Genomic DNA, 288,358 nt, shown 5'->3' on the forward strand with positions numbered 1-288,358 from the left:
TTTTAAGAAAACAAGCGCGTCCATGCTCACAGGTGTACACACGGGTGATCACACACACAAACTACACCCTTTTTGGCTCCTACCTCACACTGTCCTGTCGATCTTACGTGCTGCACAATAATGTTTAATATTTAGTATTTACTGTCATATTCCCATATATCATTGTGATGTGGTTTATTGTATTACTCTCGTTTTCTTCTGCTTGTTTTCTTTTTTCTTTCTCAACAGGTGATCCAGGTGATCGATATATGTATTTTTTTTTTTTTTTTTTCTTCTGCTTATTCTGTTGGTTTTTGTTTTTTGCCCTTCTCCCCCGTCCCTCTTCTCAACTGTTTTTCTTCCCCTCTTTCTTTCTCCCTTTTCTTTCCCCCAGTCAAGTCTGTCCCGTATTCAGCAAGTGAAAATAAAATAAAGAATAAAAGGTGAATCAAATGGACCATTACGGCAAAGCTGGGATGGTCAATTTGGTAAAGAAAATCCGTTGGGCATCTTTCTTCGCCTTTAGACAATAATTCTGATGGCAAAAGAACCAAACGGGACAGGCAAAAAAAAAAAAAAAAATAAAAAAAAAATAAAATAAAATAAAGGTCATTTATGAGATGCGAGCTCATTCCTAAGTGTATTTGTAGTTTTATTTTTGTGTTTTATTTACTATTTTCCGTGTAATTAAAAAGGTCTCTACAGTAAAATGGATTTATTAAACAGTTACAGTTTGACATATTGTGAGTTACACTAGTACAGCGGTCCCCAACCTTTTTTGGGCCACGGACCGGTTTACATCCCACAATATTTTCACGGACCGGCCTTTAACCCTTTAAAACCGGTCAGATCTGGCACGCTCCGTTTTGCGTAACTATTTTTAAATCCCGGTAGCTCTGCAACCACGTAAGCTAGCGCAATAATTTTTTTTGCATATGAAACTGGAGGAGTTGTACTTACATCTTCTGCCATCAGCTTGTCCTCGGTCACAGTTTCCTTCCACATATAGCTTTGCAGAAACTGCATAAAAAGCACTTGCAGCAACAAAAACATAATATTCCAGAAACACACTTTGCCGATCCGATCAGCTGTTTGTAACACTTCCTACTTCCATCACCGCGAACTATCGCATGTCCGCCATTACCTGCCCGAAACCGGAAGTGATGTCATTTTGCAGAAATGTAGTTTTTTTTTACCATCAGGGCCTCATGAGCCTATACTGGTGTTTTTAAAAGTTATCTTTGACTTTATGACTTTCTGTGTCGTTTCTGGGATGCTTAGGACTCATATTGCACTGCTGGAAATAGTTTATTTTGATGCATATGCTGCTTTTTTGCAAATTTGCAGTAGAATATTTATTTTTGTTTTTCCTGCAGTATATAAAAATTGGTGTATTTAAAAAAAACAAACTATGAAGACACTCAAAATAAATTTCCTGTGGTGGGAAACTATTTTGTGCAACTTTTTTGCATTTACAGTTTTGAGGGATAAGCCTCTTAAATTTCTCTAACTAGAAATATATGTTGAAAAAGCAAAAACGATTTTACATTTTTTTGTAGTTTATTGCACTTTTTTGCAATGTATGTAATTATTATGCACTTAATGCAGACATATTATTAAAATTGAGGCTTTAATGGTTGTATTGATGTATAGCAACTTGAATTGCTCCCAAAAATGGCTCTACAACATGTAAAAATATAATATAAGCTCTGGCGGACTTGGTTCTATGGTAGGTCTTAAAGGGTTAAGGTGTCACAGCTAAATACAACAAAATAAAACCAGTACCGGTACCAAAAAAAAGAAGATTTATTCATAACACACGGGAAAAGACCCAGGGAAACAGAGTTAACGATAAAAACGATAAAAAAAAATAACGATAAAAACCCTGAAAACCATAAATTTCACACCCGAGCCTCAACTATCGCGGCCCGGTACCAAACGGCATCAAACGGTAGCGGTCCGTTGCCCGGGGGTTGGGGACCGCTGCACTAGTCAACTTACTACATACATTGAGACGAACATTTCTACGACAATAAGATAATTTCTTCAAACCGAACCATGTAGAAAGCATCACACTAGTGGCTGCGTTAGACAACACGTGGTAAAATATTTTGTAGCTATCACTTACAGGACACATTTGAATGGATATCATTTCCTATAGACTGATACTGATGGTGTCATTTTCACCCATCTGTGAGAGATACTTTTAACACTTATGCTGAGTGGACACCTGCCATCCACGGCTGAATCTGCACTCTGGAGCTTAAAATCTTTATCTCTGCCTTTCCTTGTAATATTTAGAAGCTTGGAGCTATTAGTTTACTACTTCTCACCCAGCTAAACCCATAAAGCAAACCAATCAAAAGCCCAGTGCAACACGGAGGCTTAGAGAAATCTATTGGCTTTACTGGGCTATTGATCTCGCCCTCCAGAGCCAGGGTGAGGCTGTGTGTAGCTCAGAGCCTTTACAAGTAAGATAAAGAGATATCTATAACAGTAAAAAATGACAAAGATTTGAATGAGGGCTGTTTACCTCTTTATTAGGGGTAAATTACTTGATTATTATTATCACATGTGGGGTCGTGCAGCTTAGTGTCGGCCTGAAGCCAATTGGATTTTGTCATTTCATTTCTAATGGGAAAATAAACTAAAATGTAACACTTGCACAGGTCATGGATGAGGCAGTCTCAGGCCCTTTGCATGACACGGATGGTCGATGTTTCCGTGTGATAACAGCAAATTGGAAATGTGGGAAGCGTGTAGTGTTCTTATTCACTAGGGCCTCTGCAGCAAATACCCATTTGCACAATATTGTTGGGTGAAGAAAATGGCTGAGCACTCAAGTTAAACTCATTAGCAAGCCCAGCGGGGGCTTTTTTTTCACCAACTACCAAGAAATCCGAGGCTGCTTTCATTATGCATTCTCCCATAATGCTTCCAGTCTCTATTTGGTTGGATAAAGAGCATTTAAGATTTGGAGAGCAGAGACAGAAACGACACTGGCTTCAAGCAACATGCTTTAAGATATTAGTACATATTCTTAAACTGTGCTTCTTGATAACAGGTCAGTCTAGATGGAAACACGTATTAAGCCTCCGCTAGTCCTCCACCTTCCAAATGCGGTTTTTCAAAAATCATTTATTTTTTGCTATAGACCATCTAACAGTATTAGCTTATTACGGCAAGTATGGTGTGAAGTGACTCGTTAGAGCTGTTGTTTTTTCTTCTGATCATAATGATGATACATGAGCTGCAGCAGAGCTGGTGCTCTGTGTCGTGCTGGTGACTGCAGGTGTATGCCTGGATCAAAGTGTAAATGGATCTTGGAGTCAGTTTGACAAATCCTGGCAGGCAGCGCCCACGCATTGCACACACATCCCTGTAAGAACAATGAGGGTGAGAGAAAAGGCAGAAAACCACCCCTTTGTAGGCCGTGATGCTCAGGGGATCGGTCGAGGTCAACACCGCCTGCATCTGGTTTTGGAAGTACTTGTGTTCACTGATCAATATTTATCTGTTTATGATTCTTTGAGAAAGACTGTTCATCCTAGTGGTGTCTGTGATGGCCACAGACACTGTAATCTGATTACTTTTTTCAAGTAACGAGTAAAGTAAGGGATTACTATTGCAAAAACGGTAATTAGATTACCGTTACTTTCCCGTAGGAACGCTGCGTTACTGCGTTACTAAAACCGTGATTTTTTGCGAGAATGTCTCATGACAGTGACGTAAGCGAGTGCGACGTTCGTGACAACAGCTGTGTGCAGATCAACAATGGATCATATATCGAGTGCGGGAGAGTATGAGCGTGCAGCGTTTAAAGCGTGGAAGTACTGACCTTACTTTGAGTTTGATTCCATAAAAAGTGACAAAAACATTAGTGTCCGTTGTGCGCGGGAAGAAAACTTCTTTTTACAGTGAAAAAAACCCCTAAACTTCCAAACATGCACCGAGTAGCTACGACGTAATGGGAAACTCACAGAGAAACTCGCGGATTCTTCCACTGACCGCTGCACACCTGCACCAGGGTAAACCTCCGCCTACCCCACTCCTGCTTTACAGGTGAAAATAGAGCAACAGGACCGCTAGTCTTTGATTTTATTTATTTTCTGCTGTGTTTTACTTGCATCTATTTGAAAGACTGAGTGTAAACACAAAAAATATTTTATTTTATGTGCTGGAATGTGCAGAAAATAGGTTTAAATGTTAAACTAATTTCTTCCAGTCAGTGAACGTTGCAGATAATTAAATTTTTGCTTGATGCATAAAGTTAAAAGATTAAAACTAATAAAACAAGTTTTAAAAAGAGACTTTTCCATTTGATTACATTTTGTATGATGATTATGTAGAAAAAGTAGAATTGGGCTGAAAGATCTATCACTTTATCACCTATTCAGGTTGTAAATCGTGTTTTTAAAAAGTAACTAAGTAATTAATTACTTTTGAAAATAAGTAATCAGTAAAGTAACGTGATTACTTTTTTGGGGAAGTAATCAGTAATTAGTTACTGATTACTTTTTCAAGTAACTTGACCAACACTGGTGGTGTCAGGGTTCCTGGGTCGTTGACCCAGTATTTTCAGTTCATGTTCACTGTTTATCCTCTGTACGTTCCACTTCCTGTTTTGTGTTAGCGTTACTCTGTGTGCATTATGTTCTAGTTCTTATTCTATGCATCGTTAGTTCAATTGTGTTCAGCTGCTCACTCACCTGTCACCCATCAGTCATTGTTCAGCCAGTGTATTTAAGTCCTCAGTTCTCTCCTGGTCGGCGTCGCGTCATTGATGTTGTCACTGCTATCTATGCCCCATGTTTGCCTTCCATGTTCAGATCAGTCAGCCATCTCCTGTTTTCGTCATTTGTCCCTCACAATAAACACCCTGAATCTTCACCGTGAGTCCTGCGTCTGAGTCCTCTTCTCCACATCCACTCAGCAACCCCTGACAGGTGGCCATAGAAAAAAAAATCACATTACATGTAAGATGGCTCCTAAATATTTTTTCGGTGTTTATTATATGTCATGAAAAGGTTTCATGTAGATTGCTCTTTGGTCTAAATGCCAAACTGAAAAAGGTCAGCCTCTGTCGTAATGGTTACACTCGGCACTTGCATATTAACACTCAGACAGCACCAACGAGGCTAAAAACAGGTTACAAGTGCCTTCAAAATACTGAAAACGGTTATTTAAGTGGCTGTAATCAGAAGAGTCGCAGTTGAGTGTAGAAAGTCAGGCACAGTGAGCGTGCATATTTTCACCATTATCATCCTAAAGCTTGTTTTATGACATAATGTCTAATCACTACATAAGCCGATTCTCAGCATATTCTCATTGTCTGCCAAACCATGCTCATGTTTTTGGTTTTTGTTCATTTCATAAACATGGATGTCCAGTTTGGTGTCCTCGAAGTTCTACCTTTGCTCTTGGCATTTTGCTTCTTATATGGTTTTCTGTCCAATAGTAATTGGAAACAGTGTCAGCACTAGGTTTACCATTTGTATTTTTTGTAGGCAGAGGGGCAAACTTGTCATATGACAGTGACATAAATCAGAACTCTCTACACGTTTGCAGCCTGGTTATGTTGAAACTTGGATGACATGTAACCGTCTGGAAGTTGATCATAAGATAAAAATGTAATTGTAACCACCTAACCTTTGACTAAGTCAAGAAACGAGGACCTGTAGTTGTCCACATGAGCCAAATTCAAGGAGGAATGAGAGTGTAGACATGAAGTGTAGAGGGAAGCACTGAATGAAGCACTGATTGTGGCTCAAGAGTTGGGAGTTCGCCTTGTAATTGGAAGGCTGCCGGTTCGAGCCCCGGCTTGGACAGTCTCGGTCGTTGTGTCCTTGGGCAAAACACTTCACCCGTGAAGTGTCCGGCAGCCTCGCCTCTGTCAGTGCGCCCCAGGGTGGCTGTGGCTACATCACCAGTGTGTGAATGGGTGGATGACTGGATATGTAAAGCGCTTTGGGGTCCTTAGGGACTAGTAAAGTGCTATATAAATACAGGCCTTTTTTTTTTTTTTTTAACTATTGTTTCAGTAAATAATCCATAAAGTGCCTTGGCTATGTTTGAGGGAGAATGCTGGATGAAGCAACAGATAAAGTACTAGTTGTTTGTTAGTGCAGAGAAAAAGTAATTCAAATGTTCCTGTTAAAGTACAGTCAGTGAAGTTTTAAAGGATAAAAGCTATGTCCTTATCTGAACCTGACATCACACATGAAAAGTGTTTGGAAGCTTTTAAAAGTGCTTTTGGACTGTTAGAGTCAGGAGATAACTTAAATCTTAAAGAGGCTTGAATGTTGCTTATCAAAAGACATGAGGTTGGGGTTAAGGTTAGAGTTATGAATAAAGCATGTGTCAAGGAGCTACTTAAAGGTGCAGTAAATGCAAACCCACGAACATCCTTGAGCTACTGCATGAAATTCGCATAGAACAGGAATGTGAAACTTTCTAAGCTAAATTGAACCTGTCAAGCTGTTCATGTTAAACTCGGGGGAAAGTAAACTCTCTGAGATATACAGTTTGAAAGTCGAAATCAAAGAAGTAAAATCGATGTTTGCAGCATTCACGTAACAACCTCATTGAAATTTTGAGTTGAAGATTGACAAATTAACAAATGAACTGAAGAAGCGTCTCGGATGAGAAGTGAAACGTCTTCAAAAAACTTCCAACGGCCAATCGCTTTGCTGTCCAAGCTCTTAAGAAAGCAAGAAAAAATGCCTGGATGAACAAGAGCCCTTTGGAACCAGAATGGATGAATCATGCACTAAAACTTTAAGAAAATAAAACACTGTCTCCCTAATGCTCCAGTTCTGGCTTTCACAGACACTAAAAAGCCATACGTCTTGGATGTGGCATAAGTGGCCTTGGCGCTGATTTATATCAGGAACACCCAGAAGGTTTGAGGCATATAGCATTTTCCAACCAGAAACTCAGCGCCTGTGGAAGAAGCTATCCCATTCATCGGAATTCTTGTCCCTCAAAGAGGACAGTTGTTGAAAAAATTCCATGATTATTGATTGTGGAAGCTTTTCACAGCACGAACTGACACCAATCCTCTAAGGCTACGTGGCTTGCGTGTTTTTCCAATCATACGCGCTTTTACTGCATGGGCGCTGTGTTTGGGATCACAGGCTACGTTCACACTGCAGGTCTTGATGCTCAATTCCGATTTTTTGATCAAATCCGATTTTTTTGTCTGCTCGTTCACACTACAAATAAAATGCGACAGCAAACGCGCTCTAGTGTGAACGCTCAAAGCGGCCGCATGCGCAAAAGAAGACGTCACACACAACGTGCTCTGTTTAGACCCAGAGCAACAGTATTGTTTGACTGATGGCCGTTAATATAAAGACTTCAGACTTTACGTTTCCCAATTTTTGCTTTAAGTTATTTTGTTATTTACATAATAATGTAAATAACCTAATAATGATCCTTATTGCTGCTTTAGAGGAGCGCTGCTTCAAAGGATAGTTGCAGATTTCTGTCAGAATCTGCAGATTATACAGTACAAATAAAATGTTCACGTTTCTCCAACGTTGTCTTCTCAGCAGTTTCACTGACATCTACACGGGATGGACAGGAAGCGTTCGCGATGTCTTCTCGGGCGCTTCTCTGGCGCTGATAATTGGCGTCTGTCTTGTGTCGGTGACGTAAAAGACGGATTTAATGCGACTTGACCGTTCACACAGCAGCTTTCTAAAACATCGGATATGTATCAGATTCAGTACCACATACGAAAGTGACCCAGATCGGATTTGAAAATATCAGATTTGCGCCGTTCACACTGTCACACCATGATCAGATATGGGTCGCAGAGGGTCAAAAAAATCAGGTTTGATGCGCTTTCGTCTGCAGTGTGAACGTAGCCTAACATCAGCGCTCACTTTAGTGCTACAGAACATTACCGGCTCTCAGATCTGAACCTTTCAAAACAGTTTAATATAGTTCATTATTTTCTGATTTCAGTATGGTGTTCTATTATTCTTTTTATTACATAGGTACTAGGTTTAGAGTATATTAGTGATTTAGTGTCACATTAGCATTTAAGTATGAGTTACTTTTGCTACTTTTGATACCCACATTTGATAGTTTTAAGTATGGACACTCATCTAAAGTAAATAAGACATAAAACAGCAATGAAAGAATAAATAGTTCTCTCATTTATGTATTCACTATTCATATTTATGTGTTTACTCAATACAGTCAGTTTAATATGGCTCCTTACCTGTTATATACGTGCAAATGGGCTACAGATACATGGATGTCACTTGTCAGGGTAAAGAGGGAATGCAAGAGTGCCAACGTATTATTTCACAGTAAAAAAAAAAAAGGGGGGGGGGGGGGGACTATTGCTGTGGTTGTGCCTGCAGCTTTATGACATAAATGCAAGATGAGGCTTAGCCGCTGCAGCGAATGACTTATTTGACTTTAATTTATTTTATGCATTGAATGGTTTACTCCCAAAGGTCATATTCCGTAGGTTTTTGGCATTATTTACTTTATACAGTCAGTGGATTAATTGGTCATGGTAGGGGTCAGCATAACAGGTTTCAAGAGAATGTTATGTTAACCTCCGTTTACTTTGATGTTGCATCGGTCTGTGCTGTGACATCAAGGTTTGTGATGTTAAAAAGGGTCTGTGTCAAATTCAGTTGGATGAGATATGTTACGATGATTGATATGAAGAGCTGCTGCGCTGATGAAATGGATTCATTGTGGCAACTGAAGATAATGAGCTTTACTCAATCAGCTTGAGAGGGTATCCAACTGCCATTTCAATTGAGATCTTGTTGACTGTTCGGGGCCTATTGGGGACAGACTAGCAGTGCTGCTCTCCAGCTGTAGGCTGTAGACTGTTTAGGAAGGACAGACACTTTTTCTTTTTTTACTTTGCACCGAATTTTTTGCAGACTTAAAAGAACAGAACAAAGTAAGAACAAACAAACCTGTTTTGTGTGCAGTGTTAGTTAACCTGGAAAGTGTACAAAATTTGATAATTTTATATAAAACTTATATTAAATGATTTACTCACAACCAATATAAGTAGATTTAAAGCACAAATTGGAACACATGAATTTATATAAGTTTACATCACTGCTCATTATGATCCTTCCATATGAGACTGTGGTTTGTTTGACATTATGGCGTCAGGTTTTTGTCATGGTTCTTACGATCTGGAGAGGTCATGGTGTGTGTGTTTTTTGTCTTCGCCTCTCCCACCAGGGCGGAACTGGACCTTGATTCCCCGCCTCTGAACCCGCCCTGAACACACACCTGTGGCTCATTCACACTGATCCTGGAAGACTACTTAAGATGGCAAGAGAGGCTGCTTCCTCGCTGGATCGTCACACTATCTAGCGTCAGTGTAGCCTAGCCTAGCCTAGCCTAGCCTAGCCTAGCCTAGCCTAGCCTAGCCTAGCCTAGCCTAGCCTTGCCTTTGGAAGTATTCCTTGTGATCACCTAGAGTTTCCTCCTAACTTGTTTTTCTCTGTGTACAGGCCTTCTAGATTCCCTGCCGTCTGGATTTCTGTGGATGTGTGTGAGTGAGCATGAGCTGGATAAATCTCAGCATAATTTTTTAACGTGAAGTGATTTATGTTGCATTTATGTGGCATTTTAAATCAAACCAAGAGGTGGCAAAAGTACAGACATTCTGGACTTAAGTAGTAGGATACTAGTGTTAAATGCTCCTAAAATACTCCAGTAAAAGTTGAAGTACAGATTCAGTCTTTGCTCAAGTAGAGATTCTGAAATGTATTCAAAGTAAGAAAGTAAAAAGTAGGTTTTTGAAGGATGTTTCTATCAGCTATTTTTGTGCAAAGCTAACTGAACTGTGTGCTATATTAATGCAATAATAAAATAATATCAGTAGATGGTAATAGAACCTCTATTTCAGTCGAAATTTGAATTCTAAAAAATGTATTCAGCTTGAATCAGTAATGCAGAACATGAGCAGAGAAAAAGAAGGAACTCTATTTTCTGTTGTCTAGGTTGTAGATGGTGACCTGCTGCTCTTTGTGGAGTTATACACCTGAATTCAACCTGATGTAACAGATGTTTCATTAATTGCCCTGACTGATTTCCATTCTTGAGACTGACAGTGTGTTTATGCTAGCTTTTTTCTTCACACCCCTCACAGTACAGCAAACTAACCTGTTTATTCTGAATTTACCTGCAGAGTGTTTGCATGCAACCTTTAAATAACACAGGCTACTTCAGTTTTGCATCATGTTTCACAACATTACAAAAAAACACAATGTCACATGTACACAACCATCTAATTTAAAACATGTAAACTTTAAATTTATCAAACACCTTAAAATCTAACCTCTCTTCTTCCTTTGCTGTCCCGTCTTTCTTGTCGCAGGGACCTTTAGCTAGCAAGACACTGTACGACAAACTGCGCACAAACAGTTTGTGTGTTTGCAGATGTTTGTTGAGCTGATAGAAATTTAATGCTCGCTAATATTTTGTAGCACTAGCTAGATGCGGAAGTAATGCAACTCATGACAACCTGTTGTGCCGGGAAGAAAAAACACTTTAACCTGTGACAATGGCACATGATTGTGACCCTTCATCTCTTTTTATGCGTCATTCGTTGGTGATTAATGAATGAATAGGATTGCCTTCCATGTGTTACCGTTCAGGCTCAAATTGGTTTGATGTTTGAAGGTTGACGTGAAATAAAAACCTCCCTCTTGTGCCTTAAATGAGTCTATTTTTAAAATATAAGGAGTAGAAAGTACAGATACTTGTTTAAAAATCTAGGGAGTAAAAGTAGAAAGTTGTCAGAAAAAAACCTACTCAAGTACAGGTACCTGTAAATTTTACTTAAGTACAGTAACAGAGTATTTGTACTTGGTTACTTCCCATCTCTGCCCAAACAACAATATTTTTCTTAACCTACCCACGCGGCAAGTGAAAAAACAGAAACCTCCAATAAGTATGCAAACCGTAGCCACCTGGTTGACTTCTTTTAGCTCGTTTTAGCTTAAAAATGTCTGATATTTAAAAATACATTGTAATATGTGCTGTGCGAGTTTCATGCAGTACAGCTACTTTAAGAGGAGTTCAGCAATCAGGTAAGGGTGTTGATTTCTGTCGGCTGCGTCTTATGGCAGGGATCAATGTGCTTCATGTCTTCTAAGGTCTGCAGTGTGACTGGAATTTGGAAATAAAAATGTTAACACTGTTAATCATTTTTTCCCCATTAAAAAGGGATTTAAAAGCAGTTTATTCAGCAACAATTTGTTAGTAGTACTTATCCAGATTTGATACACAGCAGAGCTTCGGGGGGATTTGTTTTGGTTTTGCATTCTAAATGTTAGAGTCCCAAATTACATTCATGAAAATCAAAATTTTAAACATGCTCCGCTTCATCTCGTTTTAAATTTAACAAATGGTTAAATGAAATCTATTTGTGGCCCCGTGGCAATGTTATTTTAAGCCATTTCATTTAAATAATGTGCAGTTAATACCAACATTTAGGGCACTCGCTTTGGTGTAAAACGCAGTCTGCAGCGATGGTGTGGGTGCACAGGATTAGCAACAAATACAATGCCTATCAAAATGTCCCTGCACCACAGTGTTCTGACACTTTTCTCATAGAAAAGACAGCGCAGAACAGATCTGTCACAAAAGCTGCTCCAAAAAAGAAACTGATGTCCTTGTGTGGGTGGTGCAGCGTCACTCCAAGCCAATACTGTACACAGCGGTACGCTTTAAAATAGCTCGGGGGGAGGCAATACATCTGGTTACTTTGTTTTTCTGATCCACTGTCTGGTGCAAGAAAGGGTTTAAATATTATTAGCCGATGACCTAGCTAGCTGCAGACCTCGAGCACAGCTTTGCAGGAACAAAAGGAACACCCACCATCCCTGACATTTCAATCCCAACGAAAGCACACACTCACATTTATCTGTATCTAGTTAGCATGAAAAATGTGGTTGACCTCACACATTTTTTCTGCTTGAGAGGCTTATATTAAATTGTTCATACTGCCTCAGTTGACAGGAACACAGAAATGGCACAGAACGCAACTGCACCTCACACATTTGACCTGGACTGTGCAGAAAGTGTCAAACAGCTCAGACCCTGGGGATTCTTCAGACATCCACCGAATTATTTCTGATAGTTTTGCTGTTGCGCTTGTGTGTGTGTGTATGTGTCACGTGACCTCGATGTCAAGAGGCGGTGAGAGAGGAACATTTCAGACATAAGGAAATATGTGTTTACGTGAATCTCAACAGTAATCGACACAGAAATGAATGTGTTACTATGAGCTAATGTCAATAAAGGTGCAAATACTCATTTTGTGTCTCTTTTGTTGTTTTATTTGTCATTGTGGTCAGTTTGCATCTGCTACTTAGTATCCCAGAGATACAATAAGACACCATTGATGTATCTTTTGTGAGCTACTATATGATAACTTTTTCAGATATTGAACATCTGTTTGCAGTTTCTCACAATCATTGCTGTCTCTATTCATTTTGCCTCTATCATAATAACAGATTATTCAGTAATTCATGTCCATACACAGAGAGAAATCCTGATGATTCATCAGCTTCTTGTATTTGTGGAGGACAATGGTGGCAAATCACTCCTGGCTACCTTTCTTGTTCCGCCTCTACTTACTCGTGATGTTCTTTTTTTCCTGTGAGGTGTTTTTGCAAGAGAAAATATAATTATTTAGAAATAGTGGTTATCTCTCCGTGATATGTAAATCTCTTGCCAGAATGCTAAATATCAAAATATATCAAGCCTTAACTCTAGAGAAACATTTAAAGGTAATTTAATTCTAACTAAGCCTTTCATGCTGAGATAAATGGCACATTTGTAAAGGGAAAACTATCACAGATTAAACGGCCTGTCTTTTATGTTTGAAAGCTGATTTTTTTTCTTGCTTCCTCTGCTTTTTAAGTATTTTCTTTCTTCATAGTGGTAACAGGAGACAATACCCTCTAAACATCCTGAGCTCTTCCACAAAGGGTAGTGGTGCCTTTTTGCAGTTATCTGTTGTGCGGGGAGCACTGTACATGAAAGGACCCAAATGCAGCCCACAAAAGGCAGGCTGCAAAACAAAAGGCACATTTTAATTCAAAGCTTGTCCCCAAAGTCCAAGTGACAATAACAAGATGCACAAAAAAGGTAGAAAGAAAAAGTACAATAAAAAACAATTAAAGTAAATAAAGTAAATGCACTTGGTTAACAATAAGCAAAAACCCACAGAATCAGTAATGTATGGCAACGGTAACTAGAAGGCATACAAACAGTCATGTCAGTTTCAAAGCTACAGAAAACACAAGGTTGAGACGTGCCTGCACCATGCCACATTAAGAACAACGATCTATTTAAAATAAACTTAAAAAACAGAATCACATTGTCCTTTCCTCAGACTTCTTCTTCTTCTTCTTCAGGATTACGTCAAGCAATCTCATTAAAAAGTCCACTGTCTTCTCTCCTAGACATCTTCAAATCTCCGCTGGTAGGTCATCTGGATCATCTGCCCTTCTACTCTCCATAACGGCTCCTAACTAACTATACTTCCTGATTTGCTAGCTTTCATCCATCTGTTCTCCTCTCTCTCATTTTCTCAATTCACGAGCCCCTCAAAGCATTTCTTCCATTGTCTGAGCAGCACGGCAGGCTCTCTTCAATCTTCAGTACATTTCCATCTCTCTCCTTAATCACTCTAATCCGCCGGACATCCCTTTCAGCTCGATCTCTCTGTTTAGCCAATCAATACAAGTCCATATGTCCTTCTTAAGTGTCCGCCCTCACATGCGGCTCACTATAGGCCTTTTCATTTGCCTCGTTCTTTGCTGGCCTCCCGGCACTTTTGAGTATTTCTTTCTTCCAGACTATCCCACGTTTTCTTTGGTAACGTCTTCCTTTAAATACTTCTGTGTACTTCCTGCGCCTGTCTCAACCCCTCACTAATATTTACCACCTTACTCCAGATTTCATCTTTCTCCTCTATGTGACATCCAACTTGTAGAGCAACGTACAACATTACCCCTTCAACTTCCAGCCTCAAACTTATGATCCTGTCTGGCACTTCCATCATTTCCATCCACCTTCTTTTCAGATTAAACCTATTCCATTTCTCTTCCTATCTACACCAGTGTGGAACAGTTTGAATCATTTCAGTGCTCCTGTCCTTGCTTCCCTTCCACCTGATCGCTTTCACACACAACATATCTGCCTTATTTCTCTTTGTCATATCAACTAGCTCTCTCCTTTTACCAGTCATTTAAATTTAAGATGCCCGTACTCTCACCTCCACATTCGCTGCTTCTGAGGTGCCAACTGATCCCGAATGGAAATCGGCAGTGTTTAGCTGATACTGAGTTCCCAAGAATGGGACAAAGGATGAACAATGTGGACCATCGCTGGCATGGAGGCATCCACAATTTCTTAGTATGTGTACAGTGTTGTGGTTCTTTTTTGGGGGGGGTTTTGTTTTTGTTTTGGTTTGTTTGTTTTTCCATAACTTGTGTATCTGCAAATATACACCTTCTGTATTTTTCATATGAAAGAAACTATACTGTGGTGGGGCTTGCTAATTTCTTGTTTTTGATTTATGTATGTTTTGTTTTGTTTTGCTTTACTTTTGTTTCATATGTTGTTTGTTTAATTTAAGACTAAAAAAAATAATTAAATGAATGAGAGGTAAAACTTGAGGGGGTAGGGACAAATAAGTAAATACTTCTGCCTACTCCTTTTCAAACAAATAATGGAATAATATTTTGTAATGATTGTGAAGGCTCATGTTTGAAATGTTTGAAATAAAAATGAACTGAACTGAACAGTGTAATAAAAGCAGGAAAGAGGATGCAAGTTTCAAAAAAAGGGCCCCACTGCTGATGAATCTTCATGTCATGTTTTAGAAAAGCAGCACAGCGGCTCGCGTTGCTTTATTATGGATGAGCAAATAAATGTGTTTTTCATGTTCTGGTGTAGGGAACCATCGTTATTATCAGCTCACTATGAAGAAGCATTGACAGGATAACAAATAATGGAAATTAAATTAGTGGAAATATTGATATGACTGGATGATTTTAGCCAAATGGTAAATTAACTTTTATGTCTGTGACAAAATAACTGTTATATCATCCTCTTTGTTAAAGCTTGGTTTAGCCGCTCAAGCTTTGAGTGTCAAAAGCAGGCAGATGGACAAAAGCTTATTTGGAGAGATGTTTAGTGAAGACAGTCAAAGCCAATCGGATCTGATCCTCACCCTAGAGGGTAGTTTGAACTTTACCCACTGATCTGCACTTCAGGCAGATGACTTAGCTTGGATTAAAAAAGGTCGCTTGATGTGCTGTATTATTATTTTAATCGCATTTGCAGCCAAATCAGTACAAATTATGGATTGAAATAAACAGAATTCAGGTCACTCTCTTCAATGTCCATCAGGCGAGTGCAGTCTTCCACACAGATTCTTCCTAAGAGCGCTCATGGACACATACCTAAACACGCTCTACCAATCAGTGCTGGCCAGCTCTCTGTTCTTTGCAGATGAATGCAGGGGTGTAAACATCAAGGGCGAGGATGCAGACAGGATTAGCAAACTGGTGAAAAAGACAAGGCTCTGTTGGAGAGCTGAGCCAGTACACCCAGAAGGATGTGAACTGAACTGAACTCCCTCCCAGACAACGTGGGGTGCACGCTCGAGCACCAGGCTCTGCTTTAAATCCACAGATTTTCTTTTTCGTTTCTTACATTTGTGACATTTCAAGTATGTGTGTGTTGCATATCATATCTTTTTTTCACTTCACTGATTTGCTGACACATTCCAAAAAATGCCAAAAACAGTGCAGTTATATGGAGATGCAACCATCTAATCTGGTTTGCTGAATTGTGCCAAACATTTCAAGCAGCAGCTTATTCAGTTTTCTTTGTTCGGATGGGTAAGAACACATCCCTTTGAAAGGTGTTGATGAAAGAACGACAGCGAAACAGCCCCAGAATTAAAGGTTTCTTCCACATGTTGAAGATGCAGTGAGCCTGCAGTGCTGCAACTGGCTGTCACTGGTTAATGTTTATGTTCTGGCTCTTTAAAAATACATGTCACACATGCACTATTCATTTTTTAATTTAATTTAATTTATTTAGGACAGTGCATGTTAATGAACATAAATGTAAAAAAAAAATTACATGAATGTAAACATGCCAGATTATAGCCAAGGGCTAATTTCCATCTGTTGTCCTTAAACATAAAAAAATAGACAATAATTCATAAAAAATCATCATTCATTCATAATAAAAACTCCATCACCAAACTTACACATACACACCATTCTGTTCCCAAATAAAACATTAAAACTATACAACTCATACATGATCACACACTTGATTTGTCCATAACCAGTTTTTAACCTTTGCCTTAAACAAGTTGAATGTCGAGCATCTCTAACGGGTTGAGGACGACTGTTCCACAGATGGCCACCCTGGACAGAAAGGACGTTCTGCCCAAATGCTGTCCGTCTGTGGGGTATAAACAAGTCTCCTCGGATTGTAGCTCGAGTGGTCCTGTCTGAGCTTTCTTTATGCCTAATGAACTGCTTTAGTGGTGGTGGAGCAAGGGAATGTAAAACTTTATATATTAAACACACTCTTTTAAGTTTCACTAAGTTATTGAAGTTCAGTAATTTGTTTTTTTAACACATGACAGTGGTGGTGGGAAGTCGGTTTTTTGTCAAGTACTTTTAAACTTCTTTTATAAATGTTTTCAATAGTTTTAAGTGTTGTTGGACAAGCAAGTGACCAGGACGTCAAACAATAGTCCATATGAGAGATGATCATTGAGTAAAAATAAGTTTTTGCAACATTCATATTTAAATTATTACGTATATGATTAAAATTTCGATTATTAAATTTAAGTACCTGGGACACTTTATTTATGTGACTCTTGAAGGATAATGTTGGGTCTAGAATGACCCCAAGATATTTAAATTCTGGAGATAATTCAAGCTCTACTCCATCCAGGAATATGTTTGACTGCTTCAAGTTTAAGGGGCGTTTTGAAAAATACATACAGACAGTTTTTGAGGTGTTCAACATTAGGCATGAGTCCTCCAGCCAGCTATGCATTAGCTAAAGCAGCTGTAAGATCTTTTTCCACCTGCTGGACACTATTTGCTTGCGTATATATAACTGCATCATCCGCATACATTTGAGCAAATATATTTGGACAGACTTCAGGTAAGTTATTGATAAAAAGAGAGAACAATAAGGGCCCAAGAACAGATCCTTGAGGAACCCCTGTATCACAGTCTAAATATGGAGATTTAACCCCATCCAACACCACACACTGTTTCCTGTGTGAGAAATATGAGGCAAACCACTATATACTTACATGAACTTACAAGCAGTTGTTGTACGGTAATGGTCACTGCAGCTCCACTGAGGAATCACTTTGCACATGATTTGATGCACAATTTATTGAAATACGTGCAAACACACGTGAAAATACAGCATATAAGGGAAAAACACAGCCTGAGCTCTCTTAGGAAAGCTTTCCTGCCATTTTTAAGTGGTCTTCAGGAATAGTTGTCCAGGCTTCTTGAATCTGTGTTCATATTTCCATCAATTCTGACAGGATCCCCAGCATCAATGACTGAAATTAAGTCCCAAACCAGCCTCAACCATGTTTTTTAGAAATGTCTGTAGACATGCAGACTATTGTATTTCTCTGCCAACCTCCTCCTTACATAGCAATGACAATTTGAAATAGAAATTTCAAATTTGGATTCATCACTGCCACTGATTTTCAGTCCAGTTCTTGCCCAGTTTGGCAAACCTTAGCCTTTTCTCCCCATTTCATTTCCATTGAGACCATTTCTGAACAGGCTTCAGCAAACAGTAGTTCTATCAATTAGTCTTTGTTGGATTTTTCCTATTTTTCAAGAGAAGGACTTTCAGGTACTATTACTTCAGATACTCTCTGCTACAGACAGACTTTAGGCCAATCCCTTTCTTTTTCTTGGAGCTGTAGGGTTTTGGCTAATAGCTTTATGGGAATGATCATTGTCTGACAAACTGCGTTATCATTGATTTTGTTTGGGGCTGTTTTTGTAGATTTTCAAAGGAAATTTGAAAAAAACAATCAGTTTTTGGGATAGACTGCTCTGCATACACATGAAAATATATACTTGTGAAAAAAAATTGTAGAATGACACACAGGTCAGGTCAGTGCATCATTTTAATCCTTGTGCTTGACTGTTTTAAAATGAGTCAAAAAGCAGACAACTATTGCATAAAGGGGGTGGGGGTGGGGGGGGGGGTGCACAGTAGAGTAGTGCTTTAATTTCAAGTATAAAGAAATGAGAGGTGGCTTAAGACTGTTGTACAGTACTAAAAATAAATAATTTAGTAAGTTAGATCCAATTCCATTGTTACTTAAGAAAATAAATAAACAATTATAGTATTTCTCAGTAATTAAAGATGTGGTTTTTAATGTTTTCAGTCACATTGCTTTGACTTTTTTCCAACCATTAACTTTTAATAAAAAATACCAGCTCAGTTAAATGTGACCTCTTGTGTTATCACAAACACAAACTTTACATTTTTTCTTTTGCTTCTGCTAAAATTATAACAAGATTTCATTCAACAGAATTATTGGAAAAGTCAGTTTCCTGTCATTCACTGTGAGTCATGAAAGACGTGAACTTTGACGGAGCAGTTAAGAAAACTTCGCACTGTCTTTTTCTAGATTTGTTTTACCTTTTTTTAATGATTGACTGAGTCGGCCTGCTTAAGCGTCCACTCTCCCACGGCCTGTTTAGAGTACAGGATATTAAGGCTACTGATATTTTCTTTTATTCATCTTACATTGCATTAATGGGGCGATCGTGGCTCAAGAGTTGGGAGTTCGTCTTGTAATCGGAAGGTTGCCGGTTCGAGCCCCGGCTTGGACAGTCTCGGTCGTTGTGTCCTTGGGCAAGACACGTCACCCGTTGCCTACTGGTGGTGGTCAGAGGGCCCGGTGGCGCCAGTTTCCGGCAGCCTCGCCTCTGTCAGTGTGCCCCAGGGTGGCTGTGGCTACAATGTAGCTGCCATCACCAGTGTGTGAATGGGTGGATGACTGGATATGTAAAGCGCTTTGGGGTCCTTAGGGACTAGTAAAGCGCTATATAAATACAGGCCATTTACCATTTACCATTAAAAGTCCAGTCTTACCTGCTGTGGATGCAGCAACCCAGCATCCCCTGCAGAATGCACTGTGCATGTATTTAAATCTTTCATTACAAAGTTTCCGTCTGTTTTATAATCATGATTGAAAGGAAACAAAGTAAACCATTACCACATTACTTACCCTACACCGTATTTGGAGGATGCCTGAAAACTAGACAACCTTTATCAAATGAGGGGAATGTGCAACAATAACATTTACTCCAGGAGAAAGCAGGGAATAATTACTCGTGTGTGGCTTGAAATAGACCAGTTGAACAGCGCACAGATTAGAGTGCATCCTCCAGTGCCCATTAATCAAATGCTTTGGAATTAACTTTCAATTGACTTTCTTATCCTTCCGCATAAAATAGATGCCATGGTTGAAAAATGGAGTGAGCAAGCAATCTTTAATTTGAAGACAAAGTTTGTCACGCCAGTCAAAAAAAGGAAAAAGAAATGAAACGATGGAGGAGCTTCAATTTTCATTTGTGTTTCAAAGTAATAAAAGAGGCCCAGAAGTGCTTTTATTTCAATGAGGATTCTCCATAACAATGGAGAGCATATTAATGGGAGACGATTGGTGATCTTTGTATTTTTTGAACATCCATTGTACTCCTTTGTTTCCCCCTTTTAGTCAGTCCTTCTTAGAAAAACAAACTTCTATGTGCTGCATAGATCAATCTTAAACTCTTATGTTTTCATGGTAAAAGGAAGCAAAACCTGCCACTGAAAGGCTTACTGAAAGTCAACAGTTGTGTTAATGGGATTGCTGTCACTAATCAACAGCAAAGTGTTCATGTAATGAATTTAAGTGGTTTTGGCAGATTTTCTTTTAGCACACCTGTAAAATGCTACATTTTCTGCTTTTTTGTAACTATGTTCTCCTTGCTGCTGAACGCTCATAGATGAATTTAAAGCAACAGTTTGACATTTTGGGAAAGGTATTTTTTTTCTTGCTGAGAGTTAAATAAGAGGATTCATATCAGTCTCATTTGTGTATAGGAAATAAAACAGAGTTATCAGTACAGTGCATGGCTACAGCCTGCAGCTTAATAGCTTAGCTTAGCATAAAGCTTTGTGTTAGAATAAAACATGTCTACCTTCTGACTAGCTCAGACTTGACAGTTAGGCACATAACCCCTGCAAAACTGTCCTGCTCACACTATAAAATGGACCAGCTAAATTTATCCAGTAAATCCTTCAGCAAAGTGCAACTTCATCTCAGCTGCATAACAGCAACCTTTGAAAGGTCAGCAGGGATTGATTAATTAACAGCCTTTTATTGTGCAACTTTCCACTATGCCTTCAAAGTCAGACTGGATAATGACATTTGGCAACCAGTTATAGTCAGCCCAGACTGTGTCTACAACTCTCTTTGGACATTTGGTTGGAGAAGATTTCAAATTAATTGAATAATGAATCAAAGACTGAGAGTAAGCATATGTCCAGTTACCGTACCCCCAGTGGCCTGTTAGAAACAGAGACGCAGAACCCAACACAATGAAAACACAATGGCACAGTTTTTAATGTAAGCAGGATACGTTAAGTCAGAAACAAGAATTCAAATCTAAACTTAATTATGAGCCTAAATGTATTTCAAATGAGAGAAAATGTGACGTATTTGGTTCTCATTCACCTGCAGAGTGGTGAGTCGATGATGTCATCGATTTTGTTTCTCTTACTCAGATGTCGCAGAGTCGTGGTTGGTCCGTGCGTGATGACTCACAGGTGTCCGTGGTCTGTGTAGTCCTTCAGTCTTATGTTCAGTTATACACAGTTTTAAAGGATACTTTGTTTGTCTGAAATATACATAATCATATTTTAATATATAAACAACGTGTGTCTGACAGCTAACGAAGGATTTGAAGGAGCAGGTTTGCCACTATGTGGATATCTAAAATATGTTGTCTGAGGAATCTGAACACTCGTGTAACGGGCACAATACAGTATCAGAGTGAACAAGACTCTCTCTCTCATATGGTATTTAAATATCGTCAGATGAATTTTTTTTTTTAAAGATGGGTCACTTTTAAGAATAAGTACTACAGGAGTAATCTTTGAGGAAATATTTTTAGTAGCAGGGAATTTGTCTATATTCTGGGATAGGCTGAAAAATTATACACCGGAGGGTGACTCCTTTCTTGGAGAGTGTTTCATTTCAATAAATTTACATGGTAAATCTGTGTCTGTACTGCAGTATCTTTGTAATGTGTAATGCGTTGTCCCTGATGAATACACTGAGCTTATATAAACTGGTTTCTGCTCAGGGGTTTGAGATCAAATTGTAGCTACAAGTGCTGTAAGGCAGCGGTCCCCAACCTTTTTTGCGCCAAGGACCGGTTTGTGCCCGACAATATTTTCACGGACCGGCCTTTAAGGTGTCGCGGATAAATACAACAAAATAAAACTAGTACCGGTACCGAAAACAAGAAGATTTATTCATAACACACGTGAAAAGACCCAGGAAAACCGAGTTAATGATAAAAAACGATAACAAAATAACGGTAAAAACCCTGAAAACCATACATTTCACACCCGAGTCTCACTCTCGCGGCCCGGCACCAAATGACTCACGGACCGGTACCGGTCCGTGGCCCGGGGGTTGGGGACCGCTGCTGTAAGACGCCTAAAAAGTAGGCAAAAGTTTGCCACAGCTGGGCAAAGGAATGTAGGCAGACCATAAGACTTAGCATATATGCTAATCCTGTTATTCAACCTCTTTTGAAAGCACAGTCAATATACACAGAAATTTCCTTCTTAAAGTCATTAGTAGGCTTTGACTTTAAAACCTACTGCAGAGACACTAATTATGCTGGAATTGCATTTTCTAAAACTCCATAATGACAATCAAGGGAGCAGCAAACAACTGTCTTTTCTTTTCTTTTCTTTTCTATTCTAATGAGCACAACCAGCCAAGATACCATATAATACAGACCAATTCAGTCCTGGTTCTTTCTTCTCCTTTTCCCTTCTATCATGAGTGAATGAGTGTTACAAGGAGAAGTCACCATGCTGAAACCATCATTCCAGGTGGTTGTTCCTATTTTTTTGTTGTTATTTATTTATTGCAAAATTTGTATACTCAGCATGTCACCAGGGCAGGACTGTTACGTTTTTCTTAATAAAATAATTTTTATATTTGGTCTGGCACATGTTATCAATACAATAAGTGCTTTGAATTCAAACTTTAATCATATTTATTCTTGATTAAATCTATCTGGACTACAGCCTTACAGCAGCGCCAGTGCTCGAGTCATGGTAACGTTGCAACAATGTTACAATTAAAGGCTTGCTGCTCACTGAAGCAGCAAGCCTTTAATTATAAATTAGAAAAGCACAATATGACAGCCAAGTCAAGACAATATTTTTCTATGCTTCTGAAAAAAGAACACTTAAGCAGACAAGCTGTGTTGTTTGATTAAATGAGTTTTCTTTTACTGATTGAAGAGCCACGAAACATAGCAGTCCTCTACACTTGGAGTCAAAGAAAGGGCACATAGCTTGACAACAGTGTTAAATAATCACCAATCTCCTCTTGAGTAAACGATTCTTAGCTTCAAATGGCAAATAATTAGCACAACAAAAAGGCGCGGCTTGGTTTTACAAAAACGCTGTGCAGGTTTACAATTTGTTGTTTTTTTTAAATTTGTAGTATGCAACATGAGAAGGACGCGAGCTGTAAGCTCTCTTTATCCAGGCTGGATGATGCCTGCTTGATGGATCACCATCCTGCTTCACTAGCTCACTGTTGGCCATCATGGATCACTATCTGGATGCACTTTCATTATGGCTACTGTCATGGACCACTATCTTGTTATGCTGCAAAAACATCAGTGACAAATCAAAACCACAAGCACATGAAATTAGCTTGAGCGTGTGCTGGGATGTTGTAGCGAGCGTGATATTTACCTGGTACGGTGCCAAGAACACCGAACGAATGGTTCTTAGAAAATTAGGCGCATCATTTCACCCTCGGCTCCGTTTCACATCACATCTCGATCGGCCTCTGGTGGGAAAGCTGTCTTATTTCTATCTTGTTTCTCTCGTCCCACCCTCTAATCAGCCATTAGGGATTGTGTGTGTCAGCGTGTGTGCATGTGCACAGGGATTGTGAATGAAGAGCAGTGCAAAAAGGAGCGATGACCCACAGTCCTCTGCACTCGCTTCGACCTCAACCGCTGCAGTCCCCCGTGGCTTCCCCTCCCTCCACGCACGCACACACCTCAGCCGCTGCACGGCTCAACATTCATTCGCCGCCACCACCCCTCCCCTCTCCTCCTCTCTCCACCACCCGCATGCCCTCTTCGCTGGAAGAGCCACATAATTATTTTCTCTGGGAGACATACTGCTCGCGCTCGCCTCTATCTTTAATTACAATCAAGCAAAAGAGATTGTTAACAGGAGGGACCAGGCGTGCTGCTTTGATGGTGTCTGCTGCTGACCCCTCTGCTTTTTTTCCCAGACAAATGGCAGAGCGCTTACATGTCAACACCACCCTGAACACCCAGCATCATATTCCTTGACAGCGCGGAGGTGTAAAGCATGGTGTCTTTGTGTGAAGCAGATTGTAAAAATTTGGATGCAAATCTGTTGGTTCTTTTTTTTTTCTGGGGTTGTGATGTTAGTTTAACAAAGGCCAGCATGTTGTTCTGCTATAAACCTAAATTCCAGTTTGGCCATCCGCATGTTTTGATCCCCGCTGCCAGTGAAGACTTTGTTCCTTTGGAGGAAACCCAAGCGGTGGGGATTTGACTGTGTGCAAGGAGAGTGTGGGCATCGCTTAGCTTGTACTGTAGGTTATGAAGCATGTCTTCACATAATGCGTTCACGCAACACAAAGTTGCATTACAGTAAGATTGCAGGGGAACTATGGAAGCTAAAATATATTTAACTTAAATAGATTTGTGTTTGCTGGACCATACGTGCAGGTTTGCACCAGGATGCATTTAGGCTTGTTTGCGCGCACGTGTTTGTGACTGATTAGCGGCTAGATCTGTGATTGCTGCTGTGAGCCTGTGATTAGAGTGTTGGCTGAGATGTTGGCTGCTGATTCTTTTGGCCACAAACGGACAAGAAGCCAGACTGAATCAGCGATTGCAGTCTGCCACCTTCCAGAGACGGTTTTCTGTCTAACTCTAAGCTCAGTGTAGCCCTGCTCTGTAAATAAAGCATCCGAAATGAAAGCTGATACAACGTCTTTTCTCATCCGTAGCTATTATGTCACTCGCTTTGTGAACAATGGATGCTAATATCCTGGTATTAGACTGTGATACAATTTATTCTTCTGTGTGTTTTTGTTTAATTATAGGCTAGAACAACAAAACTAATGAAAGTCTGTAGAGTAAAGCTGGAAAATATGCTGTTGTTGTTTCAAATATGAGCCTGATGCACATAAATGTTCTTTCACAAGACGATTGATTTGATGCACTTGTCACTCTGTATGCTAAATATATAGCCATCCAAAAATATTGTATTTTTATCTATCTGCACACAGCTGTGGTGAAAAGCTTGCATAGACTCATCGTGTTCATGGATGTCATGGTAATTTTCAGCTTTTAATGATTTCTTTGAACTGTTTGTTTCCAGAGTGAAATGATTGTACGGTATATATCTTCAAGGGCACGAGGTTGAATGTATTTTGCCTCTCATCCACACAGGGTCAGAGGTATACATACACCCCCACTAATATTTCATTAAATGCTCCTCAACCAGATATTTTGGTAGCCTTCAAAACGTTTTGACTTCTGGCTGAACGTTCGACCGCTCTTCTTGGCAGAATTAATGGAGTTCATTTAAATTGGTTGATTCACTGTTTTATACATAGTCGGGGCTTTGGAAAGGCCAGAACCTTCACCTTAATTCTAAGCAAGAGTCTATCATTTATCTGTCTCTCAGTCTATCCGTCTGTCTATTTGTGTGAATTAGTCCATCTCTGTGTGTTTGCACAGAGGAGGCTGATTTGTATTCATTCATTTTGTCAAGTAGAGCAAGTTTATTTTTCTCCCTGTTTTCACTTTTGGAACTGAGTCGAACTAAACTTCAGCATGAATAAGGACATGATATTATTCTACAGCAGTATTAAACTAAAACCTCGAGGTCCGTAGAGCAAATTTATAATTCATGTTTTAATTCAGGGTTTTGTCTTTTGGGCAACATGGTGGTTAGCACTGTTGCCTCACAGCTGGAAGGTCCCGAGTTCGATTGCACCACCTGGGCGGGCGTTTCTGTGTGGAGTTTTCATGGGTTCTCTTTTGCTGTGTCCCAATTCAGGGTCTGCACGCTTGAAGTACGCGCACTATGCGTACTACATACGGCGCGTACTATAAGTACGAGAAGTGAGGAAGTGAGAGGCTTGTGAAATGGGACGGTCTAGCCTTCGTCGCGCTGTTCAGGTTGCCTAGCAACCATGATACTAACCGCGAGAAACGCGAGATTGCGTGACATAAATGAAGGAGAAAAAATGTTTTGTTGGTCATTCATTTTTGTCATGACATCACTTTGATTAGCTGAGTATCTGTGGCTGAGACCACAGGACTGTAAAACATGATTGTTGGGCTTCATTTCTGTACTGAACAGTCATTACAAGAGTAGTGAGTAAATAACAATTAGCTCTTGTTGTTCTAAAGTCATCTCACTGTGGTAATGTAAATATAATATGGCCAATATTATAGTATTGTCAGATTATTATGATATATATATATATATATATATATATATATATATATATATATATATATATATATATGGGGCTTAAAGTAAAAACATCACTAATGTCACATAACTTTGCCGACATGTGGCCAACAGCAATGTTTTAATGTTCTTCATTATTAAACATTCGCACATGAATAAGTGACGTCATATTCAGTACTGACTTTTGACAGTTCACTTTTCGGCCGCTCCCTTCTGCCGTATTTTGCGGCAAAATTATCCACACCCACCACCGCGCTATGAATTGTGGGATATATGGGACCACGAAGCGTGCACCGGACCACGCTTGATATTTGGGGAAATCGACGGCGCTGTCACTACCCGATCCGTACCGGAAACCCGATCGGTACCCCGCATGCGCAAATCTTACGTCACTTCCTCTCTTTGCCAACATTGCGACATTCAATATATTTGAATGATACGGTTAGCGCCCAGTTAGCTCCTAGCATTTCTCAGCAGCTCTGCCTCCTTTCCGACTACCGGGACATTTAAACAATGGATAATCCGTATACAAACAAATTCATGCTTTTCTCCTGAACAGAGGATTGAATAACAGCGCCGTAAAATAAGAAGAATGGCGCCTAATTACAGAGTTAATAATACAGACTTTGTAATATGTCACGTGAAGATTCAGCAGCCAGATGAAGTGTTTACTGACAACTGACAGTGATAGCGGACATCATCATCACTATTCCAACAATCCTCTCCACACAGACAAGCATAAACACACTCGATTATCACTAAATCAAATTAAACACACGTTTGTAATGACGCTAATTCAGTTTACAATGGGGTTCATTTGCTCAGTCAGCAGGTGGCAGTATCCTCGTACACTGGGGAGTAAACTGCTATTAAACGAACAGAAGAAGAAGAAAACCCCTGCACATGCACTTGCGCGGTACGGATCGGGTAGACCCGATTTGTACGGTCCGACTTTGCACATGCGCAGTAACTATCCGTAACTATCTTTTTATTTTTCGTTTTTGTCTACATTGTACTGAAATGCTTCATTATTGCAAACATTTTAAGATATACTTATTATTCTTAACATCTTAACAGATACTCTGACCCATAACTATCGTAAAACGCTACGACCGGAAGTAGACATCTTTCGCGCATGCGGGGTACTGATCGGGTTTCCGGTACGGATCGGGTAGTGACAGGCACATTTGGAGTATGCATTTCAAGTACACTTCGAATTGGGACAGCCGTCGTCGCGTGGCGGTGACGTAATCGCACTTAAAATGCGTACTTCAAGCGTGCAGACCCTGAATTGGGACACAGCATTTGTGTACTCTGACTTCCTCCCACAGTCCAAAGACATGCAGTTATTAGGGTTAGGTTAACTGGTAATTCCAAATTGTCCATAGGTGTGGGTGGGTGTCTGTCTCTGAGTGTTAGCCCTGTGACAGCTGGGATAGACTACAGCCCCCTGTGACCCTGACGAGGAAGGATCAAATCAAAATTTATTTATATAGCACATATTAAAACAACAGTGTTGACCATAGTGCTTCACAGTCAGTAAAAGCATGAGACAGTTAAAATAAACAATAAAAGAGGACAACAAACAATAGGTAACAACACAACAAGCTGGACCAGCCAACTAGACAGAATCAAAAGCCAAAGTAAAAAAAATAAGTTTTAAGACGTGATTTAAAAGACTGGATCGACTCGGCAGTACGAATATGAGCAGGGAGGTTATTCCAGAGTCCAGGTGCCACGGATGCAAAGGCCCGGTCACCTCTCGACTTCATTCGAGACCTAGGTTGTGCTAGGAGCCTGCGATTGGACGATCTAAGTGCTCTGTTGGGATTGTATAAGTGGAGTAGTTCAGAGAGCTAGGTGGGCGCTAAATTATTCAGAATATTAAAAGTGAACAAAAGAATTTTAAAATCTATACGATATTTAACAGGGAGCCAATGTAATTTGGCTAAAATTGGAGTTATGTGGTTTTGTTTTCTATAAAAACAACATCATTTTCTACTTTTGCTCCACATTTTCCACCATTCAATTCATCAAAAACAAAAAATATATATGTTGGATTTAAAACATATACAAAAATTCTAGGAAATGAGATAATTTCTTCTGACTCAGCATCAACGGGATAGAAGGGCCGTGAGATCTAACCAAAGATGCAACAGAGTCGTTTATAAGTGATTTAGATCTACCTGAAATCTGTCTGAACTGGCTCTGAATCCTAAATTGCATTTATGTATTGTATTGCTTCACTGTGTTCCTTTGCTTACTATGAAACTTTTGATTGGCTTTGTTGGTCTATTTGAAATCACACAACATCATTATGAATAGGTTCTAGCCTTGAATGACTTGTAAAAAAAATTATCCCTCTGAAGTCATCAAAAGATGGATCTCGTGTGTTTGTCTGTGTCTCTGTGTATATGGATCAAATTTCTCATTTCTGCAATGTTTTGTAAATCCATCAACAGTCGTTTTTCTCACTAAGAAATTCTCCCGTCTCGCCCAAAAAACTGAAAACATAAACTGGAGGAATGCTCGCAGGCCGTGGAATATCAATCGGTCTCCAAATAAGTCGGAGGTGTCAGCAGAGTAATGGATTTTGTTTGAGAACGAGTCCATAGCTGCTGTACACAGGGATTTAAAACAATAATCTTTCCGGCATAATGACTGGGTAATATGGATAGCCCATTTATCTTTGATTAGTTTTTTTGATGTAGGGATAAATTCCCATGACTCCCTGTTTCATTATTCTTTCTAATTACCTGCACCGATTCGCCCATCAAGCATCGGTACACTGGCGCGATGTAATTGCTTCTGCCATAAATCAAGAAACATTTGGGGGCGTCTCCAGAGTATCTGCTCCATTAATACAAAAACATTGAGAAGCCAAGCTTATGCTCATATTGATACATCTAATCATTAGTTTTGACATTTGGATATGCACGATCTCCAGCTGAGCGTCTTAGCAGTCTTATACTGATAATTGCTGCTTCTGTTTTACCCAAAAGCATGCGTGCAGAGGCGACATCTGCTTCTTTCTTTATGTTATTCACAGGGTCAAGATTTGCCACGTCTCCACTTGGAAAAAAAAGGCACTTTTTGCATTTGCAATTGGGATGCCGCTGAATGACGCATTATGGTAAAGCCATAGCTGGCTGCCAAGGTCAAGGAGCACATTGTGTCTTAATGAGGCCCCGGGCTCTGATAAACATTCGGCTGGCAGCCCCCAGTGTTGCCTCGTGTCTGTTGTACAAAAAAACACGTAAAAACCTGCCTCGAGCTGAACATCACATATTCCAGTCCGCAGGGTTATCATTCTAATTTAGTTAAGGCATTAGGCAAATCAACAGCTCCCGTAGCACCACAGTAGGGAGAGGCTGCTGGAGGTGGAATGTGAATGAGCTAAGTTAAGGCAGACAGAACTGGGGCTTAGCTGTTAGCCTCAGGGTCAAAGTGATAATGTATGAACTTAGCTCCAGCAGGCCAGCAGACAGCACTACATTAGTGACCAACGAGTGTCTCAGAGTGGGCGCTTTACTCCGAAAGTGACACGGCAAGTTTGCACACCAGCCAGTCAGGGACAAATGTGGATTACTTGCCGTGCCATAAAATTACTCATGTTCATGTATCAGATTTGTTACTTTTAATGCCTTTGCACAGTGGTTGATTTGTTTGTGCCTTTGCCAAAACATTATGCATATGAACCACTGCGAATAGGAAATGAAAACAGATTTTCTTTTCTCTTAGGGAAGCACATTTACATTTTTAGGGAGAAAGTTTTGAATTAAATTAGCCTTAACAGTTTACTTTTTAAAATGCTGCATATTTTATTTTGTGCTCAGCGCTCGCTAATTCTGACTAGCCATTTTGAGCTTGTATTACACTGAATGCAAACTACTTTACATGTAAAGAAATCCAGAAAAGGTTTGTGGTTCATTGAATTCTGTCAAGAATCCGTTTTGCATACTGTTAGAATGGCAGCAACACATTAGCACCCTGAAAACTGACAAGAAGTAACTGTGATGTTTGCCTCTGCCGCGGACATGTGTGATGTGTTGACTTCCAGCTGTCCTTGCTTTGTAGCATCTTGTCTGAACACATTCTCTTTGCCTGGCCTCTTGTGAACCAAACACAGAGGAGCAGCTTCAACTGACAAGAATGCCTAATGTACTAAAGTCGCTGGAGTGTAGCAAACTAAATGGCCCCCAACAAAGCACTTACTGCCTTGTGTTTTACAGTAGTTGCTATCTTCTTTTCAGCAAAAATATATCTGGGCTTAACCTTGCCTCAGTTCACTGCAAGATTACTGTAGTGCAGTGTGTTTTCCTTTGCTTTTTAAAGCTGCTCTGGTTAGCGTTTTTGTATAAACAGCAGCTCAAGTGAAAGGTGTGAGTCATGCTGATAGACACACAGGAAATTACTGCTCTTTAAACTGTTTTAGCATCATTACTTAGGTGGCCTTCTTTTCTCCTACCTGATTTCCGGATGCATGAGCTATCTTTGTTTTTTTTAGGAAGACAACCCAAAATAGTGTACACCAAGTTCACAAACAAAGTTGCAACTGGAAATGTAGCTGCTGAAGTGCCGGGTATTTTCTAAGACCACAATAGACCTGAAAGAGCCATAAACATGGTCACCTACAGCAGCGGTCCTCAACCCCCGGGCCTCGAACCGGTACCGGTCCGTGAGTCGTTTGGTACCGGGCCGCGAGAGTTGAGGCTCAGGTGTGAAATGTATCGTTTTCAGGGTTTTTATCAGTTTTCAGCGTTATTTTGTTATCGTTTTTATCGTTAACTCAGTTTTCCTGGGTCTTTTCATGTGTGTTAACAATACTTGTTCTAAATAAGTCATTTTAATACATATCTACACGTGTAAACATGTAACTGCTTGCTGATTAGGTTGTGTAATTATGATTCAAGCAAAAGCAAGAACAAACCCCAAACCTCTTTTAAGTTAACACTCTTGTCTTGTTTGTATCCTTACACTTTATCCAGCACCTTTGCTTGTTGTAGCAAATGTCCACTGTGGGCAAAGGGCTCTAGTTTTGACAGGTAGACAAGTAAACTAGTTAGCTAGCATATAGGGTGGCTGTAGCTCAGGTGGCAGAGCGGATCAGCCACTAACCAGAAGGTCGGTGGTTCAATCCCAGGCTGCTCCAGTCTGCATGCCAAATATCCTTGGGCAAGATACTAACCCCATGTTGCTCTCCGATGCATCCATCGGAGTGTGAATGTGTATGAATGTTAGATATTTAGCACTTGAGGTTAGAAGTGCTTGTGTGAATGGGTGTGATTGGGTGAATGAATTAGCTGTATAAAGCGCTTTGAGTGCTCGGACAGAGTAGAAAAGCGCTATATAAGAACCAGTCCATTTACCATTTACCATATATTTAAACTGAACATAAAACGTTCTGATGATATTTTCAGTGCCATAAATGTCTTATAAAAACACATAAATATTTAATTCCCTTTTAGTGATGATAAAATATTCTTTAAAAGCACGTGTTTATATTACCAGCAGACTGAAAGTATATCGATAAGCAGATTAAGTAGCACGTTTGAAATCAGTTTCTGTTTTTACACGATAGTTAACACCTCATGAGCCCCGTGAACGCAGATCACACGAACACAAAGCAGCAGATATTTATGGCTTTCTTAACAGCGCTACTAAACTCACACGCTTTTGTCTAGCTCGTGCTCGCCCTCTGAATATGTTCGAGTGGCTTATGCGGAGACACTGAGTGGGATGACTGTGGTGCAGCTTGCAGTGACCCAGGTTAATATGGTTAAAACACTCGAGTGCCAGTGTCTGCAGTTACAGAGGCATGCAGGGTGCTGAATGCTGAAAACAAGTCGTTCGGGGAGCTGATATACAGCGCCGTAGCTGCTGTATAAGCAGCTGTGCTTAGGCCTGAGGTGTCTGTAACAATGATTTCCCCAAAGACTCTTTCTGCAAACTATGAATCAAAGCAGCACCTTGTGTGCACCTTATTATACATTCTATACAATGAAAATCCTTTTAAATGTCCTTGTTATGCAGACCTGGGAGCTGTAATGCAATAGAAAGTATGCATCACCATCACCATCATCATCATCATCTTCAGTATCATGACCACACAGGGAACAGTATGAGCCCTGCCTAAGCTTTGTTATTCTACCCTCTTAAAAAGAAAAACTTTTTTGGAAAGCAGGAGCTTTGTGGAACAAATGAACCTCTCATTTGAGCCTAGACTTATATGACAAGGTCTCGTTCTTTGAAAACACTAAAAATAAAAACCCTCAAACATGCTCTCAGAAAATCAGAACTGATTCCCTCTTGAAGACACGCACCATCAAGAAATGCGTATAAGTGTAAAATAACTCACAAGCTCACGTTCGTACCAAATGTCCTCCGACAAAGAAATGTGCAGACTATAGAGGCTTTAGCTACCCTGGCACTATCTCGGTGTATTGAAGCAGCAAACAAACTGAAGAGCACAGATCTGAGATCCTCTGGTGGGTGTGAAGTGGAATCAAAGTACTTCGGGCAGCAACTACCGTGTCTGGGTTTGCCTAATCAAGTAAAAGTACACAGAGAGCCCGAAGCTCTTTGTACGTGATTTACTGGAGCTATAATTCATTTGGAATTGGAGACGAGGAGCTGGCAATGGCAGGTTACAGTATGGAGTAGGAGTAATTTGAACTGAGTAATGATTAGAATCTGGATGGCTCTATAAAACAGATGTCCTTCGATATCTGTGGGTTTAGTGTGGAGTTTTAGTGACCGGTGTGTGGTTTCGCTTGATTGTTTTTTCTTTTTTTGGTTGGCAAGACCTCAAATTCTCTCCTGAGAGTGGATTTGTATTATAATAAACAAATGTTACATGCTAATTCAAATATATACATATTTATTCTGTTTAGCTTGGCGTTAAAGCTGTAGTCAAGCATGTGATTTGTGAAATGATCCTTACAGCCTACTTCTGAAGCAGAGCGTGTATGTATAGGAGTGCATGCATGCAACCTGAAACACGTGCGAATTGGTTAACCTTGTGATTAACATAGAAAAGCCATTTAACACATCTTCACACGGATTTCCACAGCTCACCTGTACAGGGGGTGGGGTGGTGTAGATTGCTCTACCAAGTGGAAGTACACGCTGCTTCCACGGTCGCGCTATTTATTTTACACAACACTGCTTGTGAATATTCATGATTGTGTGCCTCTAAACGTCAGGACGCAGCGGTGGCTCTTCCTCCCTGACAGAGCGGGGAGGCTGAGAGAGGAGCGACAGCATGCCAGAGCCCGGCTGCATCGCTCCCATCGACATCGAGCGTCGTTTGACTGCATTTGAGGGCAAATCTGCTCTCAACTCATCCCACGGTGCAGCGCCAAGGGAGGCGGCGATGGTCTGACGGGACGCAAACACAGAAAGAGACTCGGAGGCAGAGAGAGAGAGATGAAAAGGGAGAGGGGAGAAAGAGAAACGCCGCTTTGTTTTTGAAACGCGCGCATACACACGCGCGCATATATATATTTATTTATTTGTTGGACATAAGCGCGTTTGGATTCATATTTGCAGAGCGGGACGGATCGGGTGAGCACAACGCCTTTGAGGAAGGAGATGCCACAGAGCGGCGAGAGCTGTGTGACGCTTCAAAACCACGGCTCTTCTTGCGCGATGGACGAGACATATTGATGCTAAGGAACTGGCGAATTACCACGTTGCGGAGGAGAGATGTTTTGCAACTGCCGGGGGCTGCTCGGGAGGATGAATGCCTCCCGTGGCGTCATTTCTCGCTTGTAATATGTAGGTGAAGCGAGTGCAGCTGTTTGTCGACTAGTGAAGCTCATAAAAGCATCGCTCACTGGTTGGAGCCGAGCTCCGGGGACGCTACTAACATTTCCCACCTTGTAAGTTCTATGTGACCGGTGCGGTGTCCCACTACGGAGCTGTCCGTGGTGCTGAACGGATCCGCCAGCCCTTCGGGTCTCCACGAGTTGACCTTCTCTCCAGCGAGCACAGACATCACCCCGCCGCAAGGCACACTGTAAGGTGACAAAGGAGGCCACCACTCATGAGCTTTTGCCGGGCTTGACTGAGTCAGCCAGACAAGATTCTCCTTTCATGGCTGTGGCACGCAAAATCAAAACTTTGCTGACCGTCAACATCTTAGTGTTTGTGGGGATTATACTGTTCTCGGTGTACTGCAGGATCCAGGACCGATCCGAGGAGCTCATCCAGATAGGGCGTATTTCTGACCAGAGGCTGCGAGCCAGGAATGGCAAAGTTTCCAACTTGGTGGACAGGCAGTCAATTCTCCAGAGGCTGGAGAGGCTGGAGGATGTGGTCTACAACCAGTTAAACGGTAGGAAACTGCTTGAAGTCTTAGTTGTTAAATCCGTGATCTATGAAAGCAAACATTTTATATTTAGCATTTAGTCCTTGTCAGCCAATTTATCGGGTAATAAGATGCGCTCAGGTGAGTTTGACCTGGGCCATGACTCATGCATTTTATGTATTTATTTATTTATTGTCAGTCTAGCCTCATTTCTTTGGTAAAAGCGCGTCACTGTCACGTAAATGAATGGCTATAGTATCAGACTTGCGCATTAATAGGCTAATTATGCATTGTATACTTTTTGCATGTGCTTAAGCACAAATGAAATCGGTGTTGATGTACCTCCATGTGCTGTCACTGACCTCAACTTGTAAACTTCACACGAATTTCTAATAATTATCGAGGTCGGTGCAGAATCGCACTTGGAGAAAGTCTGTACGCCAGCAGCATTGCTGCCATTTCACTGGAAGCATCGCTGGTGAGATATGCAAGGTTTAACTGGCAGTCTGCGTTTTGAAGGAGAGTCTGATGTACTACCTCTGTGACACAATGACAGACTTTTACAGGATTTCATTACACGGGCTGTGGGTCAGATCTGGTCTTTTTGGCCACAGCAGAAATCCTGTTAAATCAGGTTACGTCTTACTCTGCCTTACTGTTTTATTTAACACATCTATGTGTTTTAAGCAGGAGAAGGTCGTGGTGAGTGAGTGGGCTTCAAAAGATTCATGAAATGAATGAGGCATGACTACATCAGCCTCTATGTTTATGTGTACTTCATACATGCACACTTTCTACCAGTACTTTTTATTCTTATGAGCATCATTTTTCTTAAGGGAATTTCTTCAATTCTGATTCAAATGTTAAATAGAAGCTAATGGGCTTTTTGGTCAAAGGTTAAGCAACCACACGTATATCCAGTGTCTTTTGCATTCCTGTAAGCGACTCTGCACCAAAAATATCTTTGAGTACTAAATTTTTTTTTTTTTTTGCAATGAAAGAAACAGATTTCTTGAATTAAATGCTTTTTTTTGTTCCAGAGTGCTCACTCGCATAATAAGGGATAAGTGGGATCACAACTAATATGTTCTCACATCCTGTGATTACCACGGGAGTGCTTTTCCACCGTGCATCATGAACCGTACCAGATGCATCTGCGTGAAGTGGTTGACTTGATGATGACTCAGTGACTGCTAAACTTCAGCCTTTTGAAGAGCGCATCCAGTTTTGTATTCACAGTTATTTGGGCAACCTTTTCTCTCACTAGTACAGGAGGGATCTGTTTTTGATCCAGTGATGCCTCGTCTACAAAGGCTCTTGTTTTCAAGCCGAATAATGAGAAGGCTGCATGGTAGACTGTTACACTGAGTTACTGATTTGCTTCTTGACACTATAGCTAAGGCTTAATGATAGAGAGCAAAGATTTCATCATAACCTTTTAATAGTCAGCCTCCTGAAAGCCGTTTAACCCAGAAACTTTACAATAAAGACATAAACAATTCGAAGAAAGTAAGCATGTCTGTTTTGCCACTGAAGTTGCATCATTTTATCTTAACTCTAGATTAAGAAGACAAGGTGGGGCACTGCATTTGACTGTTTCCTTTAAGACCCTCACCAATGAATATTATTTTTTAACATTGTTTAGTAATTTGGAACAGGTTTTATCCTATATTATCAACATGTGATTAACTGCCTGATAATTACCTGTGTGTTGATTCTATTTAAGCTAAGTGTGAGTATTGCTGTCATTTGCGGTCCTGCTACTTTCTCTCTGCTCCGCAGTCTCTTTTGCTTCTGTGTGCGACTTGAACAGCAAAACAGGGACACCAAGTTTTGTTTTTGTAAATTTTAATAGGTAGAGCCCAGACATTGCTTCAGGCACTTTGAATTTTCAGATGCACTCATATGATTTCGTTTATCCTCTCTTAGCACCATGCTGTGTTCAGGAACATCCTGATGTACAAGTGAAGCAACGTGCATAAGTGTGTTGTCCTCCCCCTTCCCCTCTCCTGCTTAACATGCAAACATTTTAAGTGGTACAGGGCTTTCTAGCGGATGCTGTGGCAGGAGTGTGAGGTGGGAATTAATTTGCATATTCATAGATCTCTGCATACAAAATGAGGTAATGATGTGGAATTACATCGAGACCGTTTCGAGGCATAAAGAGGTTATTTTCGTAGAAAAAAAATCTAAATATATATTTTTAATGATTAGAGATGAGTTTTCAGGTATTTCACGAATGCAAAGGGACTTGTCGAGTTAGATGGTGAACGAGGACCCCAGACGGAAGCAGCAATCAAAATGAAACCAACCTTTTATTGGAGGCAAAACAGCAGAAAGAAATAAACTCCATGAACCAACATAGGAAGAATTAGGGGTTACTCTAATAACTAGGAATCTGGCACAACCAGGGGTGTTCTTGGTGACTGTGGTCCCAACTTCACATCGTCATTGAGCTCCTCCTGTGTAGTCTTGTGCTAATCCAACACCTTGTAGTCCATTCCAGCCTTGTGCAACCCTACAGTCTTGTCCCTGATGTCCTTTTACAGCTCTTTGGTCTCAGCCATGGTGGTAGAGAAGTTGGAATGAAAGAAATTTGTTCTATGGACAAGTGTGCTTTATATATATAAGGAGCTGAGATCATGAGACTCTGTATTGATTGATTCATTGTAATCTCTGTGCCACAGGGACACACAGCCAATCCATGGGAACCAGAATTCAGGATGGTTTGTAAGGGATCAAATACTTAAATTACTCACTGACATTAAAATTTGCATTGTGTTGTTTTATGCATTTTTGGTTGATGTTCGCTCTCTCTCCATTAATATGATTAATATGAAATGAGAGACTGTCAAGGTCTCTGTAAAAGTGTGCAAACTTACAAAATCAGCAGGGGATCAAATAATTATTTCCCGCATTGAAGACAGGATGAAAGCGAGACAGTCAATTCAGCAGAGTATCACTGCTACTGGGCATGAGCACACAGTGTCTGCACAGATCTTGTTGACTGTGGGACTCAAGGTCAAACAATATCATCATCATCATCATCAACTTTATTTATAAAGCACTTTAAAACAACCACAGCTGACACAAAGTGCTGTACATTGGAACTGTAAAATAAAATTACATGAGATATAAGTAAAAACCAAATAAAAGAAGAGTGAAATCATTAAATAACTACTTCAATTAAAAGAGAAACTAAGTCTCGCTGAGGTTAAAAGCCAAGGAATAAAAGTGGGTTTTGAGACGTGATTTAAAAGTGGACAGTGAAGGGGCCTCTCTAACGTGCACGGGCAAATTATTCCATAATTTTGGAGCCACAATAGAGAAGGCCCTGTCCCCTCTGAGCTTCCTCCTGGATCTCGGTACCTCCAGGAGCAGCTGGTCAACTGACCTGAGAGACCGACAGGGTATGTGTTGATGAAGAAGCTCAGAGAGGTAAGGCGGGGCAAGACTGTGAAGGCATTTAAAAACAAACATAAGAATTTTAAAATTAACTCTAAAAGACACAGGCAGCCAGTGCAGAGAGGCCAGCACGGGGGTTATATGCTCTCTTTTTCGAGTTCCTGTTAGGAGTCGTGCAGCCGCATTTTGAACCAGCTGCAGACGTGAGAGCAATGACTGACTGACCCCCACGTAAAGTGAGTTACAGTCGTCAAGGCGGGAAGAAATAAAAGCATGGATCACTGTTTCAAGATGCTGCCTCGAAAGAAAAGATTTTACTCTTGCCAGTCGCCTTAAATGATAAAAACTGGACTTCACCACTGCTCTGATTTGGTTGTCCAATTTAAAATCACTGTCCAACTTAAAACCAAGGTCAGTAACAACAGGTTTAAAATAGACTTCCAGGGATCCTAAAACAACAGAGGAGGACTCACAGGGACCACTGGGTCCAAACACCAACACTTCTGTTTTCTTTTCATTAAAATTTAAAAAGTTTAGAGCCAACCAAGCTTTAATTTCATCTAGACATGTCAAGAGAGGTTTTATGGAGATGCCATCCTTGTGTTTTAGTGGCAAATAAATTTGGCAGTCATCGGCATAACAATGAAATGAGATCCCATGCCTTCTAAGGATAGAACCCAGAGGCAATAGATACAGTGAAAAGAGCAGTGGCCCTAAAATTGAGCCCTGTGGGACGCCGCATGACAGAGGAGCAGAAGACGATTCGTAACCGAGAAGGCTGACCGAGAAAGTTCTATTTGACAAATAAGACCTAAACCAATTAAGTGCAATAGGCTTTTATATCTTTATATGTTCTAAAGACGAGCTGCCGTCCCAGCTGAAAAAGTGCGACATGTACGTTGTCTCATTCCATGCGTGCGATGCATATTTGAGTCTTTGAATGCCGACGATCTCCTGGAAGGCGTGTTTCCTCTAATGCTAGGCATGCGCTGTCAAAAGAGTCACATCAATTTCATAAAATATTCTCAGACCTGATTTGTCTTTGCTGTTGCACTGCTGAGTCCAAGTATCTGGGGCACAATTTGCAGGTTTTTCACAAGTGTGCTGAAGAGGGGAACAAACCACAAAGTGCAGAGCTGGCACAGTTCCCTGCCTGCCAGGTATCATACAGAATATGACAGAACAAAAGCGTTTTTTTGACCTTGGAGTGAGATTCTTTGATTAACAATGACACCGGGTGTCAGGCTGTTACACTGAATTTCAAATGGAGCTTCACATGACAAGTTGCTGAATTCAACTGCAAAAGTGCAGCTGTACGGAGTGACAAATGCAGATGTATTACTTGTAAATAATCTCTATGCGGTCCAAATCATAAACATCAATCCGTTTCCGTATAGTCATTTGTCTTAAGCAGAAGCAGGAGCGCACAGTGGATGGATGCTGACTGTCACAGGCCTTGCGTGATTTTTCACAAACTGTTTTCTGTGGCCACTGGGGATAAATATGGTGAGAGGACTCAACGCGCCAATAACTATTATCATGTCCAGCAGCGATATGAAGTAATCGCCCATTCCTCCTGTTGTTTATTGCCTACCTATGGCATGCCATGGGATATGCAGTACAGTCCAATTAGATTTGAAGGACATAAAAGAGCCAGAGAATTCTTATTTCACGGTTGCCTGAAGAACGAGCACTAGACTCCCAACAAGAAAACAACGGTCAAGCTTTTCCAGCAGCCCATCCTGTGCAGAAATGAGTAACATGAGGGTTATCAGCAGCATTGCTCTGCTGTGGATGCCACCAGCTTCGAGCAATCAGATGAGAGGTTTTAAGCTTGTTAACAAGCTTATGAAGTAGTGTTTTCGACTTAAGTACAACATTAGCACCGGTAAATACTTCTTTGCAGGTACTTAGCTGCTGAAGCCCTCTAAGTCTTACTTAACACTGTTAAAATGTTTTGTTTGGGGTCTTTTGGTCAATATTGAGCTGGAAATCTTTTACTTTAGAGTTAGACATCCATCATGAAGTCCTAATTTTCAGTTATCGTAGGGAGGGGGGAAAAAGTGCATGATTGCAGGATTAATTCACCCAGTGGAAAAGTTGACTGTGACTTTGGGATTTGGGAAAGAAACATTGATTGATTGATATTCTATGTCCGTTTTTGCACAGCTGGAACAACTGCAAAAACAAACTAATTTGAATGATGTACTGTTCCCATTCACATGCTACATCATTTTGGCATTTATGAGATGTAGTGCACAGTGTTGTAGGACTGTCAGCGTGAGTATTCTGAGAAAACTGTGTGTCGAAAGCTAAATACAGCTCAACTTCAAGTAATATGTTCTGAGTTTTAAACTATTACGTCCACTCTTCTTTACGGCATTGCTTCAGTTCATCGAGGTTTGAGGCTCTCAAGGTCCCACCACAGCTTTTCAATCAGGTTGAGGTCTGGACTTTGACTGGGCCATTGCAGCAGCTTGATTATTTTCTCTTTCAGCTGTTCTGCTGTAGATTTCCTGCTGTGCTTGGGATCACTGTTTACACTACAATCATTAGAATACTTTGATATACACTGAAACTCACGGTCAACTCAATCACTGTAAGGTGTCCAGGTTCTGTGACTGCAAAAACGCCCGAGATCTTATTGAGTTCTGAAAAGATATCGTAAATCTGATCTCATTTGCAGTTGAAGATGTCAACAGTTTTTTTTTAAAAATGTCTCTTCCTTTGCTTTTTGAAGGTAGAGGAAGACGCAGCGCTGGTGAAACATTAGCTTATTTCAACAACTGAATTAATCAGTGAACTTAAAAGTAATACATTTTATTTAAAAGCGCCTTTCAAGACACTCAAGGACTCTTAACAATAGAGTAAAAACACATAATAGAACAAAGACAGAACGGAGAACAATAAAAACAAGATAAAATAAACAACCGATAAGTTCACAGTGAATATGCAAACGTGAAAAGATTTTTAGTCGGGATTTAAACTGGGGGAGAGGACCGATGTTTCTAATATCCAGGGGTAGGGAATTACACAGCCTGGGAGCAGAGCAGCTGAAAGCTCTGCTTCCCATAGTGCTGAGGCAGAAAGAAGTGCAGCAAGTTGAATAGAAGAAGAAGATCAAGTGAGCGGGCAGAAGAGGTAGTTCTAAAGGTCAGAAAGGTAAGGAGGAGCAAGGTTATAAAGGGGCTTGAAAGTGAACAGAAGAAGCTTGAATACTATTCGGAATTTCACAGGGAGCCAGTGAAGTTCCTGAAGGATAGGGGCGATGTGCTAGTAGGAGGGGGTTCTGGTAATAATGCAGGCAGCGGAGTTTTGAACCAGTCGAAGCTTATGGAGGCACTTTTTGTGGAGACCGTGTAAGAGAGAATTACATTAGTCAATGCAGGAAGTAATGTGGCTATGAACTAGAATGGACGCAGACTGGATGGAAAGAGAAGGATGTAATCGGTTAATGTTGCATAGGTGGAAATAGGCAGAACAGGTGAGATCATTGATGTGAGATTTATAGGATAGTGAGCTGTCAAGGATGACACCAAGGCTCTTAACCAGAGGTAAAGGGAAAACTGTGGAGTTCTCAATAGTGAGAGTGAAATGATTTGCCATCAGCAAGCTGGATTTGATGCCGATGAGAATTTCAGTTTTGTACTGATTGAGCTTAAGAAAATTAGAACTGAACCAGAATTTTAATTCGCATAAGCATTGTGCAAGAGAAGGTCAAGGTCAAGTGGCTTTATTTTCATCCCAACCATGTGCAGTGGTACAGTACACAGTGAAACAACGTTCCTCCAAGAACATGGTGCTACATATGACATATAACAGACAATTGACACAAGAATACATAAAGTGCAATGTGCAAAATTGCAAAAAAAATTGCAAAAATTGCAAACAAAACAAAACAAAACAAAAGAAGGAGTGCAGCACCAGACAGAACAGAACAGACACGAGACGATGCAGACTCAGCAGTGCAATAGAAATTTGCAAAAGACTGAGTGCTGTGCAAAAAGTAACTTGGTGCATGAAGGTGTTCCTGTATGTATGTGTGAGATTGTTCAGATAAGTGCTTGCTAGTGACATGTATGATGTGTATGAATGTATGCAGTGGGAGAAGAAGGTGGGAGGGAGGAGTCCGGCCTGGAGGAGAGATATAGTTGAGTGTCATCGGCAAAACAATGAAAGTGAAGATCAAGTTTAAGGAAAATGGTACCAAGAAGAAGAAAATTTATTATGAAGGGAAGAGGGCCTAAGACTGAACCTTGGGGTACACCAGAAGTTACAAGGAATGAACAAGAGTGGAAGGAGATATGATTGGAATCAGGCTAGGTGTGTGTCAGACATGCCACGAGAGGAAAGTCTGTTTAGAAGGATGGAGTGAGAGATAGATCCAAAAGGACGAGAATGTTGAGAAGATCAAAGTCAAGTTAGTGACTTTAAGTAAAGTGTTTCCGTACTGTGACATGAGCGGCTTTTGGTCATATTTGGTATCAAGTAAAACAAACTACAAGTGCTTCTATTTTGCAAAACAAACACACAGCTTCAGCTATTACATTCAAACATACTTGAATGTGGCTGTAGCTCAGGTGGTAGAGCAGGTCATCTACTGATCGGGAGGTTGGTGATTCGATTCCTGGCTTCCCCTAGTCTGCATGCCAAATATCCTTGGGCAAGATGCTAACCCCAAATTGCTCTCCGATGCATCCATCGAAGTATGAATGTCAGTTAGAAAGCACCTAAGAAAAATGTGCTTGGGTGAATGCACAAGTTTGAGTGCTCAGAAGAGTAGAAAAACGCTATATAAGAACCAGTCCGTTTACCACTTGTGTTTTTACATAAACCCGTACAGAGCGGTTCAGTGTGGGGAGATTTCCAGAGCTCGACAATAGAGCTGCTTGGATAACTATTGTTCCGAGAGGGGCTAGAGTCAGTCAGCAATTGCAAGATTAAGCTATTTAAAAATAGGCTTATACAACACATCAATATTTATATATTTGGCTATTTTCATTCTGATTGTCTTACTTGGATTGGACACCAATGAAAGTACCTGAAAGCCATTTGATTCGCTGCCTCTCTTCTTTTATCACCTTAGAGCGGAACCGCTCTAAAAATAAACTTCTTAAAAAAACAGAGGTTGGTGTTAGAGAGCCCGTGCACTGCTATTGTGTCTACTCCTTTTCTCCGACCATCACTGGAAGCATCATTGTCTAAGCTCAGCTGTTGTCCCACAACTTACAGGCACACCGAGGCGCTTGTCATCAGCCATGCGTGTCACTTCCTGTCTTTCCCCACTGCGTAGGAGCTGATGGGCTGGCAGCCTCGCGGGTCCAGCTGTAGCACCAGATATGCTTCTTATCTATATGCCCAATTATAGGGAAAAATCTAACGCTGTTTATAGGCCGAGCCAGCTCAAACAAAAGACTTGATGAGGATGGAGAAACAGCCCTCTCACTCCCCTCCACGCTGGCATGCGCTTGGCACTCAAACTCAATTTTAATGATACGTATCACGGCGCGCGTATACGTTGTGCAGCGTGTAATGGTGGCGGCTGCAGGGACATCACATCTCTGCGTGATGAATCCTGATGAAATGAATTATATTATAATAATGATATGTAGATGAGGCGCTGGTTGACAACACAGTTTCAGAAACAGATAACAATCAATTCTGCTCAGCCTTGAGGAATCACGATAACGAATTCAGCGGCTCACCTGACAATCAGCAGGCAGCCGCAGACAATAATGTCAATTTCAGACGGAGCGAGCATCCCTCTTATTTATACTGCTGGCTTCGAGTCATGCAGTGATTATATTACCAACATTTAATGATGATATCCAGTGACTGAAGGGCACAGGCCAGTTTGCCAGGCTGGATAACTGATCATGTAAATTTTCTTCATGATTTCTTGATGCAGAGCAGCTCCTCCATCCTACGGAAAGGAGCTCCTCGTGACTGGGTCCCGTCTCAGAGTTGTAACATTCCGACACACTTCAAAGACTTTTTGCTATTTTTCCATCAACGACTTTGTTCTTGTTCTCGCCTCATTTCATTGCACACTTTTAACCCGACCAACACGGCAGTAAACACGAAACTTTCAATGATTTATTTTATGCTTTATATCTGCAGTACATGAGCTATTGTCAGTGCTTTTGCATGTTTAGAGATAACTTAGTGGTCTAATTGGTATCAATTTCCAAATCTGAGTTCTCATCCTCTTAAGATGCCTGGCTCCCAGATTTAAACCAGTGCTTCTCCCGGCTCTCAATGTTTCATAGATTTGTTTTGGCCTTTGAAGACTTTAAATCTCTTTAGAATGAGTTATTTTCCTCCTCTTCAAGAGACCGCTGAAATCCTCCACCTCCCCTCAGCATCAATATTTAGAACTCTGCTGCATCACTTTGGACACACTTAAAACCACTCGTGCTCTTAAATCATTTATTAAAAACGGGGTCATCTTTGAATTTGAGATTCTTTCTTGTAAAGGCCACGTCAGAATCATCCTGAAGGTTGTTAGATAATTTATAACTGCCGTGGCTCTTACTGTATCATGTCAGATGGTTTTGGACAAACCATCGAGGGTTGAGAGGAAAGAGCTCAGAGACGGATACAAGCTGGGACACAACGAGACTGAAACCGGTGCGCGTCGTCGCAGATGAGCCACGTTGTGCTGATCCTTTGGATGGGAGTGAGGCCTGAGAGGGAGAAGCAGATGCTGGGCTGTAATTGCCTCAAAGTAAAGTTGTGGAAGTGCAACGGCGCTGCTTGAAGGGCTACTAGCACTTCAGAAACAGTGAATGGGAGAGAAGCTCATGGAAAATGTGAAATAAAATTTTTTATGCTGCAATATTAGTTTTCATTCCCAAGAGTTTCACGTTGTGTTGTGAGCTTTTAGTCACTGTCATTTTTTCCTTTTTTTGACCAGAATACAAGAGCCTACTAGCTGGATGCTTTTATACAAAGTACCCCGCAGGATCATGTGTACATACATTTTTAACTTGTGTAGCTGCTGTGGCAGGAGAGCTTTTAGTCGTCACAATGTTGGTACCATGCTCTACCCACGGACAAACAGTCTAGGTATTTCTTTCAGATAAGCTTTCTATCTGAAAGCGGTCCGTTTTTGGAAAGAAAATTTGCCGTGCAATAGAAGTATGTGGCTTTTGCCCTTTATAAATGCATGCATATTCAAGTGATTACTTCCAAACCAATTTCACACGAATAGACACCAAACTCTAGAAAATCTGATGAATGAATCAAATACAGTGAAAGCTGTTTTATTATATGAAGTCATCTCTGGAGCAACATCAAAACAGCAGCTAAATTTGAAAAGAAAATCTTCAATAAACATATTAAAGCTTGTCGCGGTACAGTTTACATGTCAGCAATCCAACCTTTTGCTGAAACAGACAGACAGACAGCGGATCAGACTTTAAGGTCTCATCCCATAAAGGAACCTTCAATCAGACCGAGGCAGCTGTAGACAGGAAGGAAGCAAAAAATAACGCGGTGACCAGAAAACAAAGCCGGCAGGAGTCGTCCTGCTTCCAAGACACACACAGAGACAGAGAGGCCCTCCAGACTTGAGACTCTGGCTCTGGAGGCTATCTGTGTTATTGTGTGACACAGGCAGCTATGACAGATGGCTTGTCCGTGACGTGAACCCCACCCATACTTGTCAAAATGCCACCATGTTGGCTGGTGTCGGGCATGCTAAATCCCTCTCGTGGGAGAAGCCGGTTTCCAACCATTCAGCTCCAATTACAAATCTTCAGGCGCACCCGAGGATTTGAGGCCATCCAAATATGGTGATTACTCCTCAGTTCCTGGAGGGGGTGAAGCTGAGAGCTGAGCTCTTCATCGGTATGCGCTGTTTGCTTACTGTCTGTGTGTCCATCTGTTGATATGGAGAACAGACGCAGCTCGATTATTCTGTGGAGGCCACAGTGGAAGCTTGGCTCGCATAACAATTATCTGACATTATCCCACAGTTTCATGGAATTTTAAATAGTCGAACAATAGTGAAGGCTGGCACGGACGCACGACAACATGTCCTTATAACAGTTTCTTTGTGGTTTAGACACTGCACAGAAATTATTTTTGGAGGGTGGGTGATGTTAATGGGAGTTTTGCAATGCGGGTATTTTAATTTTCCCATGGCAAAGACTTATATTGTATTTCTCCCCAGAAAAACACTGAATATAAAAATCGCTATTTTACAAACATGGAGATTGCTTGCACCATAAAAATTGCAGTGTTTGTAAGCCTATAAATAAGGACAACAATTATGTCCTCATAGAGCTGGGCGATATAAGATTTTTTCATATCACGATATGTTTTTTTCATTTCAGGTGATAACGATATATATCACGATATATATCATGATATATATCGTGATATATATCATGATATATATCACGATATATATCACAATATATATCATGATATATATCACAATATATATCATGATATATATCACAATATATATCATGATATATATCATGATATATATCGTGATATATATCATGATATATATCATGATATATATCACGAAATAAGCCAAATAACTATATTTGTAAGATTTAAATGTGCCGTTGCTCACAAGTAAAATGTGAAATAATCAGCAGCTTGTTTTGATTTAAATATTTATTTCCCATAATAAGTTCAACAGGGTAGATGTACTTAAGGAACATGAGACTTTTTCAGATAAATAAAGGCAAATATTGCAAACTACACAAAAGGCAGCCGCTAAAGCGGCTTTCAAAATAGAACAAACAAAACAGACTAAATTGTCAATTCCACTTAGAAATAAAATATTAATTCTAAAAATAAATCTTAGTTTGTTTTACAGAAGAACAGACAAAATTGACTAACTTTTGTCAATATCAAATAAACTGAGAACTAAAAGGAAATTCTCAATCTCTCCTTGTTGTATAGCTTAGCTTTTCAAACAGTTTTAACAGTTACTTTAGTCTGACAAAAGCCGAATGACGAATTAGCGCTTCCAGTCAGAGACTGAGCATGCACCGCTTTATTGGATTTCCAGAGTTTTTACAGTGCGCGCTACTCTGTTTTTGTCAGACTTGAAATAGCCGAAATACCTTCACACTACAGAACTTCTGTGGCTCTTCCGTTCGACAATCTCTCCGTCATTGGAACCATCATCTGTTTTCTCTTCGGTAACCTTCGCTCACGCTCTCGGTTAATTTTTCTCTAGTCGGCACACTCATTTCCTCTATTACCCGGGCAGCACGGTGGCTGGCTGCTTCCCAAACAAATACACATGTGCGGCACTTGTGCTGTACGTAACAAGTCACGTGACGCTGCGGCTGTGATTGGTTCGGCTCTGCGCTACTTAATTTGGATTGGCTGTTCTTCTTTTTTTTAAGAGGACAAGAGAGGTGAGGCCTATCGCAATAGTTTAATTTTCCTATCGAGAAAAAGTTATTTCGCAATACATATCGTTATCATTCTATCACCCAGCTCTATGTCCTCATATTAAGATTTTATTTCCCTGTGATGTCATCAAAGCATTACTATGTGCAATTAAACGTACAGTGCAGAGATCTACGACCTGATGACAGATTTTCAGCAGAGCCAAAATGCTTCTAGTAATGGCTAAAGTGGAAATATAGCTGGCTCAGGGCAGCTGCTTGTGACCCAGGAGGGTTTGGATTTTCAAAAGTCAGAAACTCGGTCCCCACCTCAGTATTTTACAGTACCGTGGAGGTCTGAACATGCACTTTTCCCCCCCCCCCCTCGGCCGAGATGTCACTTTTGACACCGCACAGCATTTTTCTCCATCCCTTTCTGAAAACGTCAGTGTCACAGCACCAAAGCGACGGCTCGTTAAACACAGTCACGAGTCATTTTAATAAGAGCAGAAGGGTGGTTTGAGTCCGGCGCTGAATTTAGCTGTGTTAGACCGAAGGAGCATACTGTAACGCGATTGAGGCTGAGCGAGAATGGGCTCCCATTCACTGCTAAGCACGCAGCCAGGCAATCTGGCCACTCTTTGGGCTCTTTGTGAGATAAAAGGACCTGCATGGAACAAGCGCTGTTTGAATAACCACTCCACGGTCGTGGTGCTGCTGCACACATGCTCCCAGAATGCTTCTATAATTAGCTGAATAGAGCCATTAGGTGTTCAGTGCAACATCTGCTGTGGCCTTGTTGAATCAAAGGTTTCTGAAAGAATCAGTCGTTTTAAATCTACGAGAACAAACTAAGACTTCGAGACAGAGAAGTTGTGTGTGATCAAATCAGAATATTGTTTATACAAATTGATTGTGTTTTGCATCTATGCTACCACCAGCTGTTCAGCTGATTCACACATAGTGAAGACCCATATATAAAATCATGCATACAGTCATTTGACACATGCTAGCAAAGCCGCGAGCTCTAAGCAAATTAAAAATAGTACAATGAGAACAAATGTGATGTGTTTGCAGCAGTCCACACACATTCAACATCGGAGATTAACCTCATCTTTAGACCGGATGCAATGTCAGGCTGAAGATGGAAACTGAGCTTGACAACAACTCCACGGTGATCACACCAGATTTGAATTTGTTCCAGGTTGTTTTTCGCCGATATTTCAGTAGGATTGCAAGATTTTTTTTTCTTCCCGTGAAGGTTTTGCTTCGGTTATTTCTCATATCATTTCAGATAACTGGTATCAACCTCAGACAGAGTTATTAATTAGTCTGCCATCTTTGTGATCTTAATTAAAAGGAAACCCTCTTCTCATGCAATATGGGGAGGAAGAGAAATGCTTCTGAAGTCTGAAAACCGCAGACTGGTGCAAGGGTTTGCAAGAAGCGTGAAAACCATTGATAGTTTATAATAACTGAAAAGAAATCCCAGAACTCTAAGATGTGAGGGATTTAAAGACACACGAATTTGGTCAAATTAACACTATTGAAAGTCCTGTTGTTTTAAAAAGCTGAGAAACAAGAATCGGAAAGTGATTTGCCGACTGCGTTCCTCACTGAAGGTCCCGATGAAGGATCCTCCAAAGTCTGATCCATCTCTGTTGTTTATGATGTGGTGCTGATGTTTTTAAAGTGCATCCTGCATATTTATCTGGAGCATATTGTGTTTTGGATGTTGTTAAAAAAGCACCCACGCAATAATTAGATCCAGGGAGAGTTATTCACAAAATTCTCTGTAGTAGTAATTTTAGGTTTTTATTTATTTATTTAGTTGTCTGTCAAACACTGAATCGAGAGCTTTGTAACAATAAAAGGAGGAACATTTTAATCTGAATGTACAAACAAAAAGACAACGCACATCTAGCTTTGTAATACGGAGCTTTGAGTTGATGACATCAAAGTGATATGCATTAATAAAATGGTACAAAACGCATGTGCAGCCCAGGTAAAACTATAATCATTATCCTTCTCAGTGTGGGTTTCAGAGAGTTTTTCCTTTCATACTTGATTAACCACTGACAGTTTCATGCCTGCTGTTCCATATGTGACCTAAAGTTGTGTATAAATTCTGTCTGGTGTCTGTTGTAGAGTTGGCCGTTCTGCCACGGTGTCTCTCAGCTTCTTTGCTCTTCCCTGTGACGTCTGTGTCGGTGTTTTGCAGCTTCTTCATTGACAGACACTGTAATGGTACCCTATGGATGAACCCCGCTGGGTCTCAGAGCTGCTGTGCACCGGTTTCTTCACACTGCTAGGCGATGTCAATCACCTGCCCCCCTCTTCTCACCTGTCTATGTCTGCTCTGTGTCTGTATATGTGTGTTGGAATTCATGGCTACATCTGTATAATTGTCTGTCGCATGTGTTATTTTCTCGGCAGGTTTAGCAAAGCCCATGGGGCTGGTAGAAGGGCCCGGAGGCCTCGGCCAGGGGGGAGCTGCTGCCACTCTGGGAGAAGATAGCCGCGATGCCGAGAGGAAGTACGAGGAGTATGGCTACAATGCTCAGCTCAGTGATCGTATCTCCCTGGACAGGAGCATCCCAGACTACAGGCCTAAGAAGTATGTCTGCCTGTGTTTCTGCTCATTTTATGTCATGTACATTCTTCTTCCAGCTACAGCTCTACACCTGTTTCTTTCCCCCTGTGGCGGGCTCTGTAGCCTTCAAAAAAAGACTTGTTTGAGGTTTGGTTGGCTTTATTTTTTTACTGCATGAAATGTAAGGCAGAACTTACATTACCATTGAGTGCACTGTGCATTTTTCCTCGTCCACTTCTTTCATTTATTTATTTATGTTTTGCTTATCCTCTGTGACATTTACTGTGCAAAGTTGAAACAGACCGTCATGCAACTCGTATAAGAATTGATAAACTGCACAAATATAGCCCGAGGCTGAGGATTAGTGGACTTTGCAAGAGCTTCTTGCAGGTTCAGGTGAGGTCAAAAGTGCAGGGAACAGTCATGTCTTTGTGATACTTTCTTAAAATCAGAAAGTCACATGTGGATGTGTTCTTACTTTTACATATTTTCTTTTTCATGCATGCAGCAGTAAAATAAATAGCGACCATATGAGTTGACTCAGCTTCTGGGTGCAGGCCTCCACTGTTTTAGATGTTTTTGAATAGACAGCTTTGTGTCAGCGGTATTTATGTGTAGCATGTCTTTAAGCTAAGGGTTTAAAAGCTCACAGTGTACACTACAGCCTCCAGGCTCACGCTGTCCCGAACATCAAAAATTTAAACACCTCAGAAAGAAACAGTCTTAGGCTAAGTTGTAGCATTTCCACATATTAAATACTGACCCCCTGGATCTTCACCTTAGCTGATGTTTTTCCTGTTTTGTGTCTTTTTTTCCTGCCATAAAATGGTATTGGTCTGTGCTGTTCAGGGACCAGTGTTGGGGAGTAACGGAATACATGTACCGCCGTTACGTATTTAAGATACAAAATATGAGTAACTGTATTCCGTTACAGTTACCGTTTAAAAAGGTGGTATTTAGAATACAGTTACTTTGTTGAAATAAATGGATTACACGGTGGTACTTCCCTGTTTCATATTGTCGCGGGTCAGGACTGTTTCGGTTTTGTTTGACAGCTACGTTCTGTTGTTCCAGGCGGCAGCGTTACGGTTGCCATGGTTACAGGGTGACGCTCTCTCTCTCTCTCTCTCTGTGTTTCCTGGGTGAGAGAGGCCTTTTTGTTGTTGTTGTGCTAAGCTAATAGGCAGAATGCTACCAGTATAGCTCTAAAGAATGTAGCATCATAGGCAGTGTAGTCCGTGCTGCAGGGAGAATGGACTGCCATACACGTTATGTGTCTGTGAGCAAGGGAGGGAGAAAAAGGAAAAGTACGAGCTGTCATCGAGCAGAAACGGGAGCTGGAAGCATGTAAATATAATAATAACCACTGCAGCCAAGAAGAGAGCCTGACGAGCCCAGTTGTAAGTAAGCTATTAAGACTCGACTGTACACCGTGTTCGTGTTTTCCTCCAAAAACAATAAGTTCTGTTGGAGCAGCCTTTCAACGCCTCTCTCTGTCTCTGCTAGCAAAGTGACCCAGACAACATAGTAAAGCTAGTTTTCAGCTACGAGCCGACACAGAACCCACCGTATTAGCCAGAGGTCCCTTTACTACGGTTTGGACTTTTATATTGACTTTTATATATAGTCATGCAATAGACTGGCAAACTGTCCAGGGTGTACCACACCTCTCAAGCACCTCTGAAGCAGAAGAGAATGGATGGATGCAATGAGTCTGTGAAGCTAGCAATGAAGTAACAGATATATCAACTAGCCAAACTTAGCTAAGCCTCTATAGCGCGCTGTTATATAGTTTTAGCTCTTTTTTTTTTTTTTAGCTCGATAGATGTAGCAGTGCTGTACATTTTTCTTTTTTTTTTTGGTTTTCTGACGTTATATAATCTTTGATGTCAGTTAGCTAGCTGACGTAACATCTAACGAACTCGAGCCACCAAATCGTCTTGTTAGTGTATGCTTGGACATTATGCTTTGTTGTTACACCTGGAAAAAATGGCACATTGATCATTTCACTGGAGTCAAAAAAAATTTGGACCATTTTTAACCTTCAGTAGTTTCTCGGTGATTGTAAATGACCTCATTAATATTTTGTAAAGTGTTTTGTAAAGTTATGAGTGACTATTATATTGTTGGAGCGGATGCTTTTATTTTGAAAGTCACAGAGCGACAAGGTGCCGTAAATTAAGTGGCGTAAACCATATAGCAAAAGCGCGAGTTTTAATGCAGAGAGAAGGTGTGCTCTGTGGTTAATGGACGGGAATGGGAAAAAGAACGGCTATTAAGGTGCAACACTGAGTTGAAAGCAGTTTCTTAGCACCTGGTTGATGAGGGAACAAGGTTTGAAACAAAGTTTGTCCTGTAGATATGTATTTTGTTGTTTTACGGAGCATGTAGCTGCTGACCGCTACTAAGCATAAAGGCTAAGTTTTCACCCACTAGAGGGTGCTAATGTACCTCGTCATGTTTAGTCAGCGATGCAACGATTTCCCTGTTATATGCAATAATTTACAAGTTTTAGTGTTATTTGTTATGTAAGGTAAAGATAATTAATTTGTGATTAATGAATAAGTCAAAAGGTTAAAGGTAACACACTGTTTGATTTACTAATAGTCTTTTATTCTGTATGTTGTAGCTCTTACGGTGTGTTCACATACACGGCTGTTTAATAAAAGGATTGTGAACCATCAGTTTGATAGACCATCTTTTCAACCGGGGATGCTACAGTGATTGCTTAATATTAGGAATTGAAGGAGGTTTTGGAAAGAAACTAGCTAATCACGTCAAGATAAAAAGCCAATTCCACTGCCAGCATGCACGTATAAGCTTAAGGTGAGACGCAGCATGTTCCCTCAAAGTGTACTATTACGTATTGTCAGGACTTCTTCCACAAGACACTGGACCCTCTGCACTTAGTACCTGCTGTAGGCGAGTTGATGAGGTGCCATGTAGGCCAGAAACTGTCTCATGCCAGTTTTCATATTAAATAGAAAACTGCGAATGTCACTCTTGTAAATTTAATGGCAACCAGCGGGAGAAATTCCTGTGGTTTATATCATTAATTTTGCACTGACTGCACTGAATGTTCTATTAGCACATGGCATGTAGTAAACTTGCCCCAAATTTAAATGAGGAGCCTCATAATCCAGCTACTTTTGTTTCCTAATAATATATAATAGAATTTTGCAAAAAAGTACATTTCTACTGTATTTATGGGAAGTGACATGAAAGCACATTGCTAGACATGCCTAATATGACAGGAAGTGCAATGAGATGAAAGCAACATTTGAGCTGTTTTAATGTTAAAATTTTATTTGCTTTGCAAAAGAAACCCAGTAGACACCCAACAAAGAGCCTTAATTTCCCTTTTTTTGATGTTATATTTTATATTTAGAAAGTGAATTATAGTTGTGAAACAGTAGGAGGTGGAGGAGATGGCTTGGGTTTTGGGGAATAATCGGGGCTGTCAGTGGTGTTGATATCAGACAATGTCAAAGAACAATGGTGACAGAAACACAGAGAGGAAATTTGACAGCCCAGAGAGGATTTTAGTGTAGATAGCTCATGATTTCATCCATGCTGCTTTGTTTTAAGTTCTTTTTCACGCCCAGAAAAATTAGACGAGAGTGGAGTGGGAAGGAGGAGATTTATTATTAATTAATAAAGTTAGCTAGGACAGCCTCTGGAATAGAGAGGTTTTATGAAAGGTTGTTTTATAAATTAAAAGGGTTGGCTGGTTGTTGGAGGCTGCAAGATAAAAAAAAAAAAAAGTGTGTGTGTGTGTGTGTGGATGGTTTGGTTTCCAGTTTCAAATGATGCTGCCTTTATTAGTGTTAGTATTCAATTCAATTCAATTTTATTTATATAGCGCCAAATCACAACAAAAGTCGCCTCAAGGCGCTTCATAGATACAGAGAAAAACCCAACAATCATATGACCCCCTATTCAGATGCTTATTGGTGTTTGGATTTTGTGCTACTTCCATCATGGACCAGATTCTGACAGCTTGTCTTCATCCGCTTTCCTCTTTCTCTACCTGTGTTTATGTGTCCATATATTAATGCATGTATTTTCACAATTCTTCACCCTCATATACCCATATACACAAAGACATTCCCATACTACACGATGTCAAACTAGATAAAGCTTTTGTCATTTTTATTATTTTAGAAACTGCATGAAAATCAATGCAGTGGGAAGTGAATGCAGTTTTTTTTTCCTTTTCTGTTTATGTCAGTGAAGTCTCACTTTAGAGAACAATAGAAACATCGAAGCGGTGCTCTGAGCATGTGAAAGAATTGTTTGGAGGGATAAAATATTGCGTGTGCAATCAACACAACACTGCAACAGCCAGCACTGTTGTGGCACTAGTGATTGTGGACTTCTTTGCTGCCTTCACACGTTGTCTTTCTAGTGTTTTTGTCCAGACGTTTTCAGCTTTTTTAAGCCTTTGAGGAGATTTCTGCCTCGGACTACACAGCTGCACTGCTTTAGAGCAGGGGCCTTGTTCTAGTCCCCCTTTTAAAGTGGTGTGACACCAAAGCTAATCTAGAACTGGATGTATGACTAAGACTTCAGTTGCTGTAATGTGTACTAAGGCTACGTTCACTCTGCAGGTCTTGATGCTAAATTCCGATTTTTTGATCAAATCCGATTTTTTTGTCTGCTTGTTCACACTACAAATAAAATGCGACAGCAAACGCGCTCTAGTGTGAACGCTCAAAGCAGCCGCATGTGCAAAAGAAGACATCACACACAACACGCACTATTTAGACCCAGAGCAACAGTATTGTTTGACTGATGACCTTAATATAAAGACTTCGGACTTTACGTTTCCCAATTTTTGCTTTAAGTTATTTTGTTATTTACATAATAATGTAAATAACCTAATAATGATCCTTATTGCTGTTTTAGAGGAGCGCTGCTTCAAAGGATAGTTGCAGATTTCTGTCAGAATCTGCAGATTATACAGTACAAATAAAATGTTCACGTTTCTCCAACGTTGTCTTCCCAACAGTTTCACTGGATGGCCAGGAAGCGTTCGCGATGTCTTCTCCGGCGCTGATAATTGGCGTCTGTCTCGTGTCAGTGACGTAAAAGACGGATTTAATGCGACATGACCATCAAACAGCAGCTTTCTGAAACATCAGATATGTATCGGATTCAGAACCACATACAAAAGTGACCCAAATCGGATTTGAAAATATCGGATTTGTGCCGTTCACACTGTCACACCATGATCGGATATGGGTCGCATAGGGTCAAAAAAATCGGATTTGATGCGCTTTCGCCTGCAGTGTGAACGTAGCCTAAGATCTAATGAACTTACATAAGCAGTGACCTGGAGAACACTGTATACATCAATCCGCAAATCAGAAAGTAGTGCTTTTGTCCTACTTATTGTTTCTCTGCAGCGTGATTACAGTTAATGAAAACTTATTAACACCTAGCAACTGTCTCGTGTTAATATTATGATAAAAGACGTTTTGCCTCATGTTTCTACCTGGTAATTGTTACTCGTTGTTGAAGGTTTGGATTGAGTTATTTCAACATGTGAACAATATACAAGTACATTTATAAAAGAAAATAAGAAAGAAAAAAAAATACTATACAAATTACATACAAAAAAAACCGTTCTGATTAATTTACATGTTGAAAGGGAAGAAGTAAACACTTATTTAATCCCACCCCTTTGCCATAAATTATCAGTTAATATTTAGTCAACTTCCTTACTGATATAATTTGTAATAAAAATAGTGAACAGATTTCTGATATACTATATACTATAATATCACATCATGAGTTTTTTTTTGTTTGTTTGTTTTAATTGAGACATTCACTTAATTTAAATATTTTCCTTTTCTTTATACGTTGAGAAGATCATATTTTTATAACAGTTTTATGTTTGGACGTTGCTTTAATTCCATATTCAGACTGTTCCATAGTTTCACTCCATGAACAGACTATCCCATTGAGTTGCAGTTTAATAATGCAATAATTATGATAATGAATAATGCTGAATCTTTTTTTTTTTTTACTGCGTTTGCAGCTCCTGAGCTTGTTTTAGGATCAGAGGACAAACCTATGAAGCAGTAAAGTTCGGCGAGCTTTGGGTTTTTTTTGTGACAGAAATTACATTTTCAGCAAAACTGTCTAAACGCTGACACACATATCACTTCTTTTGACTTTATTAGTAACACGACATATGGTTAGTGTCAGTCACCTGTCACAACCAATAGACGCATGCCTTGACTCATACCAGTGGTAGACTATATAGCTCAAATGTTAGGAAATACTGTACGGGAATAATATTCATGTGTCTGTTTCATTTCTGTTTGGTTATAGATTCAAAAGCAATATACATTAGGTTGATTAAAATACAGCAAAAAATACAGGATTTTCACTTTTATAGATGCAATAAATAAGTTTCAAGGGTCTCCTGTCTTAAAGTACAACACATTGTAACCTCATCTTTGTATCCTCCCTACACGGACTCTGTGGTTGTGTAACCACTTCACCTTCTTTTTGCTGACCAAACTTTATAAAAGCATGAAGCTCTTCATCTTAGTTAATTTGTAGTCTGTGTAGCTTATTGAGCGACAGTTATATTGATTGACATTATAATGATGATCTGCAGTTTACTGAAAGAGATAACACAGAGACCGCTTCCTCGAGGTCTTTCTAGTTCTAACCTCTACTACACCCATCGTCTGATCTATTATCTCTGTGATTCTCAAATCCCCTTTCAAATGTTCTATCCATCCATTCGCTTCCGCTTCTCCTTTTCAGGGTTTCAACACACAGGGACAGACAACCATTCGCACTCACATTTACTCGCACATTCACACCTAGTGACAATTTGGATTATCCAATTAACCTATCCCCACAAGCTGCATGTCTTTGGACGGTGGGAGGAAGCCGGAGTACCCGGAGGGAACCCACGCAAACACGGGGAGAACATGCAAACTCCACACAGAAAGACCCCGGCCTGATGGTGGAATTGAACTCAGGACCTTCTTGCTGTGCGGCAACAGTGCTAACCACCGTGCCCCATGATCAAATGATCTATTGTTATGGAAAATTATACATTTTTACACTGAGAAATTATCAAATTAAAATGTAAAACTAAATCCACATTGGACCACAGCTTGTACTGTAGTGTGTGCAGTGCAGCTTTGCTGACACATTTTCTCCAACATAATATTGCTGAAGGAACCGCTTGCTTCTTGTCTTTTTCCCTCCCACGTCCACTTGGTGGAATATTTTGTTTCACTCGTTCTTCTCGATTAAACTTGCTCACTAACAAAGCACAATTCTTATACAGCAATAGAGAGGTGTTGATTAAGCCTATGAAGTTGAACAGATCTGTTTGTCATAGTGAGAAAGTTTGTAAGTTTGTCTGTTTCAGACAGTTTAGCGATCGCTGCATCAGTAAAGTATTGGAAGGTTTAGGTGTAAAAACCTATTAAAGAAAGGACCACTGGCCTCCTGCTTTACGTGGCTGCACCAGCCTCGTACGGAGTTACATATTTCTGATTTCTAATTCAGATTCAGTAATTATATCCTGCCGGCAAAAGGTGACTGCCGCAGTACCGAAGTGAGGTTAAATGCAGGAACCAGGCACCTCCTGTCTAATGGGCTTTTAATTGAGCAGAAGCCATTGAGCAGAGAGGACTTTGATGACTGCAGGGAAGCAAAGTCCATCACCATAACCAAAAGAATCGACACGTTTCCAAGCCGTCTCTTTTTAAACCCGCCTGTCGACAGCAAAACCAATTCATAATAATACGGCAGCGTTTGTGTCTCTCACAAAAACCTGTAATCCCCGCTCGCCACCTGCTAGTCTGTATTTTTCTCTCTGCCCTTCTTTCTGCGAGTGACATTCTTAACTGAAATACCAAAGGACTTAAGTAGGCTCTATTTTATGTGACTTTGTACCTGCCATTCGCTGTCCTTGGGAGGCTTAAGTATAACAGCTCATTGGGCTGTGGAGAACAAAGCGATAAAGGCAGACAAGCTGGAGAGATTACTGATGCCCAGAAAACAAACAAACAAATATATAAATATATATATATATATACCCTCCTGTTATACGTGAGGATTTTTATTCAATTACTCCGAATCTCACCTCTATCTTTACTGTCACTTTGCTGATTTGATTTCTGCTTTGTCGAAATAGCCGTTAAAACTAAAACCGTATCGAAGCGTAACGCGTGCCCTTCTTCCCCGAGGACCCCACATCTTGCGTTTGCCCGCCTGTGGGAGGGCGATAACCAGCAAGGGAGGCTGCAGAAACAGGCTTACCTCATCTCCTAAGCGTCTGATACTGCAGAATGGGATCATAAGGTCTCCGCGGTGCAGAAGCTCCTGCTGCAAATTGATGCTCTTTCCAGTGTTACAGTTTATCGCCCGGATGGCGGGCGGGGGTCGGCGTGAGTGGAGTGTTGGTGGGGGGGGGGCAGAAAAATGACAAAGCAAACTATTATCTTTCAGGGAGGAGTGTTCGCAGATTGGAAAGTTGCTTTGGTGTTGCCTGCAATGCGCGGGTTGTGGGAGGTTAATGTGAAATTACACAGCAAATAAGAGCGGCCAGCGGGGAGAAAGTCAGACGGAGTGGCCGGGGCTGCAGGCTGCTGGAGAAGGAGAAAAGGGGGAGGTGTGATAGGAATACATCTTAATCTGGCACTCTGTTTCTGTCAAAGCTTGTTCCGGGTCAAATTATGAGAGCTGGCCAGTGAGCTCAGTCCCATTACTAACAGATGAGTCGATCGCTCATCCTGTTACGGCTTTACAAGGCTTCCCCGCTACTCTAGACAGGTACAAATTTAAGGTTGAGCGATGCCCTAAATTGGATCCAGTAACTAGGGCAATGGAACTACAATATCACTTTACGATGTCGACACTGAAATCCACTCTCGCGCCACGTCTCAACTCGAAGCAGCCATGCTGCCCGTGACATTTTCAAGATTACTCTGGTAATGTTCATTAAACGCAATCTCAGCACTGCATATATGACTGGCAGGGGCGAAATATGCATTACTTTGTTTTGCAAATTTGTCATGCTTTAATTGTGTCTCTGCAAAGGAGAGCTGCGGCGCAAAAGAAGCCTCCTCGAGCTCACTGCCAGATTTGTTCTTGTATTTATAGACCTGGCAGGGCAGACTGAGAGAGGCAATAGAGAAAGCTGCGAGAGGGAACAAAGGAGTTTCTGAGCACAAATGCACACGGAAGGGCTGCGATGATACAGTGGAGGGGTTATCAATCGAAACGTTCGTGCATTTACTCGTAAACAAAACACAAGAATCGAGCTTAAAGCATGAAAATGCACAGAGCGCTTCATCATAAACACTCTGTGGCTTGGTCGTCCTTTTAGGAGCTCTGCCGTTAAATGCATGTAGCTGTGGAAATGGGTGTGGTCGATAACAGAGCGTGACGTCAAGAGAAGCAAACATGAACAGCTAGAAGCTTCAGCTGGTTATAATTCCTGTGAATAAAAAGAAATCAGTATTGAAATACTACAGTTGCTTCTCAAATAAATCCAGATTTAAAAAGAGAAATCCAACATCATGCCGGCCAATTAATTTTGTTTTTGTTCTTCGTTTTCACTGGTTGTTTGGTTTCGTTTTTATCACTAAAAACGACTCTGTTATGTTTAGGAAAAGTCGTTTCTAAATGCTTCTTCCCAACAATAATCCTGCACAAATTGCACTCAACAGTATCCTGTCCATTTATACGTCACGCCCAGCAGCATCCCATCTTTATGCATATCTCTGTTTTTGACATAAGGCTAGTCTTATTCTATGTTTGTCCCTTATTTCTTTCTTATTTCTACACGTAGGTCTCTTTTGTGCAGCCAAAACAGCCGTGACACATGAGGGAATTGACTGGGACCTCATGGGGTATCCTGTTGTGTCTGTCACTGGGAAATTGACAGTGAATAGGGCTTGTTCCAGCGCATTCAGTGAAAGCATGATTGGACTGGGATCTGGGGAGTTTGGGGAGGCTGGGTCAAAACCCTTGAGCTTTCTGTTGTGTTCAAGGAACAGAGCTAAAGCGCGGTGATGGTGCCGCTGTCCAGGGGTACCATCGCTGTGGATGGGTAGGTGTCACATGAATGATGAGTTTGCCAGCTGGACATTCTAGCAAGATAGTTAACATTCATAAAACGAATGTTTTTTAATGCCGTGGCTGAACAGTTTATGAGATAGCACATGTGATATTTTGCATTTAGACCTCAGACTTCAGTTCAAACTTGCAGTTTAAAGTTCAGAGGCATTAAAAAGTTTAACTTTTTCCAAAATTTATATGCGCTATACTAAGATGTGATACGGAGAGCATGCAACAGATATGCAAAGTAAAAATGCAAAGTGGATGAAGGTAAATAGAAGACGACCTTTCAGAAATGCTTTTTTATTTATTTTAGAGAGATATGGAAAGCATTTACTATATAACTTCACAAGTAAATAAGATGCCATCTGCTGTGCCATCCCACATATTTGCTACTTCTTCCTTTGCCAGTTCTCATTGTTAAAAGGTGAGAAATTTCTTCACTCTCGTGCAAACACGCACACAAACACACAGACGCTCAGTGGCTGTGCAGTGAGCACCAGGAGTCTTCCACTGGGTGGAACAAGGATGTAACTATAGCACCATGCCGGGCTCCATCTGCTATGTGGCCATCCCTCTGTGGCCTGACCCCACGGATGCTGCTGAGTCAAAGTGACATTCTGGTTCACAGGGGTATTAGAAAGCCGAGCCCCAGCAGAGAGGCAGCTCACAGCAAGAGTGGACGAGCAGCAAACACACCTTTTTTTTCTTCACCTTTTTTTACTTTTTTAACTAGAGCCAATAGAAAATTGTTATTTCCTTTTCAGTAAGTTATATTTGGATCTAGTGGGAAGAGCAGGCCGTAACCAGCTTACAGATAAGACAGGTAAACAACTTAAATAGTGCACCCTAGATGAGGTCTAATTGGATGCATAAGCTGAGCCATCGGCTGACAGTGTTGGTCAAGTTACTTGAAAAAAGTAATCAGTAACTAATTACTTCCCCCAAAAAGTAATCCTGTTACTTTACCGATTAGTTATTTTCAAAAGTAATTAATTACTTAGTTACTTTTTAAAAACACATTTACAACCTGAATAGGTGATAAAGCAATAGATCTTTTAGCCCAATTCTACTTTTTCTGCATAATCATCATACAAAATGTAATCAAATGGAAAAGTCTCTTTTTAAAACTTGTTTTATTAGTTTTAATCTTTTAACTTTATGCATCAAGCAAAAATTTAATTATATGCGACATTCTCTGACTTGAAGAAATTAGTTTAATATTTAAACCTATTTTCTGCACATTCCAGCACATAAAATATATTTTTTTTGTGTGTGTTTACGCTCACTCTTTCAAATAGATGCAAGTGAAACACAGCAGAAAATAAATAAAGTCAAAGACTAGCGGTCCTGTTGCTCTATTTTCACCTGTAAAGCAGGAGTGAGGTAGGCGGAGGTTTACCCTGGTGCAGGTGTGCAGCGGTCAGTGGATGAATCCGCCAGTTTCTCTGTGAGTTTCCCATTACGTCGTAGCTACTCGGTGCTTGCTCAGAAGTTTAGGGGTTTTTTTCGCTGTAAAAAGAAGTTTTCTTCCCACGCACAACGGACACTAATGTTTTTGTCACTTTTTATGGAATCAAACTCAAAGTAAGGTCAGTACTTCCACGCTTTAAATACTGCACGCTCATACTCTCTCCGCACTCGATATATGATCCATTGTTGATCTGCACACAGCTGTTGTCATGAACGTCGCACTCGCTTACGTCACTGTCATGAGACATTCTCGCAAAAAAATCACTGTTTTAGTAACGCAGTAACGCAGCGTTCCTACGGGAAAGTAACGGTAATCTAATTACCGTTTTTGCAATAGTAATCCCTTACTTTACTCATTACTTGAAGAAAGTAATCAGATTACAGTAATGCTCCCAGATCGGCCGATCTGGGAGGTCGCAGCATTTGTGGCCTGTCATAATATGTCTGACTACATGACTATAGAGATAACTGAAAATATCACTGCTCTCATTACTGTTTTTACGACTAAGGATGACGTCAGCAGCGTTGGCGCCTCTCCGTCTTCGTATTTAGCAAAACACTTTAAAGGATTTACTGAAGCTAAATGGGAATCATAGTTTTGTTTACCCTGTAGTTCATTTCTATCAATATTCAGACGCAGAACAGTACTACAAGTGTTTCCTGCTCTTGTAAATAATTCAGCCACAGCAGTTATAATAGCCACCTCATTATCCCCGCATAATGAATTAGGGACGTGGAAACATGGGGAAATAAAAGCAGATGTGAGTGAAATGTGTTTGTCAGGCATTGAATTCTGAGCCTAATTTGGGCCGTGTGGGGGGGTGGCAATCGCAAGATGCTGACTGTGTGCATTCACAGTTGCCATAGGAATCAGTTAAGTGCTTCTGTCCAGTTAACACTGTTATTTCTCACTACAAACTCGCAGTGCATCTTTCAGAGAATACTGTATTTTTCCGGAGATGACAGGGACGTTTGCCAGACTTGAAAACAACTATTATTAGCCGAGGAGAGTCTCAGCATCGTGACAGAATGTGTGAACTTAGAACAAGTGATGCTAGCGCACAGATCATTTTAATAATTGGGTCAGACTCGGTAGCGGCACGATGTAGGACTCTAATCACAGATGTACAAAAGGGGTTGCTGTTGAGTCTGTGTGAGGAGGAGGCAGAAAGTTGGGAATGGATAGGGAGGGCTCCGCAGTTATGAAGGATGAAAGGAGGCTGAATGGGAGAGGGAGGAGGACGCCGAACATATCAGCAGCCTTTCTACTGCAGGAACCATGAGCAGACACCCTGATTGGCCCTGGAAGCCTTTTTCTGTGCAGTATAAGATCGCTCTGACTCACTCAGTGATGTAATCATTTTGTGACAGGTGCAACCCTGCGTTCATTTTATGTTATTTCTTTTTTCTCCACCTCTGTGGCAGATGGTATTATGTTTGAATGAGCAGCAGTCTGTTTTTCTTTATCTTAGTTCCAATAGGTAGCGTTCCCCCCCCCCCCCCTTTTTTTTTTTTCAAACTGGCACGTTCCAAGTCAAAGCAATCAACATTGAGTTTTCAGGGACTCTCAGAAGTACTCACTCCAGAATAGGGATGGGTACCGGTGTACCCATCTACCAAACGGTAGTAACCAGACCGAAAAGCAGCGCACATTTCGGTGCTTTATTTCGGTGCTTTTTTTTCCTGAGCTGTGATACACTTTAGATTCTAGCCAATCATTTTACGTTTCCGAGGATAGTAGGCGGGGCCAGGTGCGTACGTTCTTTTAGAGCAGAGCTACAGATTAAAATGCCCAAGACGAAGCGGTCAAAAGTCTGGCTGTACTTCACAGCAAAAGATGCAAACTCAGCAGCCTGCAACAAGTGCTTTAAGCTGATACTGTGACACTGTCAAAGGAGGTAACACCTCAAATCCGATGAAACACCTGGCGACATAGCGGTTTTTTTTAAAGCCGAGAAATGCGCCGTATTTGATAGCTTGCTGCGAGACCTCACACCGAGCACATCTACTGCGCGTGTGGTGCCTGTTAACGGACCCGGAGCCCTGCTAGTGTAGCAGAAATGATGACGGATATTGATGGCAGCAGCAGCCGTTCTTCTCTGCGTGAGTAGCTTAATGTTGTTCGTGTGTAATTTACGTTGAGTAGGCTAACCACGTTATTACATTAATGCATGTAAGGTGAACTAGCAAACATCTTCATAGTTACATGCGGCTGTCTTCTTGTTTGATGGCAGATACTCCCTTCACCCTGGCCAAAAAGGCTAAAATGACCAAAGAAAAAGTGGGAAACAGTTAAACATGAGAGGTTTTTGGACAAAGTTTGTGTTTTTTCCATTGTTTAAGCACTGCTTCCAGCCAAGAGTGATACCATATATGCCCCATAGCTGCAGAAAAGGCTAACATTGTTATCTTTTTACAAAAAAACAGCTGAACATGAGAGGTTTTTGGACCAATTTTGTGTTCTCCATTCTTTAAGCACCGGTTTGAGCACCGTTTAAGCACCGGCACCGTTTCAAAAGTACCGGTTTGGCACCGGTATCGGATAAAACCTAAACGATACCCATCCCTACTCCAGATTAGGTCCTTTTATTTTCCCTGAAAACGGCCGTCAAAGACTTTGTTAAATTGTCTAATCGTTGTTTCGCTCAGTATTTGTAGCATTTGTTTTGTGTATGTTGTTTTTGAATCTGATTTGGTCTTACATTTGAGAACACAGAATAGCATTCTTTATTATTGAGTCTTTATTATTCATGTATTTGGCTTCTTCACATTCAGCGCGCACTCTCCCATTACGCACAACGGAGATAAAACGCAGGCAGTTTGACTTTTGGCTGCCTGCTTCTACTAGGATGTGTTGACTTCATCGTATCATTGGCACTGAAAGGTTACTATAACAACAAACTTGACCCTCCATGTTACCAAAGTCATACTTACAGTTTCTGGTAGGCTGGCTGTGCTGTGTGTTTTTCCATGTGGTCTCTTTGTTATCTTTAGTTTCTTTTCTTTTGCAGATGAAAACTGGGTCATTTGTAAATTAAAATATTTATTATTCCTCTGCCTTTGAGATAAATAGTTGTGCATCGCAGAGAAATATAAGAGTGTTTGCACTATGAAAATTCCTCTTTTACAGAGCATTTTACTCACTCAAGGGAAAAACTTCTTTTTAAAATCCAACCAGCAGAAGCAAACAATGAGCCCGATGTTCACACATTCAACTCACGAACATCTCTGATATGAACATTTTAGCCTTTGATATGGTTGTAACTCATGACATTGTCTCTATGCTACTTTGTCCTTGCTTACCTGAACACCTAAATGCACCAGAGCCATTATTAATACCACGAGTTACTCCTGTGATTTCCCTGCTACAACATTTCAAAGTGTCAGCTTCAGCCTTCCTGAGATGGCGCCACAATTTTCAAACTTAGCAAACCTTTCCTTGCTGTAGACTCACATTAACATACATGTACTGTTCCAAAAAATAGTAATGTCAAAGTATCTTACTGTATATTTTACAGTTTTGTACTGTCTTACTAGAATATCATTACATTTACATAGGTAGACTGTGATTTTACATGTCAAAGGTAAAATAACATAACATCACTGTAAATATAGTAAAACACAATTTACTTGTTTTTTAAATATATTTTTTTGTACATATGCATATTTAGATTGTAAAAATACATTCAGAAATGTATTATAACTTCACAAATATTTGTCTGTTATGTGAGAGAATGATCTGTTAAATTCAAATGTAATACTATGGAAAAATATATAAAATGATCGAAAATTAATGAGAATAATCAATAATTAAAGGAGTATTTGAATTATAATTGTGCTGAAAATTACATGTCATCTATGTCTGATTCAATAATTCAGAGGTAACAAGTGAAAATATAATTAATAGGAATAAAAACAAAAAAAACCCCATATAAAACATTGCACGCTGTGCTAATTATATATTTCAAAAAATAAATGTAGAGGCAGGAATTGCAATTAATATAAATCTCAAAGTATTCACAACATTCCTGAACAGAAATAGGCCTCTGCACCTGGGGTGAGGGTGTGGCCATGAAAACAATGTGACATGCCATTGGATGTTGGGACACATAATAACATGACGCTAAGCATCGGTCAATGAATGTGAACTAACAACCACAAGGTCGCGGGTATGGCTGCGCTGTAGGAAAAACATCCTAATATAAAAGTATTTTACTGCATTTTAGTTTTGTTCTGTTCTTCTATAATATCATTAAAGTTACGTAAATAGACTGTGAATAAATGACGACCTCGGAAAAATGAGGAAATATGAGAACCGTCTGGACTCAATCTACACATGTTCACTCTTTTCCTTCAAATCGCTTCGAAACACGCTATTTAACGTCATTAAAGTCCTGGTTAAGATCAGGAATAAGGTTATGGTTAGGCCTAGGGATCATTGTTTGATCACGTTAAAATGTTCCTAATTTAATGTCTAAAATCACTTGAAAAGGCAGAATCCCATGTAAAATGAGCGCAACAAACTCTATTTTCATTACTGAAAATGACTGTATTTTCATGAGAAAGTTATTTTCTGTTATTTTACGGTCGTATTTTGGCGCCCCAGCTGCCGGAATATTACTGTTTTTTTAGGATTTGTTTTTTTCCCTATTTATAGCTAATTTCATTGTTTAATCACATTAACACGTTCCTAATTTAATGTTTAAAATCACTTGAAAAGGCAGAATACCATGTAAAATTAGCGCAACAAACTGTATTGTCATTACTGGAAATAACTGTATTTTTATGAGGAAGTTATTTTCTGATATTTTACGATAGTATTTTGGCGCCCCAGCTGCCAGAATATTACCGTTTTTTAAGATTTTTTTTTTTTAACAGTGTGTATAAAACTCACAATCTACCTTGCAGCAAGCAACCACTTCTTGAATATACTCTTTGTCTTCTCTGATATATTCATATTAATCCTTTGAAGGAAAAATCCAATTAATAAAGTCAGCGTAGGTTTAATATCGGTGAATAATCTTTGCGTTTCTTTTATCAGGTGTAAGCAGATGACGTACCCAGAGGACCTTCCTCAGATCTCAGTAGTCTTCATCTTTGTGAACGAGGCTCTGTCAGTGATCCTGCGCTCCGTCCACAGTGTGGTCAATCACACACCGGCACACCTGCTGAAGGAGATCATCTTGGTAGATGACAACAGTGACAGTGGTAAGGCCTTTCACGGTTTTATTAATATAATATCTTATATTAGTTTTAATTCTCTTAGAGAAATACCAGTATAGTTGTTTTTCTGTTGAGGTCAGTCTTTGTTCTTTAACATTAACTGACGGCTTTAATTTAAATCTAGCCAGTTACAGTATTTCCTTATTGCAACATGTTTTTGTTTTTTGTATCAGGATCCATCTCTAAGTTTATTCTCGGACAGGGAATTTAAAAAACAATCTTATGGTTTGCTTATTCAGTTGAGACAGCCACTTTATTTATCTCTGGCTGTCTTCTCTCGTGGAGCAGCTTTTAAATTCATGTCTGAATTGTTGGTCTGTTTATGCTACGGTATATTTTAGTATTTTCTTATGTGTTCCTGTTCCACACTTTCCTGAGTTTTTTATGTCTGTTTGGGTTCGTGAGTAACGGTTGAGGTGATGGCGAACCCCTGAGGGTAAACACTTGAGCACCAGGTTTTAAAATAGCATAAAAAAAGGGGGGGGAGCAGGATGGATTTGTCTCATCTACACTGCCGTGTACTACTGTCTCCATGGCGATGTGGGCAAATCCTTCAGTGGTCTCCACTCCTCGGCGCCCACAGCAGCTGACGATGCTTAGCTTCATCTCCCCAAAGCTTTCCTGTTTGGAGAGCGAGTCACAATGAACTAGATTCCAGACCACGCTTGGCCCTTCCTCACTTGGCACTGAGTAGCAAGCCTGCCTCCCTCAGGCTGGCAGAAGAAAAGGACGCATAAATAACATACTAAAAGAAGGCAAACCAGGAGTCACCACTGGCACATTTCCATTCCCCACTAAGCCTCTAACTGCCGACCATTAAAAAGGGAGGCTTTAAAAGTCAGCGAACAGAGAGAATGGAGTCTGACCTCATGTCTCATTATATTGGCTTGACTGTAGTAGTAAACAAAACCTCTCCAGTGACTTCGTCAGTGGATTATTTTCAAACGAGGAACAGTTGTTATTATTTAGTAGTACCAACGCTGGGGCTAATTGGGTTGGCATGTGTTCTGCAGTCATTTCCCTTTGAAATAAACTTGGCTTCCTGTCTTTTTTATTCTTTCCTGCTTTTTAGACTATGTATCTCGCCTTCATAGTGTTCACCTATGTTTCCTACTAGCTGCTCAGTCACACTACAGTAAAGATAGGACAGCAACCTCCATCCAGCTAGTATTGGTGGCTGCCCCGTGATTCAATTGACTATTTTTGCATTTAGCAAGTGATTGCAAGTAATTACGATAACCAACTGGGTGCCCAGTGTATGCACATGCAAAGTCCTCAACCTCTGGGCGACTAATAGGGGTGGATTTAAAAAATCGATTTCCCAATTTGACTCGATTTTAGTTTGAACGAAGCGATTGTGATTCATCAAATCCTGAATCGATTTTGAAATCTAAATGTGTTTTGCCAGAAATGCCAGAATCTCAGCTTCAAGCTCACAAAACTGTTTTATCAACTGCCAAACAGCGAAAACAGCAACTGATTGAAGAGCAGGTAAACGCAGGTAAACGCATGCCGCAAAAAGATATAAACACAAAGGGCAACCCGACGACACGTACACGCTGTCGGTGCTGAAGGACGATCTCACAGATTCTGAAGCTGCAGGTTTCGTTACTCTCCAATCCAAATTCATCAAAGACAAGAAAGTCTCATTTTAAAATGATGCCAAATTGCAAAACGCTCAGCTGTGTCTCTCATTAAACCTCTGTAACTTTGCTCTGCTTCACTTCAGCAGCATCAGGTAACGTTCATATGTTGATTCGTGGTTTTCCTCAGTTTTTGTTCTACTGCAGAATATTTTTAAGGCGGTTATCTGCCATAGAAAGCCAGGCCAGAAAAATCTTCATGTTTTCTGTTTTTTATCTTCAGTTACTTTGACACAAATGCACCTGCTGTGATGCTCAAACCTATGGTGAAGTCTCACGAGTGTCAGCTTTGTTTTTATATATACATATAAAATATGGATATTTAAGGATAAATGATCACAATGAGAATATTTTTGACTGAGTCAAAAAGGAAACGATTGAATCGAATCAGTTATAGAAATCAGTGACGATACCCAGCTTGGTAACCCCTTTTAATTGCAAAGGGATTGTGCAGGTCGCCTGCACATAATTGCAGTCCAATTTATAGAGGAAGAGCGATTGCCAGAAAATTTCAGTAAATCCAAGTCAGCTGTGCCAAGCTTCTATGTGTTTCTTTGCAGTAGGGGACTCAGCTCTGCTGGCTGTATTCTGGTCATTTTCTCATGCATCTTAGGTTTTCCAGCACAGATCTTTTCCTGATTTATTCTAGCTTATCACTACATTATTATAAACAGCTGCAAGTAGTTGCCAACTTGACTACATTCAATTGCAAACTGATGGCCCTGGTAGCAGGTTGAAGTGCCAAAGTTGTTCTGAACACTGCGAGTGTTGGTGAACGGTCACGGACCTGGTCAACATCTTCAAAGCAGCCATTTCAAAGGCATCTGGTCATGTCACAGTCTCCACTCGCTGTTTTGTCTAGTGCGATTGTTTCTGGTCCAGTACCTGCCTGTGTTAGCTGTTCTCATTCAAAGAGTGTAGGACAAATTAATGCAGCCAGTCAGTCAGCAACAAATACATAATTAGGTTGCATTTCTAAGTACACGGCTACGTGTAGAACTCTAAAAAATCTAATTTTGAAGCAATTACTTAAAGAAAAAGGAAAAAAGAGGGAATCAATTATGTGTTTGTGAAGTAATAAAATCTGGGTTTACAATGTTTTTATCCATTCATAATCATTCATTTTGACTGATAAAAGCATTGCATGGATTCAACATTACATTTCCCTTCAGTCCTGCAGTTTTACCAGTATTCAACTCACTCTTTTGATTTTATCTTCATCTTTATTCTTTTTTGGTCCATGTGCATGGTTCAGCAAAAAAGTAACGAATTCTGGCTCAAACATAAAGTAGCAAAACATAAAGCCGCCATTCTTTTCCAGGTTATTTCACCCCAGAATCGTGGCCACTGCAGGAATGGAAGCTTGTCAAAACCGTCACAATAAAGTTGTCTCTGCTGAAAATGGACAAATGAAAACTGCTGTAAAAGAGGTTAACGTTAGTCTGCAGACATCACACTACATGACTAACAGCATGTGACTGCACTGTGCTTTAATTGACCACTTGCCTCATTCATCTGTAATGAAAGGTCAGTTTCAGGTCATTATCGCATCCGTCAGCTTCTCTTAGTGCGTGTTTACCAACACTGATGATCATTTGTGCAGATGTGTGAGCGGTGTCTTGGGAGTTGCGGTGCTGTGACATTAGAAAATTAACATGCGGACTGGACTGTTTGACCTTTAGCGGCTGCCTCTTACTGTCCCTGCTCGTTTAAGTAAAACTCAGTGAAATGAACTGAGGCGCAGCCACTCCTGGAGCAATGAATCACACACAGGAAACATGTTTGCCAGCCACGGCGACACATTTTCTTCACTGTGACATTTGTTTGATAACAGGTAGCACTGCTTCTAGTGTGCTGTACTAAATGTGCCCTTCCCCATTGATTGCTGTGGCTGTGTGTGTCAGTCAGGATGACTCCAGTTCATAGCTGTTCATAATGCTAGCAGCAAGGAAAGACTCAATGAGGCCTACAGTATTAAATTCCAGCAGATACCATCATAAATTGATAACTTAATGATTCATATAATGAAAACACGATATAAACTGAAAGCCATGTTGATTACAGCTTGTAATATACATTTCAAGTCAATACTGAATTGCTTTAAACGTTGCATACATTAAATCAGATTTATGCTTCAGAACAGACGCCATGCTCGTTAGCAAAGAGCAAGAAATTCCTCTCACGGACGATTAATTAGGCAAAGAAAACGCACTGAATACACAATTATATATATATTTCTTTTTGTTTGAATGGAACTAAGTCCTCGTTTGCAGAAATAATTAAGGAACAAGAGTTTTCTTTGGTTAAATTTGCAGCAGGAAGCAGAAATCTAGAAAAATAGATACACAGCCTTCCTCCTGCAGCTTTTCTTTCACTGCTCTAAGCTCCTCCCACCAGCAAAGGCGTGAAACAAATATACGAATAAGAAGTTCGCACAATGCAGAACTCCATTTCTTTATTAACTGCATCTAGTAGTCTCAGAAAAAGGGGTTGGCGATATATCGGATTTACTCGATGTATCGCAGGTTTTTCCAAGTATGATGGTTCAAATGGTTTTATTGTAACCGTCGAGTGTAAATTGCCATGCGTGTTGTATTCTGTTGAAACTATTGCTGCAAAAGGTAGCAAATTTATTCCACCAGCTGAAAAGTCATCCATTACAAAGTTATCACTGTTTTAAACTCTGCATATCAACGTCTCGACGTTTTGTCACGTCCCAGGGCGTTCCTGAGGAACGCGAAAGGAGACCTTCGGCGTTCTTATGGTACGCAGCGGGTTATGGGCGAAATCCAGTGCAATGAGGCTCCCGCGGTAATAGACGTTCCAGCTAGGGGTGGGTTTTTATAATCGATTTATCGATTAAAATCGATTCTGGCTTGGATAACGTAAAATCGATTCATTAAAATCCTGAATCGATTTTTTAATATAAATTTATTTTGCCCGAAATGCCAGAATCTCTGGTGAAATCTCAACAACCACCAAACAGCTAAGACAGTAAATGAGAGCAGGAACACGGATTCTGCACAAACTACGCTTCACATAAACATCGTCATGAATTCACTCTGACTTTTACTGTTTTGCTTCGACCACGATGCACAGCTCTCTCTCTCTCTCTCTCTCTCTCTGTACTGTTTTCTTCATTATTCGCTTGTTTGTTACGCACAAGTCTACCGTTGTTTACAGCGCTGTCGGCCAACGTTTTTTTTCCCTGTTTTATATACTTCTGAAAATAAAACCTAATTTCTGTCGTTCAATATTGAACAAATTTAAACTTTTTAAAATTATGCAAAATGCAAAACGCTTATCTGTGTCTCTAATAAAACCGCTGTAACTTCAGAGGTAACGTTCATGTGTTGATTAATGGTTTTCTTTCGTTTTTGATCTACTGCAGAATATTTGTATAAAATCCAGGCCAGGAAAATCTCCTTCATGTTTTTCTGTGTTTTATCTTCAGCTACTTTGACACAAAGGCCTCTGCTGTGATGCTCACACCTTTGATAAAGTCTTGCGTGTGTCAGCTTCCTTTTTATAGATACAAAAATATGTAAATGCACTGATCTGAATTATAATATTTCTGACTGTCAAAATTTCCCAGATTCAAATCGGAGTGAATCGAATCGAATCGAATTAAATCGAATCGTGGATCGAATCGATTCTGGACCTTGTGAATCTGAATTGAATCGATTCTAGAAATCAGTGACGATACCCGGCCCTAACCATAACCTTTTTCCTGAGCTTAACCAGGACTTTAATGATGTTAAATAGCGTGTTTCTAAGCGATTTGAAGAAAAAGAGCGAACATGTGTAGATTGAGTCCATACGGTTCTCATATTTCCTCATTTTTCCGAGGTCGTCATTTAGTAACGTGGTGGGTAGCCGAAAACGTAATATGTTGACGATTTGTCACCTAGCGTAAAATGTTACGCTTTGGGAGTGAGAACGCGTTGCCATTTGAGGTCACTACATTTTTTTGTCTTATAATTCTTATATGTTACAATCAAAAAAAGAGCACCTTTGTAATTTCACTTGTTTTATTTTGTCTCGTGATTATTGCTTGATGTCCTTTATTGTTGCTATTTGTTTGTTAAAACCACAGATAGAGATTTACTGTGACAACGCTGCCGTTTGTGAAAACATCTGTGTGCAGCTGATGGTTACATTTCTTTTTAATTCATTCTGATTTTTTGTATTCAAAGTAGAAAACAAATATGGAATGGTCAATTTGGATGAGTATACCAGTGCAATTTTAGGCACTATATGCTTCAAAATAACATTTGTTTTTGAATGTTATTTAAACACATCATGATATTCATCGTGTGTCGTCATGTAGCCAAAAAATATTGTGATTTTAGAGTGTCCTCATGCTACCCTGCCCTACTCAGAATAAATAAGTCGCTCTAACTGTCATGATCCGTAGTTCAGCACACAAGCTGGACCCAGAAGCAGAGACAACACGCACAGGACTACGAAAAATAAACTTTATTTCAACTAAAGGTGTCCCGGAAGGGTCAAAGGAAAACACGTGAGAAACTAGAAAAACCAAGGGAGTTACGCAGGAACGCCGTAATTGGGACTGTGGGAGGAGTCAAAGCGGGGCCGTGGGAGCCGGAGGGAGGGGTGAGGGTCCGCGGGGGAGCTCCAGGAAAGAGGTGATCCAAACTCCAGACGGGCAGATGGCTCAAAAACACGCCGAGCTGTTACCGCTGTGAGACGACTAACAGACTGGCGTGGAGCAGCTGGCTGGGCTGGATCAAATAGTCCACCTGATAATCGCCTGAGATGGGATGCAGGTGTGGAGTTAACAGCCACACCCGTGGGCGTGGGCATCCCATCAGCTCCTTGGACACCGGGCCGCGGACCATGACACTAACTTAGTTATCTTAAATAAGCGCCACCAAGTTTCCATAATTTTTTAAAGTTCTGGGAACATAAAAGATTAAATGAAACTGTCCTATATAACACATGGTGGTGAAGGTGTGCATGGATTTTTTTTCCTGTTTTAAAAATAAGTCATACGCCTGACTTCAGTCTCACCCAAGTGTTAGACGTGATCTTGTGTGAGTCTTTGAGACGTCTGTGTCATCAGCTTCATTTTTCTTTTCCTGACAAAAACAGGAAGAAATTGCTCAATAAAAATAATGATTCCAACTAAAACTCACATATGCAAATTGATGTTTATTTATTTATTTTTTCATAGAAGGTTCAAGAAACAATTCAAAAAATGTAAATGTTCTTTGTTTCATGGTTCAGGCGTTACAGGTTTAACCTGGGATTGCAATCGTGCTCTCTCAGGGGAAACTCATCGCACCACCACGTCTTACTTCCTGTGTTAACCTTTTTACCCTTTTAGTCTGGACTGATAAAACTGGCTAGGCTTTCTAAATCCAGATAACAGAGCCTAGAGTAGCCACAGGACTCTAGTTCCCTCTGATTTCACTTCCAATATATTGAAAGATTAGCGTAGACTTTTTTCCCCTAACGATGTCAAAAAGCATTTTGCCTGCCACAACTTTTACAGCTTTCAGTCATTGCTTGCAGCAAACAAGCTGTACAGTATCTCCAGCAATTCATCTGTCGGTTATTCAGAGAAAATCAAGCAAGATGTTGAGCGATAAGAATTTTAAATGAAGCAGATGCACAGACATTAAGATCAGGTACGTTAGAAGAGGAAAAGATCAAACACCAACTACTTTACTGTCATGCTGTTCCCAATAAATGCGCGAGAGGTGGGTGACCTCAATATTGCTGACATGCCGCGGCACGAATCATTTCTGCAACTCTGAAGTCTGTTGACAAAAACGTTTTCCACTTGCAGCGACGAACCGTACTGTACTCTGACGCGGCGCTTCAGCTGGAAGCTTTCGTGTCAGGATGACAAGCACATGATTCCTTTTTTTAATATTTAATCCATCAACACATTGTGGTGAGCCAGTTTACCCATTAGGTAACTTTACTATTCTGCTCATGATTGATGAAAGCGATCGATATCTGGCCTGTTCGGGGATCGGTGTCGGAGACAAGTCAATAAATCCAGAGTTAAAAGAATGTGGCCTGTGGTTTGTGTTGCACAAGTTAAATCTCTTTCCTCTGAAGGTGATCGTTTTACTTCGCCAGACAAAAACATAATTAAGAGGTGGTCTGAGGCTGGTCTTATTGGAGGAGAAAATCCTGGGGGTTAATTTTAATAGACTGCCAGTTAGACGTCTCTTTGGACAGCAGGAAGGAGCGAATGTTCAGGCTTTAAAAAGAATGTTCAGTAACACTTCATCATGCACCCTTAACACAGCACTCTATAATCTCCCATGACTTCCAGGGATTCGTGGTGTTCCTTGCACAGTAGAGTATGTATTCATTTAAATTCACAGTATGATGGATAGTCATCCTCTGCCATGTTGCATTGCCAGTACTTTAAAATGTATTCCCAGCTCCATAACTCTCTTCCGATGGATGCATTCCAGCGTTTTATTTGCGAGGATCAGAGAGAGTCCCATAACTTTTCTTCTTTCCAGCAAAGCCTAGTAATTATTACACCCTAATAGCTTTTATTGTATTGTAGCTGCAGGGTAGACTGATGATGAAGGAGCCTCACTGCACAGGTCCGAAACCTGCTATGGGTGCAATCAGAAGCTGCTGAGGTGCTTTACAATGCAGCTTCTAACGGTGACTGGTTTAAATTCAATAAGATGAACCCTACAAACCTTATAGTTCATGAATTATTGTACGTGATGTTATTATTAAATTCCCACAACGTTTTCATCTGTATCCATCCCTTTGTGATCCTTTAAAGAGCTGGATAAAAAGTAGAGTCCAAGTCCAGCTTTTGCAGGATGAAATGCTTCCTACCGTTTGGGACACATTAAAGGGGCATCAACACAGAAAGTGACTAGCAGCGATCAGAGACCACAGAAAGTCAATGTCAACATTCAACCTTCAAGAGATGACAGGCACAGTAACTGCTGGTTACATGGAGTGGGTGTATCCCAAGTTAAACCTAAATCTAGGCAGTGGTTAGGGACCAACTGCTACAAAGTGATGCATAGCAAACACATTCCCTCTTCTGCGGGTGCTCCTCAATCGTTACCTTCCATCCATCCATTTGTTCAGAGTTATTCAGAGTTCAGCTTCTATAGGGTGAGAGACGAGTACACCGTGGACGGATCGCCAGCGTGTCGCAGTGCTGAGAGACAGACAGACATTTGCACTCACAGTGCCAGTTTAGAATCATCAATTAACCTAACCTCACTAACTGCGTGTCTTTGGACTGAGGGAGGAAGCCAGAGTACCTGGAAAGAACAGACGCAGGAAGAACATGACATGCAAACTACACCCAGAAAGGCCCTGATGCTGGATTAGGACCTTTTCACCTACCTACACCACCATGGTGCACATCATTACCGATTTATAAAGGGGGAAAAAGAGTCATAAAATCACTGAGTTGTCTCTTGACTTTTAATTTGACTGATTTGAAAATGTCAAACAGTAGAAGCTGAGTTTGATTCAAATTAATCGACATCATCTCAACCTGTCAGGATGAATGTTCTAAGTCAGCGGTCTCCAACCTTTTTTGCGCCACGGACCGGTTTATGCCCGACAATATTTTCATGGACCGGCCTTTAAGGTGTCGCGGATAAATACAACAAAATAAAACTAGTACTGGTACCGAAGATTTATTCATAACACACGTGAAAAGACCAATGAAAACCGAGTAAACGATAAAAACGATAACAAAATAACGCTGAAAACCGATAAAAACCCTGAAAACGATACATTTCACTGAGCCTCAACTCTCGCGGCCCGGTACCAAACGACTCACGGACCGGTACCGGTCCGAGGCCCGGGGGTTGGGGACCGCTGTGTCATCAGCTGAGGAGGTACTCAAATACTTTACTGCTGTAAATGACCCACAGCAGACCTGACAGTTCAATGCTTTTCAGCATACTTGCTTTATTTTTTTATTTTATTTTATTTTATTTTTTTGCCTGTCCCGTTTGGCTCTTTTGCATCAGAATTATTGTCTAAAGGCGAAGAAAGATGCCCAACGGATTTACTTTACCAAATTGACCATCCCAGCCTTGCCGTAATGGTCCATTTGATTCACCTTTTATTGTTTATTCTATTTTAACTTGCTGAATACGGGACAGACTTGACTGGGGGAAAGAAAAGGGAGAAAGAAAGAGGGAAAGAAAAACAGCTGAGAAGAGGGACGGGTAGAGAAGGGCAAAAAACAAAAACCAACAGAATAAGCAGAAAAAAAAATACATATATCGATCACCTGGATCACCTGTTGAGAAAGAAAAAAGAAAACAAGCAGAAGAAAACGAGAGTAATACAATAAACAACATCACGATGATATATGGGAATATGACAGTATTCCCAAAAAGGGTGTCGTTTGTGTGTGTGAGCACCCGTGTGTACACCTGTGAGCATGGACGCGCTTGTTTTTAAAAGGTTCCTTCATGTAATGATCTGCTAGAGGGTGTGGGGGGGCCACAGCCCCGTCCACCAGGGCATGAAGCAGGTATGGAGGAGATCAAAACTCCAGACATCCAGAGGCCCCCAGAGCACAAGAGACCAACAGAGGGGCAGCCGCGCCACTGTCCCAGAAAGAGCTGAGGAGAGCCCCAGATGAGGGGTCACTCAGCAGCCGCGGAGCAGAAGCCAGGGGGGGTTGCAGTGACGTGCCCGTGAGCTCCGCCGGCAGCCAGCTGCGCCTGAGTGACCGAGCCCCAGGCCAAGAGGCCGAGGGCACCCCACCCCCGAAGTGGCCCGAGCAAGCCCCAGGCTCCAGGCCCCGATAAGTAGCCACCAAGGAGTGAGCCGGTGTGTACCTGGGCGTCCATCCCCGGACACAAAGAACCACCAACGCACCGATGTCTGAGGGCGAGTGGTGGGGGGGAGTTCGGCCTCCAAACCTTAGAGGGCCCGAGATGTCCCCAGAGAGGTGGCGTCTGATACCCAACCTGACATATAGACACAGACATACAGGCGCACACAGATACAAACATCTATTCCCACCCTCATGCTCTCATATGCACTTACTCCACACTCACCCAACGTGGAGACAGACATAAAGAGACGCTGTGCACACAATCACACTCCCCAAGCGTACTCTACGAACCGGGTCTAGGTACCCTTGCCCCTGGAGGGAGGAACTGCACCCAGACCCAGGTGGTGTTACCCTTTTCCCTGCGGTGGGGAGAAGCAGACCGCCCCGTTAATAAAGCATACTTGCTTTATTAACTTGGATGCTGTACACAGCGGCTGCAGCTTTGCAGCTTAGCCGCACACATCACCATCTCTAACAACCACAGACAGACAGCACAGCTTTTTATGCCGGAGAGGTGGGTTTGCAGATGCCGTGCAGGTGCGTCCATCTCTCAGACCACGCCCTGCCACAACTACAAACACAGAACAGATGTGTCATCACAGTCACAAATATTAAAAAGTAATTATTTTACAGAAAATGCTTCAGATGACTGCTCTGTAGTAGCTGTAGTGGCAAAAGTACCACGGTGTCAAAATAAGAGCAAGGCAAAGCTGCAATATAAGTACAAACTACTAGTGTGCCTTCAAAGTTTGTTACCATGGCACTGTGAGCAATTAGAAATATATTTTACTGCTATTGTTAATCATAATCATCATTACCATTGCATTAATAATACAATCTGCAGTATTGATGTTGTATTCAGATGTTTAAACATATTGGTACCCAATTAGCCTTTATTACAGGTGCAGTTATAACCACTCTAAACTGTTGAGTTGAATCTATAATCTTAAATGCTTTTGAATACTTGTTATAATCTTAAATGTGTATGTGCTGGCCTTCTGTCTGGTGGAAAAGGTTACAAGTTGAAACTGAGTGCAGTTCATGCTGACACAAACACACAGTAGACTTTATCTCTTTTATAGGTGAGAGGTTAATCATGTTTGCTTGTAACTCTAAAATTGTCTCTGCAAAAAGAGGAACAGTTTGGTTTTCCAGACGGGAAGTGAAAGTCAGAATGTTGACAGGAAGCATCTGCTGTGGAGACGGAGACAATGTTATTTTTAAACTGTCTTAAGTCATTGTGGTTTTGAAACCTATGTATGAACTGTATCTGAATGACGTTTAAGGGCGTCAGTAAATTTTAGCCCTGAAAGGTATAAAACACCTGCTTATGCTCTGTAAGTCGGCGATCGGCGCTGTCTGCGTACAGCGGGCGGTCTTCCCACGCGTGTCATTAAAATCATCGTTTGACTCCACCCGGCCGGATCAGTGTTGTTATTATGGAAGTTGATTACCTCCTCTACCCCTCCTCAATATTGAACCTTAACAGCACCCATGTTAAATACATTTACAGTCTAATTGCTTACTTACCTGATGTAGTGTTCACATGGACTCCAACACCATCTATCATCAACACAATCTAGCTTAGACAATTTTGCAAATTGCCTAATTAGGAAAGTTGTATCTAATGCATCTGTATCTGTCTACAAAATAAAAGAATACCCTTTTTTATTTCTTTAGCTAGGACCCGTGGCGAATATGAGGGGCATCTATTAAATCTCCAAAATGAGATACTTTTGACTGGGTTCCTCTAGGACCTCAACATACTGGTACTTTTAAAAAGCAATATGTAAAATAGAACTAGAAACGAATGATATGAAGTCATTAGGAACTAAATGACAAAATCATGGAAATTAAAATGATGGAAAAAAGCCTCAGGGGTGTGCAGGTACTGCAGTCAGTGGGATTACAGGTTAATTTAGTGTTAAATGCTCGTGCTTTTTTCCGTCTCTTCGAGGGCCAGTAGGATACCAGCAAATTCACCCTCTCTCCCTGCAGCAGTCACCGCTGTATGTTAGGACCTTCAGCTAGAAAAAGACTCCTGACAATCCTTCACTATGTCTCCTCAATGACACACGGGGGATTAGACAGCCATTTTTTTTATACTTTCACCGGCTGATTTATGTTGCGAGCTGAAGTCAGAAGCTAGGTGTGGATGCTGTTCAGAGCCGATGTGCCACACGCTTTCTTATTAATCTCTCCCTCAGAAAGTGGAGCGCTCAGCAGTAACCCGGAGGAGAAGCTCAAACAGCCATCTATCCTCCGACGAAACACAGACGGCAATTTGCACAACTGGCTGTTTACCCATCAAACTTTGTTTCCAGTGATGACAGCCAGCCTCATCCCTGAGAGCAGAGCAGAGACAATATTGTAATCCAGTTGGAATAAAGACTTGCGACGAGGAATGCCTTAGGACTACAGTAACTTGTATAGAAATCGTTAACTTGGTCTCATGTGACTAGAATAGAAATACACAACATTAACATAGGGAATTACTTATAAATCTATACAGAATATTAAAGGAAAAGCTCATGTTTTCCAGCAGTTTCTAATTAAATGAAACAATTACTGGAAAATTTAAGTATTCTTGTGTTTGATATGCTCCCCTTTTGTTTGAATGGAAGCATGTTTTTAGTATGCTCAGAATCAGTGTTCTGCTTCATTATGAATCCTTATTCAACAACAACAACAACTTTATTTATAAAGCACTTTAAAACAACCACAGCTGACACAAAGTGCTGTACATTGGAACTGTAAAATAAAATTACATGAGATATAAGTAAAAACCAAATAAAAGAAGAGTGAAATCATTAATTAAATAACTACTTCAATTAAAAGAGAAACTAAGTCTCGCTGAGGTTAAAAGCCAAGGAATAAAAGTGGGTTTTAAGACGTGATTTAAAAGTGAACAGTGAAGGGGCCTCTCTAACGTGCACGGGCAAATTATTCCATAATTTTGGAGCCACAATAGAGAAGGCCCCGTCCCCGCTGAGCTTCCTCCTGGATCTCGGTACCTCCAGGAGCAGCTGGTCAGCTGACCTGAGAGACCGACGGGGTATGTGTTGATGAAGAAGCTCAGACTGTGAAGGCATTTAAAAACAAACATAAGAATTTTAAAATTAACTCTAAAAGACACAGGCAGCCAGTGCAGAGAGGCCAGCACGGGGGTTATATGCTCTCTTTTTCGAGTTCCTGTTAGGAGTCGTGCAGCCCCATTTTGAACCAGCTGCAGACGTGAGAGCAATGACTGACTGACCCCCACGTAAAGTGAGTTACAGTCGTCAAGGTGGGAAGAAATAAAAGCATGGATCACTGTTTCAAGGTGCTGCCTCGAAAGAAAAGATTTTACTCTTGCCAGTCGCCTTAAATGATAGAAACTGGACTTCACCACTGCTCTGATTTGGTTGTCCAATTTAAAATCACTGTCCAATTTAAAACCAAGGTCATATTATTCACAAAGCTGCAAAGCAGAGGGTTTTACTGTTCTTCCTCTTTCTTGTGTTTAGTCCTCTCAGACCACTATCAGACATTTTACTTTTGACTTTCTGGATTCTTCCTGTATTTGGTTTGCAAATTCTGTATCAATGATCAAAGCTTGATGTATTGATCTTCTAATGGCGTACCCACTTTTGGTCTGTCTTATTACGCTTTGGATTCCACTGATCGAGTTTCTATCAGACTAAATGTTTTAGATTGCTGTGCTCTGTCTGCTTTGAAACCTTCAGTGTATCCGTGGTTTGATGCTGAGAAAGCCTGCAATGCTTTTAAGTAAGCAATATTCTGCTGGTATCCCCTTTATTGCAAGTCAGCAATGGCTGCAAGTTGGTTGTCTTGAATAAGCCTCTAACGAGTACATCAAATCCACCGTTGTCCTCTAAAAGATGCTTTAATGGAAGCAATACGACTGAAGAAAACTGAGCTTTTTTTTCAAGTTTCAAACTTCATTTCAAGTTCTGAATGATTCAACTCAGTTTAGTTTTATTCATATAAATATCATTTATCTGATAACACAAAGATAGCACAAGACAGCTGTAGTTATAGCAGACGTTATCATATGAAAGTGCTGAGACTCTGTGTAAAATGTAGGTGAAAAAACAGAAAGCAATGATTTGCTAATCTCACAAACACATATTTTATTCACAGTAGAACACAGAACACACTCATGAAAAAATAATTATTGGCTTGTTTTGAATTTGATCGCAGAAACACATTTAAAAGAGTTGGGACAGGAGCAGCAAAAGGCTGGAGAAGCAAATGCTCCTAAAGACGAGAGTTTCTAAGAAGAAAATAAAAAAATAATATTCTTCAAAATAAAAATTGTAAAAATTACGGAGCCCCGCAGGGGACATGGGAGAAAAAACAAAATTAAGACGGACTTTTGCGAGATCTCGCAAAACAAACTCGAGATCTCGCAAAAATTTTAGCCCCATTCTTCGGAGGCCGCCAGCTCGAAGCCGACCGGGAGGTCGAGGCATGATGTGCCGGGAAAGCGGCGTTCCTCCCGGCTGTAGTAGGTCTCAACCTCCCGTTAGCTTCGAGCTAGTGGGTGTCAGATCTGACGTTTACACAACTACATTCACGCCTCAAAATATCTTAAAAGTGTATTTTGTGACCCAGAAAAAGTAATATTACAACTAAGTAGCTGCCGTGAGATTTTGGCGAGATCTCGCAAAAGTTTTGCAAGATCCCGAGTTTGTTTTGCGAGATCTCGCAAAAGTTTTATGAGATCCCGAGTTTGTTTTGCGAGCTCTCGCAAAAGTTTTGCGAGATCCCGAGTTTGTTTTGCGAGATCCCGAGTTTGTTTTGCGAGATCCCGAGATTGTTTTGCGAGATCTCGCAAAACAAACTCTTGATCTCGCAAAAGTTTTAGCCGCATTCTTCGGAGGCCGCCAGCTCAAAGCTGACCGGGAGGTCGAGGCACGATGTGCCGGGAAAGCGGCGTTCCTCCCGGCTGTAGTAGGTCTCGACCTCCCGTTAGCTTTGAGCTAGTGGGTGTCAGATCTCCGAAAACGTCGGAGCTCTTTTGCAAATATGTGATGTCTTGTAAACCGAGCAGGTATCTGACGTTTACACAACTACATTCACGCCTCAAAATATCTTAAAAGTGTATTTTGTGACCCAGAAAGAGTAATATTACAACTAAGTAGCTGCCGCGAGATTTTGGCGAGATCTCGCAAAAGTTTTGCGAGATCCCGAGTTTGTTTTGCGAGATCCCGAGTTTGTTTTGCGACATCTCGCAAAAGTTTTGCAAGATCCCGAGTTTGTTTTGCGAGATCCCGAGTTTGTTTTGCGAGATCCCGAGTTTGTTTTGCGAGATCTCGCGGCTACATTCACGCCTCAAAATATCTTAAAAGTGTATTTTGTGACCCAGAAAGAGTAATATTACAACTAAGTAGCTGCCGCAAGATTTTGGCGAGATCTCGCAAAAGTTTTGCGAGATCCCGAGTTTGTTTTGCGAGATCCCAAGTTTGTTTTGCGACATCTCGCAAAAGTTTTGCAAGATCCCGAGTTTGTTTTGCGAGATCCCAAGTTAGTTTTGCGAGATCCCGAGTTTGTTTTGCGAGATCTCGCAAAAGTTTTGCAAGATCCCGAGTTTGTTTTGCGACATCTCGCGGCTACATTCACGCCTCAAAATATCTTAAAAGTGTATTTTGTGACCCAGAAAGAGTAATATTACAACTAAGTAGCTGCCGCAAGATTTTGGCGAGATCTCGCAAAACTTTTGCGAGATCCTGAGTTTGTTTTGCGAGATCCCAAGTTTGTTTTGCGACATCTCGCAAAAGTTTTGCAAGATCCCGAGTTTGTTTTGCGAGATCTTGCAAAAGTTTTGCGAGATCCCGAGTTTGTTTTGCGAGATCCCAAGTTAGTTTTGCGAGATCTCGCAAAAGTTTTGCGAGATCCCGAGTTTGTTTTGCGAGATCCCGAGTTTGTTTTGCGACATCTCGCAAAACTTTTGCAAGATCCCGAGTTTGTTTTGCGAGATCCCGAGTTTGTTTTGCGAGGTCCCGAGTTTGTTTTGCGACATCTCGCAAAAGTTTTGCAAGATCCCGAGTTTGTTTTGCGACATCTCGCGGCTACATTCACGCCTCAAAATATCTTAAAAGTGTATTTTGTGACCCAGAAAGAGTAATATTACAACTAAGTAGCTGCCGCCATTGTTGGAATTCAACTTTTGCGAGATCTCGCAAAAGTCCGTCTTAATTATTTTTTTCTCCCATGTCCCCTGCGGGGCTCCGTAAAAAATTTTGAGTATCTCATTATCTACAGTTTATAATATCATCAAGAGATTACGATCATCTGGAGTAATCTCTGCGTTCAAGAGACATTAAAAACAGGCGTGATTTTGTTGAGGAAATCAGTGCAGCGGCTCAGGAACACGGTTGGTTAAAGCCCTGCATGCAAAGAAGAAGTCGCATGCTTTTGAAAAACATGCACAAATCATCTAAACTAAAGAGCAGAGAGGCCATCCAGCTTGATCCCAGCAGTCATTTCAGAAGCGTCCTTCATCAGATGTGCATTAATGCCTATGGAATTGGCAGCTTGCACATCTAGAAAAGCATCTAGACGTGCTGTGTAGCATTTTTTAAGAAAAGGACTTCATATTTCAGTAAGACAGTGGTGCACGACCACATACTGCTGCACAGTGCAGATTTAGCAAGCACATGGCTTCGCACCAAAAGAATCTGAGTGCTTAACTTTCCCGCCTGCGGTCAGATCCTTTCACCAGCTTAAAACATTCCTCATCTAAAAGTCCAGCAGCTGCTCCCCTCAGTTCCCAGACACTTGCAGACTGTTGCTGAAAGATGAGAGCGGTAAACACAGTCAGCATAGTTCAGTCGTAACTTTTGTTAGCCGTGTTGCTTCCATCAAATTCAAAATGAGTTTAGATTTTTTCTTAAAATTGTACCTTTGCTCGGTTTAAAGACTTGATCTGTTTTCTGAGTTCTACTTTGAATAAAATATGTGTTGATGAAATTTGCAGTTCATTGCATTTTGGCTTTATTTCCCTTTTACACAGGGTCCCAACAGAGAATCGGACATTGTGGAGTTAGCTGTAAGAAAGCTGATGTATTTCACAGCCAGTACACACTGATGTGAAAATGCTTCAGTTTAACTTGGAGAGTGCAGGAAACTAAAACTGACAGCTGGATATTTGACTTGGTGACAAACCGCTTGCTGCACAAGTCGACATATTTAGTGTCAGGATCCCAGATGTTTCCCTCTTCTTCTTGTTGATGCCTCGGGTCTTATTTCTCATATGCTCAGCCTTTCAGCTCACACAGACTTTGTTCTGGGTACCTTAGTCCCATTTGTAGTACATCATACCACACTGGAGGTGTGAAGGAGGTATATAATCATCTTTTTCAGATTTTTTTTGGTCTCCTAGCAGAAGTAACTGACCAGGAGGCAACAAGACCACATGTAAAGTCACCAGAATCAGTTGTCTTTACCTGTGGGATGGGCAGGACTCTGTTAGGCTCTGTCTCTCTGTTTGACTGAGCTGGCAAACCTCAGTCACTGATAAGCACACATTCATGAATCACTGAATAAAGCTTCAAACTCAGAGTAGATGAGGTGTGCGTTTGATGAGAGCTGGGTTGGCTAAGAAAGTAATGCTGCTGATTGCTCTTGCTGATAAGTACTTAGTAAAGACAAGTAATGGCTTTTTAGTGAGTAATACGAATAACTGATTGCATTTGGCGATCACTATTTCTCTTTAGGTGTAATCTAAAAGTTAAACACTCTGAAAGGGGAAAGAAGGGATTTTCTGAGCTAAAAATCACTGACTACAGCGACCTTGTTAATGTTTTCCTGTTGTCATGTGGGTGTCTTTTAAAGGAAGGCTCTCTCTAATCTCTTCCAGTGGAGCTGAAATTCAACTTGGATCAGTATGTGAACAAACGCTACCCAGGCCTCGTGAAGATTGTGAGAAACAGCAAGCGGGAGGGTCTGATCCGGGCCCGTATACACGGCTGGAACGCGGCCACGGCTCCCGTCGTCGGCTTCTTTGACGCTCACGTCGAGTTCAACACCGGCTGGTAAGGTCACGTTTAACTTGAAAAGGTCTAAGCCGTTTCTCTGTCCTCTCTCACCTTTGCCTTTGCGCTTTGCTTTTTATGTTTTTTAGAACAGAGGGATGTCATGTAAATTTATTATCACTCAATTATGCAGCCTGGTCTGATCTAAGCGTTCCGATAAAACTCCAGGCGAGACAGCGTTTTTCAGGACAGTGGCGCTTATTATGCAGAAGGGTTTCTAGCTGGTAATCCTTTTCCTTTTTGCATTTCCTTTTTTAAATTGTAAGAATCACTTTTGTTTAGAGCTGGGAAAAAAGACAGCCCGGCTAATATGGCATTACCTGTCGAGCAAATACACACTTACGACAAGTGAGAGCCAGTCAACCACTGTGAAATGTGAGAGCGAGTGTAATTAAAGAGGTAGCTCAAATGTTGTGCATTTCAAAATTATTTTACTTGAGGGCTCTGGGCTCATTTTGCGATATGAAATTACTTCTGGGGGTCTCAGTCCAATGTCTGCCTGCTGCTTAAGTTTAACGGCAAACAAGTAACTCAAAAAGATGTAATTGGCACCTAATTTGAGCCTGTCATGCCGTCAGTGTCGGATGAAGCTTTGTTCCCTGGAAGCTGCCTGAGAGTCAAGAAAGGGACAAGGAAGAAGATGAGGACTGAGTCTACAGCATCTCTGAATGCTTTTCGATCTTTACAGCTAAATAGATGCAAGAAATGTAAACACATCCAAACGTGCTATTCAGATTTGTGACAGCTGTCTTCTTAGTCATAAACTGGTCAAAAGAAAAACACATGAAATTATGCACATGTCTCTACAATCAGCAGAACTGTTGATCAAACCTCCCAAAATTTGCCAAATAAGTCAAGTCTTGCTTATAATTATGACATTCAGATATTTCCAGTGTAGTCAATGCTTCTACGATTAGGACAATAAATGTAAGCAATATATAATCAAGTAAATACTTCACGTCTTCTCTCCAGACTTCACTGTTCACTTTAAAATAAGATGAAAACTGATATTATAATAGACATAACTGATGACAGTCACAGCCTGAACTCTTGTAGACAATCTTTCTTGTAATTTCTTTAAACAGGCTTCATTCAAAGTTCTTCCTTGGATGCTGGCTTTTGTTTCATTCTCTGTCAAGATGATCCAAAATTGCTTCAGTAATGTTGTGGTTCGGGCTCTGGGGAGGTCAATCCATGGCTGATGTTGCGTGTTTTTCCAATCATACGCGCTTTTACTGCATTGGCGCTGTGTTTGGGATCACAGGCTACGTTCACACTGCAGGTCTTGATGCTCAATTCCGATTTTTTGATCAAATCTGATTTTTTTGTCTGCTCGTTCACACTACAAATAAAATGCGACAGCAAACGCGCTCTAGTGTGAACGCTCAAAGCGCGAAAGACGACGTCACACACAACGCGCTCTGTTTATACCCAGACCAACAGTATTGTTTGACTGATGGCCCTTAATATAAAGACTTCGGACTTTACGTTTCCCAATTTTTGCTTTAAGTTATTTTGTTATTTAAATAATAATGTAAATAACCTAATAATGATCCTTATTGCTGTTTTAGAGGAGCGCTGCTTCAAAGGATAGTTGCAGATTTCTGTCAGAATCTGCAGATTATACAGTGCAAATAAAATGTTCACGTTTCTCCAACGTTGTCTTCCCAACAGTTTCACTGACATCTACACGGGATGGTCAGGAAGCGTTCGCGATGTCTTCTCCGGCGCTGATAATCGGCGTCTGTCTTGTGTCGGTGACGTAAAAGACGGATTTAATGCGACTTGACCGTTCACACAGCAGTCGCTTTCTAAAACATCGGATATGTATCGGATTCAGAACCACATACGAAAGTGACCCAGATCGGATTTGAAAATATCGGATTTGTGCCGTTCACACTGTCACACCATGATCGGATATGGGTCGCAGAGGGTCAAAAAAATCGGATTCAATGCGCTTTCGTCTGCAGTGTGAATGTAGCCTTAGTCGCACTGACAAATGAAGCTGTTTCCAGTCAGATCTTTTCCAGATGGTACTGCATGATGGATCAAAATCTACATTCGCAATTCAGTTTGGAAAAGTAATGTGTGTTTGTGACAGGCTGCTGTAACAAAGTGTCCAAAGTTACAATTGAATTTGTTTCTTTTTGGGGGGGTTTTGCTGTTGTTATGGCCCATTTGTCTCACTTGCCACAGATGCTCCAGATCATCTTTGCGTTCATCCAGTCGGCTATGCAGCATATTGTTTCTACGTCATTCTGGTTTAAACAGCATTTTAAAACTCGTCTTTCTTTATGTGATGATTTTGATGATCATTTAACAATCATTATTTATTCCTTGGGCTCATTTACTACTACAGTTTGTGATTCTGTGGTAAGCTTTACTTATGAATTTGCTTTTAAGGATTTTCCGAAAATGAAGCAACTACAATGATTATTTTAGGACAAATATAAACTCCAATATTAACTTTCTATTATATACCAGTAAAGTAAACTTTTATAATAAAAGACGTGGGAACTCTGCGTGTTTATTCTGTAAACTGGCATAATGTAATCAGAATGTTCTGTTTTGCTTCATTAAGATGAAATTAAAGCAGCAAAGGTCAGAGTGGGCCTGACCTATAAACATCCCACCACAACATTAGTCAGCAATCAAAGGGACCTTTACCAAGAGATGACTTGATAAGCCGCGGTTATTGAAGCTTGACGGGCCATTTATGGCCCATATGGGAACTACAGGCCCAGAAGTGTCACGACCCGGGCAAGAAACAGCACTCACAAAGGAAGTTGCATCAATGCCTAGGTGCATATCTGATGATAACTGACACCCCAGTGGTTCCCTCATCTGCTTCCCCATCTGTTCTTGCTCAGAAGTAGACTTGCCTGTCATTGATGCAACACACCCCACTCACCTCCGCGTAGGCTTCCTCCTCTCTTCCACATGCCAAAGCTACCTCAGCATATTTCGTTCACCGTGCGACGCTCTCTTCTTTCTGCTCCACACACCTTCACCGATGTATCACCTCCGTCTTCCTTTGACAACCTGCAGCTGTAGATTTGTTAGTTTTGTTTTATTTTGCAGCTCCGGTTTTTGCTTTTTGCATGAAGTGTTATTTACAGAAGTCAGTGGAAAGTAGAGCAGAATGCCTGTGATTTTTTCTTTTTTTTTTGTAGTAGTCGCCGGATAAAGGAATATAGCAACTGAAGAGATGACAGCCAACTTCTACAAGCTTGCTCACGCCGCTTAGATTTCTTTGTGTATGAGAGAGTGTGTGCATTTATTATCTACTGTATGCCTGCAAACATCACGCACTCTCTTACTCAGATTCACTGGCGGTATCTACACTTTCTATTTGTTCAAACGGAAGAGAAGCCGTTTATCATAATGTGATTATTCACTGTGACACATACAGTGATAAGTGAGATGGATGTTTCCTCTAGATGTTGTGGTGAATATCCCTCAATGACCTTGTACACAGTGCCTATGCATACTGAGCCAGAGACAATGCTGCCAGCTCTTACTGGCATCGCTGTGATTCATTGGCGTGGTGTTCCCCGGAGGTGCTGTACATTTGCAGCTGAAATGTATTGCTGCTTCGCATAACTTATTATTGGGTTTAAGCAAACAGAATTGTATCATGCTGTATCACGCACTTAGTCATTTCCCATTCCCTCACAGCATGTTAGTTTATGACTGTGGTTCTCAAACATGGGGGGCATTAAGCAACTGCAGGGGTGGGAGTGGGGGGGGGGGGGGGGTGACCAGGAGACAAATATGAGGTGAATAAGCATGATTTATGGGGATTAACCCTTTAAAGCTGGTGGGAGCAGGCACGCTCTGTTTTGCGTAACTATTTTTAAATCCCGGTAGCTCTGCAACCAGGTAAGCTAGCAATCATTTATTTTGCATATGAAACCGGAGGAGTTGTACTTACATCTGATGCCATCAGCTTGTCCTCGGTCACAGTTTCCTTCCACATATAGTTTTGCAAAAACTGCATAAAAAGCGCTTGCAGCAATAAAAACATAATATTCCAGAAACACGCTTTGCCGATCCGATCAGCTGTTCATAACACTTCCTACGTCCATCAGCGCGAACTATCGCATATCCTCCTTGTCCTGCCCGAAACCGGAAGTGACGTCATTTTCGCGGAAATGTAGTGTTTTACCATCAAGGCCTCATGAGCCTATACTGGTGTTTTTAAAAGTTATGTTTGACTTTATGACTTTCTGTGTGGTTTCTGGGATGCTTAGGACTCATATTGCACTGCTGGAAATAGTTTATTTTGATGCATATGCTGCTTTTTTGCAAATTTGCATTATAATATTTATTTTAGTTTTTCCTGCAGTATATAAAAATTGGTGTATTTCAAAAATAAAACTATGAAGACACTCAAAATAAATTTCCTGTGGTGGGAAACTATTTTGTGCAACTTTTTTGTATTTACAGTTTTGAGGGATAAGCATCTTAAATTTCTCTAACTAGAAATATATGTTAAAAAACAAAAACAATTTTACATTTTTTTGTAGTTTATTGCACTTTTTTGCAATGTATGTAATTACTATGCACTTAATGCAGACATATTATTAAAATTTGGGCTATAATGGTTGTATTGATGTATATCAACTTGAAATGCTCCCAAAAATGGCTCCACAGCATGTAAAAATAAAATATAAGCTCTGGCAGACTTGGTTCTATGGTAGGTCTTAAAGGGTTAAAAACAAACTAGAGTTCACTACAATTCACATTCGAGGCTTTTTTATTACTTACTTCCACCGCGAGTGCTCGTGACTGATAGAAATTATGTGGTGTCAGCTGCTTTTTTGTAAAAGGAAGATTGTAAAAAAAAAAAAAAAAAAAAAGTTGGTGAAGCACTTGTTTTTCAGGAGTTAATAAGGAAACGTTTTGCACCACAAGAGCGATGGAGTCTGATTTCTGTGGCTTTGCGCCGCTTTAATATGAGGATATGAAATCGTTGTTGTGGTTGATGCGGCTTTGCACCGGCTTAATGCTCGCAGTCTATCTTCTCCTGTAGCTTCTAACCATCCATCCTTTGGGCAGCCGTTGTCCATTGTGCTCCGAAGACGACCAATTTCCTTCTGCGCGCTATGTAAATAAACAGGATTGATAGCGGTAAAGAGGCGCATGTTGTAATTAGAACCTACTGTATGCCATACTTCAACCAAACAGCTGCAGAGGGGAGGAAATTGATATTTATTTGGTTTTGAAGTCTCTTGCACAGTTGCAATCTCAGGTTATTAACGATTAGCGATTAACAACGTAGCAGCAGCTCCCCGTAAGTGTGCGCTGGAGATAAGGCTGTCGATGCAGGGAGGTTGTAATGAAATGCTTCAGAAAGCAACACTTTGATGAATGTTGAATGTTCTGCTGCACTGTGACCTGGTGAGTGTTTGTAAGGAAGAGACAAACTGGTGGAAATCAGAAAGCTAAGGAGTGGATTAAACAATCCTCTTGTAATTTTTAATTATGTATTTTTTGCCACATGTATATTTGATATTGGCTCCTTTGGTAATCTCACAGAACTCCTTCTGCTTATTGTTATGCCATGCAGGTGCAGTGGTATTATATTAAATTCAATGGTACATAAATTCCAGAGGTCTTGAAGGCTGGGGAAATATTTTTTTAGATAAAGTAAATCATGTTTTTGCTCTCGCTCACAGCGTCTGGCAGCGGCTCAGTGTTTATATCTGTCTGGAGATGAGAAAGGAGGCTGCAGCCTTACTGAGTGCTTCACAGAGCACAGGCCAGGCAAAGCTCCAAAACGCACTGAAAAGACAGGGCTTTATGCTGCCTTTACGTTTGTATCATATCAACCACGTCCTCGGCAAATGCATTTAGAAGTGGTGAGGAATCTAACATTGCGCCTTGATCCTTTTCCAGTTCATGCCTCTGCATCCCCGCTATCTACTTCAAAAAAGCCTCGACCCTGTAATGAATTTAAATTCTGCATGGCTACCTTTCCCTTCTTTGAATCCGGCATCTTTTTTATTGGAAGCAGGAGACTGGCCCAGTATTAATATCTACTCTACATATGCATGTCTGAGCTGCTCTGTAAAACAGCCAGGCGAAAGGACTGTGGACGGCTGCACATTTAAAGATTAATGCGCTTAAAGATGGCCAGAGGCACTGCAGGCTTAGATTCTTTATCCTATATAACACAGCAAACACAAATTAGCAGTGTCGGGTCTAAATTGTACCATACTGCAATGTCAGTTTGACTGGTTTTAAAATGTTGTGATGAAATACAATTTTTTAAAATCCCAACAATGTGCAATAATTTAATTGGCAGTTGCATTGGCGAGGCCCATATTGGGTTCACAACCTGCTATTAATCATATTTTAACTATAGTGAGAAACCTGATCATAAAAGTGCAGTTATGAAAATTCATGTTTGAAGAACTTTGAAAGATTTCACTCAAAGCAGATTTGAAGACATCAGTGCTAATAGATCTTTTTTTCTGCTAGGGGTCTGTTAGGGTCATTTTTTTTAAAGTTACTGAATTTAAAAAAGCGTCTTCTATAGGGCAGCTCACACGGTCTGCAGCATTGAGTTTAATGCAGAATTAAAGAAGATCTTATTTTAGGCACTTAGGGCCCCGCTGCTCTTAGGGTGCAGTTAGATCCCATTATCTGATAACTCTCTGCCTGAGTATCATTCCCTATTTGAGATCCATTAATATAAAATTTTTAAATAAAAAATGCAGCCTTGAAAGGAGGACTGCGGGGCTTTTACGTCAATTCTGGGCAAAGGTAGGACAGATAATGAGACATCCTGTGATGCTGCTGTTAAATCAAGTAGATATGAATAGATTGTGTTTCCTTGATTTTTTTTTAATATCTGAAATGCATGCACAGCCTGGTGTGAACCTCCACAAAAGTGCAGACTGCACTGAAAGACAAGTAGTCAAAGAGTTCATTAATCAAGAGGACTTCTGCTTTGAATATAAGAAATGGCATTGTGGAGCCAGCGGTGATGGATGTTGTCAGCATTTATTTGCTGTACTGGATGAGTCATTACTGGTAGAAGGGAAAATCTCATTGCTATTTGCAACTTAGCATGATTAGGACCGATGTGGATGAATAACGGCCTCAATGTAAGGAACACGAGATAGCAGATAAAGAAAGAAGGATGACACAGCCTCGTCTGTCAAAAGCGGATGCGTCCTCATTTCCACACTGTCTCTTATCTTATCGCTCTCGTGTGTTCCAGCAGTAAAGAAGGTGTAGGCTGGGTTAGGGTGTTGTGGGAGCTCAAGGACAGAAGGAGATGAATGGAAAAGGTTGGAATGACAGGGAGATCTGCCCAAGGTAAGGAAGTGCTCAGAGCAACACTTTTGCTGAGCATGTCAAGCAAAGCACGTCGTGCATTCTGCTACAGTAAAAATGTCTTCAAAGTAAAAGCAGAGCCTTTGTTTCACTACATAGTCAAGCACTGTACGGCACATCTGAGCCTTCAAAAAGATTGTTCTGACGCAGGTTAAATGTGTGAGTTGGAGACTGAATTGTTGGATTGAACACCCGTCCTAACCCTTTAAATGGCTTGGTAAAATCAAATGATTTAAATGAAAAATCAATGCAAATTTCACTTAACATGAGGGTTGTTGCCTGTCAGATATGTTTTATTCTTGTAATACTTTAAAGAAGAAGAGGTAGAAACATACAGTGGCTCACAAAAGTATTTGGCCACCTTGAACTTTCCCACATTTTGTCCCATTACAGCCACAAACATGAATCAGTTTTGAATGGAATGCATGTAAATGAGAGCAAAATGTAGGAATGCGTAAATGAAAATGCATGTATGTTAGAGTGAAAATGTGTAAATATGTACATTCAAATACATGTATAAGAGAGCACAATATTGCAATGTGTGTGTTAAATATGTGTAAACATGAGAATAAAAATTTCTAAATATAAAAATTAAAATTAAACTATGTGAGAGTGAAAGTATATGTATGTGAAAGAAGAATATATGTATGTGAGAGTGAAAGAATGAATTTTGACTTGTACGGTGTATCTTGTGCAATATTAACAAGCTTTTATGACTGAGCCTACAAGGCACCACACATAATTAGTGAAATTAGTGATTGCCATTTTTCATATAGATGCTTTGCCCAGCTGTGCATATATATATATGCATATATTAGGGGTGCAACGATACTCGTATGGATATTGAACCGTTCGATACAGTGCTTTTGGTTCGGTAGGCATATGTAACGAACAATACAAATTTTTTAATTTATTTTATCAACTTTTCTTCTGACGATGCTGTCTGTGTTGAGCGCTCAGTGGATCTGCGTTCGACTACTCCACCTAGGCTGCACTGTCGAGCCCAGATCCAGTGTTGCCAACTTAGCGACTTTGTCGCTATATTTAGCGAGTTTTCAGACCCCCTAGCGACTTTTTTTCCAAGAAAAGTCGCTAAAAAAAAAAAAGACGTGAAAGCGCATATCGCTTTTACTCTCAACAAGCAGCGGGTGCTGTAACGCAGTCAGTTCTTCTTTTACTCTTATGCTGTTTTGTGGATCAGGTTTAAAACTACTTATAAACACACACACACACAAAGTAACTCCACCAGAGTGCCTATTTCGGGTCACTTTTGCCGGTCCAAGCCCGGATTAAGGAGCAGGGTTGGAATTGTGACATTAAAAAAAACAATAATTGCTAAAAGAAATTTAATTTGTAGTTCTAAATAAACTCTAAATGCATTTAGGACGTTTTTTGCTCACTTTATGTCTCGTCCACGATGTTATTTCTCTCTCCAGCAGCATAGGTTACAATTACGTTAGCATGACCAATTATGCAAATTAGGTGATGACGTCATTTAGCGACTTCTAGCGACTTTTAGGACAGCCAATAGCGATTTTCCATACTGAGGAGTTGGCAACACTGCCCAGATCCACTGAGCGCAGCACAAGCTAGCAAGACAGAAGCTAAGCTCGTTGCAACATGGCAAACTGAACCTCCCCCACCCTCATTCAGATCTGGCCTTTGGAACTATTTTGGTTTTCATGTGACGTATGACCCTGAAGGTAAGCGCGTCATGGACTAAAGTAAAACAGTATGTCGGATGTGTCACGCAATGCTCAATTACATTGGTGGGAACTAGTGTGTTAGCGCAGTTAGCTCGTTAACGTGTTGGCCGTCCAGCCCCACTCACAGGGCGATCCGTGGTAGCTCCTTAACGGAGATTTGCCGTGTTATGGCGTTAACGTCATTTCAGATTAACGCTGACAGCACTAGTGGGAACACAACGAATATGACTGCACATTTACTCCGACATCATCCTAGTGCAAAGACAAGTGGAAGCAGACAAAAACAACAAGCACGCATGCTACAAACTTTACCCGAGTCATTTAGACAGCAGTTAGCACATGATTCTTCTTATGGGGACCTGATATGTTTAATATGCTGCTGAGAATATAGCCCAGAAGAAGCGTATAGTATAGCTTTTATTTTGGAAAGAGACATTTCTCTGTAATAAACTCTCTTTTCCAAAGATGAGTGATTTCTCGATCAGATAGATTTATTATTTCATCCCTTTGTTGTTTCAGCAACATTAAATTTAAAAACTGTACTTTTTAGTTAAAATATATATTTATAATTTTAATAAATGACAAATTAAAAAAGCATGAACATTTCTTTGTATCGAAAAAATATCGAACCGTGACACCAAAGTATTGAACCGAACCGTGAATTTTGTGTATCGTTGCACCCCTAATAAATAAATAAATAAATAAAAAAAAAAATATATATATATATATATATATATATATATATATATATATATATATATATATATATATATATATATATATATATATGAGCACCTTATTTTTGTGAGTTAATGAAAAATTACAGCGTAAAAAAGATCATCTCCCCTGTGCAATGTTAGTGCTAGAGGACTGATCCGACTTAAAATAAAACTGGAACTGGAACAAAGGCTTGGGAAGCTTAAGTTTGAAATCTATAGGGTTAATTTTGTGAAGGGACAAACATTTGACTCAAACTACCATTATTTTGCCATAACAGGTAGTGTTGGTGCCTAAGTGAAGAAATTACATTAAATACAACTGAATTAAAAGACTGACACCACGTCTGTTAATATGAAGTTTCCTTAGGTTTATATTATCATAAAATATATTTGTATAAAATAAAATGAAGACAAAAAATAAATGAAAGAGCTTTCTTTGTTCTGTACCACCATTTCTAAAGCTAAATAATATGTTATTATTTTGTTTGACTTACCCACATCCATCAGTAAAGTCACAAATTAAATGAGGGAGCTCATGTTTCTCTAACAGTTAATATAATTTGGGAGTAAGTACAGATAAGACTGTGTGTTCCAAAGCATCCATTTTCTTAAGCACTTGGATCGCGGGGGTGTTGAGATTATTCCTGCTGTCATAGGTTCAAAAGATGGGCTAGACTGGGCCGGTCAATCGCAGGGCTTTCAAGTTATTAAAGGATTATTTTCTCACCCAAAACAGTTCAGTTCGTCTCACTCCCCTCTGTAGTTTCTGTCCTTTACCTTCATGTGATAAGAAGTCATTTTGTTTTTGGAAGATGAATGAGTTCCACTTTTTGAAGAGGGCGAGAGAGGAAGTAGGACACGAGTCAGGGCCAAGAAACTGACAGTTAGAAAACTGGAGAGTGTGTGTGTGTGTGTTGTTTTTTTTTTTTTTTTAAAGAAATGCATTTATCAAGTAATGATTGCAGCCAGTTTTTGTTTTCTTTCTTTCTCTTTTTTTAATTTGGAAAAGTGTTCCCATAACCAAGTAGCATATGGAGGACATCATCTGTTAGCATAGGAAGATTATACAGATGTAACTAGCACATGACTGTCGTTGTGTTCTGCCCATGGCCAAGCTAAGGAGAGGTTATTGCATGGTCTGCAGTGCTGTGTTTTATAGACCAAGTGAGTCAAATCATTCATGTCTTTTAAACACAGAAAAGTTTTTCCTTTGAAGATAATAACAGAACTATTAACTATTACTACATTTGCTAATAACAGAACTGCATTTTGGTGATTCTAAACTGACTGTAGGTGTGAATGTTTGCGTCTCTATGTGTTAGCTCTGCAGCATGTCAAGTGTGTACCCACTCACCCTATGACAGCTTGGACAGGCTCCAGCCCCCCACAACCCTGAATCAGATATGCGGAAGAAAAATCAATGGATGGATGGATGGATGGACACACTGGAGTCTTAGCTTCACCATGTAACTTCTCTTATATGCTGTAACTAAGATAGTTGTGAATTGGTTTTATCTCGTTTATTAATAATATCTCGATGTTGCCTTAAGGTTTTTAAAGTCTGTGAAAGCGTGTAGTCCATTTAATATGTGGCAGCCAAAACTGCCTGGGAGGGAGAAAGTCCCGAGATGACGATCACAGCAGGGCTGTCTCAGACTTTGCAACCGTCTCTCTGTAATGCGTGTCACTATTTGACATTGGATTTTCGTGAGTGAGCGATATCAAATTCGATATCATTTGTCGTTACGCAGAAAATTCATTTTGCAAGAACTTCATATCATCAACAGGGGAGGGAAGCAGATGCTGGAAATTGGTTTGAAAGTTGAATAAATGCTGGTTTACCAGATTGCATTGACACTGAAAAAGCATGTCAGCGTGGCAATGGTTTAAAAGTCGAGATAGTGTCTGCAGCTATCTGTAGCTGCTCCTGTCATTTTTTGTAACTATTGACAAAAAAACTTTTTGTTTAACATTTAAATGCATTGGTTTCCTGCACATACACATACACAGCTTTCACTTTACATTCATATTCAGTTAAGTTATCCATTCAGTCAGTTTTGACCAGCATTTTTGCAATATTAATGCTTCAAACCTGCAGATAGAATGAATATATGCACAGATCTCTTAATTGCCCTGTTGCAGACTCTACACCTCTCACTCTTTTCATTCACCTCCTGCAACTATGCAACGAATCTCCGGCACACCTAATCCAGAAAGCCAGCTTTTAACTTCTGTCTCTTTTCTTATCCGTAGGTCTGAACCTATTCTGACCCGGATGAAGGAGGATCATACCCGCATTATCTTGCCCGCCATAGACAACATCAAGTACAACACGTTCGAGGTGCAGCAGTACGCTAATGCCGCCCACGGCTACAACTGGGGTCTATGGTGTATGTACATCATCCCTCCACAAGAGTGGCTGGACAGGGGCGATGAGACAGCCCCTATCAGGTGAGGCCGGTGCAAAGTGTCCATTATAGATGAGGATGTTTGATGAAATATGAATAGCCTTGGGATATGACTTATTCATATGTAGAGGCATCAAACTCAGGCACACTATAGTTTACTGTGCCGCATGAACACATGAATAAATGCTGCCTTTAGAAAACTTTCCAATTACAATGAAAAATAACATTTTTAAAGCACAGGGCCTCAGCGGTGTGGTGTAACTTTGTGTTGACTATTAGCAGGGTATTATAATATACCACCTTAGATTAAAGGAGAGCATATGCTTCTGTCGGGTTTTTATATAACTCTAGAAATGCTTTTGTGTATCCCTGGCAAAACTCTGCTGGAATGCAATACATTAAAGAAAAAGAGTGTAGCACATCAGCATTTCTTAAACTCTTGTTGCTCTTGCAGATGTTTAGACTGTTTGGATGGGATGGGGACAGGAGCTGAACTTGTTGATGAATTTGACTTTGTCCCCTGTGACTGTAGAAAATTTGTGATTGACGATTGTTAGTAGCTGTAATGATGTTTAGAAGTCTGCTTAAATTTAGTTTATTAGAAGAATAAAAACAAGTGAATTTCACCTCTGACATCCTATATCAGTGAACTTGTTAATAGTCTTGTGTTATATAGAACTCTTTAAAGATGCACTGAACTTTTCTTATGTTGCTTTATAGGGATGGGTATCGTTTAGGTTTTATCTGATACCGGTGCCAAACCGGTACTTTTGAAACGGTGCCGGTGCTTAAACGGTGCTCAAACCGGTGCTTAAAGAATGGAGAACACAAAATTGGTCCAAAAACCTCTCATGTTCAGCTGTTTTTTTGTAAAAAGATAACAATGTTAGCCTTTTCTGCAGCTATGGGGCATATATGGTATCACTCTTGGCTGGAAGCAGTGCTTAAACAATGGAAAAAACACAAACTTTTTCCGACTTTTTCTTTGGTCATTTTAGCCTTTTTGGCCAGGGTGAAGGGAGTATCTGCCATCAAACAAGAAGACAGCCGCATGTAGCTATGATGGTGTTTGCTAGTTCACCTTACATGCATTAATGTAATAACGTGGTTAGCCTACTCAACGTAAATTACACACGAACAACATTAAGCTACTCACGCAGAGAAGAACGGCTGCTGCTGCATCATCATCCTCATCATTTCTGCTACACTGGCAGGGCTAGGGGCCAGGACTCTCCTCTTCGGGTTTTTGGGGGATGTTGCTAACTCCGGGTCGATAACAGGCACCACACCTGCAGTAGATGCGCTCGGTGTGAGGTCTTGCAGCAAGCTATCAAATACGGCGCATTTTTCGGCTTTTAAAAAAAAACGCTATGCGTCGCCAGGTGTTTCATCGGATTTGAAGTGTTACCTCCTTTGACAGTATCACAGTATCAGCTTAAAGCACTTGTTGCAGCTGCTGAGTTTGCATCTTTTGCTGTGAAGTTCAGCCAGACTTTTGACCGCTTCGTCTTGGGCATTTTTAATCTGTAGCTCTGCTCTAAAAGAACGTACGTACCTGGACCCGCCTACTATCCTCGGAAACGTAAAATGATTGGCTAGAATTCAAAGTGTGTGACATCTCAGGAAAAAAAAGCACCGAAATAAAGCACCGAAATGTGCGCTGCTTTTTGGTCTGGCTACTACCGTTTATGTCAGAACCACCGGTACCCATCCCTATTGCTTTATAATACATATCTGCAATCACGTAGCGGTTTTGGTTTAGTGTTGTAAGGCCAAAGGCAGTGCAAGCACCAAGAACATAAGGTCAAGGCCACCTGACTCAGCTTAGCTCTTGGTTTTCCTCTTCCATAATTACGGGGCTGCCGGACTGCTTAATGTTGCTGCATCCCTGGTGCAATTTTACAACTAGTGCTACAGTAGAGCATCAAACTTGAACTGAAGCTGGCGCATCCTGACACATAAACATAAATATAATCACAAGGAGGTGCGGGTCAGAGGTAGCGAGAGATCGGCAGCTTTGAGCTGCATTTTTTTTTTATCCCATTCAAGGATGCTTGAGTGAAATGGATCCAGCAAAAGTGTTCTCTGGTTAAAGAAGACGTATTTCCTCTTTTCTCAGACTGCACAGACTCAGTAATGCATCTGTTGACAAAGACAAGCATTTACAGGAGGAAAAGGGTGTTTTTAAAGATCTGAGATGTGCAATGCGCTAACAGGCCTTCATCTCTGTACGAACATGAACTTGGAGTGACCCATTTAGTCAGACATTTAAACTGATTTAGATTCGTAAATGAAAAGGCACCAGGTTTGTGAGATTCCTATACTGACAAGCACAAAACAAATACTAAAAGATCAATGACAGGAGTAGAGGGCAAAAACATTCAGAAAAATCAAAAGTGGAACTGATCACATGCTGTAAGTAGAGTAGCTAAATTTGGCTACCCCAAAGGTCTGATCAATGAGGATCTGTGGCTGCATGTTCACCCTGCTGCCATCTGGCAAGCGATGCAGGATCTGCTGCCGTAGCTCCAGACTTTGGAGACGTTTCTTTCTTCAGGCTGTGAGACTACTGAGCTCTTCCTCTTTACTTCACCACAAATATTAGCTTAATTTACCTATTTATTTTAGCAGCATAACAGGAAAAACATCTGAAACGTCAATGTACGACCCTGTGCTCCACAATGATGGATAAATGCCTGCAGAATGTCAGTGCTGATTTTGTAAAGCGCTAAAAGGAATCAATAATTCTTGTCTGCTGGTGTAAACATGTGTGCAAACAGCATTGCTGCTATAAACAGAACAGGTAAATGTGTTCATTTGTATCACTTAATGTAGGGCTGGGCGATATGACCCAAAATTCATATCTCGATATATTTTACCTGGACGGCGATATAAGATATATATCTCGATATTTTTTTTAAGCCATAAAGTAAGAACAAAAAGAGAGTTCTTAGTCAAAGCTGTGTCCCAGATGTCACACGGGCACTTTTATTAACATAGAGCATAGATGTACATAAAATTTACTCAAAAATAAATTATGAGCATTTATTAAATAATAATGCTCCATAAATAAAAGAAAACAATGTTGTTTTTGTGCATAACAAAAAGCTCATAATTGTGCAGTCAAAATGTAAACTAAAAGACGCAGAGCATAGTAACAAAGACAGATTTCATAGCTGCTCTGTTCCCAACTTCTACTGTGTGACTGACAGCCTTGAGTTTGAAATCCTCTTTGTAACCACGTCTCTTAACAGGTGCCATTTATGGTCCTTATACACAGTAGGGTAATATTACGTTGAAGCACAGTACGTATCACTCCGCGAGGCTCCTCGGTAGCCGTAATGCTCTGACAATCCATCAAGCGGTGCAGCATCGTAGCTTACCAAAGTCGTATTAAAACATTTTTTGACAGATTGCTGAGCGCTGTGTACCACATAAAATCGGTTCGCGGCCATCAAGCACAACCAGAATTCATACATAAGGCGCGCTGTCAACTTTTGAGAAAATGAAAGGATTTTAGGCTGTGCAGCGCCTCTGGGCTGCATGGCGTTAGCGTGGTTAGCTAGCTAACATGTTGACGGCGTCCAGCCCCACGCACGGGGCGATGCGCAGTAACTCGTTAACGGAGATTTGCCGTGTCCATCTTGTCGCTTCCTGCAGGTGAAGCGATGGGGGAGGAGGGGGAGTTGTGTTCAGTGAAGGAGGGGCGAGTCCGAGTAATGTTGCGTAAAGACGAAAGGGAGGCAAACTTGCGGCTCCACAAGTATAGTTATAACGTAACATAGACTATATCGATATAAAGGATATTGTCACATCTTATATCTCGTATGAAAATATATCGATATTTTTTAAAAACTCGATATATCGCCCAGCTCTAACTTAATGTCCTGGACACTGCATTTTAACCAAGCTATAAGCATGAAACCTACTGATGTGTACTGCCACGATGTCTTCCATTATCCCAGACACCAAGACATTCACACACACTGTTCAGTTCTGACCACAGGCAACAGAAACATGAATTGGAAGCCAGAGTTTCATTACCTACCACAGACCAGTGCTGGAAAAGCAATAACAATTTCATTTGGTACAGGGTGTTCTCATACAAACAACCCGTGTGGACCTAAATATTGGATGTCTTATCAAAACTCCACGAGAATCATGTATTACCAAATATCAATTGCTAGAGTTGAGATAAAAAGAAATGACAAGAGTAGACATTCACGTGGTGCAAAGCTGGTTCGTCTTCCCTGTTGAAAGTTTGCTGAAAATGAACAGATCGCCTCGAGGGCCAGCTGGAGTGTGTCAGCTGGGTGGATTCCTATTGGAAATCATTTTCCTGCTTGCTTCCTCAAGGTTTCTACTCATCAAAAACAGAAGCTCACTCACAGCGTCTCTGGTTGTTTGGACACGTTCAACAACAAAGAGAGTAAAAGGGTACGAGAAGGCACAAACATGTTGTGAGAACGGAAGATTGCAAGCATTTTGGAGATATTGTGAAGCAGACTCACGGGCAGAAGTATGTATTTTGATGATGTGGCTCCATCAATTAAAAGCACTGATTCAAAAAGAAACCTTTTCTTTTCCAAAAACCTGTTCAACAGCTGTTTGAATCAAGATCTAATGGAGAAATTTATTTCCATTTTATCATCTGGAAGAGACGGAGTCTTTATCTTTCCATATATTGCACACATCTATCAGACATTTACACTGCAAGCAGGAGACAAGGACAAGAGTTGCAAGGGGCGGATGAGTCCTGCAGGCTGACCATCTGCACACTAAAAATAACTAAACCTCGTGACGTTAAATGAGAAATCCACTGGATGATTACCCCATCAATCTGTGATGTCTGATGGACTCCAGAAGTTGTTTTGTGACTTATGATTTCTTGTTTTTTGAAGGGCACGCAAGGAGATCCCTGTTGTGCGTGCCTTCAGGTACAAAATAGACGCAACAACAGCGTTGGCTGAAAGGAAGCAATAGAAGTGTGCGTCATTCGCCCATGCAAAATATTAGCAAAAATCAATGTTTGTGTTTTATATTCACCCACTTGCATAAGAGTTTATTGAATGTTCTTGTAGACCTGGGCGATATAAGATTTTTTTATATCATATGTTTTTTTCATTTCAGGCGATAACGATATATATCGCGATATATATCACGATATATATCACGATATATATCACGATATATATCACGATATAAGCCAAATAACTATATTTGTAAGATTTAAATGTGCCGTTGCTCACAAGTAAAATGTGAAATAATCAGCAGCTTGTTTTCATTTAAATATTTATTTCCCATAATAAGTTCAACAGGGTAGATGTACTTAAGGAACATGAGACTTTTTCAGATAAATAAAGGCAAATATTGCAAACTACACAAAAGGCAGCCGCTAAAGCGTTTAAGTTTCAAAATAGAACAAACGAAACTACTAAATTGTCAATTCCACTTAGAAACAAAATATTAATTCTAAAAATAAATCTTAGTTTGTTTTATAGAAGAACAGACAAAATTGACTAACTTTTGTCAACATCGAATAAACTGAGAACTAAAAGGAAATTCTCAATCTCTCCTTGTTGTATAGCTTAGCTTTTCAAACAGTTTTAACAGTTACTTTAGTCTGACAAAAGCCGAATTACGAATTATCCAGTCAGAGATTGAGCATGCACCGCTTTATTGGATTTCCAGACTTGCTTTCGGCACAATTTACAGTGGCTACTCTGTTTTTGTCAGACTTGAAATAGCCGAAATACCGTCACACTACAGAACTTCTGTGGCTCTTCTGTTCGACAATCTCTCCGGCGTTGGAACCATCATCTGTTTTCTCTTCGGTAACCTTCGCTCACGCTCTCGGTTGATTTTTCCTCCATTACCCGGGCAGCACGGCGGCTGGCTGCTTCCCAAACAAATACACATGCGCGGCTTGGCACTTGTGCTGTACGTAACAAGTCACGTGACGCTGCGGCTGTGATTGGTTCGGCTCTGCGCTACTTAATTTTGATTGGCTGTTCTTTTTGTTTTTTAAGAGGACAAGAGAGGTGAGGCCTATCGCAATAGTTAAATTTTCCTATCGAGAAAAAGTTATTTCGCAATACATATCGTTATCGTTCTATCGCCCAGCTCTATGTTCTTGTAATGGAGAAAACTAGCATGTTTTTTTTCTTGTCTATAACTTTTTCACTGCATAAAGACCTTGCAATACTATGTAGAGTAACTCGTGAACCAGGCTATCTGCCTTAACTAGCTGGATGAAGTGAAGAGAGAAAAGAAGAGCATAGGGAGACCACAACTAAAAAAAAAAAAGTTCCCAAATAGCTCCAGAAAGTAACAAACAGGCAGAGGACAAAGTACAAACTGCAGCAGAAACAAGACACAAGGTTAATAGCATGCAGTAGTGGCATATAAATGCCTGCAGAGTGAAAGAGTAGAGGAGAGGTGCTCAGTGTATTATGGGAGTTCCTCCAGCAGCGTGTGCTTGTACCCATATAATTATGAAACCTTGCAGGGTCACCTAATCCGGCCTGAAAGATAAGCGTTATCAAAAAGGGAAGTTTTAAGCCTCACCCGAAAAGCACCCAAACAAGGTGCTCCTTTCAAAGAAAACGGACCTAATAGCTAAAGGCTGTCCTTTACGTTCTGCTTTTTAAAACTTCGGGAACCACAACAAAGCAAAGTGCTCTGTTGAGATGATATAGCGAGGTCTTTGCGATACAGTGTAGCATCATTAAGGGTTTGTATGTGAGAAGGGTTTTGAATGCAGTGAGGAGAAGCTAACAGGGTAGAAAAATGATCTGTCCTCCTAGTCATTGTTAGTTCTCTCGCTTTTGCATCTGGTAGAGGCTTTTAAGAGAACTATTAGTGCATCCCTCTGATAAGTAATTACAATAGCTCAACCTGGAATTCACAGGTGGGCGGTCTATTTTCTCAGCATCACTCTGAGACAGGATAATTTTCACCATAGTCTATTATACGGATGAAAGGAGTCCTTGAGATAAGTTTATTGTATGACTTACAAACAATCCTGAATATAAGGTTTCCAACAGGGGTACTGGAATATTTGGTATGAGTCAGAGTTACTAAAGAGGAGCAAATTAGCATGATGATGCAACTGCAAACATTTCCCAAGGGAAGGTTAAAGTTCTGGGGGGATCGTCTACTCACTTCATTGTAATTTATAAATACAGCAAAGCCAGTTCCCATTAATGATCACCAGTATTCTATGAAGAGCGGAATAAATTGGTTGGTTGAAAACAACCAGGCCTGGTGTGGAAGTAAATACTGTACTAGCAAAAATAATGCAGCGTACGTTCAGGTCTCCCAGCATTACAATTCAAACACACATCAAACACACTTCAGATCTGTTTAAATCCCGTTGACAGGCATTCCAGTGTGGAATTTAATACATTCAGTACTATTGGAATTCAGTTCAGTTCAGTTATTTTCTATGTTATCAAAATAACAGTATTAATAAGGACCGGAGACGTGTGGAGCTTAGTTCTAAAGATTCGGGTTGAGGAGTCACAGCTTCCAGTGTCAAATAAGACATGGATGCAAAATAAGATGTGACCTTTTTTCAGCATAAATTCAACAGAATTTTCTATGCCACACTTTAATAACTCATGTTTGCACAGTTCATTTAAATACTGGCCGCCCCAAATCTTGCTCTGTGAAAGGGAAACTGAAAAAGGCCAGCCATAGAAATGCCTGTGTCCGCACCTTTCGGCCGTTACATTGACATGGCGCCACTTACCAACAGCAGCGTTTTAGTGCCAAATGTTTTAGTCCAGCAGAGCCCATTAGAATATCTGGGCAAATATAAATGATAATCATTCTGCAATAGCATAAGCATGAGCATTTAATAAGGACCAGAAATAGTTAGTAGAACAAAAGAGGAATGTCTGTTATTGGGTTTAAGGGATTGGATAATTTAGAATTGAGGGGCCGAGCGGATGACTGAACCGATATATTTCAAGGTTTCAGAGATAATAAAAAATAATTGCTTGGTCATCTATCAAACCATTTCCCAACTTTTTCATGAGTGAGATCTAATGCTCTTTTATTTCATTTTATTTGGTTTGCGCTTGTGGTTTTATTGTAGAAGTCATTAATTTTAATTAGGTCCATATGAATAGTTCGTTATCTGTTGATTTTTGCTTTTTGTTTCTTTAATTCAGGTGGTCAGGGAGCAGACTCGGTCTCTGGTGTTTTGGGGGCTTGACAGCTGAAGGGAAATTGCAGAGAAGCAACTCTACTTTGTGGTCTAATTACTTTATTTTTAAATTTAAAAATGAATACATTAATCATTATATTTATGTGACAGATGCACCACCCAGAGTGGGATGGATGCTGTCCCTTTTAATCAGACCAGGTTTCCCTCGCTTGGTTTCTAATTACCAGTTTAGCCCTCATCCTTTGACTATTTCAAGCACTTTACCATAATCAGTGTCATTCCAGTGGATACAAATGTTTTTCTTTCCTTCTTCACATATTGTTCTTTGCCAGTTAAGGCTCTGGTCTTAAGAATATGTTGGAATATATTGGCCTAATTAGCCTAATTTAATTGGATATTTAATGCCATTAAATACCATAAAAGGCCGGCTTGATAATGTTGCCACCAAACTTGGCAACAATTTAGTCTTTTCTTCATTCTTAACTTAAAAATACAAATATGCAGGACATCAATTTGTGGATGTTTGTTTCACAATATCAATTACACAGTGTGGAAAAATGCTAAACGTTCACTCGGTGCAAGGATTTTATTTCATTGTCAGATGCGTCCAGCTTAATACGGTGCTGAGAGTGTACCGAGGGAGAGAGACGCGTTTACCTTGCCAGGAAGCTTAATCTAAAGGGAGCACTCAAAGAGATTTGCACAAAGTTTGCAGTACAGACAGGAAGGCCACTTGTCAAGGGAAGTGAAAGGATGGGATGAATCAGGCCGAGAGTGTGCAGGGTCTGTCTTTTTCATCTACACGGCCGGTAAAAAATGATGGCACTTGAAAGCCTGTCTGTCAGCCCCTTATAATTTAAACAAGACTGTGTGTCAGGAAATGAAAGTATAGAACTCAGCGAGCGCGATTCATAAAAAAAGATAGAGTTGTAATTGTTACTGCGAGAGTGTTTAACTAGAACTGCCAATCTGTGATCGCGAGCGAGTTTCACTTTTAAATTGGGTTTTCTTTATTGTGTTTGATTTTCAGCTATTTTAAATTAAAGCGACACAGCTCATGAGACTTATATACTGTGAATGTCAAGCTCTAAAGACATTTATGGAAAAAAAAAAACCCAAATGGTGAAAGTGCTTTCTTGGCGATATATTGGTTCAGGGGGTTCGGAGCTCTGCGTCAAATTTATATTTATCTACTGGTGCAGGATTTTCAAAGTAGCAGCCCGTGGTTATATTTCAGCCAGCGTTTTATATGGGGTTTAAACCTAAAAGCACCTTTCTTTTTGGCTTGCACTCCATACAGCTTAATGCTCTCTTTTAATACAGTCCGTGAATCAAAATGCAGCTCTTGAAGCACTTTACAGTACTTCCTATTGCTATGTCTGTCAGACTGAAGTGGCTGACATTCATGTGTGTGTGTGTGCATGTTTGTGTAATACATGGTGAACTCACCTCAGGCATCATTTCAGACAGAAAATCCATGCTTTTCATTGGTCACTTTAAAAAATAATGCTGTTCAAGACCCTGTATGACTATAATGCTCTTAATGGGGCTTTGCACTTTAGATGGGACCGATAATAGTGCTGAAAGTAGCCCTGTCGCCTAAGTGGGACCATTTCTTCTACTGAAGATGGAAAATCTTGCTTTTGTTAAAAAAAAACATGCACCCTCTAAATGTTTTGTATCAGATAAATTTTGGTAGATTTTAAGTAAAAAGATGTTTTATTTTCATCTTTATATTGTATAATGTGTTTCATTTTGTTTTAATTATCATAGCAACCATTGATAGGTTTGTCTTACTACTAGGGATGGGTATCGTTTAGGTTTTATCCGATACCGGTGCCAAACCGGTACTTTTGAAACGGTGTCGGTGCTCAAATCGGTGCTTAAAGAATGGAGAACACAAACTTTGTCCAAAAACCTCTCATGTTCAGCTGTTTTTTTGTAAAAAGATAACAATGTTAGCCTTTTCTGCAGCTATGGGGCATATATGGTATCACTCTTGGCTGGAAGCAGTGCTTAAACAATGGAAAAAACACAAACTTTGTCCAAAAACCTCTCATGTTTAGCTGTTTTCCACTTTTTCTTTGGTCATTTTAGCCTTTTTGTCCAGGGTGAAGGGAGTATCTGCCATCAAACAAGAAGACAGCCGCATGTAGCTATGATGGTGTTTGCTAGTTCACCTTACATGCATTAATGTAATAACGTGGTTAGCTTACTCAATGTAAATTACACACGAACGACATTAAGCTACTCACGCAGAGAAGAACGTCATCCTCATCATTTCTGCTACACTGGCAGGGCTAGGGGCCAGGACTCTCCTCTTTGGGTTTTTGGGGGATGTTGCAAACTCCGGGTCCGATAACAGGCACCACACCTGTAGTAGATGTGCTCGGTGTGAGGTCTCGCAGCAAGCTATCAAATACGGCGCATTTCTCGGCTTTAAAAAAACCGCTATGCGTCGCCAGGTGTTTCATCAGATTTGAGGTGTTACCTCCTTTGACAGTATCACAGTATCAGCTTAAAGCACTTGTTGCAGCTGCTGAGTTTGCATCTTTTGCTGTGAAGTACAGCCAGACTTTTGACCGCTTCGCCTTGGACATTTTAATCTGTAGCTCTGCTCTAAAAAAACGTACGTACCTGGACCCGCCTACTATCCTCGAAACGTAAAATGATTGGCTGGAATCCAAAGTGTATCATTCCATACCAGTTGGTGGCGGTAATGCACCTTTCAGTTGTTTGCCAACCGCCAATACAAATGTAAGGAAGAAGAAAGTGTACCACAGCTCAGGAAAATAAAGCACCGAAATGTGCGCTGCTTTTCGGTCTGGTTACTACCGTTTATGTCAGAACCGGTGCCATCATGGCACCGGATACCGGTACCCATCCCTACTTACTACGCATGAAATTTATTTGCCAGAATGATTAAATAATTCGATAAACAAAATATACCATGAAACTGTCACGTGGCTCTCATTTGGATCACTGGTGCCCAGAAGTGGAGGTTTCATGGCTGATAAAACAACTTACTCACCCCTGTTGGCATGTGTTCAGAGTGCGGTGAGCTAGTAACTGCTTGTGCTCAATAACACTGGACGTGTTGTATGTGAACTTTCAAGTCCTCTCATTAGTGATGAATCAAAGAGTCATGTCAGAGGCAAATCAGGTACCTTCAACTAATATAGTTCTCCTGCACCTTCACCACTCTCCTCAGTAATACTGAGCAGTTTGGTGTCTTTCAGCTTATAATTGTGGTCTTATGGCTTGAAAAAATTCAGTTTTATTGCAGGGTGTATATAAGCTGTTCTTTTTCAGCACCTTTAGCAAAGGTGGTTAAACAACATAGGCGCAGTCTTTGTGCTTAAATTAAACTGAACTAGTGTCTGTTTGTTTTTTCATCTTTCTGGCATTTCCACACCATCCCTCAGTCAGCCTCAGTGTTCTCCTCATTTAAAAGAGCAACGTATAAATGTTTTTGATCTTTGGTCATAATCTGGCTTTCTTTAAAGTTTTACTTAAAGTTCAGAGAACAGCTATTTGTCTGTGTCTTTGTCAAACATTAGGCACTGCTGTAGAATAGAAACCCTCTAAAAACTAACCTGCATGATGATCTGCTAGAGAAACGAAATCTTATATATTGCAAAAAATCGTACACATTGCTCTTAAAAAGAACAATGAAAGGTTCACTTAGAGCTGCTCAATTAATCGAATTTTAATCTCGATTACGATCTGGGCTTTCAACGATCATTAAAAATGACTGAGCCGGTTATTAGCCCCTCCCTCGTGCTTTACTCTCGCGCTGCTCCGTGTGGCAAATCGAGCGCACCTCTCTGCGTTTCGAACACGTGTCACAACAATTAAGAGCAGCGGTCTCCAACCTTTTTTGCGCCACGGACCGGTTTATGCCCGACAATATTTTCACAGACCGGCCTTTAAGGTGTCGCGGATAAATACAACAAAATAAAACTAGTACCGGTACCGAAAAAAAGAAAATTTATTCATAACACACGTGAAAAGACCCAGGAAAACCGAGTAAACGATAAAAATGATAATAACACTGAGAACCGATAAAAACCCTGAAAACTATACATTTCACACCTGAGCCTCAACTCTCGCGGCCCGGTACCAAACGACTCACGGACCGGTACCGGTCCGAGGCCCGGGACCGCTGATTAAGAGGACCCGAGGGAAGCTCGGAAAGCTAAGCAGAAGTTATTTGGAGAGGAGAGTGACTGCCGTTGGTTGAAAAGAGATTCAGTGGTGTGGAAACATTATGGGTTCGCGGAGTCAGACGTGGATCAAGTAGACATAGGCTGTGTCCCAATTTAGGGTCTGCATGCTTGAAGTACGCGTACTACGTACGGCGCGTACTACGTACGGCGCGTACTACGTACGGCGCATACTATGGCCCTTTCTCAATTCTCAAGTACGCGAGTACGTACTCGCCGAGAACGCGAGCACGGACTCACGATTTGTACAATTGGAACACCAGCGTACTTGATGATGTCACAGGTCCGGAGCTTTTACTGCCGTCCCCTCTTAATTTAACTGTGAGTAATATGTTATGAAGCTTAACTTTAATCACAGCCAAACCGGTTTACTCAGGAACAAATAAAACACTGAAATAAACCAAACATTAACATTTAGAAGTGATCGAAGTGACTTATATATCATGTTTAACCTCAGTAGTGAAATTTCTATTAATAAAAATAGTGTACATGTACATACGTGTACATACCTTAATAAAAACAAGCAGGTGAGATGATAGAATGCTTTTATTTTTATTTTAGTGGACGCTCAATACAATAGACAGCTACTGGAGTTTGGGGTTTGTTTAACCTGAGTAGCAAAAAGACCGCGGGGGGGGTTGAAAACGATGTGCCGGGAGTCCGCTGTTCTCGCCGGCTGTAATAATCTTGACCTCGCTGTCTGCTATGGAGCTGGCGGGTCACAGACGTCTCCAAAAACGTCGGAGCTCGTTTGGAAATATATGATATCTTGATAAATCGAGCAGATATTTGAAGTTTACACAGCTACATTCTCGCTTGAAAAGAACTTAAAAGTTTATTTTGTGACCCAGAAAGAGTAATTAAAAGTTTTTTAGCCATTGCCGCATTTGAGTTTTGGACGAAATGCATTCTGGGATATTTAGCTGCACCAAGTCCACACAAGTCACCACCGATGCATGCTCGATAAAACGGGCGGAGCGAGAACACATCCGGGACTTTTTCGCGTTCTCGGCTTGATGCGTACTTCGAATTGGAACAGTACTTGGTCTCCGACTGATGACGTATCACGAGTACACGAGAACGCAAGGACGCACAAGTACGCATATTGAGAAAGGCCCTATAAGTACGAGAAGTGCGGAAGTGAGAGGCTTGTGAAATGGGACGGTCTAGCCTTCGTCGCTCTGTTCAGGTTGCCTAGCAACCATGATACTAACCGCGAGAAACGTTACATACAGCTTTGTGTGACAGAAATGAAGGAGAAAAAATGTTTTGTTGGTCATTCATTTTTGTCATGACATCACTTTGATTAGTTGAGTATCTGAGGCTGAGACCACAGGACTGTAAAACATGATTGTTGGGCTTCATTTCTGTACTGAACAGTCATTTAATATTAGTTAGTAAATAACAATTAGCTAATGAGACTAAATTCATCTCACTATGGTAATGTAAATATAATATGGCCAATATTATAGTTATTGTCAGATTATTATGAGATATATATATATATATATATATATATATATATATAAGGCTTTACAACTAAGTTAACGTTGAAAGTACAAACATCACTAATGTCACACAACTTTGCCACATGTGGCCAACAGTAATGTTTTAATGTTCTTCGTTATTAAACATTCGCACATGAATAAGTGACGTCATATCCAGTACTTACTTTTGACAGTTCGCTCTTCGGCCGCTCCCTTCTGCCGTATTTTGTGGCAAAATTATCCACACCCACCGCCGCGCTATGAATTGTGGGATATATGGGACCACGAAGCGTGCACCGGACCACGCTTGATATTTGGGGAAAATCGACGGCGCATTTGGAGTATGCATTTGAAGTACACTTCGAATTGGGACAGCCGTCGTCGCGTGGCGGTGACGTAATCACACTTAAAATGCGTACTTCAAGCGTGCAGACCCTGAATTGGGACACAGCAATTGTGTGTAAACTTTGCTACAGTGTCGTAGCTGCACCACAGAGCAACACTGCAAAGTTCACTAAACATAGATGTTTACATTTTTCATTTATTTCTTATATTGCAAACATTTGCACTGTTATCAGTATTTGCACTATTTTATATTATTTTTGACAATCTTTAAAGTCATTATTCAACACATTGTTATTGTTAAATAAATATCAAATAATCGAGATCTCAATTTCAGTGAAAATAATCGTGATTATCATTTTTGACATAATCGAGCAGCCCTAGGTTCACTGTTGGAGGACGCTGTTTCTTTCTCTTGGCAATGTCTGCTGTAAGATTGGGCCTTATTGGAAACAGTCTTTCTATGCTATACAAAGACATGTACATGGAATATCTGCAACACACATTTATTTGCAGTAATTGAGGTTTAAAGTTTAGCTTTAAAACCCCACTTAAACCTGTCTGGGCATTTAATGTACATTAAGAAACCTTAAATAAATTTTTTTTGTTCTTGTTTGATCTTTTTAGCTGACTTTAAAAAAAAAAAAGTGGGTTTCATGCGGTTCAATTCCACTGACGCATGCTGTGTCTCTCACTCTGCCCGACCAGAACTCCAGCCATGATCGGCTGCTCTTTCGTGGTAGATCGGGAATACTTTGGTGAGATCGGTCTGCTGGATCCTGGCATGGAGGTCTACGGCGGTGAGAACATCGAGCTGGGCATGCGGGTAAGGACCACATTTTATTACCCAAGCTGCTGCTACAATGTAGACTTTGTTTTGTCTCTTTAAACTAAATGAGAAGCCGCTGTGTTAAGAGAGAGATGAAACTTCTCAGAGAAAAGCTGGGAGAAAACTTATGTTGTTAATGAGGCTTTCCTTCAAAGCTGCAGAGGTTTGTGTCTGAAGTTGTACACCGCGAAGGCCACACAAAGAAACGTAATTACAGAGCCAATATTTGAGGGAGTAATGCTTAGATGAGCAGTCGTTGTTAGAATGATTTGTGAAATCTGTATTCAGACTTTGGAACAGCTTATGATCAAGTTTCCTTATGTTTCCCAGCCGGAGGGATACAGCTTAAGAAACAAAACCCAGGGGCATCAACATAACCATGATTAAACTTTCCAAAGTTTTTTCGATGGGAGTGGAGGAGGGAAATAAAAAAAATCCCCTTAATGCAAATCTTTAGCCAACCCAAAGGCTCTAAAGCTTGTATACAGAAAATGTAAATCTCTTTGGCTGCTGCTTTGAGTTGAATTTAACGCTTGACGTGAGCGAAGGGCTTGCTGAAGAATCGGTTAGCATTTAAATTCAGAAAATGTTTCTCTCCAGCCAAGTGGAACCTTTCTGAATCGAGACGCTCTCCTCGGGCTTATTGCGATGAGAAATGCTTGAAAGATCCCACTCTTCATTTAACATCATGCCCACATACATTTCAAAATCTCGAGATTCCATCAACGACACCTCTGAAGTGTCGGCTGCTTTTGAAAGAGCACTTAAACGGAGGCTGGAGAATGTTTTCGTGTTTGCGCAGCGCTTTATTGAAGACGTTTATAGTGGCTGATTATTATTTCAGAGCCTTCGTAGAGTGGCTTTTCCTGTTTATATAAATGGCATGATTCATCGCCGTCTGCATAATGATACAATCATCTGGCCTCTTCTGTCTTTAGCTCATAGTTTTACCATTATTATGTAGTAATAACTCAGTATTTTCTATTATGTGCCAACCGCTGACAGCCTGCCCCAAGCTTACAGAGCTTTCACATTCAGCAGCCCTGCTTATATGCACCTAACAAACCATGCAGCTGTGTTAGACGATGTTCGTGGGGGAGATCAATTCACCTACAGCAGCTAAATAAACCTAGAACAACTCTATTGAACTGTGTGATATAGTTTAACAGCGAGCACTGGCTCTGATACGCACCAGCTCCTCATTGTCTCTCTTTTCTCACTGAATATTTACTCTCGCTTTTTTCATTCATAAACTGAGAAGGATAACCGTCTGTCTGCAAACAGAGCGCCATCACAAAGGCAATTACCTATCCTCCTGTTTGGCCTGTCTCTGTGTGGAAATGAAACGCACGCCACGAAAAACAGGCCATTCAGCTCACACACACAAGCCTGACTGGGTCGACAGTCAACAACTAGCTTCGTCCATTCATAATGTACAGCCTTTAATGGAATGGATCCCGGCAATCACTCCTCTTTGGCTACTGCGGCTCAGGCAGCTCATTGTAGCGCCGGTTGAAGAGCTGCCACTGGGATAGGTTTGATTGACAAGAACATGTTTAACAATTAGCCAGGGCAGCTCACAGGAGCCCGGGATCATCTGACTGCAGGAGCCTGATGAGAGGCAGGGTTCACATTCAAAGGTTATGGTATATTTATCATCTAACGGGAGTTGTTCCTTTGTGTCTACGAGGGATGCAAAGAATCTTTCGTAGGCAGAAGGGATGTGCAGGGGCTGATTAGGCTGCACGTAGCAATGTGGTGCGGTGTCACTTTTGACAGGTAGACAACAGAATCAAACCGGGGAGGAGGGGTTTCTCACCGATGCGTTTGCTCAGGAGTGAAATCATTTATAAGCTAGGACCTGTAAATGAAGAGAGACAGCAGAGGCAAATCACACCGATGAAAGATCACACAGAGTTCGTCCGCAGCCTCGTGATGTCACTCTCTCGCTTACATAATCACAACAAATAAAGGAATGCATTAAATGCGTTTTTTTAAATCTTCCAGAGGATCTTTCATTGTCCTTGTAAATAATTGCAGATGGCATGTCTGAACTTACCACAAGGCCGCTTTCGCAAACAGAGAAAAATGGTTTGGGACAGTAATGGTGAATTCTGCCAGAAGTGTCAATATGAATTTATCTTGCAATGTGTCTCCCACACCTGCTTCGCTGAGTCTTTGCTGATATAGAGCCCCAGTAGACCTGGACACTGCCTTTCATTTTTCAAATTCCTCTGTGATACTGTGACACTCACTTCGCAAATATAATACTACACAAAATCTACCAGGGGTCACTCCTCCAGCTGCCGTCCCTGCTTTTTCCACCGAAACAGGGGAAAAGGAAACCTTTTGAAATGTGGCAATTATGCTTATTCTTTCACCACATTAAAGCAAGAGGAAAATAGCATTTGTGGACTCTGTTTTCTAACAGCTCAGGTTTCATTACTTTGTGAATAATAAATATAAATAAGAAAGGTCTGTGCAGATTCTTAGTCATGCAGCTGTGAGTATTCTCAAGCACTTGAAATGAAGGCGGCTGGGCTTCTTTTTGGTTTTAGGCTATAGAAGTGTTGGACTTCCATCAATTTCTGTTTCCAGTGAGTAAATAAATGTCTGGCACTTCTGGGAATGAAAGGATTAAGGTGTTAATTTGACATAATTCAAGCACTGGGAGTGATATACAGTGGGGCAAAAAAGTATTTAGTCAGCCACCGATTGTGCAAGTTCCCCCACTTAAAATGATGACAGAGGTCAGTAATTTGCACCAGAGGTACACTTCAACTGTGAGAGACAGAATGTGAAAAAAAAATCCATGAATTCACATGGTAGGATTTGTAAAGAATTTATTCGTAAATCAGGGTGGAAAATAAGTATTTGGTCACCTCAAACAAGGAAAATCCCTGGCTCTCACAGACCTGTAACGTCTTCTGTAAGAAGCTTTTCTGTCCCCCACTCGTTACCTGTATGAATGGCACCTGTTTGACCTCATCATCTGTATAAAAGACACCTGTCCACAGCCTCAACCAGTCAGACTCCAAACTCCGCCATGGCCAAGACCAAAGAGCTTTCGAAGGACACCAGGAAAAGAATTGTAGACCTGCACCAGACTGGGAAGAGTGAATCTACAATAGGCAAGCAGCTTGGTGTGAAAAAATCAACTGTGGGAGCAATCATCAGAAAATGGAAGACATACAAGACCACTGATAATCTCCCTCGATCTGGGGCTCCACGCAAGATCTCATCCCGTGGGGTCAAAATGATCATGAGAACGGTGAGCAAAGATCCCAGAACCACACGGGGGGACCTGGTGAATGACCTGCAGAGAGCTGGGACCAAAGTAACAAAGGTCACCATCAGTAACACACTACAACGGCAGGGAATCAAATCCCGCAGTGCCAGACGTGTTCCGCTGCTGAAGCCAGTGCATGTCCAGGCCCGTCTGAAGTTTGCCAGAGAGCACATGGATGATACAGCAGAGGATTGGGAGAATGTCATGTGGTCAGATGAAACCAAAGTAGAACTTTTTGGTATAAACTCAACTCGTCGTGTTTGGAGGAAGAAGAATACTGAGTTGCATCCCAAGAACACCATACCTACTGTGAAGCATGGGGGTGGAAACATCATGCTATGGGGCTGTTTTTCTGCCAAGGGGACAGGACGACTGATCCGTGTTAAGGACAGAATGAATGGGGCCAAGTATCGTGAGATTTTGAGCCAAAACCTCTTCCATCAGTGAGAACTTTGAAGATGAAACGAGGCTGGGTCTTCCAACATGACAATGATCCAAAACACACCGCCCGGGCAACAAAGGAGTGGCTCCGTAAGAAGCATTTGAAAGTCCTGGAGTGGCCTAGCCAGTCTCCAGACCTCAACCCCATAGAAAATCTGTGGCGGGAGTTGAAAGTCCGTGTTGCTCGGCGACAGCCCCAAAACATCACTGCTCTTGAGAAGATCTGCATGGAGGAATGGGCCAAAATACCAGCTACTGTGTGTGCAAACCTGGTAAAGACCTATAGTAAACGTTTGACCTCTGTTATTGCCAACAAAGGTTATGTTACAAAGTATTGAGTTGTATTTTTGTTATTGACCAAATACTTATTTTCCACCCTGATTTACGAATAAATTCTTTACAAATCCTACCATGTGAATTCATGGATTTTTTTTTTCACATTCTGTCTCTCACAGTTGAAGTGTACCTCTGGTGCAAATTACTGACCTCTGTCATCATTTTAAGTGGGGGAACTTGCACAATCGGTGGCTGACTAAATACTTTTTTGCCCCACTGTATAAACATGTTGTGCCCTATAAGTTTATGAAGCTGGGAAAGTCAGCAGACTCTGCAGGCAGATCTATAGTTTGTGTTAGCTTCATGCAGCTGCTCGCAGCTCGTTTTTGCTGCCTGTGTACTCTGTGTTCACACAGTGCTAAATACATTTAGTAAAAGACTTGTGCCATGCTAAACTAAAACTGCTACATTCAGTCATGCCCTTCCCTTCACATCCTAATCTAACAAAGTCAGTTTGGCATACCATTTTATGACTTCCAGAAATTTAATTCGTAAACATTTTTGCCCGCCAAACTATGATGGCAGCCATGTTTCTGCCAGAAAAAGTCTAGAGTCTAGATGGGTTTACCCACACAATATGCCCACGAGCTTACGTTGCCACCAGGAAGCCATCCAAGCTGCTTCATGAAATCTGTCTCATTTTCATAACAGTCTAATCAATCAGTCCAAGAACCTTGTGAAGTGTGATCTCATGGGGTGGCCTGCTTGTCTTGATGACATTTATTAAACTCACTAGGAACTCCTTTCAGGAGTAATGAACCAAAAAATAATCTTTTTTTTTCGTCTTTGAAGCCCCATCTCTATACCCACCTGGGCTCGGCCTCAAGGCATCTGCTCATAATCTCTCTGTAGTGAGGAGAATTGAGCTAATTAAAGTGTAGCAGTACCAGCAGCTAGACAGGAATGGGACATAATTACACTTCACTGGGTTCTTTCTGTATCCCGAGCAGAGTTATTATGGTGGGATCAAAGTATAGCATGTAACAGTCCAGTATATGTATTATATTGGTTTTAGATCAGTGCATTTTTTAATCCCATGCATTTAAAATGTGACACTACATAACAGGTTAGACCTGTTGCCCGGTTTGTTGTAATAACTGTCAAATTTAGATAAGCACTTGATGGACGTTTGAACATGAAGTTTGAAGGTAGCCGTACCAAATGCTGATTTCTAGCTCATTAGAATTGTAGGATTTTGCCTCGAGCACTATATTTTCATACATGTTTGCACATTTCAATAAATCTCTATTTACCATTTTCCCAACAAAATATATAGAAAAAAGGGGGTTGCTCAAGACAGTTGCACACTACTGAAGTCCTAAACTCCGGTCCCTTTCACATATTAGGCTAACAAACTAACCTTGATGACATCACACCTCATGTTTAAACTTCCATCAAAGTTTTGATGGAAGTTTAAACGCGGTGATTAGCAGGGTTTTAATAGTTTTGCAATTTTCATTAGTTTTTATTTGTATTTACTTTTGACTTCAGATTTTCAATTTTATATCAGTTTTAATTCGTTTTTACCAATTGTTTGCTAGTTTAGTTTAGTTTTTATTTTTTTGAAAATCCTTAGTTTCAGTTTAGTTTTGATTAGTTTCAGTTATAGTTTTAGTTGTGTTTGCAATAATTAAGTGTAACAAAATCCCAGTTTCATCATATCAGTCATTCTGCTCATCCTTGGGTATGTTGCTATTCCAGCTACCATACTGCACCCTGGACAGGTCGCCTGTCTGTCGCAGGGCTAACACGCAGAGACAGACAACTCACATTCCCACCTATGGGTTCTTTAAATAAATAAATAAAGGCAGATGAACAACCATTGATACCAGGCAACTATAAAATGTATATCTTGGCCCCAATGAGACTATTAACTCTCGCAGCACCGGGTGTTCGTAATTTTGGTTCAAGTGAATTGATAAACTTTTTGAAGGTAATTGACTCACACAGTTGTGTAAATATCCCCGTCCTGTTGTCTCGGGATGCATCACGCTGCCTTGCCTGGGGTTAGCTTCTGTTTTCTGGGGATGAGGGTTGAGTGTGCTCCCTTACCTTCTCAAGGTAAGCTAGGTTAGCCTTCTTGTGTGAGCTTTTCAAGTGCACTTTAAGGTTTGTGGGATTTTTTTCCCTTTAGAAATGTCCCTCATAATTTGTCTTTTCCCTACACTGTTTCCACTACAAGACACTTGCTTTATCCAAAACACAGTCATATTCAAAGTAATCCCAAATTGGACTCTGGCGCTTTCTTCCGACTTTTCCTGACATGATTCTGCGCGTGGACGGAGCAGCAACACAGACGACTCGACTAACGTGCTGCCACCTGCTGGCATAATGAGGCACAGCAAGAAAAAAATCTGTAAACTAAACTTCATTTTCACCCTTGACTATTGTATGACACACACACATCAACGAAAACTAAACACATTTTTGCTATAAATTCAGTTAATTTTAGTTAGTTTTGTGAACACTCATTGTAGTTTTAGTTAGTTTTCCTTTTTTTGTTTTTATTTTTATTTCCGTTAACGAAAATGTTTTTTCACTTCTAGTTTTCGTTATTTCGTTAGTTTTCGTTAACGATAATAACCTTGGTGATTAGCACCGTTGCCCCACAGCCCGAGGCATTCCTGAGTTTGATTCCTGTGTGGAGTTTGCATGTTCTCCCCGTGTTTGTGTCTGTTCTCTCCGGGTACTCTGGTTTCCTTTCACAGTCCAAAGACATGCAGTTAGTGGGGTTAGGCTAACTGGTCATTCTAAATTGCCCATAGGTGTGAGTGCAACTGGTTGTCGTCTCTATGTGTTAGACTGACAACTAATGGATGGATAGCTTCTAACTAAAACCTGACACAGTAACTGTGCAATCATACAGCATTTTAAAATAGTTAGCTAGCTAGCATTAGCATAGCTAGCATTTAGATGAAGCAGCGCTAGTTTCAGTGCAAGAAACAGCGTCCATGTCAGCTGCAGGTTGCTTACTAACACCTGCACCTGTTCTGAGGCTGTCAAACAAGCTGAGCTCAGAAAAGTAGATAGATGGATAGAATTTTATTTCGAACATGCAAATATAACTGAAATAACAAGAGAAAAAACAAAAACAAAACTTAGAAAACATCAAGTTTTCATGTATGTATGTACGTCTACAGAATGTGTGTGCTCAAAAAGGAGTAGGATGAAGTTTACACTTTTCCTGTTCCTAATCCCTTATTTCAAATTTCATTACTTACAAATCCATATTCAGAATTCACTATTCACAAGTGTCACTAAAAGTCACTTTCAGCATTATGAACCTGCATAGCTGCAAATTTTAAGCACTGTGCATTGTTATTACAAACTCAAATGTCTGAAATACAATATTTCTCAAGTAAAACCTTTAGACAGATAATGTACTTTTGTCTTTCACTTAGAGCTGGGCGATAGAATGATAACGATATGTATTGCGAAATAATTTTTTCTCGATAGGAAAATTAAACTATTGCGATAGGCCTCACCGCTCTTGTCCTCTTAAAAAAAAAAAAAAAAGAACAGCCAATCCAAATTAAGTAGTGCAGAGCTGAACCAATCACAGCCGCAGCATCACGTCACGTGACTTGTTACGTACAGCACAAGTGCCGCACATGTGTATTTGTTTGGGAAGCAGCCAGCCGCCGTGCCGCCCGGGTAATGGAGGAAATGAGTGTGCCGACTAGAGAAAAATCAACCGTGCGTGACGAAGGTTACCAAAGAGAAAACAGATGATGGTTCCAATGCCGGAGAGATTGTCGAACAGAAGAGCCACAGAAGTTCTGTAGTGTGACGGTATTTCGGCTATTTCAAGTCTGACAAAAACAGAGTAGCCACTGTAAATTGTGCCGAAAGCAAGTCTGGAAATCCAATAAAGCGGTGCATGCTCAGTCTCTGACTGGAAGCGCTAATTCGTCATTCGGCTTTTGTCAGACTAAAGTAACTGTTAAAACTGTTTGAAAAGCTCAGCTATACAACAAGGAGAGATTGAGAATTTCCTTTTAGTTCTCAGTTTATTTGATATTGACAAAAGTTAGTCAATTTTGTCTGATCTTCTGTAAAACAAACTAAGATTTATTTTTAGAATTAACATTTTGTTTCTAAGTGGAATTGACAATTTAGTAGTTTCGTTTGTTCTATTTTGAAACTTAAACACTTTAGCGGCTGCCTTTTGTGTAGTTTGCAATATTTGCCTTTATTTATCTGAAAAAGTCTCATGTTCCTTAAGTACATCTACCCTGTTGAACTTATTATGGGAAATAAATATTTAAATGAAAACAAGCTGCTGATTATTTCACATTTTACTTGTGAGCAACGGCACATTTAAATCTTACAAATATAGTTATTTGGCTTATATCGTGATATATATTACGATATATATCACGATATATATCACGATATATATCGTTATCGCCTGAAATGAAAAAAACATATCGTGATATGAAAAAATCTTATATCGCCCAGCTCTACTTTCACTATTTGCTAATAATTGATTTCTGTAACACAACTCACTGTTTTAAAATTTGTTATTCATTACAAGGTGACAGTGGCATCCACCTCTAAGTTGTAGCTGGTTAATAAATCTACAGATGGATCCTTTAGGCTTATCCCATCGTTTTGCTTCCACAGAAGCATATTAAACAGTGCATGTGTAATACATTCATATTTTGAGCAACAACTCTGATTATCAGACAATAAACCCAGCAGCTCAGCTAGTGCTTTGCATCTTATGCCACCCACCACTTTTTTCCAGATGGTGGCTTTGTTTAATGAAAGCAAACAGAAAAGAAAAAAAAAAAACCAAAAACGAAGAAAATATAAATTCAAGATGAACCAGTAAGCATTACTTCAGGTGGCACTATAACAGGTGCAGCCTCGTAGCAGTTGGTGGATGCAGTCAGATGTTGCTTTCAGTTTATTGTGAGAACATCTGCCCCACTGATACAAATATGAAGCCCAGACAATTTAACGCAGTCGATCAACCTCACAAGCCATCTGGATTTGAAGATACAAATGGATTCAAAGGAAGGCGAAAGCCTCCGGATGTGTTTGTTTGTAAAGGATATGATGACTGTACACATGGATTCTCATCAGTTGATTTTTCCATCTAACAATACGTTGTGTTTCACATGTGAGAGAATATTTGTATTAAATAGTTTCTTTCCCTTCGAGGGCAGAAATTCTCATGCTACATTTTGTTTCCTGCCCTGAAAGTTATCATCATACTGTCTATATAATTATTATTAATGAAGACAGGTCTGTTAGAGTCATCCGGTTGCTGTGTGTCGACTTTCTCAAAGAATCTAATAATGCGATGTTAATAAAGAGCTTCATCCGGCATCTGTACCAGGATTACAATACTAAATGTTAATCACATTTGTGGTTTCGGTGACCTATCATGGGCAGCTCTGAGAAACCCACAGCAAGCTACCTTTTACATAAAGCCCCCCTCTCTGGCTTTTAACACATGTCACACTAGGAATTATCTTCATTTAGCATTCAGGGATATTCAGATCACACACAGGATATATCTTCACTATTCCCGTGACCGACTCAGACTCCTCCTCCAGGCTGCAGCCCTCCGCAGCGGAAAGCAGTCACCTTGAGAAAGGACAGAAATGTTGTTATGAGCCGTAGCCATCTGTGGACACCAGCCATTCTGGCAGCTTCCAAATCAACATCATGCTCATGTCCATCAAACGGCAAATGACAGTGGGCGCTCACCATATGTGAGCCCTTTCCAACAAAGTGAGTCATTCCAAAGATGAGGACAAATCTAACGCCTCCGAGGGATTCTCATGTTACACTTTTGCAAATAGGAGATAAATGTGGGGAATTACTGGACAAATGCCATAATGAGGAATGCTGTATTGGACAAAGCATCGCATAGTGTCCAATATGGTTGTCCCATATGGTGGTGCGTTTTCACACCGAATTTGCGGCGATGTTTATGCTGAATTCTTTTTTAACAGTTTAAGATCTTGTTTTCTTCCACTGTCTCTTGTCTCTTCAGTGACCATTGTTGACTAAGGCATCCTTTACTATAACCGTGCGTTGTTTTATCACCTTGTCAAAGGCGTGATTCATTCTCTCGCCACAACATGTGAGAAACTATCTACTTCCATCGATAAAACCAACGTGAAAGCAACAGTACCATTGGATATTGATCAAGCATTTGTCTTTTTTAAATCCTGCATTATTTAGGGGCTGAATCAATCTGTTGGGGCTTAATGGACTCAGGTTTACTTACTTCATGGTTCATTACTGTATGTTCCAGCCCGAGTCCATCTATGGGAGAAAAGACAAATGAGAATAGATGCAGCAGTAAAAGTTACAAGACCCAGATCGAGGATTGTTTCAGAGGAACTACCCCAGCTATTGCGGACTTATTGCGACCATATGGCAAAGCAGAGAGCTTCTGCGTATGCTTTTTTGTGCTGACGTTATAATACGTGATTTGGATTTATGCATCGACGTGTTTGGTGCAGGCATAATTTAAGATTTATATGGCCTTCTTGTCTCCTCGTGTCTTATAGATCCAGACTGTGTCCATAATTTACACCACAATAGAGTGTATGTTTGAGAAACATATGTTATGTTTGGCATTTAACGATGACATCGAGCATACTCCTCTGCTTCAAGTGGCTTTGGAAAAATTACTTGGCTTCCTGGGCATGAGCGTACCTCAGAGAGTTGCCACTTTGGCGTTCAGAGCCAGAGGGATAAGTAATTAGACAGGCCCTGTCAGCTTACTTATTATCCCTGTGAATCATAAACTTCATTAAAAACCTCCTTCAGTAGTGACTGCAGATACCCCCACCCTAATTTGAACACATTCTGACAAGGTAATTAAGATTATTTCACAAGATTTGTGCATTTCGCATCCTCCCACCGTCGAAGACAATCGAATTATATAGAGAGGTATCCAAATGCTCTCTCCGTGGACAGCATCATCACCAGAAAACAACAACAGCAACACTTGACAGGCAGATTGGCTCATCCCATTCATTATCTCAGCATTAGTTGATCTGTTCACGTAATTGCTTGTGTTAGATGTCTAAGACTCTTGCTGAAAACTTGAAAAGATCTGACAAGGCCAAAGCATTTGACGAGCACTTGCGCACACTGATTTGGCTGCAGCGGCAAATCAGCCGGCATATCAAAGAGGAAGGGCAGCAACTGGGTGGAATTAGCTTTTGACAGGCGTAGTTAAAAGGGCCTACGCGTCTGTCTGTCTCTCCATCAACAGCCTACATTTTATGAATGCGCAAGTACCAGCGATGGCACTGTCACCTCACAGCAAAAAAAAGTTCTTGCTGATGGGCTGTGGACTCTGCGTGTATTTTCTCTAAATGACATGCATGTTAGACTGATTGGTGATTAAAAACTGGGAGTTGTCTGGTGACAAGCTGCTCACCCATCCTCTCTGACCCTAGTCGGGCAGTTTATCACACTAATAGAGATTTTTAAAAAAGAACAGCAAATACTTATTAATGTAGAGGTTCCTATGAGTGCCTGAAAATAAATCAAAGTATAAAGTTGACATGTATGTGCTGCACTACTTTGTGACTGTGAGCTTCTTGAACGACCAAAATATACTGTGATAAATATACTTCATGTTAAGTGGATTTTTCTGACCTACAGTATTTCCAGTTGTTTCGTGCTAAATGACGCTAAGAGCTGCTGTGGATACTTCATAAATATGACACTAGTCATATGGCCAGTGACAGATCTAAAAGATTTTACATGGGAGAGCAAAATGGGGGCGAGAAGTCTAGGCAGGGTGGCACATACCTCTTCAGTGAAGTATGTGAAAATCCCCTATATCTAAATGGAGTCAACAAAATATCAACAAAAACACTTTCAAACTATTTATTGTATCATTATCTCTTCTAAGAAAACAAAGACGTTTTTTAGGTATAAAGTTCCCGGCTCTACAGCAGGGGGGCAGTTGCCCCCCTTGCCCCCCTGTAGATCCGGCCCTGCTTATGGCTTAAATTAGGTATTGATTTTCTCATGTAATCCTCTGCAAGTAATTAAGTGAAACTTTCTGTGAGTCTCCTATTAATTAACCTGAATTACTTTTAAAAAACTAATACAGATGAAAGTTCACTCCAGTTGCAACACATCAGTAAGAACATTCAATAATGGCTCGAGGGTGTGGCTTCACGCCAGGTAAGGCAGAGGGAATCAATATAGGTATACTTTGCTTGGTGCTCAGATTTCAGACTTCAAGTATCCGCTGCTCAAGGAAAAAACTTATTACACATTGTTCACTGCTATTTTGAATACTTGTCAACCTTTTAAATAAATGTAATTTTGTAAAAATGGGAATTTATCATTTTTGCTAATTAGCCACAGCTGCAGTCGGTCCCAGAGAGCTGTCAAAGTTACACATGCTGCTTCGCTGATGGAGTTTGATATGTTATGAATAACTTTAACACATTTAACTCTTCAAATGTGGATGTGAAATTGAAGCATCCTGCTTTATCCAGTGAGATCATTTTAAATTACAATTCATGAGAGAAATGTTGGACTAGTGTGAAGAGAGCAAAGCATGTCGTGCTGTGGTGAGTGCTATGTTCCCTGCTAGATTTCTGTTATCTGAGGATAACAGGGTGTTGGTACTTGAAACTGCTTTCTGGTCTGGAAATTAGCATTGGTTTGAATTAACACCAGAGCTATAGACGAATGAGTGACAAATTAAAGGAAAATCCACCCATTGTGTTCTATGCTTCCAATCTACTGGACGTATAGACAAACAGTCCTCTGAACATATTCCCCCATTCTTGTTCAGTTGGGTTGAGATGTGCTGATTGTGAAGACTTGAGCATGTCTTCATACTGACCAAACTCCTCAGTAAACCCTCATGCCCTATTGATCAGGGAAGTAGTCTCCTGAAAGAGACTACTCCCAAACAGATAGAAATGTTTCTTCATAGAATGAAAGTGATCACTCAGAACAGTGTTGTATTGATTTGCAGTGGCCCCTTACCCTTAGAGGATAAGTGAACCCAAACAGAACCAGCAGCTCCGCAGGGGTCAAAGGTTTCGATTTGTTTCTATAATTTGAAACCTGTTTAAATAAGGGAAATGCTGCAAATGCTGCAAGTCTGAGCTAATATAAGCTTCATTTTCTGTGTTTAAAAGCTGTTTTGCCTTCATGTGACAGAAAACTACATCATAGAAAATCCCTTGATATTTTAAAATCTTAATGTCAGTCATTAGAAAAGTTGTAAATATACCGTCAGGTCTGCCAGCACCCTCAATCAGCATTTCTTTGAAATAGGTGGGACTACAAAAAGACATCCCCTGGGTTGAGGCTGAGAGCGTTTCTGTTGAGAATATAGACATGTAAAATTCCCCAGATGCTACTGAGTGCTTGAGTGCTTGCAGCTTACTTCCCCAAGAGGTTACAGAATGCAATTTCACAGCTTTCTTCTGAGGTATTGGTAAAAAAAATTCCACATGAAGTTCAAAGAATTTCCATGACAAAGGTCGGCAAAAGAATCCATCCCACATTTCTGAGGATGAATACAATTCTTTGTCTAAAATGTGCTGGCACCGGAGCCTTTTATGCAGACTGCAGGGATTAAAGGCCTGTATACTTTTTTAACCACGTCACTGGTTGTATCAGTTTATCCTCCCCTGCACTCTAAGAGAGAGGAAATTAACACTTAAATGTTAAAGTAGAATTGTCAAATTTCCTCTAAGATTAAAATAAGTGTATACCTCTGGGTCATTTATTAAATGGTAAGAGACATGAAAATGCTGTTTATGAATACTTGTCACACAGATAGATAGATAGATAGATAGGATGCTATAGTATAAAGTCTGGATGACCTCATCATCTAATACAGGATGGTAGCTTGCAGAGTTGTAATGGGCAGACAGACATAATGCTTGCCAAAGTGGTGAAACCACCTTTGTGGTGCTTTCCCGCTACAGTCCAGATTGGTCTCGTCACATCCATTTTCAAGATCTTGATCTCAACTACACATCTGTAATAGCCTGTGTTTGTAGCTTGCAGATTTGTGATACAATTTCACTGACAAAATGTCTGCACATACAGGACTTTGCAAAACTTTTGAACGGCTCATTTCTTTTCCCATCATTTTGCTTTCAAGGAGCCAGACGTTCTTATAATCTTATAATCTTTAAAGCAGTTTTGCCAATAATTCTCTTCAAGCTTTCTGAATCTCTTTCAGTGTTTTTATTAAAACACTGGCTGCTTTTTAACTCATTTAACTCATTTTCTGTCCAGTCCTTGTGCCTGACCATTTTCAGAGGATTATTTTGGGTTTTTTTGTTAAGCCACTGAACACTAATCTATACATAGAAGGGCACCTAACTTGTGCTGTGTCTACGCATAGACAGTTTAGAAAAGAACCAAGTTTCGATTGTGTCTTCAACCACTTTGTTACTAATTCCCAAGGCGGGTAAACGAGGAGAAATGAGTTATGTGAAATTACACAAGAACTGAACTGAAAATCAGTGGCAGCAGGTTTTGTGAAGTGATGAATCAGAAATTGATGGAAATACAAACACATAAAAGAACTATGGAAGACTATTTATGCATTGGCCTCCCCAGAGCCCTTCACATTATTGAAGCAGTGTGGGATCATCTTGACAATTATCTGAATAAAAGGCACCCAACATCCAAATAAGAGCTTTGAATGTCCTTCAGGAAGCCTGGAGAATTGTCCCTGAAGACTTTACATGACGAGGAAGATTCAGGCTGTGTTGAAGAATTAAGGTGGTCGTAGCAAATATCCTTTTCAAGCTTGTTCGAACTGTACAAACATACTGTTTTTCCGTATATGTTTTAATCAATTGCTGCACCTTCTTGCCATGCTCCATGCAAGATACAAATAAACAGTACTGAGTAAAAACCTTCAAGACTGATGTCAAACACACACAAACAGGTAACCTCAGGACAAAAAAAACACCAAAGCCATTTTGTCACAGCTGGTAAATTAAAAAAAAACATAATTCGAGTTGCTTTTGAAAAACGCATGTTATATGAAAAATATACATGTTAAGATCGTTGTTGTTGTTGTTGTCATGTTATACTGCGTGATGCATCTTAATCCATAAGAATCACAGACCTTCTGGCGTTGATGTGATTTTGTGGGAGACTAACAACTGGGATTTAAGATAAATGTTAAATGCTGATGGAAGCGCAAACTCAGCTCGGATGTGTGTCAAGTACAGATGATAAATTCATGCGTGTGCAAAATCTGAACGCAGCAGTCACTGCAGGATGCCAGACTGTTCGTTTTTTTGAATTGGTGCTTTCCCACAAACCAAGCTTTGATAGTGGAAATATTTCACATACACTGAGTTCCCAAAATTTTCCTTTATCACAAGTCACCACACTATAGCTGAGAGGAATATTACATATACACTAGAGGTGGGAATCACCATACATCCCATGATACGATATTATCACAATACTTAACGCACGATACGATATTATTGCAATTTTTTAAATATTTTGCGATATTCAGATTCTGTACATAAAGGTAAACTTTATCAATATTCATCTTCTCTAATATCAAAGTCTCACACTCAGTCTTTCTCTCATTTCAGTTTTATTGTTGACAAACTGAACGGTTTGTATTACAGTCTAGTCCAACTTAACTGAACGCAACCATCTGGTACAATTATAACTATTCTGAACTATGCAGTTTATGAAAACTATGCAGCCCCTTCAGCAACTGAAGAATTTGAAAGTAAATTAAAACAAAATATTAGGGATGCAACGATACCAATTTTTTCAAACCGATACGATACCGATACTTGGATCTGAGTACTTGCCGATACTGAGTACAAAAACCGATACTTCTACCACACACACACACAAATGCAATGAATTGGAAGACAGGTTTTATTTATTCTCTGCCGATAAAAAATAAAATCGTAATAAAAATGACCACAAAAAAATTTCAAGTGAAAAATAAGCACTTCTGTTAAATTATTGCAGAGTCTCCACATTGTAATTTAACAAAATATCACTGAACTATTGGCACTGTCTCGAGCTTTCAGAATAATAAATAAACACTTCTGTTTGGAATAAAATAAATACAAATTAGGTTTGAGAATAAAATAAACTTTTAAATTATTGCAGAGTGTCCAATTTCATATCGCAGCTCGAGTATGCTGAGAAGACGGTTCAATCCTATGTTTTCCACGACCGGCATTGGCTGGTCATCCAGAGCGATAAAATGAGTCGACCTCTGTTATTTTAACTGCCCGTGGATTTTCTCTTGACATTTTTCATCGCTTTTCCAAAACCTGAGTTAAAGTTGGCTGTTCCGGTCCACACTGCTGACATTTTGTTTAGCCTAGCTACAGCAGCCTCCAGTTTCTCTTTTTTATCTGGAGCCGCCAGTCTCACTCGCCTAACCCTGTGCCTGTGCCTAGCGCGGGATGTCCCCCTAGTGACCAATCTAAAAAACTACAGCAGAAATGGCAAGCCACCCTCTGACTAATGAAATAAGTTGGTATCGGTTCGTGGTATCGGTTAACTTTTACGAGTAAGAGTACACACACATTTTACAGTATCGGCCCCGATACCCGATACCAGTATCAGTATCGGTATCGGTGCATCCCTACAAAATATAATTTTACATTAAATAAAAAAGTTTTAAACTTAATTAAAATAAAACATGTCTTAAATTAAAATAAGTAAACTGTCACGTTTATTGCTGCCATAAAAAAAGTTAAACACATTTGGACAGTGAAGGAATGTCAGGATTCTTGCTCAGAAAAAGGATCAACATGCTCTGAAGTCAGAGCACAAAAACCTTTTTGTAACAAAATATCGATTTCTGCTGTCCCTGTATCGATACATTATTAGCAAACAAAATATCACGATACTACACAGTATCGATTTTTTCCCCCACCCCTAATATACACAGCCACCTGAACGTAAAGGGATGAGCTCTTATAAAAGTTTATTCCCAGTTCTCAGCTGCCGGTGTAGCAACGACACAGTAGTTGTTATTATCTTCAGCTCCATATGGAGGGAAGAAAATCACAAGTTTGGTCAGAATTAGGCAGGTAGACTTCTCAGTTAGAAGCTGGATTATATCGCTTTGCAATGTGACATCTTAAGCAAGAGCCCATTATTCTTTTCTTAACTTGTGAATTGGTCTTAAAGTTCCTGTTCAATACCACCTCCAGCAACGTGCCTCCAAAGTGTCAATAATCTGATGGGTGTGACTTTCCAAAGAAAGGAACCATTAGCTAAAGCATTGATTCTAAGGGTACTACACCAAGTACGTGAGCATGTACATGTCGAGTGTATAGGACGAAACGGTAAATGTGATTCATTTGTAAACTAGTGAAAAGAGCCAAAAATGTACACATAGAAAGAGATCAGGCTCCAAGCAGATTGTGAGCATTTGAGCTACCAGCATTTCTTGTCCTTAATGAGCATTTCAAAAAGCACCTCATGCAGGATTTTGGCCTCCAAGTCAGTTCCGAGTGCTGGGGAGGGCATCTCCGTCCGTTTTGCTGCCTGGAATCTTAAATGCATCTAAATGTAGGACATGATGCAAGATGCATAATTTCATTGAATGCGTATCAAGGAGAAACTCTGTGAAAAATGTCACAGTAGAAGAAGAAGAATTTGTGTGTTTGTGTGGCTAAAAATGACATCATGGTATATCTTGTTTTTCAAATCAATGCAAAACTGGCAGAGCTCAAGAGCTCCATCTAAATATCACATTTAAAAACGGATATTTCCTCAAACCTGCCGGTAAATGTTTTTGTCATGCACCGAGAATAGCTGAGAAGCACGGAGATGAACCCCTATGGACCCCCGAGCTAGCGCTACACTCATTTTGGCAATCCCGAGGCTTCTGTTTGCTACTGCAGGATAATTCTCCTCCCTGTCTGTCAAACACGTTAGCTGTCAAGCTGGATGTGACATAATATAAAGTCTGCATGACCCCGGCACATTCTTTCATCGTCTTAGGCTGAATTCTCAGCCGCACGCTTGCTCTCCATTTTGACCAGCGATGGAGAAAAAGTCTGATGGCTAATGTCATTTTTGCAGTTTCTGGAAAACTTGCACCGGTGGGACTGAAAAGTCAGCGGCTGTTTTCAAACGGCTTAGAGGCAGTAGTGTATTCCAGAAGAAGTACTTGTTGGATGGGTCGCGCGGTGATCGTCCAGGTGTGAGGATGAGAAATGAAGCGGGGTTTTTAACTTTCTCTCTCGTGCTCGCTTTATTCCTTTTTTCTCTCCACACAGTGACACAATTCTTATTATGTTCGAGTGTCCGAACAACCATGAATGTTATCCCCATTTTTTATCTACACTCTTTTTAGAAGCTCAGCTTTATCTAGGTTATCTCAGATGTGTAAACCTAGAGACAACAAAAGCTTTTTGAGGGGAGTGCTTTTAAAATCGAACTCAGTGCTACAAAAGTATGGAAGTTCTACGGAATTTGGAGCAAGCCCCCAAATCACGTGCCTGTTTGGTAGACTCGAGAGGGACCGACATGGCTGATCAAAAGACCTGCTTTATGTCCAGCATCCATACATTTTGTATGTGGTTTGCATATTGCTACCTACACTGTTTAAGTCACATGTCTATTACCCGGTCCGGTTGAGCGGCCATGCAGAACACGCATGGTATGTTAACCCTCAAAACAACCTTGGGGAATCAGCTGAGCCTGGTAGCCTGAAGCCAAATCACTTGGGCACAGGTGGTTTGGGTATATGCCAACGAGCAGCACTGGAACTTACTCTGAATTTGAATTGGCCGCAATGTTTAGTTTCCGTTCTGACTGGTACAAATGTTGATCAGGTCCCTTACAAAGAAGCACCAATCTAGCCACACCGACGATGCCGCATTTTGTAATGAAAATATATGAAATGATTTATTACAGCAGCAGAAATTGGCATCAGACTACAAGTTCATCACTCCCGCTCTGAATGTGATGCATACGAGCATATGCTGTGGAAACTGGGGATGAGTAGCTATCCTCTACTGGGTGATGCTGTAGTCGGTGAGGGTGTGAAACAGCAGTCAGCTATGCAGGCCATGTAAGGGGTAAGAAATGGGAAGTGTTACAGCTTAAACAGCCAAATTTTCAGGGCGTGTTCGGCATATTACATGAAGAGAGTAAGTTAGTTATTTGTGTATGACACAGCACCGCTTGAGCTCTCTGATTGAAGTAGCTCGCAGGCTCCATTTAAAGCAAGTGCTCAGTTCCGAACTCTGTCTACATGTCCACCATCAGCCTCCACGCACTGCATTTTCCTGGTGTATCGACCGTATTGTTTAATGGCACTGATAGAAGCCTGCTTATGGCTGTTAATAGCTTTTATGCTCTTTACGGCTGATGTTTTCGGCAGCCCTGTAGAGCTTTTCACGCAAATGGTCCAGCTGCAATTAACTAACAGCATGTACAGAGACAATTAAATTAAATTAGCAATTACATCACCACAACATCAAAGTACTCTGTGTTAAGTGCTCTCTCTTAATGATGCAGAATGCAGTTTTATGAAGGGTCACCTCCAAATGGACTTCACAAACATCTAGTCCTGAGAAGCTGTGGGTGGGATGTCATAGATTAAAACAGTCTTATTTGGTATTTAGATTTTATTATGTTTCCACAGTTATGAATATTTAAAGGTGTGACCTGTATCTGCAGGACGCTGCTGCCCTTTTGGAGCTCTGTTTTCACCGTATACTACATGAAACCAAACATCCGCGTCTGTGTGGAGAATATTACTGTATGCTAATTTATTTAAATTGTTAAAAATTGCGATTCCATTAGTAAGAAGAGTAGTGCATTTTTTAAAAAAAGATGCTTAATACAGCACAACAATAATGAAATGAGTACAGCAACACAAAATGAGACCCTGTCATGAGCAGAGGCACTCTCTGCATGGTGTTAATGCTTTCCTGTGTGAGCAGAAGTGCACAGGCATCCTTATTATGTCTTTATACTTCGGAGGAAAATATCTGCCATTTGGCCTGATTTGCTCTGTGAATGCTTTTACTAAAGCCTTGTTTATGAGCCTGCAGGCAGCAGGATGGAGTCATAAGCAGTCCTGGAATGTAACACGTACTGTTTTAGCCAGCAATCTGTCGGGCACCACCTGTTTTCCCTCCAAATCACCGGCGTTTTTCTCATGCGTCGAAAAAGGTCACATCAGCACTGATGATCCTCACAAGCAGAGCTGACTCCCCGCAGCTGCCTTAGATCAGGTTGTTCGTCGCTAAATCAAGGAAGAAATGTACCCATGCCCCCCCCTCCCCATCTTCACCACCAGCTTTGTGGTTAGTGGCTTGTGATTAGCTCTTTCACATCAACACATAGTGTCTTAACTATTGAGAATAAAAGTGGCATTGGAAGCGGATGGTCTCTTTTGTAGTGAAATTGACTTTCAACAGTGGTACGCATTTACATGTAGGGAGAATTGTAAAAGCATTGTAGAGGTTGATTCAGTCCAGCGAAGTGAGAACAGAGTGGAAGTCCCACACTAAACTACAAACTGTAACATAGACTGTTCTCACAACCAGCAGCCAATAGATGTGGTTATGAGGGATGCAAACAGGGACAGCAAAAGTAAGACAAGACCAAGACTTTGTGTGTATTGCTCAGAATGAGGGGTAGCAAACAGGAGACCAGGGAGAGAGTGGGGGCAATGACACAAAGGAAATGAAAGATCCAGGGCAGACTCAAATCCAGCCCCCCTTAGTAGCCTTTGGCATATTGGCTGCTTTCTAAACCAGGTGAGCTCCCAGACAGTGTGAGACCCAACAAGCAGCCTATAGGGGAAGGGAAAAGGCTTTAGCACTGCACGGACCTGAACCTAGTCTAAGCTTTGCTACAGTGTAAATGCATCATCATCCAATCATTAAATCATCCAGACAGATTCCCGTCAGATTAACATCATTCAGCTTGGAATCATGAAAAAATAGCTAATAGCTTTCCAGAATCATAAGATCCTGGGCCTAGCCCTGTAAATAACCAAATTGTTATTTTAGCTTCAGACTTACAAATGATATTTCCTTGTCTCATTGGCATTTGAAGTATCACCTTGTGAAAAAGCCGTTGGACCTTTATCTGTTGAAATGTTATCACCATTAAATCTCAGAAGCAGGAAACTTTATTAGCATGCAGTTAACAAGCAGATATCATCACTGACAAATTGCAGTAAATAATTGATGGAAGATCAAAATGAGAAGATTGTAGTCCAGATAGAAATGAATTATGCAGAAAACAAATAGAGGCAGCCTTTGTCCACCTGGATCAAATGAAGTTCACTGTATTAGAAACCTATGCTTGAAAGGTCAAACTATTACTCCCTTTCCGTTCACTTGTAATGTCATGATAATGTGATTTGATATGATTAAAGAAATTATAATTATAATTAGGGGCGGGCGATATAAACGATATACAATAGAAACGATATAAATTTGGCCAACGATAGAGATTTTGACTATATCGCTCTATCGCGATAGCGCATGTTGATGATGTCATCAAGCTGCGCCTGTTTTGGTCGAAAGCATCGCAGCGGCTACAACCATTATCATCTGCAAATTATGGCGGGCGACAGTCATTGCAAAGAGATGAAGCACTTTTGAAATATGGGGAAAGTCAAAACTGCGCTTCCTCCACGTCCGTAACATTGATTCATTAATGTTGAATTCTCTCGCAGCTGTTCTGTTCCCATGTTGTTGCAGTATATTAATAACTAACCTCGTATTGTGGATGAATAATCTCAGTTGTTCTCCTGACTGAAGTTTGGCCCGTGTATAGCATCCTGCTATACGATTGCATTTGTCCCTGACCACCAGAATCCCTCATGTTAACTTTTAATGAGTGGAAAAAAAGTTGGCGTTCATCGTCCAGCTTCACTGTGCTAATGTTATGCTAACATAGCTGTGTCGCTAGCAATCACATAGCACAACATGTTTAGGTGGAAGCTAGCGAGCTAACGAGCTAACTTCCTGTTAACTTCTAACTCCGTTAAATGTAATGAATTTTCATGGATGCCTGGATGTTAAACTTAATTGTTACACCTGCTAAAGCAGCAACACTGATGATTTAATTAAAGATGAAAGAATTTAGACCGTTTTTAACTCTCAGTATTCGTTTGACTTTGGGAGCTGAAGCGGACGGAGTTTTGGACCCAGATTCCTCCGCGAAGCTCCTCACTACGGCAGCCGTAATGCTCTGACAATCCATCAAGCAGTGCAGCTTACCAAAGTTGTACTAAACATTTTTTAACAGATTTCTGCAGCCAAAATCGGTTCGAGGTCAGTAAGCACAACCAGAATTCATACATAAGGCACTTTCTCGATTTTTGAGAAAATTAGAGGATTTTAAGTGTGCCTTATAGTGTGAAAAATACGTTATACAGAAGAAAAGAATATATCGTGATACATATCGTTACCACACATGCTTCAAATTATATCGCGCTATGAATTTTAGGCCATATCGCCCAGCCCTAATTATAATGTTAAACACGAATGAATATAATAATTAAGGATAAATGATATTGGCAATAAAGATAAACCACGTTAGATAAAATGCATGCAGAAAACATCCAGAGCCTGTCAGGTTTCACCATAGAGGAAGCACATAAAATGTTATGCTTGAAACATGTAAAGCAGGTCCATTTGATCACGACTGCTATCTTTTTGTTGCTGCTGTTGAAATGTGTCTTTTTCAATCCTATAAATTAGAAACACCTGCAATAATTAAAGAAAAATGTTAAACAGAATCTTTTTATATGCATACTTAATAGTTTGTGGGAGTTTAAATGGCTTTTTAATTTGCAACAAATCCTGCTGTGAAATATACAGTAATATAATTAGAATGAGAGCTGCTTATAGAGATAAGATGAAAGGTCTGACTGTTACAAGGGAAATAATGAGCGGTGGAGTGTATTACTGTTGCCATGCTAAAGCAAAGAAGAGAAACAGCTGGTACTTAGTGTATTTCATTTATTTATGTATTTATTTGTAACATGGAAATTAAAAAATAAAAAATAATTTGTCTCCTGCTTCTTATAGACAAACAAATGCATCATTTTAGACAAGAAACTACTTGAAGCTTAAAGATAAAAGTTTAAAGTAATGCAACAAAGCTTTAGTCTGTTTAGCCAACTAGCTAGCACACAGCTTTCTGACCCTTGCAAGTGGTTGAGGAAATATTGATCAGCAGTTTGCTTTCAGCGCCAGGAAAGCTGCTAACCGCAATTTAACTTGCACACATTTTCAATTATCCACGAGTGCTTCATAAGTGGTTAAAACACTGATAGTTTTACTCACACACAATCAATTTGGAGCAGGAAACCAAAGAAAGACAGCATTACGCAGAGCTTACTATGTTTCCAAAGGCAACGGGCGGGATATGCAGGGACTAAAGGCTCCCCATTAAATCGGTATTGCACTCACACCCACACAAAGTCACCAACCGTGAAGACTGTTGCAGAAAAACAGAATTTGTCATGAGCAGCAGCAAAGCAGGTAAACCCTGCTCCAAAGTACTAATGGATTTTTTAGGCCAAGGTCATTGTGGATCATCAGGAGTGAAGAAGAGGGGTCAGTCAGTCAATAGAGGTTTTTAAGCTCAGGTCAGGTCCAGCGAACTACTTCACCACTGATACAGCTGAAGCAACTGAGAGGACAGATGCTGTGATTGCCCTTATTAACATACAATTAAGCACAACCTCACAGACTCCCTTTAGCACCACAGCAACGTGTAACATCAGGGTATCTGTAGTTTTAATGTGAACTGACATATCCATTCTTTCATAAAATGAGAATTTTCCATATATATCCTATTCTGAACTTTACACAAGCCACTAATGAATTTAGCCCACTAAAAAGAATGCACACACCCAAAACATATTTTTTGCCTGTGCCATTAAGCTCTGTTGTTTGAACAATTAAAGAACAACTGAGCCATGCAGTTTCCCTGGGTGACATGTTTCTTCATTACAGTGAACACTGTACAGTAGTTTATTTTGAGTGTAGCCCACGTATTCCGCCTTGCTGCCAGAATATCAAAGGAACAATGTTGATTAAACTACTCCCAAAATGATGCACCACACACCACAGCTTGGATAACATTTTCTAAGAAAAAAGCTGTTTAGACACATCTCTTTGGTTTATTCAAACAACATTTCATTAGATTTATTGAGAATAACAAAAATGTAACTTACATTATATTGTACAGACATGCTTTTTCCCTTAATAAACAAATCCAGGGATTGGTAAAAATGCTAACTGATGGGGTTGAAAGGAACCAGTTCAGGTGCTTTGGCCGTCTGTGTAGGATGCTTCCTAGGCAAGGGGTTTTGGGCATTGTCCTCGTCGTAGGAGGCCCTGGGATAGACACACCACACGCTGGAGAGCTTGTATCTCTCACAATTCTGCATCCTCCTGGATGAGCTGGAAGAGGTTGCCAGTTGAGTAAAGACTGGGCTATGCGATTTAGACTATTGGCCCTGCGGCCCAAACCCAGATAAGCGGGAATGGATGGAAGGATGGATGGTTGGAAGAATGGAAGAATGGATGGAAGAATGGACAGATGAATGGATGGAAGAATGGACAGATGATTGGATGGATGGTTGGAAGAATGGACAGATGAATGGATGGATGGTTGGAAGAATGGACAGATGAATGGATGGAAGAATGGATGGATGGATGGTTGGAAGAATGGATGGAAGAATGGACAGATGAATGGATGGAAGGATGGATGGATGGTTGGAAGAATGGATGGAAGAATGGACAGATGAATGGATGGAAGAATGGACAGATGAATGATGGATGGTTGGAAGAATGGACAGATGAATGGATGGATGGATGGATGGTTGGAAGAATGGATGGAAGAATGGACAGGTGAATGGATGGAAGAATGAATGGATGGATGGTTGGAAGAATGGATGGAAGGATGGACAGATGAATGGATGGAAGGATGGACGGATGGATGGATGGTTGGAAGAATGGATGGAAGAATGGACAGATGAATGGATGGAAGGATGGACAGATGAATGGATGGAAGAATGGACGGATGGATGGATGGTTGGAAGAATGGATGGAAGAATGGACAGATGAATGGATGGAAGGATGGACGGATGGATGGATGGTTGGAAGAATGGATGGAAGAATGGACAGATGAATGGATGGATGGATGGATTAAAATATGTGGGGACAATCTTAGGGGAGACGCTACCATCCCATAGAGCAGGGGTAGGCAACTCCAGGCCTCGAGTGCCGGTGTCCTGCAGGCTTTAGATCTGTCCTTGATCCACCAGATGATTCAAATTGCTAAATTACCTCCTCAACATGTCTTGAAGTTCTCCGGAGGCCTGGTAACGAACTAATCATTTGATTCAGGTGTGTTGACCCAGGGTGAGATCTAAAGCCTCCAGGACACCGGCACTCGAGGCCTGGAGTTGCCTACACCTGCCATAGAGGTTGGGGGTTGATAGATAGTTTATAAATGGAGACACATTTTAAGAACTTCATACAAAAAAAAATCCATACTTGTCCTTTACCTAACTATCCTGTCATATCTCCCCGATACTTGGCACTACTCACTGATGATCTGGCCTGCAGATAAACATCCAGCTACACACGTCAAACATTTCTTGATTGCATCTGGTCACAGGTTGTTAATAATAAATCACTGGGAGCAGGAATCTCTGAATATATTTAAATTACCATATTAATATACTCTGTTCATTGGTGAAAGGGCACTTTTAGGTTTCCAAATGGCGTCACGAAGTGCCTTCAGAGTTCAGTAGTACTCTTTTAGTCTTACAATAAGAATCATGGAAGGATACAGATCAAGAGTTTGAATCATATATCATTATTTTGAAAATGACCAAAAAAAGACGCTGTATTTATTCACATCTTTTCACATGACATTCAAAAAGCATGATGTGCAAAAAACAGGCATCATCCCAGATCTGCACTTATTTGAGAAAATATTTTTGCAGCAGTATGTTCCTTAAACACCAAGCAGGGGGTATCGTTTTGGGGTCATAGAGAAGTTAATGAATGAGAACATCTGTTACGCTTTGTGGCAATTGTCATTAAGAGACTGTGGGTGGTGGAGGCGGTGATATTTTGTACGGCTGGAAGGACATACCATATGCTGTGGCCTTCCAGTGATACGGCATGAGAAATTGCTCAGGCACTTTGTAACACCGTGGCAGAGATTTGAAGATATGGATGTGTTTTTGCAGAGAGTTTTAAAATTCAAATCTTTTCTGGCACTGAAAGAAATGGGTGCATTACTCCCATGTGACTGCCTGCCACTGTAGCTTTCCATTGAGTATGTCAGTCGCATGGGTCACAACATCACACAGTCTGCAATCAATCAGTTTTCGGAGCTGTGATTGATGCTTTTAAAGACAGCATTTTTCACTGCCTGGCTTCAAGCAGTATATCCCTCTTTTTCAGTGTCGTAAGCACAGCACTCCCTGGCATCAGAGTTCTCCAGTTGTCATAGGTACCGCTATGAAGACTGTATCTACAATATGAGCCATAGGCTTACAAATCCATTTGTCCCTCATTTTGTCGCTCACTTCAGCAAATAATATACACAAATATGTAATAATGTAACAACTAAATGCATCTTTGAGAACACGTGTGCTATGTTAGAAACAAGAAGAAGGACGTAACATAGCTGTAAACTAATTGCAAGCATGTTTTTCCTCTTTAATAATGATAACCTATGCTGCACTCTGCCACTTTGAATAGTGGATAAAGATTGTGACCCTAAATGTGCAGCAGATTTCTGTGTCGATGCATGTATCTTATATTTTTCAAGCAGTTCACTGATGGAGATAAATTGCAGCAAGCTCAAGTATGACCATGATACCATGGGCAAATTAATGAAGATGCCTGTTTGACCTTGTTCACTCCACGATGAGAAGTCATTACAAAAAAAGTCCTCATTTGTGCTTCTACCAAGGCTGTTTGCATGTGACTTTTCAACATTTAACTTCATATTTTAATGAATATTTTTGCTCTGAAGTGGAATTAATTTCTGTTCAATATTGTAGCCTTTGATCGACACAGTTTCCTTTTTCATTTTTCATACTACATACAAAATATACCTTTCTCTAGTAGAATCTGAGTTTTATAGCCAGTGAGGGAGGATTCCTGTATTTCCAAAAGGACATCAGATTATATAGACATCTATTATGAGCAAGGGAATAAGGGATAATAGCCAGCTCTACATAAGTCAAAACCAAGTTGTAATAACCAGCAAACCAGTATTTTTTGTATCAATTAAATTAATTATCCTTAAACCTCAATGCCTGTAGTCTGATTGGCCTCTACATTAGGAGCTGTGCAGCTGTTGATCTGAACTCTTTCTTTCTGCTGTGTAGGTGTGGCAGTGTGGTGGGAGCATGGAAGTCCTCCCGTGCGCCAGAGTGGCCCATATCGAGCGCACCAAAAAACCCTACAACAATGACATCGATTACTACGCCAAGCGCAATGCCCTGCGAGCCGCTGAGGTTTGGATGGACGAATACAAATCCCACGTCTACATGGCCTGGAACATTCCCATGAATGTAAGTTTTTCTGTCTTAAATTACACCCTCATTCAAATCCACGAGCTCTCTTTTGCCCCGCCTCCTCCTGTCACACTTTCTCATTCAGACACGCAACCAGGGCCTCTGGAGACGCTAGTCAATAGAAATTCAAAATTCAGATTTCATCCCGTTTGACCTTCACACTGGCAGCAGAGCACAGGCAGAAAGCCGTAGATGCTCTTTCCAAACAGATGAGAGAGGTACATCAAGTGAAGGAGATTAGCCTCATTTCCAATCAGTCTAGTCTCATACGTATCAGTTTCATTTAATTGCTTTCAAGAGTCTACGGAGATGACCTGCAAAATAATAAACAGCTATTTCCATTAATAAAGAGTTTAATATTGAATCCTAATTGCCTCTTCAGCCATGCAGAATGAGATGATAGTCAGTCAAGGACATCGGTGAAGGCCCAAGAAAGCCGTCCAGCACAGCTCACTGATGTCCCTAACAAAATAATTACAGGATGTGGGCTCGTCGCACACTGGTGCGGCACGCTGCTGATGCCTGCATGCCGCCTGGAAATGTTGAGTCGAAATGTGGGAGTTGGGGGTGGCAGCACCTTTGACAAAGTAGTCAATCAGACCACATCCCTTCTCGAGTGTAATTACAAACACAGTGGCATGGCATGTTATTACCTCGGCTGTCCTGTGGCGCAGAGTTATTTTGTGTACAGTAGAAAGGCCTAACTACGATTATTCCATCTACCCCCCTCCCTCCCCTCCCAGCCTCCCCCTCCTCCCAGCCTCCCCCTATACACAATCACTGATTTTCGTTATTGTCTAAGGTACCTGCTGAGAGCACAATTACCTTGGTGGGGGAAGGCTTTATGATTCACCAGAGCGGCCAGCTCCAAGTCCAAACGCCAAACAACATCTCACTGAAATTGAATGCATTTTTTAGTGTCGCTTTATGGTTGCTACAAAAAGTGGATATTTCCATCTAGAATTTATTATTAGCAGATGTTGGAAGCACGTTCAGCAGCTGACTGTGGATTCCAACACAGATGGGGCGAACTGGCTGAAGAGTAGATGGCTGCATGTGTGTGTGCATGCGTCTGAATCAAGCCGCAGTGCCAGGTAGTGCAGCTATTAGGCATTCCCCCAATCAATCTGGGAAGCCACCTCCGTAATGCCGGCATGGCCGTGAGGGCTCATAATTAAGCAGCTGATTAGAGTTTGCTCGGCACGAATCACGTGTAATGAAAGAACAATGAAGGTCTTTCCTGACAGGTGCATCTATCCATCTCTTAACTAAAAGGTTGGTCTTTTCTTTTCAGCACCTCGGCACTCTCGCGTATTCCATTTCTCAAGCAGCTTTCACTCTAATAATTCAAATGCCTGCTGGCTAAGAGGCTTTTTTCATGCGTGTTTGTCTTTGTTTTGTACCATTTGTTGACAGAACCCTGGGGTTGATTTCGGGGATGTCTCGGAGCGCTTGGCCTTAAGGAAAAGGCTGCAATGTCGGAGTTTCCGCTGGTACCTTGAACACGTCTACCCGGAGATGCGAATCTATAACAACACCATCACATATGGCGAGGTGAGGAAGACATTAAGCAAATGATTGAAAGTAAACACTGGTTTTGGCGTATCATCAGGGGACAAACACCTTCCAAAGAATTCAACTTTTGTCTCGTCGGTCCAGATACGATTTTCCCAGATGTCTTGGGGGTCAACGTGATGTATTTTGGCAAACGTGAGACCTGGTTTTATTTTTTTCCTTGGTCTCCTTTGGTCTGCCAGTAATCAAGCCTGAGTATGTTTAGTGAAACTAAACCAAAACGGGGGTTAATCACGGATAATTCATGATTAAACAAGAGGGGCACTTACTTTTATACACAGGACCCGGTAGGTTTGGACAACTTTTCTCCCTTAATCAGTGAAATCAACATTTAAAAACAGAATTGTGCATTTTTTACTTTGATGATCTGAAACATGTAAGTGTGCCAAATATTCACAACACTTGGAAATCAGGAAGGGGGCACTTACTTTTTCACACCACTGGAGTTTGCAGAGGATGTGAAAGCTGAGGCAAGAAGGCTGATCCTACAAATAAACTCAAAAGGAGTGAATTATTAGGATGTTTTGTGACATGTGATGATGACCTTTAATGTGATGGAGTGGTACATCTTAGAAAAAAACAAACGATTTGAGTGTAGCTAGTCTAAGGTGAGTGTATGTGGTGCAACATCACCACACAGGGTTTGTAAAAGCTCCTCATAATGAGTTTTAATCAAATACTTTATTAGTTTTCCATTTTAATTTGATTGGGCTTGGCTATGCACTCAGCACAGAGGGGGGAAGACAACAGGATTATAACAGGTTGAAGAATTGAACACGCTCCTGACTCAGACACTATTTGGAGGTTCGCTGAGACGCGTTGTTTACCTCATATCAATTTCAGCAATGGACACCTGGAAAACTAGAAGGGCATTGGGAAAAAGCGCAGATCACTGCCAAAGGCTAATAGATCAAATATCATAATCATTTATTAGTCAACCATAAATAATGCAATATTCCTCTATGTATGGGTTTAAATTACAAAGTAGTAACTGCAAACATCACGTCACAACAATGCTCATTAAAGCAATGCGACACACTCCCATTCTGGACCTGATGGGATTTTTCGTATGCCCTAGGGGAGGTTTCCAACTGAGGACAATAATGGATTGGATTTATATAGCGCTTTTCAAGGCACCCAAAGCGCTTTACAATGCCACTATTCATTCACTCTCACATTCACACACTGGTGGAAGCAAGCTACGGTTGTAGCCACAGCTGCCCTGGGGCAGACTGACAGAAGCGAGGCTGCCATATCGCGCCATCGGCCTACACCAGTAGGCGGTAGGACACAACGACCAGGACAGAGAGCCCAGGGATCGAACCGGCGACCTTCCGGTTACAGATACCCAACCCCCTGAGCCACGGTCGCCCCATAACAACTGTTGGGGGCCTCCTTAACAGCCTAGGCATGCCTGTTCACAAGCTGCTGGTCTGACTGAATTATTAGAACCTTTTTTTCCCCTTTTGTTTTACCAAATCTGGCCTGGTTTTTACTAAATCCCGCTCACAGACAGATGGACATTCAAATAGGTTGGAATAAAAGAACAGCCTAATCAATATGCTGCATATCAGAATTCACAATTCATCACAGCCCTATGAATTTACTCCCCTTTTGTTCCCTCTGCTGCCTGTTTTGGCTCTGGCACCCAGATGGATTCCTCAGAGTGGCATTAACTTAAGTGGCACTATTTCAGATCTGTCGACAAGCTGGGTAACATTTACCGTGTCTAGCTGCACAGCCGGCAGAGCAGAAGTGAGCCTCATCTGTCACCGAGCATCAGCACCGCGCTCGGCCATGCTGACCAAACCAGCCGAGTGGAACGCTCCCTGACAAAACTACACGATAGACATGTCGCAACCTGGAAACGAAGCCTTACTCATTCAAATCACACCAAACACGGGCCTCCTGCTCAATGCATCATCTGCAGGTCTGGAGGACAGGGGGGAGACTGAACTGGGGCTGGTCGTGTCCCGATAATATCTATCAAAGCCTCTGTGAAGACTGCTGTGTGAACAAACCACAGTGGAGCTAGTATCACAGAGGTATTGTGACATGCACAGAGGAATTAAATGGTGGCTCACATTCAAGAGACTATTATCTACCTTCTTAGATAATAAATAATAATAGGTTTTGAAAGGCTGCTCTGATACTATTATTTTGGTTTGAACCAAATGTGAAACCGGTAATTTATTAAGTTATATAATGTTGGGCCATTTTCATGGGGTAACATTTTGTACAAAATATTCGTATTTACCCCGTTTTCTCAGCTCACAGGGATCTCATTAAAATCAATGCTAAAGATGCTTTTCCCTGGTTTAGTCACTTTCTTTTAGACTTTTTTTCTTGACACAAAAAACATGTCAAGAGTAAAATTAGCTGTGCAACAATAACCGCCCAACAGACGAATTAAAATGTGTCCCAGAAAGCTGCCATTACTAATGTCTTGCTGAGCATTTGTACTGTACTATCTGCAGTGCTCGCACCCCTTTGCCTCTCTTCTTCGCTGCATAGATTGTGCCTAACGGAGAATTAAATCCCACCTACACTAATCTGTAAATGAAATGGAAAAGAAAGGCAGGAGCCGACCGAAAAGGCTGAGAAGAGAGGCAGTAAGAAAACTGCTCAATAATACTCAGCGAGCTTGTCTCTACCAGCTTCTCCTTTCACATACACCAGTGGTTCGCAAACTGTGAGGAGCACCCCACTGGTGGGTGGAGGTGGAGTATGGAGTTAAGCTATTAATCAATTTTTTAGGGGGAAATATCTTCTCAAATATGTTCTTAAATTTCTGATTTAAAAAAAATACACCTTATGTACTTGATACGTTTGGCCTTTTGACTTTCTCCCATCACTCCAGCCCCTTCCTGAGCTTGGTTCTTTCTTCCCATTAAAAGGGAGTTTTTCCTTCCCACTGTCGCCAAGCGCTTGCTCATAGGGGGTCATCTTATTTTTGGGGGATTATTTTTATTATTGTAGGGTCTTTACCTTAAAATGTAAAGCACCTTGAGTTGACTGTTGTTGTTATTTGGTTATATACAAATACAGTTGAATTGAAATGTCATGAATAATCCCACAAATATAGGAGCATAGGCATTTAGATCAATTTCAGAGCTTTGACATATGACAAAATGACATATTTTAAACAAACTGCATGCTTTTTCATAACTTAAACAATAGGGACGGGTATCGTTTAGGTTTTATCCGATACCGGTGCCAAACGGGTACTTTTGAAACGGTGCCGGTGCTTCAACGGTGCTCAAACTGGTGCTTAAAGAATGGAGAACACAAAATTGGTCCAAAAACCTCTCATGTTCAGCTGTTTTTTGTAAAAAGATAACAATGTTAGCCTTTTCTGCAGCTATGGGGCATATATGGTATCACTCTTGGCTGGAAGCAGTTCTTAAACAATGGAAAAAACACAAACTTTGTCCAAAAGCCTCTCATGTTTAACCGTTTTCCACTTTTTCTTTGGTCATTTCAGCCTTTTTGGCCAGGGTGAAGGGAGTATCTGCCATCAAACAAGAAGACAGCCGCATGTAGCTATGATGATGTTTGCTAGTTCACCTTACATGCATTAATGTAATAACGTGGTTAGCCTACTCAACGTCAATTACACACGAACAACATTAATCTACTCACGCAGAGAAGAACGGCTGCTGCTGCATCATCATCCTCATCATTTCTGCTACACTAGCAGGGCTAGGGGCCAGGACTCTCCTCTTCAGGTTTTTGGGGGATGTTGCTAACTCCGGGTCGATAACAGGCATCCCACCTGCAGTAGATGTGCTCGGTGTGAGGTCTTGCAGCAAGCTATCAAATACGGCGCATTTCTCGGCTTTTAACAAAACGCTATGCGTCGCCAGGTGTTTCATCGGATTTGAGGTGTTACCTCCTTTGACAGCATCACAGTATCAGCTTAAAGCACTTGTTGCAGCTGCTGAGTTTGCATCTTTTGCTGTGAAGTACAGCCAGACTTTTGACCGCTTCGCCTTGGGCATTTTTAATCTGTAGCTCTGCTCTAAAAGAACGTACGTACCTGGCCCCGCCTACTATCCTCGGAAACATAAAATGATTGGCTAGAATCTAAAGTGTATCACAGCTCAGGAAAAATAAAGCACCGAAATGTGCGCTGCTTTTCGGTCTGGTTACTACCGTTTATATCAGAACCGGTGCCATCATGGCACCGGATACCGGTACCCAACCCTATTAAACAAGTAGTTTTGTTCCTTAAAGCTAGTCAAACTGCAAGTGCAAGAAAAGAAAAGACTGCATTTAACCAGAAAGACCTGCAGGCAAACTTTCTCCACTAGCCAATGTGAATTAATCAGAGAGAGAAAAAAATGTTCCCTTCCAGACTTAACTCAAACTAATAATTTTCCATCTAAATACAGCCAAAATCATGGCAAACTTCAACTTGTGTATATGGTAATTTTGTCAAAAGACATTTCCAAGAATTACATCTGGACTTTCCGTGCAACGGAAAAGTGTTGCAAGCTTAATTTCAGTCACTGTTTCATACTTTTCCAATTTTCAGACAACAGACACCCAACACACATAGAAAATATGTAAATGAGAATAGTTTCATTGAGACTTCTGCTGTATTTAAATACAGAGGAACCAGAGTGTAGGAGATGGTGAAATTATCTGGCACCATGCTAACCGTATACATATAACACCTTCCTATTGTTGAGGGTACACTACCATTAGAATCAAATAAACTCAAATAGAATATAGAATAGAATAAACCTCCTCCGATGCTTATGTACTTGAACAATTTTGTGTTTGCTCTTGCACCTAACACTCAAAGGTTCAAATGGAGAATATTTGAAACAAGCTGTTTGTTTGGTTGTTTTTAAGAATATTGGATATGTAAAATACCAGAGCTTTCAGCAGCTTCATAGAAACAACATCGTTTTTGTTTTTCTTGCAGGTGAGAAACAGCAAGGCCAGCGGCTACTGCCTGGACCAGGGTTCTGAGGACGATGATAAAGCCATCCTGTACCCCTGCCACGGCATGTCCTCCCAGGTCAGCAGATCTTTCTCTATTTCCTGTTTATTTTGACTTCTGTCTTCGATACAGACATTCAACAGTCAGTAATGCCATTAATTAAACTGTTTGTCAGTGCGTTGTATTGATTCTTACTCATTTAAGTCTGTAAATTGGGTGTCTTTGCAAAAGGTAAACATACAGAAACCTACAGAAAATTCTTTAGCAGATTTTTTTTTAAATCAACACATTCTGCGTTTTAACACTAAACCTAAAGATGATGTGGTGCAATTAGTCTCCACTTTAGGCAATGTAGCATCCAAGCACAGACATGCTATAAATAGAAATGTGTTCTTCCCATTGGTACTCGCTGATTAATATAGACCACCACACACATCCCTCTAGGGGTTTTTAAGCAATGCAGGATGCATATACTACAAATATTCTCATGGTTAAATTAAATTGAGGTCTAACACAGAATACACATAGAGGGAGAACGAGCATCCTTTGAACTTAATGCTAGTTTGAAAGACCAATACTCACCACATGGTGTTCTCACTTTTTACAGATTAAGTTATGTTTGGACACTGCAAATATTTCAAGTATTCTCTCAGAACCTGTTCACTCTAAATGATGTTTCGACCTGTCATTTGCTCTTGCAGCCAGAATAAATCTTCAAAAATCTTCCACCCCTACCATGAAACATGACTTGAAGGTGTCTCGGCTTCAAATTCTGCACCCCCATGAGCTACAGCTTCTCAATCTCTGTGACTCGACCTGAAAATATTTCTTGACTTTATCGGCATAGGAGTGCTATTTTTAATGCAATGACCTGCTCGGTCCAAAAATATCTGGATTCAGTAGATACACCAGAAAGGCTTAGCTCAGCCCTCTGCAGCAAACTGTAATCAGTCTGAAGTTTGCCAACATCATCAGTTAACAGCATGCTTACTAATAATAGCAGCCTAACAACCAATCAATGTGACTAGGTTGTTGCTGTCATAAGTGGCACTCTGTTCATCTTATTAAGCAACAATTAAACAATCATTGTCAGTTTCTGCAGTCAGGCAGTTAGCGTGCCAAATGCTAAACATGTTGCTATCTACAACAATGAGTTTAAAAGTAACAGAGGTAGAGTTATATAATCAAGATTGGCCTTAATAGGTGATACTTAACCTGTGTGGGTGTGACTATATGCTATGGATATATATATAGCATTCCACCCCTCGGTCTATCTGATGCTGTCATTATTTAAAAGTAAAGGAAAAAAAGCCCTAAAACAAATAATTACAAACCCTACATACCATCTAATAGCCAGCAGCTCTTCTCGTTGAAAAGGAAGACAGATTGGATTGTCAGTGAGAAAATTACCGTGCTCCTTACTTTATTTATTACACCAAAAGAAAAGTTTTTCCTAATGAGGTTATCAAAATACCCCTTAGATACAGCCCAGTGCTCATTGTGTGAATTATGGTCCCATTTACAGCAACATAGGCAATAAAGTAGGGTATGCTTTAGGGCATGGCTACCCTGTATTTGATAAGTTGCCACTGTATGAGCAAGTGCTTCTGTTTCTCATCCCGCTTCTTGCTCCGTTTGTCAGATTTTTTTCTTTTTGCTAATTTAATGACAAAAGCCAAAATGCTCAGTTCAAGGCTCCACGTGGTGAATTTTAGAGCAGCAACATCCATCTTTTAGGGATTTGTATATATGAAAGGAATGTGCAGCAGTTAGGCTACTAAACATCTTTATGCTGAAGAGAAACCTATGAGGAGATGGATGCACTTGGACATCTTGAAATGAAAGCAGCATCGCAGCTTAATACGCTTTATTGATGGCTTTGGATTTTATATATATATATATATATATATATATATATATATATATATACATACACACATATACACATATATATATGTATATATTAGTGCTGGATGACGCTGGACAGCATTAGCGTGCTAACGAGCTAACCGTGCTAACGAGCTAACCGTGCTAACGAGCTAACCGCGCTAACGAGCTAAACGTGCTAACCAGCTAACCGCACTAACGAGCTAACCGCGCTAACACATTGACGCCGTGCAGCCCCACGCACGGGGCGATCCGCGGTAACTCTTTAACGGAGATTTGCCGCGTTAATGCAGTTATGCCTTAAATGTTGCTCATCTCAGTTTAATTCATATGTACTGTGAGCATCAGTTGCCTTTGTTGCTGGTAAACATGCATGCACGTTGTCATGGCACTCAAAGCACTCTGGTTTTGCAGCTGGGTTGGAGAATTTGCAGCAGTTCTTTTGGATACTGAGACGACTTCAGTTGCTTTGGTCTCTTCATCCCAGATAGACTCCGTAATGTTGAGATCAGGGCTCTGTGGGGCCCGTGCCATCGGGACTGTTTCTCTTCTTGTTGCTGAACAGATCTTTGTGATTCTGCTGTATTTTGGCGGTGGTTGTTATGCTGCACTGTGAATTCAGGAATAAACTGCTGCCTCCCCGACAGACTGAAACTTCTTTGCTATAATGTACACTGTACACGTATACATGATATAAGCAGTGATCCATGTGCAGCAGTCATTTAAAATGAATGAACCATAAAAAGGCAGCATGTTGCCTCCTGTCCTCTTGATCAGCTCTTGAGCCCGATGCAGGTTCCAAACAGAGCGTTGAAGCTGGGGAGTATGAGATGAACATGCAAACAGATGATATGCAAGCACAAATTTTAAAATGTGAAAACATCAGTCAACATAATCACTTATATTGCTGACATACAGTATGTCTGCAGTTAGATTTAAACACACGGAAAGTGAAGAATTTTTCAGAACGTGATTAAATATGCTGCAGTTTATTTTTCTTTAACGGTAAGAGAGGAGAACATGCGGCTCTTGGGAGTTTGGTATTAAATTAAATCCGAAACTCATTTTAAATGTGGTCAGGATTTGAAGGAAACACTGGAAAACTGGGGCACTCCCAGGAAACAATTATATGAATATGCGGGAGGATGCTGCTGGGGGAAAAAAGAGAAAGCATCTTCTCAGCACAACCTTTACTTGAATAGATACCAGAACAAATGATGCTGTGGGTGGGAGGCCCTTGTGCTGTTTTTGTGCTTATTTTTCTTTTGCACAGTGAAACCAAATCCAGTTCTCAAGATATGCATGCATCATTTTTCAAACATTTCCCAACTTTCCTGCAAACTGCTCTCGTTTTTAGTGATGCAAACCACCTCACTGGCCTCTCCTGCAAAGAGCTCCACGGTGTCAGTAATGCAAAGCTCGATCAACTCTTAATCCTGCTCCCCAGGGGGAAATAAACAAATGGAAATGAATTAGATTTCTTTGCATCATTAGATTACACTGATGACCGACATTATTTTGAGCCAGCTGTATTCGGTTTTGTCATTTATAGAATTTCTTCTTTTAAGATATAAAAAAAACCTAGAATTGATCAGGATAACTTCTCGCTGTGCTTCAGAGAAGTGAGTGTGTGCATGCTCTCCCTGAGGAAATCTAAATCATGGATAATGTCTCACATTTGTTCAGCAGTGCAAAGCAGTGAAAGGATGGTGGTGGAGCCACAGAGCCGGCCCCATTACGCTACTAGCGTGTGCGCACATCTACCTTCATAAAGCAAATGATGCAATATTTTATTGTCCACTGATAAAATTTTAGGATCGCTTTCTTTGCTGTATCCTGATCCTCCGGTAATCTGGCTTCTCTCACAAACACGGTCAGAGTATGACGCTATCAGCAGGCTTGTGCGCGTAGTGATGTGCGCGTTTCATTTAATAGTGGCTCAGTATTATTTGCATGTGATTTAATAAAAAGAAACAGAGTGGACAGCTGTGTGTAATAACGATACACTTCTCTGATAAGAGGCTGCAGATTCATCCAAATATCTGTCCTGCTGTCTTCAGATGGCAGTTAATGAACTTAAGGAGAAGCTTTTCATGCAGTATAAAGGACAACAGACAGAGTTGACGTGACCTTTTTTTTTTTTTAATTATCTCTTTTAAAGGGTTTCGCAGTGTTTCACCAGCACATTTTAATAGGATTTTGGTGCTAACAAAATCACACGCTCTGTTTCGAGGCTTGGCCACAAACTGTGGTATGACTTTGTGGCGCAGCAAGGAAGTTGCTCCACTGTTGCACTATCACCGTAACAAAGAAGACTCGCTATTAGCACGACCTCCAAAAAATGTTCTGCAAAACTCTGGTGATTGCAGAAATGCACCGGAGTGTGTAATGTTGCTGCATGAGCCACAGGTTAATTGGCTTGGCAGAATCATTTCCTCGCGTTAATTATTTGTTATGGACTCATTTTAAACGTATTAGCATATAAAACGCTGCCAGACTAAGCTGTAAACAGGTATTAGTCGGGATTATATGGAGTTTGTCTTGCCGAGTCATAGTTTACACCTTTATTAAATCTGTTTAGAGCATTAAAACCTTGAAAGACCCAAGAGGTCTACAGATGATTCTTAATAAGACCATCTGTAATAATGACCTCTGCCTAAAGGTCATTAAACTGTGTCTCCCATTGTAGTGAGTTTCAAATAAATAAATAATAATAAGTTTCAAATGTGCATGTGACATGTACGATGAGAGTTCCACACACGTATTTGGATGCATATTTTACTAGGATGCTGATGAAATATGTATCGCAGTGATCAGCTCAGCCAGCTCCAGTAGACCTCAAGTGAACCAAGATATGGTGCTTTATTGTTTTCCTGTTTGCCTCTTTATGACAGAAGATTGGCTTAAAATCCGCATGGATCTCCCCTCTCACATGAACAATCACCCATAGAGGCAGCATGTGCATTTCTAGTTTCTCCATCCATGCTCTCTAAAATCACCACTCAGACAAACATGTGCTGCAAACATTTCAATTAGGGCTGCCACGATTAGTCGACTAGTCACGAATACGTCGACTATCAAAATCGTCACGACTGATTTAATAGTCGACGCTTCATTTGAAGCTTTGTAAGATCCCAAAAGACGCAGGAATAAGTAGTAGGATTTAAGAGTGTAATAACGGACTGAAACAGAAGATGGCAGCACTGCATGTACAAGGATGCCAGCTGCCGTTAAACCCTGAAGAAGAAGAAGCAGCCCTGCTCAGTTTCCAACAATGGCGGCAGCTAGTTAGTTTTAATATTACTCTTATTATTCTTTCTGTTTCACAAAATAAACGTTTAACATGTTTTCAGGCGAGAATGTAGCTGTGTAAACCTCAAATATCTGCTCAGTTTATCAAGACACCACATATTTTCAAAAGCGCTCCGACGTTTTTGGAGACGTCTGTTAGCCACTAGCTCGATAGCTAGCCGGGGGCTAGGCTAACTAGAGCCGTGAGAACACCGGACTCCCGGCAAACCGTTTTCAAACCCTCTGCCGTCTTTCGCTACTCAGGTTAAACATGATATATAAGTCACTTAGATAACTTAAAAATGTTATTGTTTGGCTTTTTTAGTATTTTATTTGTTCCTGAGTAAATCGGTTTGGCTGAGATTAAAGTTATAGTTTTTACACAGCTGAATAAACGTCAAGCAGACAGCTGATTATCAGAAGTGTGAGATGCTCAAGAATTTACTCCGGTGTCCTGTTATATTTTAGATAGCAAGGAGTTTATTAAACTTCACCAAAACAATCTGCAGATTTCATTAAAATTTAATAAACTATCATCTTGTCTTTATTTTTAGTTAGCACCTTAAACACTTAAAGATGTAAGCTAATGATAGTTATATAAGAGCAGATGCCGCTGGTGCAATAAGCTGTACGTTTTACGTCCAATGGACGATGATCTGATTAGTCGACTAATCGCAAAAATAATCGGTGACTAGTCGACTATCAAAATAATCGTTTGTGGCGGCCCTAATTTCAATGTTAAAATTTATTGAGTAAAGCACTTTAATACAAAGCAAAATGCTACAAAAACATTACCAGGTAAACAGCTCATCTACTAATCGGAAGGTTGGCGGTTCGATTCCTGGCTGTTCCAGTCTGAATATTCTTGGACAACATACATATCCCAAACTGCTCTCTGATTCATCCGTCAGCGTATGAATGTGTATGAGTTATAGATTTAATGCACTTATGTTGAAAAAGCATGGAAAAAAGGAGCGCTTGTGAGAATGCTTAGAGTAGAAAAGTGTTATATAAGAACCAGTCCATTTACAGTTTTATAACAGTACATGTGCTTTAAGGTTTTTTTTATTATTTTTATGACATTTTTTAAGTCCGACCATTAGAGCAGCTGCTCTTAAAGAAAATAATGAATAATTGAAATCACATTGGTAGAACAGCTGTGGGTTATTCCACATGAGTAAAGTAAAATAAATAAGTTTGTCATAAATCTTGATTCCTGTTATTACACCGATTCTTCCAGGAGGTTACATAGATACAGTAAGTTATATAAAGTACTTAACATGTCACTACCTACTCTCGTGCATTTTGACGATTTAGGGAAGTCAAAGCAGCTTGGCCGTCATAGTGAAGACCTCCCCAGCTTTGGGGTCTCATTTTTCAGAGAGGATCATTCCCATAAATTATGAATGTTATCTCTACTGTATCCTTGCGTAATAGATACGTATCACGACAGAGGCTTTCATGCACCGGATTGCACAATGAGGGATCAAATTTTGGTTGTTAAGAGAAACTGTACCATAAATAAGCTGCACTGTGGCTTCAATGCAAAGTAACTTGAGCCTATTTTAGTGTATGAAATACAAAGCTTGTTAGCTTAACAACTGCAACAGTGCAAAAATCTAAATTCCAGAAACTGCAGCAGCTTCCATACGACAAATCAATCAGTGTAGTGTAGCATCATAGCGAGAGAGCTTTAAATGCTTTAATTAGTTTGTGGTTGATTACAATTCATTTAAAGTAACTATTAAACTGTCTGTGTTGGTATTATGACTTGAATTCAGTTCTGTTCATGCCGAAGGTTGCAGGAATAGTGCCTAAATACAGACTCTGAGACAGACAGAACAACTTAAAGCCTGCCTTTTATTTCAGCTGGTCTACAATCTGCAGAATCCTAAAGTCCACAGTGGACACAGGAGGTGACGAGACACACCTGAAACCAAGTAAAACAACAAGTAGAGGAAGTAAAACGAGGCATGTGACTATCAAAATAAAGCAGGAAGAAACTAAAAACTGACAGAAATAAATCTCCAAAAGTTGATTCTGTTCATCTGGACGTAGCGTTTTCTGGGAGAAATGTTTCGTCGCTCATCCAAGTGACTTCTTCAGTCTCAGCTGACTGCAGGTTTCAATCTTATAAACAGTACATTTGCATAATGACTGAAACCAGCCCACTGAAGGAACAATGGGCTGTGAGGTCAGTTCCTTAATCTTAATTATGCAAATTCTCATGACCATTGATCAACAACCACTGACCAAAACCCACTGATCAAAACCCACTGATGAAAGACCACTGATCAATGGCCATGAGTACCATTCACAGAGAGTTGGGGAATGGCTGCAATCACAGCATTGTAAGATGACAGAAATGAAGGCTTGACAAGACTCAAACGGATGCTGGGGAAACTTGGAGTAAACGAAAACATGAAGATTCAATAATAACAGAAACAAGAATACAAAACTATTAACTAAGAATTCTAAATATCAAAAGATTAGAATCAAAACTGAAAGAAAATAAAATACGCCAGAGTTCAGAGTCCCAAAAATGACCTTGGCATTTCATTTGACTTCTATTAATTTCCCATCCATCCATTCGCTTCCGCTTCTCCTTTTCAGGGTTGCGGGGGGCGCTGGAGCCTATCCCAGCTGTCATAGGGCGAGAGGCGGGGTACACCCTGGACAGGTCGCCAGTCTGTCGCAGGGCCAACACACAGGGACAGACAACCATTCGCACTCACGTTCATTCGCACATTCACACCTAGAGACAATTTGGATTATCCAATTAACCTATCCCCACCTATCCCCTATTAATTTCCCATTATTATTATTTTTTACCCAACATGCTCTCTCTCAACATATCAATGTGGGATTTATTTTTTAATTTGTACATTAATTACATACAAGACAGGCTGTAAATTACTTACAAAAAAAGCTGAGAGGCAGTACGTGTCGCCTTTCAACTTAGAGAAAATTATCCTAAAGTTGCTGTATATATAATTCAGGGCACTTGGTAATTAATCAGGATGATAAAGTGGGAAAGATGCACTCGTGCAGGTATGTGGTGTTATGTGCCCCAAACATGCTCCAGACAGAACCGGCGCAGATGACTCAGATAACAGTGAAGGAAAAACACAATGTGCCAATCAAACCTTAAACCCATTTTCTCCTCTCTGCTTCTGTAATTTCTGCCTGTCTGCTTTCGTAGAGCAGAATAGGTAAAGCACATTACTGCAAATCACATTCAATCACATCCAATGAAGCACATTTCCATCTTGCGCGTTCCACCGATGCCCTCTAAAAAGTCAAGTGTTTGCTTTTTATAAAGCTGTGTTTTCCACTGTGCTCGTTAGTTCAGGTAGTGTAACACATTTGATTCCCTTTGGCTTGCAGCTGGCTCGCTACTCTACGGAGGGGCTTCTCCAGCTTGGTCCCCTGGGGTCCACCACCTTCCTGCCTGATACAAAATGCCTCATCGATGATGGCAGAGGACGCACTCCCAGTCTGAAAAAATGCGACGCCGTGTCGAGGATTTCCCAGAGGCTTTGGGACTTTACACAGGTAAGAAGAAAACGTGCGAACGGATTTAAAAGTGCTGATTGGACGTGTGCATGCAGTCTGTTTTTTCCTTAAAAGCACTTTGAAAATTTGCTGTTATTTTTGTCTGCGTTTTCACTGCAGAATGGGCCGATCATCAGCAGGGACAGTGGACGATGCTTGGAGGTAGAAATGTCCAAAGACGCCAACTTCGGCCTTCGCCTTGTGGTCCAGAGATGCTCTGGTCAGAAGTGGATGATACGAAACTGGATTAAGCATCCCAGGCACTGAAACCAGAGAAAGACCTCTGAGACAGTTTGGGCAGCGTTTCAAGTCACAGTTAGATCTTAAACTGTGGACAGTTCAGAGCGAGCAGAGCGCCGGTGGTGCTGGTGTGTGGTATTTCACACCACGGACTACACAGTACACCGGGTCTCCCTCAGGCCACACAGCTTTCCAATACTGAGTTTTAAAGAAGAATATGTTCAATCCGTGTGTTCCACTGAGCTGCACATTCATACCAGACCTCATGGCAGGCTGCACCGTTTGAAATGGCCCACATCTGATATTCAGCTACAGTTGTACATGTATAGAGTCATCTGAGTGCAGCCCCTGAAGGTGGTTCAACCTTCTAGTAATTATATTGTTTCTACTGTAAAAGTATCAGCTCTTTGGAGATGAGAAAGCGTGGGTGGGTGTGTGATTTTATTATTTTTTTTCCTGAGTGAATCGGAGCAAATCAGAAGATATAATTGCTGTCAGTTGCCACATGAAAGTGATTATTTTGGGCTGTGGTATGGAAAATTGCTTTGGACTTAATGTGCTGCCCTGGCAAGACATGTAATAGGCTTCAAAGGGGCTGCCCATCATTAGACCGGGGGACATTTCAGCTGCACTCACATAAACCACGACGGTTCTTTGTTTCTTTGGACTGTATTGCTCACACGAGCAATCACGTGCCTTTTTGTCTCATTTTTCTGCTTCATCTGACCAGGGAATGTGAGTCCCACAAGCATGTACAAAATTATTTGAAAGTTATTAATATATAAAACAATGTATAAAACAGTCTAATGATAGTAATATATTGTAAAGGGAAAAAACAGTGGAACATTGATATCCGTAATCCGATAATAAATTAGGATAATAAAATCATTTTTATGACAAATCACCTCTTTGATGTTTTTTATGAAACTGGTGTCAACTTTGGCTTCTTGTTGCTACTTTTTTGTTTGTTGCTACTATATATCGGAAGACTTGAAGCAATCAACGGCTGCGAAATCACGTCTTTTGTTGTGCCCGCTCTTACAACCACCTCAAGCCACCGTCGGGTCTCGAGCCTCGTGAAATGCAATTGCTTCACATGACTCACAGGATAGTTGGTGTTCAGAGAGCGCAGAGAGCCTTCCAGTGATTGTGCCCAGAAGGTAACCTCTTTACCATTTTTCTCCGATGTAAGCAAAAAGGTGGCAGGTGACCCTGCTGGTCTCTTTTCAAATGTTTTTACTGTGTTTCTATCAGAACGTGCTATAATACCTCGACTCCACCAGCAGAAACGTCTGCACTGCTCTCGCACAGCTTCCAGTTATACGAGGTTGGCGTTTATATGGCCTCGGCGTCAGCAAAGTAGCTTGTAACAAATAGATGGTGTTTTACAGGGTTATCTGTAAAACACATATACGGGAAATTTATTGATTTTGTTTGGAAAAAAAAAACATCAACAGTTTGCTGCTAAAATCTAAAGTATACTTGAAGGATCCTGAATTGCAATCTTTTCGAGAATACCGCAAGAGCAAAGGTCAAGGTCAAGGTAACTTTATTTATACCCATAGGCAAGGTAAATTTGCTTTACAGCATTTGGCATCCCTTTAAAAACACACATACCCAGTAAAGATATAAACCTCAATGTGGCACATGTATAGTCATTTTAATATTTCGAATCAAAAACAGTTCTTATTTAATTCAGTGACAGCAACGGGGACAAAGCTGTTTTTATAACGCTTTGTCCTGCATCTCGGGAATAGAAACCTCCGTCCTGAGGGAAGAAGCTGAAATTCACCCCTTAGCGGATGGGAACCATTTTTAAGGATTGATAAAGCCATCCTCTGTACCTGCTTGGAGCACAGGGAGGCTAAACAAGACTGTGGCTCAGCTATCAGACGACTGGACCATCTCACTATCTGATTTAGAGTTTTTCTCTGTGACAGAGGTCTGACCGAACCATGCCACCAAACAAAAGGATAAAACAGACTCAATAAAAGAACAATAAAACAAAGTTAAAATTGTTTGGTCAATGTGGAAATGAGCAAGTTTCCTAAGACAATAAAGGTGCTAGTGACACTTTTTACAAACTGATTTACAATTTGATCAAAGTTCAGTTTTTCATTGATTATGGTCCCAAGATATTCATATGATTGCTCTATTTTCTGACCTTTAATTAAAGTGACTCCGTGCCCATTTTGTTGTTTCCTAAAATCAATCACCATATCTTTTGTTTTAGATACGTTCAGCTGGAGATAAGACTCCTCACACCACTGAACAAAGTCATCAATGATTGGACCGTGGTTAGTTTCACCCTCTTTCAGTAAGCTGACAATAACAGAGTCATCTGCATATTTAATAATGACCCTGTTTTCATGTCTGCTCTGACACATATTTGTATAGAGAATGAATAATAAGGGCGATAAGACGCACCCTTGAGGAGAACCTGTGGAGGAGAACACTGGGTCAGACAGAATCCCATTAATTCTCACTCTTTGTGACCTGTCAGTTAAAAGATCTCAAATCCAGCCCAGCAGGTTTTTCCTGATTTCAAACTGTTCTAAAAGTCTTTTAATTAAAATATGGGGCTGTATTGTATTAAAAGCCGAAGAAAAATCAATGAAAAGAAGTCTTGCAAAAGTCCCTTTACTCTCTACATCACAGGTGTCGAACTCCAGGCCTCGAGGGCCGGTGTCCTGCAGGTTTTAGATGTGGCCTTGATCCAACACAGCTGATTCAAATCGCTAAATGACCTCCTCAACGTGTCTTGAGGTTCTCCAGAGGCCTGGTAATGAACTAATCATTTGATTCAGGTGTGTTGACCCAGGGTGAGATCTAAAACCTGCAGGACACCGGCCCTCGAAGCCTGGAGTTTGACACCCCTGCTCTACATGTTTAAGAATCAGATTTAGTAAAGTCAAAAGTGCGTCCTCCACTCCTCTGTTGGGCCTACATCAAACTGCATTGGATCCAGCTGATGTTCAGTCTCCTTCATAATCACATTTCTGATGATTTTTTCAAAGACTTTCATTACAACTGAAGTGAAGGCAACAGGCCTGAAGTCATTTAGAATTTTTGGACGACTAGATTTAGGGACAGGAGCCACGACTGCTTCTTTCCAAAGAGAGGGCACATGTTGTGTTTGCTTTATTAAAAATAACCTGAAACATAGGACTGAGTTCATCAGCACAAGATTTAATTAGGTGGCCACTAATATTATCAGGACCCTGGCTCTTGTTCACATTGACTGTATGATGATAAAGTGCTGAGTATCTCAGTTCCAAAATATCCTCGCTAAAATCAGAAGAACTAAAACGAGCATAAAACATATTTAAAGCATTTGCAAAATCTCTGGTGATAGAAGTAACACTGCAACTTTTATGTTCACCGAAGCTGCTATAATACAGTCTGTCTTTGTACTCTACACAATCGGGACTTCTGCAGCGAAACTTGGCACACATATTATTGTCAGTAACATGCACCTGACAAAAATGCATGTATTTTATACTGTTATTTCAGCAAATTTGACTTCATAAGTTGATGTGGCAAATGATGTGGCAAATATAACGCTATATCCATACTGTAAACAAGATATCAAAAACTTGCTGCTTTGAGCATGTGTATGACAAAAGAATTTCCCTCGGGATAAATATCTCATCTCATCTCTGTTATCGTCACAAGATTAAAATGCTACATGCTTTTTTAAGGCATTACAGGTGCACAAATAAAATAGGTTACTTTAGCTAATTGGTAGGTGTTGCTAGGCAACATAATGATGAAAATAGTAATTGCACTGGTCCTTATAAAGAGCTTTCCTTCTTTGAGCACTCAAACAGCTACAGGCATGTCTTGTTCACCCAAGCAGCCCACCTTTTTACTATTTCTAAGTGCTTTCTAGCTAACAGTCAGAAACATTCACACTCAGTGATTCGGTATCTTCCCAAAGGATAGACTCACATGCAGACTGGAGTAGCAACTCCAACATCATTGTGAAGTTTGCGGACGACACTACAGTTGTGGGTCTTATCACCTACAGGGAGGAGGTCAGCGCTCTGACCCACTGGTGTCAAGACAACCATCTCACCCTCAACGTCGCAAAGACAAAGGAGTTGATAGTGGACTTCCGGAGGTGCAGAGAAGTACACACCCCCATCACCATCACCTGCTGTGGAGAGAGTGAGCAGCTTCCGGTTCCTCGGTGTACATCTGGCTGAGGATCTTACGTGGTCAGGACACATAAACAAAACAGTGAAGAAGGCGCAACAGCGCCTCTTCTTTCTCAGGAGACTGAACAGATTCTGCATGAGCCCCCGCATCCTCAGGACCTTCTATCGCTGTGCCATTGAGAGCATCCTCACTGGATGCATCACCACCTGGTACGGCAACAGCACCGCTTACAACCACAAAGCTCTCCAGAGAGTAGTGCGGTGCTCTGAACGGATAATTGGAGGTGAGCTTCCCTCCCTCCAGGACATCTACAGGAAGTGGTGCCTGAGGAAAGCCGGGAGGACCATCACCCCAGCCATCAACTGTTCAGACTACTTCCATCAGGAAGGAGGTTCTGCAGCATCCGGTCCCGAACCAGCAGACTGAGAGAAGCTTTTTCCATCAGGCCATCAGACTGCTGAACACTTCATAGACACCTCAGCTTCACTACTGGAACTTCAACATCATGCACTACATACTGTACATTAATGCCACTGTTTTGCACAATATCCAACTGCCAACCTCTGTATATTTTATTTTATTGTTTATTCTATTAAATTTGTAAAATATGTACACACACACTTAGTAAACACATTCAGTAATGTGCATACACTCTTATATTGTACATATATTTATTCATATAATTCTCAGATTTAGCCATTCTTATATTTTCCTTGTTCTTATGTTATTGTATTTTTTGCAAACCTCTGTTGCTTGTGAAGCTCGCACACAAGAATTTCACTTGCATGTTGATGATGATTTGATTTGTTATTTGCAGCACAATAGATTTCAGTCATGTTTATCATCATAATAACTCGTGTGGATAAGAATATTCATGGACTCAAGAAGCACTTGAGTGCCACTTTTGGTTGTTCAACCCCTGACTGTGTCTAAATCGGAGTTTGAGGGCAAGCAGACAGATTTTATGTCTTCTAGTAAGATCAAAACTGTGTTTGACTTGCTATAGTACAGCAAACTGCCCGTGTCTACTATGATTTCATTTTATCCACTTAGCTAAAGCAGCAGGAGCATGACCGCTCAATGTGAAAAAGCTGAGTTTTTGCCTGTTTTCTTGTTTAATAAAAAAAAGTATCAACATATTCTCATAAAGCTGCCTTTCTCAGTATTAAAGCCATTTTGTTGTATGTAAGTGTACAAAGAACCGACAGGGTAAAGACACACTATCACTAAAGGAAATAATATTTTAGTTCATGTATGTCTTTTAACATGAATGTATAGAGAAAAATCCACTGTTGGTAGAAATGATAAGCAGGTAATGAGCATAACATTATCAGAGACATCCTGCTGTAAAATGTTGCTGTTTCCTTTTGTTCCCTCCACTCTCATATTTCAGATTCTTTTCTTTTTAGTCAGACCAAGTGAGAGTCAGTCAGGAAGTTTAAGGTAGGACAGTCTTAAAGAAAAAGGAGCTGACATGGCCAACATTTTATTTTTTTAGAGTTGTGACTTATAGAAAGCTGCTATAGTCGGTGTCTGTAGGATCCCTCCATATTCTAAAGGCCTATTTTAATTTTTCTTCCAGCTGGTTTACCCTGAGAGATTATCTGCACTTGCCACCGTGTCATGCTTCTTTGCCTCTAATCGTTTTATATAAGCAATGCATCATCTCTATGTCCTCTGCACAAAGACCGTTCCTGCCCTTCTAAGGTAATATCTTATTCTGGTCACTGACATGGGTTACAAATACATTGTCACTGAAATGTCTCACTGCCCCTATGTCAGGAAATAGCCTGAACCAGGAAGTTATAACTGTAGCAACATGGATTTCCCCTGGATGAACACCTGCATAATAATGTTACCACACCTGATAGAAGGAATGGATTCAGTGGGTTACAGCTCTGTGCCTGTCGGGTCGATTTGCAGCAGGCTCCAAGGAACAGCGCGAATTGAGAGCTACAGGACTGCATGTTGCTTAGCTGTATTTGAATTAGTATAGTTTACATATGCATATAAAAAGATTGGTATTGGTATTTTTTTCACACCTAAAATAACAGCAGTTTAGATTTTTATAGTGCGAAGTGACCGTCGTCTCAGATCACCTCAGTGACTCTGAATTCAAGCCTCAGCTCTGCATGAGCAGGCAAGGTGTGAGTGACAGCTCAACCAACACATTTTGGGTGGATTATAATTTAAAGTAACATTAGATTAAGATTAAATTCAGTGTACATAACCAGGAAAAGCCTGATTGTCTTACAGGTGAGTGTGCCTGCTGAGCGTTTGAGCACCGTACGCTCAGCGTCGGACAACAGCTCCTGAATATGCTGCAGCAGGTGAACAGAAAGGTTACTTTGCATTCAAATTTTCATTTTCTCTCACAGCCAATGACAGCGTGACAGTGAGTGATGGGCTGGAGAGCAGGAGGGTATAGGACCGTGTGTGAGACTGAGTGGGGGCTGGAGGCGGACAGCGACGATGGGGCCTGGTGGGCGCTGGACGGACAAGGACATCACATCAGTCACCTGAGCCTGGGACCCTCGTTCGTTCTCATTGTGATGCTGACAGTCGTTTTTTTTATTCCTGGACTGCAGCCAAGAGGGATAGGTGGCTTCATTACTCAGACAGAAATGGGCTGTGGGTGCAGGGGGCCTCTGTGGCTTCTCTTTCAACAGCATCTGATACAAGTGTGGCAAAATGCAGCAATCCCAAACCGATGCTAATTCCCAGGACCGATATACAGTTACTGGATACAGTCTGCACATATATTCATAACTACGAGAGAGCCAGGAGAGTAATCAGTTTGTTTATCTGCAGAGAACCTGACAGCAATTACTGGTGTTTGGAACGCACAAAGATCTGGACAGATATCCAACTCAAAAGTAAGAAAGTTTTAATGAGCAAACTTAGGGGGGATGAGCTCAAACCTGCGTAATTATCTAGTAAATATATCTAAAGATACATTCTGAGCATCGGTGCATTGCAGATGTTATCTTCAGACATGCATATTTAGACATATTCATCAAAGCCATTCAGCTCTTTAGGAGATTTTTATTTAGTTATTTTGCCCACAGCCAAAACGACCTTTTTGTTCTCTTAACTCAAATTCCTCCCCAGGGGTCTTTTTTGAAAGTCATTGTTTCCTGCAGTCTGCTTAACAGCCAGCCTTTATGGTCACTGCCAGGGTCATTCTCATACTGATTAATGCCGTGTAGTTTATGAGCCTTTCTGAGGATAAAAAGATCATTTTTCTTTACAGTATGTCACACTTTATTAGCTTTTTCTCAGGGCCAGCCAAGGCTCACTCTATTCTGCGCTCCCTTGGCGTATTAAAGTTCCTGTTAAGACCGACCCAGTTACGTACAAGTCGAGAATAAAAGAACACTCAAATAAACTCGACATATATACGATGCGCTTTCATTTTGAGGTCCTGTTCTGCAATTGTATCCACTACACCAAAAAGAAAATCCTTTGATATGGAAAAGATATTTAATGGTTAAAGGTCATTAATTCTAACTGTAGCTCTCCTGTTGGTCCTGATTTTATTCAAGGTTCAGCAATCTACCTTCCAAAACCTCTACAACAAAACACAAACACTACATGTAGCTCCATCGTTGTAAAGATGTATAGATAATTATATTAATTAGAACATGTAAAACTCTGATTACTTTTTGCATTTGAATTAAATGAGCTGCAATGGCTGCACAAAAAAAAGTACAAAAAAAAAAGCTGAGTGTGAAAAATTAAGTGCACCATTACTGCACACTTACTTAGCACTTAGTTCCTCCTACGCCGGGCGGCGCATCGGGCAGCTAGTGATCTCCATCGATGTCGGTCAGCAGCGACTGCTTCAGCTTCGTCCCAGGCAATGTCGACAGTTCTCAGATCGTCCATGAATGTTCGACGCCATGTGGTCGGCCTTGCTTTTGCTTGCCAGTGCGTGGACGCCATGTCATGGCAATCTTAGCTGGGCGATGAGGGGGTAGGCGTAAAATATGGCCCGCAAAGCGGAAGCGCCTTTCTGCAACAACATCGGCTAATGGGCGGGTGCCTGCTCTTCGTAGGACCTCCTCATTTGTTAATCGGTCCCGGTAGGAAATTCTCAGGATTCGCCGCAGGCCACGTTGTTGAAGCACGTTCAGGTGTTGAATAATTGCACTTGTTGAGCGCCAGGTTTCATTAGCGTAAAGTGCAGTAGGAAAGACGATAGAGTTCAGTAGTCTGATCTTGACCCTAACATTCAGGAAGGTCGAGTTCCAAATAGGTTGGAGACGTCGCAGGACACCAACTGCCTTCCCTACTCTGGCGTCGACATCCCGATCAGAGACCCCGTCATTCGAGATGATGCTGCCAAGATATGTAAAATTCTCCACCTCTTCAGCACGTTGTTGGTCGATCATGACAGGAATACGGGCACATGCATAGCCAACTCGGAGTACCTTGGTTTTTTTGGCGCTGATTCTTAATCCAACTTTCGTCGCCTCCCTCTGCAGGGCCGCGGTCAGCGCCATTACTGCAGCCATAGAAATTGAGAGGCTCTAAAAATTGAATGCACTTGATTAACTGACCAGCAGCACATGTGAGCACCTTTGTAAAAGCATACACTTTAAAGTTTGCTGCTTTGGACCATTCGTGAGTGTGTTAACACAAAGCCAAGGAGGAAATACATGAGCAATGTTGTTAGAGAAGAAAAAGAAGCAATTGTTGCTGCCCATCAATCTGACAAGGGTTATAAGGGCATTTGTAAACAATTTGAAGTCCATTATCCTACAATAAAAAGACTGTTCACAAGCAGAAAACATTTAAAACAGTTACCAATTTTTCCAGGAGTGGATGTTCCAGCAAATTCACCCCAAGGTCAGACTATGAAATGCTCAAAGGAAACTGTAAGTACATCTTAGACTCCACAAGCCTTAATTAGCATGTTAAATGCTGAAAGCTGATGACAGCGTAATTAGAAAAGGACTGAACAACCATGGATTGTTTGCAAGGGTTTCCAGGAGAAAGCCTCTTCTCTCTAAAAGAACTTTGCAGCCAAGCTTGAGTTTGCAAAACTGTGCCTGAATAAACTAAAAGGCATCTGGAACGATGTGCTTTGTACAGACAAGACCAACGTGAAGATGTTTGGCTGTAACGCAGAGCACCACATTTGAAGTAAAACAAACACAGCAAATCAGCACGAATATTTCACGCCAACTGTCAAGCATGGTGGTGGACTGGTAATGATTTGGGTTTGCTTTGCAGCTAGAGGACCTGGGCACCTCGCAGTCATTGAGGCCATTTAGTCGAGCCCAAAGAATCGAAGCAACGTTGTAAAGCACCAAGTGGGCCAAAATTCCTCCACAACAATGTAAAACGACTGAAAACCATTTCTTCAAAGGTGCTTTTCACACACTGCTTCTGTAGTAAAATGACAGTTCGATAAGTTGTATGTTGCTATTTATCGGAGGTTGTGTTTAGTCTGAAGATCTGCTTAAGTTGAGATGATTTTAAATATGTCCTGATATGCAACTGAAAGAGGATGTACTTTATTTGTCACATGACTGTATTTCCCCACAGTCCCCTCCATATAAATAGAGTTCAATTAACTGCATTAAGAGTGTAAGAGTGTCATGTTTCTGGCTTACATTGTAAAGATGTGTGATGTGTATTTTGTTGCTCAGAGCATTTAAACAACGTGTTCATTGTGTACTGTTTCCAGTATATCATAAATAATTCTAATTAAAATGTTTACTCCATTAAGTTGTGTACCAAATTTTTTGGTACTACAGAGTGCAGATCTGCTGAGTCTTTTAGTCCTAGTGGAGAAGTGATCATGTGAATTTTCCCAGTTTCCAAACTTTTAGTGAGGCTTTGGCTACGTCCACACGTACACGGGTATTTTTGAAAACGGAGATTTTCCGTTTTCGTTTTAAAAAATAATCCCGTCAACACGTAAAGGCAGAAATGAAGGAAAACGCTGCTAGGAACATGCCAAAGCAGCAGGTGGCGCTATATTCCTAACCGTGTAGAAATGTTGGCCAATCAGAAGTCTAGAAGCCTCGGTGGGAAAAAGTAGTGATGGGCAGATGAAGCTTCATGAAGCATTGAAGCTTTTCATCCAATTGGTTCACCCCAGTGCAAAGCTTCTTGAAGCTTCATTTGCTCTAGTAGGACACCTACTGGACGTAAAAATATTAGTTGGCATGAATTTGAAGAGTGTGGCCTTTTGCACACAGCCTGTAAATGTCAACAACAAAAGGAGTGTGTAAAACATCTATATTGTAGTGATGGCAGTATACTGTGTATATTTATACTGGCAGTATGGAAAATGATTATTTGGAAATGCTTAAAATGGAAATGATCATTTACTGTGAGGTGAGGTGTGGTTGGGGTGTGGACAGTGGTTGTGCTTTTGTAATGTTGAGGTATGGACAGCTACACACTGAGGCCTCAGTCCTGCCTGTTCACATTTTATTCTGTAAAAACTAAATTTTCACTGCTTTTATGACCTTTTTAATGGGGAGAACATAGCTAGGATTTAATGATTTAACAAATCTTTTAAATCCTTTGTCCTCCACAATGCTAAATGGCTGGGAGTCCTCAATCACCATGCCAACCAGGTCTTCATCTATTTGAGATTGTTCTCCTGAGGAAAGACAATAAAAACAAAGCACAAATATAAATATCACACACATAACTTATTACAGTTGTATAATATTGTTATATCATTTAGTAACATTACTGCATGCTATATTATCATGGCATTTGATGGCTCACCTGGTCTTGCTCCACAATCGGTGTTCCCCCTATTCTCATGCAAAGCTCTGTAGTGCCTAAGCATGGATGAGGTGTTGTTGTTATATCCCAGCTCCCTGGCACATAGCAAACACTTCACCTTGTACAAAAGTAAAGACAGCTTAACATAAATTGTATTGCACCATCAGTATTATGAAAATACATCTTCTGTAGAAATTTACATACCTTGTTGGGAGGAATAAAATCAAAATGTTCCCACACAGGGGAGGACATCCTCCTCTTCTTAGCTGGCTCCATTCTCTCCTGATATTCTCTCCTCACTCTCATAAACCTCCAAACTGTCTCCAACTCTCACTAACTGCAACTCTCCATCAAACACCTACATTTTTGAATGAAGTCTGAGGGGTTTGTATCGCTGTCATATCTCGCGGCAAAGTTCGAACCACTTCATGAACCAGTCACGTGGTACAGCCGGGCAGCAAGGCTTCGGACGTCATCATTTTCAGCTCCTCCCATAAATGAAGCAAGCCTCGATACGCGCATCGCGGAAACGCCGCCTCAATTACTCGACACAAGCTTCGAAGCCTCGATACAGAACGTCACATCACTAGGAAAAAGTAAACAAAGCTGGGGCATAGAAGCAGAGTTGTATGTGTGGAGGGACAGTAACTGTGTGTGTATATGTAAGAATTTAAACACTGCAGAGAGAACAATTAACAGTAACAGTATTGTAGAAATTCATTTCACCGAAACAATAACATGGCGCACAGTGTGACGTCAAATAAATGCGCACACCTTTGACGCTGTGTTTTCACCTCCGTCCCAGCGCACTACTGCGTGAATAAGGAGACGGCTGCTAGCCGTGCCAGCTTGCTTCCCCTGGCACGCCCCCCTGAACCCACTGTGCCACCCCACCACCACAGAACTATTTGGTCTTGTTTATTCTTGCACCACACGCCACTGGGTTTTGCTGAAAGCTTTAAAAAACTGTTCATAGTACTTCATAATAGGAACAAACAACTAATTGCAGGAATAATCAGTAACAAATAGACAGAGAGGCTTCCAGGATTTCCCATCTTCAAAGTGATCTATGCTGAAGCATTTACCAATAAAATTGAAGTAATGTGTTTTGCTGTTATAGAAGCAAAGATCAATAACATAAAAGCTATGTTGTCGATTGTCATCATAAAATGAGCACTGGAGTCCTAAAACATCTGAACCTTTAACTGATTATCATGTACAAAACAAACTTCCTTCCAGCTCCAGGACTGTTCTTGAAGATGATGCAGTATTTTGTTAACGTCACGATCAGCAAAGACACAAGTAATTGCATCTGGTGTGCATACCCAAGTATGTGTTCCTTCTAGTAGTCGCTTGCACTATTTTATATATTAATGCAATAATGCATGTATATGAATTATTGATCAGATAAAGCAGCAGAAGAGAAAAAGTATCAAGGGGTGAGAAGAAAAGAGTCTAATGGCATAGCATCCAGAAAGCATCATGGAGGGAAAAAAGAGTTATAGTTTGGGCACTTCAACCATATCAGCTGTCAATTGGCCAAAACTTTACGAAGACTTCTGAGGACACGCTGTTCTCATTGCTCAGATCAGAGATACTAACAAGACAGCCGGCAGCAAGATCAAAAACCTCGCCAAGCAGTTTGTTTCTTTGTCTCTTTGCGTCTTTCTTTAGGTGCAAGGTGCAATTTCCTAATCAACAGTAATTACTTTATTCTGTCAATACTGCAACGGGGCGATGGAGATTTCAGACAGTTATGCTGTACAAGCTGATGGGATGAGAGAGTGAAGAGAGCGGGTACGTGCTTGAACAGCTTGTGGATCTTATAATGAGATCTCCAGAGATGAGCAGCACAGTAGCTCCAAGACACAATTAGGCCCAGCGTTCCTCTGCCTCCGAGATAGAACTATATGGGCAGCACTGAGGTGGTATGTGAGCATGTGGAGCTGCGTGTGTGTAGGAGTGTGTGAACATACTGGCATGATAGTTTAGCAATGCTGTAAATAATGCACCTTTTTTTGAGACTTTATTACAGCATTTCCCACACAATGCCCGGTTCAAATTGAAGGCTGAATTGACTGTATCACTGGTCTTTTTCACTTACTATGTTTCAGTGTTTAATATTCATTTAGTGATACAACACAGAGCTATTTATTTATATAGAATTTGGACGGTCTCAGCTAAGAGAAAATTCTGGCTGGGTTGTAAAACTATTGAAAACTAGATCCTAAAAAAAACTCTCTGGTCAATTTGTTTGGAAAGCAGCAGTCCCCGATGCTCCAACAAACCCAACTGTGTGAAATGCAAACTGCTCGAGGGTTCATCTCTCCTGCAAGCCAGTCTGAAGATGTTTCTGTCATGGTTGCGGCTGTGTGCAGGCTGGATGAGGACCCAATCGCAAACTCACGGAGGCAGGAATTAACTCAAAATTCACAACTTTATTGGTGGACAGAAAAACCATACAAACTAGACTGGAAACTATAACATGTTACACGGAGAAACACACGGCCATGGATGAGGGAGAACGTGACACAGAACTGAGGAAGACGCAGACATAAATACACAGAGGGTTAACGAGGGAAGTGGGAGCACACGGGGAACACAAGACAGGGCAGGAGTAAACGCAACACTGACGGGAGACTGTCAAAGTAAAACAGGAAGTACGCAGAGGTTTAGACAGGAGGAGAGAGAGCACAGACATAACGGGAAAACATGGAATAAAACACAAGGAGGGGAAACGAGGGCTCACAGATACACAGAGGGTAATCAAATAAGGAACATCTTAACAGAACCTAGGAACCACGGTATAAATAAAGAACAAAATACAAAACACACGAAAACTAAGAATCCTGGACCACGACAGTAGGCTTTGCTGTATTTAGTGGAATTTCACTGATCAGACAATAAAAAGTTGTTTGTAACATCACCCATCAAACACGGTGGTTGAATCTATGACATAATGTTGCTCTTGAGCTAATATCAGAATCATAAAAAGGGCATAAGCTGCATTCATCACACTCAGTGTTGGGAAGGTTACTTTTAAAATGTATTCCATTACAGATTACAGAATACATGCCCCAAAATGTATTCTGTAACGTATTCCGTTACGTTACTCAATGAGAGTAACGTATTCTGAATACTTTGGATTACTTAATATATTATCATGCTGTTTACAACTACATGAATGTACTATTGCTGTGATTTATTACTGTTACTGAAGGTCCGCGGCTCCGAACCGTAGTAAAGGGACCTCTGGCTAATACGGTGGGTTCTGTGTCGGCTCGTAGCTGAAAACTAGCTTTACTTTGTTGTCTGGGTCAACTTTGCTAGCAGAGACAGAGAGAGGCGTTGAAAGGCTGCTCCAACGGAACTTATTGTTTCGGAGGAAAACACGAACACAGTCGAGTCTTAATAGCTTACTTACAACTGGGCTCGTCAGGCTCTCTTCTTGGCTGCAGTGGTTATTATTATATTTACATGCTTCCAGCTCCCGTTTCTGCTCGATGACAGCTCGTACTTTTCCTTTTTCTCCCTCCTCGCGCTCACAGACACATAACGTGTATGGCAGTCCATTCTCCCTGCAGCACGGACTACACTGCCCATGATGCTACATTCTTTAGAGCTATACCTGTAGCATTCTGCCTATTAGCTTAGCACAACAACAACAACAACAGGCGCTCTCTCACCCAGGAAACACGCAGAGAGAGAGCGTCACCCTGTAACCATGGCAACCGCAACGTTGCCGCCTGGAACAACAGAACGTAGCTGTCAAACAAAACCCAAACAGTCCTGACCCGCCACAATATGAAACAGGGAAGTACCGCCGTGTAATCCATTTATTTCAACAAAGTAACTGTATTCTAAATACCACCTTTTTAAACGGTAACTGTAACGGAATACAGTTACTCATATTTTGTATTTTAAATACGTAACGGCGGTACATGTATTCCGTTACTCCCCAACACCGATCACACTAAATCATCTATGAACTTTACAAGACCAGGAGAAGTTGCGTCAACACTAATAACACTTATTTTTTCCTACACAGGTCTCTGGTACCAAAGTCTGATCTGTGGAGAGCTCCAGAGTTAAAGCTGGAAAGTCAGAAGCTTCTGGTCAAATAAATGACATGGTATTGATCAGAAGCTCTTCCCTGATTCTAAAGTCAACACAAACACATTTACATAGCAGACAGCCCAAACTTATTGCTGGTTACAGTTTTTACTAGGAATAAAGACACGACACCAACCAGGAGAGACTCGCAAAAATGATAAATGTTGAAGAGAATGGAAACTTGTCTTGCAATTTTTAATTTGTAAATCACATGCGTCTGCCCAGTTTATATTAGCAAAGAATTACTGAGGTATTATTCGCTTTACTGAGACGATGTAGTCATATTATTTTAAATGTGTGAACAGAAAAAACCCAGATAAGAACAACATCACAGGGAAATACAAAATGAGCACTTGGAACTGGTGTATGTCAGCTCCGAGGAGCTTCACTTCTAATTTGGAGAAGCACCTGGCAGCTAAAAACAGCTCTACAACACTGTTGGCCAAGTGAGTAGTTGAATGAAACCAGTGATATGTCTCAAAAACAGCAGCAGATGCAATTAGCTAAGCTAGAACTGCCACGTCGAGGAAAATAACAAGCTTATTGTGTTTTACGCAGCAGATGAGATGCTGCCAATATGCAACTCCCTAAGCAATGTGCAAGAATCAATACACTCAAGGACGTTTGGTAGACTACACGCCAATAACAACAATAACAATATAACCAGCATGTGCGAGGAACGACACTCAAATGGCACTAATATTGTTGTGTAATAAGTCACACGGCAACCTTATCCAGCACTTTATGGCAGTAACGGTACACGACCGGCTAAATCAAGTGCTTTATGAATTTTTCTATCCGCAAGAAATTAATCAGAAATGTAACCAATGTGGGAAAAGGGCGGCTCATTATGTTGCTGTTTTTATTTTATAGAATCAAGAGGCCTGGAGGGCAGCCAGTGAAGCCTTCAGCTACAAAAAATAATCACTTCATTTATTTACACTTTGAATTTCTTTCTGTTGTGCATCCTATTTTCTAAAAGGCATAACTTCTCAATACAAAACACAAAAAATGACCATGTCTGTGATATTATCTTTCTATTTTTTTTCTCTAACACAGGTTTATATGGCACAGCTTGCAGAGCTGACTACATTTGCATGCACACACCAAACACCAAACTCCACCCAGTATGTGAGGCCCAAAGGGCTCCTTTATGCTAATAAGCCCCATCAAGGTCAGCAATCTTTTTTTCGCTGGCCCCATATCCCTGAGTTCTCTGCACACTGTAGACAGTGATGACTTTAATGACACTATTTCCCAAAACAGCATAGTGACTTGAGGGGGAATGCATTACCCACAGCAACATTTCAGTTTATTTGCTACAATAAGCTTCCCTTAGCTACTGAAGGTTTTTTTCTGCAGCTTCATTCCACCAGACATCATAGACTACTGTGCAAAAAACATACTGCAATAAAAGCACTGCATTACGATCGGTCCGCCTTAACGAAGCAGTTCATGAAGTAAAGCCACATTAGATCTATCTTAAAATCACAATGCGAGCTTGAGCTCTTCAAAGCCGTGGCTTCCTTCAGCCACAAAGTGACGGAAGTTGAAATAGTGCACAGATACTGGGTGATAAATTCCTGTCAAGTACTGCTTTTTGTTATGAACTGCACCCTGATCTAGCAGGAGAAGCGCAGCAAACATGAGGAAACACAATCTAATTTCGGGGTTGTGGATTATTGGGATTGATGTTTGTGTCACTTGCATAAAAATGTTAGCAAAAGCACCTGGTGTGAGCCAGGGTGGTTCAGTGACGCTTCTGTGGTTTTCCCAAGTAATGCACACATGAATAGATCGAGTTCAAAGGCTTTGCAAAGCTTCCTGAGTGCCTCCCAATGTGACTTTGATATAATTCCCTAAAGCAGAACAGAGTGAATGCCACCATGTCCTTTTAACTATAGTAGTCTTTGTCATTCAGTGTAGAAGCATGATAGACATTATGCAGGCAGCCATGTCCTCTATAAATATTAGAGACCTGCTGGTTGATAAATTCCTGCTGTTTCCTGCTGCTGCTTTATGTGGCTCGTTGCCAAATATCACAAAACTAACTTCTAATTTGGCCCAGTGGATCTCCTCCCGAGCTAATTTTATGCTACCTGTGTTATTTCCACATCTCAAGGACACTAACTTCCACATGGATAAGACTTCAAATCAGCAGGACTTTTCTCTTCGCATGGAGGATCTGTTGATCCGCTGTGCTGAGAAGGACAAGAGGGGATATGACATCGTATTCCTATATAAGTCAAAACAAGTCACAGTGGCCAGTGAGGCAGCACACAGCAAAAAAAGACAAAAAGCTTGAGCGTCTTTTTGGCTTCATGCAGTTTTAGAGCCGGCAAAGTTGTGTTACAGCGTTTGATTTTAATAAATTAGGAAAAGGAAGCGTGCAGAGTCGATTTTAACCCCAGTACAGGTTAAAGTAATAACTCATTTAACAATAAACTGGATTTTTCATGTATTGTACAATAAAACATTCTAGCGTTCAGAAACCTTTCGTACTTAGTAAGACTGAGGTTATCAAGATTGATTAAGCCATGTTCGGTTTGCTGATAATTTACATCTAGAAATCCACTAATTTAGGAAGCTGATTACAGTATTAATTAAATGGTTAAACCTAACTGTTAGGTGTTGAGTTGCATTTAGACAAATCAAGCAGCTTGAATCACACTAATCAGCAACGTAGATGATTTTTATTAAACAGATGGCTTCTCTTGTTTTAACAGACAAGATTTCTGTATTTCATATTTTTGTTTGTCTCTATTTGAGAGGCAATATGAGTAGCAGCATGGATCGGTCAGTAATAAAAAGGTTCTTTGGGGAGATCGAAGCAGCTGGCAAACAATCATTTTTACATACTCAGCACCATTAGAGAAATAAAAACCTTTCAACATCCCATGGCTTAATTTGATTTTCCATAAATATGATAAGTGACACAGTAAATGTAGGTTACCGCATTTGCATAAACAAGTCAAGGTCAATCAGCAAACTTGGAAGAAGCACACAGCAAGCTGGTTTACATTATTCAGCAGATTCGAGATGCTTGCCAGTCTTGCAGAGCACAAATCCAGAAATGAAATTGCAGGTTATACATGAACTGCAGCTGGGACGTGAATGAATATTCACTGATGGCACGGTCGTCTTTTTCTGAGAGATTAGTGGAGAGAGTTGTAATTTGAAGTTTTTAGAAATATACTTTTGCTAACTCTCTCCAGCTTTACAGCTCTCCATATACTTATGTCTGCAATCTTAAGTGGATATTGAGGTTTCTCAGCTGATGTCATGACCACATGTTCAAGACTTGGCCACCATATTGGACGTCATACAACAATTAGTTTATTCTCCAACTGGTTGGCAGTGATTTCTGAAGTTTGCTGGTTGTTGCTGGGTAAAATTGGACGCAAACACACGCCTGCACTCCTAGTGATTGTTTTGGTTGCTGGCAGATTACCAGTTGGCAAAAGCATTTTTTCCCAGCAAAAAGTGAATGCCTGTGTGACTGGCAATCATTTTTCCTTCAGCAATCAGTCACAACAACTCGGGCAATATAAAGTTTTCCCTCTTGACCAGTGGTTGCCTACATTTTGATTGTCACACAGTCAAAATAGTGGGCTAGTTAATGTCATATTGTTAGCGGTCCCATTTCTGCAAAACCAGAAAGCGGGACCTCCCCAACACACACCCGTCCATCCACTCCATTAACCTGGAATCCTTTCAGCTACTCAACATGTTGGTTTTGTTTGAAGCACAACCCAAGGATGCCATCACTTTACAATAGGCTGGTCGTCAGCAAAACCTACTGATGCAGGTCATGTGGAGGTGGTGCAAAGATGGAGGGCGCTAATTGAATTGTCAGTAGTGCTCTGCTGGGCCATACTGTACTGCCCCTTCACTGGCTGCCCTCCAGGCCTCTAATAACACGGATGAATAGAATCAATTTCACCATACGCTGAAGATGTAATAAGACACTCAGACATCTATGCATGTGGGTGGTGTTAGTCTGAGAGGAGTTAAAAAGCTTCCAAAAGGGGTGGATGTACCTTCTTTTTTCTTTGAAACCTCACACATGTAAATACATTTACTTTCTCTGTAGATCGGTCTGCTACGTTCTCTAGAGATCATCATATCAGCCCACACAAGATGGAGTGATCAAAAACTCTAAATCTACCCATCCACAGGGTTTCTATTCATCTGGAGAGGCATGGAAACATGGTAGGAAATCATATCCCATGACTTCTCCAGTGCTTTTCAAAGTTTCAAAGCCCATATCTGTAGAAGGCTCAAAGCAATGTTCTCTACCTGATTCACCTCTGGGTCATACCACCTCCAGAGCTCTGGGACGACTCTCCCATTGTGCCGTGCACCTGCAAGTACAAAGAGAAGGAAGCCAGGATTTCGATGTGCAAGTTTGGTAGTGCAGTTCTGACATTTGAGCCCCCAAAAACTTCTCCATCAAAGATGGCTTTTGCTGAGCATGCATGCATATGTTTCAGCATGGTCTCTCTTCAGATATATAACATAATTATTCAGTTATTCGGGCCACATACTGTTGTGGTTTCTAAAAATGTTCTTGCTGACGGAAAAAAAATGGCTGTCATTATTTTTTCTGCATTTTTTCAGCAAGCCTGAGGCATATTTCTTCACTTGCATAAACAATATGCTGGTATAACTTTTGAATTTTGAGCTTGATTTAAATTTAATATTAGTATTTATCCTATCCATAATGAAAAAATAGTATTTACAACATGAAAGAGTTTTCTAAAACCTGATCTTCTATGAAATTCTGTCTTCACCCATCACCACCCTGCCTGCTCCCACCCACTGTCTCTGCTGCTGAGATCTGTCACAGTTACATGAAGTTCAGAGAACACGATAATTTTCCCAAGGAACCTGTTTTGAACTCTGCACAAGCCAAACAATTTTATTATCCTGAACGTAATGAGTAATTTTGGCACCTCATCTGAATGGAAAAGTGATAATAGCTTTCCACAAGCCAGTCAAAAACGGTGTCTGCAAGACAAAAGTGCCTGTACAGGTTTTATTTGCACACTTCTGAGAACAAGTGTGTGTTTACCTTTCCTGTAACAGAATATTATGTCTATTGATATTGCAAACTGTAACATAAATAATAGAAAATCAAAAATTCATTATAGTATTGTCAAGTTTACGCAAGTTTACACTTTTCGGCTGCTTAAACTATGTTTAAAAGGACTAAATGTTTGCTGTGTTAGTGTTTCACATAACTCAATACTAAACTGTCTATCAGCTGAAAAACCAGCTAATCTTACTTACTTAGACTTAGATCCTCCCGCGCCGATTGGCGCATCGGGCGACAAGAGAACGCCATCGAACTCGGTCTATTGCGGCAGTTGTTGCTTCATCCCATGACAGTTCGACTGAACGTAAATCTTCAAGGAAAGTCCTCCTCCATGTTATTTTAGGTCTTCCTCGCCGTCTCTTTCCATTCTTCGGGTTCCACAGAACCGCGACACGGGCGGGTCTCGGGTCCGGTAGCCGAAGGATGTGACCGGCAAATCTGAACCGACGCTTGGTGACTTGGACATGGAGCGGCTCTACTCCCGCACGGCGATATACTTCTTCATTGGTAACGCGATCCCGATATGTGATCTCGAGCAGCCGTCGAAGACAACGTTGTTGGAAGATGTCAAGATGGCGGTTGATCTTTGCAGTTGATTTCCAAGTCTCCGCTGCATACAGTGCCGTCGGTATAACGATGGTCTTCAGGAGCCGCAACTTGGTTGATAAAGGCGGTGGTCATCCATATAGGTCGTAATCGTTGAAAAGCTGCCCATGCTTTCCCAATTCTGCACTTAACGTCATGCTCCACGTCCCCGTCACTGCTAAAAGTGCAACCCAGGTACATGAACCTGTCCACCTCTTCTAGCTGCTGCTGCTTCACAGTAACCGCTGTGTTTGATGGTGTAGCGTAACCAACTCGCATAATCTTCGACTTCTCACCGCTGATCCTGAGTCCTATCGGTGCCGCTTCGTTTTCCAAAGACGAGGTTGTTTTCTGAAGAGCCCGGAGAGTTGGTGCAAGTAAGGCTATATCGTCCGCAAAGTCCAAATCTGTGAACTGCTGCAGGGGATCACGTCCGGCGACGGCCATCGTGTTCGGTCCAATTGCTCGGCGCATGGCATAGTTAATGGCGATGTTGAAGAGGAATGGCGATAGGACGCAGCCTTGTCGCACACCAGTATCGATGTCGGGGGATTCCCATGATGCATTGAGTTTTTCCTTTCCAGTCACCTTTCTCGCTCACTATGTGTTAACAGACCTCTCTGTGTTGAATCATATCTGTTATTAACCTCTGTCTCTCTTCCACAGCATGTCTTTATCCTGTCTTCCTTCTCTCACCCCAACCAATCACAGCAGATGGCCCCGCCCCTCCCTGAGCCTGGTTCTGCTGGAGGTTTCTTCCTGTTAAAAGGGAGTTTTTCCTTCCCACTGTCGCCAAAGTGCTTGCTCATAGGGGGTCATATGATTGTTGGGTTTTTCTCTGTATCTATGAAGCGCCTTGAGGCGACTTTTGTTGTGATTTGGCGCTATATAAATAAAATTGAATTGAATTGAATTGAATTAAAATATTCCGTGATGCCGTTGTCTGTTCGGACGCAGCAACTAGAGTTGCGGTACAACGCTTGAAACGCGGTAACCAGCTAATCTAGTTGTCATAAACTAGCCGTGTGATGCAGGTGGGAATGGACCCAAATGCAGACTCACAGAGATAAACTGAAGTCCAAAGGCAGCTTTATTGCTGAACACCAGTGATACAAAACTAAACAGGGATATACATGAAACTAAACAGGTAGAACACAGGGTGGAGATTGCGATGCTTGACAGAGGAAAACAGAGGGCTTAAATGCACAAGGAAAGATGAGCGAACAGGAAACACATGGTGAACACAGCAGAGACAAATTAGGCACAATGAGACAGAGGTAGCAAAACTAAACACAATAAACATCGAACGCAGGAAACGATGGAACGCAAGACTGATAGATAAGCTTGACACAGAGTGAGGAAAGGCAGACGAGAGAGAGAGAGCGAGGGAACATTAGTGAGAGAGCAGAAGAGAGAGACATGATGGTCTGGGGAACATGGATTAACATGATAGGAGGGGGAAACATGGAATGAAACACAAGGAGAGGAATATGGGAGCAGAACACAACCCACATAAACACAGACACATGTAGAGGGACAGAGAAGGACAGAGACACAAGAATCTAATAATCAAGGAACTAAACAGGGAATAAAAGAAACTCATGACTAACACTACTAGAATATGAATATGAAACATTATACAAAATATCACCAAAACACAAGAAACTCAAAAACACTGGGTCAAAATGACCCAGAACCACGGCCCTCCAAAAACAAAAGCCTTAATTACACGTCTATTCCTATTATTTGAAAAGAAATGCAGAAAGTAGAGGTTTTGATTTTTTTATTATTCCAAATATGCAAAGCCTTGAAAAAGAACACAGCAACGCAAATATCAACCCTCTCTAGAATACTACAAGCTTTGTTTGAATGCCAGTCAGAAATTGGCTGACGAGAAAATGGAAACCTACGTTTAGAAAAAAAAACTCTCAACAGTTGTGACTCATCTCAGAAGTGAATTTCAAATATTTATTCAAATAATAATTCTCACAGGTTCTCGTTTGTATCCTCCCCCCATTTTCAATTGATGCTGTGCACGAGTGTGTGTGAGCTCTCTGCTCTGGTCAGTCACTGGATTGTTAAAGTGGTAGGTGTTAGTAGAGATATAAATGGCCTTGGTTTGCTGCTTTACAGTATCATCGCAGGCAGAGTATTGATTTGACCTGCGGGTTGCTTTCATTTGCAAGTATCAGTTCTGCCCGGGCACCGTGTACTCACTTCTCCTGCTTTACTCATCTCTGAATACAAATGAGTTTTGTCCTCTTATCTTTCTACATAATCAGCTGTGTCTGTTCAAATGTTGCTAACTTGCTGATGCCCTTGATGCAGTTCTTAAAGGAGACATTTGTACAACAAACAGTAGCGACAACACTACTCCTTACCTTTGCCGAGCACATTCGACCTACAGCGTGTTTGAAAGCAAACTTTCAGACTTGCATGAGAGATTTAATAAAAGAGCGGTCTTACAAACTGAGTGGCAATCTGTCCAAGGTTGTTCTTAGAAGAATAGGGAGCTTTCGTCCTACTTCTCGATAACCTCAGCAATCAGTTGGTGAATCGCTGTAATTGGGAAAGGTGGGGTAAAATAGATCACTTGCACCTGCTATGAAAATCAACAATTAATAACCGTTGCTGTGCTCTGCTACAGATGATTATCATCAATTGGAAGCATATCACCATCAGCGCAGAGCTTTTCCACTAAAAACTATGCTCTCTCGATAAAATATGCCAAGGACAACCTATATCAGGAAAATCAAACACTTACACTTTGGGTGCTGCTGGCTAATGAAACATTTATGACTGTCAAAGCTAATCACTTGAGTATGTCTGGCCTTAAGAGAACTACCGGTACTGGAAACACCAAAGCTGCTTGCAGACGCATTTATAGTCAGTCAGCAAGTCTATTTTAAGCACTTTACATTATTTATTGTTAATAAATATTTGTTATGTACTTTTATGACAAACACGACCATCAATGTCAAAATATGCAGCTAAAGTTCAGAAAGAAATCTATGTCAGTGGACCCATTTTACAGTTACAACCAATTTTAAACTCATCAGTAAATGATTTTAACATGTGTGCTTTACATCAGTCACCTTTTATAACAGACATTTTTTTAAGTGGTGAAGTACTGACAGTGTTGGGGAGTAACGGAATACATGTACCCCCGTTACGTATTTAAAATACAAAATATGAGTAACTGTATTCCGTTACAGTTACCGTTTAAAAAGGTGGTATTTAGAATACAGTTACTTTGTTGAAATAAATGGATTACATGGCGGTACTTCCCTGTTTCATATTGTGGCGGGTCAGGACTGTTTGGGTTTTGTTTGACAGCTACGTTCTGTTGCTCCAGGTGGCAGCGTTACGGTTGCCATGGTTACAGGGTGACGCTCTCTCTCTGCGTGTTTCCTGGGTGAGAGAGGCCTTTTTGTTGTTGTTGTGCTAAGCTAACAGGCAGAATGCTACAGGTATAGCTCTAAAGAATGTAGCATCATGGGCAGTGTAGTCCGTGCTGCAGGGAGAATGGACTGCCATACACGTTATGTGTCTGTGAGCGAGGGAGGGAGAAAAAGGAAAAGTACGAGCTGTCATCGAGCAAAAACGGGAGCTGGAAGCATGTAAATATAATAATAACCACTGCAGCCAAGAAGAGAGCCTGACCAGCCCAGTTGTAAGTAAGCTATTAAGACTCGACTGTACACCGTGTTCGTGTTTTCCTCTGAAACAATAAGTTCTGTTGGAGCAGCCTTTCAACTCCTCTCTCTGTCTCTGCTAGCAAAGTTGACCCAGACAACAAAGTAAAGCTAGTTTTCGGCTACGAGCCGACACAGAACCCACCGTATTAGCCAGAGGTCCCTTTACTACGGTTCGGAGCCGCGGACCTTCAGTAACAGTAATAAATCACAGCAATAGTACATTCACGTAGTTGTAAACAGCATGATAATATATTAAGTAATCCAAAGTATTCAGAATACGTTACTCTCATTGAGTAACGTAACGGAATACGTTACAGAATACATTTTGGGGCATGTATTCTGTATTCTGTAATGGAATACATTTTAAAAGTAACCTTCCCAACACTGAGTACTGACCCTGTTTCTGAGTCCAAGCATGTCTTCTTTGTAAAGTCTTATAATGCATCTTGTTTTATTTAACAGAAACAATCCTCACAAATATAATCAGTGGTCATCCTCTGCCTCTTTAAGAAACTCACTATCTGCGAGTTAGAGCCCTTGTGCTCGGTAAACAAGTATCTGAAATCTTCAGAAAATACTCACTCTCGCCAGCTAAGATTTCAGAGTGGCCATTAAGCTGAGTATCGGGAATTTCTCATAATGAATAATCTGTGCAGCAGCATTGTAATGTCATATTCTGGATAGATCTGGATAGATCATCTCAGATCTTCTCTCAGCTGAAGTTTGGAGTGTTTTCAGCATGTTTTTCCTCCCATATGTTGTTTTTTACTTCTAGCCATCAGTGACCCTCAAAATTAACTTTTATTAAGAACAATTTAACCCCCACTGTGCATAATTGCTGTACTAATGTTATATTAGCCTAACAACAGCTCTAGCTAGGCAACAAAGAGCATATACAGTATCTCACACAAGTGAGTACACCCCTCACATTTTTGTAAATATTTTATAAAATCTTTTCATTGGAAAACAAACTGTCCCTAAAATGTCAATATTTTGTATATTGCATTGTATGCAATGTTGAATATTATTACACAGGAAAAAAACAACTACACGTAAAATAATTACACCGTGATGCCTCTGTCTTTCTAAATGGAGCGACAATAACTGTGTGTGTATGCAAGCATGTAAGCACCAGTGCAGCCCCCTCTAGCTTCTGCCCGGTGGCTACTGGGTGACCCCTCGTCTGGGGATCCTCAGCCCTTCCCATGAGGGTGGCACGGGTGCCCCTCCGGTGGTCCTCCTTTGGCTCTCGCACTCTGGGGCCTCTGGATGTCTGGGGCCTGGATCTCCTCCATGCCTGCTTCATGCCCTGGGGGCGGGGCTATGGCTCTCTACATCCTCTAGCAGACCATTACATGGGGAAACCATTTGAATACAAGCGCGCCGATCCACACAGGTGTGCACACGGGTGTTCACTGTTCGTAGACTTAAATCACACCTTTCTTGGCTGCTACTTCCATGCACATTGTGCGCTGTCTGTCCTGCGTGCTGCACAACAACATTCAATATTTAGTATTTACTGCTGTTTACACTTAGCTAGATTAATGCGATGGTGTTGTGTTTAGTATGTTGCTTTGTTTTGTTTTTGCTTGTTTTCTCTTCTTTCTCTCTCAACAGGTGATCCCGGAGATATTTTTTCCCCCCTTTCTCACTGTCCCTCTCCCCTTCTGTTTTTCTTTTCCTTCCTCTTTCTTTCTCCCTTTCCTATCCCTCACTCATGTCTGTCCCGTCTGTAAAAAAAAAAAAAAAGGAAAACAAACTGTCCCTAAAATGTCAATATTTTGTATATTGCATTGTATGCAATGTTGAATATTATTACACAGGAAAAAAAACAACTACACGTAAAATAATTACACCGTGATGCCTCTGCCTTTCTAAATGGAGCGACAGTAACTGCGTGTGTGTATGTCAGCATGTAAAAACTGAAGATAGTCAGATTAACAGTATTTTGTCTCTATCCGCGATTGTAGAAATTCATCTCATGTAAACAACAACGTGGCGCACAGCCTGACGTGAAAAAAGGCACATACCTTTGACGTTGCGTGACGAACATCTCCAAACCTGACAGGAGTTTAAAAAATCTCAGTTTTCGGTGATTCGAAACGCCGTTTACGTGTGGACGAAAGGTGCAAATGCATAGAAAAAGCTGCGTTTTCAAAAAATACCCGTGTAGGTGTGGACATAGCGTAAAAGAGTTAGTAGTTTATTTTATTGCTTCCTGTAATTTATTGCAGTTTGTTTTTATTTAATAGTTTACTAAATGTTTGAGGTGAAAACAAAACAAAATATGGGTGTGTGTGGTAAAACAAAGGGGTGGCCTAGCAAATAAAGTTTAGGAACCACTGCATTTGTGGATGCCCCACAGATGCTGAATAGGGTTTAAGTCCGGAGACATGCTTGGCCACTCAAGTACCTTTACCCTCAGTTTATTTAGCAAGGCACTGGTCTTTTTGGAGGTGTATTTGGGGTTGTTATCATGTTGGAATACTTTCCTGTGGCCCAGTTTCTGAAGGGAGGGGATCATGCTCTGAGTATGTCAAAGTACATGTTGGCATTCATGGTTCCCTCAATTAACTGTAGCTCCCCAGTGCCAGCAGCACTCATGCAGCCCCAAACGATGACATCCCATCACTATGCTTAACTGTAGGCAAGACACACTTGTCTTTGTACTCCCCAACTGGTTGCTGCCACACACCCTTGATACCACCTGTACCAAATAAGGTTGTCTTGATCTCATCAGACCACAAGTAATCCATGTCTTTAGTCTGCTTGTCTTCAGCAAACTGTTTCTTGTTCATTATCTTTAGAAGAGGCATCCTTCTGGGATGACAGCCATTTGATGCAGTGTGTGGCATATGGTCTGAGCCCTGACAGGCCGACCCTCCACATCTCCAACCTCTGCAGCTATGCTGACAGCATTTATACATCTATTTTTCAAAAGACTACCTCTGGATATGACGCTGACTACGTGCACTTATCTTCTTTGGTCGACAATGGCGAGGCCTGTTCTGAGTGGAACCTGTGCTGTTCAACTGCTGCATGGTCTAGACCACCATGCTGAAGCTCATTTTCATGGTGTTGGCAATATTCTTATAGCCTCGGCCATCTTTGTGTAGAGTAACAATTCTTTTTTTCATATCCTCAGAGAATACTTTCCTATGATGTGGCATGTTAAACTTCCAGTGACCAGAGTGGGAGAGCAATAGCACTAAATTCAACACACCTGTTCTTCATTTGCACCTGAGACCTTGTAAAACTAACGTGTCACATGACACCAGGGAGGGAAATGGCTAATTGGGCACAATTTGGACATTTTCACTTAGGGGTGTACTCACTTTTGTTGCCAGCGGTTTAGGCAATAATGACTGTGTGTTGGGTTATTTAGAGGGGACAGCAAATTTACACTGTTGTACAAGCTGTACATTGACTACTTTCCATTGTATCAAAGTTTCATATCTTCAATGTTGTCCCATGAAAAGATATAATAAAATATTTACAAAAACGTGAGAGGTGTACTCACTTTTGTGAGATACTGTATATTATATGTCAGCTAAGCCAGCATCAGTAACCCTCCAAATGGTTCTGGTATTTAGTTACCTTTCTTTGGTTACATCAAAAAGTTATAGCATCGCTGTAAAATTTGTAAAGCAACAATGTTTAGTAACTAGTGGATGAAAGAACAGACCATAGCAACCTGCCTGAACAGGCTCCAGTAACCATCTCAGTGCAGTGCAGACATCCAGGAAAGGGTCTCAAGCATGAAGAGTTGAACAGCACTATGCACTGACTTCATTCACACCTACTGGCTAAAGAAGCTAACTGCACTGAATGAGCCAGCTGCTAATAGACAAGACACACCCAGAATAGCTAACGGAAGACTGAACAGTCCTGACCCCCAAGTATACCCAGGTACCCTACCTGGGTATACTTGGGGGTCATGATCTCCTGGTCATCAGATACCCTGCTGGGATAATAAGCCGGCAAAAGGAAGAGATAGAAGTTACTGACATCAGGACAAGGAAGCGCCTTACCTTATGGAGGGTTTCGCCCCAAATCCAGCACCCTGAGACTGTGTACTAATCAGAAGGATTAGAAGCCCCCACAGAGTGGTTGAGAATGACTGAGATCCAGTGGGACTTCCAGATACAGACAGACGAACTGGTGATGGCTAACCAATTGGACATAGTAGCGGTGGACATACAGAGGGAGATGGCTGTAGTGATAGATCTAGCTATATGAACTGATACCAACATCAGGAAGAAAGAACACAAGAAGCTCGAGAAGATGTGGAGGGTGAAGGCAAAATTGGTCCCCATGGTAATCGGAGCACTTGGGCAGTGACCCACAAACTGGGGTCACAACACAAAAGTGTCCTAGGAACAACAAAGATACTGCACAGGAACCTCAAGCTCCCAGGCCTCTGTTAGAGGACCCAGCTAATCATTTTATTGTGATTCTTTATTCATTAAATGTGTTGTGGACTGATAATTAAGTCTGATTTCAAACCTCTAGGCAATTTCTTAATAACTGAATATAAATAAACCACGTCATCCCTGGCATTTACATTTTGAGGCTTTATCTGCTTTCATATTTACCTCCTAATGGGAATATTGGTAATCTACAGGGTGGGCCATTTATATGGATACACCGTAATAACATGGGAATGGTTGGTGATATTAAAGTCCTGTTTGTGGCACATTAGTATATGTGAGGGGGCAAACTCCTCAAGATGGGTGGTGACCATGGTCGCCATTTAGAAGTCGGCCATCTTGGATACAACTTCTGTTTTTTCAATAGGAAGAGGGCCATGTGACACATCAAACTTATTGGTAATGTCACAAGAAAAACGATGGTGTGCTTGGTTTCAACGTAACTTTATTCTTCTTTATTATTCATGAGTTATTTACAATTTTCTGACCACTTATAAAATGTGTTCAATGTGCTGCCCATTGTGTTGGAATGTCAATGCAACCCTCTTCTCCCACTCTTCACACACTGATAGCAACACCACAGGAGAAATGCCAGCACAGGCATCCAGTATCTGTAGTTTCAGGTGCTGCACATCTCGTATCTTCACACCATAAACAATTGCCTTCAGATAACCCCAAAGATAAAAGTCTAAGGGCGTCAGATCGGGAGACCTTGGGGGCCATTCAACTGGCCCACGACGACCAATCCACTTTCCAGGAAACTGTTCATCTAGGAATGCTCGGACCTGACACCCAGGGAAACACATCATCATGTAGCAATTTCAAATATCCAGTGGCCTTGAGGTTTCCATTGATGAAGAATGGACCCACTATCGTTGTACCCCATATACCACACCAAACCATCACTTTTGTTGTTCCAACAGTCTTGGAGGGATCCATCCAACGTGGGTTAGTGTCAGACCAATAGCGGTGGTTTTGTTTGTTAACTTCACCATTCACATAAATGTTTGCCTCATCACCGAACAAAATCTTCTGCGTGAACTGAGGGTCCTGTTCCAATTTTAGTTTTGCCCATTCTGCAAATTCTGTGCATCGATCGGGGTCATTGAGATGCTGCAGTAGCTGGAGTTTGTAAGGGTGCCATTTGTGAGTAGCTAATATCTGCCGAAGGGATTTGACTAATGCCACTCTCCAGTGACATGCGGCGAGTGCTACGCTGTGGACTCGTGCTGAATGAAGCTAGGACAGCCACTGATGTTTCTTCATTAGTGACAGTTTTCTTGCATCCACATTTTGGCAAATCCAACACTGATCCAGTTTCATGAAACTTAGCAAGCAGTTTGCTAACTGTAGCATGGGAGATGGGTGGTCTTGTAGGGTGTCTTGCATTGAAATCTGCTGCAATGACCCGGTTACTGCGTTCACCAGATATCAACACAATTTTGATCCGCTCCTCACGTGTTAACCTCTTCCACATGTCAATGGCTGTGAACAAAGAGAAACTTGTAAATAACTCATGAAAGAATAAAGTTACGTTGAAACCAAGCACACCATTGTTTTTCTTGTGACATCACCAATAAGTTTGATGTGTCACATGGCCCTCTTCCTATTGAAAAAAACAAAAGTTGTATCCAAGATGGCCGACTTCTAAATGGCGACCATGGTCACTACCCATCTGGAGGAGTTTGCCCCCTCACATATACTAATGTGCCACAAACAGGACTTTAATATCACCAACCATTCCCATGTTATTACGGTGTATCCATATAAATGGCCAACCCTGTACTTCAAGCAGTTCTGAAGCTAGCATCAGGCACGTTGTCCAGTCAGTCATGATTTATGGTTTGTTGGTTCCATGAGACAGAAAAGCAGCCTTTGATACCCACAAACAATTGTGACGCTGTGTGCTCTTGTTCTTTCTGAATAAAGTGCCATTACCTAAGAATAGAGGAAAGTGCTTTATAGTTTCTCAAAGTCAGTCATGCACACACACACAAACACACAGATGGCAGAAATGCATCAGCAATGCCAGCATCGCAGATACTCACAGACTACAATCACTATGTTCTATTGCAAATTAGACATACTGACCACTCATTGTAACGCTCAACAAACACAAACAGGTTATTTCAGTCTGTACATTCTTGTCGAAAGGTTTCATTTTGTTATATTTTACATCCAAGCAGCCAGACTTTCTTGTATTTTTAAGGTGATCTTGAGCAATAGTTCTCCATTCAGCCTTTCCAAAGTTCTTCCAATGTTTTTCCTTTTACATCGACTTGTTTTTCACTCATTTTCAGTCCCATCTCTGTACCTGACCGTTTTCACAGCAGCGTTTTTCTGTGTTAAGCCACTTACCACAGACCTATAAATCATTCAAGCTTAAACGGGCATCTAATTCAAAGGATGGACCATTGTTCTATGTCTACGTGACAGAAAACTTAGCAAAGAACCCATTTTTAAATTGCGTCTTTAGACGCTTTGCTACTAGCACCCTGTTGCAAAAACAAATCTTTTCCATTTCTTATCCCGAATCAACAAAAAATGCCAAAGACAACACAGATTGACAGGCATAAAACTGCTGTTGTTTTGTTTTGCTTGCATCAACAAGGTGATTTTCAAAGAGCTTTTAATCAAAAACTTGGCACATCTTGCCATGGTGAGCAGTGTGTCCTTAAAAATTTTGAAGAACTGGAGGACAAAGAAGAAGTGACAGGCCTAAAAAAGAAAAAACCCTCAATACCACAGGAACATTGTGTGAAAGTTACCACTGAAAAGCATCATTGTCACATGTTTTGTACATGAGAGGACACACAGTGTCAGTGTTTGGATGAGGAAGTGTTCACTGTTGCTCCTGCAAACACAGCAGACAGTAATGTCATTGGGCATTTTAACATTACTGCAGCCAGTAAAGATAAGTTAACAAAGCAATGGACGTCAGAATAATAAGGTTTCCAGCTCATTCTTGTACTACCAGCAAACGTGCTCATATTTCCATTTTGATTGTTAAAAGTGTATTAAAATTAAGTTACTGCACGACTAACAGAGATTAGATATAAATAAGTAGGATATCATAAAGGTTTTAAAATTGGATAGATATTGAATTGGTTAGAATGACAAATTCCCAGCACTCTCAGTGCAACCCTGTAAGCACTGACTGCTCCTGCCAGTGGTACTATATGACTCTGTAGTAGCACCTAAGTGATCAAGCTTGCACAGTGCTGGCTCTGAAAAGTTTGAAAGCATTGGTGGAAAAAATCATATTAATATGAAGATGAAGACATGGAATGTGTGACTGATAACTCACATGGTGTCTTCACTGGAAATAGTCTTTTTACTTTAATCACACTGTATAAAACCTGGAGACCTAGAGGGCACTCGCAAATTAGTTGTCACTGAATGTACCATAAGTGACTACAGGAAAAAAGATGAAATGAAATTTTGCACCTGATAATAGCCAGAAAATGTAAATGCAAAACCAAATCTGAAGTAAAATGAAGCAAGGTTAATTGTATTTCATTTTTCTTACTGAGAAGCTGATTGTTTCATAAAGGTTTCTAATGAAAGGTTTCCTCCCAGACCCTCCAGACCTCCCAGACTGGTCTCAATAGACCAGGTGCACAGAGCTGGCGGAGGTTCTTACCTCCATCTTCAACCTCTCCCTCAGCCAGAGCACTGTCCGCACATGCTTCAGGACCACAGCCATCATCCCTCTCCCCAAGAAAAGCCCAGCCACCTGCCTGAACGACTATAGACCAGTTGCACTCACTCCAATCATTGCAAAGGGCTTTGAGAGAGTGGTGCTGGCTTACATCCAGAGCAACATCACAGACACTCTGGACCCCCTGCAGTATGCCTACTGTCCAACAGGTCCACATCAGACGCCATCGCTGCTGCCCTTCACTATTCACTCTCCCACCTGGAAAACAACTCTCATACATCAGAGTACTTTTTGTTGATTACAGCTCCGCCTTCAATACTGTCATCCCACACAAACTCACTCACAAGCTGGCAACACTCGGCCTGCACCCTCCCTCTGTGACTGGCTACAGGATTTTTTCACTGGCAGGCAACAGGACTTCAGCCAGCATTATTACAAACACTGGCGTCCCACAAGTTTGCGTCCTCAGCCCCACCCTCTACACCCTGTACACCCACAACTGTGTCGCCTCCAACAAAGACAACATCATTTTGAAGTTCACAGACAACACTGATGTGATCAGTCGCATCACTGGAGGGGACGAAGCAGCTTATAGGAGAGAGGTGGCCGGTCTGGTGTCATGGTGTGAGGACAACAACCTCACCCTCAACACTGACAAAACAAAGGAGATGATAGTGGACACGAGGAAGAAGAGGAGGCCTCACCCACCGCTGTCTATCCGGGGCCTTCAAGTGGAGAGGGTGAGCAGCTTTAGGTACCTGGGCGTCTACATCTCTGAGGACCTCACCTGGACACTGAACACCACACAGCTGGTCAAGAAGGCTCAGCAGCGGCTGTATTTCCTGAGGAGGCTGAGGAAATTTGGTATGTCGGCCAAGATCCTCAGCAGGTTCTACAGCTGCATTGTGGAGACCCTGACTAGTTTCATCACTGCATGGTACGGCAGCACTACTGCTATGGACCAAACGCCTGCAGAGAGTGATAACAACTGCGGAGAAGATCACCAGGACCCCGCTGCCCTCTCTGCAGAGCATCTACCATCGCAGAGTCCAGAGGAGAGCTGCCTCCATCCTCAAAGACCCCACACACCCCCAACACGGACTGTTCACACTTCTGCCCTCGAGACGAAGGTTTAGGAGTGTGAAATCCAGAACATCCAGACTCACTAACTCCTTCTTCCACTGCTGTCGGACACCTGAACAGCTGACCCATTTTGAACAGTAATAATAATTTTTTTCCACGTCTGATCAGCTTACATATTAAGCCAGCATATTGAGCTATAGCTCTTTTGCACACATCTGTTTCAAATCTCCATATTTTGTCTCCTTTTCTGTCTTCAGCTATTTATTTGTACTATTTGTATTTATACGCTCTATTTCTATTGTATATATTAATCGGCATCTGTGGGTGGACAGCAAAGGAAGAATTTCATTGCACAAAGAAATGACAATAAACACTTTGAATCTTGAATCTTGATTGATTCAGAAGTCAACATCTACAGGTTCTTAAAAATGATGTTTTTGCCACAATATCTCCCCCCATATCTAAAAAAAGGAAAGCTAAATAAATTACACATTGGCACATTTAAGCAGTGATCTTTTAACATGTTTTTAATTTCAACTACATACCTATAATAGACCTATATTTGCTAATAAATAATCAGACATGGGCAGGACTGATTGCTATAAACCTCCTCAAGATATTTCATCTGTTATGCCAGGTGAGAATTTCTCCAGGAAATGTTTGCAGTGCTATGAATAAAGTGATGTGCTTTTGTATCCCCACACTGGAAAGAAAATCCAAATTTATAAAAGAATGTTTTGTAATTTGTGGTTTACCTGATGTGCCTGCTAGTGTGTGTGCCAGGTAGCATATGAAGGTAAAACTAAATGAGATTTAGAAATCAGGATCTCTGACCATGAAACCAAAACAAAGAACAGAGATGAAAGGTCTCCAGTCCCTAGATGTGTTAATGCTGCTGCTCATTATGCATTTTTGAATGTATCAAAATGTTACGTCCCCCTAAAAAATGAAGAAATGGAAACCGGGAAGCATGCACTACAAAATGAAACCCTTAAGATTTAAAAGAAGAACTATGAATTTTTGTGCTCTATTGTAATTCGTATATTATGTGTAACCCACCTTTTTTCATGTGTTATGTGATGCTATTTCAATTAAATATGTGGTGTCCTTATTATTTTTAGAGAATTTGTAGGACAACGTAATATACAATTTTCTTTCATTTGCTACTTTTTGGCAAAGTTTACTTGCAGATGGTTTCTGTGACACATTTAAACATCACGTGTGAAGCCATTACTGCCATGTGATCTCAAATGACGACTTGCTCTTCTTTGACAAACACTGAGAACTGTGCTAGTGATGTTCGATTCGTGAACGATCACTTTACTGACTCGTGAATCATGATTCACAAGCCCAACTGACTCACTGACTCATCCCTGTTGCTGTTAGCAAGCTAATTCCATTAGTAGAAATATATCTAGCTTATAATTAAAATTGTGGGGGGGGGGGGGGGGGGGGGGGACAACAGCCAGTTTCTTAACAAAGGCATTTCTGCTCTGAACTGGAAGAAAAAAACCCTGAGTAGAAGCTCACATCAAGACAATAGCTCCTCGGTTCACAGTAGCATCGCTCTGCTAACATGCTAACAGCACATTTGAGCTACTCACCCCCCTCCCTTCCTGTGCTGAATCGTAAGCATAAGCGAATCACTCAGGACTCGCTCGTCGCTACCCGATCCGTACCCTGCATGCGCGAAAGGTGTCTACTTCCGGTCGTAGCGTTTTACAATAGTTATGGGTCAGAGTATCTGTTAAAATGTTAAGAATAATAAGTATATTTTAAAATGTTTGCAATAATGAAGCATTTCAGTACAATGTAGACAAAAACGAAAAATAAAAAGATAGTTACGGATCGGGACTCCCCGATCCTTACTGCGCATGTGCAAAGTCGGACCGTACAAATCGGGTCTACCCGATCCGTACCGCGCATGTGCAGATGTTTTCTTCTTCTTCTGTTCGTTTAATGGCAGTGTACTCCCCAGTGTACGAGGATACTGCCACCTGCTGACCGAGCAAATGAACCCCATTGTAAACTGAATTGGCGTCATTACAAACGTGTGTTAAATTTGATTTAGTGATAATCGAGTGTGTTTATGCTTGTCTGTGTGGAGAGGATTGACTGGAATAGTGATGATGATGTCCGCTATCACTGTCAATTGTCAGTAAACACTTAATCTGGCTGATGAATCTTCACGTGACACATTGCTAAGTCAATATTATTAAGTCTGTAATTAGGCGCCATTCTTCTTATTTTACGGCGCTGTTGTTCAATCGGGGAACGCTCTCTGTTGAGGAGAAAAGCATGAATTTGTTTGTATACAGATTATCCATTGTTTAAATGTCCCGGGCCGTCGAAAAGGAGGCAGAGCTGTTGAGAAATGCTAGGAGCTAACTGGGCGCTAACCGTATCATTCAAATATATTGAATGTCGCAATGTTGGCAAAGAGAGGAAGTGACGTAAGATTTGCGCATGTGGGGTACCGATCGGGTTTCCGGTACGGATCGGGTAGTGACACTCCCTCCTGGCTCACAGCTTCTTCTTCTTCTTGGTTGGCAACCAATGTTAAGGCGCATTACCGCCCCCTGGCTCACAGCTCAGTGGACATTTAGATGAGAAAATATATATTTGACACATTTAAGGAAAATACTAATAAAATACAAATAAACAAAATAAATGTTTATTAAGCAATTTTGATAGGAAATTGCTTAATTTTAGAAATGTTTTTGCTCTTTTTTGCTCTATAAAATAGTTGTTGTTGTTGTTTTTTGAATCAAATTAAGTTTGAGTGAAAATGTACATTTTTGCACTCTCTGGTCAACTGACTCAGTGAATCAAATGACTCAAAAAAATCTGATTCACTTTGGTGAGTGACTCATTAAAACTCGATTCAGTAAAAAGAATCAAATTTACCATCACTAAACTGTGCATATCAGTAAATGCTGGTCTTTTGGTTGTCATTATGATTTAAAAGTTGTGACAACGACATGGCTCTCGTTTTCAAAGGATAACTACAATAGACTTAAAGCTCATCGCTGACTCAAAATGGAAGCTTACACGTGTGTAAAAAGTGACTGGTTGTGATGGTGACCAGTAACTGGAGTGTCTACTACTTGAAATTCTGTGACATCTCCAGTACTTGCAGAAAGCATTTTGATACAGCTAAAAGATAGTGAAATATTTGTGGTCTCAACCACATATACAGCCCGTTCTCACTCCCGAGGCGTAACATGCCGACGTTTTGTCACGTCCTGCGGCGTTCCTGAGGAACGTGAAAGGAGACCTTTGGCGTTCTTATGGTACGCGGCGGGTTATGGGCGAAATCCAGTGCAATGACGCTCCCGCGGTAATAGACGTTCCAGCCCTGTATTCCAGCCCTAAACCTAACCTTATCCCTAGCCCTAACCATAACCTTTTTCCTGACTTTATCCATGACTGTAATGATGTTAAATAGCGTGTTTCTAAGCGATTTGAAGAAAAAGAGCGAACATGTGTAGATTGAGTCCATACGGTTCTCATATTTCCTCATTTTTCCGAGGTCGTCATTTAGGAATGTGGTGGGTAGCCGAAAACGTAATATGTTGACGATTTGTCACCTAGCATAAAATGTTACGCTTTGGGAGTGAGAACGTGTTGACATATATCAGAAACATAAAAAGAAACGACATTTTTTCCCCCATCTGTAACGGGCCAAATAACCCTCGAAGCAAGACATTTTAAAACATCCTCGTTGCTTTTACTTCTGTATTTTGCTGTTATTTATTTGTCTTGAATGAAAAGCACACTGTGGGACAAGTGTGTCATGAAAACAAAGGTGACACGATTTTATGACAGTGACTGTAATGTCCTTCAGGATTGTGCTTAGTGCTAAACGGATATTGATAACATGCCAGGAGTTTAAAGAAAGACGACATGTGAGCAGTCTTTTGCTTTTTACATCTATATACGGTTTTTACTACAAACCGTGCCAAGTCTGAATCTTGAAAGACTCGAGCAGCTGATGTCAAGCAGCTGAAATCCGGCTCTGTCTCGATGTGTGCCTATATCTTGGCTGCGTGCCTACGTACGCTTTCTCTTTCCATTCACAAAGGAGCTCTCATTGTTATTCACCATCCTGTATCGACAGATTTAGATTGCTTTCCATGCTTGATTGATGACGAGGTGAAACAAGTGCGCTCTATACACTCTCTTAGCGACGCTCTATCTCTTGTGTGAGGCACTCCATAATTTATTCAGGTTACTCTACAGAAACTGTGCTGTTCCATAAGTCCCCCTGACTTAAATAGCTGCAGTACTGTCCTTGTTGCCTTCTTGAGTGTATTTCCTCCCTCTAGGTGCTGTTCTGCCTTTTGGAAATGGGACCACAAGTCCTATTTTCCATGTTCTAGTTTGAGAAGAGAGTAAGTGAGCCAGCAGTTCTGTGGATGCCAATTATGCTCTCTTGACCTGCTGGCTTATCACCAATGAAGACATCTTTTAGAAAGGTTGTGATTTTCATTAGCGGGAGCTGTAACTTTCTATGCATGTACAGTAATGTCAATGAAAACAACGGTTTGCGTGCTGGTAATTAATTACACCCCATCAACATCATATTTAAAGCAATGCTCTTTAAACGTAGGCTCCACAGGAACACTCATTAATCTTTTCCGAGATACAGCTCAGTGCCCAGGGCCACGTTTTCTGTTTATTTCCCCCTGTATTACTATATGCTGCTTCCCTGCTTTGTCTCCATATTTTTGTTTTTGCTCTTTGATTTCAAGAAAACATATACAGAACTCGCTTTTCCAACCGCCGGAGGCACGCGGAGATATAAAGTAAGTTGTTTCGTAACAAGCCTCCTAAAGGATTCAGCGTTCTTCAGCAAGGGTATGGTCAGTAAGTAGGACGCATTTCTAAACATGCTGAGATGTAAGTAAGTCACAAGCTGCTGACTGAACACATTGGTTCAAAAAGTCAAAGCAAAGTCATTTTTGGTCTTCCTTTTTCACCAGGAAACTGTATCACAGCCACTCAGCGCGCTCTTCTCTCCCTGACAAGATGGGTTTTGACAGTCCTGCGCTTGAGTGTTTGATCTGTAGGCTCTAGAAGACGAAGCAAGGGCCCACGGGGTTTGGCAGCAGCAGTGTTGAGGAGCCCAAGGGACTGAGCATCAACCGCTGCTCTCAGAAACAAGCCTGGTGTTTTCCTTCTAACACCAGCCCAACATTTTACAGATCTCAGAATACCAACAAACACTATTGCAAAGACTGTACGCACCATCAGGGAGGAATGAGAGCATTTCACTGCGCTTCCCAAGTGGCCCCAATTCATTCTAATAAATCCAGACAAGACCAAAGCACCGGCGCTCTGTTTTGTTGTTTCTTATACAGCTGTTTCAATAGAAAGCGATATTTCATTTTATAACAGTGTGTCATACAGTATTTGCCACAGCTAGTTGGGAATAACAATATCAATAAAACCATATCTTGTAATGAAATGCTTTTTGGATGCAAAACAAAAGGTTATTTTTTGGCAGTTAAAACTGGCAGAGCACAATTATTTAAACAAGGTTAGTTTAAAGCATTGTTCCACTTTTGAGGTGGAACAAAACTGAGGTCATTGTACTCGGCGCTGAAAAGCTTAGAAATACGGTATCTAACCAGATTCTTACTCTGGATGGCATTACCTTGGCCTCCAGTAACACTGTGAGGAACCTTGGAGTCATTTTTGACCAGGATATGTCCTTCAACGCACATATTAAACAAATATGTAAGACTGCGTTCTTCCATTTGCGCAACATCTCTAAAATTAGAAATATCCTGTCTCAGAGTGACGCTGAAAAACTAGTTCATGCATTTATTACTTCCAGGCTGGACTACTGCAATTCATTATTATCAGGATGTCCAAAAAACTCACTGAAAAGCCTTCAGTTAATCCAAAATGCTGCAGCAAGAGTACTGACAGGGACTAGAAAGAGAGAGCATATTTCTCCTGTTTTGGCTTCCCTTCATTGGCTTCCTGTTAAATCCAGAATTGAATTCAAAATCCTGCTCCTCACATACAAGGTCTTAAATAATCAGGCCCCATCTTATCTTAATGACCTTGTAGTACCATATCACCCTATTAGAGCACTTCGCTCTCGCTCTGCAGGCCTACTTGTTGTTCCTAGAGTATTTAAAAGTAGAATGGGAGGCAGAGCCTTCAGTTTTCAGGCCCCTCTTCTGTGGAACCAGCTTCCAGTTTGGATTCAGGAGACAGACACTATCTCTACTTTTAAGATTAGGCTTAAAACTTTCCTTTTTGCTAAAGCATATAGTTAGGGCTGGACCAGGTGACCCTGAATCCTCCCTTAGTTATGCTGCAATAGATGTAGGCTGCCGGGGGATTCCCATGATGCATTGAGTTTTTCCTTTCCAGTCACCTTTCTCGCTCACTATGTGTTAATAGACCTCTCTGTATTGAATCATATCTGTTATTAATCTCTGTCTCTCTTCCACAGCATGTCTTTTATCCTGTCTTCCTTCTCTCACCCCAACCAATCACAGCAGATGGCTCCGCCCCTCCCTGAGCCTGGTTCTGCTGGAGGTTTCTTCCTGTTAAAAGGGAGTTTTTCCTTCCCACTGTCGCCAAAGTGCTGCTCATAGGGGGTCATATGATTGTTGGGCTTTTCTCTGTATCTATGAAGCGCCTTGAGGCGACTTTTGTTGTGATTTGGCGCTATATAAATAAAATTGAATTGAATTGAACTTATTTAATACGCGTTAAAACAGGATAAAATCTATCTTCTGAGCCAGCAATGTTATTCTGAAATACCTATTCAACCATTAGATAGTAACGTAATCTGCCACAAATTGTCATTTATGAGTCTGCATGACTTTGGTGACCACCTGATATTTCTGGTAATGGTGAAGCCATATTTCATGGCTAGAATTACTTCTATTTCCTGCTGGTAAAGGGCAGTCAGCAATCAGTCAGTAATGTGCATCAGTTAAATAGTGAAAGCAAATCAGCCCTTGGATGATGATGAAAGGAGCCATAAAATAGAAAAAGAAAGAGGCGTTGGCAGCGCGGCAAGCAGAGCAGTCATTAAGTGCACCCCCGAGTTCGTCCTGTCTTTGCTTCCCGGGGTCACAGGTCAAATGCAGTTGGCATGAAAAAATAATTTTCAGTGCCAGAAGATGAAAAGAGTCCACTTACTGTTTAATTAATGCAGAGACAGGATGAGATCATCAGAGTTTGTTTTGTGAAGCTGGCAAACAAAACAGCGCTTTACTGGAACTGTCCAATTCTGTAAATTCATGTTTTAACTGAGTATAATTTGTCAAGTCATAATTACACAGAAGATACTGATGCACGTCTCCAGTGTGCCAGTGTGTTGATTTCTCTTTGTCTATCAGTGCTGATTGTGTTATTCAGAGATGGCAGCTGATTGAAACCAATTTAAATAAACGCTGCTGGTGTGGATAAAACATACGGCGCTGCAGCAGTCTTGAGTCACCCCTCATTTCTTTACAGTGTGTTGAGAAATAGAAAACCTGTGCAAACATATATGGAAATACAGAATAAAGTCTGTAAAAATCTAATAAGCTTTTATTATTCAATACAGTGAGAACTGTCATAGACAACCTTTCTTCTCATTTCTTTACGTAGTCTTCAGGAATAGTTCTCCAGGCTTCTTCAAGGACATTCAAAGCTCTTCTTTGGATGTTTCTGCCTTTTGTTCTTTTCTCTGTCAAGATGATCCCACTGCTTCAGTACTGGTTGGGGCTTTGAGGACGCAATCCGTGACTGGTAGTGTCCCACTGTGTGTTTTCCTATCCAGGAATGCTTTAACTGCACTGGCAGTGTGTTTGGGATCACTGTTATGCTAAAAGAAAAAAATCCACTCCCAACAAGAGCCTTTTAGATTATGTTGAATGATGGATTAAAATCTGATGGTGCTGTTCAACATTCATAATTTCATCCATTTTGACAGCAGTGCCTGACGGAGCCTCCGCTGCTTTACAGATAGATGTAAACACTCACTCTTGTATGTCTGTCTTGACCAAACTGACAGAAATATGAACTAAAAATTTAAAATTTGGATTCATCACTTCATAGCACCTTGTTCCACTGATATTCAGACCATTTTTGTGTAATCTGGTTTACCTCAGCCTTTGATCCCTGTTTTTCTTTCTTACAAATATTTTATTTTAAGCCACCAAAGACGATTTCTGAAGCAGATGGATGAACTCCATCTGCTAAAGGCCACATTTATCTCTCCAGTCCTGTATCAGGTCTTTGCTGGATTTTTCTCTGTTTCTTAAGGGCTTAACTTCAGATACTGTTTGTTTGCTGTTCTGGGTTGCACTTTTAGCAGTGACGGGGACGTGGAGCATGACGTTAAGTGCAGAATTGGGAAAGCATGGGCAGCCTTTCAACGATTACGACCTATATGGATGACCACCGCCTTTATCAACCAAGTTGCGGCTCCTGAAGACCATCGTTATACCGACGGCACTGTATGCAGCGGAGACTTGGAAATCAACTGCAAAGATCAACCGCCATCTTGACGTCTTCCAACAACGTTGTCTTCGACGGCTGCTCAAGATCACATATCGGGATCACGTTACCAATGAAGAAGTATATCGCCGTGCGGGAGTAGAGCCGCTCCATGTCCAAGTCACCAAGCGTCGGTTCAGATTTGCTGGTCACATCCTTCAGCTACCGGACCCGAGACCCGCCCGTGTCGCGGTTCTGTGGAACCCGAAGAATGGAAAGAGACGGCGAGGAAGACCTAAAATAACATGGAGGAGGACTTTCTTTGAAGATTTACGTTCAGTCGAACTGTCATGGGATGAAGCAACAACTGCCGCGATAGACCGAGTTCGATGGCGTTCTCTTGTCGCCCGATCGGCGCGGGAGGATCTAAGTCTAAGTAAGTTGTTTGCTGTCAAACTGTCATCTTTTTGGGCATTTTGTGTTTGATTCACAGGTCAGTGTTAAGTGGCTTAACAATCGTCAGAAAGTGGTCAGTCACTCTAAAGAGAGTGAAAAAGCAGCCAATGTCCAAAGAAAAACTCTGAAAAACCTTCAGAAAGTCTGGAAAATCTGGAAGCAAAATATAATAAACTAGGGATGACTTGTGCGCAGTACTGTCAGTGATTGATTCGATTTGCTATGAAATATTAAAAGCCACTGCTGCACACTTCTAAAGTTATTTGAAAGGGCCGAGGAAATAAATTCTAAAAATATAAAGTGGACAGACACTGACGTGTTTTAGTGCAGCTACGGCTGATACTGAGAACAGAAAATACTTTCACCCAAATAAAATATTGATGGTTAATGTTTTGCTTTGCTGTTGGTAAAGAGAGTAACATCATTCACAAGAACATTTGGTAAAACAAGGGGATGGCAATTTGGGAGAGAAATAAAGAATTCATATAAAAAGAAAAGAATGAAATGAATGATGAATGAAACCCAGTCATAAAGCTTCAAGAAAGCTTCTGGTTTGTTTCATATCTTTTGAACACTGACCGTACTCAGAGCTGCTTCTTGGGGGAAAAGGACATCTGATCATCAATTATCCACTATGTATAGCTGTAATGAGGGCTTTCTTTATTATGCAAGTAAAATACAATATTAATTCTGGGCACGCTTCGGTGTTTCCTTCAGGAATTAATATTGAGAAAATATATATTTTTAATGTGCAGTACACAGTGAGAACTGGGGGAAAGGACACAAAAGCTTGAAAGCCATGCTCAGTGTTTCCTAAGCCAATTTTCAATGCTGTATTTATTTCTGACTGAACTTTCTCATTCACGAAGATTAAACATGTTGTCTTTGTATATCAGCTTTACTTGATATAATTGCTGATAGTCATACTCAGATTCATGCTTGGGATTAACTGAAGGAAAGAGAGAGAAGTGGTGCTTTACTGCAGAAAGCAGGGACCTTAGTTTGCACTGAATAGAGGAAGCAAAAGCCTGCAATATAATTTGTGCAGTGGAGTTTCGTGATTACTGTGCTTAACTGTTACAGCATCCACAGTTTGTTTGCTCTCTCTAAAATGAACACCGTGGTTTACATCTCTGCACAGCTGAACATTATGAAAGAAAAACACAAACACAGTGAGAATATTGAGTATTCTGCACTGAAGCTCTGCTTCTTGTGCTAAATATCTTTACAGTATATAAAATATATATATATTAGGGGTGCAACGATACACAAAATTCACGGTTCGGTTCAGTTCGGTTCGATACTTTGGTGTCACGGTTCGATATTTTTTCAATACAAAAAAATGTTCATGCCTTTTTAATTTGTCATTTATTAAAATTATAAATATATATTTTAACTCAAAAGTACAGTTTTTAAATTTAATGTTGCTGAAACAACAAAGTAATAAAAAAATAAATCTATCTGATGGAGAAATCACTCATCTTTGGAAAAGAGAGTTTATTACAGAGAAATGTCTCTTTCCAAAATAAAAGCTATACTATACGCTTCTTCTGGGCTATATTCTCAGCAGCATATTAAACATATCAGGTCCCCATAAGGAGAATCATGTGCTAACGGCTGTCTAAATGACTCGGTAAAGTTTGTAGCATGCGTGCTTGTTGTTTTTGTCTGCTTCCACTTGTCTTTGCACTAGGATGATGTCGGAGTAAATGTGCAGTCATATTCGTTGTGTTCCCACTAGTGCTGTCAGCGTTAATCTCATTAAAATCACATTAACGCCACAACACGGCAAATCTCCGTTAACGAGTTACCGCGGATCGCCCCGTGCAACGGCGTCAACACGTTAACCAGCTAACTGCGCTAACGCAGTACTTCCCACCAATTGAGCTTTGCGTGGCACATCCAACATACTGTTTTACTTTAGTCCATGACGCGCTTACCTTCAGGGTCATACGTCACATGAAAACCAAAATAGTTCCAAAGGCCAGATCTGAATGAGGGTGGGGGAGGTTCAATTTGCCATGTTGCAACAAGCTTAGCGTCTGTCTTGCTAGCTTGCGCTGCTCTCAGTGGATTTGCACTCGACAGTGCAGCCTAGGCGGAGTAGTCGAACACAGATCCACTGAGCGCTCAGCACAGACAGCATCATCAGAAGAAAAGTTGATAAAATAAATAAAAAATGTTGTATTGTTCGATACATATGCGTACCGAACCGAAAGCACTGTATCGAACGGTTCAATATCCATACGAGTATTGTTGCACCCCTAATATATATATATATATACCAGATGAAGGAAATCTACTTTTGACTGGCTGTGTGACTGTCTCAGAGATGTTTGGCTCTAAAAGTATGCCCTTGATGGATAGAGAGAACCACTTAAAAGGGAAGAGAGAGCAGCGTGCGGCTATTTAGAAAATAACTGCCTGAGGGGAGGAATGTTTGTGCCATTTTAAGCTAGCATCCCATCTCAGCTCTCTGATCCATTAAACCAAGATCATCCTCAGACTTTGTTTATATGAGCAAGCCTGTGCTATAGTGGCGGGCACACTTGCCAATACGGCCTATCTCAGTCTTTCCTAATCCAAAATTTTGATTCTTTCAGCAGATTTGGTTGGGAAGCTGAGATCACATGATTAGTTGTGCGTCTGGTTACGTGGATCTAACACCTGTCACTTCAATTCAGAGCTGCTTTGATGCTTTTTTATCAGAGCGTCGGCCTGCTCCCTGCTGTTCTTCATCTGCAGAACTGCCGTCTGTTTACAAATCGTACCAAAACTGATGCAGAGTAAAAAAGGGGTTGTTTTGTTTTAGGCTTAAAACTTTACCTTTTGATAGGACTGGATCAGGTAAGCATGCTATAGGTGTTGACTAATGGGAGGAGGGGGAGACATGCTGTATGCCTATAGGCCACTACTGTTGACCATTAATCTTTGCATTTTTGCTTCCACTGTATGCATTTTAAGTGCAATCAGCAAAGAAACATTAACAGAATTAAATACATGGCAGTGATTCAAGACTATAACATCATGCCCCCCCCCCCCCCCACACACACACACACACAATGGACAGCAACAAGTAACAATAGTTAATAGTTAATGCAAGTTGACTTTTCAAAGCATCTAAGGTTTAATTTTACACTTTACCTAAGGACATATGCATATTTATAGCTCACTTAATTTATGAAGGCTGTGCTGTGCTAATTGTCTTTTTCTTTTTACTAGAAATACTGTGATTTTTTTCCATAATCCATAAACTGCTTCTACGCTGTTTGATTAACTGTAATGCAGAATTATGAATTCTGCCTCCTACTTTTATTTGTGAGTACTCCTTTAGTTTACTGTAGTCCTGCTTTTCATCTGCATGCCAGAGGCCTTGAGGCATGAGCTCGGCTTTCCCTAGCTATTTATGAGAGATTAATGTTTTTGTTTAATTTCAGCCATGGGGGCAGTTGGGCATTATCAAAAAATAACCCTGAGTGAGAACCATTTAGCTTCTTACTTATGGAGTTTTAATATATTTCATGATGATGTGAGTTTAATGATGTGTTGGTCCATTAGCGTTTTTGTGACGATAAAAGAGTGTGTTTGTTCGCACCTTATTGTGGGATGCCGGAAAGATTATAGGATTAGATAAACATTTTGCAAAATGCACACATTAGTTTTCTTAATGTGAAAGTTGAAACTGCTCTCATGTCTGTGGGGCTAAATATGCCAGCGGAGAGTTAGCATAGCATATAGAAAAAATGGGTAAACAACTAGCTATCTACGTACAAAGGCTAAAAAAGGAAAGGAAGACAGGAAGTACTCGTACACTATCTAGTTTGCTGTGTGTAGCAATGTGAGATATTGGTGCACTGACTTGCTGAAGTTTTGTCCAGACTTACCTCATTAAACTTTTTTCTTTAAAGCGTGATTTCAGGACTCCATCAGGTTTTTAAAATGTGCAGACAGAATAGCTAATTTAACATTATGACCAAGGTTGGGATTTCAGACACTGCTCCTGCACTGTAGGCAGTCTTTTAGGTCTAACACTTCGTTTTTTGTCCTGCATTTGTCCAGTTTCCTCAGTTTTGTTAAGGTTACACTGCACACACACACGCCAAGATATGTTAAATTTTCACCTAATAGCGCTTTGGGAATCACCTTGTTGGTGCAGGAAGACCAAGTGATGCCTGTCAAATGTGTTATCTTTTGCATTTTTCATTGCTAAAGAAATGAGAACAAGCAATGTGTTTTTGCAGTTGGCCCTTAGTAACAAAGTGCCTGTTCTTTGTTAAGTTGTTAGTAGGTCTTGAGCTATATGCCTTTGTTATGCCAAAATCATAGGTCACTATCAAATATTCCTCTGAACATGTTCAAGAAGCCAACGTCCAAAGAAAAACATTCAGGAAGCCTGGAGAACGATTACTCAAGACCATTTTAAGAAAATTGCAAGAAAGTTGGGCTCATTGGAAGCAAAATCTAAAGAATGAGGGGTGGCTCAAGACTTTTGGGATGTAGTGTAAATCTGATCCACAATCCCTCTGTAAAACAGCCCTGGAAGCACTTTAGTTGGACAGGTCTGGGCCTGTTTTTTGATTTAACTGAGAATTTAATAAAGAACGTCAACCCAAGTTCCTGCTCTAGCACATTACTGAAAGTGAAATAAGGTTTATAAAATGCATTACCAGTTTTGGTTTGGAAATGTTGACGCTTATTCACATCTTTTTGGGTGCAAATTTATTCCACTGGCCTCTTCGTTCAGTTTATTTTGTTAACATTCACAACAGTGTAGATGACATTGATTTCACCTTGTGAGCAGAGATGGGCAGTAGCACGTTACTTGTAACGCGTTACTGCCCGTCACTTAGCAACAAGAGCATGATGGAGAGAGCCAGGACCTCTTAAAATAGTCCTAATCCACTTCTCACTGATTTTAAACTACGATTAGAAGTACTTATCGCTGTGATGACCTTCTGAGAGTATAATCACAGTCTGTGTAAATGTGTTCTTTTGAACGTGGAGGCTGACCAAAGGTCCCTACTCCAATCCTTTAAAAGAAAGCACACGTTTTTTTTCGATGTCCTTCATATAGATAGAGAGATCATGCTCCACCTGGAACTTAATAACACACTTTTCCAATGCAAAGTAGTTGATAACTGGTTTACAGAGCTAAATCTTAAGAGCTTTAAAAAAGTAGTTTGAAGGATGTCTTACCTCTCATCCAGGAACCGGGGGGTAGATTGATGTTCTTGTTTAATGTAGAAGACTGTTTAGCCCACGACTCTGTTGTTGTGTGTATATAGTTGTACGGCTGTAAGTTATTAGTTCTCTTGTTGCCCAGGGATGGTATGATGAGCTAATACTGGATACCACTGCTTTAAAGCACTGCCTGTAAATGTCCAACCTGTGTGAGAGAAACAAAAATAAAACAATTGTGTCCAGACAACCGACCGAACAAAAACTGAAAACTTCCTGTCTGTGAGTCCCCGGAGGTTGAGGTGAAAAATACTGTGAACAAGGTCAGCGTGATCAGACGTACCTCATCTACCCGCTTGAGCCTGGCTGTGACAATTTCATCTGGGGGAAAATTGCCAAAAACACTGCGATTCCCAGAGGCCGCAGGCAGCTTAATGGCCACTGCTCTTTTTTGCCTGATGATCATCGTGCTCTCATATCTGCGTATTCTCCTGTCATTTAATTTTCTACGGTCTAAAACGAGGCACACAGTCTGGCCCAACTTCAGTCAGTTAACCGTTTTCCGCATCTGTCATCCAGCATGAAGACTTGAGCGAAGATAGATTATCAAGACTTTATTCAGTCTTCAGAACAAAAATCATTCTCTGTGTAATTTGCTTCATAAATGGCTGTTATGTCATACACTATATGCGAGAAACCTGCACATTTTAAATATGCCTTTAGAAAACAGCGAGCAGTTACTATATTACTGTTTTTTGAAGAAGAAGAGGTACATGTAGTAAATAGCATTGTGCATCCCATGTCTGCACTCCCATGCACGAGTCCAAAGATATGTGGTTAGGTTAAGTGGTAAATGCTTGTTTATCTCTATGTGTTAGCAGGGTACTCTGCCTCTTGCCATATGGCAGTTGGGATAGGCCCCTGCGCAGTGGCGGTCCTAGCCTGTTTGGCACCCTGGGCGAACACTCCCTCTGCCCCCCCCCCCCCCACACACACACACACACACACAGACAAAACATATTAAGGATTGTACATTAACATAAAACTGTTGTACACACACACACATATGAAGAGAGAGAGTATGCATAGTACGCAAACGGCTACCAAACAGCCATCATAACTCGTCATATAATGAGAACAGGACAAATCAACAATGACTAATTAATATTAAAATCTGTAATATAATGTATTGTTTGCAGTTTAGTCTGTTACTGTTGCTATTTTTACCATTTCTTATTGGAGCAGCTGTAACCCACATAATTTCCTTAGGGATTAATAAAGTATTCTGATTCTGATTGGTTCAGGATGACCTGCCATCATCCAATCACACATCTGCTTACCTGTATCTTTTGTTCGTTTCTCGTCCTCTTCTTTTCTCTTTTTTCTAAACTGAGGACCTGATGGCTTTGAACTTTTCTTGTCCATCTTCCATTGGTTTTAATTTTGCACTCCAGTATGAACACCCATCCCTCAAACCGAGGATCACCACAACATAACCTAACAGACCAACACCTTAGTTCACAGATTCACTTTGTCTAAGGTGCATTTCTGAGATTTCACACAACCCAGGATTCAAATCATGAATACATAATGGGCTTGGAGTTACATCATTATAAATGAAATGTGCTCTATTTGGAAGCAGCAGGCCCCCCTCCCCTTTCGAAGGGTTGTATGTGAGACTTTGAATCATCAAACTGTAAATTTTAAATTGTTATTGATCCCTTTACCCCTGGTCCTAAAGTCTATATTTATTTTCTTACTCTTCTTATATTTATTGTTTGTTTACTTGCACTGCTGTAACTGGAGCCTTGTCGTCTCGTCTCTCTATATACTGGACTGTATGTAGCGGAGATGCCAATAAAGTTTACTTTGACTTCAGCAGCTCTCGCGCTCACTTTTCGTGTATAGAATTTCGATAAAACATTGGTGCAAATTATAAGTCTGTATCATAATGTCTGGTGTTTTCGTGTTTGTTGGTTGGTTATTAGATGCTGCTCCAGCCAGCCAGAGAATCCCCCGCCGCCCCGCCCTCTCCTCTCTGCGCCGCAAGCAGCAGGCGCACCTTGCAAACGAAGGGCGCCCTTACTCCCAGCAAATGGGCGATAGAAAACCGATCGGTGCCTATGCCATTCCCAATATGCGCTGGCTGACGTCAGGGCAGCATGAGTACGAGCATTTTTCTTTTTTTTTTTGCAGATGCCCGTGATGCCGTCCCCCACCACGATGCCGCCCCGGGCAACCGCCCGTGTCGCCCGTATCTAAAACCGCTACTGCCCCTGCGATCCTAATATGGATACACAGATGACGCACAAGAAGTAACAATAAACAACTTGTTTTTGCTAAATAATACATTTAGACTCCAGGTAATTCGCAGCCACGCAAAAAGTTACGAGACACAATTTTCAGCTGGCAAGTCAATGTGTTCACATCGGCCCATATTCCTCAACAAAGCCAAATGCACACGACGCCTCGCTGGATGCCTTTTGAGAGCAATTCTAACTACAAGGTAATTTCAGTGCACAACACAGAATATTTCTCAGTGAAGTGGAGTGCACCATGCTTATTGTTTTGGGTTTTATTTATTATTTTTAGAGTCAATCCTACAATTTAATTTTCCACAATAGCGCAGCCTCAAAAATACCAGGAGAGTGGGGAATAATTTGAAAGAGCTATTGTTGATGAGTGGCTGGTAGCGACATCACATTGGAGCGAACTGTTGTGTTTTGCACCTCAGGGCAGGGTTAGCAGCTAGATGGTGAGCGTCCACTGTAGCAAAAATATATAGCAGTTCAACAGCCACCAGAATTTGTTAAGAAGCAAAACAGAGTTTAAAAATGTTTTTATAAAAACAATCCATAAGTGTTATTATAGCCTCTGGGTGTATAAATAAGCATTCTTCTATTATCCTAGCTTTCTAACTATATGGGTGGTGATATGCTGTTATACTTGTAGCCTATTTCTGTGGGAAATATTTATATTACCTGTTACTGTCTTCTCAAGCTGCTAAAAGTAGTGGTTTCTGATCACTTTAGAGACATTTGAATAATGGCTAATCAATATATCTCTGTAAAAATGTGTTTCAGTCATTTGCATTTCTCTCTCATTGGCTTTATTTTCTCTTAAAAGGGCAACATGGACACAGATCGGAAACATTGAGACAAAAAGATTTAATATGCGACACCTGTGCATGCACTAGGATCTGTGTAATCACCGAGAAAGAGAGTCTTACCTATTTCCATTCTATTTTTAAAAGAGGGCAGTGTTGCGGTTGGTAAACTTTACTTGGTGCTGTCACAACCAAGCCAAGGAGTAAAATCCAGACAGCCAGCAGTTAAGCAGGCATCTACAGCTCAGATATGTTTAGCAGGGAGAGCAGGCAATGGCAAGAGCAGGAAGAGGAAGAGTGAGCTCATTTGGGCTGCCAGCCAGTGTCCCCTAGGCTACATGAAACACTGATGGACTTGATAGATTGGTTAGAGTGCCAGGGGGTTTGGGCTGAGCTGAGCGCCAACCAAGCTCCAGTGCTGGGAGGAAAAATAAATCTGGCTGACACCAGCTGAGTGAGATCCGCTCCATGCAGAGGCTCCATCCAGCAGCTCAGGGCTTATCGGGGAACAATCAAAACTTAGATTGTTTTTGAGGATAAATATGCCATGTGGCGGTGGTCTCGGGTGGGGGTTAGCGGGGGCGGCGGGGGGTACAAAATATGGCTTCTGAGTTAATATCATGTCAAATAATAAATAAAGAAATATGGAAGGATATTCATTATCTTTGGACTTTGATTGACGTGAAAAATGTTCCATTATTTCGGATCTGCCCGGGGTAAGAATTGATGGATCGACTAAAAAATGAATGGCGAAGCATCCACACCAGCCACTTTATTTGTGCTTCATGGAGACAGCAACAGCAAGCTGGAAATATTCCTTCACTTCAAATATACATGCAGAGAGTAACACATGTTTTTGGGTACATTTAGAGACAAAAACCACACGTCCACCTGTCAGGGAGGGCGTCTCGCTGTGCCTCGAGGTCCTCTGTGGCAGCAGTTTTAATCAGCCAAAGTAAATGTTGCCTCTGGATCCCCAAGGGTGGAGGTTAAGGGGAGGGTGAGAATGGGGAAGATGGAAGTGTGTGTGTGTGGGGGGGGGGGGGGGATGCAGGTAGTGACAGTGATGTGCCCGCCCTCCATTAGGCAATTCTGGTGGTGATGGAGACAACACTAAATCTGCTGATGGAATCTCTGCAGTGCAACAGATAGGCTCCCTGCACACATCCACCCACCTCCACCATCCGTCTTCCCCCACATGAAATATAATGGAGAAAATGGCCGATAGGTGATGGAGATTGATTCAAAAGAAACATGAGTGTTAATCAATATTGTTCCCTGTGCAGCCAAGCAACACAAGACTCCCCCCACAACTCGCGCACCACCCGCTGCTTACCCCAGGGTAAAGTTGGGTGCCATCGTGCTGCCTGCATGTAATTTATGATGAAGGTGTCACTCAGAATGATATGCCACAGCTGAGGGAGCCCAGCTCATTGGGGAAAATAAGAGCCTTTTTGTCCGCACAAGGGTGGGGGGAGGAGGGGAAAAAGTTGCTTGTGCTGTTCAAATCTGTTTTGTTCGAGCGATGATGGATTGATCCAAGAAATCCCATAAAAAGTTCGAACTGAGTGATGCATTTAAAGTGGCTTTGAGTGACAAATGACACAGAAGAAACGTTCTCGGGCCTCCGTTGCGAAATGGAGTTTTCATTCATACTTATACGAGGGGATAGTTTGGCAATATGGGGAAAATGGGAAAGTGTTAGCAGAGAAGATTGATAGCGTGATGCATCCTGGCAGCAGTACGCTACAGCGGCCACACACCTGAACGCAGCGTACTGAGCAGAACGTCCTAAGTAATGCTGGCACATGTGCTGAGAGTCTGCTGCCTATACTTTGAGATTTAGCCTAAAGCTATGAAAACTATCATCTTAACTAAACATAAACAAGAAAAAATGCGCATATTTCCTGAAATGCTGCAGCATGCTAAAACTATATGATTGTTTTTTTACTTATTTCCAGAACTTTTTTTTTTACCCTGAAGATGGAAGAGACGAGGAATCCTGTGAGGAGAACCCTGTGTTTCTACTCCACTCCCCCTTCAAAGACACTCCTATTTCTTTTGACTTGCACACAAAGGGAGCTTCATATTGCATCGCAGAAGCCTATAGGTAACCGTGGAAACTCTGCAGTAACAGAAAGTGATAATCAATAATGAATATGTGGCAGGTCACAGCTCAAGAGCAGGAGAGATAAGGTGAGGTAACCCCTTTTTTTTTAATAGTCAAAGTCAAGGAGAGGATGTTGATGCTTGAGTTTCCGAGGTCAACTACTCCACATGACAACGAGCAGCAGCCGTGCTGCAGGGGTAACGGTATCAGCGGATGGACAGCAAAACAGGAATTGTAGAGATTAAATTTTTTTTCCACTGTCACAAATCATTTGCATGTCCTGTGTAGCAGGGAGCAGGAAAGCTCATGCAAGTGTTTCATTCTTGGAGGATGTCATTTTGCCAACAAGGGCTGAATGGTATATATACTGACAGTCCTCTCTGGCAGTGTCTACCCAGCAGGCTACTCTTTATCTGCACACTGAATGCATTCTCCTTTATTTATTCATTCATTTCCACGTGGCCAAGTGCTGTCACTTTGATGAATTGGAGCTGGGGCTGGCCAATTGTTTTCACTCGACGGGACAAGTCTCACATGCTCTGAACTTAAACGTCCTCCTTGTCAGAGTAGCTTTGCCACTTCTGTGCTTTTTCGAAGCCCACATAAGGGCTGCCGCCGTTTGCACACGTACGCAGACACCAGCTCCCACTGTCTAACTTCCCTGGGGTGTTTCTTATTAGAGTTTCCTGAGGGATTTGAGGTGCTCATTTCAATTTCATCTCCTGCGTTCACACCGCTTTATGTCACGTGGAGATTATGGACCCACCAGGTCCAGCTTCTCCTGTGAGGATGTCATCCTGTTGAAGTGGTGAGGTTTTTCTGGGAACCCACTCCACCCCCTTTAAGTTGGATTCCAGTTCACTATGATAAATCACTCTTCTCTTCCTGAACTGTAGCCTTTATTCTTTCTCAGGATGTTCAGGTGAAAATATCACAAATGTCAGAGGCAAAGGAAGAAGAGGAATATATAATAAATAAAAGTGAAGTTAAGTTTATGACTGTCAGGTTTTCTTTCATCGTTAAATTAGGTGTCAAGTCAGTATGACAGCAGTACACTGAAGCACAGAAAAGTATTCAGCACCTCAACAATAAAGACTTATCCCACCAAACTACAGTGTCCACAGTAGAGCCCTGTTTAGCACATATATGTGCAAACATTTGACATGAAATAACACGCAAACAAGTTCAGTGTGTTTTGCATAACGTGTTGCATGTTGCCCGTGCAGCCGTGACATTCTCCCGGAGGTCTCCACAAACACTGCCGCTGCATGTCATTTTAGAAAGAGATAATCAGGCCCAACAGCCTGTCACCGATGACAGGTGATAACGCATTATAAGTCTGCGTTTACGGAAAGAAAAAAAGTGTTGAAAATCCATCTCATGTGATAGCGCTGAGATCCGTGTCTCCGGGGGACAGAAATCAGCTTATGTTACCATCTTCAAACTTTCACTCCATGACAGTAACTTACAGTCGTTCTGCTAGCTCTCTCTGGAAAACTTCCCTTTAATAAGACACTGTGTCAAGCTTTTACATTCAGTTAATATACCTGAATGTTTTATTCGGTTACACTTTTATTATTTGTCTTTTTAAACTTGTCACTACTGTTATTATAGATAGATAGATAGATAGATAGAGCAAACTGAATGGGATAGCATGTCACTGCTGGATGCTGTGGCAGCCATGCTGGTTCAAATCCCCAACAGTGTCAACAGCAAAGCACCCCCACACCATCACACCTCCTCCTCCATGCTTCACAGTGGGAACCATACATGTAGAGACCATCTGTTCACCTTTTCCACGTTGGGTGGAACCAAAGATCTCAAAATTGGATTTCCACTAGTCTAATGTCCATTCCTTGTGTTTCTTGGCCCAAACAAATTTCTTCTGCTTGTTGCTTTTCCTTAGTTGTGGTTTCTTAGCAGCTATTTGACCATAAAGGCCTGATTCATGCAGTCTCCTCTGAACAGTAGAGATGTGTCTGTTACTGGAACTCTGTGTGGCATTTATCTGGCCTCTAGCCTGAGCTGCTGTTAACTTGCGATTTTTGATTTTTGATGAATTTATCCTCGGCAGCAGAGGTGACTCTTGGTCTTCCTTTCCTGGGGCGGTTCTCGTGTGAGCCACTTTCATTGGAGCGCTTGATGGTTTTGGCAACTGCACTTGGGAACACATTCAAAGTTTTAGCAGTTTTCTGGACTTGCTGACCTTCAGTTCTTAAAATAATGATGGACTCTCGTTTCTCTTTACTTAGCTGATTGGTTCTTTCCATAACAGGAATTCTAACAGTTGTCAAATAGGGCTGTCAGCTGTGTACCAACCTGACTTCTGCACAACACAACTGAGGGTCCCAATCCCATTAAGAAGGCAAGAAATTCCACAAATGAACCTGGACAAGGCAGAACTGTGAAGTGAAAACCATTTCAAGTGACTTCATCATGAAGCTCATTGAGAGAAGGCCAAGGGTTTGCAGCGCTGTCAACAAAGCAAAGGGTGGCAGCTTTGAGGAATCTAAAATATAAAACATATTTAGTTATTTATCAATTTTTTTCATTGCTAATTCCATATATCTTGCTTCATAATGTCTTCAGTATGTCTCTACAATGTAGAAAGTATTAAAAAATAAAGAAAAAGCATTAAATAATAATAATGGATTGGATTTATATAGCGCTTTTCAAGGCACCCAAAGCGTTTTACAATGCCACTATTCATTCACTCTCGCATTCACACACTGGTGGAGGCAGCTACAGTTGTAGCCACAGCTGGGGCAGACTGACAGAAGCGAGGCTGCCATATCGCGCCATCGGCCCCTCTGGCCAACACCAGTAGGGTAAAGCGTCTTGCCCAAGGACACAACGACCAGGACAGAGAGCCCGGGGACCGAACCGGCGACCATCTGGCTACAGATGCGCTTCCCATCCCCCTGAGCTACAGTCGTAAATGAGAAGGTGTGTCCAAACTTTTGACTGGCAGATTATGTATGGAATATTTACCCTGAATTCCTGGCTGCATTGATCCATTAAACAACGTTATTTTCACATCAGAATGTCTGACAGAATCTAAATGCCTAATCTAAATGCATGGATTGATGTGCCATTGGGAACGTCTTCTCACGTGCCTCAGGTGATGGAAGAGAAGGTAAAAACAAATTATCTCTTGGCTTTTGGGGGGTATTTTCTATGTGTCGCCAGTGCTGGAGTAACCACACTGAGGCCTGCAGATTTGAGGAAACAGTAGAGGGTTGTCTGTCTGGAACTACAGCTGTTATCATCCTTCTCTGGCAATGTCGGCAGGTTGTCGACTTGTGTGAGTTAACTTGGCAAAATGAACAAAGAGTGCTGGATGCCTGAGGAAGCCTCGGCCTCATGTGAAATCCTTTTGTTGAGCAGTATCGAACCGAGTCTCACCCAGACATCCATTCTTTCATGTGTCTCTTGTCTGTTCATCCCTCTGCTTTTCATCCGTGCCAAATGACTATGATCGGCTTATTTGTCATATGACAGACATGAATCATTTATACTACGTCCTTGAACAGTTATCAACGGGTAGGTGCCAAAAAAGGGCAAGCAGAAACCAGAGAAGCACTGCAATTAAAGAGAATAAATGAAGGTTACGCATAGGAAGCAGGCTGCTTGTTTCTTTATGACCACAAATGCCAGAATGTCTTTTTTAAAAAAACTAAAATCATAACAAAAATCACAGATAGATAGATGGATGGATGGATGGATGGGTAGGTAGGTAGGTAGGTAGATAGATAGATAGGTGGATGGATGGATGGATGGATGGATGGATGGATGGATGGATAGATGGATGGATGGATGGATGGATGGGTGGGTAGATAGATAGATAGATAGATAGATAGATAGATAGATAGATAGATAGATAGATAGATAGATAGATAGATGGGTGGGTGGGTGGGTAGGTAGATAGATAGATAGATAGATAGATAGATAGATAGATAGATAGATAGATAGATAGATAGATAGATAGATAGATAGATAGATAGATAGATAGGTGGATGGATGGACGGACGGATGGATGGATGGATGGGTGGGTGGGTGGGTAGGTAGATGGATGGATAGATAGATAGATGGGTGGGTGGGTGGGTAGGTGGATGGATGGATGGATGGATAGATAGATAGATAGATAGATAGATAGATAGATAGATAGATAGATAGATAGATAGATAGATAGATAGATAGATAGATAGATAGATAGATGTTGGTGTTATTTAAAAGTAAAACCTTGCGCTGGCAAGCAAATAATTCACTCCCCAATGATTCCTTATCCTGTGCAGCTCCAGGTAATTTCTCTTCGTCTGAGACCGAAAGGGTAATTAAATACTGTGTGTGACCAGCATTTACTTAAGTGTTTAACACTTTACCTTGTGCACTTAAAAAACTAGACTAATCCCATTATCCTTTTGTCACACACATAAAAAAAAATCAACTAATATAAACTGAGAGAAAAAGAGTGGTGCGGTGGAGCATAATGACAGAACTATTGTTATTCGACAAGGATTTATATCTCTAACAGCAAAACAATCATTTGCCAGACTGTTTTCTCCAAAGAATGCAATTTTGGCATGTGAAAGCTCCAAGCAGCTAGCTTTAAGTTTTACTTCAGCCTCCGCATCGTGGAGGTTTGACAGGGAGCTGAATATGTTTTTTCTTTCTGTCTTTTTTTCTTCTTTTGTTGTACTCCCACCTGCTTGAGAGTGGTTGTTTGGGCAAGGTGCAAGGCGTTGTGGGAATGTAGAGCCCCGGCTGCACTTTGCAGATACACAAGCCTGCGCTTTTATGCTCAGACCCATCAAAATGGCCGAGTCAGGCTGCTATCTCCTGGGACTTGCTGCTGCAGTACAGGGGGATTGAAGCTTTTCATGAAACATTTTCACAGCCAAAGGTGTGCAGAATAGCAGCCTGTGCGCCATTTTCCACAACAAAGGTGGACTTAACTTCACTGGATGGTTAAAGCTGTAACCGTGCAGAATTTAATTCTGCATCCAATTTGGGAAACTAATTGGTCTACACAGGGTAGAGGCTTTGTAAGATTTTACTTAACTCAAATGGGGAATTTTAAAAAAGTAATATTTTAAAAGACAAATTCTCATTTTCTGGAGCATTATACAAAATATAACTAATCACGTCCAAATGGTGCGGTAAGCTGAGCCAGGCTGTTGTTTATTTGGATCTCAGGTTAAAGCATGGGCTGTGTGTCTTGCAGAAATCTGGGTGTTCATTAAATCATTTGATGCAAAATGTTGTAAATTAAGCAGTTCTTACATAATTAAAACAGTTTTTTACACTTTTATACTTTATATTTTTCTTAGTAGTAATACGATGATGAAAAACAGGGATTCGTTTGTACAAAAGCTCCAAAAGCATCATCAAATTTAGCTTGGACTCCGTGACAATTAACAATCCCTTAGGCGCATGTGTGATAAATTGCTTGTAGGAGAAGGCCATTTGTTACAGCCTTATCTTTGAGACTGCTGTTTAGAAGACTGAATTATCCATTATCAGACCGTGCTGAAGATGAGTGGAGACCAAACACAGATTACGGCTTGAGATTTGTCCTATCTTTTACTAGGGTACATTTGCATGAAGCATACCCCAGGACATGTTTGGGTGTCCAATCACAGTGTTTCCTGGCAGATCCCAGACACCCACAGAAAAGCATTTCACCCAAGAGCAAAAAATACTGTAGAGTCTTTTAAAACCGTGAAAAAAGAGATTATGTGATTGGTTGTTATAAATTATGTTAGCTACAGTATTCCATGATGCTGCTGAGATTTTTGTACAAAATATATGTAAAGCTATTCCTTTTATAAATGTAAGCTTTTACTCAGTTCAATCAACATATCCACAACTGACTTGCCAAAACTATACATGTTATTTCAAGGCTCTTACCTTTCCCGTGGGGGAGTAATAAGGACTACTATTTCTGCAGCACTGTAAATGCTGTCCACGCTACTGATGCGTGAAATAACTGTGTGGACGTTCTGCCATCCAGTGGCTAACTCTGTGAACTCCTCATCGTGCTTTCTGGAACTAAAGTGTTTGTTCCTACCCGGACGTCAAAGGTTGTTGCACCGTGAATGCATTTTCGTTACGTTCCCGTTTTGTAAGTGTCACTATTTTGTCTTTTATGTTATAGTAGAGGTTACGTTTAAGCGTAGCAGCACACGTAGCAAGGGTGAGACGTTTTATTTCGCGTGAGGTCAAAATTTCACGATGTTACAAACAGTTTGCTGCTTTCAAGTTGAAGCTCTAGCCTGTTAGCTTTAGCTTCCCCGGAGAAGCTAACCTGCGAATTGAGTTCATTTATTCCAATAAAGAATGTAAACCACGAATGTAATTTATTTACTGAAATAGCGACATTGCGTTTGCATAAACATGACCCGCAGTCCTAGCTTAGGCATCATAAACCGAATACAAGTGAGAGCTTGTTTAGCCTTATAAAAGGCGAGAGCTGTAATTGACCTTATGTGGTTGTAATAACTTCGTTTGTATATTTCCACCTCGTTATCCAGCCAATGGATTGACATCAGCCATCAGAGATGCTGCTGAAAGATCTGCCCAGGGAGGCCCTGATGCGGCCGTTGTCTAGGAATGAAGTGGTTGGCATGTTGTTCAGGTTGACCGTGTTTGGTGCCGCCACGTACTACAGCATCAAATGGGTCTTAGATGCAATGGATCCTACCTCCAAACAGAAAAACCAAGCCAAGAAGAGGGTATGTCATGCATCAGCACACATTATAAACACGCAGTCTGTACAATACCGTAAGCTCAAGGTTGATGCTGTTATTGAACAGCGTTACAGAAATGCTGCCAAGGTCGGGCGTTTTTCCTGGCTTATAATGCAGCAAGCACTATCTGTTCTTGTACTTTCAAAGCATGATGTAAAGATGCTTTGAGATAATAAAAAAAAAAAAAAAAGAAAGATTGGCTCAGTATTGTGCACAATGTCTGTTATCGTTTTGTGTCTTCAGCTAAGAAGTGTTTCTTGACCCTTCAGGCAGAGCAGTTGATGAAGAGGATTGGTGTCGAGGGGGTCAGACTTACAGAATATGAGATGAACATCGCATCTCATCTAGTTGATCCACAAACTATGAAGGTAACGGTTGTAATCATCAGTCTTTTTTTTTTTATTTAGCTCAGAGATTTATGAATAACTTCACCTTCCTGCAGGTATCCTGGAGAGATATTGCAGGTCTGGATGAAGTTATCAATGAGCTTCAAGATACAGTCATCCTGCCCTTTCAGAAGAGACACCTTATGGCGAATTCCAAACTATTTCAGCCTCCCAAAGGTACCACAGCATGAAATCTAATCTAATCTGGAACTGATCAGATTTTACGCTGACTCTTTAAACAGGAACTCTTATGCTTTTTATTATTTCCTCTCATGTTGACGATAAGGACAGTGTACATGCAAGCATTCCTTCAGACTTCTCTAAATACTGCTATAAGTATGAACAAGGATGAACTGAGGGGCTGCACCAAGACTCTGTATAAGATAAATAAGGCTTGTTTTTAACTGTGTCATACAGTGCTACTGTAGTAGTGTCTGTGATCCAGCTGCAGAGACATTTAATCTTCATGTTCCCTTTAAGGAACATAGAAGGTTCAAATTTGACATACAGAGATAAAATATAACAAAGTTAAAACTGTTAAAATTAGATCAATTTTTTTAAATTAGTTTTTGGGAGTGGAAAGCTAGTTCATTATGTAATTCATTGGTTAATGCTAACTAACAGCGTTGAGCTCCACCTCCTGACATTCAGTTTTGCTGTAGCCAGAGGACTGACAGTCACTAATAGAAGAGACCATAGAGCTATATTTTTGTTTTCAGGTAAAAACCAAATTTAACTCTCTGTGGAGGATTGATATTTTCCAAAGTATAATGGATTATTACTCTGAGTTTTCAGTTTTGCTGTGTGAGTTGAAGAAAATGACAATTTGGCAAGCAGTTGAGTCAAAACCCCCTAATGCAGAGAGACACATCTCAGACAAGTTGAGTTCATCTGGCGCAGACTGGTTTCAAAGTATTGGCAGTCTATCTAGTTTTATAGCCTAAATGAGAACACAGTTATTTGCACATTTCTGCCAATCTTTCGGAGAGTGATCGCAGTCAGACTAGGGCTGGGCGATATGACCCAAAATTCATATCTCGATATTTTTTAGCTGGGTGGCGATATAAGATATATATCTCGATATTTTTTTAAAGCCATAAGTCACACTGTGTCCCAGATGTCACACAGGCATTTTTATTTACATACAGCATAGATTTACATGAAGAAATTACTCAAAAAGAAATTATGAGCATTTATTAAATAATCATGCTCCATAAATAAAAGAAAACAATGCTGTTTTTGTGCATAACAAAAAGCTCATAATTGTGCAGTCAAAATGTAAACTAACAGACGCTGAGCATAGTAACAAAGACAGATTTCACAGCTGCTCTGTTCCCAACTTCTACTGCGTGACTGACAGCCTTGAGTTTGAAATCCTCTTTGTAACCATGTCTCTTAACAGGTGCCATTTATGGCCCTTATACACACACAATACGGTAATATTACGTTGAAGCACAGTAGTATCACTCCGCGAGGCTCCAGACTACGGTAGCCGTAATGCTCCAACAATCCATCAAGCGCTGCATCTCCGTAGCTTACCAAAGTCGTACTAAAACATTTTTTGACAGATTGCTGAGCGCCGTGTACCACATAAAATCGGTTCGCGGTCAGTAAGCACAACCAGAATTCATACATAAGGCGCGCTGTCAACTTTTGAGAAAATGAAGGGATTTTAGGCCGTGCAGCCCCTGTGGGCTGTCGTTAGCATGGTTAGCTCGTTAGCGTGGTTAGCTCGTTAGCGCGGTTAGCTCGCTAACACGTTGACGCCGTCCAGCCCCACAACTCGCTAACGGAGATTTGCCGTGTCCATCTTGTCGCTGCCTGCAGGTGAAGCTATGGGGGAGGAGGGGGAGTTGTGTTGAGTGAAGGAGAGGTGAGGCCGAGTAACGTTGCACAGAGACAAAAGTGGACAAAAGAGAGGCAAACTTGTGGCTCCACAAGTATAATTCTAACGTAACATAGACTATATCGATATAAAGGATATTGTCACATCTTATATCTCGTATGAAAATATATCGATATTTTTTAAAAACTCGAATCGCCCAGCCCTAAGTCAGACTGTGATTATTTGGAAATCGGCCACCAAGCGACCTGAGCAAACCCTTGCAATCAAGAGCAGTCACTGTAAGTACTTGCAATTGGTCCCCAAATGCTAAAAAAAAAATCACTGTAGTCATTAAGCAAACACCAAGCTTTCTTAGTTGCAAGGAGGTTGCCATCCCATTTCTACTGTGGTGTGACTGAGCCATTGTGTGAATGGGATTTGGTTTTTCTAGTCATTCAGAAATCTTACTGTAAATGCAGTATAGCTTTCTATAACCTTGTTCTTTGTGTATTTTACTTTGTTTCTAGTGAGCTGTGTGTTAAGTTGAGATTAGTCAGTTGCCCAGTGAAGATTTGTGCATGTTCAGGATCATGAACTCAAGTTTAAAAACCTTCAAATTACCCTTAAGTTCATCGTGAAAAATCAGAATGTGTCGCTCTGTAAGAATGAGAACAAAGTTACTGTTAGATTTTAAATGTCCTTTTTCCCCCATCATGAACATTAATGTGGATTTGCATCAAAAACTAGCTAACATGAAATTACCTTCTAAAACTGTGGTTATAATTTTCTAAGTTTGTATTTTTGCCTAATCACTGTCAAAATATCTACCCAGTGAATAGCACTGCGATTTATATCTGCCCAAAAAAGCAGGATTTATCCACTTGGCAGCGTGACAGTGAAGGATCACTAAGAGGAATGTTTTGCTCTCTGTGGATAGTCTTTACACATAGCTTCAGGATGAGTCAACCTCCAAAATTAGCTGCTTTGGGAATCAAGTTCAGTCTCTAGACTTCAGGCTTTGTTTGTATCACATCATTTAAAACAAACCAAAAGGAAAAAAATGCTTCTGGGACGAGATCGAGCCAGGTTGCAAATGTCAGTGCAGTTGCCAGTGAAGGTTAAAACGAGTCAGGTTAAAATTACAAAGTCTATAAACTGCAGAAGTGAGAGTAAAAATCAGTTTTGTTTTTGTTCTGCTATTACAAGATGTGATGAGAATCACTGTATTTTAATTCTTTACTTTTCGTCCTCTCAGGTGTTTTATTATTCGGTCCTCCGGGCTGCGGTAAGACTATGATTGCCAAGGCAACTGCCAGAGCGTCGGGATGCAGGTTTGTCAACCTTCAGGCCTCCACGCTGACTGACACGTGGTACGGCGAGTCACAAAAGCTGACTGCGGCAGTCTTCTCGTTAGCTGTCAAAATTCAGCCTTGTATTATCTTCATCGATGAGATTGGTGAGCTTCATTTGCAGGACGCATGTCAAAAGTGTAGAATGTCAGTTTGTTGCACTTGTGGATGTGAGCTAGCTTCATTTTCATTCATTCAGATATGACAGATATTGTTCAATATGCATTACATTCTTTCCACGGTTTCTAAGTGGATTTGACCTTGTGATCGATATTGCAGTGCCCGCTGTAATTTAAACAGAATCTAAAATGTATCTGCCGACGATCGTGGCTTAAGAGTTGGCAGTTCGCCTTGTAATCGGAAGGTTGCCGGTTCGAGCCCCGGCTTGGACAGTCTCGGTCGTTGTGTCCTTGGGCAAGACACTTCACCCGTTGCCTACTGGTGGTGGTCAGAGGGCCCGGCGGCGCCAGTGTCCGGCAGCCTCGCCTCTGTCAGTGCGCCCCAGGGTGGCTGTGGCTACAACGTAGCTGCCATCACCAGTGTGTGAATGTGTGGATGACTGGTTGTGTAAAGCGCTTTGGGGTCCTTAGGGACTAGAAAAGCGCTTTACAAATACAGGCCATTTACCATCTTGTCTTTTTGTTAATCTTGTCTTTAAATTATATGAGTTCAATATAAATACGTTAGCCGAGTCCTAGCCACTCATTGCCCCGCATACTGTGTCATAGTCACTGCTGCAGAGCTGGCCAAGTTAGCAAGATTAGTCTCGTGTAAATGTTTTCTATGTGCTGCATGTTAGAATCATTTCTAAGGAATCGCTCCAGCATGGACCACGAGGCCACAGCCATGATGAAAGCCCAGTTCATGAGCCTATGGGATGGCCTGGACACCTCATCAACCACCCAGGTAACACAACCAGAATGCTTTCTTATACTGTAATGCAATTACCAGAAAGAATTGCAATGCAGCAGGTAGTTCCTGTGAAATAATGTATTAAAACTGTGATTCTCAAAATTTAGGTTATGGTGATGGGAGCCACGAACAGGCCGCAGGACGTGGATCCAGCCATTCTCCGCAGGATGCCCACAACTTTCCATATCGGCTTGCCAGTAAGATGTGTGCAAATACTCAAGGAGGCTTTATTCTGTCTACAGTTATGTCCATATATTTCTGATCACTGACAGTTTTTACCCCTCAACCATAAAAGGCTGATAGGGGATTATTGTCACCCCAACAGGTAAGCAGGCAGGGTGGACACCCAAGTTTGTGACTGCAATAATTTCTGAATAAGGCGATGTAGGATTTTGAAATTCAAACTTTAGGTCCATCTACTACAAATATCAGACAAGTTTGAATTTCAGTGACCTCAAGATCAAGGCCAGAGGCCAAGCTTTCCGATAATCTTGTGAACACCATGGGAGAATCTACTAGGAGCCTGAGGGGTAGTGTACCTAAAAAACCAGCGCATGTAATATCCAGTAGGGATTCACTGGCTTCTGATAACCAAAAAAAAATCCCTGAAAATGAGTTCACCCCTCAAACTCAACACTGCACTTACTCGGCTTTCCAGCTGTACCTCTGCCAGGTTTGAAATGGATCAGATGAACACTTGTCAAAGTTGGAGAACAGCGGAGGAAGCACATGCAAACATTCCTGAATTTATGCAGGAGATGTATGATGATAGGCTAGACAGTGATTTACTTTCCTAATACGAACGACTGTCCTCTCCTTTGCAGAACACAAGGCAGAGAGAAGACATCCTGAGACTGATCTTGGCAGGAGAAAACGTAAGATGGTTTCTTTTTATCTTTATCAACAGCAGAAGAAATTGTTCAGCTCTGCTGTTATCTTGTTCCATTATCATAGACTCATTTCACACCTGTATTTCCACTGTCACTTCACGTTAAAATGAATCAGATCACCCATGATTAGTCGGCACTTGATTGGCAGCAACAAGCACAGTTCAAAGATTAGTGACAGCTCAATTCTGTATAATCATCTCACATTGCTTGACGTCTTTTCTGCTCAGCTGAGCAACGCAATCAATCTGAAGGAGATTGCAGAGAAGACAGAAGGCTACTCTGGGAGTGACCTCCGGGAGCTCTGCCGCGACGCTGCCATGTACCGAGTACGCGACTATGTCCGCAAGGAGCAGATGAGGCAGATCGCTCAGCAGCTGCAGGGCTGCCAGGAGGAGGAAAGGTATGACTCATATTCAGACACCCACAAGATTTCATAGCACTTGTGTTCACTGAGCTTCAGTGACAGTTTGTGACTAGACCAGGCTGTTTGTTTGATTTTAAAGCACATATTACATTAAGTGGTGTTTGTACTGGTACACAGCCTCACATTCGACTGTACCATTACATCCAGTTTTCTTCAAAAATATTCACACTTCAAGACCGCTCAATAGTAGTGATTATAATACGACATAAAAGGAAGGATGATCTTAATTAGAATGACTACATCCCGACTCCTTACATACACAACTGTCAGCATCGCACAGTACTGTTATTAAACTAGGCGCTGTTAGAAATGGATGACTGGTTTTTATTATCTGAGCATATATAAAAGACTTATAGAAAAGATTTGTGAAAATATCTGATCTGGGTAAGCCTTTGTTCAGCTGTTGCTAAGCGACTACTGAAACCACTGTTGGTGCAAGCCATTGTTGCTGAAAGAGTATTTTTAACTTTTAAGTGTTGAGAACTCTGAGCAAAAGCATTCATGGCTCTTTCCAATTATAAAACCAAGGAGAAGCATCTGAAGGTGAAGGTGAAGTGAAGGCTCTGAACTGCATCACTGTAGTTCTCGGTAATCATTGCGATGGTGAAATCACATATTTCACACAGGATGGTAGGGGTCTTCCAGTTTCAGTGTGCACATTAATTCTTAGTACGTGGAGTATGCAGTGTGTTTGCAACAGAAGTTTACGTCTTATCTCATTCAGTCAGTTTGTATCCTGTAAGATAAATCTTTTACAATCAGTGACAGATTTTGTGAAACGAGAGTGAAACATCAGGCCTTGGGGTGCAGAATCCAGCCCACTGGAAGGCTTTGGGAAATGTAAAGGAGAGCATACATTTTGGACTTTAAACTGAATTTTAATTGAATTAAGATGGGAGTGGGGGGCTTACATTGGATCCACAGTATAAATATATAAATAAATAATAATAAAAGGAGATTTTCTGTAAATTAACAAAAACTTTCTGCTTCATAATGGAATGAGCTATCAGGAATTTTAGTGTGATTTTACACATGTATTTCATACAGTTTAAGCCCAAAGAGTTGTGCTCTTTCATTAACCTTCAGCAGCAGCATTTCTGTATTATGTGGAAAAACAGAGCTGTACTGTTAATCTGGGGTTTAGGTTTTTCCTTTTTTCAGAAAGATGTCTCTGAGAATAAAGGTGCAGTTAAACGTCTTTACACTGACAGAAAGGGGCCCACTTCAGCTCAAACTGAGCTGTATGTATTGTAAAAAAACAAAAACACTTTATAGTTATTTTTTATTTTATAGCAAAGAGAGCATATGTAAGTGTCTACATTTCGTTTGTGAAACCTTTGGAATTTTCCATGACCTAAAACATGAGATTTGAACAAAAGTCACAAAATTAGAAAAACACATTTCAAATTATTTTTGTATTTATTAAGGAAAATGATCCACTGTTGCAGATCTGTGAGGGGTGAAAGTATGCGTGCTTTCAGTTAGGGGTGGGCGATAGAAACGATATACGATACCAACGATATAAATTTGGCTATATCGCTCTATCGCGATAGCGCATGTTGATGATGTCATCAAGCTGCGCCTGTTTTGGTCGAAAGCATCGCAGCGGCTACAACCATTATCATCTGCAAATTATGGCGGGCGACAGTCATTGCAAAGAGATGAAGCACTTTTGAAATATGGGGAAAGGAAAAACTGCGCTTCCTCCACGTCCGTAACATTGATTCATTAATGTTGAATTCTCTCGCAGCTGTTCTGTTCCCATGTTGTTGCAGTATATTAATAACTAACCTCGTATTGTGGATGAATAAACTCAGTTGTTCTCCTGACTGAAGTTTGGCCCGTGTATAGCATCCTGCTATACGATTGCATTTGTCCCTGACCACCAGAATCCCTCACGTTAACTTTTATCGAGTGGAAAAAAAGTTGGCGTTCATCCTCCAGCTTCACTGTGCTAATGCTATGCTAACATAGCTGTGTCGCTAGCAATCACGTAGCACATCATTATAGACCAGGTAGCCCAACTTCAGTAACCCTACAAACGCCACTGCTGTTTAGTTTTCTGTCTTCATTTATGTTGGAAGTGGTAGCAGAGCTGTACATTTGAATTAGTTTCAAAAGTCTCTCAGTTAGAACATGGTATGAAATGTTTAGGTGTAAACTAGCGAGCTAACTTCCTGTTAACTTCCTGTTAACTTCTAACTCCGTTAAATTTAATAAATTCTGTTTTCATGGATTCATGGATGTAAAACTTAATTGTTACACCCAATCAAGCAGCAACTCTGATGATTTAATTAAAGATGAAATAATTTAGACCGTTTTTAACTCTTAGTGTTCGTTTGACTTTGGGACCTGAATAGGACGGAGTTTTGGACCCAGATTACTCCGCGAAGCTTTTCACTATGGCAGCCGTAATGCTCTGGTCCATCAAGCAGTGCAGCTTACCAAAGTTGTACTAAAACATTTTTTAACAGATTTCTGCCCAAATCGGTTCGAGGTCAGTAAGCACAACCAGAATTCATACATAAGGCACACTCTCGATTTTTGAGAAAATTAAAGGATTTTTAGTGCGGAAAATACGTTATACAGAAGAAAAGAATATATCGTGATATATATCGTTACCGCACATGCTTCAAATTATATCGCGATATGAATTTTAGGCCATATCGCCCAGCCCTACTTTCATCTCGGGGTTCAGGTTTTCTCACAGCTGCTCAGATGCCTTCCACGTCTTTTAAGTTGAATGCAGTTGGATTTATACTTCTTTCACCAGTCTGTGGTTGAAGTACATTCGTGCTAAGAGTTGGTGACGTACTGCGCGGCCCACTTTTTCTTCAGACCTCGGACAGATGTCCTGACATTTTCCATTACAATCTGACATTGAAATTCAAAATGTGTTGCTCCATCATGGCCCAGATGCTGCAAAACAGACACAAACCATGACAGGATGATTATGCTGCACAGATGGAATTAGGTTATTATGTTGGAATGCAGTGTTTTCCTCTCTTCTGACAGAAGAGATGGGTTTTTTATTTGAGCCCCAAAAGATGCTATTTTGGGCTCATCTGTCAACAAAACATTGTTCCAAAAGCCTTCTGGCATGTCTGTGTGATCTTTAGCGAACTGCTGACGGGCAGCAGTGTTCTCTTTGCAGCCCTGCCATGCACACCATTGTTGCTGGGTTTTCCCCTGATGGTGCCAATGTGAGAGATCAATTTTCTACTTTTAGGATTGAGTGTGGAAATCTGATGCTTTAGGTCATATTCATGTGGAAATCCATAAAATTTCTCCTGCGGCTCTAGTACATGTCGTACGCTGTGTGCAGTATAGAAGTATAAACCTGCTATTAGGCCTCTGCGCCTGACTTCTGATCTCTTGTGTCCTTGGCTCCAGACCTGTGGATGAGGAGCGGTTGCGACCAGTCACTCAGCTGGACCTCCTCTTCGGCCTGGACAAGATGAAGGAATCAAAGAAAGCCACAACCTTCATGCTACCCATCGTATCAGAGGTTGCTCTGGATTAAACACCATCTGTGGACCACTGAGGAAAAGCCAATTCTTCCAAGCTCTGTCCGCAGTGCGTTCCAACTCGCCAAGCTGAGACTCTGAGTGTTGGAGGTGTAGTTGAAAAAGGCGGCAGACAGACATGCTTTTCTTAAACCTAGTTTCCCAGACAGGGAGTTATTCTGAGCATGCATATCTTAAAGGACACACGTCATGTGTACAGTTACAACATATTTCGAGTCATGAGGTCAGTCTCCTTTGAAAAGCACGCGAGGGCACTGTGACAGCTTGTTTCAGAAGAATACAAAGCAAAGACCATTTTAAAATCACCAAATGATCCTACCTGCTGTTAAGGATTCATACATAACATGATGATGATGTTTGGGAACTTCACTGTGTGTTTTCAGATGAAGGTAATCCTTCGAGTTCCAAATCAGCTTTTACACCAATCTTTGATTTTTGGGGGAGTAAAGAAAAAAAAGCAACCATCTAAATCACTGTACAGTCATTTATCCCAACACTCTGGAAGGAACATTTCAGCTTCACTTTGATGCTGTTGAGTCACACACAGCGCATGCTCTGCAAAAGTTCTTATATGATAGCAACGTGTCCAGCAAACACTAGGAATTTTAGCCTCAGGAGTAGCAGTGAGAAAGAGGCAGACAGTTGTGCACGCTCTACTGCGTTACTCTTTAAAACAGAAGATTTTACTATTGGAAATCAATTCCACTCCCATTTTGCAACCTGTGTCGTCTTTATTGATCCCTGTCAGATGATAATGGAAGTAACTGTCACTTTGTTTTGCTTGATGTACTCATATTTCACATTTTATTTTCCAATGGCGAATTAACTTTTTTTGTTGTGCTTGTTGTTTTGGGGGTTTTGTTTTTTTTTTTGTTAGGTGGTTGGTTGCATCCTTACCTTGGAAAGTAAGACGAGAATGCATAAACCTCATTTGATCCTGTAGTTATGTATTACTCATGTACAGCTGTTGCTCCCAAGGAGCATTTTGAAGAATATTTCATTTGAAATTCTTTAAGATATAAATGTCTACTACTGCATGTTTTTAGATGTAAAAGCAGCTCTTCTGTAAATGGCAACAAATCATGGTGTAACTGTAAGGTTCACAGGCATTTGGTGATGGAATTAGGGATATAATTTTGTAATTTGGCCGCTGCGCACCACCACAGTGAGTTTGAAAGCACTGGTGATGTGATTAGAATGGTAATGGTAAATGGCCTGTAAGGACCCCAAAGCGCTTTACATATTCAGTCATCCACCCATTCACACACTGGTGATGGCAGCTACATTGTAGCCACAGCCACCCTGGGGCGCACTGACAGAGGCGAGGCTGCCGGACACTGGCGCCACCGGGCCCTCTGACCACCACCAGTTGGCAACGGTTGCCCAACGACCGAGACTGTCCAAGCCGGGGCTCGAACCGGCAACCTTCCGATTACAAGACGAACTCCCAACTCTTGAGCCACGATCGCCCGTTTTTCAGGTTTAACTGAGAGTGTTGTGCAACAGTGTTGCAAAACTATTTTAAAGCCATTTTAATGTTTTCATTTCCAAAAAGTAGGAGTAGCTGGGATATTTTTTCATTCATTTACAACAGTTATTGCACATTTTTAAGACCTTTTTATTCTTGTGAAGAAAATGCCTGAGCATATAGTCGTGGGGATTCCTTCTACACACACTGACCTCATTACTTGAAATTATGGCCATGTTTGATGTTTTCATCCAGTACTTGTGGCATTGTAACAAATAATAGGTCCTCTTTAAAAGCACACTCATGGCCTCACTATTTCTCGCCAACATCACACTCTTAACTTCTGTTTTTCAGTCCTTTCTCCACTCCTCTTGCCTGGCCTCTTTTCTTGTGAATTAGGTAAGCTTAGCCTGCTCACTGAGGAGGACGACTAAACGAAACGCGAGTCTAAGACAACAAAGATCTCTCGTGGCACTGTTAGAGCAGTCCTACGGGTGGCAATATTACCTCAGTAAACAGACTTTTGCTTCTTTTGGATCTGCCAGTCCAAAGAGTAGCTGAGGGCGAGTGGCACGGTTATCGCGTTGTTTTAAAAACCAAAACTTTGTCAAGCTTTTGAGAAAGCGCCAGCAACTGGAGCTCCTGAACCCCAAACACAACCTTCACTCTTCTCTAAAAGCAATCTTTGTCTGTGTGTTGTTATTTACAAGGGACTCTGACATGTCTGAATGCAAATTGCAAAGCACTTACTTTTCATGTGTTCGAGGGTCACTGTAATAGAAAATACAGCTGTAGTGATGAGTGATGTGATCCAGGAGCAGCAATAAAAGAAGAATAATGACAATAATCATCATCTTGTAAATAAAAGTAGGAATGTATTTAATTGTTGGATCAACAGTCCGTCCTTTTCAGTAGATCTGTGGTTTGTAAAACTGGAAGCAAAATGTTGGGTTGGAGTTGAGGCCACGATTGAATAAAGCTGAACGTGATGTATTCCCCTTCAGTGCTGTTTTTTTATGCTGCTTTAATGTCTTTTTATCGTTTCCTCTTCAACACAGAAAAAGGCCACGATGATTTCTCGTGGTTAATTTAGCCATTCGTGCTGGTAATGTGAGACTTGTCGGACTATTATTAGTGAGATCCTATTATGATCATTTTCACGTCCTGTTCTGCGCATTATTTAATCCAACAGTGACAGCAGTTTTCATCCACTGAACAACACATCCAGGTTACTTTATGGAGAGCATGGTTTTCACATCCAAATGCTTCCCATCAGCTGTCAGTAGGAAGTTGTGTCGAGCTATTCTGACTCGCCTTTGTATCAAACTTTGTTTTTTTGCCGTATGCTCACAGCATGTGTTTATTGATCTATCTGTGGGTCTCGTACAGACCTCCTTCCCACACAGTCTGAGTAGGCCAGGGTATATTTGCCACTAAGCCACATGGTGGCGCAGTATCTTCACCATGCTGGTACTGAAGCAGTTGTTACCGACTTATTTTTATTTAGAACAGTTTTATAACATTATAGTAGTACAATGAAACGGAGAAACTGGTTTGTTTCTCCCTCATTGGTTGATCTAGTGATATTTGGATATGTGTTGCTTTTGCTTGGAGCGACTCAGGTGACAGTTAAAGGCCAAAATGTTGCCGTGTGAACCAGTTATTGTGTCAGTGCTGCTCGAGCATCTTAGTTGCCTTTCGGGGAGAAAGGTGGCGCCGATCCAAATTCTTTCCGTTAGTGCAATATCACAGCAGATCCTTCGTCAGTCATGTTGCAGAAACGGTGCCCGTGTCTTATGTGTGTATGCCGAATATGAAAAATATCTTTAGTTACCCTGAACATAAATAATATCTGTTGTCGACCAGCAGTTCCATTGTGTTTCTCTTTTAACATAAGCATATAAAATAAATTCTGCTTTTCACCTCAGTGTGAGTCTACTTCATCTTGTTGTGTGTCTCTACACACATACAGACAAACATCCCAACCTGAATCTGGTGGCAAAAAAGCAGTTAACCTACCGGAAACCCTGATTTAGCCACTTCGTGCAAGCGTTTATACAATTTATTTAAGCGCGACGTAGATCTATCAAGTGAGGACTGTTTATACTCTTTTTTTTCTTATGGTCCAAAGAGCAGAAAAGCATAACATTTTGTCAGGTACTTCACTGGAAGTCTGAATTATCATAAACTGTTTGTAATTCTGTGGCTGTTCCAGTCAGTCTGTACCCTTTAGGCATGCAATAATAAGCCATTGTTGGCCATAATCAAGCTCCAGCTCTTTTCACTCTGTTGCTGTTTACTCTAGCTTTATTGCCATCATCTAACAACTTGCATCTCTTATGTCTACTTTTCAGGACTTTGACAGCCAAACAGTTTTAAAATTACATCTGAGTTTTAATGGATGTCCAGATAGTTTCTGAAAGGTCACGAAACTGGAATTATCCACATATGAGTACGATGCAAAATCTTATCCAGTGAGTGAATAAAAGGTTTTCAAAGTTTCCATATGGCTGCTAGTACAAAATAATTATCCTACTTTCAGCTGCCCTCTCATCTCAAGGGGTCACCACAGCAGGGAGCACAGCATGTTTGACTTGGCAGAGTTTTACACTGGATGCTCTTCTTGACACAATCCCAAACGGGATTTGTGTTGACAGCCTTTAGCTTGTCAAGTGATCGTGTTAAGCACTACACTAACTGTATAGTTAGTGCTACACTTAGACTTGTCGTCGAGCTGAGCGCGAGTGGAAAAAGGACAAACTGTGTTGTTCCAGATGCTGAAGGACTGTTGGCGTCAATATCAAAGAACTGTAAAAGATGCCAAAAGAAAACACTTATCTGACATTATTTTGTCAAACTGCCACAACCCGCGTGTTTTATTTAAAACGATTAACTCTGTTCTTAATGCACCATATACTGACTGTATCGAGCCCTCATCAGAAGCCTGTGAAAATTTTTTACACTTTTTTATTGAGAAGGTCTCCACCACAAGGGCTCAAATCTCTCCTTGTGCTCACGACTAGTGATGGGTCATTCGTGAACGAAATGGCTCTTAGAGCCGGCACTTTGACGTGAACGACGCGAGCCGGCTCCTTATCGCGAGCCGTCACGTGGGTTGTTTTTTTTTCCTTTCTCTCACCCTCTCTCTCTCTCGCACTTTTTTTCCGCTTCACTCTGCACGCGAGCCTTGTGCTTTACGCTGGGCAGAGGGGGGAGGGGCGGTAGTTACACTCTCAGTAGCACAGGAACAGAACCAGAGGGAGAGAAAGAGAGCCAGGGACAACAACGTCACATTAGAAAGGTATAGTAATCATCCACAACTATTTTCAGTTGCAGATGATAAAGGATTCAGAAAGTTTATTCATGCAGGTCCATATGACAGAGAATATGCATGTTCTTTTTGTTTTCATATTTTAATTTATATTTAATTGTGTTGTGGTTTGCAGTGTCTTGTGTTGTTTCACTTTAAATTTGTAAAAGGAAAAAGCTGAAAATTTAAATAGTTAAAAGTTGAAATGTGACTAGTTGATTTTTGTATTATATGATTTATTTATTACATTTTATGTGGAGTGAATAAATAAAAGTATATTTACGGTGGCCCCTAGAGACAACGCACATAGAAACTTAAAATCGCGTACAAACACGTACAAACTCCGAAGCACGTACAAACTCCGAAGCACGTACAAACTCCAAAACACGTAAAAACACGTACAAACTCCAAAACACTTACAAACTCCAAAACACGTAAAAACACGTACAAACTCCGAAGTACGTAAAAACACGTACAAACTCCGAAGTACGTAAAAACACGTACAAACTCCGAAGTACGTAAAAACACGTACAAACTCCGAAGTACGTAAAAACTCAGAAGCACATAAAAACTCAAAACACGTACAAAAGACAACAGAAGTGCTCCAGGATGCTAAGTGCAGTGTTGAGCTTTTGTTACCTAGTGGCTACACAAGCCAGCAAGTACCAACGACCGGAATTGGTGTGTGGTAGTAGCAGGTAAATGAACATTTTTTTAAATTATTTGAATATATATGAGTGCCTGTGTATAAATACACAAACAATACACACATTCTTTCAATTGTGTAATTTAAGTGATCTAGTAGCTCTGCTTTGGAAGTTCAGTTCATGCTAGAAATGTGTTTTGGAGTTTGTACGTGTTTTGTCTCTAGGGGCCACCGCATATATTTATATATAAACATATATAAATAAAACCGCTTTTTTTACGTTAATAATTCCTTTTGTGCATAATTTTATATTATTGTTAATAATAAATTAATTAAAGCAACAAAACAACCTCAAGAGCCGGTTCGGAGCCGAAAGAGCCGGCTCTTTTTAGTGAGCCGAACCGAAAGAGCCAGATCTCTAAAAAGAGCCGGAAATCCCATCACTACTCACGACCTCTCAGTCTCTGTTTCCTGCTCTGCTGTCTTTGACAGGTTTGAGCTTTGACTCTGTCCTTTTCTGTTACTCTGTCCATCTCCAAATGATGCTGTCCCTCCTCGACTTTTAAAAGAGGTGTTACCTACAGTTGGTCCTTTGGTTCTTGAGCTGGTAAACCATAGTCTGATGTCAGGTGTTGTCCCTAAAGATTTTAAACATGCAGTAGTCAAACCCCTGATTAAAAAACCTGCTCTTGATCCTACGGTTCTTGCAAATTACAGGCCTATCTCCAAACTACCTTTTCTTTCCAAAATTCTTGAAAAGGTAGTTTACAGCCAAATAATGGCCTTCCTGGAAAAGCAATCTGGTTTTACACCCTTTAATAGCACTGAATCAGCCCTTTTAAAAGTTTTTAATGACATATTTTTAGCGACTGATGCTGGGGACTGTGTTGTTCTTGTGCTTTTAGATTTGACAGCTGCGTTTGATACCGTGGATTATGCCATTTTATTCTCTCGTTTGGGCACAGCACTGGAGTGGTTCAGGTCCTACTTGGCGGGGCGAACTTTTTGTGTCAGCCTCGGTGACTATGTGTCGTCCTCCGCTCCCCTCTTGTGTGGTGTCCCACAGGGCTCAGTTCTAGGTCCCCTCCTCTTCTCTTTAGATCTGCTTCCTCTTGGTTCTGTGCTGAGAAAACACGGCATTGCTTTCCACTTTTATGCTGATGACTGTCAGATCGATGTCCCTCTAAAGAAAAAAGGCAGATACCTTACACAGCCATTACTTCAGTGTCTCGATGACATTAAGGCTTGGATGTCTGTTAACTTTTTAAAATTCAGTGATAAAAAGACCGAGGTGATGGTTTTTGGTAGCCCCACTGAGGCCCCCAATGTGTATGTAGATTCCCTGGCACAGTATGTTAAGCCAACTGTCACAAACCTGGGGGTCAAAGTGGACTGTAATCTGAAGTTTAACAATCAAATTAAGGCAGTGGTAAAATCTAGCTTCTTTCAGCTCAGGCAGCTGCAAAAATAAAGCCAATTCTTCTTTATCTGTTTTTAAGTTACTCTTGAAAACCCACCTCTTTACCCTGGCCTTTGACACCACGTGAGATGTTGGTTTTTATTTTTATTTTTATTTCAGTTGTTTTTAGGAGATTCGATGCTGTTTTATCTTGTTTTTGTTTTAATATAGGGCTGTTTTAATTTTATGTTTTCTGTGTTTTATTTATTTATTTTGCTGTTTTCTGTTATTCTATTGTTTTAACTTATTTTCTGTACAGCACTTTGTTCCTGTGCTGGGTATTTTAAAGTGCTTTATAAATAAAATTGGATTGGAAAAAATTTGGAACTGTAGCCTAGTGCATAATAACCCACTAGACACCCTCAGAACTCAGACTGCACACACACACACACACACACACACAGAGTTGAAGTGGATGGATGCTTTGCCACATTCCCAGACGAGGCGTCTGGATTATAACCCTAAAATTTAGCCCTGACCTTTTTTTTAGCAGCACCATGAGGCTGACATTTTGTGTTTTGTGTGAAATCTCTTGACACTTATTGATGGATTGCTGAACTTTACTAATAATAATGGATTGCATTTATATAGTGCTTTTCAGGGCCCTCAAAGCGCTGTACAATTCCACTATTCAGTCACTCTCACATTCACACACTGGTGGAGGCAGCTACAGTTGTAGCCACAGCTGCCCTGTGACAGACTGACAGAAGCGAGGCTGCCATATCGCTCCATTGGACCCTCTGGCCAACACCAGTAGGCGGTAGGTGAAGTGTCTTGCCCAACGACACAACGACCGAGACTGTCCGAGCCGGGGCTCGAACCAGCAACCTTCCGGTTACAAGACGAACTGCCAACTCTTTGAGCCACGATCGCCCCAGATACTGGACATACCTTAGATGATTTCTAAAAATACTGATACTCCTGTACATCTTTATCTACTATCATTTATTTATTTATTTATTTCCTGCAAATGTAATGACATTACCATCAACCTTACTGAGGCTGTCACGAGTTTTATTAAAAAATAAATAAAAATTTAAAGCTAGCATGCAGTTTTTATGTATTATTTTTATAACTGAAAAGACCGTATAGATTGGTCGAGGTTTTCCTGGCTTCAGCCATTAAACACAGTTTGATTAAAGTTTTACCTGAAATCAGGCGTAGTTGGTTTTTCCTCCATGTGCAGGAAACTGGGACCATAGAATTTTCAGTCAAGTTACTTAACCTCCTAGGACCTGGCGTCCACATATGTGGACATCATGTTTTGGGTTATTTAGACCAAAATACTCAATTTTGCTCTATAAGGGTCTGATATCCACTTACGAGGACATTATACTGCTACTGTTCTATCAAACTTATAAACAAATATCCTCATATGTGGCTCTTATTTTTCTTAAAAACAAAAATAAGAATTAAAAAAATCTGGTAATTCGTTGCTTTTACATCCATCGGGCTCCAATATACCCAAATATTAAAGAGAAATTAAAAATGCATGCCATGGAAGAGCTCGGGTCTTAGGAGGTTAAACATGGACGTAATTACAAATCACAAAATTATGTAGTTCATTAAATGTGCGCGTTAAATGTCCATCCTGCCTTGTACCAACAGCTCCGGCTCCTGTGGTTGTGTATCAGTGTAAGGCCAACAGATGCCATCAGAACTGCCTGAGAGCAAGATAATAAAGTAACTCCACATATCACATTGAATAAGATAAAAATTAAAGACATCCCTATTTCAGTGTCATAAGAGACCTGCAGCTCAAGAAAGGATGTGTCAGTGAGCGGACGCACCTGAACTGAAAAACAAATGATTACTACACAAAGCTGCAACTTAAGACATGAACAATCTCAGACTCCATCCATCCTTCAGTGCTCAAAATACCCTCCACCCAGGGTAGATCCCGGCAAACTACATGTGGGCCAACATGCTGTGAAGTATTTAGCAAGAACATCTTTTATTTAAATGTGACCTTCCCAGACTCTTCACTAACCAAACACAATGAGCATAAACGGAAGCTCGAGTTTAGTCTACAGACGCTCTTTTATTCCAGTAACCTTTAAAATAGTTGTTAACATATATTGAAAACAGGGAAATGTTCTCTCTAAAAACTATAGGGTTCAACCTTTTTGTGTGTGTATATGTAGTGGAGTAGTCCTGCTGGATGAAATAGCCTTTCACTTCCAAGAAACAATCCACTTTCCTAAATATAAAGCATAGCTGAACGCTGCTTTGACCTTTTTCTGCTCGGCTCACGCCAATTGCAGACTCACTCACCAGAATGTATGATATCAAAGCAGTGTTCAGCAAAGGTCACGCCAAGCCCATCTGTAGTATTTAACTCCTCAACTCCGACTATTGTTTGGGAACTCCTGACACAATCGAGTGAGTGAAGTTTATTTATGTAAAGGAAAGTAGATTTTAACCAATAGCAATGGCTGCTGGTGTTTCCACCTTGCATCTCCAAGATACGCAGCCACAGGCGTCTATGGAAGAAATATAGTATCATCAGAATTCAACTATTTTTAGACATTGAATTTATAACACTGAATTTTTATCCTCCAAATTTCCCTGCAAAAAATTCAACTCCAAAAATTCACCTGCAAAAAATTCACCATCAAATATTCACCTGCAAAAAATTCACCATCAAATATTCACCTGCAAAAAATTACCAAATTTCCCGAGTATCCTATTTTCTAAAGCACAGCATGTAAAGGGTAGCTCGGTTAGCAAGATGCTAGCATGTAGCGCTTAGTGAGACACGCCTCAGACGAGTTGAGCAAAGACCCCGTCTGTGTACTTTATACGTGAGCAACGGATTTAAATAAAATTAACGTTTCAAAAGACAAACTTGAAGATAAAAAAACAATATACTTACCGGAGAACCGCCAGGGTTTGCCGCTGCCATCTCGCTGCTCCTAAATTCCAAACTACCTCTGCAGACAGGCAGGGGAGGCGTGGAAATTGTCTTTGAGTTAGTCGAACGTTTTCCTTAGTTCGAGTAGATGATAAAATGAAAGAAAAATGAATGGGATTTTAAGTAGGACTAGGCGTTCTGTAATGATCTCTATTTAGGAGAAAAACTTAATCAGTCACCTTTAAACAGCTCTCTTTTAGGAGACACACTGCTGGCTAACGGTGTCATGTGATCAAACAGCGTAATTTAATTGGCTGAGAGCCGCTCGACTCGATCTAGTGCTGATTGACTATGTGCACGTTAGCATATGCTACTTCCGTGCGGAAACTCCTGTGGGGAGCTTTGTTTCCGGTGTCCTATTCGTGTCCTGTTTACGGTCCAAAACAAGTTAAGCAAATGAATGAATCAAGCAGCGATTTACATTTCTATAGATGTCTCGGGCATTTACCCAATATATCTGTAAATGATGTTCATCGACTTGTCGATATTTTTTCCGTGCCTCAGGGCAAAATAGAAAAGGGATTCAAATGTTATATTTCTCAGCTGTCCCTCGTTTATCGCGGGTGTTATGTTCTAAAAATAACCAGCGATAGGTGAAATCAAGACAATTTTATTTTTTGACGGTGCAAAACGTTTCGTGGACATCGTGGACATACAGCACTGCTCTTCAGAGTCACACTGCTAGCATCGATGCAGCGATTCTGTACTGTACAGGAGAGACGGCACGGAGGAGATCGTCTGCAGCAATCAGGACGCAGGACACAATGTGACGTAAAAAGAAAGCATGCAAACTTGCACTAAAAAATCCACGAAACAGCGAGGTGAAAGGTGAACCGCGTTATAGCGAGGGACCGCTGTAATTTTGAAGGTAAGTCACAACATACCCTTCGTAAATACTAATGTATAGAAACCCTTACCAGCAGTTTTTTGTGTGGCTTTTTTCACGGTTTGTTAACATGCTGTGTAGGTGTGTACTTGACTAGCTGATCTCGACATAACGGGAAACATCTGGTTTGACTATTCTTCACCTGTAGTTTGAATGCTGAACATTTGCCTGTTTAAATCATAAGACCAGTCACTATACAGAGATGTGCTTCTGAATGTGGACGATGTGTCTTCTGATGCAGTTCTGCTTGTGTTTAATGATGTAAACAACTGATCGATTTAAACTCTTTAAACGTCAAAATTGATCATTCGATTTTTTATGACACAACAGTGGTGAGTGTTCCCACCTTCTGCTCTTTGTAACTTAACGCAATCTTTCCATTTTCGAGTTTTGGACATGATTTTGGAGGATATCTTCGCAGTAGCGATTGACCGCAAAGTAAAGCTACCGGAAATGTACAACCCCACATCCGGCCTCAAACCAGGAAGTTAGCATTTTCTCGTGCACAGGGTCAATTGTTCTGGCTTGGGTTCATCACTTTTGCAGTTGAATTTTTGCAGGGAAATTTGGAGGATAAAAATTCAGTGTTATAAATTCAATGTCTAAAAATAGTTGAATTCTGATGATACTATATTTCTTCCATAGGGCGTCCAACATGCAATCTCATGTATTACTGAAAATGCATGGTTCAGGTTAATGGGTGCTGTGGCTGGATGGAACCCATTTTATGTAGGTCTCTATTTTTAAGTGTAGATAATTGCAGCCTCTTGTATGGACAGATGGTAAGGTGATATTTACACTTCAGTCTAATGAGGCTAAGTCGGGAGTGTTTTCCTCCGACTAAGTTCTGCAGGGACGCGTGTCTGATCTTTGATTCGGGATCATTGATTAGTTATTCATAAAGCTATCGATGAGTTATTCATGAAGAGGGAGTCAAAGTGACAGTCTCCATTCCAGCTCTTTTCAATTAGAGGACAGCTCTCAGTCGATAAACACGATGGAAGAAGCTCTCCACTGCAGCACAGCTGGCTGGGGATGTCAAAGACTTCCCGTGGAGAGCTCAGACGCAGATAGATTCCCCTTTGTCTGGCCACGGTCTGTCAGCATAGAGGCTCTCAGCACCGCTCTGATGGGCTCAACCCTTTTTCCATCAGAGTGGTGGAGAGAGTGTATAATGGCCCCACTCTGCTCCGTGACAGTCCTCTAAAAGCTTCACTGCCATCGGACATGATCGAGCAAGCCCAGAGAAATCAGAAGCAGCTGTTATCCTGCCACATTTCTCAGCAGGATATCCTGTTGCCTGCAGATGCACAGGGTTTTAAAGCTGGAGTAGATAACTCACAAAGCCAAACTGTGTAAGCATATGAAGAGCAGCTCCACACAGGCACTGAAGGGAGGCTAGAAGGTAGCAGTGCAGTGCTGATTTTTGTTAATTTGGGGTTTTGGGGAAACTTCATAATATAGCCGTCCAACAAATGGGCACAATTCCCCTGTTTTTAAAAAGAATTTCAATGTATTTTATTTGAAATTATAATGTAATTAGATTTGCCTACCAGTACTTTAAGATAGGAACACTGGATTAAGGGGGAAACAAATAAATAATTATAATTTAATTTTTTGTGGAAGTAATTTCACATAACTTCATAAATTTTATGACAAATTACAGGGAAAATTACAGTTTGTGTAAGCACACAATATTTCCCCACAATACATTGTAACAACACGATACATTTTGGGGCCCAGGCCATTTTATGTAGTAGCTTAACCTTGCCTGACTTCCAGGTATTTTACTGCACATGTTTTTGAAAGTTATGTTTTAACAGTGATTGTGAAAGACAGACAATTGTGTCCGACTTGGCTTCGTCATTATAAGGTCACAGATGTCCTGCAAATTTTGATTGTAATAACCAGAGATGGGCAGTAACGCGTTACATGTAAAAAAAAAGTAATCGGATTACAGTAACACGTTACTTGTAATGTGTTACTGTAATCCGATTACTTTTTTCGAGTAATGAGTAAAGTAAGGGATTACTATTGCAAAAATGGTAATTAGATTACCGTTACTTTCCCGTAGGAACGCTGCGTTACTGCGTTACTAAAACGTGATTTTTTTTGCGAGAATGTCTCATGACAGTGACGTAAGCGAGTGCGACGTTCGTGACAACAGCTGTGTGCAGATCAACAATGGATCATATATCGAGTGCAGAGAGAGTATGAGCGTGCAGCGTTTAAAGCGTGGAAGTACTGACCTTACTTTGAGTTTGATTCCATAAAAAGTGACAAAAACATTAGTGTCCGTTGTGCGTGGGAACAAAACTTCTTTTTACAGCGAAAAAAACCCCTAAACTTCCAAACAAGCACCGAGTAGCTACGACATGATGGGAAACTCACAGAGAAACTCACGGATTCTTCCACTGACCACTGCACACCTGCACCAGGGTAAACCTCCGCCTACCCCACTCCTGCTTTACAGGTGAAAATAGAGCAACAGGACCGCTAGTCTTTGACTTTATTTATTTTCTGCTGTGTTTTACTTGCATCTATTTGAAAGACTGAGTGTAAACACAAAAAAAAATATTTTATTTTATGTGCTGGAATGTGCAGAAAATAGGTTTAAATATTAAACAAATTTCTTCCAGTCAGAGAATGTTGCAGATAATTAAATTTTTGCTTGATGCATAAAGTTAAAAGATTAAAACTAATAAAACAAGTTTTAAAAAGAGACTTTTCCATTTGATTACATTTTGTATGATGGATTATGCAGAAAAAGTAGAATTGGGCTGAAAGATCTATCACTTTATCACCTATTCAGGTTGTAAATCGTGTTTTTAAAAAGTAACTAAGTAATTAATTACTTTTGAAAATAAGTAATCAGTAAAGTAACGGGATTACTTTTTTGGGGAAGTAATCAGCAATTAGTTACTGATTACTTTTTTCAAGTAACTTGACCAACACTGGTAATAACAACCTTTATCACATTTATATCGGTGTAATAAAAGAACACCTGAGTAGAACATCCATTATCCACATCAAATTACTGTTAAATAAAGATGTAAAACAACGAGGATTAGAACACTCCATAATACGGCATTTATGCTGCTTACTTAAAATATAATTATTTATTTGTTTCCTGCCGTATTCCAACGTTTTACCAGGTTTTCTTTGGCCAGTGATGTCATTGTGCGTCAAAGAGTAGCCTGCAGTCATATAACAGCAAAGGTCTTGTGACATTTTAGCAAACAGGCAAAAGACTGTCATTGTAATGTAAACAACACATACATTTTCAAGCAGTTTTACACAGTATCTATCTCACAGTATCTATTGAAAGCACATCGTGTCGAGTTAAATGAGCGAGCAGTGAACAGTATACCATCAACTGGTTAGTTTGGAACATGTTAAATAGCTTTACATTTATCCATCAGACAGGAAAAGTGGTATTTATTGTCTCATCACACTGTTGGTAAGAAACCAAATGCATGTATTTTTCAGCATATCAGACTATTCCTTTAAAATAAAAATGCCTGATTGAACGATCAACTATGCTCACATTCATGATGTCATTGTTAGATGGTAGCTCAAAAAAATTAAAGGCATTTGCCAGAGAAAACCCAGAATTACTTCCTGTGTTTTTTATTGATGGCAGCAGTTTCAGCCTGAGTGCATGTGACAGATATAAAGAGGTCTGGAGAAGCTATGGAGAGCATTAATCTCACTGTGACACCATTCAACATCATTGGTTTTTGTGGTGGGTCGGTGATGGTCTAGGGAGGCATATCCATGGAGGCACGCGCAGACCTCTACAGGCTAGGCAATGACACCCTGACCGCCATTAGGTATCAGGATGAAACCCTCGGACCCACTGTCAGACCCCACACTGGTCCTGGGGTCTTCCTGGTGTACGACAATGCCCGACCTCATGTGACGAGAGTATGCAGGCAGTTCCTGGGCGACTGACTGGATTGCACGCTCACCTGACCTAAATCCAACAGAACACCTCTGCAACATTATGCACGCCCATCCTGCCAGGTTGCACCTCAGACTCTCCAGGAGCTCAGTGATGTCCTGATCCAGATCTGGGAGGAGATCCAGAACACAGACTATCATCTCATTAGGAGTGTGTCCTGAAGTTGTCAGGCATACAAGTACGTCAGGGCCATACAAACTACTGAGTGACATTTCGAGTTGCTGCAAACAAAAATTGCAAAATGGATAAAACCTGCTTTTCGGGGGGGTCTTTAAATTTAGCCCCCTGTAGGTTGATAACTTTAATTTCTGTCAAATGATGTAACATCCTTTCATTCCTAACACATTAGTCAGTCCATATCAGTGTAGATTTCCAGCATGTTTTTTCCCATTAAGATCTGATATGTTTTCAAACTATTCCTTTATTTATTCAGTTTTTGAATAGTGTATGTAGAGCTCCTGCATCCACAGTCTACAGAACACACTCAGAAGATCTTTAAGATTTAACTGCATATTGCATGTTATTCGTCTCTGCCGCATCGAGAGCTTTGGGCCTATATTAACCTCCCAGAGCAAGGCTGTTTCATTATTTGCGTGAGTGCTGCTACAGCGTCATGTTAGAAGCCGCTGACATTATCCGGAGGGGACTCACTCACCTCTAACCCAATATGCTGTAAAGCAGTGGCAGCAAATAAAGCAATTTGTGTGTTCACATCATGTCAAGCTTCGGCGTGTGTGGATTACTTGACAGTTCAAAAAGTACAGTCAAAGCAAGGACAGCAGATACTGCTGCATATGATTCAGTATCACCACAGCCTTTATTTGTTTACTCAGAGTGCCCTCTGTGGTCAAGTGCAGCAACTTAGAGTCACAAGGCATATTGCAAAAGGCCAACAGTGTGAATCTGGTTACCAGTGAGTAACCAGAAAATGCTGGTGAGTCACTGCAGAATCATTTGTGAAAGTAAGTCACTTGGATTTGTTTTGCTGAGACCTGCCACAGCACAACACATTACAGTATTATTACCAGGTTAATATCCTTTCACATCTTTAAATATGTTGTTTTTAAATATTTTGGCTTTTTTAGGGTCATGAAATTGCAAACAGGAAACCAAAACTCCTATTAGGGGTTTAAATGCATCTACATTTTTTTTATTTGTCGGTGCATTACCATCTTCCAAACTGTGTGAACTGATTTTTCATTGCAAATTCGCTTTTTTTCTTCCCTCTTCCCTTTTCGGGGGAAACGAGTATTATAAAGCAACAAGTACCTCTCTCCTGAATCTTGCTTTTTCTTGTCTCACATTTGCTCCCTCGCACGTAACTAGATGGAAGGCCAGGTTGGAAGAGAGGCTGCTCCATTAGCAGATGTAATTGAAGAGTCTGATGGCCGCAGCACACCAGATGAGAGGTAATCAGAAGGTGTGCAGTGTGTCCGAGTAGGTGTTAAGAGAAGGGTCAGCTTTAAGGGCTCGGGGCTGCTTTTATGGAGTAGCCCTCCCTGGACTGAGAGCACTCAAAAATTAGAGGCACAACTTATCTTTTCCATGAGTGAAATTGTAGAGGATGTAGTGTACAAAAATCACTATAAATGTTAATACCACAGTAACTATGTTTTATACGACGCTTTATCATTTTCAGTTAGGTAAAAAATCCATCCAAGGCTGCACTAAAAATGTTAAAGCTAAAGTCAGGAGTGAAGTCACTCTTTTAATCCTTTTAAATCTCGACTAAATCTCTATCATTTATAAAATTACTTGTGTTTGTCCTCCCATTTTAAAGGTCTACTCTAACGAGACTGTTTCTTAGAGGAAAACATGAGACAGCTAAAGAAATCGAATCTTCTAAAGCAGATCCACACATTCAGCGAACTCTGAATGCAGTGGAAAAATACACGCAAGAGCAGATCAACGGTGGCAAAACAAAATGAAAACATCATAATTGGTATGTTTTAGAATCTTTTTCATCTCTAATTTGATTCCAGGCTTTACTTTTCACATTTGTTTATTAGGTAATAGCCGTCGTTACAGGCCTTGGTCCCAGGTGAGCCAGTCATTTAAATCCTGAATACATTTCAGAATATGGGTGCAGTATCCATGATATTAGTTATAGTATATAGTTATACTGCGCTATAATCAGCACAGAAAGAAGAGGCACCTGATTGCGCACGTATCCAGCACCTTTACTGAAGGCAAGCAACGTTTCTTCAAAATGTCCAAGCTATGTTTTATAAAAAAATATTTTTATAAAATATAAAAAATATATATATATAATATATAAATTTATATATATATTTATATATAATATATATATATTTTTAGATTTTATAAAAAAAATATTTTTATAAAATATAAAAAAATATATATATAATATATAAATTTATATATATATTTATATATATAAAATATATAAATATAAAAAAAATATTTTTTTTATTTTTGGGGGGTGAATGATCATTCATTTGAAACTTTGTTCAGTTTTATTTTTTAATGAATGAGCTGCTTTTTAGCTCAAGCGCATTAACACTGCCGCTCACCCCACTCTGAAAGGAGTCTAATGACACCCTGGCTGTCACCCCATTGAGCATTTCCTTCCTCCCTTCCTTCCTCATTTTCCCCTCTTTGTCCTGATCTCACAGAGAAAAGCGCAACACTAGAATAAAAGAAAGACGCATGATCGCAAAATCGGACAGTTTCTGCCAGACCTCTGCGACACGCACATTCCCATGCCCCACAGTCACGCCAAAGGCGGCTGGTTGTGTAGCTAGCTATACTAATAAATGCAAGGACAAAAGCACACCACCCACTGAGAGGAGCGGAGATGGGATAATGATCACTAATTAATCATGCGCCGGGGTCGTGTAGCTCATCTCTTCACCAGCAGCACAGAAACAGGAGGGAATGACTCACTTCCCGCTGAAATCTCCACATAGTAGGCAGCTAGATGAAGTGAGACACGGGTTTCTCAGCGTGACTCCTTTTAAAAGTCTGAGCCAGTGATCCAAACATGTGAGGTCCTCTCAAAGACAGGTATTTAAGGAATATTTAAGCAGGGCAACTCTTGTATAAATTAACCCCTTGTGCATATCTAAAATAACATCTGTTATTGCCCAGTTTATCCGTTAGAAAAGTTCCCACAAAAATCCACAGACTCAGACACAAATGAATAAGCACTGGAAGCAACAAACTATTATTATTCTTGTTCCCAGTTTTTATGCTTTTGAATAATTCTCACGTATTAGAGAAAAGCCTGCATGGTCCTCAAATGGTGTGCATGCAGTATCCATTAGTAAGTAATGTACTGATTTTCACACAGCTGGGAGAAGCCTTTGAATTCTGCAGCACCAGTAGGCACAACAACCCAGTCAGGGAGAGTGTGTCTAAAGGTGAGGTTGAATATCACTATGCTAAATAACCTTCTACTTATATGTAAGATAGACAGCGGTGTCTTTCAATGGCATTAGCTCGAGTATTGCGCAGAGTATTTCCATTTTATGCTACTTGTATCAACTCAGCTTTTCAGGTGAAACTTTTGTGTTTTGATCTGAATTTACTAGGCTTTGCAGGAAGACTTCATGGGCATTAAATTACCCACATTCAGTGGATTCTGTTTTAAATTCATTCCACCAGATGCTGCTGATATGCAAATGCAGATCTAGTAATGGCTCAATATTGTAGCATACCTTAGTATAAGGTATTAGATAATGAGTAGTCTGGTTTAATGCACAAGATTTTATCCTAGAGCTTGTAGCATACCTCTGCAGTTTCCAAGGCTGGTACAGCTGTGGTCAGAAAGCTCACATGCACTCGTCTAGGGCTGCCACAAACGATTATTTTGATAGTCGACTAGTCACCGATTATTTTTGCGATTAGTCGACTAATCAGATCATCATCCATTGGACGTACAACCTACAGCTTATTGCACCAGCAGCATCTGCTTTTATATAACTATCATTAGCTTACAGCTTTAAGTGTTTAAGGTGCTAACTAAAAATAAAGACAAGATGATAGTTTATTAAATTTTAATGAAATCTGCAGATTGTTTTGGTGAAGTTTAATAAACTCCTTGCTATCTAAAATATAACAGGACACCGGAGTAAATTCTCGAGCATCTCACACTTCTGATAATCAGTTGTACAAATAAAATACTAAAAAAAAAGCCAAACAATAACATTTTAAGTTATCTAAGTGACTTATTATATATCATATTTAACCTGAGTAGCGAAAGACAGCGGTGGGTTTGAAAACATTTGCCGGGAGTCCGGTGCTCTCACGGCTCTAGTTAGCCTAGCCCCCGGCTAGCTATCGAGCTAGTGGGTAACAGACGTCTCCGAAAACGTCGGAGCGCTTTTGAAAATATGTGGTGTCTTGATAAACTGAGCAGATATTTGAGGTTTACACAGCTACATTCTCGCCTGAAAATATGTTAAACGTTTATTTTGTGACCCAGAAAGCCGCCATTGTTGGAAACTGAGCTGGGCCGCGCTATGAATTCTGGGACAGAGCTACTTCTTCTTCTTCGGGGTTTAACGGCAGCTGGCATCCTTGTACATGCAGTGCTGCCATCTTCTGTTTCAGTCCGTTATTACACTCTTAAATCCTACTACTTATTCCTGCGTCTTTTGTGATCTTACAAAGCTTCAAACGACGCGTCGACTATTAAATCAGTCGTCGACAATTTTGATAGTTGACGTAATCGTGACTAGTCGACTAATCGTGGCAGCCCTACACTCATCAATGTTAGTTTTTGATCATGTGTGGATCTGATAAAGTTTTATATGAATTCCAACTATTGCATTTTTAAGTCACTAAGGGTGTATGCTGTGCAGTCATTTCTTTCTGACAAAGGAACATTTCAAAGTCCAAAATTACCATGACATTCATGCCCATGGTTGTCTGAGCACAACTGTATAGTTCTGCTATCTGCAGAAAGCACAACACGTATAACGTGTAGATATAAACTAAAGTACAGAAGATATAAGTTCATTATTTCAAGGATTTCAAACTCCTTTAATATCACGGACCACCACATTGAGTTTATGTGGGCGGGGCCAGCCCTTTCTGTCTGTGTACAGGAGTTTAACTACACTTTTAATCCCTGAGATATCTTAACAACTGAAGTGCTATTTCAACAGAAAGAAATCCATCAGCATGACTCTTTGGGATTCAGTGTTAAAACTATAACTTAAGTACTTTGGTGTAACATGACTGGCCATAGGGGAGAGGTTTATTAGCAGGAAAATCTGTAAAATGCATGACAAGTCCATAATTTCTGTTCTTCTACACATTTTCCAAAGACAAGCAGCAGGGCATATTGCAGTTTTTGCCGGGTCGATTCTGGCCCCTGGGGCTTATGTTTGACACTCATGTATTACCAACACGTTCTCACTCCCAAAGCGTCACATTTTACGCTAGGTGATAAATCGTCAACATATTACGTTTTCGGCTACCCACCACGTTCCTAAATGACGATCTCGGAAAAATGAGGAAATATGAGAACCGTATAGACTCAATCTATACATGTTCGCTCTTTTTCTTCAAATCGCTTAGAAACACGCTATTTAACATAATTAAAGTCATGGTTAAGGTCAGGAAAAAGGTTATGGTTAGGGCTAAGGATAAGGTTAGGTTTAGGGCTGGAATACAGGGCTGGAACGTCTATTACCGCGGGACCGTCATTGCACTGGATTTCACCCATAACCCGCCATGTACCATAAGAACGCCGAAGGTCTCCTTTCGCGTTCCTCAGGAACACCACGGGACGTGACAAAACGTCGGCATGTTACGCCTCGGGAGTGAGAACGGGCTGGTATTACCAGTGTTGGGGAGTAACAGAATACATGTACCGGCGTTACATACTTAAAATACAAAATATGAGTAACTGTATTCCATTACAGTTACCATTTAAAAAGGTGGTATTCAGAATACAGTTACTTTGCTGAAGTAAAGGGATTACACGGCGGTCTTTTCCTGTTTCATATGTTAGGCTATGGTCTCTCTATTTTTGGTAATTCCACGGCGGTGGAAATCCAAACAAAACACGCATTAAGAGCCTCTAATGCCCGTGTCTCAATCTCGTGTCTCATAATGACGTAAAGAAATATTTTTTTAAATGATTTCATATGAAGGCAATAGCAGAGTGTTACAGGCATCGCCCTAAAGAATGTAGCCTGATGGGCAGTGTAGTCCGTGCTGCAGGGAGAATGGACTGCCATACCAGTTATGTTTCTGTGAGCACGAGGTGGGAGAAAAAGGAGAGTGGAAAAGTAGAAGTTGAGACGGGAGCTGGAAGCATGTAAATATAATAACAACCACTGCAGCCAAGAAGAGAGCCTGACGAGCCCAGCTGTAAGTAAGCTATTAAGACTCGACTGTACACCGTGTTCGTGTTTTCCTCCAAAAACAATAAGTTCCGTTGGAGCAGCCTTTCAATGCCTCTCTCTGTCTCTGGTAGCAAAGTTGACCCAGACAACAAAGTAAAGCTAGTTTTCAGCTACGAGCCCGACACGAACCCGATGTATTAGCCAGAGGTCCCTTTACTACGGTTCGGAGCCGCGGACCTGTTTTATATACGTGCGGAATAGTTTTATATACGAGATCACTGCAAAAAGTGCAGCCTTACCTAATGTCCACCTACTGTTACTCATTTTCTATTAAGATTTAGAAATCTAAAGCAACAGGACCACTCTCAGCATCGACCAAGTGTGTTTGCTTTTGGAACTGTGTCTTCATTCAACCTACTTCACATACAGGGGTCAGTTCTACAGGCAGAAACATGGGTGTGCCATGGGCTCCCCAGTTTCACCCATTGTGGCCAATTTGTACATGGAAGAAGTGGAAAAGAGGGCTTTGCTATTCTACCCCCGTATTCTTCTACGGGGCGACCGTGGCTCAGGGGGTTGTGAAGCGCATCTGTAACCGGAAGGTCGCCGGTTCATTCGCCGGGCTATCTGTCCTGGTCGTTGTGTCCTTGGGCAAGACACTTTACCCTACCGCCTACTGGTGTTGGCCAGAGGGGCCGATGGCACGATATGGCAGCCTCGCTTCTGTCAGTCTGCCCCAGGGCAGCTGTAGCTGTAGGCTGTAGCTGCCTCCACCAGTGTGTGAATGCAAGAGTGAAGTGGCATTGTAAAGCGCTTTGGGTGCCTTGAAAAGCGCTATATAAATCCAATCCAATCCATTATTACCCTGCAACACATTGGTTCAGATATGTGGATGACACCTGGGTGAAAATCAAATCTCAGGACGTACTACATTTCACGGATCACATTAACTCGGTGGACCGACACATCAAATTCACCAGGGAGGATATGAAAAGTGGCAGGTTAGCCTTCTTAGACTGTGAGATTTCCATCAGGAATGGGGGACATCTAAAAGCTGACGTGTACCGTAAACCTACACATACGGATCAGTATCTAAGGTTTGACTCTTATCATCCACTGGAGCACAAACTGGGCGTCATCAGGACGCTACAACACAGAGCAAACACCATCCCCACTGACACAGCGGCCAGGAAAGCAGAAGAACAGCACATCAAGAAGGCCCTGAGTAAATGTGGTTATCCCAGCTGGACTTTTGTCAAAGTGGGAAAGGCTCCTAAAGAAAGCTCCAGCTGATCCAGGAGAGAAGGACAACCGCTGCCCAAGCGAAAACCTGTAGTGATCCCATATGTGTCAGGAGTATCGGAGCAGTTGAGACGCATTTTTTCTGAACACCGAGTCTCTGTGGCTTTTAAACCCCAAAACACGCTGCGGCAAAAATTGGACCACCCCAAGGATCGGGTCCTCCGACACAAACAGAGTATCATAGTGTACGCTGTTAAGTGCAGGAGGATTGCCAGGATTTATACATCGGGGGAACCAAACAACCTCTGGCGAAGCGGATGGCACAACACAGAAGAGCAACCTCGTCAGGCCAGGACTCTGCAGTCTATTCACACCTACAGGCCAGAGGACATTCTTTCAATGATGAGGATGTAACATCCTGGACAGGGAGGAACACTGGTTTGAGCGTGGAGTCAAGGAGGCCATTTACGTGAAAAGGGAAAGACCATCTCTGAATCGAGGAGGGGGCCTAAGGGTACATCTGTCAGCATCTTACATGCTGTGATTGCAGCCATTCCCCAAGTCTCTGTGAATGGGGCTCATGGCCATTGATCAGTGGTCTTTGATCAGTGGGTTTTGGTCAGTGGTTGTTGATCAATGGTCATGAGAATTTGCATAATTATGATGAAGGAACTGACCTCCCAGCCCATTGTTCCTTCAGTGGGCAGGTTTCAGTCATTATGCAAATGTACTGATTATAAGATTGAAACCTGCAGTCAGCTGAGACTGAAGAAGTCACCTGGATGAGTGACGAAACGTTTCTCCCACAAAACGCTCCGTCCAGATGAACAGAATCAACTTTTGGAGATTTAAAAATCTAGTTGGTATTGGTATGGCGAGTAGCCTTCAGTAATAGTAACAAATCACAGCAATAGTACATTCATGTAGTTGTAAAAAAAACATGATAATATATTAAGTAATCCAAAGTATTCAGAATACATTACTCTCATTGAGTAATAACGGAATACGTTACAAAATACATTTTGGGGCATGTATTCTGTAATCTGTAATCTGCAGTGGAATGCATTTTAAAAGTAATCTTCCCAACACTGTGTATTACTATATATAGTGGATTTGTGCTACATGCTCTTGCATGCTGCTGTAAAAGATTATGCTTTTCATTAATTCTTTTTTTGGTTGTTTTAAATTACTCAACTTTTGTTTCAGATAACTTGCCTTATTCTTGTATTTCCCACCTTATTTGATCTCTGCCCTACTCTAATTAGTTTTTCCTCATTGTGATATTTAGCTTCTTTGTTCCTCTTCCCCTGTGCCAGGTCAACTTATTACTTCTGAGTCTGGTGGTCCAGCCATTACTTGTGTATTCCTTGGGGTACCGAATCAAGCTTTTATGTTTTTGACTCTTCCTTTGCCTTGTGCTTTCGCTCTGCTTTAGCCTTAGAATACATTTTTGTGTACCAAATCATTGCTCAGTAAAGACTTTTGACCTTTATCTGAATGAGGCTCAGGTCATGAAGTGTGTGTTTGTACTACTGTCACAATAAGTAAGTTAGACATGTATACACGGTACCAGCAGCAACAGACAGATCTGCAGTGCTTAAATTAGTCTATACCACCTTGTTGTCCTTTGACTTCACTCTTGGGTCGATAACATGTTTTTAAGGGCGTTGTTGTACGGAAGCTAAGAACTTGCAATCATTAAAGTTAGAATTAATGTCAACATTTCATTCATTCATCAAAGAAAGGTTATCAGACATTAGCAGTTATATCTCAGAAAGATGAGAACTAAATAGCAGGCAAGGAGAAATCCCCTGAAATATGGACACGTGCTTTTCTCTGTGCATTTTGTGGATCAGGTTCAAAATGTAGCAAGTATTAATATATGATTCATGCATTAGGGTTATCCTTTGCTAATTTACTTTAATAAGGATATGACAGTTAGCGTTACGTTTTTCCAAGCTTGCGTAACCATATTATTAACTTTTGATCTCAAGATATCAGCATTAAAAAAATTGTCAGTGGCCTTCCTTTTGTTTTTACTGTGGTTTCACTTTTGCAAACCCAATAAAAAATAATGCATTAGAAGATTTTCTTCCTATTTTGCTGCACAAGAAACTACAAAACTTAAGAAAACCAGTTTTGTTCTTGACATAATGCATTAAACTTTTATCTTGCATTGTTCAGCACTGTAATTACCTTTTTTTTTTCTTTTTTGTTCTCTGCTCCCTCTGTGCTATCCAACTGGTAGCCTGACATTTGATTGCTGTGAGTTGCTTTTATAACTGCTGACAGTTTGACAGGCTCTGTGGTTTGCCAACTGGTCTACACCTTCGCAAGTGAAATAGCAATAATAAAAAAGACAATAGTAAGATATAAATAGACTTGCAGGCCTGGTTGGCTTTGCATATCACAACGTTTTGACTTAATGGCACTGCACTTAGAGATAAATTATAGCAAAAGCTTTGTGTAATGACTCCTCAAAAGCTTTTAGCAAACAAGGCTCTATGTCCAAAGCATAAGAATGGGCTGTCAGGAAAAGCACTGAATCCCAGTATGCATAAGCTGCTTTGCATGTCTTCTTTAGCAGTAACATTCAAAGGCGCTGTTGATTACACATGTATGCAGTCATTTAACTAGATGAATACAAGAAGGGGAATTCTCAAACAACTTTAAGTAGTTAGGTTCACTAATCAATATTCAAGTGGGTACTTGAAAGGGATTTTAAAGGATAGGGCTGTAAAAGCAGCTCCAGTTGTTAATGACACTGGTTGCTGAATATGTATTTCCATCATTTGCAAATGTTTGTAATTATACAGCAACGTGTATATATTTAAACATTTGTATGCTTTCAAAGAAGGTCTATGGTGCGTCACTGAGTGTGTGACCCCCAGAGTCAGTCTAGCATTTAATTGTACTTATAGATGATTATTAATAGGCATATGCACAATCTGTGTTATTAAGGTAAGGGCTCTTTTCTTTGATGATTTTAAATGGAAGATCTTTTGCTACCTTAAAGGTAATAATAGTGATTTATATCATTTTAAAATGCTCTTTTTTTATTCTCTTTTGTTTCCTACATTGATGTCAAATCAAAGATCTGGCTATTAGAATTTTGAATAAACACATCATGTATAACAAAAACAAAAGATTATTGTAAGGATCTTTACATCTATTGAAATACATGTGCAAATGACTATGTTACCTCAGAGTCACATGAGCCAGCTCTAACTAGGAGCTTGTTAAAGATTTAAGCTTTAGCCCTAGTAGATCTAGTAACACGGGAGAAAAGCCTTCTATTTAAAAATGCTGTGTCCCATTATGAGTCTACGAACAACAAGTAAGCCTGCACTCTGAAAATGAAGTGGCCTATTTGAAACACGGTACCAGGTCTGGTGCACACAAATACATAATGTGTACCTTTATTGCTAACGAGGCTGCACTGAGCTGTGAGGTTGTTGGTGCATGTTGCATCAGCAAGCAGTGAGCCAGACGGGGAACGATTGAGATAAAGAGTCCCGTCAAGCCTCTGAAGGCAGCTGACAGGTACCGACAGGCAAAGCAGAGTGCAGCTTTGGTAGTGCTGCTAACTTGGGACATAGTGGTGGAAAGAATACTTGATCTACTTGATCAAGTATTCTACTGGTACATCTACTGGATCTACTAAATCCAGTTGATGGCCTAAAAAGAGAAGACACAACTGAATCTGGGGAAACAACTGGCTCATCATTGGGTTATGATTACAGAGGTATTTAATACAATGCCTTGATGGCAGGAATCCAGGGATGGATGAGATTCAATTTGAATCCATTAAAGTTTCCTCATGGAGACATTTTCAATCTGGTTACAGAACATTGGACCAGCTCCAAAGGATACTTGAGTGGCTATTTGCACTTTGTCTGTGAGGACTTCTTTGGGGAAAATAGACCCATCTGGTGGATTTTCTGACTGTCCATGTCTTACCATTGTTCATGTGTTTTTTTGTGTAGCCAGAGGAATGAGTGGCCTCAAAAACTGCTTATTCTTTTTGCCAAGGATGATGTGGTCCTGTTGGTTTCATCAAGCAAGTCACCAGCGGCCACTGGATCAGTTTGACGCAGAGTGTGAAATGGTTGGTTAAGAGCCTCCAAGTCTGAGGCCGCTGTCTTCAGCCAAAAAGAGTGGATCACCCAGTTTAAGTTGGAATTAAGTTATTTCCTTAAGGCAGGGGTCGGCAACCTGCGGCTCCGTGGTTTGGGAAAATAAATTGTAAAAGTATTTAGCTGAAGTGTATTTTATTTGTGTTAGTGTTGTAGTTCTAAATTGGAAGATTATCATGATGAAATATAAAAATAAAATGATTTTTTAGGAGCATAGTGCTTTTTTCCAATTATTTTTAAAATTCAGGCTCCGAAAGCCCAGAGGCGATATAAGGATGACGGCTCAGTTTTTGTTGACTATATGGATAATTTAAATTCAGCTTTTAATTAGTTTAAAAGTGACCTTCAACTGGATGTTTTTCTTTTTTGTTATAATTTTTTAAGAGTTCAAAATGTGTTCATTACATAATTAAAATTTCATTTTCTTTCTAGCACTTCATGAATTTCACAAGCAACACACTGTAGTTGTTTATACAAAGCATAACGGTAAAAAAACAATGTATGCAGTGTTAACTTCATTTTAGATGTCAGAAAGTATTTGCGGCTCCCAGTGTTTTTTCTGTGGAAACCGGGTCCAAATGGCTCTTTGGGTCTTAAAGGTTGCTGACCCCTGCCTTAAATACTTCATGTATCTTAGGGGTCTGCTCATCGGCGGGAGAAAGAATGGAGTAGGGGAATGATAGATGGATAGGTGTAATATAAGCAGGGATGCTGAGACTGTGGTGCTCTAATGTGCAGCAAGAGATGCTTTGCTGATGTAAAGTTATTCATTTTCCTAACCTCACCTCTGCCCACAAGGTGTGGGTATTGACTGAAAGATTAGGATGACTTATACAAGGAGTGGGGAAAATACGTTTCCTCTTAAGGGTGTCTGAACTCAACATTAGTGCTGGGTAAGGAGTTCAGTGTGCACTCCTCCACATCTAAAGGAAGCGATTACTAGAATTTGACTAGGATGCATCCTGGATGTATCCCAGGTGAGGTTTTCTGGACACATCAAGAGATCGTGGAAAAGGTCGAGGACGCTAAGGAGACATTATGTTGCTCTAAAACTAAGGGTTTTGGAGCAACAAAGAAATGCACGTTATGTTAAGTGTCGGGTAGATAAAATCCTTAAACTGCATAAAACAAAGCACTGTGTGAATTTATGATTCTGTTGGTTTTCACTCTACGGTGAGTAAGACTAGAAAAGCATTATACAGAAGCCAGTCCATTTCCATAAATGAAGTCCAAACAGACCCTGCTTTGATACCGACCCCCATTATTGTCATTTCTGTAATCTGCTTTTTAAGTAAAGGTTTAACTGCAGCCACCTTGAAGGCCTGTGGTACATAGCCGATTATTAGAGATAGGTTGATCATATTTAAGATTGAAGCATTAATTAATGGCAGGACTTCTTTGAGCAGTTTTGTAGGAATGGGGTCTAAAAGACACGTTGATGGTTTGGAGGAAGTAATTATTGAAGTTAACTCAGAAAGATCAATTGGAGAAAAAGAGTCTAACTTAACATCAATGGTACTAAGAGTAGCTGTAGATAATATTACATCTGTGGGATGATTATTGGTAATTTTTTCTCTAATGATAAAAATTTTATTTGTGAAGAAGTTCATGAAGTCATTACTAGTTAACGTTAAAGGGATGGTTGGCTCAACAGAGCTCTGACTTTTTGTCAGCCTGGCTACAGTGCTGAAGAGAAACCTGGGGTTGTTCTTATTTTCTTCAATCAGTGACGAATAGTAAGATGTTCTGGCTTTGCGGAGGGCTTTCTTATAAAGCAACAAACTATTTCTCCAGGCTAAATGATGATCCTCTAAATTTGTGACACGCCATTTCCTCTCCAGATTACGAGTCATCTGATTTAGGGTACCTTTTTTGAGAATTATACCACGGAGTCAGGTACTTCTGATTAGAGACCTTAGTTTTCACTGGAGCTACAGTATCCAGAGTCGTACGTAGTGAGGAGGTGAAATTATTAACAAGATAATCGACCTCTGTTGGGGTAGCATTCAGATAGCTGCTCTGCTCTGTGTTGGTACAGGGCATTGACGATGATAACAGTGGGTGGATTATATTCTTAAACTTAGTTACAGCGCTTTCAGAAAGACATCTACTTTGATAAAGTCTACTCTCCACTGCTGTGTAATCAATTATTGTAAATGTAAATGTTATCAAGAAATGATCAGACAGGAGAGGGTTTTCAGGAAACACTGTTAAATGTTCAGTTTCTATGCCATATGTTAAAACAAGATCTAGAGTGTGATTAAAGTGGTGGGTGGGTTCTTTTACATTTTGAGAGAAACCAATTGAGTCTAACAACAGATTAAATGCCATGTTGAGGCTGTCATTTTTAGCATCAACATGGATGTTAAAATCACCCACAATAATTATTTTATCTGAGCTCAGAACTAAATTAGATATAAAGTCTGAGAAATCAGACAGAAACTCTGTGTAAGGCCCAGGTGGACGATAGATGATAACAAGTAAGACTGGTTTCTGAGTTTTACAGCTGGGGTGGACAAGGCTAAGCATCAGACTTTCAAATGAATTCAAAGTCTGTCTTGGTCTTTTGTTGATTAATAGGCTGGTGTGAAAAATTGCTGCCACACCTCCCCCTCGGCCTGTGCTTCTGTGAGACTGTAGATCTTCCTTATTGAACTTACCCATAAAACTATCACAAAACCTGAATGTGAAGCTCTTTAGGTAGCACAGGTGCATGTAAGCCCAAGGGTGGAACCAACACAGAAATTAATGTATTGCTTTATAGCTTCTGCATTTTACCATACCAATGCAAACCTGTCATTGAGTTCACTTAATGACATTGCAGAGGAAAATATATTAGACTTAACCATGACCTTTGTTGAGGTAGCGTTGTCAAATACTAAGCTTGAGGCTGAAAACTGAAAGCTTTCCTTGAGAAGATTTGGACAAAGCACTCGTGCTTTAAAACACAACATGTGGTACTGTGCATGGAACAATAACACACATTGTTTCAAACTTTGTCTTGTGTTTAGCATGTATGTTAGTAGAAGGTTCAACTGTAATATATTTAAGGAGTAATTAGCTAATGTTAGCATTGTACTAAACATGCATGCTAAATTTGTTAAGACAACATGCTCATTTTCTTTGGGAAAGTGTTAGCATAAGTTGCTAGCGTGCAGTTTTATCCTGGATTAAGACATCTATTGTGTCTTACATGTTTAACCCTTTAAGACCTACCATAGAACCAAGTCCGCCAGAGCTTATATTATATATTTACATGCTGTAGTGCCATTTTTGGGAGCATTTCAAGTTGCTATACATCAATACAACCATTACAGCCTAGATTTTAATAATATGTATGAATTAAGTGCATAGTGATTACATAAATTGCAAAAAAGTGCAATAAACTACAAAAAAATGTAAAATCGTTTTTGTTTTTTTAACATATATTTCTAGTTAGAGAAATTTAAGAGGCTTATCCCTCAAAACTGTAAATACAAAAAAGTTGCACAAAATAGTTTCCCACCACAGGAAATTTATTTTGAGTGCCTTCACAGTTTTATTTTTGAAATACACCAATTTTTATACACTGCAGGAAAAACGAAAATAAATATTATAGTGCAAATTTGCAAAAAAGCAGCATATGCATCAAAATAAACTATTTCCAGCAGTGCAATATGAGTCCTAAGCATCCCAGAAACGACACAGAAAGTCATAAAGTCAAACATAACTTTTAAAAACAACAGTATAGGCTCATTGAGGCCCGGACGATAAAAAACTACATTTCCGCGAAAATGACGTCACTTCCGGTTTCAGGCAGGTCATGGCGGACATGCGATAGTTCGCGCTGATGTCTAATCCAATGTAGGAACAGCTGATCGGATCGGCAAAGCGTGTTTCTGGAATATTATGTTTTTGTTGCTGCAAGCGCTTTTTATGCAGTTTTTGCAAAGCTATATGTGGAAGGAAACTGTGACCGAGGACAAGCTGATGGCATAAGATGTAAGTACAACTCCTCAGGTTTCATATGCAAAAAAAATTATTGCGCTAGCTTACGTGGTTGCAGAGCTACCGGGATTTAAAAATAGTTACACAAAACAGAGCGTGCCAGCTCCAACCGGTTTTAAAGGGTTAAATATACTATAAGCATAATTGTTAAAATATAAAACATAAAAATGCCTGTTATTTTTCATATACCTTGCTTAGCCAGCAGCAGGACCTTAGCCCTGCACTCAGACTGCATCAGTGTCAACAAATGCAGATTCATGCACCCTGTCGCCTGATTTTTTCCACTTGGTGTTCTTGGAGCTACACTACAAATGCAGGCCTCAATATGAGCTGACAATGACTGATTGGATTAGGCACTTTTGTCATGGATTGCTGAGAGGCTCGATACTCTCACACAAAAATGATCCAGTCCAGGTTTCTGGACTCCTTGAGGAGTGACAATATTCACACCACCCACAGCAGCAACGGTACGTGCTGTTGGGTGGCTGAGCTGAGCCAGCTGTAGGCTAGTGCCAGTGGTGGTGTAGCAATGAGCAGGATTTGCAGTAATAACAGATACATAATTGCTCCTATTCATTGCTCTGCTCAACTTTAGTTTTACAACTTTCCCACAAGGTGAGTATCATATACCAGTAAATGTGTCTGTGCTCGTTGAAATGACACCTGACAGCTGGTTCCTCCTGTGGTTTATGGTGTGAAAACACCAAAGCATTATTGCAGCCTCTCGTCCGTAGCCTACTGGGCTACATTCACAGAAAGCAAGAACCGAATGCATCGAGCTCTGTTTACTCAAGGTTATTTCAACTAAGCACACACACATTTCCTGGAGGAGGAAATCCTAGCTGTGACGATTCAGTGTGGGCAGTACTCAGCCTTATCTGCACTCCTTTTGAGTTGTGGCTGACTTTTGGGTCCTGGGAGTCTTAAAAGACTCAAACTTCTCCAACGCTCAACATTATTTTCACTTCTGTGACTCAGCTCAGGCTGCTGCTGCCCTGCTTGACATTCTGATGTGGAACAAACAGCAAGCGGCCGACTGGCTCACCCTCATCAGCAAAAGCTGCTATCTCCTTTCTTCCCTCCGTCTTATATCCTCCCTTTCTTTCTTGTTATTACTTTGATTGGTTTAGTATGCACTGCCCTGCAGCTCTACAAAGCCGTCAAGGGAAGGTTGTTCAGCTTAGAGCATATATAATTTACTGCACGGCAAATACTCTCATATATTCAGTGTAAGCTGTAACATCATCAATGAATTACTTTTCTTGGCCCTTTCAGATAAACTCAGAGATAGATGAATTCTTTAACCAAAACCAGGAGATTATATGATATTTCAATACAGCGTACCGTGTAATTAATAGAGTGGCCTGTTTTTCTCATAGTGGGAAAAATGCCAAAATATGATCAAATGGATAAAATTCACTTAAAAACAGGTTCTGCCTTCACCTCAATATTCTTCCTGTATGGACCTTTTTACTAATCTAACTTATTAAACTACTAAAAAGCCCGGTCAGTTAAATTTCTCTTCCACTAAAAACTCTGCTGTGTGGTGTATACATGCTTTCTTTATAAGGTTTGATGTGCATGGAGTAATCACAGATTTGTTCGTGTAAGTGGTCAGACAGAGGTGAACAACTACATGGGCAAAAGTACTGAGCAATGTACACATTACACCCACAGGAAACTCCAGAGTTATTATCAGCACATCTGCAGTTAGTGGTTATGGATTTATTCATTTAATAAGAAATGTGGACGAGTAGCTGGAGTAAAGGGATGCTGTGTTTCTCCTTGTGGATGAGTTACTCTAGTGTGCAAGTTTTCTACTCTTCAGGAAATTCTGTAACCCAGATCTGGTTTGATTCCTTTTGGCTTGCTGTTACTCAGGTGTGTCAAACTACGATCAGGGCTGATGTGTGTCAGCATTTCATTGAGGTCTGTTTACAGTGACAAATCTTTTCTTCACTTGCTTAGACAGTAACTATTTATAACTGCTGAGGGACCGTTGTGTAACCATGGCAACCAACTGCTGTAAGCTGGCATCCTAGTTTCAGACTGCTTATTTGTGATTTCATTAACTGTAAAGATGCCAGTGTGAAAATTTGTAGTTAAAATGTATGCAACTTAGAATGCATGCAGCTTATGACTCCATGCACATCATGCAACTTATGACTGTCATTTATGCTGCCACACAAAGACAGACAGGCCTTTTTTTTGCTAGTAGAAGCAAAGTGACCATCACCTGAAATATGAAGATGAAAGACGTTGTGACAGCCACGTTCTCTGTGTGCTCCAGGTGATAACACAAATGTGACACCCACAGTCATCTCTCTAAGAAAAGAGTTTCCTGTCCTGGTTTATACTGAGAGACATTATAAGATGGGAGAACACACCAGGTCATGCAGTGTGTAATAATAAAATTTTATCTGATCAAAGTGACAAAATCATGATTATTTGCATGGAACCAGTGACAAATGATAATTATTGTTAGTTAATAAGTATCTTCAAATTAAATATTCATGGTTATTTAAAGATAAGTTCATTCAAAATTTGCTTAGGAATTAATCAGAGCTCCTTGAGAATTGATGACTTGTTAATAAGTTTCCAATGATCAGTTCATCGTTATCTGTGAAGCCTCTATGTCTACTGCTTTTTTTGTGTTAATGTTTTCGAGCATCCCGTTCAGTGAGATATAAAACGAAGTGGACCCTCGTCACTTCATCGTCGTCATCTCATCATTACTGTGAAGCAGAGTGGTTCATTGTGCTGAGTGCTTACTCAGTATTTAAAAGTAGAATGGGAGGCAGAGCCTTCAGTTTTCAGGCCCCTCTTCTGTGGAACCAGCTTCCAGTTTGGATTCGGGAGACAGACACTATCTCTACTTTCAAGATTAGGCTTCAAACTTTCCTTTTTGCTAAAGCATATAGTTAGGGCTGGACCAGGTGACCCTGAATCCTCCCTTAGTTATGCTGCAATAGACGTAGGCTGCCGGGGGATTCCCATGATGCATTGAGTTTTTTCCTTTCCAGTCACCTTTCTCACTCACTATGTGTTAACAGACCTCTCTGTGTTGAATCATATCTGTTATTAACCTCTGTCTCTCTTCCACAGCATGTCTTTATCCTGTCTTCCTTCTCTCACCCCAACCAATCACAGCAGATGGCCCCGCCCCTCCCTGAGCCTGGTTCTGCTGGAGGTTTCTTCCTGTTAAAAGGGAGTTTTTCCTTCCCACTGTCGCCAAAGTGCTTGCTCATAGGGGGTCATATGATTGTTGGGTTTTTCTCTGTATCTATGAAGCACCTTGAGGCGACTTTTGTTGTGACTTGGCGCTATATAAATAAAATTGAATTGAATTGAATTGAATTGAATTGAATTGAATTGAATTGAATTGAATTGAATTGAAGCATTACTTCATCATTACCTGTCCATTAGGTACCACTGGACATGTGAGCTTGAAAAAGATTAACCAGTATTTTTTTTTCCTCATTCATTCACCAATCAGAATTCTGCGTTTTGGAAAGTTTTTCTTCCAATGTGCTCAGAAAAGAAACAGAGGGCTGATTGATGCAGAAGTTGGAGATGTGACATAATGTCTCCTAATAATGGCAGGAAACATAAATGAGACAAATAAATGAGGATGTTAACGTCATAACAGGCTTTTCTATGACAACAACAGATTGAACAGATCTCCAATCAGGCGGATTCCTGTTGTTCTTAAAATAGCCGGAATAAAGTGAATCCACATGGACAACGAGCCAGCTGGAAAGACTTCATAGCAAGTTGGCTGCAGCCCATTTTCTCAGCACTGGCTGCCCTGACAGTAATTACAGCTCTGACTGAGTGTATGTGTGCCGGTGCTTGTTTGTACAGTAAAGTGTGAAGAGTGGGGCTGGCATCCCAGATAAAACCTGAGGCGAGGCCCCTTGGCGAGAGGTGTGGGTGGAGGATCGTGCCACTGCAGAGGCAACCTTTTGGATAAAAGCCACTTCCCTGCGCGAAGTCCAGGTGAGCACACAATTATACTCTGATAGAAAAAGGAACCGAGAATGCAAATACATTTCTCGCATTTCAACTACGGCAAAAACAGAACTTTCCTTTCCTCACTTTAATGTAGACGCACTGCATGAATATTACTTCTGCATTTTAAGACTCGCTCACAGCCGCTGTGAAAGCGTAATCACAGTCAACACCTAGAACACATCAAATAAAATGTCCTTGATGCAGCCGAAATAAGAGAATATGTCATAATTGACGTCAGTGAACTGCATGCAAGTGCTATCAGAATTACACTTGCCTGGCTGCTTTTTTGCACAACAGAGTTTAATATAAAGAATGAATATTTAGTTTAAACATACCTTTTACTTTTATTTGTCACACTGACGTCCAGGTTTAATGCTGGTCCAATCATGTTTTTGTAGCTAAAAACAATAAGTGCTGGTCACATTGGTTTCTTCGGTGGTCTTTTTGCATGAATTTCTGCAAATCAGAACTGATAACTCAACTCAACTTGTTAACAGTTAAATAGACCTTCGTGTCCACACGAGTGCAATATGGATCATTTTTGCTTTGCTTTTTTCTGTGTGATTGGGTTAAATGGAGCTTTGTTTGTACTTGCTAGTTAAACCATTGGTCCAGCTAAATCTTGACACTTTATTCTTTATTTATTGACCCCCTCCCCATTCTGTATTATGACAAAAACATGATGTTCTGCCATTAAAAACTTGTTTTTCTGCTGCTTTGTGATGATGTTTGCAGTCAAAACTGAACTGCCACACCAGCTGAGAGAATCTGCGTGGGGGAAAGTCGACTATGACTCTTCCCTTGTTGAGCATAAAGCATAAAGCAGTTTTCTGCTGACCCCTCCACTGCCTTTGCTGAGTGCTTAGAAGTAGTACATGATACAACACATGGGAAACTCTCAGCCTAGATCAGACAGCAGTTGTCACTGAACACAGTATGATGAAAACAGTATCAGGAAAAGCATTTAATCCAATATTTAGGAAACATTCCAGTACCCAAATGTGACCAGCTGTAAGAGCATGGATTTATTCTTCTACTGCTAGCACTCTTTCTGCACATGAGTTGTTTTTATTCATGGTCAGGTAGAGCAAATGATGTGCACGCAGCTAAAAATCCTTCCCCTTCCTGGGTCTTGGCTCTCTTGTCACTCCAATGCAACACCTGATCTTCCTTAAGGACTAGTAGGACCGTTGTTAATGGAACACTCAAATGCTACGGAGACATTTCTCCTCCCTTAGTTATGCTGCAATAGACGTAGGCTGCCGGGGATTCCCATGATGCATTGAGTTTTTCCTTTCCAGTCACCTTTCTCGCTCACTATGTATTAATAGACCTCTCTGCATTGAATCATATCTGTTATTAACCTCTGTCTCTCTTCCACAGCATGTCTTTATCCTGTCTTCCTTCTCTCACCCCAACCAATCACAGCAGATGGCTCCGCCCCTACCTGAGCCTGGTTCTGCCGGAGGTTTCTTCCTGTTAAAAGGGAGTTTTTCCTTCCCACTGTCGCCAAAGTGCTGCTCATAGGGGGTCATATGATTGCTGGGTTTTTCTCTGTATCTATGAAGCGCCTTGAGGCGACTTTTGTTGTGATTTGGCGCTATATAAATAAAATTGAATTGAAATTGAATTGAATTGAATTTCTACACTTTTATTACAGTCTCAGCTATGTGGAGCCTCCAAGCAGTCTGTGACCATGTTTCAGCTCATTTGACAACCAATGCACTCTGCAGTATGAATGAATTTGCTTATAGTGTGTTTAAGCTTTCCTTTTGGGGAATACCCAACATTAATGTTGTATATATCCTTCTGAAATAAATGATATTAGTGAATTAGTGAATGAAAAATGAACCTATTTTCTTACAATATAATTATTTAATCTTTTTCTGTACAGATAGGTAAATCCTTGAGTATTAAACACTGGCTCCATGCTTGAAAGATTATTTGTACTAGAGATGGACTGATCCGATATTACATATCGATATCGGTCCGATACTGACCCAAATTACTGGATCGGAAATCGGAGAGAAATAAAAAATGTAATCCGATCCATTAAATATAAAAAAGCACCTCACAAAACTTGCGACACGGCGTAACTCGGCTCATAACCGTAGCACATTGCAGCAGTGTGCATCACGTGATAGAGCGGCTGTGTGTATTTGTAGCCTAGCTAGCAAACCAGCATTTCATCTCTGAGGAAGTTTTCCCAGAGAGAAGTAAAGCAAGTGTGTAAGTTCATCTCTGAATGTCTGTAAAGCGTTCCAGCGTTAAGCTTAACAACCGATATATGGAGCGACAGCCTCTCCCTCCCTCTCCTGCTGCTACTTCAATCATGAAACTGATCAATGATCAGCTGATCGGCTTTTCTGTCGAGAGTCCGTCTCTCTTCTTAGTTTTTGGCCCACTTCCACCAGAAAGAGGAAACCAGCGGCTGAACAACAGCAGCACGTTTAAGCTTGATAAGCTGTTGTTAGAATTTATTTAATATTACTTTCTACACCAGGATCTTTTTCTACGCAGCTGATGGCTGGTAACTGTGCAGGGGCGGATCTAGCAAAGTTTAGCCAGGGGGGCCGATAGGGCATGAACAGGGAAAAGGGGGCACAAAGACATACTTTTCTTTCTTATTCTCATTTAAAATGTCTAGCTTTTAATAAATAATTATCTGACTCTTACACCCAAAGTTTTAATCTGATGTAAAATGAATAGAAGTCCATTACTGTATATAGTAACTGTTAAGTCTAATATACCCTAGTAAGCTATAGTACTTTTTCCTTTGGGAAGATACCATCTGTGCAGTCTGCAGTTCTGTTGAAGAAATATGTTGAATCTATTTAATTATTCTTGAAAAATAATTTATTTCTGTGCATTTATTTTCACACTGCATCAAATTAAATTTGATTACATCGATTAAGCATCATGAGGTGGAGGGTGGTTCCCTATTTTTTATTTTCTTTTGCTGGGAGTTTGCAACCCTATTAGTTAGGTTGCTTAATATTTCTGCTAAGTACTCTTTAAAATACCAGAATAGGGAGGATGGAGCAGGTTTAAGTTTATTAGATTGATCAGTTTTGCTGAACTATGAAATATTTTGGGCGCAGTGTATTTTTTACATACAGGTATAACAGAATAGCTTTAGTGTTGTTATTTATTTAAACTTGAGTATAAACTTATACAAAATGCAGCAAGATATTAAAAAAAAGTTTTATTGATTAAAAAAAACACACTATATCGGATTCATATCGGTATCGGTAGATATCCAAATTTATGATATCGGTATCGGACATAAAAAAGTGGTATCGTGCCATCTCTAATTTGTACATGTGCAAATCTTTCTTTGCATTTTTAAAGCCACTTTTTGTGCTACTGTCTCAACACTTGTTATTCACACCTGCCTGTCGATTCTGCTTACGGGTTCCACTTCCACTACAATCAGCTGATTTCAGTTCGTGTCTTGGAGTAGGAAAATAGTGTCACAGAATAGTGAACAAGAGAACAAAACTGTGATGGTAAAGTGGAAACTGCATCCAGGACAGAGACAACTGCATTATACAACCTAACTCAAAGTTCACCAAGAACCCACAGTGATGTTAGCTGAGCGAATGCCGACCCAAGCCCAGCCGCCACACCCTGAACTTCACCAAATAACAAAAGCAGCAATGAGCAGTCCAGCTGCAGCGTCCGATTCTACCTGTTCATGTTGCTAAAGTAGAATCACTGCGGCGATCGCTTTGAAGTCTCTTTCTGCTGGTTTTCATCTTTGCTTTGTGTTGCTGACTTTGTGTTCATACTTAACTATTAAGAGAAAGGTCATATGTGTGTCGCCATTAGGATGGCAATTTGTGTTGGTGTGTGTGACTGCAGCCTGTAGGTTTATCTTGTTAAATGGTAATTATGTGACAACGTGTTTCAGGTAGTTTTACAAAATAACACGGGAAGGAAGGAAGGAAGCTGCCAAAGAGGATATTTCTTTAGAGCAAGTGAAGAATTTCCGGTTTCATGGGTTCTCGTTAGGCCAAGATGGAGCATGAAGGTGTATCACTGACAGTATCACACAATTCTGGTTGTGTAGACGTTTATGGGAAAACTGCCCTTGGCTCACTTCTTCTGTGACTTTGGTTGCAAATCTTATCTAATATGTTTACAGCCTCGGTGTATAGTTTCAGGTTACACTGGATTCGGCATGGAGTTATAAACCAGGACTAGCCAGGCTATGGTCACTGGCTAATAATGTGTGATGTTGCATGTCAAAGGCCCATGAGTGAACGGTGTCGCTCACACCTCAAAACTCAACAACATGGTGTCACTATGAGCGTAAACCTAACTGCATGCAGAGCCAACAACCCACCATCAACCCCTACTACCTCCCTGTGACCTGTTTGCTACAGTGTAACCAATCAGCAGCTACACGAGTTTGTTGACTAAATATAAATCCCCTGATTTTCTAAAACGCACAGAGATGCAGTGTTAAGACTTAATCCACGCCTCTATTGGGCGTGCACCGTTTGATATTTTCTGCCTACACAAAATAATACCCGAAGCATTGAAATGCATCATCCAGCAGTGATTACAGAACTGAATCGGTGACAGAGTAGCTGTTCCTCCAATCACTTGTGCCACCTTGCCCGGCCACCTCAATCATGTTTTCTTATTAGGCTTTGGGACTTTAGCGGAATATTCATGTGCAAGTTGAATATAATTGTGCCTGGGAAATGAATAGGGCAATTGGGGCAAGGATTTGCATATCTCGCCGCTCAGATGTTAACCCTTATTAAGTCAGGAAATAATGTGAATTTTTGCAACAAAAGCCGCATGGACCCTGAAGGGAATTATCTGTTTAATGCATGATCCTACTTTGCATTTTTTGACACACATGCTCTATCAGCTGTTACTGCAAATGTAGTATCATAACCACTAACCATATGGTTATTTTATTATTTTCCTGGACCCATCTTTTAATGACTGCTTTCAGTGATTATGATTACAGCTGCTCTCCTAGTTGAGTAGCACTGATTATAAGTTGCTTTGCATAAGAACCTTGCCAAATGACTAAGACTAAGTGTGAATTAGTGTCAATGTTAAGGATGCCGACAAGAGGGCTAAAGATACTGAGAAAGCTTCTCTCCTGAAGTGGAACAGACATGCTTGTTTCCAATACGTTTCACTGTACATCTATTTGGCTGGTGAAGTTCAGTGTTTCTCTACAATGCAGTAAATTGTTGTGATCTGATACCCTGAATTTTGCAAGAGTAGGTGTCAGTTTTTCATGCAAAGTAAAGGATGCCTCATTTTAGACCCAAACTCTTCTGCTGAGGGCTGTGTATACAGAAATAAATTCATCATGATGTGAAGTATATGAAGTGGACCAAGTTGACTGCTCGCTCGCAGCATCAACCCACAACAAGTGTCTGAATCCCACACTTCTTGTCAACTAAGTGTCAACACAATAAAAATGCTGTTTTTCGGACGCTTTACTTCTTAAGGACAGAAGTGCTGGTTGTTAAATGCAGCGCAGTACTTTTGTCTCCCTTTTTATGAATGAGAAACTTTCAGCGTCTGGTTATCATATTGTTGATTGTAAAATATATTAGGATTTTAATATTTAACTATAACTAAAGATGGATTTATCTGACAAGTGCTTGAATGTTGAATTTGGAAAAGGGAAATAGTAAAGCTTAAGTCTTAATAAACGTCCTTCCCTCCAAAGCTGAAACCCACTTACTGTAGATACAATTTCAAGCTCCAGCCAAATCGTGTAAGTATAACTTACTTTCAGCTTCCTCAGCTCGCTGTCTAACAATGCAAATTCTCACAAAATTTGTTATAAATGTTAAGTGCTCCAAAGTATCACCTACATATTTTTCGATACCTTTACTGTGATAAATTCACTAATAATATCACAGTAAGTAATCAAACAGTTATGTCATTCCTTGCATTACTTAAGTTATTCACTTTTCCTGCACAGTTGCATTAAAATCAGCTCAATTTAGTTCCTGCGAAGAAAAAAACGTGTCGAGAGGTCTACAGCTTTTGAGGAGTAGAGGAGTGGACAAGAATGCAGCTGCAAACATTACCAGAGATGGGCAGTAACGCATTACATGTAACTGTAATCAGTAAAAAAATTGTTATAAATGTTAAGTGTAATGTAACTGTAACTGTAATCTGATTCCCTTTTTCAGGTAACGAGTAAAGTAAGGGATTACTATTGCAAAAGCGGTAATTAGATTACCGTTACTTTCCCGTAGGAACGCTGCGTTACTGCGTTACTAAAACCGTGATTTTTTTGCGAGAGTGTCTCATGACAGTGACGTAAGCGAGTGCGACGTTCGTGACAACAGCTGTGTGCAGATCAACAATGGATCATATATCGAGTGCAGAGAGAGTATGAGCGTGCAGCGTTTAAAGCGTGGAAGTACTGACCTTACTTTGAGTTTGATTCCATAAAAAGTGACAAAAACATTAGTGTCCGTTGTGCGTGGGAAGAAAACTTCTTTTTACAACGAAAAAAAACCCCTAAACTTCCAAACAAGCACCGAGTAGCTACGACGTAATGGGAAACTCACAGAGAAACTCGCGGATTCTTCCACTGACCGCTGCACACCTGCACCAGGGTAAACCTCCGCCTACCCCACTCCTGCTTTACAGGTGAAAATAGAGCAACAGGACCGCTAGTCTGTGACTTTATTTATTTTCTGCTGTGTTTTACTTGCATCTATTTGAAAGACTGAGTGTAAAATGCACAAAAAATATTATTTTATGTGCTGGAATGTGCAGAAAACAGGTTTAAATATTAAACAAATTTCTTCCAGTCAGAGAATGTTGTATATAATTAAATTTTTGCTTGATGCATAAAGTTAAAAGATTAAAACTAATAAAACAAGTTTTAAAAAGAGACTTTTCCATTTGATTACATTTTGTATGATGATTATGTAGAAAAAGTAGAATTGGGCTGAAAGATCTATCACTTTATCACCTATTCAGGTTGTAAATCGTGTTTTTAAAAAGTAACTAAGTAACTAAGTAACTAAGTAATTAATTACTTTTGAAAATAAGTAAAGTAATGGGATTACTTTTTTGGGGAAGTAATCAGTGATTAGTTACTGATTACTTTTTTCAAGTAACTTGACCAACACTGAACATTACCGCTAACACAGCAGCATCTCTTTCAAACCATCTATAAAGAAGACGCTAACACAAAGCTAGCTGCATATAACCTGCGACCCAGACACGCACTAAAGCCGAGTGTATTCAGACCAACCGAGTAGCCAAAGCTTGATTTTCAACTAGTAACAAAACCAGAGGAAAGCAGTCAGCCTCGTGTCATTGTAGCCTCTATTTCTACACGCGCCTGTTTCTACAGCAGAATCTACTAAAGCGTTCTGTGACCTAGACCTCAGCTGCATGTTAGAACGTAAACACTAAAAGAAAGATTTGATGTCCTCATCAGATCTGGGATTTATGCCAGTTTGTGGTCATGAACCGTACGGTTTACAGTACTGTGCTGGAAACAAAGGATGCTTTCAGAAATAGAAGTGTTACTCGTTTATTTTCATCAATCATCAAAATGCAGTGAATGAACAAAAGAAATCTATATTTGGTGTGACCACTCTTTGCCTTCAAACAGCATCAATTCTTCTAGGTACACTTGCACACAGTTTGGCTGGTGGTTGTTCCAAACATCTTGGAGAACTAACCACAGAGCTTATGTGGCTTCCTCACAACCTTTGGCCTCTTCATGTAATCCCAGACACACTCAATGTTGTCGAGATCAGGACTCTGTGGGGACCATACCATCACTTCCAGTACTGCTTGTTCTTCTTTATGCTGAAGATAGATCTTAATGACTGTGGTCTGCAGGGCAGCCCGGGTGGGGTGAGTGAGGTGGACCCAGGAGCAGACACAGGCACTGAACGTTAAACAAAAGACAAGCCTTTATTATGACTGATATACGTGGAACATAAAGCGAAAAACAAACTAGACTGTGAAACCATGACCTAACAAAGAAAACTATGAATCAATTAAGACACTATGACGCCTATGAGCTCTATGTCAAGGGGAAGATACACAGACGACGTGACAGAGGGAGACAGAGGACTTAAATACACACAAGGTGATCAGGGGAAGTGGAGGCACCTGGGGAAACAGCTGACACACATGAACCTAATGACGGGACAGGGGAAGTGAAACTGAGTACAATGAGCAAAGAACACCAGACTCTTTCTAAGTAAAACAGGAAACATGGAGACTTGGACATAACACAAGCTTAACAGACCTAAAACACATGACAGGCTAGACAAGGAACCAAACACAGAAACCAAGGAGACAGATTATGAATAATTGCTAACCTAAACCTCCACTAAACCCTAAATAAGAATAACATACAAACTTATAAACACCAAACTGACATGAAAACTTCAAAATTACAAAATGAAACTCAAAACGCTGGGTCAGAGACCCAGCCTGTGACATGTGGGGCCATTGTCCTGCTGCAAGAATACCTTTGGGGCCAATAAACAATCATTTATATTTCTGAAAGCATTCTTTGTTTACAATATTTACGCTTTTCAGTGGGCTTAAAGTAACACTATTGGTTATGGGGAAAAGATCCATGGAAACTATGAGTGTTGTGTTGTCTTTTCAAATCGGTGGGATTTCAGATTTTTAATAAGAGCATTTTTTTAGTTTGTTCCCCTTTCAAAGGTCTCCTCAAACTGCTTCTTTGACACCAAGGTTATTATCGTTAACGAAAACTAACGAAATAACGAAAACTAGAAGTGAAAAAACATTTTCGTTAACGGAAATAAAAATAAAAACAAAAAAAGGAAAACTAACTAAAACTATAATGAGTGTTCACAAAACTAACTAAAATTAACTGAATTTATACCAAAAATGTGTTTAGTTTTCATTGATGTGTGCGTGTCATACAAGAGTCAAGGGTGAAAATGAAGTTTAGTTTCCAGATTTTTTTCTTGCTGTGTCTCATTATGCCAGCAGGTGGCAGCACGTTAGTCGAGTCGTCTGTGTTGCTGCTCCGTCCACGCGCAGAATCATGTCAGGAAAAGTCGGGAGCCAGAGTCCAATTTGGGATTACTTTGAATATGACTGTGTTTTGGATAAAGCAAGTGTCTTGTAGTGGAAAGAGACAAATTATGAGGGACATTTCTAAAGGGAAAAAAATCCCACAAACCTTAAAGTGCACTTGAAAAGCTCACACAAGAAGGCTAACCTAGCTTACCTTGAGAAGGTAAGGGAGCACACTCAACCCTCATCCACAGAAAACAGAAGCTAACCCCAGGCAAGGCAGCGTGATGCATCCCGAGACAACAGGACAGGGATATCTACACAACTGTGTGAGTCAATTACCTTCAAAAGTTTATCAATTCACTTGAACCAAAATTACGAACACCCGGTGCTGCGAGAGTTAATAGTCTCATTGGGGCCAAGATATACATTTTATAGTTGCCTGGTATCAATGGTTGTTCATCTGCCTTTATTTATTTATTTAAAGAACCCATAGGTGGGAATGTGAGTTGTCTGTCTCTGCATGTTAGCCCTGCGACAGACAGGCGACCTGTCCAGGGTGCAGTATGGTAGCTGGAATAGCAACATACCCAAGGATGAGCAGAATGACTGATATGATGAAACTGGGATTTTGTTACACTTAATTATGGCAAACACAACTAAAACTATAACTGAAACTAATCAAAACTAAACTGAAACTAAGGATTTTCAAAAAAATAAAAACTAAACTAAACTAGCAAACAATTGGTGAAAACTAATTAAAACTGATATAAAATTGAAAATCTGAAGTCAAAACTAAATAAAAATAAAAACTAATGAAAACTGCAAAACTATTAAAACCCTGTTTGACACTGACTGCAGGAGGAATTTGAGGCGTCACTGCACAGACGGCAGCTTACAGGCTGCAGCTGCAGCTGGAAATGGAAATAATCAGGATTGTTAGGTTTGATTAACTAATGCAGTCACCACTTTTTTTAATTCTTAAAACTTTTTTCTAGTAAGGGATGAAGCAGGAAACTATAGCAGTTCTTGTTATTGGATTGCTTATTCTAAATCAAATTAACCAAACAAATCAGAAAGTCTCGCAGCTTTGGCAAGCCCAACAGCTAGACGGGATTGTTTTTCTCTGGCATGTAATTAAAGGCCTTAGTTATTTGTGTTTCCTAAGACCCCTGCTATTATAATAGACCCTGCCACCCGGGTTTTAATTAACTGCTTTTTTAAAAATGTATTTGTTTGTTTTGTTTTGTTTGTTTTTTTAGGACAAACAAATCGCTGGACAAATAATGATTAATGATTAGTTTCTCCAAATTTATCCCATTATGAATTATTATTACTTATACCAAGAAAATGGTTTAACTGGTAAATGTTAGGAGGCAAGCTGTATGATGGTATGTGCACTATGTTTATATCTTCAAGGCATTCATGTACACAGAGTACTTACAAGTGTTTAGATGTGCTGACCAATGAAAGTATGTTGTAGAACTAAGTGAGGTCATAGCCTAGCTCTATTCATACATTTGAAGAATCGCTGCATTAAATCTGACTGGAGGACATGGAGGAAGAAGAAATATGTTGTGACAGAGCCTTTTTAACCTAATCTTGAGCTGTTATCTTGAGAAACGTCTGGTGTACTGGTGGGAAACAACATGATCTTGCTGAGCCTAAGAATTCCACGAACAGATGTGGGAACAGCATGAAGAAACATCTGGCAGGGCAGTGAGGACGTTGGTGGCATTTTTCAGCCCTGAATTGTTCCGTCTACTATTTCCAGCAACAGTACAGCACATAGAGTAGTTAGAGAGTAATGAACGGAATGGTTGACATGATTAACTAGGACTTAAAATTCATTCTCACATATAATCTAAATAATAAATAACAATTTAAGATTTGTTAAATACAGAAAACCTTATCATACACAATGTTAAAATGGTGTCTGATGTCAAAATAACAAAAATTCCATTGTTAATATTGCAATCATAAAAAAATATGTACGCTCCTGCTGCTGGAAGCTGTCCACAAGAACATATAAGGCGTATTATAGAAGAGTATGTACACAAGTCTGTTTTAATTCAATTCAATTCAATTTTATTTATATAGCGCCAAATCACAACAAAAGTCGCCTCAAGGCGCTTCATAGATACAGAGAAAAACCCAACAATCATATGACCCCCTATGAGCAGCACTTTGGCGACAGTGGGAAGGAAAAACTCCCTTTTAACAGGAAGAAACCTCCAGCAGAACCAGGCTCAGGGAGGGGCGGGGCCATCTGCTGTGATTGGTTGGGGTGAGAGAAGGAAGACAGGATAAAGACATGCTGTGGAAGAGAGACAGAGGTTAATAACAGATATGATTCAATACAGAGAGGTCTGTTAATACATAGTGAGTGAGAAAGGTGACTGGAAAGGAAAAACTCAATGCATCATGGAATCCCCGGCAGCCTACGTCTATTGCAGCATAACTAAGGGAGGATTCAGGGTCACCTGGTCCAGCCCTAACTATATGCTTTAGCAAAAAGGAAAGTTTGAAGCCTAATCTTAAAAGTAGAGATAGTGTCTGTTTTAGGTGGTGGGTCATCCGCATTCGTGATTTGGTAAGATTGTAATAACTGGTTTGTTTGGTCAAGTAGTGGTAATTTTAAGGCCTGAATAAATGTATTAACCAATAGTTAGTTCTTCTCAGGATGAACTACAGAAATGAACAAATTTCAGTTCAATTCATCAGTTTAGCGACATTTAATTCATTTTTTAGAACTAACACGTATTTGTATTGTGATAGTCTGCTGAGCTGAATTGCATTTATACACATTTTTTATACACTCTTCATTGTAACTGGATTTCTTTTCTCCATGACGGCTTCTTAGTGTGTTTTAAGATCTTTACATTTTCAACATCCATATCTGTTGGATGTGAGAGGAAGAAAACATTTTCATGCACAAATGAGAAAACCAACTGTGAGGCTTTTATGCTGCTTTCAAATCTTACAAACAACAAAGTGTGAAAACCGAGGGTGTCAAACGGAGAGGTGTTGGGTTTTTTTGTTGTTGTTTTTTTTCATGAAATTGTGTGATAATTGTGTGTATTGCATTCGCTCCAAATCAGTGGAACCAGGATCAGTCAGTTAGTAGTGAAAGGCCGAGGTTTGTAGCGCCTTCTTTCAAAGTGTTAATTGCACATTTTTGCTTATTAATAAAAGTTACTTTTGTTACTCTGTTTATCCACAGACATTAAGTTTTATTCCAAGTTGCATCGCATGAGGAGCCCTAATTATCTTAGGAATAAATGCACACGAAATGACGTATTTTACATTCACAAATTCAGCTGCATAGGCTCGGACACGGCCTACGCTGCGTCTCTTCTAAAAATACAGTTGTGTGAAAGTCGTATGCTTTCTCTGATTGTTGTAAGTTGTTTTTTTTAAAAACAAGTAGAAGTCAAAAAGTAAGTACACGCCAAAATTTGTCACTGATTAAAATTCACAACCAGAGATGGGCAGTAACTGTAATCTGATTACTTTTTTCAAGTAACAGGTAATGTAAGGGATTACTATTGCAAAACAGGTAATTAGATTACTGTTATTTTCCCGTAGGAACGCTGCGTTACTGCGTGACCTAAAACCGTGATTTTTTTCGCGAGAGTGTCCTCATGACAATGACGTAAGCGAGTGCGACGTTTGTGGCAACAGCTGTGTGCAGATCAACAAAGATATTGGCCCTTTCTCAACTCTCAAGTACGCGAGCCGGACTCGCGATTTGTACAATTGGAACACCAGCGTACTTTGATTGATGTCACAGGTCCGGAGTTTTTACTGCCCTCTTAATTTAACTGTGAGTAATATGTTATGAAGCTTAACTTTAATCACAGCCAAACCGGTTTACTCAGGAACAAATAAAACACTGAAATAAAGCAAACATTAACATTTAGAAGTGATCGAAGTGACTTATATATCATGTTTAACCTCAGTAGTGAAATTTCTATTAATAAAAATAGTGTACATGTACATACGTGTACATACCTTAATAAAAACAAGCAGGTGAGATGTTAGAACGCTTTTATTTTTATTTTAGTGGACACTCAATACAATAGACAGCTACTGGAGTTTGGGGTTTGTTTAACCTGAGTAGCGAAAAGGGGGGGGGGGGTGGGTTGAAAACGATGTGCCGGGAGTCCGCTGTTCTCACCGGCTGTAATAATCTTGACCTCGCTGTCTGCTATGGAGCTGGCGGGTCACAGACGTCTCCGAAAACGTCGGAGCTCATTTGGAAATATATGATATGTTGATAAATCGAGCAGATATTTGAAGTTTACACAGCTACATTCTCGCTTGAAAAGAACTTAAAGTTTATTTTGTGACCCAGAAAGAGTAATATTTAAAAGTTTTTAGCCCCACTCATCCGCCATTGCCGCGTTTGAGTTTTGGACGAAATGCATTCTGGGATATTTAGCTGCACCAAGTCCACACAAGTCACCACCGATGCATGCTCGATAAAACGGGCGGAGCGAGAACACATCCGGGACTTTTTCGCGTTCTCGGCTTGATGCGTGCTTCGAATTGGGAACAGTACTGGTCTCCGACTGATGAGTATCACGAGTACACGAGAACGCAAAGACGCACCAAGTACGCATATTGAGAAAGGCCCTATATATCGGCTGTGTCCCAGTTAGGAGACCGCACGCTTGAAGCACGCGCAGTACACGTACTGCGTACGGCGCGTACTATAAGTACAAGAAGTGCGGAAGTGAGAGGCTTGTGAAATGGGACGGTCTAGCCTTCGTCGCGCTGCTCAGGTTGCCTAGCAACCATGATACTAGCCGCGAGAAACGTTACATACAGCTTTGTTTGGTCATTCATTTTTGTCATGACATCACTTTGATTAGTTGAGTATCTGAGGCTGAGACCACAGGACTGTAAAACACGATTGTTGGGCTTCATTTCTGTACTGAACAGTCATTTAAGATTAGTTAGTAAATAACAATTAGCTAATGTTGTTCATGAGACTAAAATAATCTCACTTTGGTAATGTAAATATAATATGTAATATTATATGTATTGTCAGATTATTATATATATATATATATATATATATATATATATATGGGGTGCAACCAGGGGCGATTTTAGCCCATTTTTGGGGGTGCTGGAGCACCCCCAAAATGAATCAAAGCACCCCCAAAGATTTCTTACTTTTTTTTTGACAATATTTGCTGTTTGTGGGACACACTACTAAAAATATAAAACGCATACAGTACGTAATTGAGATGGAACATTTCAACAACAAAAATATAGATAACCCTCCCCCCTCCCAAAATGGTTTGTTCCAGCTCTCCCCTGCTCTGGCTCTAGCGCCGTTGCTGCCAGAGCGATGGTGAGATGGCTGAGACGCAGCGGAGCAGAGGTGGAAGCACCTGTCATAAAACAGGACATATTAGCTGCATTTAACCTTCAGTTACTCTTTATATAGTTAGGTAGGAGTCAGACCATGTTTCCTTTTAGCTGAAAAACATTACACCAGGTAACCTGCTGTGTTAAAAACGTGTTTCCCGACTATGTTTGCTACCCTACAATCCGTCCTCCTCTGTAGTAACATCAGCGACATTTGACCGTCCTGTTGCTAACATTTAAATGCATACAGCCTATTTAAAATCTAAATCTTAACATTATCCGTAGCCTGCTGTTGTTACCACCGTCCTGTTTGAAATGTAATGAGAGAAACTGGTTATTTTGTCCTATGTGTATGTGCCGATATTGAACCCAAGGTACTAACTAGCTAACTGGCTGGATGTCCATTAACCTTATAACTCCTGTTGTGTGTGTGTGTGTGTGTGTGTGTGTACAGAGAGACAGCCAGGTTCATAATGGATATGAGGAAGTTTCAAAAAAAGAAGCCACATTCAGGTAAAAGTGTAAAATCAAATTATCCCCCAATAAAGGATAATGTTGGATCAGTGTTTCAATATTTATATCCTTTATTAGATGTACATGTGGTTTGGTTATTTGCCTTTTGGCTGAAAGTAGACTGAGAGAGGACTTTTTTTATTAGTGATCTTAATTGTATTTTTTTTAATCTAATTGAATATAATCTATTTGTGTATGATTGTCAGTCCAAAGATGGAGAGAGGAAAGAGGAGAACATGAGGAGAAAGTACAAGGTCAGGAAGAACCAGGTAAGAAAACAGACAGGGAGTACTAACAGGCACAACACAAACTGTTAAACTGGCAAAGAATAAAAACAACTAATTTTACTCATACAATCTGGAAGTTGTGTTCTCCCTATATTAAAGCTGCTATACAGAGTCTGCAAAACAAACTGGGTTGTCAGCCCTGGCACTGCATTACCATGTTGAGCTTCAGTCAGAGGAAGTCACGGTTGCCAAAGACGTTTTGAAGCTCAAGAGTGAGGCTGGTGCCATTCCAGATATGTTAACATTGTACAATCTTCTGGATAATCAGATCTTCCCCACACTGAAAACTGTTATTCAGGTTGCCCTAACAAACCCAGTTAGCAGCTGTAGCTGTGAAAGGTCTTTTAGTGTCTTGAGTCAGCTCCATACCTGGCTGAGAAGGACCATGGGTCAAAGCAGACTCCAGCACCTGGCTGTGAGAGAGCCATAGTAGTATCTGCAGTAAAGATCTTTTCATACATTGTACCAGAGGCCAAGGTGTCTCAATTTTTAAAATTTTTTAATAATATTTTGTACATTTCAAGGACCTATTTTTCGAGTGTATTTTTTATGTATCTTTATTGTATTATACGTACACTTTAAAAAGTGAATCTCTGTCCAAAAAGTGCACTCAGTTTACTTCTTACTCACTGTGAGCATCATTCATTATTCTCCCGCAATAATTAAGGTTAGGATATATATATATATATATTTTTTTTTTTTTTTTTAATTCCAATCCATTCTTCTTTAGCAGCATTTAAATAACCTTTATCAGATTTGATGGTTTTGTTACAGACTTTTCAAAAAAGTGTTTTGCTTTTCTTTCACAAATGTGGGGATTAAATTGTGTTAAAATGTACAAAACAGTGATGTCATGTTTTGTGACGAGGACCCAGGCACAGAGAGACTTGATGAATTTAAGAATTTGGTGTCACGGTTCGATATTTTTTCGATACAAAAAAATGTTCATGCTTTTTTAATTTGTCATATGGATACACCGTAATAACATGGGAATGGTTGGTGATATTAAAGTCCTGTTTGTGGCACATTAGTATATGTGAGGGGGCAAACTCCTCAAGATGGGTGGTGACCATGGTGGCCATTTAGAAGTCGGCCATCTTGGATACAACTTTTGTTTTTCAATAGGAAGAGGGCCATGTGACACATCAAACTTATTGGTAATGTCACAAGAAAAACAATGGTGTGCTTGGTTTCAACGTAACTTTATTCTTTCATGAGTTATTTACAAGTTTCTCTTTGTTCACAGCCATTGACATGTGGAAGAGGTTAACACGTGAGGAGCGGATCGAAATGTGTTGATATCTGGTGAACGCAGTAACCGGGTCATTGCAGCAGATTTCAATGCAAGACACCCTACGAGACCACCCATCTCCCATGCTACAGTTAGCAAACTGCTGGCTAAGTTTGGTGAAACTTCAGTTCAGTGTTGGATTTGCCATTAGTCGAACATCCCTTCGGCAGATATTACCTACTCACAAATGGCACCCTTACAAACTCCAGTAATTGGTCATTTTCTTGTGACATTACCAATAAGTTTGATGATCACATGGCCCTCTTCCTACTGAAAAAACAAAAGTTGTATCCAAGATGGCCGACTTCTAAATGGCCACCATGGTCACCACCCATCTTGAGGAGTTTGCCCCCTCACAAATACTAATGTGCCACAAACAGGACTTTAATATCACCAACCATTCCCATGTTATTACGGTGTATCCATGGCCCACCCTGTAGATCAACTTACCTCAGAATATATAAAGCATATAAACATTTACAGCAATATGATGCAACAAACACAGCAGTGCTACTAATCCAAAATACTCAAAGCTTCATAGAACTGAAACAAACATTTATTTTTAGCTCCATTCTGCTGCTGATACATACTTTAGGTTTCTGAACATTAAACTTGTTGCTGCCTTTCATAGTGTGTAACTTGAAGGCCCTGAGTACTTTCTCCCACACTGAAAACACTGGGATGATAACATTATTTGAACATTACCTAATAAGACTGATTCAGGACAGACACTTTTTGAGCAGTCCTTCACAAACAGGGAACAGTCTGTCTATTCTCTCCATCTGTCAGCTGCTGCTGGCTCTTCCTCCTCCTCTTCCTCACACAGTTTGTCCTGGTGGATCATCAGGGGTGCAAAGCCTCACAGATGATGTGCAGCAGTGGGTCCCTCAGTCTGTCCTCAATCTGGACACTTGCAGTTGTCACACATGGAAATCAAATGTGCGTGAGAACTTTCAGGAAGTGGTGGAGTAAGGGGTTAGTAAGCTAAATTACGTGTATGGAAGCGCATCATTAATAATTTCATATAACGGGGGTGGGCTCCCTGGGGTGTTGCCGCGACAGCAGGAGGACAGCAGTTCACTGTCCACGGGACCATCGCGGACCAGAGACGGTTTTGCCCACGGGGCTTTTGCACTGTCATGTTCTATTTCTTTTGTTATGTTAGTTGTTTTTTATTTATTTGGGGGAGGCAGAGAACACAAATTATTCCTGTATGCAGATGATGTGCTGGTATTAAACCAAGACCCAACGAATTCTATCACAAAACTATTAGAGGTGATTAATACATACTCAGTGTTTTCAGGGTACAAAATTAATTGGCAACTAAATTTGACATTGTGGGGAAAAGTGAACACAGTTAAAATGGTTGTGGCACCACTCATCAGCTATTATATAGGAATGCTGCCTATGTGTATCCCGCGACGGATGTTGCAAAGCTACAATAATATGATAAATATATTTCTTTGGAAGGGTGGTAAACCCCGTATTAATATTAATTGACTGTGACAACCTAAGAAAGAAGGGGGGCTAGCCCTGCCCAATATAGAGTATTATAGCATCTCTTTTGAAATGGCTAGATTAGGCAAACATTGGGCAGGGAAAACAATATAGATTGGATTTTAATAGAACAAGAGCTTGCATCTCCATTCACACCAATTGATATTTTATCACAAAAAGTAAATAATCACGGTAAGGCGCAAAACCCAATTTTGAAATTTTCGAAAATGGTTGGAGGTGCATAAGAAATATAAACTTGTGCCATATGTACAAAAGTATGCCCCCTTGTGGTATAATCCTAAAATTAAATTTGGTAAGCAGACTGTTTACTGGACACAGTGGCTAAGAAGAGGTATCAGAACTGTTAGTGACCTATTTGAAGGGGGTGTTTTCATGTCGTTTCAAGTTTTGTTTAGAGGGTAACAGTCATTTCTGATATACCTTTATTAGAGGTATATCTAATAAAAATTTCATAAGGCTGCCGACCTATTGCACGCAATGGCGGCGCCATCTTACCCTCTGACCATACATACATTACACAAAACATCACATGGGGAAGACAGGTCAGAGAGGTATAACAATGGAAAAATGCACTACATGAGGAAAGATAAGGAGAAAAAAATAACTCCCCCCAGACTGAGCTCCAACAGGGAGATCAGTTTGAGAACAGAAAAAAACACCTCTGCACATAGCACATGAAAAAAACTCTTAATACACCAAAGAAACACATGGGTAAAGGGTGAGAGACAGTCGAATTAGACAGTACATCCGGGCCTGCGTGCGCTGGTCTCCTTGATCCACCGTCAGCATCGGAAGGGAATAGGCGTCGAAGGCGTTTGGAAAGGGAGGGGGGATGAGTGTGTGCATATCAGTGTATATGTATGTGTGTGCGTGTCCAGAGTTCAGCTGAGACAGTGTCCTTCGCCCTGCCAGGCTAAGTAAACAGTCTTCCAGCCAACCCAGGTGGCCTTGCATGGAATGGGAAGGAACAGACTAAACACAGTCGTTATCAGGATGTACTGGAAGTATTTGCAAATAAGAAACTGTTTAAAAGGAGGAGTTACAATAACACGTGAAAGTAACCCAATAGAGAACTTTATGCTACTACCCCCATTTCTATGCACAGCTACGAAATGGTATAATATTTGCCCATGGATTAAAAATAATATAAATAAGCGCCTGAAAAAAGCATGGGAAACAGATCTAGGGCGTACAATGGATGAAGGTACATGGGATTCTATATCGTCGAACAATGGATTATACATTAGGGAAGCCAGGGGGAAATTTATTCAATACAAAATTCTCAACAGATACTATTATACTCCTTCAAGGCTGTATAGCATGGGGATTGGTAGAGATGACTTGTGTTGGAAATGCCAACAAGCCAAAGGTACTCTGATACATGCCCTCTGGGAATACCCGCTGGTTTTTCCAGTTTGGAACACTGTACTGGATTATTTGCAGGTGTGGACACTTTGTAACCGACCCAGATCACCAAATTGATCGGAACCTCTCCATTGTCTCCTAGTAGACATCTAGGAGACAAAGGAGAGGTGCCGCAATTAAATAAACACCAGTTTAGAGTGTTAAGTACTGCATTGGTAACATGTGTCCGTGTCATTTTGGAACACTGGAAGGACTCCCATACTCCAACGCTTAAAATGTGGAAAGACTGAATGATTGGGAATGTTGCGTGCGAAAAGATGTCGGGAAAGTTACATCATGTGACGGAAGCTGCGGTGGAACAGTGGGACAATTTTTACACCTACATGTCTGCCTGACTTGGACATTTGAGCTTAATACATGTTGTTAAAACCTCACTGTTTTTGTTTCGTTTCGTTTCGTGTTTTGTGTTTTGTTTGTTTGCTGCATTTTTGTATTTGCTGTTATAAAATGTAAAATCTAATAAATACTTGAATTATAAAAAAAGATTAAAACTAATAAAACAAGTTTTAAAAAGGGACTTTTCCATATCATTACATTGTGTATGATGGATTATGCTTTATTACCTATTCACGTTATAAATTGTGTTTTTAAAAAGTGACTAAGTAATTAATTATTTTCGAAAATAAGTAATCAGTAAAGTAACGGGATTACTTTTGGGGGGAAGTAATCAGTGATTAGTTACTGATTACTTTTTTTAAGTAACTTGACCAACACTGTTCACAACACCGATAGAGAGAATGACAGATGGGAGCTGTCTTATTTAAATCTCTAACATTTACGTCCCTGAGTGGTGTGCTGTTATCCTGCGAAGATATTTAAGGTTATTCAGATAATTTGAAATAAATCTTGCCAATACAGGAAAAAAAATCTGAAAAATTATAAACAATTCCCAATATGTGTAGGACTGTCTGCCCAAAATTCAGATTCAGTCCACATGCAGACAGTCTTCAAACTTCAATCTTACGACACAGAATCTGCAGATAATATTGGAGCTCTTTGCATCAAAGTAAGCAATCACAGAAAACCTTAGCGCCCACTCACATCCTGGGCCATCTGACCTCAGGAAATCACATGATAGGGTGGGGCAACGGGTTACCCGAAACCTTGGCTGATTTTGACTTACACCCGTTTTCAAACCTTGGCTCGTGTGATTAGGTAGAGGATCATTAGGGGGTCCATGCCCCTCTTGGGGGGACACTCCCATAGGGCTTAAATCTGGGACTCTCCACAATTTGACCTTAGAACTGAAGAAGATTCTCGGATGAGAGGTGAAACGTCTTCAAGCAACTTAAAGAAGTCCAGACGCTTTTCTTTCCAAGCTCCTTAGGCTACGATGACCTGGATGACTGAGAACCTTCACAGACAATCACAGAAAAACTACCAAAATCTGACCCACGTGGGCGGCGTGTCAGGAAAAAGAAACTTTGCTGTTCAAAAACAATTGTAGAAGAAAACTGGGAATAAGAAAAAGTGTACAAGCAGAATACATACACGTTAGGCATGGAGAATTAGACAGATAGTCCATTCAGACCAAATGCACACAACTATTACGGTGTGTTCACACCGAACGCGATGGACGCGAATAGAGCGTCAGGTTTACATGTAAAGTCAATGGAAAAGCGCGATGACGCGCGATTGTGGGTCCCGCGAAAATTCGGAAGCAGATTTGCGTCGCCAAAACGCGTGAAACGCGCGTCAGTGTAGCGCGTCTGGTGCGTTTGACTCGCGAATAAAACCACGCGCGTCAGTTTTTGTGTTGCATTTTGTGCATACGCGCGTTTCGCGTCTACCGCTCGAGTTGGAAAAATCTGAACTCCAGCGTCAAATCGCGCCGCGACAACCAATCAGGAGCCTGGTGACGTGGCTCTGACCTAGGTCAAAGGGGCAGATCCAGCCAAAGCCGTTCATTCTTCATTCAGTATGGAGGAAAAGCTAATCAGTGCCGTGGCTAATCACCCGGAGCTATATGATGCTAGCTACTACTTCTACCGAGACAGGAATAAAAAGGACCTAGCTTGGAGACACATAAGTGAGGAGATCGGGCAACCTGGTAAGTTCATTCCTTCTTCTTTTTAATTTTCAGACTGACCCGATGAACCCGCGCAAAAGCTAGCAAGCCCGTCTACTGTCCCGCTATTTTCCCACTGATGTACAAATACCTTTCCGCTAACAAGATAATGTGTTTATTCAGAGGACATCTGCAGGAGAAAGTGGAAGAGCCTCAGGGACACTTATAATAAGGAGAAGAAGACAGAGAAGGAGAAGAGGAGTGGGTCTGCAGCAGGATCGGGGAGAAAATGGAAGGTCTTCGCGGTCATGGGGTTTCTGGACCCCTTCCTCACCCCGCGGGAGACTAGCGGTAATATTGGTGCGGACCGTGGAGAACTTCTCCCCCGAGGACCAGGGACAGCCCGAAGAGGCAGCAGGGGAGTGTCAGTCAGAAGGTATGTTTACATTGAGTTAATGTAGGCAGTTAATTTATGCGTGTTGTCATACAGGAACATATTTTGTTTATTAATAAACAGTATACAGTAGTCCCGCTGTTCATCCGTCACTGCCTCGCCTTTTCGCTGATTTTTTTTATTGCACCGTACAGCTTTCAACGATGCGCATTGCATTCTGCAGCCCAAATGACAAATCTCCTCCGTGTCGTGTCTCCTGCGCTTGCCAAACTTATCATATTTGGTTTTGATAACCATCACGTCCAATAGAAAAAAACAGCACAAAAACACTCATAACTATGACCCTCATTCGGAAATAGACACCTGCACCAGGAGCAAAAAAGGCGCACAAAAGTGGCGCCGCAGACGGAGAAAAAGCGCGGCATAATACTTTTACGTTTTAAAATCGACAAAGGTTTTCACTTTGAGAATCAACTTGTGAGAACTGTGACTACTGTTCATGTGCTGCAATAAATGAGAGACCACTGTATATAATAATAAGTATATAAGTATATAATAATATAATATTCTCTATGACTATTGTCTTCAACCTGTTAACATTTAATATTGTCTTCATAGAGTCAAGTAATCATGCAGCAGAGTCCACCCCTGTCTCTTCTCCTGGCTCTCCAGTCCCTGGTCCCTCAGCTCCTGCTGCTGCACCCACAGGTATGAACATCAAGCACTGACAGCTTTTTACTTGCTTGAATTCCCTTGTGATCACCTTTACTAAATATCTACAACCCAATCTGTTTATATCCTGTTTTTTTTCAATTTTGAAAATGAAAATCTAGTCGCCAGCCTTCTCATTACTTTGTGTTGTTTTGTGCTGTGTTTTACAGGCCCACAGAGGAGGACAGCTCGAAGGCGGGCGAGGGACGGGTCCCAGGACGGTCCATCGGCGGTGGAGCTGGCCATCCTGGAGTCCCTAAAGAGGCCACGCCCGTCTCCAACTGAACATTTCCTCCTCGGCCTTGTTCCTGTTCTGGAGAGCATGCCGCCTCAGACACGAGAATTCGTGAAATTTCAAATTTATAAATTAGCTTTTGAAAACAGCACAGCTTTGTTAAATTTGGAAACATTGGACCCTAATGATCAGTAGTTTTCTGATGAGGCAGCAGCTCTCCAGGGCAGAAACAATGTTCTTATTTTTCTCCTCCTTCTCCCTGAGGCTCTTCCACTCCAAGCTGGGTCCTTTTTATTCCTGTCTCTCTGTAAATAGTTAAATTTCATATATTATGATAAATGTTTTGTTAATGAATTTATATTTTTTCAAATAAACATTTATAATGACAAAATGTCTCTGTTCTACTACACAGCAAATATTGGCACCCGACTTGACACAAGTAGAATTTATTTCATATTATACTAATGACAAAACATACTAATACAGTGGGATGCAAAAGTTTGGGCAACATTGTGAAAAGTAATTATTTTCTTGTACAAATCATTGGTTGTCACAATAAAAATAGTCAGTTAAATATATCATATAGGAGACACACAGTGATATTTGAGAAGTGAAATGCAGTTTACAGAAAGTGTGCAATAAGTGTTTAAATCAAGCAGGTGCATAAATTGGCGACACAAAAAAAGAGAAATGAAATAAATATTTAGTGTATATCAATGTGTGTGTCTCCTATATGATATATGTAAGTGACATTTTTCATTGTAACAGTGATTCATACAGGAAAATAATGACTATCAATAAGGTTGCCCAAACTTTTGCACCACACTGTATATAGGAACATAGTGAAGACAAGTTACTTAAGAGAGTAAAAAGAGGTTAGTTTATTTTGGAGTAGAGCTCCATTTATTAAGAAAATTTAAAAAGACAGGAACACTCTTTAGAGGTTTGTGGGTGGCTCTTAAAAGAGCCGTTGTGGGGAAGTCACTCGGACTTCAAACAGGCTACTCCTTTGGTTGCCAAGACACAGCTCCCTCCACCGAGAAGTGAGCCATGAATTTCTCCCTCACCAGGACAGCCTCTCTGGAGGAGTTGTTTGCTGGCAAGGAACCTGGACAAAATTGTTTAAAATGAGTATTATGTGTACTGCAGTTACAAAATACATTATTGAAATTCCAAAATTACAAATTGCAAAACATAAATCTTACATAAAACATTTTGTAATTATAAGGATAATTACATGATATATATTAGATATAATCTAAAACAGTCTGCGGGGATTATATACAAATATTCAACTATCCCAGAATTAAACCAGGTCTAAATAAAAAGGAGTGAGCATCACTACAAAGGTTAACTCAGTGGTCCTAATGCTACAGTTTGATATCAGCAAACACCGAGCGCATACATTGATATGACACCACAGACATGCTATCATTCAAACACTGATAACAGCATAAATCGAATTAAATCGGGACTTGATGAGACCTGAGTATCACTAGAAATATTATAAACAGTCGTCTCCGTACCACAGTTTGCTATCAGTAAACACCGAGAGCATTCACTGTTAGCATAGCACGTCCATGTTAGCAGTGTATAAATGGATGGTTTAGCATGTATTAGCACAGGTATCAATAAAGGACTACCGTATTAAATACTTTTACTAACCTCAGGCAGATGGACAGGCGCTCTGCAGGTGGGATTGAGCGCCTGTAATTGGTGTCTAGGCGGGCGATTCTGGGACCGACCCGGGGAAGCAGGTCCTCAAACTGGCCGAGTGAAAGACGGTGATGTCGCTGGAATCGGCCGTCATCCAGGCGCAGCTCCTGGAGCAAATGGTGAAACTCACCAAACTGCTCATGCCTCTGGAGGACCTGATGGACCCAGGTAGGGCGAGGGCGTCTTTTACGCCGCTGCTCTGCTCTCCACAGTACATAGAGAAGGGAGACTCTCTCTTCAAGCGCTAACTCGACAGCTGCCATCTTGCAAAGATACCGGTCTGGCACAACTTCCTCCCACATCCCTCCCACATTTCCGGTTCACGCGCGTCAAAATATCATATTTTGACGCGCGATGGATTTTTCTTGGACACGCGTTGAGGCGCGAATGTGCACGCGTCAAATTAGGGGCGTTTGGGGCGTTTTTGTTCGCGTCCATCGCGTTCGGTGTGAACACACCGTTAGACAGCTCTGTGACCGCCTAAATAATAGATGTTTTTTTTGTTATTAACAGATCACTTGGTGCATTGGCACCATCAAAATTCAAATTTAAGTGGCCAATAGTTTCCCAGTCAACAAGAAAACACAGCAGAAAGAGTGAGAATTGTCACTGTCTTCTCTCTATTGCTCACTAACCATACTTATAAAGTCTACACACTGTATTTCATGTGACTACTTCACAATAAACGACACCTGTGTTTTCCCATTTAATGGCTTTTTAAATTAAAACTACTCTGACAAAGATGGTAAAACCATGAACACTATCAGGAATGGGAAACTATCAAAAGAGAATTTGTGCATCTCTTATAAAACATTGTTGCTGTTGTTGTTTTCTTTCTTTTTGTTCACTTTTGTTTGGGGTTTTAAATGCACCTTTATTGCAAAATGCACTTAAACCTGACTCCGAGTCTCTTCGTGACGTAACTCCAACACGTTCCACTCAAACATCTGAGGTCGCCTGTTTCATCGAGAGGTAACGACCCCTCACTCGAAGAGCTTAGTGTTTGTTTCTACTCTGCATTTCAGAAGAGTTGAAGAGTTGAAACTTTGTGAGTCACACACTGTTTACTATGGGTGTAACTAAATAATCTGGGGCAGCAGTTACAGTAAAAACCATTAAAGAGTCAGAAATGGGATTCATATTCTTCTGTTACTGTAATGTGAATCCAGCGAGAGCACACGATGTGAGAATTAGAGTAACATGAAGTACATAAGTGTGGCCTGACTGACTTCCAAACTCATTGTTTTCTTAATCTTTTTACTTTTTTGGCTGTAGAAACCTGAGATACTTTGCATAGAACTGTTTTTGTTTGTTCTCTTTGAGCTCAGTGATAATTTAGAATTTGGAAAATGTGCACAGCTGTTGTATGACACAAAGAACCTCTTACTGTGATGGGTCACTAGAAAGAAAGAAAAAGAAGAAGAAAAAGAAACAGACAGTCCAGATGTTGTGTAGTCACACAGCTGGATGTGAAGCATCAGCTGCTGTAAATAACTGAGTGTAATAAAGTCCCAACGCAATCATAACAAATATCATAAATTTAGGATTTGTTAGTCCAGGGCTGGACTTCTTAAATTCTGGGAAGTGCACCGAGTTTCCAGAAGCTAGACAGATGTTGCAAAGTCATCTTCATATCCAGCAAAGGCTTTCAGTATCCCTAGTGGTCCGGGACCCTCAGGCATTTCTTGCTCTCTTTCAGCTTAGCTGGTCACTTAGGACAACTTTATATTGATTCAAAGTGACCCGTCCCTCTAAGTGGACGAGCAGACAATGCAAGCCAGCCGTGCCATGCCAGCAGAACGCCCTCAAGCGTGGACTGCGTGTCATTCAATTCAATTCAATTCAATTTTATTTATATAGCGCCAAATCACAACAAATGTCGCCTCAAGGCGCTTCATAGATACAGAGAAAAGCCCAACAATCATATGACCCCCCTATGAGCAAGCACTTTGGCGACAGTGGGAAGGAAAAACTCCCTTTTAACAGGAAGAAACCTCCGGCAGAACCAGGCTCAGGGAGGGGCGGGACCATCTGCTGCGACCGGTTGGGGTGAGAGAAGGAAGACAGGATAAAGACATGCTGTGGAAGAGAGACAGAGATTAATAACAGATACGATTCAATACAGAGAGGTCTGTTAATACATAGTGAGTGAGAAAGGTGACTGGAAAGGAAAAACTCAATGCATCATGGGAATCCCCCGGCAGCCTACATCTATTGCAGCATAACTAAGGGAGGATTCAGGGTCACCTGGTCCAGCCCTAACTATATGCTTTAGCAAAAAGGAAGGTTTTAAGCCTAATCTTAAAAGTAGAGATAGTGTCTGTCTCCTGAATCCAAACTGGAAGCTGGTTCCACAGAAGAGGGGCCTGAAAACTGAAGGCTCTCCCTCCCATTCTACTTTTAAATACTCTAGGAACAACAAGTAGGCCTGCAGAGCGAGAGCGAAGTGCTCTAATAGGGTGATATGGTACTACAAGGTCATTAAGATAAGATGGGGCCTGATTATTTAAGACCTTGTATGTGAGGAGCAGGATTTTGAATTCAATTCTGGATTTAACAGGAAGCCAATGAAGGGAAGCCAAAACAGGAGAAATCTGCTCTCTCTTTCTAGTCCCTGTCAGTACTCTTGCTGCAGCATTTTGGATTAACTGAAGGCTTTTCAGTGAGTTTTTTGGACATCCTGATAATAATGAATTGCAGTAGTCTAGCCTGGAAGTAATAAATGCATGAACTAGTTTTTCAGCGTCACTCTGAGACAGGATATTTCTAATTTTAGAGATGTTGCGCAAATGGAAGAACGCAGTCTTACATATTTGTTTAATATGTGCGTTGAAGGACATATCCTGGTCAAAAATGACTCCAAGGTTCCTCACAGTGTTACTGGAGGCCAAGGTAATGCCATCCAGAGTAAGAATCTGGTTAGATACCATATTTCTAAGCTTTTCAGCGCCGAGTACAATGACCTCAGTTTTATCTGAGTTAAGAAGCAGAAAGTTAGTGGCCATCCAAGCCTTTATGTCTTTAAGACATTCCTGCAGTTTAACTAATTGGTGTGTGTTATCTGGCTTCATGGACAGATAGAGCTGGGTGTCATCTGCATAGCAGTGAAAATGTATGCTATGTCTTCTAATGATGCTGCCTAGGGGAAGCATGTATAATGTAAACAGAATTGGTCCTAGCACCGAACCCTGTGGAACTCCATAATTAACCTCAGTGTGTGAAGAGGACTCTCCATTTACATGCACAAATTGGAGTCTATTAGATAGATATGATACAAACCACTGCAGTGCAATACCTGTAATACCTACAGCATGTTCTAATCGCTCTAATAGAATACTATGGTCAACAGTATCGAATGCTGCACTAAGGTCAAGAAGGACAAGCACAGAGATGAGTCCACTGTCAGAGGCCATAAGAAGATCATTTGTAACCTTCACTAAAGCTGTTTCTGTGCTGTGATGAACTCTGAAACCTGACTGAAACTCTTCAAATAAACCATTCCTCTGCAGATGATCTGTTAGCTGTTTGACAACTACTCTTTCAAGGATTTTTGATATGAAAGGAAGGTTGGAGATTGGCCTATAATTAGCTAAGACTGCTGGGTCTAGAGATGGCTTTTTGAGTAAAGGTTTAACTGCAGCCACCTTGAAGGCCTGTGGTACATAGCCGATTATTAGAGATAGGTTGATCATATATAAGATCGAAGAATTAATCAATGGCAGGACTTCTTTGAGCAGTTTTGTAGGAATGGGGTCTAAAAGACACGTTGATGGTTTGGAGGAAGTAATTATTGAAGTTAACTCAGAAAGATCGATTGGAAAAAAAGAGTCTAACTTAACATCAATGGAACTAAGAGTAGCTGTAGATAATATTACATCTGTGGGATGATTATTGGTAATTTTTTCTCTAATGATAAAAATTTTATTTGTGAAGAAGTTCATGAAGTCATCACTAGTTAACGTTAAAGGGATGGTTGGCTCAAAAGAGCTCTGACTTTTTGTCAGCCTGGCTACAGTGCTGAAGAGAAACCTGGGGTTGTTCTTATTTTCTTCAATCAGTGATGAGTAGTAAGCTGTTCTGGCTTTGCGGAGGGCTTTCTTATAAAGCAACAAACTATTTCTCCAGGCTAAATGATGATCCTCTAAATTTGTGACACGCCATTTCCTCTCCAGATTACGAGTCATCTGCTTTAGGGTACGTGTTTGAGAATTATACCACGGGGTCAGGTACTTCTGATTAGAGACCTTAGTTTTCACTGGAGCTACAGTATCCAGAGTCGTACGTAGTGAGGAGGTGAAATTATTAACAAGATAATCGACCTCTGTTGGGGTAGCGTTCAGATAGCTGCTCTGCTCTGTGTTGGTACAGGGCATTGACGATGATAACAGTGGCTGGATTATATTCTTAAACTTAGTTACAGCGCTTTCAGAAATACATCTACTTTGATAAAGTCCACTCTCCACTGCTGCGTAATCAATTATTGTAAATGTAAATGTTATCAAGAAATGATCAGACAGGAGAGGGTTTTCAGGAAACACTGTTAAATGTTCAGTTTCTATGCCATGTGTTAAAACAAGATCTAGAGTGTGATTAAAGTGGTGGGTGGGTTCTTTTACATTTTGAGAGAAACCAATTGAGTCTAACAACAGATTAAATGCCATGTTGAGGCTGTCATTTTTAGCATCTACATGGATGTTAAAATCACCCACAATAATTATTTTATCTGAGCTCAGAACTAAATTAGATATAAAGTCTGAGAAATCAGACAGAAACTCTGTGTAAGGCCCAGGTGGACGATAGATGATAACAAGTAAGACTGGTTTCTGAGTTTCACAGCTGGGGTGGACAATGTTAAGCATCAGGCTTTCAAATGAATTAAAAGTCTGTCTTGGTCTTTCATTAATTAATAGACTGGTGTGAAAAATTGCTGCCACACCGCCCCCTCGACCTGTGCTTCGAGATTTCTGGTAGTTAGAATGACTCGGGGGTGTTGATTCATTTAAACTAACATAATCATCCTGCTGCAACCAGGTTTCTGTAAGGCAGAGTAAATCAATTTGTTGATCAATTATTAAGTCATGTACTAACAGAGACTTGGAGGAGAGAGACCTAATATTTAATAATCCACATTTCACTGTTTTACTCTTTGGTTCAGATGTGGATACTGTATTGTTCTTTCTTTGTGATTGTTTAAGTTGTTTGTTGCTGGTTTTTAGTTTGTTTTTTGTCTTTTTGGAAGCAGACACAGTCTCTATGGAGATGGGTTTTTGGGGGGTAGCAGGAGGAGAGAAGTTGCAGAGAGGCGTGTAAGACTGCAACTCTGCTTCCTGGTCCCAACTCTGGATAGTCATATTTTGAGGGGTT

The 288,358-nt window shown here is 40.7% G+C and overlaps 3 protein-coding genes and 2 long non-coding RNA genes across 6 annotated transcripts; all 5 read left to right on the top strand.

Annotated features, from left to right (window-relative positions):
- Nucleotides 1–32,961: 32,961 nt before the first annotated feature.
- galnt9 (polypeptide N-acetylgalactosaminyltransferase 9) lies at nucleotides 32,962–156,100 on the top strand. Its single transcript, XM_085179361.1, has 11 exons — nucleotides 32,962–34,189; nucleotides 49,366–49,546; nucleotides 66,138–66,304; nucleotides 84,654–84,828; nucleotides 96,854–97,051; nucleotides 111,945–112,062; nucleotides 139,512–139,697; nucleotides 141,117–141,254; nucleotides 146,209–146,304; nucleotides 154,792–154,959; nucleotides 155,080–156,100. The coding sequence occupies exons 1-11, from the start codon at nucleotides 33,949–33,951 to the stop codon at nucleotides 155,224–155,226; spliced, it is 1,815 nt and encodes a 604-aa protein (XP_085035487.1). The 5' UTR covers nucleotides 32,962–33,948; the 3' UTR covers nucleotides 155,227–156,100.
- On the top strand, nucleotides 49,553–53,642 carry LOC146507375 (uncharacterized). Its single transcript, XR_014877112.1, has 2 exons — nucleotides 49,553–51,856; nucleotides 52,152–53,642. It is a non-coding gene; the product is annotated as an uncharacterized LOC146507375 (long non-coding RNA).
- LOC146507376 (uncharacterized) lies at nucleotides 97,058–111,484 on the top strand. The gene is made up of 2 exons (XR_014877111.1): nucleotides 97,058–99,827; nucleotides 100,881–111,484. It is a non-coding gene; the product is annotated as an uncharacterized LOC146507376 (long non-coding RNA).
- A 57,988-nt stretch (nucleotides 156,101–214,088) lies between the features above and the next one.
- atad1a (ATPase family AAA domain containing 1a) lies at nucleotides 214,089–234,709 on the top strand. The gene is made up of 10 exons (XM_085179367.1): nucleotides 214,089–214,209; nucleotides 214,619–214,819; nucleotides 215,104–215,202; nucleotides 215,277–215,397; nucleotides 218,301–218,501; nucleotides 219,194–219,300; nucleotides 219,414–219,503; nucleotides 220,131–220,181; nucleotides 220,424–220,596; nucleotides 224,014–234,709. The coding sequence occupies exons 2-10, from the start codon at nucleotides 214,646–214,648 to the stop codon at nucleotides 224,141–224,143; spliced, it is 1,146 nt and encodes a 381-aa protein (XP_085035493.1). The 5' UTR covers nucleotides 214,089–214,209; nucleotides 214,619–214,645; the 3' UTR covers nucleotides 224,144–234,709.
- Nucleotides 234,710–278,580: 43,871 nt separating this feature from the next.
- Nucleotides 278,581–281,603, top strand: LOC146507378 (transcription factor Adf-1-like). Of its 2 annotated transcripts, XR_014877104.1 has the most exons (4): nucleotides 278,582–279,980; nucleotides 280,122–280,374; nucleotides 280,951–281,040; nucleotides 281,214–281,603. XR_014877104.1 is itself a non-coding variant. In XM_085179320.1 (3 exons), exons 1-3 carry the CDS (start codon nucleotides 279,851–279,853, stop codon nucleotides 280,958–280,960), a joined length of 393 nt encoding a protein of 130 aa, XP_085035446.1. In that variant the 5' UTR covers nucleotides 278,581–279,850; the 3' UTR covers nucleotides 280,961–281,110. The 2 variants fall into 2 exon arrangements, 1 of the variants encoding a protein (XP_085035446.1); XM_085179320.1 differs by lacking the exon at nucleotides 281,214–281,603 and having other exon boundaries at nucleotides 278,581–279,980; nucleotides 280,951–281,110.
- The last annotated feature ends 6,755 nt before the right edge of the window (nucleotides 281,604–288,358 follow it).

Source organism: Neolamprologus multifasciatus, chromosome 12, assembly GCF_963576455.1.
Source record: "Neolamprologus multifasciatus chromosome 12, fNeoMul1.2, whole genome shotgun sequence".
Lineage (NCBI taxonomy): Eukaryota > Metazoa > Chordata > Actinopteri > Cichliformes > Cichlidae > Neolamprologus > Neolamprologus multifasciatus.

Bases quoted from the DNA above. Each gene is read 5' to 3' on its own strand.
- LOC146507378 (XM_085179320.1), top strand. From the start codon at position 279,851: ATGGAGGAAAAGCTAATCAGTGCCGTGGCTAATCACCCGGAGCTATAT. The intron at 279,981-280,121 runs GTAAGTTCATTC...GTGTTTATTCAG, and splicing joins TGAGGAGATCGGGCAACCTG to AGGACATCTGCAGGAGAAAG.
- galnt9 (XM_085179361.1), top strand. From the start codon at position 33,949: ATGGCTGTGGCACGCAAAATCAAAACTTTGCTGACCGTCAACATCTTA. The intron at 97,052-111,944 runs GTGAGGCCGGTG...CTGCCCGACCAG, and splicing joins GATGAGACAGCCCCTATCAG to AACTCCAGCCATGATCGGCT. The intron at 141,255-146,208 runs GTGAGGAAGACA...TTTTTCTTGCAG, and splicing joins ACACCATCACATATGGCGAG to GTGAGAAACAGCAAGGCCAG.
- atad1a (XM_085179367.1), top strand. From the start codon at position 214,646: ATGCTGCTGAAAGATCTGCCCAGGGAGGCCCTGATGCGGCCGTTGTCT. The intron at 215,398-218,300 runs GTACCACAGCAT...TCGTCCTCTCAG, and splicing joins ACTATTTCAGCCTCCCAAAG to GTGTTTTATTATTCGGTCCT. The intron at 220,182-220,423 runs GTAAGATGGTTT...TTTTCTGCTCAG, and splicing joins TGATCTTGGCAGGAGAAAAC to CTGAGCAACGCAATCAATCT.